At 45.1% G+C, this 244,621-nt stretch overlaps 10 protein-coding genes across 10 annotated transcripts; all 10 read right to left on the bottom strand.

Annotated features, from left to right (window-relative positions):
* Positions 1-2,911: 2,911 nt before the first annotated feature.
* Positions 2,912-144,828, bottom strand: LOC141106848 (uncharacterized). The gene is given in 8 exon segments (XM_073597777.1): positions 2,912-6,104; positions 13,028-14,812; positions 38,864-40,018; positions 71,158-71,767; positions 83,408-83,428; positions 95,544-96,445; positions 119,421-120,575; positions 143,666-144,828. Coding segments are annotated over 8 exon segments (7,863 nt in total). The 5' UTR covers positions 144,818-144,828; the 3' UTR covers positions 2,912-5,021.
* LOC141104905 (uncharacterized) lies at positions 40,549-51,843 on the bottom strand. Its single transcript, XM_073594709.1, has 6 exons — positions 51,757-51,843; positions 42,298-42,487; positions 42,084-42,181; positions 41,797-42,003; positions 41,480-41,707; positions 40,549-41,356 (listed from the first exon to the last, which is right to left on the bottom strand). The coding sequence occupies exons 2-6, from the start codon at positions 42,329-42,331 to the stop codon at positions 41,153-41,155; spliced, it is 771 nt and encodes a 256-aa protein (XP_073450810.1). The 5' UTR covers positions 42,332-42,487; positions 51,757-51,843; the 3' UTR covers positions 40,549-41,152.
* LOC141104914 (uncharacterized) lies at positions 72,797-84,299 on the bottom strand. Its single transcript, XM_073594718.1, has 6 exons — positions 84,194-84,299; positions 74,662-74,851; positions 74,448-74,545; positions 74,161-74,367; positions 73,844-74,071; positions 72,797-73,720 (listed from the first exon to the last, which is right to left on the bottom strand). The coding sequence occupies exons 2-6, from the start codon at positions 74,693-74,695 to the stop codon at positions 73,517-73,519; spliced, it is 771 nt and encodes a 256-aa protein (XP_073450819.1). The 5' UTR covers positions 74,696-74,851; positions 84,194-84,299; the 3' UTR covers positions 72,797-73,516.
* On the bottom strand, positions 96,956-108,351 carry LOC141104912 (uncharacterized). Its single transcript, XM_073594715.1, has 6 exons — positions 108,265-108,351; positions 98,725-98,914; positions 98,511-98,608; positions 98,224-98,430; positions 97,907-98,134; positions 96,956-97,783 (listed from the first exon to the last, which is right to left on the bottom strand). The coding sequence occupies exons 2-6, from the start codon at positions 98,756-98,758 to the stop codon at positions 97,580-97,582; spliced, it is 771 nt and encodes a 256-aa protein (XP_073450816.1). The 5' UTR covers positions 98,759-98,914; positions 108,265-108,351; the 3' UTR covers positions 96,956-97,579.
* On the bottom strand, positions 121,081-132,478 carry LOC141104910 (uncharacterized). Its single transcript, XM_073594713.1, has 6 exons — positions 132,392-132,478; positions 122,855-123,044; positions 122,641-122,738; positions 122,354-122,560; positions 122,037-122,264; positions 121,081-121,913 (listed from the first exon to the last, which is right to left on the bottom strand). Exons 2-6 carry the CDS (start codon positions 122,886-122,888, stop codon positions 121,710-121,712), a joined length of 771 nt encoding a protein of 256 aa, XP_073450814.1. The 5' UTR covers positions 122,889-123,044; positions 132,392-132,478; the 3' UTR covers positions 121,081-121,709.
* Positions 144,829-145,331: 503 nt separating the features above from the next.
* On the bottom strand, positions 145,332-156,732 carry LOC141104911 (uncharacterized). The gene is made up of 6 exons (XM_073594714.1): positions 156,646-156,732; positions 147,106-147,295; positions 146,892-146,989; positions 146,605-146,811; positions 146,288-146,515; positions 145,332-146,164 (listed from the first exon to the last, which is right to left on the bottom strand). Exons 2-6 carry the CDS (start codon positions 147,137-147,139, stop codon positions 145,961-145,963), a joined length of 771 nt encoding a protein of 256 aa, XP_073450815.1. The 5' UTR covers positions 147,140-147,295; positions 156,646-156,732; the 3' UTR covers positions 145,332-145,960.
* Positions 156,733-167,343: 10,611 nt separating this feature from the next.
* Positions 167,344-226,057, bottom strand: LOC141106849 (uncharacterized). Its single transcript, XM_073597778.1, has 3 exons — positions 224,864-226,057; positions 200,632-201,587; positions 167,344-168,664 (listed from the first exon to the last, which is right to left on the bottom strand). Exons 1-3 carry the CDS (start codon positions 226,055-226,057, stop codon positions 167,806-167,808), a joined length of 3,009 nt encoding a protein of 1,002 aa, XP_073453879.1. The 3' UTR covers positions 167,344-167,805.
* LOC141104908 (uncharacterized) lies at positions 169,484-181,141 on the bottom strand. The gene is made up of 6 exons (XM_073594712.1): positions 180,715-181,141; positions 171,258-171,447; positions 171,044-171,141; positions 170,757-170,963; positions 170,440-170,667; positions 169,484-170,316 (listed from the first exon to the last, which is right to left on the bottom strand). Exons 2-6 carry the CDS (start codon positions 171,289-171,291, stop codon positions 170,113-170,115), a joined length of 771 nt encoding a protein of 256 aa, XP_073450813.1. The 5' UTR covers positions 171,292-171,447; positions 180,715-181,141; the 3' UTR covers positions 169,484-170,112.
* LOC141104906 (uncharacterized) lies at positions 202,098-213,371 on the bottom strand. The gene is made up of 6 exons (XM_073594710.1): positions 213,296-213,371; positions 203,867-204,056; positions 203,653-203,750; positions 203,366-203,572; positions 203,049-203,276; positions 202,098-202,925 (listed from the first exon to the last, which is right to left on the bottom strand). Exons 2-6 carry the CDS (start codon positions 203,898-203,900, stop codon positions 202,722-202,724), a joined length of 771 nt encoding a protein of 256 aa, XP_073450811.1. The 5' UTR covers positions 203,901-204,056; positions 213,296-213,371; the 3' UTR covers positions 202,098-202,721.
* Positions 226,058-226,525: 468 nt separating the features above from the next.
* LOC141104913 (uncharacterized) lies at positions 226,526-236,940 on the bottom strand. Its single transcript, XM_073594717.1, has 6 exons — positions 236,865-236,940; positions 228,368-228,557; positions 228,154-228,251; positions 227,867-228,073; positions 227,550-227,777; positions 226,526-227,426 (listed from the first exon to the last, which is right to left on the bottom strand). The coding sequence occupies exons 2-6, from the start codon at positions 228,399-228,401 to the stop codon at positions 227,223-227,225; spliced, it is 771 nt and encodes a 256-aa protein (XP_073450818.1). The 5' UTR covers positions 228,402-228,557; positions 236,865-236,940; the 3' UTR covers positions 226,526-227,222.
* Positions 236,941-244,621: the final 7,681 nt, after the last annotated feature.

Here is a 244,621-nt window from a genome sequence, read left to right on the forward strand (position 1 = left end):
TCAGTGCCACCTCATTGGTGCCACCTCATCGGTGCCCATCAGTGCCGCCGTATCAGTGCCCGTCAGTGCAGCCATATCAGTGCCCGTCATTGAAGAAGAAAACGTACTTATTTACAAAAAAGTTTTAACAGAAACAAAGAAAAACTTGTTTTTTTTTCAAAATTTTCGGTCTTTTTTTATTTGTTGCGCAAAAAATAAAAACTGCAGAGGTGATCAAATACCACCAAAAGAAAGCTCTATTTGTGGGAACAAAATGATAAAAAATTTGTTTGGGTACAGTGTAGCATGACCGCGCAATTGTCCTTCAAATTGCGACAGCGCTGAAAGCTGAAAATTGGTCTGGGCGGGAAGGTGTCTAAGTGCCTGGTATTGAAGTGGTTAGAGACCCACCCCCCCCGGGATCTCACCAACCAGTGGAGGGCAATCTGTAACTATCGCACCTCAGCAGCTGCATCCGTGTGCACCGTCATCATGGGGCCCCGAGGCAATGCTTGAATGGTCAGTCCGCCCCTGCCGTGTCCAATTTCTCACGGTCCCCCCTCCGCATCCGGCGGTAGAGGAGAGGAGGGGAGCTGGCTGCGGGGGGGACAAGGGGGGGGCAGAGGAGGTGGACAGGAGGGGTAGAGAACAGGAGGGGGGCGGAGGCCACTACACTGACCACTGATATAAGGGAGTCCTTCTCCCATTGGTCACCAATGTAAGGGACCACTACACTGACCACTGATATAAGGGGGTCCTTCTCCCATTGGTCACCAATGTAAGGGACCACTACACTGACCACTGATATAAGAGGGTCCTTCTCCCATTGGTCACCAATGTAAGGGACCACTACACTGACCACTGATATAAGGAGGCTCTTTTCCCATTGGTCACCAATGTAAGGGACCACTACACTGACCACTGATATAAGGGGGTCCTTCTCCCATTGGTCACCAATGTAAGGGACCACTACACTGACCTCTGATATAAGGGGGTCCTTCTCCCATTGGTCACCAATGTAAGGGAGCACTACACTGACCACTGATATAAGGGGGTTGGTATAAAGTAGAGATGAGCCAAACTTTGGCTGTCCTGGGCCCCTTTTCGTCAGGAGCCGAGCATCAGATATAGAAGCTACTACTTCTATATATGACAGCTTCCCGCTGTCATTGGTGCCTAAAGAAGCAGCAGGAGCTTGAACCCACCTCGTCCCTATGAACCACGGATGTGTGACATCACATGTCATATGGCCACTGGCATTACTGGGCAATGATGTCACCACTCTCCCCACCGTTCTTTTATCTAGATGATGATAACTCAGGGAGCCATCATATTGCTAGTGGTACCGTTGGTTGCTATGTACCCCCCTACTAATTCAAGTAAAGGGAGGGCGAGGGGTATCCGGGCGGTAAATAGTAAAAGGATCTTCCAGATTCTGATAAACCCCCTGCCTGTAGACCCCACAACCACCAGCCAGGATTGTGGAGAAGAAGTCCTTGTCCCCTTCAACATGGGGCAAGATGATTCTCTGAGGGTTGACCCTTTCATGGCACCTCCCCATGTTGGGGGCAAGTTTGGGCGGGGGGATGAAAGTTCTCCTCACTTTCCTGGCCAGGCAGGCTGCATGCTTGGGTTAAGGGTCCAGTGTGGATTTTTTTATGGGGGATCTCACATTTTCTTTTTTGTTTTTTTAGACTGAAGTTCCCCCTTTATATTCATACCAGACCAAAGGATCTGCTATGTGATTTTAGGGGAAGTCTATGCAATTTTTTGTATTCTTGCTGTAGGATGTGCTACAGGAAAAGTGACATTTACAAAGGTATTTCAGGCAATTTAAAACACCTTGTGCTGCTGCAGCATCGCAGAAACGTGCCCCTTCACAGGCAGGATCGGGGCACCCCCTAGTCATGTTTAAACCACCTCAATACCGGGCACGTTTGCCCCCTTCCTGCCCAGGCCAATTTTCAGCTTTCATCGCCGTCACACTTTAAATGACATTTGCGCGGTCATGCAACACTGTACCCATGTGACATGTTTATCATTTATTTGAGACAGATAAAGCTTTCTTTTGGTGGTATTTAATTACCGCTGGGGTTTTATTTTTTGCTAAACACACATAAAAAGACTGATAAAAAAAAAAACGTTTTTGGTAGTTTATTTTTAAAATTTTGCAACTAAGTAATTTTTCTTTTTCACTGATGTGTGCAGATGAGGCTGCACTGATGGGAACTGATGAGGTTACACTTATGGGCACTGATAAGTCTGTACTGATAGGCACTGATGAGTCGGCACTGATGAGGTTGCACTGATAGGCACTGATGAGGTTGCACTGATAGGCACTGATGAGGCTGCACACATGGACACTATGTTGCTGCGTTTTTATTTGGAAAGTTTTATTATCCCCACATGGGTGTGGCCCCTTTCTCAATACTATGTTTCAATGGGAGAAACATTTACCAATCTAACCTCTAGATGGCACTGTTGTATCATCCATTCCATAGGACATCGTTGTCGAAAGGTCAAGCTACAGTTGAGGTCTATTTATAAAACATTTGTTGGACGATTGTAACAAGCATCCCCTCCCAGTGATTTCCTATGATCATCAGCTCCATCTAGTAGCCATAATCCAGCAAAAACACTACAATACCAAATTTTTGCCATTAGAGGGCGATGATGATCATAGGAAATCACTGCTCACATTCGTTGAACAAATGTTTACCAAACAAATGTTTACCAAACAAACCTGTAAGTGTTTGTGAAATCTTCCACTACAAAATGTGCTCAGCCAATGAGAGGTAATGACTCCATTTTTATCCTAAAAGGCCTAGAGGACCGCCTTTTAAGTGGTGGGGTTAACGTGTTTCGTCCTGGAAGACGACTTGAGAAAACAGACCTCTTGCAAGAGTTTACACCACAAAATGTACTCAGCCAATAAAAGGTAATGACTCCATTTTTATTTTTCTCCTGCTATCGATGGCCAACACGGTACAACACTTCATCCATGTCTTTGGTGATCTCTGATCTCCTTATGAACTGTTTCTTACATGATGAAGATCAGCCATGGAGTATATCTGAGGTGTATATCAGGGTGTGCTTCTTCCCCACATGTCCAGCAATATTCATATACAAGACATTTCCCGCACTCACTAATACACCTCGAGGGTTGTGTGGGACCCCTGATGTACAGGAAGACAGGACTTCAGTGAGGAACATTTCCCTCACTCAGGACAGGAAAGTGGCTTCTCCCCCGTGTGAGACCCCTGATATCTGTATAGCACTACCGCCGTAAGGGCAGCTGAATTTTTGGCCTCCCCTTACATACACAGCCAGGCAACAGGAATTTTCTGGCATTCACTCAGTAGTCAAAAAACAGTCCAGGGTGCTTTGTTTTTGGTTTATTAGGGGAGGAACTTGGAAAGGGATGGGAAAGGTATAGGATGCCGGGAACCATAACTTGAATGCAACTTGAGGACTTAAAACTGTCTCTGGCTACCAGAAAAATCACTGGGCTGTCCTCCCGTAGGATAACCGGATCAGCAGGTGAGGAAGGATTTCAAACAATGAATGCAGGTGCTCCATCTCCATAGAAAATGCCAGGGCACCTGGCTGCTCCTTAGATTCCACAAGTAAGAGGTGTAGGGTAATTGTACTGGCTCTAAACTGTCCCTTGTCAATAACCAAGCTGGCTATTGCCCCTGACTGCTTCTCCTCGTATAGGCTGTGGGATGTAGTGGTTGAAGCTACTCAACCATGATACTCGCCTCGACTACTGCAGCTCCCTCCTCATTGGACTACCTTTACATACACTATCCCCCCTTCAGTCCATAATGAATGCTGCTGCAAGACTCATCCACCCTACCAACCGTTCAGTGTCCTCCACCCCTCTCTGCCAATCCCTCCACTGGCTTCCACTCACCCAACGAATAAAATTCAAAGTACAATAATTTACAAAGCCATCCACAACTCGGCCCCCAGCTACATCACTAACCTAGTCCCAAAATACCAACCAAGCCAACATTGTTGGGGGGGGGGGGCAAACAACTGCCGGGTCTGTACTTACCCCATTCATGGCCTCCCCTCCTTCTCGGCCACCGTGAAGTCCATGCACAGCAGATGGACGAAGCAGTAGGAGCGCAGCCAGAGGAGCAGAGCCAGTCCGGGGCATGCTCCAACGACAAACATCGCCATCTTTCTTCTCCCAGCTCAGGCCGCATGGCAACTCTGCCTCTGCACATGTCACCCCTGGAGACTGCACTCTCATTGGCTGCCGCCAGCTCCTTCCCCCGCCTCCTCCTCTCCACTGCTTATCTGCTCCAACCACCACCGCACACATCGTACAAGTGGGTGGGCTCAGGGCGCAGTGCTTTGCGCCCCGAGTCCAATCTTTTTGAAGCCAATTAGAGCCTCAGGCTCTAATCATGTGCTTCTAAGTAAAAAAAAAACCATTGAAATCCATGAATCCAGCAGCCTGAATGGAGATTTGGGGCCGGGCGCATGGATTAGGGCGACAGTGCCTCTAATGAGTGGGCTGCCACTGCTCTGCACCCCCCCAGCACAGGCGGTCCCCTCCAGGCAACTGGACCCTGGATCCTGCACATCACATGGCCAGGCTCCAGAATATTTATGGCCTATCTCTCCACCTTCTGGGCCATCCCCACCCAGGGATTGGAGGAGACTACATAAATATTTAGGCCTCGTCTTTGCTCCTCTGCCCTTGGAGCTCTGCCAACTAACTCTAAACAAATTAACCCCGCCTCCTCTGCCTACAGAAGAGCCCAGCTAATTTTTCCCACACTGTACACAGAGGGTGCTAAATCTGAGATTGGACTTCTGTGAAAAAACATTTCCCTCACTCAGGACCGGAAGGTGTCTTTTTCCCCCCGTGTGCAATCTCTGATGTTCGTAAAGATTAGACATACCTGAAAAAAATTTCCCACACTAAGGACAGGAGCACGGCTTCTCCCCCGTGTGCAATCTCTGATGTATGAGAGATGTGATGGCCAGCAAAATTCATATAGAAGACATTTTCCGCACACAAGTCATTAGTACACCTCGAGGGTTGTGTGGAATCCTTGATGTACAGGAAGACAGGACTTCAGTGAGGAACAATTCCCTCACTCAGAACAGGAAAGTGGCTTCTCCCCTGTGTGAGCTCTCTGATGTCTGTAAAGATGGGACTTCTGTGTAAAACATTTCCCGCACTCAGGACAAGAAAATGGCTTCTCACCTGTGTGAGATCTCTGATGTATGACAAGTTCTGATTTTCGTACAAAGCGTTTACCACACTGAGGACAGGAATGTGGCTTCTCCCCCGTGTGCACTCTCTGATGTCTGTAAAGATGGGAGTTCTGTATAAAACTTTTCCCGCACTCAAGACAGAAATACGGCTTTTCCCCCGTGTGAGATCTCTGATGTTTATTAAGAACGGACTTCAGTGAAAAACATTTTCCGCACTCAGGACAGGAATAAGGTTTCTCTCCCGTGTGAGATCTCTGATGTGTGTAGAGATTGGATTTCTCTGAAAAATGTTTTCCACACTCAGGACAGGAATACGGCTTCTCCCCCGTGTGAGATCTCTGATGTTTTACAAGTTCAGATTTTTTTACAAAACATTTTCCGCATTCAGAACAGAAAACCACATTCTCACCTGTGTGAGATCTTTTATGCACATTAAGATGAGATTTAAAATGAAAACACTTCCCGCACTCAGTACAGGAAAACTTCTTCTCTGTTGGAAGGACGGCACCGTCCCTCACAGTCTGAGGTTCCTCAGGATAAGAGGAATACGATGGTCCGGCACCGTCCCTCACAGTCTGAGGTTCCTCAGGATAAGAGGAATACGATGGTCCGGCACCGTCCCGCACAGTCTGAGGTTCCTCAGGATAAGAGGAATACGATGGTCCATCTACACTGTGTGGTGCCGGATGGACATTTGAGGTAGTCGGGTTTTCTCCTGGACTATACTGTGTGATGTCCTCATCTTCTACTTTACAGTCTGGAGACAAAGTGAGACAATATTTATATATATATAGCAGAGGATAGAAGTCAGGACCATGTAATGTACAACATATTGTATAAGATACAACACTTAGGACTATATACCAGATGTGTATTTCCTGTTTTTGCTACACCCAGGGCACAGGGTAGGTTGAGAAAATGGTGAAACTAGAAGCCAACAGAGAAATACAGGAATACAGGACGGGGAACACAGCTCAGGAAAGTGACCAGGGAATTACAGGCTGATATCACCCAGTCCCCGCCCTACTCTGGACCAATCAGTGAGCAGTATGGGTGGAGGAATGGATTTAGTGTTAATGACCCACCTGTGCTGATCTCTGTAGGAGTGTCCTTCTCTATAAATGTCCCCGTTATTCCATCCTCCTCCATAGACTGCTGATCATCCCTCACATACATCTCTTCTTCTTCTGATTTAACCTCAACTTTTATAACAATCAGATCTTCACTCTAAACCAAGAAAATGATAGAAAATATCATCTGTAAAATATAAGCTTTATTATTGTGACATCACATAAAATATCCACACATCATCTCCATGAGTCTGTGTTCTAGATGCTCCAACCTTGGGGTAACAGTGAGGGATGGTGTGACCTTCCTGTGTGGAATCCCGGGAATACAGAGGACGGGGACATCTCTCTGGTGGGTTCCCATTACTGGATCCATCTGTAGGAAACACACACACTGACTGAATACATTGTTTCTATGTGTTTATCAGATGATGGGGGATCTAGGTGGATCCTCCGTACTGCTCTCTCCTTTACAATAAAGTCTCCTCTTACCCGGTGATGTGAGGGGCGGCTGATTGTCCATCATGATATCCTTCCCAGCACTGCTCACCTCTCCTGTCAGGAGCTCCATCATCTTCTTGGTGACTTCTAGAATCTTCTCCATGTTGTGTCTCTCAGGTTTTAGGGAGTCACATGGAGGCACTGTGATGGTCATGTGATCACCTGACTTCACAAGAGGAAATCTCTGTATTGGGGAACCAATAGGAATATCATGTTAGAATCCCAGAATTCTCCTCACCTCTCCGGTCAGGTTTGTGTTTTATTAATAGAGATAAGAGTGATGTCATGTGACCTCCCAGAATCCTCCTCACCTCTCCGGTCAGGTCTGTGTTTTATTAATAGAGATAAGAGTGATGTCATGTGACCTCCCAGAATCCTCCTCACCTCTCCAGTCAGGTCTGTGTTTTATTAATAGAGATAAGTGATGTCATGTGACCTCCCAGAATCCTCCTCACCTCTCCGGTCAGGTTTGTGTTTTATTAATAGAGATAAGAGTGATGTCATGTGACCTCCCAGAATCCTCCTCACCTCTCCGGTCAGGTCTGTGTTTTATTAATAGAGATAAGAGTGATGTCATGTGACCTCCCAGAATCCTCCTCACCCCTCCGGTCAGGTCTGTGTTTTATTAATAGAGACAAGAGTGATGTCATGTGACCTCCCAGAATCCTCCTCACCTCTCCGGTCAGGTCTGTGTTTTATTAATAGAGATAAGAGTGATGTCATGTGACCTCCCAGAATCCTCCTCACCTCTCCGGTCAGGTCTGTGTTTTATTAATAGAGATAAGAGTGATGTCATGTGACCTCCCAGAATCCTCCTCACCTCTCCGGTCAGGTCTGTGTTTTATTAATAGAGATAAGAGTGATGTCATGTGACCTCCCAGAATCCTCCTCACCTCTCCGGTCAGGTCTGTGTTTTATTAATAGAGATAAGAGTGATGTCATGTGACCTCCCAGAATCCTCCTCACCTCTCCGGTCAGCAGGTAGATGATCTCCAGGGTGAGGTTTAGTATCTTCTCAGTCATGTGACTCTGGTCCTCCTCCATCCTCATTAGTGCCGTCATTTGATCTATACAGGTCTCCTTGTAGACAGACAACTTTGGGAAATGAAAGTAAGAATTATTTGGATGGTGTTGGTCACACAATAATAGGATGTGGATGTGAGGGGGTGGATGTATTGTGTTCTCCCAAATAGGATTGGGGGGGGGCGGGGGAGCCAGAAGAACACAGTGTTTATTGCGACTACGAATGTTGGGTCATCACGATGTCCAGGAATGGGAACTTTCTGACATTTGGCTGGAGTTACCATAAAATCCATATAATTGGAAGAACTCCGGCTGCAAGGCTCCAAACCAAGACTCTAGCAGCCTACTGACTGGAGTTATGTCCCTGTCACTCTCTGCAGTAAGAGAAGGGATTGGATTGGATAAAATTAGGATGCTGCTGGTGCAGTAGAGAGCTGTGGGGGAGGAGTCTGTTCTCTTCCCTCCAATGGCAGCCCAGTGTGGATAGGAGGAGGACAACGGGCGGTGAGAGGTTTGTTTTCTATTGGTTGCCAAATATGTTGTTTTATCCAGGACATTGTACAGGGTTGTGGTGGGTTCCTGGGGGTCTGAATTCCAGCACCGGGCACTGCCAGACCCTGTGTCATTGGAATTTACTGGGCTGCCCCGCAAGAACCACAACACAGACCCATGGCTACCTGGATGCTACATAAACAGACCTCCTCTAAGTACGAGTGCCCACCAAGGGGTGAAGGACTGCCCTTCTTTATTGCACTTGGTATAGAAGTTTTATTGGATGGTAAGAAGGTTAAGGTTGCCTTCATTTCCTGGCAGGAGGTCTGAGAAAGTAAGTGCAGGTGGGAGGACCATAATAGACCAAGTTGTCCCCCTCCCTACCTTATAGTCTCCCTGAGCCATATAGCTTCCTCTTCCCTCAGAGCCCTCCTGCCCACCTACCCTATAAAGGGCCCAGAGCCATTCAACTCCACTACCCCCTCAGGGCCCCCAAAACCCTCTAACCTCAGTACCCCCTCAGCTACTCTACTTCCCTCAGAGCCCTCAGTTTCTTCGTCCCTATAACACCAATGATGGAAAATATTCTTCATGGCAGGCTGGGGAATGTTTTCTTCCTCCTGACCAGCAATGTAAGGGGCTCTATGCTCCATACTCCTGACCCCGGCATTCCATCATTGTGTTGGCTGCATAGTGTAATGATAGCCCTTTGTAGATCATGCATGGTCAGTGTCTTGTCTATTTATTGTCAGTGCTGTTTGTTAAGAGGAACATATTACTAGAATTTATCTCCAAAATGAAGTGAATGTTCCGGCCCCGATGTAAATAGAAAATAAGATCTTATTACCTCATCTGCTCCACTTCCAGCGATGTCTCCTCTCTACTTCCTCCCAACTCACCTCTCACCCGGAACTTCCTATTTATACCTGACATCACTTCCTGTCTTCCATAGAGACTTCCTGTCTCTATGGTAGAAGTGAGATCACCATTTTGTGGAGCTCAGAGGAACTGTGATCCCGAGAAAGGTCTCGTAGTGTGAACACGGCCTTTTGCTGTGTGTGTATGTACTGTATATCCTTATAGATGGGGTCGTCTCCACTCCCACCAAGGGGGATAGGAATATATTACTGTCACCAATGTAAGGGACCACTACACTGACCACTAATATAAGGGAGTCCTTCTCCCATTGGTCACCAATGTAAGGGACCATTACACTGACCACTGATATAAGGGGGTTCTTCTCCCATTGGTCACCAATGTAAGGGACCATTACACTGACCACTGATATAAGGGAGTCCTTCTCCCATTGGTCACCAATGTAAGGGATTGTGATGGGAGTCACTTTGGGCAACCACTACACTGACCACTGATATAAGGGAGTTCTTCTTATATTGGTCACCAGTAGGGATGGGCTTTATTTTCGGGTCGAACATGAGTTCGACTTGAACATTGGCTGTTCGCCCGTCGCCCGCCGACCAGCGAACAATTTTGAAAGCCTATGGGAGAAATTAAAAGTAAAGGGGCGCATGTTTCCCGTGTTTAGAACAGTCTGACAGCAAAATGACATTTCAAAGGAAAAAAGTCATTTAAAACTACTATCGCTAGCGCCGGCTATAATAAATTGTCAGTCCGGCAATACACATAAAAGTTCATTGATAAAAACGGCATGGAATTTCCCCACAGGGGAACCCCGAACCAAAATTAAAAAAAAAAGCGTGGGGGCCCCCCTAAATTCCATACCAGGCCCTTCAGGTCTGGTATGGATATTAAGGGGAACCCTGCGCCAAAATTAAAAAAAAAAATGGCGTGGGGTTCCCCTCAAAATCCATACCAGACCCTTATCTGAGCACGCAAACTGGCAGGCCGCAGGAAAAGAGGGGGGGACGAGAGAGCACCCTCCCTCCTGAACCGTAGGTCACATGCCCTCAACATTGGGAGGGTGCTCTGGGGTATCCCCTCAAAGCACCTTTGTGGGGAGAAGGGCCTCATCCCCACAACCCTTGCCCGGTTGTCGTGGGGGTCTGCGGGCGGGGGGCTTATCGGAATCTGGAAGCCCCCTTTAACAAGGGGATCCCGACCCCCCCTCCCCCGTGTGAATTGGTAATGGGGTACAAATGTACCCCTACCATTTCACAAAAAGAGTGTCAAAAAGGTTAAAAAAGACAAGAGACTGTTTTTGACAAGTCCTTTATTAATTTCTCCTTCTTTCCGCTTCTTCTTCCATCTTTTTTCTTCTGGTCTTCCTTCGGTGTTCTTCTTCTTCCTCCATCTTCTTCTTCCTCTGCTTTTCTCGTCCCGCATCTTCCTCCGGCTTTTTCTCCGCTCCGTCCGCACGATCCTCCTCAGTGGGAGTATTCCGCCGTGTGACGCTTTGGTTCTTCTGACACTCCGTTAAATAAGAAGTCACCTAATTGGTCAATAGAGTCCACCTGTGTGTAATTTAATCTCAGTATAAATACAGCTGTACTGTGAAGCCCTCAGAGGTTTGTTAGAGAACTTTAGTGAACAAACAGTATCATGAAGGCCAAAGAACACACCAGACAGGTCAGGGATAAAGTTGTGGAGAAGTTTAAAGCAAGGAAGGTCATAAAAAATCTCCCAAGCTTTGAACATCTCACGGAGCACTGGTCAATCGATCATTGGAAAATGGAAAGAGTATGGCACAACTGCAAACCTACCAAGACATGGCCATCCACCTAAACTGACCGGCCGGGCAAGGAGAGCATTCATCAGAGAAACAGCCAGGAGGTCCATGGTAACTCTGGAGGAGCTGCAGAGATCCACAGCTCAGGTGGGAGAATCTGTCCACAGAACAACTATTAGTCGTGCTCTCCACAAATCTGCCCTTTATTGAAGAGTGACAAGAAGAAAGACATTGGTGAAAGAAAGTCATAAGAAGTCCTGTTTGTAGTTTGTGAGAAGCCATGTGGAGGAAACAACAAACATGTGGAAGAAGGTTCTCTGGTCAGATGAGACTAAATTATAACTTTTTGGCCTAAAAGAAAAACGCTATGTGTGGGGGAAAACTAACACTGCACATCACCCTGAACACACCATCCCCACTGTGAAACATGGTGGTGGCAGCATCATGTGGTGGGGAGGCTTTTCTTCAGCAGGGACAGGGAAGCTGGTCAGAGTTGATGGGAAGATGGATGGAGACAAATACAGGACAATCTTAGAAGAAAACCTGTTAGAGCAAAAGACTTGAGACTGGGGCGGAGGTTCACCTTCCAGCAGGACAACGACTCGAAACATCCAGCCAGAGCTACAATGGAATGGTTTAGATCAAAGCATATTCATGTGTTAGAATGGCCCAGTCACAGTCCAGACCTAAATCACATTGAGAATCTGTGGCAAGACTTGAAAATTGCTGTTCACAGACGCTCTCCATCCAATCTGACAGAGCTTGAGATATTTTGCAAAAAAGAATGGGCAGAAATGTCCCTCTCTAGATGTGCAAAGCTGGTAGAGACATCCCCAAAAAGACTTGCAGCTGTACTTGCAGAGAAAGGGGGTTCTACAAAGTATTGACTCCGGGGGGCGCCATACAAATGCCCCCCCGACACTTTTCACATATTTATTTGTATCATTTATCATTTTCCTTCCACTTCACAATTATGTGCCACTTTGTGTTGGTCTATCACATAAAATCCCAATAAAATACATTTACATTTACATTCCCCCAGCTGTGCCAAATTCTGCCCGTATTTTCATTAACACAGCAATTTCCTCTGACCGTCATCTCAATTATGGGGCAATAATGCAGTACTAATACGGCAGTGCTACATTATTGCCACTACATGGAGCCAATAATCATAGGAAATCACTGAAATAAAATATGACCAATACTGGTCACGGCTGGGGGAATGCGCATCACATTTGTTCTGGAATTTTATTGATAGGCAACTCCTATCCTCATATTGATTAGCGGTTCCAAATAAATAACTACTGCAGTAGAGAACAGACACAAAAGATACACTCCGCATCTTCCCAAATAACTGTTCTGTTTTATTATGACACAATTGAAGGTTTTTATACACATGATTACGTAGCTATCACATTAATATTACAATTGTACGTTTATGGTAACAAGGGACGTAACATAGGCAGGCTAATTCTAATCAGGACTGGAAAGAATGCAAACATGTCATGAAAACATTATTAGTGCCGTGTGCAATACATACAAAATACAATACAATTCTATACAGAACTTACACATTTCCTTTACACATTCATTCTAGAAAGTTTATAGATACAGACCTGTAAGTGTTTGTGAAATCTTCCACCACAAAATGTACTCAGCCAATGAGAGGTAATGACTCCATTTTTATTTTAAAAGGCCTAGAAGACCGCCTTTTAAGTGGTGGGGTTAACGTGTTTCGTCCTGGAAGACAACTTCAGAAAACAGACCTCTTGCAAGAATTTACACCACAAAATGTACTCAGCCAATGAGAGGTAATGACTCCATTTTTATTTTTCTCCTGCTATCAATGGCCAACATGGTACAACACTTCATCCATGTCTTTGGTGATCTCTGATCTCCTTATCAACTGTTTCTTACATGATGAAGATCAGCCATGGAGTATATCTGAGGTGTATATCAGGGTGTGCTTCTTCCCCACATGTCCAGCAACATTCATATACAAGACATTTCCCGCATTCACCTCGAGGGTTATGTGGGACCCCTGATGTACAGGAAGACAGGACTTCAGTGAGGAACATTTCCCTCACTCAGGACATGAATATGGCTTCTCCCCCGTGTGAGATCTCTGATGTCTGGAAAGATGGGACTTATCTGTAAAACATTTCCCGCACTCAGGACAGGAATACGGCTTCTCCCCTGTGTGCACTCTCTGATGAAAGGAGAGACTGGACATTGCTGAAAAACATTTTCCACACTCAGGACAGGAATACGGCTTCTCACCCGTGTGCACTCTCTGATGTGTGGAAAGACTGGACTTCACAGAAAAACATTTCCCGCACTCAGGACAGGAATATGGCTTCTCCCCCGTGTGCAATTTCTGATGAGTGGAAAGATGGGACTTCACTGAAAAACATTTCCCGCACTCAGGACAGGAATACGGCTTCTCACCCGTGTGCACTCTCTGATGTGTGGTAAGACTGGCCTTCTGTGAAAAACATTTCCCGCACTCAGGGCAGGAATATGGCTTTTTCCCCGTGTGCAATCTCTGATGTGTGGAAAGACTGGACTTCACTGAAAAACTTTTCCCGCACTCAGGACAGGAATATGGCTTCACCCCTGTGTGCAATTTCTGATGATAGAAAAGAGTGGACTTCCTTGAAAAACATTTCCCGCACTCAGGACAGGAATACGGCTTTTCACCCGTGTGCAAATTCTGATGATAGAAAAGATCGGACCTCTGTAGAAAACATTTCCCGCACTCAGGACAGGAATATGGCTTTTCCCCCGTATGCAATTTCTGATGATAGGCCAGAGTGTACTTCTGTGAAAAACATTTCCCGCACTCAGGACAGGAATATGGTTTTTCCCCCGTGTGCAATCTCTGATGATTGGAAAGATGGGACTTCACTGAAAAACATTTCCCGCACTCAGGACAGGAATACAGCTTCTCCCCCGTGTGTAATCTCTGATGTGTGGTAAGACTGGACATCGCTGAAAAACATTTCCCGCACTCAGGACAGGAATACGGCTTTTCCCCCGTGTGCAAGTTCTGATGATAGGAAAGACTGGACATCGCTGAAAAACATTTCCCGCACTCAGGACAGGAATACGGTTTCTCCCCCGTGTGTAATCTCTGATGTGTGGTAAGACTGGCCTTCTGTGAAAAATATTTACCGCACTCAGGACAGGAATATGGCTTTTTCCCCGTGTGCAATTTCTGATGTCTGTAAAGACCGGACCACTGTGAAAAACATTTCCCGCACTCAGGACAGGAAAACGGCTTCTCTCCCGTGTGAGACCTCTGATGTGCGTCAAGTTGTGATTTTTGTACAAAATATTTACCGCACTCAGGACAAGAATACGAATTCTCACCCGTGTGGGTTCTTTTATGTACATTAAGTCTGGATTTATAATAGAAACACTTCCCGCACTCAGTACAGGGAAACTTCTTTTCTGTTGGATTATCCCTCACAGTCTGAGGTTCCTCAGGATAAGAGGAATACGATGGTCCGGCACCGTCCCTCACAGTCTGAGGTTCCTCAGGATAAGAGGAATACGATGGTCCGGCACCGTCCCGCACAGTCTGAGGTTCCTCAGGATAAGAGGAATACGATGGTCCGGCACCGTCCCTCACAGTCTGAGGTTCCTCAGGATAAGAGGAATACGATGGTCTGGCACCGTCCCGCACAGTCTGAGGTTCCTCAGGATAAGAGGAATACGATGGTCCATCTACACTGTGTGGTGCCGGATGGACATTTGAGGTAGTCGGGTTTTCTCCTGGACTATACTGTGTGATGTCCTCATCTTCTACTTTACAGTCTGGAGACAAAGTGAGACAATCCTCTGAGGTTTTCCTCATCTCCCGTCCATCTACTAAAATAGAAATACAAAGATTATTACTAGACATGAGCTGATTGGTTCCCCTAAACCAGGACTCCGCCCACATCAGGCAGCTTTGTCTCTGAGGATCTTACAATTCCCCCCTCAAGGTAACTAGTAAATGGATCCTCTGATCTCCTACCAGTTCATTTCTTTCATTCATGGGCCTTAGTCAGAGAGTGAGGAAACAATGAGAACTGTCTTTTATAGGAGTGACAGTGATGAGGGGATTATAGGACGAGTGTCCCCACCCCCTCTATCACTCATTGCCATCTTCCCAACACAAGAAGTCCTGCACTTCCTTATTTAGTCCATGATTTAGTCATAAATAACAGCGGGGCTGAGCCCCACCAGAGGTCAGAGAGTGAGGATGGGGGGAGAACAACCAAGATAAAGACTGGACTGATCCTGAAGACCACCATCATTGGGTTATTGACTCCTCCCTCATTATCACTTTCTGTTTAGGGGTTCCAAAGTTGGAGGATGTTATCACATTATTATCACCATGTAAAAGTCTGTGCTCCAATCAAATCATCAGATATAAAATGTCCACCTGGTAGGAAATGGGTGTAATAAAAGAGAATACATATTATGTGTATATATAGCAGCGGGTAGAGGAGAGAGAGCAGAAGTCAGGAGTATGTAATGTACAACATAGAGTATATAGTGCAGGGGTCAGGAGTATGCAACATGCAATATATAATTACCGGTACTATATACGGTGTAATAGTCAGGGGGACTCATAATATTGGTGTTCAGTAACCAGTGGAAGCTGAACTGTTTACTGGAGACAAGTTGCAGAGGTCCCACACCGCTGCCTTCCATCTCCTGAGACTGCACTCAGTGACTTGGGTCTGAGACTATACAGACATATCCCTCCATCCGGCACAGCCAGCAAATAACAGAACAAGTAACCCCGGGAGAATTGTTCTGTCAGAGGTCTTGCTAGACCCAGGACATGAGGCAGAAGACTCAAGGTACATACTCCAAATCCTTAGGCTGAGCAACACCTATGGTGAAAATCAAAATTTTACTGCCAGCTGAACCCCAGAATATCCATAAATCCAGTCTAGATACATAAATTGTGTCTGCAGCACAGAGAAGGAAGATTATCCGAGAGAAATACAGGAATACAGGACGGGGAACACAGCTCAGGAAAGTGACCAGGGGATTACAGGCCGATATCACCCAGTCCCCACCCTACTCTGGACCAATCAGTGATCAGTATGGGTGGAGGAATGGATTTAGTGTTAATGACCCACCTGTGCTGATCTTTGTAGGAGTGTCCTCCTCTATAAATGTCCCCGTTATTCCATCCTCCTCCATAGACTGCTGATCATCCCTCACATACCTCTCTTCTTCTTCTGATTTAACCTCAAATTCTATATCGATTGGATCTCCACTCTAAATGAAGAAAATGAGAGAAAAATATCATCTATAAAATAGAAGATTTATTATTGTGACATCATATTAAAAAAAAACACATTCTCTCCAGAAGTCCATGTTCTAGATGCTCCGATCCACCAACCTTGTAACAGTGAGGGATGGTGTGACCTTCCTGTGTGGAATCCCGGGAATACAGAGGACGGGGACATCTCTCTGGTGGGTTCCTGGTATTTGGTGGATCCATCATATCCTTGTGTCCTTCTGAAAACTTCTCCATCACTCCATACTCCTCATCCTCCTCTTTATACTCTTCTTTAACATCAATATTATCATCCACAGATGACTCCACCATGGTGTCCTGGTACAGATCCTTGTAAACTTTTAGAGACTCTGACTCCTCTATCACCCCATCCTCATCACCCTCCTCTTTTATCTCTTCTTTAACCTCAACTTTAGAATCTCTCAGGTTTCCACTCTGAATATATAATAAAAATGACATCAATTGTAACAATGCAGATAATGTACAGATCCTAATGATACTATCAGTGATTGTTCCTCATCTACCTGATGACGGTGAGGGATGGTGTGACCTTCCTGTGTGGAATCCCGGGAATACAGAGGACGGGGACATCTCTCTGGTGGGTTCCTGGTATTCGGTGGTTCCAACTTATTCTTGTGTCCTTCTGAAAACTCCTCCATCACTCCATACTCCTCATCCTCCTCTTTATACTCTTCTTTAATATCAATATTATCATCCCTGAGGTTTCCAATCTGAAAATATAATAAAACATTCATTGCAACAAACATGCTTCTGTTTTAATCATAACTACCAATAATTGTCAATAATCTACCTGATGATGGTGAGGGATGGTGTGATCTTCCTGTGTGGAATCCCGGCAATACAGAGGAGGGGGACATCTCTCTGGTGGGTTCCCATTACTGGATCCATCTGTAGGAAACACACACACTGACTGAATACATTGTTTCTATGTGTTTATCAGATGATGGGGGATCTAGGTGGACCCTCCGTACTGCTCTCTCCTTTACAATAAAGTCTCCTCTTACCCGGTGATGTGAGGGGCGGCTGATTGTCCATCATGACGTCTTTCTGAGCACCGCTCACCTCTCCTGTCAGCAGCTCGATGATCTCTCTGGTGGCTTCTAGAATCCTCTTTTTATTCCTCTATTCTATCAGGGAGGGAGGTGTAGGCAATGTGATGGTCATATAATCTCCAGACTTGACAGGAGGTGAACTCTAGATTTGAACACAAATAGTAAAATCAAATGACATTCCCAGAATCCTCCTCACCTCACTGGTCAGGTCTCTTTTTATTAAAACCCCACTTCATGCTGAGGTTTCTGATATTACATACAATGCAGGTCCAACAGCCCTACTTGGAAAGTGAGGAGGCCAGGGGTCGGCCCACATCCTAAGAGCATCAGAAAAAAAAAGTCAGATAGAGGGATATTAAGAGGAGGCGCTGTGAGGTCAGTGTGATGTCATAGCATTCTCTGACGCTGATTGGAGGGACATTGGGAGGAGGAGCTGTGGGGGGTGCTGTGTGAGGTTTCTGTACACAGAATAATTTCTCCCGGATACATCGCACCTCTCCTAAACTGGAAGATGATCTTTATCAAGACACATCATATTCCTGTGATCTCCGTGTACTCCGGAGACTTTACTAATCACATTTTAGGATGAATATCTGAGACTGGGATCATTATGGTAAAAAAAAATTCCGGACAGTTACTGCAAATTAAATTTTTCCTTTTTTCTTCTTATTTGAATCTTATAAAATAAAGACATACATATTCCAATCCCTCCTAAATAAACCGCCCATCCCCGCCACTAATAAAAGTACTATAATTCGTTTGTCAGGAGTGTGTTGCGCTCCTACTCCTAATTCCTGTATCCTGGTTTTGGTTGTCATGCATTCTTCTGTCTGTCTGTCCACCTGCAAGGTATTTGATGTGGTCAGTCTTTGGGTGGAGACCCAACCATATTTAAGGCAGCCAAGCCTGTAGTCTCAGATATTGCGTTTGTAACATGTGCTTCAAGCTCTCTGTTTGTCTGCCCTGCTCTGCTGTTGGAGTTCCCTCGTTGATGACCTCGGTTCGGATATCGACTACTTTCTGAACTCTGTCTACCTTTTGACTATGGATTTGACCCTGACTATTCTGAACCTTGCCTGCCTTTTACCTGGACTGTCGTTGAACCACTCTGCCTGTCTGCCAACCTGCAAGTACCTGGTTTCTGTGCTCAGTTTGTTCCTGCTCAGGCATGGTGGCCAGGCACTATAGCATTCTGTATAAGTCCTGGGGGCAACTGAGTACCAGTAGGCCTGCTTGCCTTATGGAAAATGGGGATGCTATAGTTGAAGAACACAGAAGCCAGCTAGAGTGTCTGACCACCTGCATTAGGGGTAAGCGTGACATTGTTAGTATAGATGTAGAAAATGTACAATAGACGGATGAGATGAGAAGGTCATTGGTGGAAAAGGTGACATCTCCAAAATGAAGGAAATGTTTAAGCCCTGTAAGTGTGTGTGGGGGGGGGGGTGTTCTGACCCTGAAGGGGTTCATCTACTGTACATTTCCACAATATATATGACTAGGGGGCACATGTCTGGGGTTCTTTTTATAAGTGAATTTTTTATTTAAGTGGGCGTCCTTTGGTTCTGCACAAAGAGATTGCACAAAGTGAGAATATACAGCACACTACTTTGAAAAAACACCAAACGGGGCGCATGCGCGGCACTGAGCGAGATGGACGCCTGACACGGTAGCTCCGCACACCGTGGGACACGATCTGTCACAGAGGGCTATAAATGGCCTTACACTCGACACATCTAACACTCCTCGAGGCGCAAAGACAGAGTGCATGCCGTTGTCAAAGTAAAAATCCCGGGGCCCCGCTCAGAAGTCTCTAACCCACTATCTCCTCTGCACCAGGGAACAATACAGCATGTCCCAAAATAGCGCCGCGGCCCGAGCACATTCTCCTGCTCTGGCGGCCCCCTCTGTGCCTTCTGTTCCTGGCTCACCTTCATATCCTGGCAGTGAGTACAGCTCTTCTCTATCTAAAGCTGACCTAGATGCTAGCCTAGAAAAGATGTATAATAGACTGGCAACAAAGTTCCAAACAGAACCACACAAGACCTCCCATGCACGGTCACAGGAGATTGCAGCTCTGGGTACTAGAACTGACATGCCGGAAACTAAACACGATGAACTGGCCCTGGCTTATAATGAGCTCAGTCCAGAGCATGAAACGTTAACAACAGCATTTAATCAAATCAGGTTGAAGATCTGGACAACAGGAATAGACGCAATAATCTGCAATTGCGAGGTATTCCAGAGTCGGTAACGGATTTGATTCACACTGTCATCAGGCTGTTCAAGTCTCTCCTTCCAGAATGTGAATCTGCGGCCTTTAGGTGTGGCAGGTTTCACAGGGCCCTCAGACCAAAACCTCCAGCAGACAAACCGCCGCGTGACATAATCCTTTGTATGAAGGATTTCCTGACAAAAGAAGACATCTTAAGGGCTGCTAGAAACACCCTACGCATCGCCCTTGATGATTACACTGTTCAGAACTATCCGGATATCTCACCAGCCACATTGGACAGACGCAGGGGCATGAAGGAGGTCACTGTAACACTTTAAGCAGCCCGGATCCGATACATATTTCCCATTTAAATTGGTGGGTTCCTCATAATGGCTCCACTTATGCTGCCATCACAGTTCTGGAGGTTCAGGAGATCCTGGTGAAATTGGGCCACATGGAAGCCGAAGCGGTGCCCTGCCATCCCTTGACCCCCCCAAGGCCATCTTAAATCTGGCACATGCCACCTACCAGACGCAACAGAAGGAGAATTCGATATGATAACGCTTAACCGGGGACATATCTAACTTCATCGCATCAATACAGCTATCTCTATGATCTGCCCCGTTGGATTCGACGATGACGCACCCTCAGTCTCAAGGCACCCACTTTGTCAGGAGCCTGTCCCTTGGTGCTGCTGCATGACATCCCCACCCAGCAACGTTACCACTTTTTACATTTTTTTTTACAGCTAGGTTCCTCACACTGGTCCCCTCTTTTGGTTTGGGCACAAGATCAGTGGTGCTGCTGGGTTCGAGACTTGGTTGTCTCGGTTGTAACATTCTATTTTCAGGATACAAAAATGTTCCTGATCCTGTTCATTTTTTGTTCATTTTCTTTTTTTTTTTTTTGACTCTTTTTTTTCTCAGGTTTGAATCCTCAACTGATTATAGTCATTCTTGTCCTGACAGGCGTTTTTGGAGTAGGTGAGGTCATAAGGCCTCTATCCGCTGTTTTAAATGTTCCTCTATGGTCTGCAATCTGTTACAAATGCAGTATTGGGGCTTTGTGGGGTTAGGTTCCATATTTGATAGTAGCCTACAAGCCTATTCTTCACTCATTCAGCTGAACGCCCTCCCTAATCTTAGTAATGGCGATTAATTGCATCTCGCATAACGTCAAAGGCTTCAACTCTCCCCATTAAGAGGAGTAAAGCCTTCTCCCACTATAAGCGACTTAAGGCTAAAATTCTACTGATTCAAGAGACACACTTCTCGCAAAACTCCCATCCCAAGTTCTTTCATAGAACTTTCCCACAAGCTTTCTACACACTGCATTCATCGAAGAGTAGGGGTGCTGCCATATTTTTACACGCCTCCTTTCCTATGGACGTGCGTCAGATTTACAAAGATAAGGAAAGTCGCTATGTTATAATCAAGAGAGGTTATACATAACCAGGAGCTTACCATAGCTAGCATTTACGCCCCCAACGAATCCACTGCCTCCTTCTTCACATCCTTTTTTGATAATTTAGCAAAATATCAACCCCCCCATATGATTATAGGGGGAGATTTTATCATGGTAGTGAACCCCACACTAGACAGGTGCACTGCCTCCACTGGTTCCAGGGCTTTCCCTAAATCCATTTCCCGTAAACTTCTGGAATTCCAACTAGTGGACACATGGTGGGTACACACAACATAGGAGCAAAAGAATATACGTTCTACTCTCATCCGCACAACAGTTACGCAAGACTAGACTATATTCTCTCCACTCCTATTATCCTTGCTATCTCTCAGACAGCCTCCATTCATAACTGTGCATGGTCTGACCACCACATAACCTCCTTTACCATAGAATTTATTAAGCTAGCCCCTACACCATTTATGCGGAGACTCAATGAGGCACTTCTTTCTGACTTGGCGGGTGAATCAGAGGTTTCTCAATCTATAGATACCTACTTTGCTCTAAACGCCCTCCCTGGGACCCCCATTTCTACAGTGTGGGTCGCTCATAAGGCAGTTGCTGCGGGGTAAACTTATCAGTTTAGCTACTGCCCGCAATAAAACGAATAAGAAAAAAATAGTACAGCTCTCTGCGGAGCTGGACAGTTTATATAAAAATTCCGCAGCCCTGACTTTAATCTACCAGACTGTCCATCGAGCAAAAAACGCCTCGAATTGGACTCGCTACTCTCAGCTAAAGTGGAGAAGGGCCCTGCGATGGTCCAAGGCAAGATGTCTATTGCACAGTAATGCCCTGTACACACGATCGGACATTGATCGGACATTCCGACAACAAAATCCATGGATTTTTTCCGACGGATGTTGGCCCAAACTTGTCTTGCATACACACAGTCACACAAAGTTGTCGGAAAATCCGATCGGTCTGAAAACGGTGACGTAAAACGTGTACGTCAGGACTATAAACGGGGCAGTAGCCAATAGCTTTCGTCTCTTAATTTATTCTGAGCATGTGTGGCACTTTGTGCATCGGATTTGTGTACATTTTGTTGTCAGAAAATTTTATAGCCTGCTCTCAAACTTTGTGTGTCGGAAATTTCAACGGAAAAAGTCAGATGGAGCCCACACACGATCGGAATTTCCGACAAAACAATCCGATTGCACTTTTTTCCGTCGGAAAATCCGACCGTGTGTACAGGGCATTACCCCGCCTCAACCATGTTCGCTAGGAAACTGAACCAGCCTTTCCACCCTCCGCACGTTTATAAATTGACCACCCCTTCGGGCATGATTACATCTCACCCTCAAGAAGTCTTAAAAATTTTTACCAAACATTACTTGGGCCTCCCCAGTCTGGACCATCAGATGTAAGAGTCCAGGGCTTACTAAGCATGCACCAATGGCGCGTTGCCACAAGAGGAAATCCGTTCCAACTGAGCATGCTCCAAAGACGCCTCAGTGTGCCAACCCGCACCTGCACAGAAGACCTGATGGAAAACAGCAGGAATATGTCCAGGAGGCGGACAGGAAGTGACCTCAACCTGATGGAAAAAGGCGGGAAAATGCCCAGGAGGCGCCCAGGAAGTTACCTCAAACTTCCCTATATAAGCCCAGCCCAGACACTGTCAAATTGCTGGATTATCTTCAGTCCCCCCCCTTGTTCCTGTGCTAGTGTGTGATCTGTCTGAACTTGTTGTGACCTGGAAACCTATTTGACTACTCTTGATTCCTGTTTGCCATTGACCTCAGATTTGTACCTTGACCATTCTACATCTTTGCCCCTTTTGTACTCAGCTGCCAGATTGGAACCGACCCCGGCTTGGATCTCGGACAAAGGCTTGCACAGTGCTCCACACCCCTGGCACCCGTGCCACTCGGTGTCCACCAAGTCTCTGTCTCCATCTCCAGAGGCTTCAAGGACCCGAGGTGCAAGGGAGGCCTCCCCACTACTTCGGTCTCATCTCAGGTACATGGCACGCATGACATGACGCTTTGTTCTGGTTTAACTCTATCCCAATCCCGACTCTCACAATTAGACAAACTTAATTCACCTATTTCCCAATCAGAAGTGCTGAATGTCATCAAGGCACTAAAGACAGGTTCTTCCCCGGGGCCTGATGGTTTTTCCACCATATATTATAAAAAAATTTGCCTCCCAACTGTCTCCCAGGCTGGCTCGGCTTTTTAACTTTGTCCTACAAGATAACAGCTTTCCGGAGGAAATGCTGTTAGCAAACATGTCGCTCATCCCTAAGCAGAATAAGGACCACACTCACCCCCACAATTTTAGCCCCATATCGGTTATTAATGACCTGAAAATTTTCAGTAGGATCTTAGCCGATAGACTCGCAGGAGTGATTTCCTCACTAATTTCCCCTTACCAGTCAGGGTTTATCCCCCACCACCTTATAACAGACAATATCCGCCTAGCCACAGATATTATTCAGGATGCAAACTTTTTCTCCATGAAACTGTTCACGTTAAGTTTAGACATTCGTAAAGCTTTTGACAGTGTGTCTTGGAGCTATGCGTCTATCCTACTACAGTGCTATGGCTTTCAGGGTGATTTCTTACAGGCTCTATATCAAAACCCCAGTAGGTGTGTCAAAATCCCTGGATGTAGCTCAGAGTTTTTCCAGCTTGGTAGGAGTGCCCACTGTCCCCACTCATTTTCGCTCTGGCTATTGAGCCCCTAGGCATTGCCATAATGCAGCGCCCGGATATTCCAGGCTACAACAAAGCTTCCTTTACTTAAAATTCTGCATGTATGCGGATGATGTGCTTTTATTTCTCACCAACCCCTGGATCACTCTGCCAAACCTCCTTCAAACCCTCTCAGTATTTGCCAATATTTCCAACCTGTGTCCAAATCGGTGGCTCTCCCAGGGGGCTTCTCTCCTGCCAAGCTGGAGACTCTCCAAAAAATCCTTTTTTATTTACATGGGCTAGATCTTCCCTCTCCTATTTGGGTGTAAAACTTCCTGGAGATTATAATTGTTTATTTGACCATAACTTCCCTCCCATGATTTTGACTCTAAAACAGTTACTTAAAACTTGGTCCCCCTATAGAATCTCCTTCCTAGGGAAAATAACAGCAATCAAGATGACGATCCTCTCTAAATTGTTATACTTGTTCCGCGCCCTGCCCATTAAGATTCCAAAGTCCTATCTTCTCAAACTTCAAGCACATTTTAATAGGTTCATATGGAAGGACAAGCCCCCAAGGTTCTCTAGGGAAGTATTGTATCGCCCTTATAGACAAGGGGGCCTGGGAGTTCCTCAGGTATGGCTGTATTATTTAGCTAGTAGATTCTCACAACAGGCTCAATGGAATATCAAAAATTCAAAAGTCCCCTGGGTCAGATTTGAGCAAGATTCGATGGTCCCATTTCGCCCTCCGGGAATAATGTGGTCATCTAAATCCCATGCCTCGGATTTGTACTCCCGGAACCGGTTGAAATTATGGGATCTTTATAAATTAAAACTAGCACTTACCTCGGAAGTCCCCCCCCGTGCTCCTCATTCCTTGGGGACCCTCCTTTGGCCTTTGAAGACCCTGATGCGTTTGGGTGGTGGACAGAACAAGGCTTGACAACACTGGATGATTTCCTGCAGGATAAGTTTGTCTCTTTCTCCCCAGCTGCAGGCCCAAAACAATATCCCAGCAGGAGAATTTTATAGATACTTGCAAATCCGTCACTTTTTTCAGACACACTACGCAATGGTCACTTCTGAGTCCCACACCTCTTTTGAGTCCCTATGCTAGACTGCCCCTAGACAGAAAGGCTCAACCTCTGGGCTGTATAAGTCTATGGAGATGGTAAGAGACTGTCCCAAACTAAAACATAATACCCAGTGGGAACTCGAATTAAACCTGGAATACTATTACAAAGACTGGGAAGCCAACTGGCAGAATATGCGTAAATGCACCCAATCTCTTACTATAATGCCCCGTACACACGGTCGGACTTTGTTCGGACATTCTGACAACAAAATCCTAGGATTTTTTCCGACGGATGTTGGCTCAAATTCGTCTTGCATACAAACGGTCACACAAAGTTGTCGGAAAATCCGATCGTTCTGAACGCGGTGACGTAAAACACGTACGCCGGGACTATAAACGGGGCAGTGGCCAATAGCTTTCATCTCTTTATTTATTCTGAGCATGCGTAGCACTTTGTCCGTCGGATTTGTGTACACACGATCGGAATTTCCGACAACAGATTTTGTTGTCGGAAAATGTTATAGCCTGCTCTCAAACTTTGTGTGTTGGAAAATCCGATGGAAAATGTCCGATGGAGCCCACACACACGGTCGGAATTTCCGACAACACGCTCCGATCGGACATTTTCCATCGGACAATCCGACCGTGTGTACAGGGCATTAGGCAAACAGCGATTAAATTATTTACCCGCTGGTACTATACTCCTTTATGTTTGGGAAAGATCTACCCACAGACTTCCTCATCTTGTTTCCGAGGATGTGCTCTTCCAGGTTTTTTTTTTGCACGTGTTCTGGGAATGTGAAGCTCTGCAACCTACTTGGAGGGCAACTCTGGAGCTAATGGATAAGCTGGCGGGGAGGCACATGGCTCTGACACATACTCACTGTCTACTATTTGAAAAAATCTCTGATATCCCGAAACCCCCTAATGAAACTATTACACACTATTTGTATTGTGCTGCATTGGGCAATCACTCTTAACTGGAAGTCGAACACAGTCCCATTCTCACAAGTTATCGCTCGAGTTGATCAAATAATGTTATCTGAAAAAAATATTTCACACACTGCATGACTCCATCCCTATCTACGACACTAAATGGAACCCTTGGTTCACTTTTCATCTACAAGAATTACCTGAGTTATGGTTTTCTTTTTATTTCTGTTGTTTTTGACTTTCTGGATCCAGTCTTGTTTGACATACCATATAGCTGATAAGATCATATAGCATTAAGATTGTCATGTTTACCCTGGAATACTTATCTATTTGGATGATCATTGTCTAACTCTGTAACCCAAATTATTTTTCAATAAGTAGTTTTATATCCCATGCCATTTTGTACTGCAAACTTCCTTTTCTCAATAAAAAAATGCTTAGTAATAAAAAAAAAAAAAAAAAAAAAAAACACCAAACAGACTGCAGGTGACCTTGTTTCCCTATCTAGCTCTCCTTCCTCTCTATAACATGTGCTTTCTATCAATCCTTCTAATTTACTAACAGACATATCAGCCTGGATGTCACAACACTTCCTCAAACTCAATCTATCCAAAACCGAGCTCATAATATTTCCTCCCCCACGTGCGCCTTCCCCCTGACTTCTCTGTCAAGATCGATCGCACAACCATCAACATGTCCCCACAAGCCAGGGCGCGAGGTGTAATCCTGGACTCTAAACTCTCCTTTCAGCCCCACATCCAATCAATGTCCAATCAATGTCCAAAGCTTTCCGCGTCAACCTCCGCAACATCTCCAAATTACGTCCCTTCCTAACCAATGACCTCACAAAGCTACTGATTCAATCCCGGGTTATCTCTTGCCTTGACTACTGCAAGTCCCTCCTCACCAAATTGCCTTTATATAGGCTATCCCCCCTTCAGCCCATCATGAATTCTGTTGCCAGACTCATTCACCTTACCAACCATTCAATGTCTGCTGCTCCTCTCTGCCAATCTTCTGCTTACCCAAAAAATTTAATTCAAAATACTAACAACTTAGAAAGTCATCCAGAACTCGGCCCCCAACTATATCACTAACCTAGTCTCACAATACCAACCAAATCAATCTCTTCGATCCTCCCAAAACCTCCTGTTCTCTAGCTCCCTCATCACTTCCCCCTATGCTCATTTTCAGGACTTCTACCGAGCCTCTCCCATCCTTTGGAACTCCCTATCCCAATTTGTTTGACTATCTCCTACTCTGTCCACTTTAAGACGATCCCTGAAAACCCTTCTCCTATGAGAAGCCTATCCTGCCCCCACCTAACAACTGGACTTTTATATTCCCCATCAGCCCATCTCCCACAGTTATTACCTTTTGTATCACTTGACCCTCCCTCTTAGATTGTAAGCTCTAAGGAGCAGGGCCCTCTGATTCCTCCTGTATTATATTGTATTGTAACTGTACTGTTTGTCCTCATGTTGTGCAAACTGTGGGTGCGATATAAATCCTGTATAATAATAATAATATATGTGTGTATCATCATCTGCTGGAGATAAAAGACATCACAGTGACTATGGAGGAAGAGGACGGACATGATGGGGGGTTACTGGGTGTAAATAGAAAATAAGATCTTATTACCTCTTCTGCTGCCAATTTCAGCAACGTCACCTCTACGTCGTATCACAAGGAGCTTTCTTCCTGTACCTGACATCACTTCCTGTCTTCCATAGAGACTTCCTGTCTGGGTAGAAGTGAGAAGATCACCATCTTGTGGAGCTCAGAGGAACTTCAGCCCTGAGAAACGCCTCGTAGTGTGAACACGGCCTTGTGCTCTGTGTGTATATACTGTATATCCTTATAGATGTGTAGTGCTCCCCCCACAGAGAGCGATGATATTAACCGGTTCTTTCCCATACAGTACAGAGGCCCCCCAGTCACACAAGCAACAGTCCATTCACTCCGGCTCCAATTAACAGTCTCAGGGTTTGTCTTTTTGTAAAGTATTGCTTGTAGAATCTGTAAAAGGAGAGATATTGGGACAGAGGCATAATAGGGGGTCATAATTGTGACCTGGCCCCATGCTTCAGGGGGTCCGTGTGGCTCCCCTGTCATATTTGTCTACACTTGGATAGGAGGGGGGGGGGGTAGATTTGCACCTCATCCCTTTAAACCCGAACACATATTAACTATACAGGTTCTGTGGCTGGTTAAGGTGGTAATTAAACTCATTTGTTGCCTTATCTGCATTTAATTAGCCTCAGAACCTGGGTAATTCATATGTGTTCGGGTTTGAAGGGATGAGGTGGCAACCCTAAGGGGGGGCGGCATACACAGGAATCTTCACACGGCATACACAGGAACTCATATGAGTGTTTCGTTTGCACATTTTGTGATCACCATCATTCTGCTTTTTGTTTTTTTTTAGGTTTTGTTACTTCATATCTTGTGACATTCTGCTTCTATATTTATGACTCATAACATTGTCATTTATAGGATTTAAACCTTGTTTTATTTTTTCACTTGGTTTACTGGATCGCTTTTGTCATTTTCCCTGTTTTGAGGTTTAGGGACTTTGCTTTAGTTTTCTACTTACACTTTTCACCACTACTGATTGTTATTTTATTCAATTTTTTTTCTTTCATTTTTGGATTTACATATTCAGCACCGCACCCACCCCACGTTTTACACTGATTTGAATTTTGTATTTAGGACTTTCGGTGCTGGCAGGTTCATACATACACAATTTTTCACTTTTCATAATTATTTTATTTTCAAGTGCAGCGTTAACCATTCGATTTTTCCACTACCATTACACACTCCTGTCCCCTGCATTCTGTACATTACACACTACTGTCCCCTGCATTCTGTACATTACACACTCCTGTCCCTTGCATTCTGTACTTTACACACTCCTGTCCCCTGCATTCTGTGCATTACACACTCCTATCCCCTGCCATTTGTGCATTACACACTCCTGTCCTCTACATTCTGTACATTACACACTCCTGTCCCCTGCATTCTGTACATTACACACTCCTGTCCCCTACATTCTGTACATTACACACTCCTGTCCCCTGCATTCTGTACATTACACACTCCTGTCCCCTACATTCTGTGCATTACACACTCCTGTCCCCTGCATTCTGTACATTACACAATCCTGTCCCCTGCATTCTGTACATTACACACTCCTGTCCCCTGCATTCTGTGCATTACACACACCTGTCCCCTACATTCTGTACATTACACACTCCTGTCCCCTATATTCTGTACATTACACACTCCTGTCCCCTGCATTCTGTGCATTACACACTCCTATCCCCTGCCATCTGTGCATTACACACTCCTGTCCTCTACATTCTATGCATTACAACTCCTGTCCCCTGCATTCTGTGCATTACACACACCTGTCCCCTGCATTCTGTATATTACACATTCCTGTCCTCTACATTCTGTACATTACACACTCCTGTTCTCTACATTCTATGCATTACACACTCCTGTCCCCTGCATTCTGTGCATTACACACTCCTGTCCCCTGCATTATGTGCATTACACACTCCTGTCCCTTGCATTCTGTACATTACACACTCCTGTCCCCTGCATTCTGTACATTACTCACTCCTGTCCCCTGCATTCTGTACATTACACACTCCTGTCCCCTGTATTCTGTACATTACACACTCCTGTCCCCTGCATTCTGTACATTACACACTCCTGTCCCTTGCATTCTGTACATTACACACTCCTGTCCCCTGCATTCTGTACATTACACACTCCTGTCTCCTACATTCTGTACATTACTCACTCCTGTCCCCTGCATTCTGTACATTACACACTCCTGTCCCCTGCATTCTGTACATTACACACTCCTGTCCCCTGCATTCTGTACATTTCACACTCCTGTCCCCTGCATTCTGTACATTATACACTCCTGTCCCCAGCATTCGGTACATTACACACTCCTGTCCCCTTCATTCTGTGCATTACACACTCCTGTCCCCTGCATTCTGTGCATTACACACTCTTGTCCCCTGCATTCTGTACATTACACACTCCTTTCCCCTGCATTCTGTACATTACACACTCCTGTCCCCTGCGTTCTGTGCATTACACACTCCTGTCCCCTGCGTTCTGTACATTTCACACTCCTGTCCCCTGCATTCGGTACATTACACACTCCTGTCCCCTTCATTCTGTGCATTACACACTCCTGTCCCCTGCATTCTGTGCATTACACACTCCTGTCCCCTGCGTTCTGTACATTTCACACTCCTGTTCCCTGCATTCGGTACATTACACACTCCTGTCCCCTTCATTCTGTGCATTACACACTCCTGTCCCCTGCGTTCTGTACATTTCACACTCCTGTCCCCTGCATTCGGTACATTACACACTCCTGTCCCCTTCATTCTGTGCATTACACACTCCTGTCCCCTGCATTCTGTGCATTACACACTCTTGTCCCCTGCGTTCTGTTCATTACACACTCCTGTCCCCTGAATTTGGTACATTACACACTCCTGTCCCCTTCATTCTGTGCATTACACACTCCTGTCCCCTGCATTCTGTGCATTACACACTCTTGTCCCCTGCGTTCTGTACATTTCACACTCCTGTCCCCTGAATTTGGTACATTACACACTCCTGTCCCCTTCATTCTGTGCATTACATACTCCTGTCCCCTGCATTCTGTGCATTACACACTCCTGTCCCCTGCGTTCTGTACATTACACACTCCTGTCCCCTGCATTCTGTACATTACACACTCCTGTCCCCTGCGTTCTGTACATTACACACTCCTGTCCCCTGCATTCTGTACATTACACACACCTGTCCCCTGCATTCTGTACATTACACACTCTTGTCCCCTGCATTCTGTGCATTACACACTCCTATCCCCTGCCATCTGTGCATTACACACTCCTGTTCTCTACATTCTATGCATTACACACTCCTGTCCCCTGCATTCTGTACATTACAGACTCCTGTCCCCTGCATTCTGTACACTACACACTCCTGTACCCTACATTCTGTACATTACTCACTCCTGTCCCCTGCATACTGTACATTACACACTCCTGTCCCCTGCATTCTGTACATTTCACACTCCTGTCCCCTGCATTCTGTTGATTACACACTCTTGTCCCCTGCATTCTGTACATTACACACTCCTGTCCCCTTCATTCTGTACATTACACACTCCTGTCCCCTTCATTCTGTACATTACACACTCCTGTCCCCTGCATTCTGTTGATTACACACTCCTGTCCTCTACATTCTGGACATTACACACTCCTGTCCCCTGCATTCTGTACATTACACACTCCTGTCCCCTGCATTCTGTACATTACACACTCCTGTCTGACACTAAATAGTGCAAGAGTATGGTGGAATATCCAAGACAGTGGCAGAAAACTAACACTGCACATCACCCTAAACACACCATCCCCACCGTGAAACATGGTGCTGGCAGCTTCATGTGGTGGGGATGCTTTTCTTCAGGAGGGACAGGGAAGCTGGTCAGAGTTGATGGGAAGATGGATGGAGCCAAATAGAGGGCAATCTTAGAAGAAAAATTTGACAGACCTAGCCGGGACAGAGGCTTTTGGAGAGGACTGAATGCAGGCCTCTTGCCTTTCGACTATGGGCCCTGGATTTTAAGGGAACAATACTCTTTGTGAGGTGTATGCCTGGGGACCCTGAACTAATGTTACTTTGGATTCAAGTCCATGTCCCCCCAAAACACAAAACTCTGGGAACCCCGTATGTGCCATATTATAAATAGTATTGTGGGGATATCTATTTATATCACGCCCAGCCGTATGCCAGAGAACTGAACAGTGGTGTAGGTTTGTGTTTGGAGTACGAGAAACCCATAAAAATCTCACCTTGACTTACATCTCCGAAAACCATATAAATACATGTTTATGGAATAAAGGATTCAACATTGGCAGCCTTTCTTATTTTCCTGTATAAATTGTATTAGTATTAAAAGTTGATATTATTATACATTTATTTTGAATGTTTTTGAAGAATACCTTCATTCTGGGCCTAACCTCCCACCTCATAAATGGTATCAGATGACTTTGACCTGAACACGTCCTTATACCACCATGTTGGCAATGTGCAGTGAGTCTCTTTAAACATGTTGTCTCATGCTGTTGTGTACCGTTTGCTGTGCTAGTTTGGGGTTGGGCTGTATTCCACTGTTCTATTGTGTTTGTCTGCCTTGGATCACAGGATGTGTATCTCTATGGAGGGAGGGGGGATTCCTCCAGCAGCCCCCTGCTGATAAGACTGTGTACTGATAAGTTTAAACACACCTGACCTGTGTGTCCATTGTCATTGGACAGTTTAACCCGCCCCCTTTTCAAGGGTGGGGGGGAAAGAGTCTCTGAGTTATTTTATCTGTTGTGTCCGTGTGTGAAAAAAATGAGTTGATTCCTGGTTGACCCTCAAGACAGAGCATCTTGTCTCGTATTTGGGGGGAGAGTTATTCATATGGGTTTCTTGTTCGGCTGATCGGAGTTTTCGGTAGCTGCCTTGGTGTTCAGGAAGGGAATGTACTAAACGACTTTAACCCCTTTCATACTCGGGGTGTCATTACAAAAACCTGTTAGAGTCTGCAAAAAACTTGAAACTGGGGCGGAGGTTCACCTTCCAGCAGGAAACAACCCTAAACATACAGCCAGAGCTACAATGGAAAGGTTTAGATCAAAGCATATTCATGTGTTAGAATGGCCCAGTCACAGTGCAGACCTAAATCACATTAAGAATCTGTGACAAGACTTGAAAATTGCTGTTCACAGACGCTCTCCATTCAATCTGCCAAATATTTTGCAAAGAAGAATGGGCAGAAATGTCCCTCTCTAGATGTGCAAAGCTGGTAGAGACATCCCCAAAAAGACTTGCAGCTGTAATTGCAGAGAAAGGGGGTTCTACAAAGTGACTCCGGGGGGCGCCATACAAATGTCCCCCCCCCCCACTTTTCACATATTTATTTGTATCATTTATAATTTTCCTTCCACTTCACAATTATGTGACACTTTGTGTTGGTCTATAACATAAAATCCCAATAAAATACATTTACGTTTTTGGTTGTGACATTAAAAAATGTGGGAGATTTCAAGGGGTATGAATACTTTTTCAAGGCGCTGTAGCAGATCCTTAGAGAAGCCTGCGTGCTGTTTTTTTTTTTTTGGATAGAAGTTGGCATGGAAATGTAATTTGCAGCAATTTTAAACTTTTTTCCTTCATAAAGGTCGGCGTTGCTGCAGCACTTTCTGTACATCACAGAGATATCCCCCTTCACAAGAAGGATTAGGACCCCCCAGACATGTTATTTAACCGCTTCAGATCCGGGCCATTGCCAAATGACGGCAACAGCGTGGATCTGAAATACCGGGATGACGTCTATTGACGTCGTCCCCTTTCCTCGTTCCCAGCGCGCTCTCACGAGCGCGCCTCGGAGAAAATCTGTGTTGGCCGTGTCCCTTGGACACAGCCAATCACATATCGCTGTAAACTGCCAATCACAGCGGCCGTTTACAGCGCGACAGCTGGCCTCCAATGAGAGATGATCTGAAATGTAAACAATTGAGATCATCTCTCATTGCCGGCTCTCTCTCCTCACACAGAGACAGCGTGTGAGGAGAGAGAGCTTCTGTGAGTAGTTTTATAAAGTCTAATAGCGAAGTGTGCCCAAAAAGTGCCCAACATTGCCCACAGTGACATCAATATAGTGCCATCTGTGCCCACCTGTGCACATCAGTGCCCACTTGTGCCATCAGTGCATCATCAGTGCCCGTCTGTACCCATCAGTGCCCGTCTGTGCCCATCTGCAATCAGTGCACATCTGTGCAATCAGTGCGCATCTGTGCCAACTCATCAGTGCCCATCTGTGCCACCTCATCAGTGCCCATCTGTGCCACCTCATCAGTGCCCATCTGTACCAATCAGTGCCCATCTGTGTCGCTTCAGTGCACATCTGTGCCGCCTTCACAGTGCCCATCTGTGCTGCCTTATCAGTGCCCATCTGTGCCGCCTCATCAGTGGCCATCTGTGCCACCTCACCAGTGCCACATCAGTGCATATCTGTGCCCACCTGTGCCGCCTCATTAGTGTAAATCTGTGCAATCAGTGCACATCTGTGCTGCTTCCTCAGTGCCCATCTGTGCTGCCTCAGTGCCCATCTGTGCCGCCTCATCAGTGCCCATCTTTGCGATCAGTGCCCATCTGTGCCGCCTCATCAGTGCCCATCTGTGCGATCAGTGCCCATCTGTGTCGTCTCATCAGTGCCCATCTGTGCGATCAGTGCCCATCTGTGCCGCCTCATCAGTGCACATCTGTGCCATCAATCAGTGCCACCTCATCAGTGCAGGCTTAGCACACAGCTGTGCAATCTCATAACCACCAGCAGCCATGTCCAAAAAAAGCTTTTCCACCGAGGAGGCATACCAAATTCTTTCCACGGCCGACGAGAGCAACGGGGAGCTCTCTTGTTCGGATTCCCTTTCCAATTCGGATTCTGACGTAAATTATGAGCCAGTCCTCAGTAGTGAAACACTTACAGACTCAGAGGAGGAAGAAACTCGGCCCGCCAAACGAAGGCGTTCTAGTGAGGAGGCAGCGGCATCCACCAACACAGCAGTACCTCGGCAAGAAAGGCCAAGTACCAGTGGGGTGTCACCCCAGCCCCAAAGGGTTAGGTCCCATGCCAGCCTTCCCTTTGCACTTCAGAACCCCTTGTGGCTTCCTCCTAATTCAGGAGAAGCTAGCGTTCCCCCTTTCACTGCCCAGCCAGGAGTCCAGGTGGATACAGAGAATTTCACCCCAATTAACTTTTTTAATTTAATTTTTACGGAGGACATGTTGGCGTCAATTGTGGCCCAGTGCAACCTGTATGCACAGCAATTTATTTTGCAAAATCCCACATCATATTATGCCAGTCCCTATGAGTGGAGAGACCTGACAGTGGAGGAGTTCAAGGTTTTTTTGGGCCTCACATTTAATATGGGGCTCACCAAAAAAAACGAATTCCGTTCCTATTGGTCAACCCACCCCCTCCACCACATGCCGCTCTTCTCCGCGGTAATGCCCAGAACCAGGTATCTGATGATAATGAGGTTCCTACATTTCAGCGACAATACCCAGTGCCCTCCCCGAACTGATCCAAATTATGACAGGCTTTACAAAATTCGGCCAATATTAAATTCTTTTTCTGAAGTATTCCCCCAGCTGTTCACCCCGGACCAAAACATATGTGTGGATGAGTCCCTTGTTAAATTTAGCGGCAGGCTTAAAATTAAGCAATTTATCCCCAGCAAAAGGGCCCACTATGGGGTGAAGGTGTACAAACTATGTGACTGAGCCACAGGGTACACATATTCCTTCAAAGTGTACAAAGGGAAGGACACCCAGCTGCAGCCCCCTAATTGCCCGGACTACTTGGGAACCAGCGGGAAAGTTGTTTGGGACCTCATATACCCCCTACTCGACAAAGGATACCACCTGTATGTAGACAACTTCTACACTTCTCTGCCCCTGTTCCACAACCTTCATCGGAAGAAGACACCAGCATGTGGCACCGTAAAAAAAAATCGGAAGGGCTTTCCTCAAAGTCTTCTTAATAAGAAGTTGAGAAAAGGAGAAACGGCAAGTCTGCGTAACAAAGAGATTCTGGCAGTGAAGTGGAGGGACAGAAGGGATGTGTACATGTTGTCTTCCATCCACAATAACACCTATGTGGAAATCCCCAGAAGGAATGGCCCCATCCAGAAACCCAAATGCATCCATCAATACAATTCGTTTATGGGGGGAATCGACTTCAACAATCAAATGTTGGAACCATACCTTGCCACAAGAAGGACATACCATTGGTACAAAAAAGTATTGATTTATTTTTTTCAATCGGCCATATACAACTCCTATATCATTTACCGCAACTCCACCCAAAGCCCCCAACCCTTCCTTGGCTACCAGGAGGAAATTTACACTGCCCTTATATTCCCGAACGGCCCACCAGAAAACATCTGATCAGATGTTGTTAGTCGACTCTCCGAACGCCACTTTCCGGATAAACTCCCTCCCAAACCAACTGGCCAAAGACGTCAAAAAAGATGTAAGGTGTGTACCAGAGCAGGAGTCAGAAGAGACACATCTTATTATTGTGCACAATGTCCTTCCCAACCAGGCCTCTGTATAGGTGAATGTTTCCGCCGTTACCATACTTCACTAAATTATTAGTGAAGTATGGTAAACGTAATCCTCAGTTCCTGCCTTCACACACCTTATGCCACTGCCTGCTCTGTAACTGACCCTGGCTTGTTATTTGACCACGCTTCTGCCTGCCGATTTTGTACATACCGCTGCCTGATATGGAACTGACCCTGGACTGTTATTCGACCATGCTTCTGCCTAACGATTCTGTGCATACCTTTGCCTGATCTGGAGCTGACCTTGGACTGTTTGACCATGCCTCTTGCCTGCCTCTTGGACTGATCTTGTACCCTGCAACTGGACTAGTGGGATTCAACACAGGCGTCTCACATATGTGAGGGGCTCCAGAATAGATTTTCTGGATGAAGAAAACAATTTTCTTTGTTTTCTCATTCCTAGATTAGGGTCTGGGGACTCGGAGGCATCAAAGAGATTTGGGTGGGAGAAGCCTCTACCCCTGTCCCCATTCTGTCCTGAACGAGGCCCTACTTCTGCCTGCTGCCTGTAGGACTTACTGCCATCATGCCTCTGTTTGTTGCACTGACCACAGCACATGGACCTTGTTTCTGCCTAATACCAAGACCAATATTTTGGCATTGCTGACAATCTCTGCCTGCACTGACCCTGCACTGCACTGACCTATGGACAGTATCCATGCCTGCTGCCTGTACTGACTATGGACAGTATTTCTGCCTGCTGCCTGAAAAATTGTGTTCGCTGTTGCTGACCAAGTCCCTGCCTGCATCAGTGCTATCCTCCTGCGGACAACTGTACTACTAAAACCACAGGTAATCTTTTGTTTCTCTTTGCTCAGCATAATGTATTTTGGGGTGTAATTCTTGGTATGTGCATGCTATGTGTCCCTGGAACACCTGATGGCGTTCCTTGCATGTTGGATCTCTGTATGTGGCCAGGCTGTGTAAAGGTCTCACACATGTGGTATTGCCATACTCGGAAGGAGTGGCAGAATGTATTTTGGGGTGTCATTTTTTGCTATTTAAATGCCATGTGTTGGAAATATCTTATAAACGGACAACTTTGTGTAAAAAAAAAATGCGTTTTAATTTTTTTCCACATTTTCCAAAAACTTCTGGAAAAAAATGAACCGTTCAAAAGACTCATTATGCCTCATAGATTATACGTTGGGGTGTTAGCTGTCCCAAATGGGGGTCATTTTGTGGGCGTTTCCGTTCTCCTGGTGCTCCAGGGCCTTCAAAAGTGTAATAGGTGGGTGAGAAATGAGATGTGTAATTTATGCTCGTAGATCGCCTGAAGGTGCTACTTCCCTGGCGGGCCTCTGTATGTGGTCAGGCTGTGTAAAAGTCTCACACATGTGGTATCAGTATACTCAGGAGGAATAGCAGAATGTATTTTGGGGTGTTATTTTTGCTATGTAAATGCTATGTGTTGGAAATATCTTATAAACGGACAACTTTGTGTAAAAAAAAAAATGCATTTTCATTTTTTTCCACATTTTCCAAAAACTTCTGGAAAAAAATGAACCGTTCAAAAGACTCATTATGCCTCATAGATTATACGTTGGAGTGTTAGATTTCCAAAATGGGGTCATTTCCATTGTCCTGGTGCTCTAGGGCCTTCAAAAGTGTAATAGGTAGTCAACAAGTTAGATGGGTAATTTATGCTCCTTGAACACCTGATGATGCTCCCTGCATGTTGGGCCTCTGTATGTGGCCAGTTAGCGAAAAAGTCCCACACATGTGGTATTGTAATACTCAGGAGGAGTAGCCGAATGTATTTTGGGGTGTCATTTGTGGTATGCACATTCCATGTGAGAGAAATAAGCTATTACAATGACAATTTTCTGAAAAAAATTTAAAAATAAAAAAGAAACCTTAATTTGCAAAGAATTGTGGGAAAAAATAACAACTTCAAATAACTCACCATACCTTTTACTAAATACCCTGGAATGTCTACTTTCCAAAAAGGGGTCATTTGGGGGGCATTTGTACTTTCCTGGCTTGTTAGGGTCTCAAGAAATGAGATAGGCCTCAGTACATCAGGTCTGATCAGATGTGATCATTTTTTTATGATTTGCACCATAGCTTGTAGACGCTATAAATTTTACACAGACCAAATAATATCCACTAATTTGGGTTATTTTTACCAAAGATATGTAGCAGTATAAATTGTGGCCAGCATTTATGAATAAAAATTGCTAATTTGCAAAATTTTATCACAGAAACGAAGAAAAAAGCATTTTTTTCAAAATTTTCGGTCTTTTTTCATTTATAGCGCAAAAATTAAAAAACCCAGAGGTGATCAAATACCACCAAATGAAAGCTCTATTTGTATGAAAAAAAGGACAAAAAAATCATTTGGGTACAGTGTTGCATGACTGAGTAATTGTCATTCAAAGTGTGAGAGCACTGAAAGCTGACAATTGGTCTGGGCAGGAGGGGGGTTTAGGTGCCCAGTAAGCAAGTAGTTAAAGGAATTGGACATTTTTAATGTTTCACTTTAAGCATTTAAAAAGAAAATCGCTGCTCCTGGCTGAATGTAAATTTTATTTGTGATAAAATATGATTTCCAGGGCAGTGCAAAATACAAAACAATTCTATACAGAACTTACACATTTCCTTTACACATTCATTCTACAAAGTGTTTAGAAACAGACCTGTAAATGTTTGTGAAATCTTCCACCACAAAATGTACTCAGCCAATGAGAGGTAATGACTCCATTTTTATTTTTCTCCCGCTATCAATGGCCAACACGGTACAACACTTCATCCATGTCTTTGGTGATCTCTGATCTCCTTATCAAGTGTTTCCTCCATGATGAAGATCAGCCATGGAGTATATCTGAGGTGTATATCAGGGTGTGCTTCTTCCCCACATGTCCATCAACATTCATATACAAGACATTTCCCACACTCACTAATACACCTCGAGGGTTGTGTGGGACCCCTGATGTACAGGAAGACAGGACTTCAGTGAGGAACAATTCCCTCACTCAGGACAGGAAAGTGGCTTCTCCCCCGTGTGTGATCTCTGATGTCTGGAAAGATGGGACTTCTGTGAAAAACATTTCCCACACTCAGGACAGGAATATGGCTTCTCCCCCATGTGAGATTTCTGATGATAGGAGAGACTGAACATAGCTGAAAAACATTTCCCGCACTCAGGACAAGAATACGGCTTCTCCCCCGTGTGCAATCTCTGATGTGTGGAAAGACTGGACTTCACCGAAAAACATTCCCCGCACTCAGGACAGGAATACGGCTTCTCCCCCGTGTGCACTCTCTGATGATTAGAAAGACGGGACTTCTGTGAAAAACATTTCCCGCACTCAGGACAGGAATACGGCTTCTCCCCCGTGTGCAATTTCTGATGATGGGAAAGATGGGACTTCTGTGAAAAACATTTCCTGCACTCAGGACAGGAATACGGCTTCTCCCCCGTGTGAGATCTCTGATGCTTGGAAAGACTGGACTTCACTGAAAAACATTTCCCGCACTCAGGACAGGAATATGGTTTTTCCCCCGTGTGCAATCTCTGATGCTTGGAAAGACTGGACTTCACTGAAAAACATTTCCCGCACTCAGGACAGGAATACGGCTTCTCCCCCGTGTGCAATCTGAGATGTCTGGTAAGACTGGACATCGCTGAAAAACATTTCCCGCACTCAGGACAGGAATAACGCTTCTCCTCCGTGTGCAATCTCTGATGATAGGAAAGACTGAACATCGCTGAAAAACATTTCCCGCACTCAGGACAGGAATACGGCTTCTCCCCCGTGTGCAATCTCATATGTGTGGTAAGACTGGACTTCCGTGAAAAACATTTCCCACACTCAGGACAGGGAAACCTTTTATTTGTTGGATTATCCCTCACAGTCTGAGGTTCCTCAGGATAAGAGGAATACGATGGTCCGGCACCGTCCCGCACAGTCTGAGGTTCCTCAGGATAAGAGGAATACGATGGTCCGGCACCGTCCCTCACAGTCTGAGGTTCCTCAGGATAAGAGGAATACGATGGTCCATCTACACTGTGTGGTGCCGGATGGACATTTGAGGTAGTCGGGTTTTCTCCTGGACTATACTGTGTGATGTCCTCATCTTCTACTTTACAGTCTGGAGACAAAGTGAGACAATCCTCTGAGGTTTTCCTCATCTCCCGTCCATCTACTAAAATAGAGATACAAAGATTATTACTAGACATGAGCAGATTGGTTCCCCTAAACCAGGACTCCGCCCACATCAGGCAGCTTTGTCTCTGAGGATCTTACAATTCCCCCCTCAAGGTAACTAGTAAATGGGTCCTCTGATCTCCTACCAGATAATTTCTTTATTCATGGACCTTAGTCAGAGAGTGAGGAAACAACGAGAACTGTCTTTTATAGGAGTGACAGTGATGAGGGGATTATAGGACGAGTGTCCCCTCCCCCTCTATCACTCATTGCCATCTTCCCAACACAAGAAGTCCTGCACTTCCTTATTTAGTCCATGATTTAGTCATGAATAACAGCGGGGCTGAGACCCACCAGAGGTCAGAGAGTGAGGATGGGGGGAGAACAACCAAGATGAAGACTGGACTGATCCTGAAGACCACCATCATTGGGTTATTGACTCCTCCCTCATTATCACTTTCTGTTTAAGGTTCCAAAGTTGGAGGATGTTATCACATTATTATCAACATGTAAAAGTCTGTGCTCCAATCAAATCATCAGATATAAAATGTCCAGCTGGTAGGAAATGGGTGTAACAAAAGAGAATACATATTATGTGTATATATAAGCAGTGGGTAGAGGGGAGAGAGCAGAAGTCAGGAGTATGTAATGTACAACATAGAGTATATAGTGCAGGGGTCAGGACTTATAATATTGGTGGCTTAATGTTTATTTGAGACAAGTTGCAGAGGTCCCACACCGCTGCCTCCCATCTCCTGAGACTGCACTCAGTGACTTGGGTCTGAGACTATACAGACATATCCCTCCACCCGGCACAGACAGCAAATAACAGAAAAGGTATTCCCGGGAGAATTACTCTGTCAGAGGTCTTGCTAGACCCAGGACTTGAGGCAGAAGACCCAGGATACATACTCCAGGTGCCTAGGCTGAGCAACACCTATGGAGAAAATCTAAATTTTACTGCCAGCTGAACCCCAGAATCTCCATAAATCCAGTCTAGATACATAAATTGTGTCTGCAGCACAGAGAAGGAAGATTATCCGAGAGAAATACAGGAATACAGGACGGGGAACACAGCTCAGGAAAGTGACCAGGGGATTACAGGCTGATATCACCCAGTCCCCGCCCTACTCTGGACCAATCAGTGAGCAGTATGGGTGGAGGAATGGATTTAGTGTTAATGACCCACCTATGCTGATCTCTGTAGGAGTGTCCTCCTCTATAAATGTCCCCGTTATTCCATCCTCCTCCATAGACTGCTGATCATCCCTCACATACGTCTCTTCTTCTTCTGATTTAACCTCAAATTCTATATCAATTGGATCTCCACTCTAAATCAAGAAAATGAGAGAAAATATCATCTATAAAATAGAAGATTTATTATTGTGACATCATATAAAAAAAACACACATCCTCTCCAGAAGTCCATGTTCTAGATGCTCCGATCCACCAACCTTGTAACAGTGAGGGATGCTGTGATCTTCCTGTGTGGAATCCCGGGAATACAGAGGACGGGGACATCTCTCTGGTGGGTTTCTGTAGCTGGATGACTCTTCCATGGTGTCCTGGTACAGATCCTTGTAAACTTTTAGAGACTCAGACTCCTCTATCACCCCAACCTCATAATCCTCCTCTTTTATCTCTTTTTTAACCTCGACTTTAGAATCTCTCAGATTTCCACTCTGAATATATAATAAAAATGACATCAATGGTAACAATGCAGATAATGTACAGATCCTAATGATACTATCAGTGATTGTTCCTCATCTACCTGATGATAGTGAGAGATGGTGTGATCTTCCTGTGTGGAATCCCGGGAATACAGAGGACGGGAACATCTCTCTGGTGGGTTCCTGATATTAGGTGGCTCCATCATATCCCTGTGTCCTTCTGAAAAGTTTTTCATCAATCCATACTCCTCATCCTCCTCTTTATACTCTTCTTTAACATTAATATTATCATCCCCAAGGTTTCCACTCTGAAAATATAAAAAAATATTCATTGCAACAAACATGCTTGTGTATAAATCATAACTACCAATAATTGTCAATCATCTACCTGATGATGGTGAGGGATGGTGTGATCTTCCTGTGTAGAATCCCAGGAATACAGAGGACGGGGACATCTCTCTGGTGGGTTCCCATTACTGGATCCATCTGTAGGAAACACACACACTGACTGAATACATTGTTTCTATGTGTTTATCAGATGATGGGGGATCTAGGTGGATCCTCCGTACTGCTCTCTCCTTTACAATAAAGTCTCCTCTTACCCGGTGATGTGAGGGGCGGCTGATTGTCCATCATGATGTCCTTCCGAGCTCCGCTCACCTCTCCTGTCAGCAGCTCGATGATCTCTCTGGTGACTTCTAGAATCTTCTTTTTATTTCTCTATTCTATCAGGGAGGGAGGTGGAGGCAATGTGATGGTCAGATGATCTCCAGACTTCACAGGAGGAAAACTCTAGATTTGAACACAAATAGTAAAATCAAATGACATTCCCAGAATCCTCCTCACCTCACTGGTCAGGTCTCTTTTTATTTAAACCCCACTTCATGCTGAGGTTTCTGATATTACATACAATGCAGGTTCAACAGCCCTACTTGGAAAGTGAGGAGGCCAGGGGTCGGCCCACATCCTAAGAGCATTAGAAAAAAAAAGTCGGATAGAGAGATATTAGGAGGAGGCGCTATGAGGTCAGTGTGATGTCATAGGATTCTCTGACGCTGATTGGAGGGGCATTGGGAGGAGGGAGCTGTGGGGGGTGCTCTGTGAGGTTTCTGTACACAGAATCATTTCTCCTGGGTGCGCCCCTCCTCTCCTAAACTGGAAGATGATTTTTGTCTTTGGGCTTTGTCAGGACACATCATATTCCTGTGATCTACGTGTACTCTGGAGATTTTACTGATCACATTTTAGGATGAATATCTGAGACTGGGATCATTATGGGAAAATAAATTACGGACATTTACTGAAAATTAAATTTTTCTTTTTTTCTTCTTATTTGCATCTCATAAAATAAATACATATTCCAATCCCTCCTAAATAAACCGCCCAACCCCCACCACTAATAAAATTACTATAATCCGCTTGTCAGGAGTGTGTTTTGCTCCTACTCCTAATTCCTGCATCCAGGTTTTGGCTGTGATGCATTCTTCTGTCTGTCTGTCCCACCTGTAAGGTAATTGATGTGGTCAGTCTCTGGGTGGAGACCCAACCTGATTTAAGCCAGCCAAGCCTGCAGTCTCATGCTTGTGATATTGCGTTTGTAACATGTGCTCCAAGCTCTCTGTTTGTCTGCCCTACTCTGGTGTTGGAATTCCCTCGTTGATGACCTTGGTTCAGATATCGACTACTTTCTGAACTCTGTTTGCCTTTTGACTGTGGATTTGACCCTGACTATTCTGAACCTTGCCTGCCTTGTACCTGGACTATCGTTGGAACCACTCTGTCTGTCTGCCAACCTGCAAATACCTGGTTGCTGTGCTCAGTTTGTTCCTGCTCAGGCGTGGTGGCCAGGCACTATAGCATTCTGTAAATCCTGGGGGGCAACTGAGTACAGGTAGGCCTGCTTGCCTTATGGAAAAGGGGGCTTCTATAGGTGAAGAACACAGAAGCCAGCTATAGTGTCTGACCACCTGCGTTAGGGGTAAGCGTGACATTGTTAGTATAGATGTAGAAAATGTACAATAGACGGATGAGATGAGAAGGTCACTGGTGGAAAAGGTGACACATCTCCAAAATGAAGGAAATGTTTAAGCCCTGTAAGTGGGGGGGGGGATGTTCTGACCCTGAAGGGGTTCATCTACTGTACATTTCCACAATATTAATGACTGGGGGGCACATGTCTGGGGTTCTTTCTATAAGTGAATTTTTGATTTAAGTGGGCGTCCTTTGGCTCTGCACAAAGAGATTGCAAAAAGCGAGAATATACAGCAAACTACTTTGATAAAACACCAAACAGGGGGCGCATGCTCAGCGCTGAGCGAGATGGACGCCTGACACAGTAGCTCCGCACACCGCGGGACATGATTGGCTCACAGAGGGCTATAAATGGCCTTACACCGACACTTCTAACACCCCTCGAGGCACAAAGACACAGTGCATGCCGTTGTTGAAGAAAAAATCCCGGGGCCCGCTCAGAATTCTCTAACCCACTATCTCCTCTGCACCAGGGAACAATACAGCATGTCCCAAAATGGCGCCGTGGCCCGAGCACATTCTCCTGCTCCAGCGGCCCCCTCTGTGCCTTCTGTTCCTGGCTCACCTTCGGATCCTGGCAGTGAGTACACCTCTTCTCTATCTAAAGCTGACCTAGATGCTAGCCTAGAAAAGATGTATAATAGACTGGCAACAAAGTTCCAAACAGAAACGCACAAGACCTCCCATGCACTGTCACAGGAGATTGCAGCTCTGGGTACTAGAACTGACATGCTGGAAACTAAACACGATGAACTGGCCCTGGCTTATAATGAGCTCAGTCCAGAGCATGAAATGTTAACAACGTTAACAACAGCATTTGATCAAATCAGGTTGAAGATCTGGACAACAGGAATAGATGCAATAATCTGCAATTGCGAGGTATTCCAGAGTCGGTAACAGATTTGATTCACACTGTCATCAGGCTGTTCAAGTCTCTCCTTCCAAAATGTGAATCTGCGGCCTTTAGGTGTGGCAGGTTTCACAGGGCCCTCAGACCAAAACCTCCAGCAGACAAACTGCCGCGTGACATAATCCTTTGTATGAAGGATTTCCTGACGAAAGAAGACATTTTAAGGGCTGCTAGAAACACCCTACGCATCGCCCTTGATGATTACACTGTTCAGAACTATCCGGATATCTCACTAGCCACATTGGACAGACACAGGGGCATGAAGGAGGTCACTGTAACACTTTAAGCAGCCCGGATCCGATACATATTTCCCATTTAAATTGGTGGGTTCCTCATAATGGCTCCACTTATGCTGCCACCACAGTTCTGGAGGGTCAGGAGATCCTGGTGAAATTGGGCCACATGGAAGCTGAAGCGGTGCCCTGCCATCCCTTGACCCCCCCAGGCAATCTCAAATCTGGCACATGCCACCTACCAGACACGACAGAAGGAGAATTCGATATGATAACGCTTAACCGGGGACATAGCTAACTTCATCGCATCAATACAGCTATCTCTACGATCTGCCCCGTTGGATTCAGCGACGACGCACCCTCAGTCTCAAGGCACCCACTTTGTCAGGAGCCTGTCCCTTGGTGCTGCTGCATGACATCCCCACCCAGCAACTTTACCACTTTTTAAATCTTTTTTTTACAGCTAGGTTCCTCACACTGGTCCCCTCTTTTGGTTTGGGCACAAGATCAGTGGTGCTGCTGGGTTCGAGACTTGGTTGTCTCGGTTGTAACATTCTATTTTCAGGATACAAAAATGTTCCTGATCCTGTTCATTTTTTGTTCATTTTCTTTTTTTTTTTTGGACTCTTTTTTTTCTCAGGTTTGAATCCTCAACTGATTATAGTCATTCTTGTCCTGACAGGCGTTTTTGGAGTAGGTGAGGTCATAAGGCCTCTATCCGCTGTTTTAAATGTTCCTCTATGGTCTGCAATCTGTTACAAATGCAGTATTGGGGCTTTGTGGAGTTAGGTTCCATATTTGATAGTAGCCTACAAGCCTATTCTTCACTCATTCAGCTGAACGCCCCCCCTAATCTTAGTAATGGCGATTAATTGCATCTCGCATAACGTCAAAGGCTTCAACTCTCCCTATTAAGAGGAGTAAAGCCTTCTCCCACTATAAGCGACTTAATGCTAAAATTCTACTGATTCAAGAGACACACTTCTCGCAAAACTCCCATCCCAAGTTCTTTCATAGAACTTTCCCACAAGCTTTCTACACACTTCATTCATCGAAGAGTAGGGGTGCTGCCATATTTTTACACGCCTCCTTTCCTATGGATGTGCGTCAGATTTACAAAGATAAGGAAAGTCGCTATGTTATAATAAAGGGAGGATATTCATAACCGGGAGCTTACCATAGCTAGTGTTTATGCCCCCAACGAATCCTCTGCCTCCTTCTTCACATCCTTTTTTGATATTTTAGCAAAATATCAATCCCCCCCATATGATTATAGGGGGAGATTTTATCATGGTAGCGAACCCCACACTAGACAGGGTGCACGGCCTCCACTGGTTCCAGGGCTTTCCCTAAATCCATTTCCCGTAAACTCCTGGAATTCCAACTAGTGGACACATGGTGGGTACACACAACATAGGAGCAAAAGAATATACGTTCTACTCTCATCCGCACAACAGTTACGCAAGACTAGACTATATTCTCTCCACTCCTATTATCCTTGCTATCTCTCAGACAGCCTCCATTTATAACTGTGCATGGTCTGACCACCACATAACCTCCTTCACCACAGAATTTATTAAACTAGCCCCTACACCATTTATGCGGAGACTCAATGAGGCACTTCTTTCTGACTTGGCGGGTGAATCTGAGGTTTCTCAATCTATAGATACCTACTTTGCCCTAAACGCCCTCCCTGGGACCCCCATTTCTACAGTGTGGGTCGCTCATAAGGCAGTTGCTGCGGGGTAAACTTATCAGTTTAGCTACTGCCCACAATAAAACTAATAAGAAAAAAATAGTACAGCTCTCTGCGGAGCTGGACAGTTTATATAAAAATTCCGCAGCCCTGACTTTAGTCTACCAGACTGTCCATCGAGCAAAAAACGCCTTGAATTTGACTCGCTACTCTCAGCTAAAGTGGAGAAGGGCCCTGCGATGGTCCAAGGCAAGATGTCTATTGCACAGTAATGCCCTGTCTGAAAATGGTGACGTAAAACGCGTACGTCGGGACTATAAATGGGGCAGTAGCCAATAGCTTTCGTCTCTTAATTTATTCTGAGCATGGGTGGCACTTTGTGCATCGGATTTGTCTACATTTTGTTGTCGGAAAATTTTATAGCCTGCTCTCAAACTTTGTGTGTCGGAAATTCAGACGGAAAAAGTCCGATGGAGCCCACACACGATCGGAATTTCCAACAAAACAATCCGATCGCACTTTTTTCCTGTCGGAAAATCCGACCGTGTGTACAGGGCATTACACCGCCTCAACCATGTTCGCTAGGAAACTGAACCAGCCTTTCCACCCTCCGCACGTTTATAAATTGACTACCCCTTCGGGCATAATTACATCTCACCCTCAAGAAGTCTTAAAAATTTTTACTCAACATTACTTGGACCCCCCCAGTCTGGACCATCAGATGAGGTGTAAGAGTCCAGGGCTTACTAAGTATGCACCAATTGCGCGTTGCCACAAGAGGAAATCCGTTCCAACTGAGCATGCGCTAAAGACGCCTCAGCGCGCCAACCCGCACCTGCGCAGAAGACCTGATGAAAAACGGCAGGAATATGCCCAGGAAGCGGACAGGAAGTGACCTCAACCTGATGGAAAAAGGTGGGAAAATGCCCAGGAGGCGCCCAGGAAGTTACCTCAAACTTCCCTATATAAGCCCAGCCCAGACACTGTCAAATTGCTGGATTATCTTCAGTCCCCCCCTTGTTCCTGTGCTAGTGTGTGATCTGTCTGAACTTGTTGTGACCTGGAAACCTATTTGACTACTCTTGATTCCTGCTTGCCATTGACCTCGGATTTGTACCTTGACCATTCTACTTCTTTAATACACTCATATGCAGCCAATCACCTGTTTGTTAACTTCCCGCCTCCCTCCCTGCAACTCCTGCGTTACACGCTGTGCCTCCCTCCGATCTGTCTGTGTAAGATCAACCAGCAACTATGTAATACAATACGACCTCAGGAAGACGACAGATTTGTCGAAACGGCGCAGGGAGGAGCGGCGTGCTGACGTCACCACCACACCACGCTGAACCCGGAAGGAACAGGCAGCAGCTGAAGCCGGCCGGCGCTTATTTGATTCTAGAGGCGAATTTTAACTGCACACATTATACCATCTGCCGCGTACGGGCATCATTTGCTGAGGTTGTGGGGAGACCTGTATATTCCCTGTGCCGTTTATGACTGCCATAATAGCAGTCATTGGGATCTGGTAAGCGCATCTGATATTCCACCTTGGGTGTGAAGAGTCATAGAGGATTCCCCATCTGCATCTTCCCCTCCTTCTGCACTTTTGTGGCACTTTTCCATCACGGATCCCCCCCTTTTTTGTTGTTTTACGTATTCTGGACTTTATATTTATTTTTGGGATGTTTTCACTGAATATATTACCATATTCACTTTTGGCAATTAATCATTACTAATTTCCTGGTTATCAGTATATGAATTTGCTTTTACTAATGTGTTTATTCACTTTTGATTGTTTGTTTACTGCATATGAGTGTATTAATTTTGCTTCTATCTCCACGTATACTCACTTTAATATTTATTCATTCATTTAGTGGTTTGTTCAATCCTATCCTATTCACTTTTGAGTGATTTTGTTTCAGATTACATTTTAGCGCCGCATCTTTGTTTAACTTTTTATGATGAGATTTGGAGACTAGATCTTGGTGCAGGCTGCTTTCGTTGTCACAACATATTTGTTTGATCATAAACCCAGAGCGCAGCTTTTAACTTGGTTTTTCTATCATTCTACTTCTTTGCCCCTTTTGTACTCAGCTGCCAGATTGGAACTGACCCCGGCTTGGTTCTTGACCATTTTTCTTCTGATTAACCCTTTTATACTTCGTTGCCAAACTGGACTTGACCTTGGCTCGGATCTCGGACAAAGGCTTGCACAGTGCTCCACACCCCTGGCACCCGTGCCACTCGGTGCCCACCAAGTCTCTGTCTACATCTCCAGAGGCTTCAAGGACCCGAGGTGCAAGGGAGGCCTCCCCACTACTTCGGTCTCATCTCAGGTACATGGCACGCGTGACATGAGGCTTTGTTCTGGTTTAACTCTATCCCAATCCCGACTCTCACAATTAGACAAACTTAATTCACCTATTTCCCAATCAGAAGTGCTGAATGTCATCAAGGCACTAAAGACAGGTTCTTCCCCCGGGCCTGATGGTTTTTCTACCATATATTATAAAAAAATTTGCCTCCCAACTGTCTCCCAGGCTGGTTCGGCTTTTTAACTTTGTCCTACAAGATAACAGCTTTCCGGAGGAAATGCTGTTAGCAAACATGTCGCTCATCCCTAAGCAGAATAAGGACCACACTCACCCCCAGAATTTTAGGCCCATATCGGTTATCAGTGACCTGAAAATTTTCAGTAGGATCTTAGCCGATAGACTCGCAGGAGTGATTTCCTCACTAATTTCCCCTTACCAGTCAGGGTTTATCCCCCACCACCTTATAACAGACAATATCCGCCTAGCCACAGATATTATTCAGGATGCAAACCTTTTCTCCATGAAACTGTTCACGTTAAGTTTAGACATTCGTAAAGCTTTTGACAGTGTGTCTTGGAGCTATGCGTTTCTCCTACTAAAGCGCTATGGCTTTCAGGGTGATTTCCTACAGGCTCTATACCAAAACCCCAGCAGGCGTGTCAAAATCCCTGGATGTAGCTCAGAGTTTTTCCGGCTTGGTAGGAGTGCCCACTGTCCCCACTCATTTTCGCTCTGGCTATTGAGCCCCTAGCCATTGCCATACTGCAGCGCCCGGATATTCCGGGCTACAACAAAGCTTCCTTTACTTATAAATTCTGCATGTATGCGGATGATGTGCTTTGTGTGTCAGAAAATCCGAAGCAAAATGTCCGATGGAGCCCACACACGGTCGGTATTTCCGACAACACGCTCCGATTGGACATTTTCATCCATCGGAAAATCCGACCGTGTGTACGGGGCATTAGGCAAACAGCGATTAAATTATTTACCCGCTGGTACTATACTCCTTTATGTTTGGGAAAGATCTACCCACAGACTTCCTCATCTTGTTTCCGAGGATGTGCTCTTCCAGGTTTTTTTTTTGCACGTGTTCTGGGAATGTGAAGCTCTGCAACCTACTTGGAGGGCGACTCTGGAGCTAATGGATAAGCTGGCGGGGAGGCACATGGCTCTGACACATACTCACTGTCTACTATTTGAAAAAATCCCTGATATCCCGAAACCCCCTAATGAAACTATTACACACTATTTGTATTGCGCTGCATTGGGCAATCGCCCTTAACTGGAAGTCGAACACAGTCCCATTCTCGCAAGTTATCTCTCGAGTTGATCAAATAATGTAATCTGAAAAAAATATTTCACACACTGCATGACTCCATCCCTATGTATGACGCTAAATGGAACCCTTGGTTCACTTTTCATCTACAAGAATTACCTGAGTTATGGTTTTCTTTTTATTTCTGTTGTTTTTGACTTTTCTGGTTGCAGTCTTGTTTGACATACCATATATAGCTGATAAGAACATAGCATTAAGATTGTCATGTTTAACCTCGAATACTTATCTATTTGGACGATCATTGTCTAACTCTGTAACCCAAATTATTTTTCAATGAGTAGTTTTATATCCCATGCCATTTTGTACTGCAAACTTCCTTTTCTCAATAAAAAAATGCTTAGTAATAAAAAAAAAAAAAAAAAAAAAACACCAAACAGACTGCAGGTGACCTTGTTTCCCTATCTAGCTCTCCTTCCTCTCTATAACAAGTGCTTTCTATCAATCCTTCTAATTTACTAACAGACATATCAGCCTGGATGTCACAACACTTCCTCAAACTCAATCTATCCAAAACCGAGCTCATAATATTTCCTCCCCCACGTGCCCCCTTCCCCTGACTTCTCTGTCAAGATCAATCGCACAACCATCAACATGTCCCCACAAGCCAGGGTGCTAGGTGTAATCCTGGACTCTAAACTCTCCTTTCAGCCCCACATCCAATCACTGTCCAATCAATGTCCAAAGCTTTCCGCGTCAACCTCCCGCAACATCTCCAAATTACGTCCCTTCCTAACCAATGACCTCACAAAGCTACTGATTCAATCCCGGGTTATATCTTGCCTTGACTACTGCAAGTCCCTCCTCACCAGATTGCCTTTATATGGGCTATCCCCCCTTCAGCCCATCATGAATGCTGTTGCCAGACTCATCCACCTTACCAACCATTCAATGTCTGCTGCTCCTCTCTGCCAATCTTCTGCTTACCCAAAAAATTAAATTCAAAATACTAACAACTTAGAAAGTCATCCAGAACTCGGCCCCCAGCTATATCACTAACCTAGTCTCACAATACCAACCAAATCATTCTCTTCGATCCTTCCAAAACCTCCTGTTCTCTAGCTCCCTCATCACTTCCTCCTATGCTCATTTTCAGGACTTCTACCGAGCCTCTCCCATCCTTTGGAACTCCCTATCCCAATTTGTCTGACTATCTCCTACTCTGTCCACTTTAAGACGATCCCTGAAAACCCTTCTCCTATGAGAAGCCTATCCTGCCCCCACCTAACAACTGGACTTTTATTTTCTCCATCAGCCCATCTCCCACAGTTATTAACTTTTGTATCACTTGACCCTCCCTCTTAGATTGTAAGCTCTAAGGATCAGGGCCCTCTGATTCCTCCTGTATTATATTGTATTGTAACTGTACTGTTTGTCCTCATGTTGTGCAAACTGTGGGTGCGATATAAATCCTGTATAATAATAATAATATATGTGTGTATCATCATCTGCTGGAGATAAAAGACGTCACAGTGACTATGGAGGAAGAGGACGGACATGATGGGGGGTTACTGGGTGTAAATAGAAAATAAGATCTTATTACCTCTTCTGCTGCCAATTTCAGCAACGTCACCTCTACGTCGTATCACAAGGAGCTTTCTTCCTGTACCTGACATCATTTCCTGTCTTCCATAGAGACTTCCTGTCTGGGTAGAAGTGAGATCACCATCTTGTGGAGCTCAGAGGAACTTCAGCCCTGAGAAACGCCTCGTAGTGTGAACACGGCCTTGTGCTGTGTGTATGTACTGTATATCCTTATAGATGTGTAGTGCTCCCCCCACAGAGAGCGATGATATTAACCGGTTCTTTCCCATACAGTACAGAGGCCCCCCAGTCACACAAGCAACAGTCCATTCACTCCGGCTCCAATTAACAGTCTCAGGGTTTGTCTTTTTGTAAAGTATTGCTTGTAGAATCTGTAAAAGGAGAGATATTGGGACAGAGGCATAATAGGGGGTCATAATTGTGACCTGGCCCCATGCTTCAGGGGGTCCGTGTGGCTCCCCTGTCATATTTGTCTACACTTGGATAGGAGGGGGGGGGGTAGATTTGCACCTCATCCCTTTAAACCTGAACACATATTAACTACACAGGTTCTGTGGCTGGTTAAGGTGGTAATTAAACTCATTTGTTGCCTTATCTGCATTTAATTAGCCTTAGAACCTGGGTAATTTATATGAGTTCGGGTTTGAAGGGATGAGGTGGCAACCCTAAGGGGGGGCGGCATACACAGGAATCTTCACACGGCATACACAGGAACTCATATGAGTGTTTCGTTTGCACATTTTGTGATCACCATCATTCTGCTTTTTGTTTTTTTTTAGGTTTTGTTACTTCATATCTTGTGACATTCTGCTTCTATATTTATGACTCATAACATTGTCATTTATAGGATTTAAACCTTGTTTTATTTTTTCACTTGGTTTACTGGATCGCTTTTGTCATTTTCCCTGTTTTGAGGTTTAGGGACTTTGCTTTAGTTTTCTACTTACACTTTTCACCACTACTGATTGTTATTTTATTCAATTTTTTTTCTTTCATTTTTGGATTTACATATTCAGCACCGCACCCACCCCACGTTTTACACTGATTTGAATTTTGTATTTAGGACTTTCGGTGCTGGCAGCTTCATACATACACAATTTTTCACTTTTCATAATTATTTTATTTTCAAGTGCAGCGTTAACCATTCGATTTTTCCACTACCATTACACACTCCTGTCCCCTGCATTCTGTACATTACACACTACTGTCCCCTGCATTCTGTACATTACACACTCCTGTCCCTTGCATTCTGTACTTTACACACTCCTGTCCCCTGCATTCTGTGCATTACACACTCCTATCCCCTGCCATCTGTGCATTACACACTCCTGTCCTCTACATTCTGTACATTACACACTCCTGTCCCCTGCATTCTGTACATTACACACTCCTGTCCCCTACATTCTGTACATTACACACTCCTGTCCCCTGCATTCTGTACATTACACACTCCTGTCCCCTACATTCTGTGCATTACACACTCCTGTCCCCTGCATTCTGTACATTACACAATCCTGTCCCCTGCATTCTGTACATTACACACTCCTGTCCCCTGCATTCTGTGCATTACACACACCTGTCCCCTACATTCTGTACATTACACACTCCTGTCCCCTATATTCTGTACATTACACACTCCTGTCCCCTGCATTCTGTGCATTACACACTCCTATCCCCTGCCATCTGTGCATTACACACTCCTGTCCTCTACATTCTATGCATTACAACTCCTGTCCCCTGCATTCTGTGCATTACACACACCTGTCCCCTGCATTCTGTATATTACACATTCCTGTCCTCTACATTCTGTACATTACACACTCCTGTTCTCTACATTCTATGCATTACACACTCCTGTCCCCTGCATTCTGTGCATTACACACTCCTGTCCCCTGCATTATGTGCATTACACACTCCTGTCCCTTGCATTCTGTACATTACACACTCCTGTCCCCTGCATTCTGTACATTACTCACTCCTGTCCCCTGCATTCTGTACACTACACACTCCTGTCTCCTACATTCTGTACATTACTCACTCCTGTCCCCTGCATTCTGTACATTACACACTCCTGTCCCCTGCATTCTGTACATTACACACTCCTGTTGTGAAGGAATGTGATGTAGATAATAATAATAGTAATCTGAAAATGTCTATTTTCTTATGTGCATACATATTTTTCTCCTTACTCATTATATAAGTATACAGATTTGCTCTGTTCCTATATTTTCTCAAAATGGCGTGTACCCCCTACCTCCCACACACAGAAGAACGCGGAACTGGAGATAAGAACAAAGAGAGCCAAACCTCGTTATGAAAATTATCCATCTTCTTTTCTATCTTAACCAATGAGATGTACCTATTAGACTAACATAGCAATGACGTATTTGTGTGTATAAAACATTAACACCGCCTTGAATAAATCAGAAGTGGAATGAGTTAGCAATTCTGAGCGTGTCTCAGAGTGTTTACTTTATATGCATGCATATCTACACTTTTCAAATTAGAGACAGCAGCAGATAACCTTGAGCTCGATTGGAGCTCTTAATCATTTCCATAAAAGTTGGTGCCGAAACCCGGGACCTCAGGCTACGGTCGAAGTTATACCGCGACAAGCATTCGGACGTTAATTGAAAGATAACAGAGTGGGGTTTGCGCAGCCCTAACAGTACCGGTGAGTTGATTGATATTTTTACCACTGTACGACTCTCTTATCTTTCGGTTGACGGCTGGATTCTGTCGGTATGCTGAGACTGTCTTAGAGGCAGGTATTTCCTCGCCTGAGGTTGTTTAACGAACCTGCCAATGGGTTTCTGCTGACTGTATTTTTTGTTCACTGTCTGTCATTCTTTGGGTTACGAAACTCAGCAGTCTAAAAGTGCTACATGCGTGAATGTATGGTCTCATCTCCAGACGAGCTGTTGGCCTCTGGAGTGAGATAGTTTTTTTGTAGCAGTCGTTTATAGACAGGTGTACTCTAGGTTCAAGGAACCTTTGAGGGTTATCTCAGCTGCTGGCTTTGCAGTCTGAAAGCGTTACAGAGGACTCACCCCAAGAAGAGTTGTCGGCCTCTTGGTGTAGAGCTGTAGAAAAACGTCTATAAACGGGTTTATTTTTGCAGGGTGGTCTGCCCTTGCGTTTATCTTAGCCTGCTGAGGCTTTACGGTTCAGAGAGTGGCAGGTGTAATGTCCTGTCGTGATTGTATTTGTGGTTTATTGTTTGATATACACGAGAGGGGGAAGGAGGCTACCCGAAGGATCTGTTGGGTCGCGGGCTGTAGCTCCTCACTTCCCCTCCCACCGAAGGAATTTGCTGATAAGAACGCTGAGAAAAATATTAACTCCTTGGTTGTATGTATTCCCCTCTCAAGCCGTTAGCCGAGAAACAGAAAGTGATATTGTAAAGAAGGAGAGAAGAAGATGTTGAAATAGTTAACAAAGTTGAAAGAAGTGACGAAAGTTATGTTGCAGAAGAAACAGGGAGAAAAATCCTGTGTGATAAAGAAAATTGGATAAAGGAAGTTAAGCAAGATGGCGATTGTATTATGTATGTTTATCACAAAACTGATGATATGTTGGAACTTTAAACAAAGGAGGGGAGGGACAGCACTGCCCTCCGTCTAACAACCACTCCTTTCTCACCACCCAAGCACAACCCACTGTGACAACTCAGCCCGGCGGCCATCTTAGTGCACCCATGCCTTCACTTTCTACCCAGTCCAGTGCACTTCCTGCCGGCGGCCATCTTGGTACACCCAGTAAGCTTAAACAGCCTGTACCCAGCCCTCCCTGTTTTAAACCAAGATGGTTCATACCACACACCTGTCTTCCCCAATACGGGAGCATCACATTCCCAGGCTGGATATGTTAATGATGAAGAAGCATCTGAGTGGGAAGCCCGACAGCAGGCAGCAAGGCCACCCACTGATTTAACCCCCAATCCGGCTCCAGACTCTCAGTTCCGAGAGGATCTCAAACACATGCTGGCAACCGTAAAGAACAGTGCCTCTTGTCAGCCCCTGCCCCAACAACAGTCTCGGTTACCAGAAGGGGCACCAGTGATGTATGTCGCTTTTACTCTATCACAAGCAGCGGCCTTAGTGACAAGTCTGCCTGACCCAGAGAAGCAGCCAATTCCCTTCTACCACAGGATAGTGCAGATACAAGAAACTTACTCAGCTGCCTGGAGAGACTTGATCAGCCTATGCCAAATCAAAGCAGGATATGTCTTTTGGCCAGTCATGCAGATGGCCTTCAATGATGCCTGGCTGACAAGTGCCACTTCCTACACCTCAGGCGTGGAGTTCTGTGCACAACTCCACGACTGGGCAAAGGAGAAGTTGACGGATCAGAAGACCACAATCCAAGATATTACCCAAGATAAAGGGGAGTCTGTGAAGAAGTATCATGCTAGACTCATAAAGGCACACACACACATGTTATCAACTGCTTTTGTTTCAGGGCTCAGAGAGGATATCAGAAAAGGCCTGATGGTGGCCCGCCCTGAATACCATTCAATGAAAATGTCTGATTTATTGTTGGTGACCAGAGGTATAGAAAATCAAAAAGGTAAAAAACCAACGCCCCTCATGGTAACCCATGACGAAGATCCCGCCTACACTAGTCCACCACCACTGCCCAATACCAGGGAAAGGATCACCTGTTACAACTGTGGGAAACGGGGTCACTTCAAAAAAGAATGCAGAGCCCCAAGATGTCCCAGAGATGGACAGGGGTGCAGCCAAAAGTGTGTTGAGGGTGGTGAATCTGCCTAATAATTCTTTCCTTTCCACTATTGATGTTTCCTGCGTAGGAATGGATGGGGTGCCCCGCTCCAGTCCACTTCCTGATTTGTTTGCCAGATTTGTGGTGTCCTCTACATGTCCCTTGAATCTACTAGGAGCTGATGTGTTGTCCAGACTACAGGCCTCAATCAGGACACGCCTGAAGGGGGGTGAAGTTACATACTCCCCTATCTTTAGAAGACTCATCTGCTTTGTGTTCTCTGCCTCTCCTGATGACACTTAATGAAGAAAAAAAAAAAAAAAAACTTCAAGTTCAATACTGCAGGAAGTACTTGACAGAATCCCTGCGTGCCTATGGTCCACAGGACCGGGAGACAACGGTAACTTAAAGGTGCCACCAGTTTCAGTCAAGCTAAAAGAGGGCGCTTCATTGCCCCGGAAACCACAATAACCCCAAGAAGAGAATCCTAAAAAGAGAACCAGGTACCTACTGTGGATGCCTTTGACTGCAAAATACCTCACAGAGGTGGATCTTACAAACGTTTTCTTCAGTGTCCACCCTCACCCCTTCTGCTGGTACCTTTTCGCATTCATCCACGGAAAGAAACGGCAACATACCTAAACAGTTGTGCCACAAGGGGCACAGAACTTTCCAAGCCAGTTTGCAAAAGCTATGGCTATCATCCTTAACACATGACAAAAGGAACACCCGGAAGTGATTCTCTTCCAACATGTTGATGACCTTCTCTTTTGTGCAGCTGACTTACCCCCTGTTGAAGTCACCTCAGAAAGCCTGTTGTGCTATCTTGCCAACCAGGGCTGCAGAGCCTCAAAGCCCAAATTGCAGTGGTGCTCAACACCTGTCATTTTCCTTGGACTAATTTCCTAGTGCAGAGCATGGATTCCAGAAGCCTTCCTACTGATGCTCTGCAATCAGACCCTTCCAGATGTCTCCTGAAGAAATATCTAAAGTTTGAAACCCTTGAGTGCGCCACCCCCGGCGCTAGGGCTCCCAGCCTACGACAAAACGCTCAAGCTCTTTGTATCCGAACGTCTGGGACATGCTGCAGGTGTACTCACCCAATCACACGGCATCAGCCTACGCCCCATAGGATATTATTCCTGTCGGCTGGATGCGGTAGCAAGAGGAGGCCTATTGTGTCTGCGAGCTGGATTTGCTACACAAGACTTGCTTGACAAAACTTTGAACTTGGTCCTCGGACACTGCCTCGTTCTGCTTGTTCCCCATGACGTTGTTGCCATATTCAACCAAGATCCAGCCGAAACACTTGTCCACTACCAGACACTTGAGACTCCTGTGTTCCCTCCTACTGGACAGCATTACTCTATTAAGTTGTCCAACACTGAACCCTACCACCCTTCTTCCACTTCTCGAGGGGGGAAAGGAGGAGGAGGAGTAGAGTCTTGACTTGTTACCCCCGTGACCGCACAGGACACGCGGTCACCACTGAAAACACTGTTCTACAAGCTGAAGCCTTAACACCGGTGATGTCTACACAGGAGGCAGAGCTATAAGCACTTACTACAGCACGTAAATGGGCAGAGGGAAAAAGAGCCAACATTTATATGGACTCAAGATATGCTTTCAACATTGCCCATGATTATGGTGTTATCTAGAACAGAGGATTCCTGATGGCTGCAGGAACACCTGTGAAAACTTGATTGATGCCTTGCTTCTCACAACCCAAGTGACTATTCTGAGTAAAAGCACACGACAAAATGAACTCAAAGGAAGCTTAAGACAATCATCGAGCCAATACAGCTGCTAAACAGACAGCTGGTGGTCCGCGGGAAGTGGACAGCAGGGTGGTAGAAGAAAACCACCCCGTGCTTACCTTACAGACTTTCCCAGTGGACAGAGTTTATCTAAAAGAACTACAGGAAACAACAAGTCCGGATAAGAAGGAAAGCTGGAAATGGAGAAAAGGAGCAACTCTCAGAAATGGACTATTCGAGTGCAACAAGAAGCCTTGTCTACTCAGGAGTATGTACCCAGCCGTGGTGCAATGGGCACATGGAGCTGCCCACTTGACAAAGACTTTTATGAACTCTCTTATCAACAAGTGTTGCACCAAGAGTTACTCCACTGACCGACAGCTTCTGCAGATCATGCATTATCTGCACCAAATGTAACCCAGAATGCACAGAAGAAGCACCTGGCAAAAGCCCTATACCCCATTCCAGAGGATGCAAATTGATCATTCTCAAGTGCCAAGAAGTGGCAGATTCGAATACGCCCTAGTGGAAGTGGTCATGACTGCCAGGACCACAGCTAAGAAATTACTGAGTGAGATAGTATGTAGATTTGGGGTCCCAGAGGTGATATTGAGAGATCAGGGACCAGCCCTAACAACAACCCTTACTAAAGAGATTTGGGCAGCACTGGGGGTTCAGTTGGCACTACACATCCCATACCACCCTCAAAGTAGCGGGAAGGTAGAAAGGATGAATGGGACACTAAAAACAGGATGTTAAAGATGGCCCAATAGACTAACATGAGTTGGCCCATTGCCCTGTTCAGTGTCAGACACACCCCCAGGGGAAACATGCCCTATCCCCTTATGAAATTTTGTTTGGTTCAGCTCCCAGACTTGGTTGTTACTTTCCACAACAGTTACAGTTACAGTCTGATGTGTTGACTAATTATGTAACCACATTATCACGAGAATTAACCTGAATGCATGTCCAGGTGTTTTCTTCCATTCCAGATCCTGAATTAGATACAGGAACACACCAACTACTGTCTGGAGATCCTTGAGCCAAGTTATGATGGTCCATTCCAAGTTTTGCTGACCACAGCCACCTCAGTCAAGTTGGCCAGGAAGAACACCTGAATGCACGCTTATCACTGCAGGAGAGCGTGTTTTCGGGTGCTGCATATCCTTTTTCTGTTTGATCTAGGGGGGAGGGGCCCAGGAGGTGGCCATCACAAAAATGATAACATAATTACGTTTTGGTGTAACTCTTCAGGTACACATGTGACCACCTTTACCTTAGATTACTGTGACATAGTACCTTGTCCGTTTGACCCTTCATGGTGATGCCATTGGTACAGTGATATCCTGACGGTAAGGACATATATGTATGCCACACAGACAGTTACTGGGGACAGAGTTGTGGTTTCTGTGGGGGCCAGTGGGTTGGAACACAGGGCCAGAATGGGCGACCACAGAGTGCATTAGACAAAAAAGATGAAAATAGAAAGCCCCCATATCCTAACCAAAGATATCCCTGATACATACACTGACCCAGCACACAGTCAGAGGAGGAAGCGAGCAGCTCTCTCCGGAAGCTTTGATCCTCATGTATACATACATGTCATAGGGGTTACAAAGGGGGTCCCTGATGAGTTTAAAGCCAGGGATCAGGTAAAAGCTGGTTTTGAGTCTTTGATCCCCATAACAACTGTCAGCAAGAATGTAGATTGAATTAACTACATGTCATGGTTATGCAATAGAGTTTGTCGATCAGCATACCTGTCTCCATGTGTTCATCTCTAGAGACCAGCTGACCCTCACCTGACTGCTTTTGTAACCTCCCCTCTAAGCATGGCCCCACCCCAGGCCATATCAGGGAACCCTATATTAACCTGTGCACTGCAAGCCAGCAGTGCTGATCAACCACTGTGTGTTAGCCTCTATGTGTACTTGCTATGTTTCCTACATCTGATTTCTGTTACCGACTTTGGCCTGTTCCCGGCCATCCCTGTTTGCCTGTGACCCTGATGTTCCAGACAGCTCCCTCCTTCCTCATCTCCTGTAGTCTACCGTGAGCGTGAGCTGTGAGACCCTGGGGACCGCGACCTGGAGCCAGACTGCAGCGCAGTCCATCCTCACCACTAGAGGCTCTGGTGAACACCCGCTGGCTCTTAGACTCCGCGCCCTGGGGAATCTATGCTCTAGCTCCCAGTGGGATCTGTGTCAGTGATCCAGTAGACCTGATTCCTGAACCTCCCAGGGTACAATCCGCAGCAGTCAGCCGTAGGGTCTACTACCTTGCGGTGCACTCCTGATCCCAACGGTGTGCATCTGTCACCCAGCCTCTAGGTGACCTGACACTACACATATTATAACCAACAGAGATTTGTAAATTACTCTAAAGACGCCCTCCAGGGAATTGCTGACCAGCTAGCCCCCACTTCCTACATGACATTCCAGGACCTGATGGCCTTAGACATGGTGCTAGTGGGGAAAGGAGGTGTTTTGTAAAATCATATGAAAAACCGGGAACCTGTTGTACATACATTCCTGATAATACTGGCCCAAATGGTAAGGTTACTTTAGCTATAAAGAAATTAGAAGATCTGTCACTAGAGTTGAAGAAGAACTCAGGTATCACAGACCCATGGGACCAATATTTTAGCTGGATGAGTGGGTGGCAGAAGGTGCTCGCCCAGATACGGGTAACGGTATTAATAATCCTGGTTCTTTTAGCCCTGATTGTATGCTGTATTCTATCTTTTGTAAAAAGTTAATGAGCAAGGCTGTAGACAATAGCACACCTACATTTCTCCACCAAGAAGAAGAGGACCTCCTTATGATGGAAGATGACAAACCCTTCACTCCTCTACAGTCACTCCCTGTCCATAATCTCACAATCCTATAGGGTTATAGGGATAGATAGCGCCTGACTGCACCTCTCCAGCTGTATCGAGGAGGGAAGTGAACAGTTGCTGCCCAATTCTATATACAGCCTAAAAGAGTTGCTGAGGAGAAGGGCCAGGCTAAAAAGTAGGACCTTTAGTATTAGGGACAGAAAAGAGAAAATAGTCATTTTAGGGGGGATTGTGAAGGAATGTGATGTAGATAATAATAATAGTAATCTGAAAATGTCTATTTTCTTATGTGCATACATATTTTTCTCCTTACTCATTATATAAGTATACAGATTTGCTCTGTTCCTATATTTTCTCAAAATGGCGTGTACCCCCTACCTCCCACACACAGAAGAACGCGGAACTGGAGATAAGAACAAAGAGAGCCAAACCTCGTTATGAAAATTATCCATCTTCTTTTCTATCTTAACCAATGAGATGTACCTATTAGACTAACATAGCAATGACGTATTTGTGTGTATAAAACATTAACACCGCCTTGAATAAATCAGAAGTGGAATGAGTTAGCAATTCTGAGCGTGTCTCAGAGTGTTTACTTTATATGCATGCATATCTACACTTTTCAAATTAGAGACAGCAGCAGATAACCTTGAGCTCGATTGGAGCTCTTAATCATTTCCATAAAACTGTCCCCTGCATTCTGTACATTTCACACTCCTGTCCCCTGCATTCTGTACATTATACACTCCTGTCCCCAGCATTCGGTACATTACACACTCCTGTCCCCTTCATTCTGTGCATTACACACTCCTGTCCCCTGCATTCTGTGCATTACACACTCTTGTCCCCTGCATTCTGTACATTACACACTCCTTTCCCCTGCATTCTGTACATTACACACTCCTGTCCCCTGCGTTCTGTGCATTACACACTCCTGTCCCCTGCGTTCTGTACATTTCACACTCCTGTCCCCTGCATTCGGTACATTACACACTCCTGTCCCCTTCATTCTGTGCATTACACACTCCTGTCCCCTGCATTCTGTGCATTACACACTCCTGTCCCCTGCGTTCTGTACATTTCACACTCCTGTTCCCTGCATTCGGTACATTACACACTCCTGTCCCCTTCATTCTGTGCATTACACACTCCTGTCCCCTGCGTTCTGTACATTTCACACTCCTGTCCCCTGCATTCGGTACATTACACACTCCTGTCCCCTTCATTCTGTGCATTACACACTCCTGTCCCCTGCATTCTGTGCATTACACACTCTTGTCCCCTGCGTTCTGTTCATTACACACTCCTGTCCCCTGAATTTGGTACATTACACACTCCTGTCCCCTTCATTCTGTGCATTACACACTCCTGTCCCCTGCATTCTGTGCATTACACACTCTTGTCCCCTGCGTTCTGTACATTTCACACTCCTGTCCCCTGAATTTGGTACATTACACACTCCTGTCCCCTTCATTCTGTGCATTACATACTCCTGTCCCCTGCATTCTGTGCATTACACACTCCTGTCCCCTGCGTTCTGTACATTACACACTCCTGTCCCCTGCATTCTGTACATTACACACTCCTGTCCCCTGCGTTCTGTACATTACACACTCCTGTCCCCTGCATTCTGTACATTACACACACCTGTCCCCTGCATTCTGTACATTACACACACCTGTCCCCTGCATTCTGTACATTACACACTCTTGTCCCCTGCATTCTGTGCATTACACACTCCTATCCCCTGCCATCTGTGCATTACACACTCCTGTTCTCTACATTCTATGCATTACACACTCCTGTCCCCTGCATTCTGTACATTACACACTCCTGTCCCCTGCATTCTGTACACTACACACTCCTGTACCCTACATTCTGTACATTACTCACTCCTGTCCCCTGCATACTGTACATTACACACTCCTGTCCCCTGCATTCTGTACATTTCACACTCCTGTCCCCTGCATTCTGTTGATTACACACTCTTGTCCCCTGCATTCTGTACATTACACACTCCTGTCCCCTTCATTCTGTACATTACACACTCCTGTCCCCTTCATTCTGTACATTACACACTCCTGTCCCCTGCATTCTGTTGATTACACACTCCTGTCCTCTACATTCTGTACATTACACACTCCTGTCCCCTGCATTCTGTACATTACACACTCCTGTCCCCCTGCATTCTGTACATTACACACTCCTGTCTGACACTAAATAGTGCAAGAGTATGGTGGAATATCCAAGACAGTGGCAGAAAACTAACACTGCACATCACCCTAAACACACCATCCCCACCGTGAAACATGGTGCTGGCAGCTTCATGTGGTGGGGATGCTTTTCTTCAGGAGGGACAGGGAAGCTGGTCAGAGTTGATGGGAAGATGGATGGAGCCAAATAGAGGGCAATCTTAGAAGAAAAATTTGACAGACCTAGCCGGGACAGAGGCTTTTGGAGAGGACTGAATGCAGGCCTCTTGCCTTTCGACTATGGGCCCTGGATTTTAAGGAAACAATACTCTTTGTGAGGTGTATGCCTGGGGACCCTGAACTAATGTTACTTTGGATTCAAGTCCATGTCCCCCCAAAACACAAAACTCTGGGAACCCCGTATGTGCCATATTATAAATAGTGTTGTGGGGATATCTATTTATATCACGTCCAGCCGTATGCCAGAGAACTGAACAGTGGTGTAGGTTTGTGTTTGGAGTACGAAAAAACCCATAAAAACCCCACCTTGACTCACATCTCCGAAAACCATACAAATACATTTTTATGGAACAAAGGATTCAACATTGGCAGCCTTTCTTATTTTCCTGTATAAATTGTATTAGTATTAAAAGTTGATATTATTATACATTTATTTCGAATGTTTTTGAAGAATACCTTCATTCTGGGCCTAACCTCCCACCTCATAAATGGTATCAGATGACTTTGACCTGAACACGTCCTTATACCACCATGTTGGCAATGTGCAGTGAGTCTCTTTAAACATGTTGTCTCATGCTGTTGTGTACCGTTTGTTGTGCTAGTTTGGGGTGGGGCTGTATTCCACTGTTCTATTGTGTTTGTCTGCCTTGGATCACAGGATGTGTATCTCTATGGAGGGAGGGGGGATTCCTCCAGCAGCCCCCTGCTGATAAGACTGTGTACTGATGAGAAGTTTAAACACACCTGACCTGTGTGTCCATTGTCATTGGACAGTTTAACCCGTCCTCTTTTCCAAGGGTGGGGGGGAAAGAGTCTCTGAGTTATTTTATCTGTTGTGTCCGTGTGTGAAAAAAATGAGTTGATTCCTGGTTGACCCTCAAGACAGAACATCTTGTCTCGTATTTGGGGGGGAGAGTTATTCATATGGGTTTCTTGTTCGGCTGATCGGAGTGTTCAGTAGCTGCCTTGGTGTTCAGGAAGGGAATGTCCTAAACGACTTTAACCCCTTATATACTCGGGGTGTCATTACAAAAACCTGTAAGAGTCTGCAAAAAACTTGAAACTGGGGCGGAGGTTCACCTTCCAGCAGGAAACGACCCGAAACATCCAGCCAGAGCTACAATGGAATGGTTTAGATCAAAGCATATTCATGTGTTAGAATGGCCCAATCACAGTCCAGACCTAAATCACATTGAGAATCTGTGACAAGACTTGAAAATTGCTGTTCACAGACGCTCTCCATTCAATCTGACAAATATTTTGCAAAGAAGAATGTGCAGAAATGTCCCTCTCTAGATGTGCAAAGCTGGTAGAGAAGTCCCCAAAAAGACTTGCAGCTGTAATTGCAGAGAAAGGGGGTTCTACAAAGTATTGACTCCGGGGGGCGCCATACAAATGTACCCCCCCCACACTTTTCACATATTTATTTGTATAATTTATCATTTTCCTTCCACTTCACAATTATGTGCCACTTTGTGTTGGTCTATCACATAAAATCCCAATAAAATACATTTACGTTTTTGGTTGTGACATTAAAAAATGTGGGAGATTTCAAGGGGTATGAATACTTTTTCAAGGAGCTGTAGCAGATCCTTAGAGAAGCCTGCGTGCTGTTTTTTTTTTGGATAGAAGTTGCATGGAAATGTAATTTGCAGCAATTTTAAACTTTTTTCCTTCATAAAGGTCGGCGTTGCTGCAGCACTTTCTGTACATGACAGAGATATCCCCCTTCACAGGAAGGATTAGGACCCCCCAGACATGTTATTTAACCGCTTCAGATCCGGGCCATTGCCAAATGACGGCAACAGCGTGGATCTGAAATACCGGGACTACGTCTATTGACGTCGTCCCCTTTCCGCTTTCCCAGCGCGCTCTCATGAGCCCGCCTCGGGGAAAATCTGTGTTGGCCGTGTCCCTTGGACACAGCCAATCACAGATCGCTGTACACGGCCAATCACGTAAGCGGCCGTTCACAACGCGATCGCCGCCTCCAATGAGAGATGATCTGAAATGTAAACAATTGAGATCATCTCTCATTGCCGGCTCTCTCTCCTTACACAGAGACAGCGTGTGAGGAGAGAGAGCTTCTGTGAGTAGTTTTATAAAGTCTAATAGCGAAGTGTGCCCAAAAAGTGCCCAACATTGCCCATAGTGACATCAATATAGTGCCATCTGTGCCCACCTGTGCACATCAGTGCCCACTTGTGCCATCAGTGCATCATCAGTGCCCGTCTGTGCCCATCAGTGCCCATCTGTGCCCATCTGCAATCAGTGCACATCTGTGCAATCAGTGCGCATCTGTGCCAACTCATCAGTGCCCATCTGTGCCACCTCATCAGTGCCCATCTGTACCAATCAGTGCCCATCTGTGTCGCTTCAGTGCACATCTGTGCCACCTTATCAGTGCCCATCTGTGCTGCCTTATCAGTGCCCATCTGTGCCGCCTCATCAGTGGCCATCTGTGCCACCTCACCAGTGCCACATCAGTGCATATCTGTGCCCACCTGTGCCGCCTCATTAGTGTAAATCTGTGCAATCAGTGCACATCTGTGCTGCTTCCTCAGTGCCCATCTGTGCTGCCTCAGTGCCCATCTGTGCCGCCTCATCAGTGCCCATCTTTGCGATCAGTGCCCATCTGTGCCGCCTCATCAGTGCCCATCTGTGCGATCAGTGCCCATCTGTGTCGTCTCATCAGTGCCCATCTGTGCGATCAGTGCCCATCTGTGCCGCCTCATCAGTGCCCATCTGTGCGATCAGTGCCCATCTGTGCCGCCTCATCAGTGCACATCTGTGCCATCAATCAGTGCCACCTCATCAGTGCAGGCTTAGCACACAGCTGTGCAATCTCATAACCACCAGCAGCCATGTCCAAAAAAAGCTTTTCCGCCGAGGAGGCATACCAAATTCTTTCCACGGCCGATGAGAGCAACGGGGAGCTCTCTTGTTCGGATTCCCTTTCCAATTCGGATTCTGACGTAAATTATGAGCCAGTCCTCAGTAGTGAAACACTTACAGACTCAGAGGAGGAAGAAACTCGGCCCGCCAAACGAAGGCGTTCTAGTGAGGAGGCAGCGGCATCCACCAACACAGCAGTACCTCGGCAAGAAAGGCCAAGTACCAGTGGGGTGTCACCCCAGCCCCAAAGGGTTAGGTCCCATGCCAGCCTTCCCTTTGCACTTCAGAACCCCTTGTGGCTTCCTCCTAATTCAGGAGAAGCTAGCGTTCCCCCTTTCACTGCCCAGCCAGGAGTCCAGGTGGATACAGAGAATTTCACCCCAATTAACTTTTTTAATTTAATTTTTACGGAGGACATGTTGGCGTCAATTGTGGCCCAGTGCAACCTGTATGCACAGCAATTTATTTTGCAAAATCCCACATCATATTATGCCAGTCCCTATGAGTGGAGAGACCTGACAGTGGAGGAGTTCAAGGTTTTTTTGGGCCTCACATTTAATATGGGGCTCACCAAAAAAAACGAATTCCGTTCCTATTGGTCAACCCACCCCCTCCACCACATGCCGCTCTTCTCCGCGGTAATGCCCAGAACCAGGTATCTGATGATAATGAGGTTCCTACATTTCAGCGACAATACCCAGTGCCCTCCCCGAACTGATCCAAATTATGACAGGCTTTACAAAATTCGGCCAATATTAAATTATTTTTCTGAAGTATTCCCCCAGCTGTTCACCCCGGACCAAAACATATGTGTGGATGAGTCCCTTGTTAAATTTAGCGGCAGGCTTAAAATTAAGCAATTTATCCCCAGCAAAAGGGCCCACTATGGGGTGAAGGTGTACAAACTATGTGACTGAGCCACAGGGTACACATATTCCTTCAAAGTGTACAAAGGGAAGGACACCCAGCTGCAGCCCCCTAATTGCCCGGACTACTTGGGAACCAGCGGGAAAGTTGTTTGGGACCTCATATACCCCCTACTCGACAAAGGATACCACCTGTATGTAGACAACTTCTACACTTCTCTGCCCCTGTTCCACAACCTTCATCGGAAGAAGACACCAGCATGTGGCACCGTAAAAAAAAATCGGAAGGGCTTTCCTCAAAGTCTTCTTAATAAGAAGTTGAGAAAAGGAGAAACGGCAAGTCTGCGTAACAAAGAGATTCTGGCAGTGAAGTGGAGGGACAGAAGGGATGTGTACATGTTGTCTTCCATCCACAATAACACCTATGTGGAAATCCCCAGAAGGAATGGCCCCATCCAGAAACCCAAATGCATCCATCAATACAATTCGTTTATGGGGGGAATCGACTTCAACAATCAAATGTTGGAACCATACCTTGCCACAAGAAGGACATACCATTGGTACAAAAAAGTATTGATTTATTTTTTTCAATCGGCCATATACAACTCCTATATCATTTACCGCAACTCCACCCAAAGCCCCCAACCCTTCCTTGGCTACCAGGAGGAAATTTACACTGCCCTTATATTCCCGAACGGCCCACCAGAAAACATCTGATCAGATGTTGTTAGTCAACTCTCCGAACGCCACTTTCCAGATAAACTCCCTCCCAAACCAACTGGCCAAAGACGTCAAAAAAGATGTAAGGTGTGTACCAGAGCAGGAGTCAGAAGAGACACATCTTATTATTGTGCACAATGTCCTTCCCAACCAGGCCTCTGTATAGGTGAATGTTTCCGCCGTTACCATACTTCACTAAATTATTAGTGAAGTATGGTAAACGTAATCCTCAGTTCCTGCCTTCACACACCTTATGCCACTGCCTGCTCTGTAACTGACCCTGGCTTGTTATTTGACCACGCTTCTGCCTGCCGATTTTGTACATACCGCTGCCTGATATGGAACTGACCCTGGACTGTTATTCGACCATGCTTCTGCCTAACGATTCTGTGCATACCTTTGCCTGATCTGGAGCTGACCTTGGACTGTTTGACCATGCCTCTTGCCTGCCTCTTGGACTGATCTTGTACCCTGCAACTGGACTAGTGGGATTCAACACAGGCGTCTCACATATGTGAGGGGCTCCAGAATAGATTTTCTGGATGAAGAAAACAATTTTCTTTGTTTTCTCATTCCTAGATTAGGGTCTGGGGACTCGGAGGCATCAAAGAGATTTGGGTGGGAGAAGCCTCTACCCCTGTCCCCATTCTTTCCTGAACGAGGCCCTACTTCTGCCTGCTGCCTGCAGGACTTACTGCCATCATGCCTCTGTTTGTTGCACTGACCACAGCACATGGACCTTGTTTCTGCCTAATACCAAGACCAATATTTTGGCATTGCTGACAATCTCTGCCTGCACTGACCCTGCACTGCACTGACCTATGGACAGTATCCATGCCTGCTGCCTGTACTGACTATGGACAGTATTTCTGCCTGCTGCCTGAAAAATTGTGTTCGCTGTTGCTGACCAAGTCCCTGCCTGCATCAGTGCTATCCTCCTGCGGACAACTGTACTACTAAAACCACAGGTAATCTTTTGTTTCTCTTTGCTCAGCATAATGTATTTTGGGGTGTAATTCTTGGTATGTGCATGCTATGTGTCCCTGGAACACCTGATGGCGTTCCTTGCATGTTGGATCTCTGTATGTGGCCAGGCTGTGTAAAGGTCTCACACATGTGGTATTGCCATACTCGGAAGGAGTGGCAGAATGTATTTTGGGGTGTCATTTTTTGCTATTTAAATGCCATGTGTTGGAAATATCTTATAAACGGACAACTTTGTGTAAAAAAAAAATGCGTTTTAATTTTTTTCCACATTTTCCAAAAACTTCTGGAAAAAAATGAACCGTTCAAAAGACTCATTATGCCTCATAGATTATACGTTGGGGTGTTAGCTGTCCCAAATGGGGGTCATTTTGTGGGCGTTTCCGTTCTCCTGGTGCTCCAGGGCCTTCAAAAGTGTAATAGGTGGGTGAGAAATGAGATGTGTAATTTATGCTCGTAGATCGCCTGAAGGTGCTACTTCCCTGGCGGGCCTCTGTATGTGGTCAGGCTGTGTAAAAGTCTCACACATGTGGTATCAGTATACTCAGGAGGAATAGCAGAATGTATTTTGGGGTGTTATTTTTGCTATGTAAATGCTATGTGTTGGAAATATCTTATAAACGGACAACTTTGTGTAAAAAAAAAAATGCATTTTCATTTTTTTCCACATTTTCCAAAAACTTCTGGAAAAAAATGAACCGTTCAAAAGACTCATTATGCCTCATAGATTATACGTTGGAGTGTTAGATTTCCAAAATTGGGTCATTTCCATTGTCCTGGTGCTCTAGGGCCTTCAAAAGTGTAATAGGTAGTCAACAAGTTAGATGGGTAATTTATGCTCCTTGAACACCTGATGATGCTCCCTGCATGTTGGGCCTCTGTATGTGGCCAGTTAGCGAAAAAGTCCCACACATGTGGTATTGTAATACTCAGGAGGAGTAGCCGAATGTATTTTGGGGTGTCATTTGTGGTATGCACATTCCATGTGAGAGAAATAAGCTATTACAATGACAATTTTCTGAAAAAAATTTAAAAATAAAAAAGAAACCTTAATTTGCAAAGAATTGTGGGAAAAAATAACAACTTCAAATAACTCACCATACCTTTTACTAAATACCCTGGAATGTCTACTTTCCAAAAAGGGGTCATTTGGGGGGCATTTGTACTTTCCTGGCTTGTTAGGGTCTCAAGAAATGAGATAGGCCTCAGTACATCAGGTCTGATCAGATGTGATCATTTTTTTATGATTTGCACCATAGCTTGTAGACGCTATAAATTTTACACAGACCAAATAATATCCACTAATTTGGGTTATTTTTACCAAAGATATGTAGCAGTATAAATTGTGGCCAGCATTTATGAATAAAAATTGCTAATTTGCAAAATTTTATCACAGAAACGAAGAAAAAAGCATTTTTTTCAAAATTTTCGGTCTTTTTTCATTTATAGCGCAAAAATTAAAAAACCCAGAGGTGATCAAATACCACCAAATGAAAGCTCTATTTGTATGAAAAAAAGGACAAAAAAATCATTTGGGTACAGTGTTGCATGACTGAGTAATTGTCATTCAAAGTGTGAGAGCACTGAAAGCTGACAATTGGTCTGGGCAGGAGGGGGGTTTAGGTGCCCAGTAAGCAAGTAGTTAAAGGAATTGGACATTTTTAATGTTTCACTTTAAGCATTTAAAAAGAAAATCGCTGCTCCTGGCTGAATGTAAATTTTATTTGTGATAAAATATGATTTCCAGGGCAGTGCAAAATACAAAACAATTCTATACAGAACTTACACATTTCCTTTACACATTCATTCTACAAAGTGTTTAGAAACAGACCTGTAAATGTTTGTGAAATCTTCCACCACAAAATGTACTCAGCCAATGAGAGGTAATGACTCCGTTTTTATTTTTCTCCCGCTATCAATGGCCAACACGGTACAACACTTCATCCATGTCTTTGGTGATCTCTGATCTCCTTATCAAGTGTTTCCTCCATGATGAAGATCAGCCATGGAGTATATCTGAGGTGTATATCAGGGTGTGCTTCTTCCCCACATGTCCATCAACATTCATATACAAGACATTTCCCACACTCACTAATACACCTCGAGGGTTGTGTGGGACCCCTGATGTACAGGAAGACAGGACTTCAGTGAGGAACAATTCCCTCACTCAGGACAGGAAAGTGGCTTCTCCCCCGTGTGTGATCTCTGATGTCTGGAAAGATGGGACTTCTGTGAAAAACATTTCCCACACTCAGGACAGGAATATGGCTTCTCCCCCATGTGAGATTTCTGATGATAGGAGAGACTGAACATAGCTGAAAAACATTTCCCGCACTCAGGACAAGAATACGGCTTCTCCCCCGTGTGCAATCTCTGATGTGTGGAAAGACTGGACTTCACCGAAAAACATTCCCCGCACTCAGGACAGGAATACGGCTTCTCCCCCGTGTGCACTCTCTGATGATTAGAAAGACGGGACTTCTGTGAAAAACATTTCCCGCACTCAGGACAGGAATACGGCTTCTCCCCCGTGTGCAATTTCTGATGATGGGAAAGATGGGACTTCTGTGAAAAACATTTCCTGCACTCAGGACAGGAATACGGCTTCTCCCCCGTGTGAGATCTCTGATGCTTGGAAAGACTGGACTTCACTGAAAAACATTTCCCGCACTCAGGACAGGAATATGGTTTTTCCCCCGTGTGCAATCTCTGATGCTTGGAAAGACTGGACTTCACTGAAAAACATTTCCCGCACTCAGGACAGGAATACGGCTTCTCCCCCGTGTGCAATCTGAGATGTCTGGTAAGACTGGACATCGCTGAAAAACATTTCCCGCACTCAGGACAGGAATAACGCTTCTCCTCCGTGTGCAATCTCTGATGATAGGAAAGACTGAACATCGCTGAAAAACATTTCCCGCACTCAGGACAGGAATACGGCTTCTCCCCCGTGTGCAATCTCATATGTGTGGTAAGACTGGACTTCCGTGAAAAACATTTCCCACACTCAGGACAGGGAAACCTTTTATTTGTTGGATTATCCCTCACAGTCTGAGGTTCCTCAGGATAAGAGGAATACGATGGTCCGGCACCGTCCCGCACAGTCTGAGGTTCCTCAGGATAAGAGGAATACGATGGTCCGGCACCGTCCCTCACAGTCTGAGGTTCCTCAGGATAAGAGGAATACGATGGTCCATCTACACTGTGTGGTGCCGGATGGACATTTGAGGTAGTCGGGTTTTCTCCTGGACTATACTGTGTGATGTCCTCATCTTCTACTTTACAGTCTGGAGACAAAGTGAGACAATCCTCTGAGGTTTTCCTCATCTCCCGTCCATCTACTAAAATAGAGATACAAAGATTATTACTAGACATGAGCAGATTGGTTCCCCTAAACCAGGACTCCGCCCACATCAGGCAGCTTTGTCTCTGAGGATCTTACAATTCCCCCCTCAAGGTAACTAGTAAATGGGTCCTCTGATCTCCTACCAGATAATTTCTTTATTCATGGACCTTAGTCAGAGAGTGAGGAAACAACGAGAACTGTCTTTTATAGGAGTGACAGTGATGAGGGGATTATAGGACGAGTGTCCCCTCCCCCTCTATCACTCATTGCCATCTTCCCAACACAAGAAGTCCTGCACTTCCTTATTTAGTCCATGATTTAGTCATGAATAACAGCGGGGCTGAGACCCACCAGAGGTCAGAGAGTGAAGATGGGGGGAGAACAACCAAGATGAAGACTGGACTGATCCTGAAGACCACCATCATTGGGTTATTGACTCCTCCCTCATTATCACTTTCTGTTTAAGGTTCCAAAGTTGGAGGATGTTATCACATTATTATCAACATGTAAAAGTCTGTGCTCCAATCAAATCATCAGATATAAAATGTCCAGCTGGTAGGAAATGGGTGTAACAAAAGAGAATACATATTAGGTGTATATATAAGCAGTGGGTAGAGGGGAGAGAGCAGAAGTCAGGAGTATGTAATGTACAACATAGAGTATATAGTGCAGGGGTCAGGAGTATGCAACATGCAATATATAATCACTATATACGGTGTAATAGTCAGGGGGACTCATAATATTGGTGTTCAGTAATCAGTGGAAGCTGAACTGTTTACTGGAGACAAGTTGCAGAGGTCCCACACCGCTGCCTCCCATCTCCTGAGACTGCACTCAGTGACTTGGGTCTGAGACTATACAGACATATCCCTCCACCCGGCACAGACAGCAAATAACAGAAAAGGTATTCCCGGGAGAATTACTCTGTCAGAGGTCTTGCTAGACCCAGGACTTGAGGCAGAAGACCCAGGATACATACTCCAGGTGCCTAGGCTGAGCAACACCTATGGAGAAAATCTAAATTTTACTGCCAGCTGAACCCCAGAATCTCCATAAATCCAGTCTAGATACATAAATTGTGTCTGCAGCACAGAGAAGGAAGATTATCCGAGAGAAATACAGGAATACAGGACGGGGAACACAGCTCAGGAAAGTGACCAGGGGATTACAGGCTGATATCACCCAGTCCCCGCCCTACTCTGGACCAATCAGTGAGCAGTATGGGTGGAGGAATGGATTTAGTGTTAATGACCCACCTATGCTGATCTCTGTAGGAGTGTCCTCCTCTATAAATGTCCCCGTTATTCCATCCTCCTCCATAGACTGCTGATCATCCCTCACATACCTCTCTTCTTCTTCTGATTTAACCTCAAATTCTATATCAATTGGATCTCCACTCTAAATCAAGAAAATGAGAGAAAATATCATCTATAAAATAGAAGATTTATTATTGTGACATCATATAAAAAAAACACACATCCTCTCCAGAAGTCCATGTTCTAGATGCTCCGATCCACCAACCTTGTAACAGTGAGGGATGCTGTGATCTTCCTGTGTGGAATCCCGGGAATACAGAGGACGGGGACATCTCTCTGGTGGGTTTCTGTAGCTGGATGACTCTTCCATGGTGTCCTGGTACAGATCCTTGTAAACTTTTAGAGACTCAGACTCCTCTATCACCCCAACCTCATAATCCTCCTCTTTTATCTCTTTTTTAACCTCGACTTTAGAATCTCTCAGATTTCCACTCTGAATATATAATAAAAATGACATCAATGGTAACAATGCAGATAATGTACAGATCCTAATGATACTATCAGTGATTGTTCCTCATCTACCTGATGATGGTGAGAGATGGTGTGATCTTCCTGTGTGGAATCCCGGGAATACAGAGGACGGGAACATCTCTCTGGTGGGTTCCTGATATTAGGTGGCTCCATCATATCCCTGTGTCCTTCTGAAAAGTTTTTCATCAATCCATACTCCTCATCCTCCTCTTTATACTCTTCTTTAACATTAATATTATCATCCCCAAGGTTTCCACTCTGAAAATATAAAAAAATATTCATTGCAACAAACATGCTTGTGTATAAATCATAACTACCAATAATTGTCAATCATCTACCTGATGATGGTGAGGGATGGTGTGATCTTCCTGTGTAGAATCTCGGGAATACAGAGGACGGGGACATCTCTCTGGTGGGTTCCCATTACTGGATCCATCTGTAGGAAACACACACACTGACTGAATACATTGTTTCTATGTGTTTATCAGATGATGGGGGATCTAGGTGGATCCTCCGTACTGCTCTCTCCTTTACAATAAAGTCTCCTCTTACCCGGTGATGTGAGGGGCGGCTGATTGTCCATCATGATGTCCTTCCGAGCTCCGCTCACCTCTCCTGTCAGCAGCTCGATGATCTCTCTGGTGACTTCTAGAATCTTCTTTTTATTTCTCTATTCTATCAGGGAGGGAGGTGGAGGCAATGTGATGGTCAGATGATCTCCAGACTTCACAGGAGGAAAACTCTAGATTTGAACACAAATAGTAAAATCAAATGACATTCCCAGAATCCTCCTCACCTCACTGGTCAGGTCTCTTTTTATTTAAACCCCACTTCATGCTGAGGTTTCTGATATTACATACAATGCAGGTTCAACAGCCCTACTTGGAAAGTGAGGAGGCCAGGGGTCGGCCCACATCCTAAGAGCATTAGAAAAAAAAAGTCGGATAGAGAGATATTAGGAGGAGGCGCTATGAGGTCAGTGTGATGTCATAGGATTCTCTGACGCTGATTGGAGGGGCATTGGGAGGAGGGAGCTGTGGGGGGTGCTCTGTGAGGTTTCTGTACACAGAATCATTTCTCCTGGGTGCGCCCCTCCTCTCCTAAACTGGAAGATGATCTTTGTCTTTGGGCTTTGTCAGGACACATCATATTCCTGTGATCTACGTGTACTCTGGAGATTTTACTGATCACATTTTAGGATGAATATCTGAGACTGGGATCATTATGGGAAAATAAATTACGGACATTTACTGAAAATTAAATTTTTCTTTTTTTCTTCTTATTTGCATCTCATAAAATAAATACATATTCCAATCCCTCCTAAATAAACCGCCCAACCCCCACCACTAATAAAATTACTATAATCCGCTTGTCAGGAGTGTGTTTTGCTCCTACTCCTAATTCCTGCATCCAGGTTTTGGCTGTGATGCATTCTTCTGTCTGTCTGTCCCACCTGTAAGGTAATTGATGTGGTCAGTCTCTGGGTGGAGACCCAACCTGATTTAAGCCAGCCAAGCCTGCAGTCTCATGCTTGTGATATTGCGTTTGTAACATGTGCTCCAAGCTCTCTGTTTGTCTGCCCTACTCTGGTGTTGGAATTCCCTCGTTGATGACCTTGGTTCAGATATCGACTACTTTCTGAACTCTGTTTGCCTTTTGACTGTGGATTTGACCCTGACTATTCTGAACCTTGCCTGCCTTGTACCTGGACTATCGTTGGAACCACTCTGTCTGTCTGCCAACCTGCAAATACCTGGTTGCTGTGCTCAGTTTGTTCCTGCTCAGGCGTGGTGGCCAGGCACTATAGCATTCTGTAAATCCTGGGGGGCAACTGAGTACAGGTAGGCCTGCTTGCCTTATGGAAAAGGGGGCTTCTATAGGTGAAGAACACAGAAGCCAGCTATAGTGTCTGACCACCTGCGTTAGGGGTAAGCGTGACATTGTTAGTATAGATGTAGAAAATGTACAATAGACGGATGAGATGAGAAGGTCACTGGTGGAAAAGGTGACACATCTCCAAAATGAAGGAAATGTTTAAGCCCTGTAAGTGGGGGGGGGGATGTTCTGACCCTGAAGGGGTTCATCTACTGTACATTTCCACAATATTAATGACTGGGGGGCACATGTCTGGGGTTCTTTCTATAAGTGAATTTTTGATTTAAGTGGGCGTCCTTTGGCTCTGCACAAAGAGATTGCAAAAAGCGAGAATATACAGCAAACTACTTTGATAAAACACCAAACAGGGGGCGCATGCTCAGCGCTGAGCGAGATGGACGCCTGACACAGTAGCTCCGCACACCGCGGGACATGATTGGCTCACAGAGGGCTATAAATGGCCTTACACCCGACACTTCTAACACCCCTCGAGGCACAAAGACACAGTGCATGCCGTTGTTGAAGAAAAAATCCCGGGGCCCGCTCAGAATTCTCTAACCCACTATCTCCTCTGCACCAGGGAACAATACAGCATGTCCCAAAATGGCGCCGTGGCCCGAGCACATTCTCCTGCTCCAGCGGCCCCCTCTGTGCCTTCTGTTCCTGGCTCACCTTCGGATCCTGGCAGTGAGTACACCTCTTCTCTATCTAAAGCTGACCTAGATGCTAGCCTAGAAAAGATGTATAATAGACTGGCAACAAAGTTCCAAACAGAAACGCACAAGACCTCCCATGCACTGTCACAGGAGATTGCAGCTCTGGGTACTAGAACTGACATGCTGGAAACTAAACACGATGAACTGGCCCTGGCTTATAATGAGCTCAGTCCAGAGCATGAAATGTTAACAACGTTAACAACAGCATTTGATCAAATCAGGTTGAAGATCTGGACAACAGGAATAGATGCAATAATCTGCAATTGCGAGGTATTCCAGAGTCGGTAACAGATTTGATTCACACTGTCATCAGGCTGTTCAAGTCTCTCCTTCCAAAATGTGAATCTGCGGCCTTTAGGTGTGGCAGGTTTCACAGGGCCCTCAGACCAAAACCTCCAGCAGACAAACTGCCGCGTGACATAATCCTTTGTATGAAGGATTTCCTGACGAAAGAAGACATTTTAAGGGCTGCTAGAAACACCCTACGCATCGCCCTTGATGATTACACTGTTCAGAACTATCCGGATATCTCACTAGCCACATTGGACAGACACAGGGGCATGAAGGAGGTCACTGTAACACTTTAAGCAGCCCGGATCCGATACATATTTCCCATTTAAATTGGTGGGTTCCTCATAATGGCTCCACTTATGCTGCCACCACAGTTCTGGAGGGTCAGGAGATCCTGGTGAAATTGGGCCACATGGAAGCTGAAGCGGTGCCCTGCCATCCCTTGACCCCCCCAGGCAATCTCAAATCTGGCACATGCCACCTACCAGACACGACAGAAGGAGAATTCGATATGATAACGCTTAACCGGGGACATAGCTAACTTCATCGCATCAATACAGCTATCTCTACGATCTGCCCCGTTGGATTCAGCGACGACGCACCCTCAGTCTCAAGGCACCCACTTTGTCAGGAGCCTGTCCCTTGGTGCTGCTGCATGACATCCCCACCCAGCAACTTTACCACTTTTTAAATCTTTTTTTTACAGCTAGGTTCCTCACACTGGTCCCCTCTTTTGGTTTGGGCACAAGATCAGTGGTGCTGCTGGGTTCGAGACTTGGTTGTCTCGGTTGTAACATTCTATTTTCAGGATACAAAAATGTTCCTGATCCTGTTCATTTTTTGTTCATTTTCTTTTTTTTTTTTGGACTCTTTTTTTTCTCAGGTTTGAATCCTCAACTGATTATAGTCATTCTTGTCCTGACAGGCGTTTTTGGAGTAGGTGAGGTCATAAGGCCTCTATCCGCTGTTTTAAATGTTCCTCTATGGTCTGCAATCTGTTACAAATGCAGTATTGGGGCTTTGTGGAGTTAGGTTCCATATTTGATAGTAGCCTACAAGCCTATTCTTCACTCATTCAGCTGAACGCCCCCCCTAATCTTAGTAATGGCGATTAATTGCATCTCGCATAACGTCAAAGGCTTCAACTCTCCCTATTAAGAGGAGTAAAGCCTTCTCCCACTATAAGCGACTTAATGCTAAAATTCTACTGATTCAAGAGACACACTTCTCGCAAAACTCCCATCCCAAGTTCTTTCATAGAACTTTCCCACAAGCTTTCTACACACTTCATTCATCGAAGAGTAGGGGTGCTGCCATATTTTTACACGCCTCCTTTCCTATGGATGTGCGTCAGATTTACAAAGATAAGGAAAGTCGCTATGTTATAATAAAGGGAGGATATTCATAACCGGGAGCTTACCATAGCTAGTGTTTATGCCCCCAACGAATCCTCTGCCTCCTTCTTCACATCCTTTTTTGATATTTTAGCAAAATATCAATCCCCCCATATGATTATAGGGGGAGATTTTAACATGGTAGCGAACCCCACACTAGACAGGGTGCACGGCCTCCACTAGTTCCAGGGCTTTCCCTAAATCCATTTCCCGTAAACTTCTGGAATTTCAACTAGTGAACACATGGCGGGCACACACAACATAGGAGCAAAAGAATATACGTCTCATCTGCACAACAGTTACGCAAGACTAGACTATATTCTCTCCACTCCTATTATCCTTGCTATCTCTCAGACAGCCTCCATTCATAACTGTGCATGGTCTGACCACCACATAACCTCCTTCACCACAGAATTTATTAAGCTAGCCCCTACACCATTTATGTGGAGACTCAATGAGGCACTTCTTTCTGACTTGGCGGGTGAATCTGAGGTTTCTCAATCTATAGATACCTACTTTGCTCTAAACGCCCTCCCTGGGACCGCCATTTCTACAGTGTGGGTCGCTCATAAGGCAGTTGCTGCGGGGTAAACTTATCAGTTTAGCTACTGCCCACAATAAAACTAATAAGAAAAAATAGTACAGCTCTCTGCGGAGCTGGACAGTTTATATAAAAATTCCGCAGCCCTGACTTTAGTCTACCAGACTTTCCTCGAATTTGACTCGCTACTCTCGGCTAAAGTGGAGAAGGGCCCTGCGATGGTCCAAGGCAAGATGCCTATTGCACAGTAATGCCCTGTACACACGATCGGACATTGATCGGACATTCCGACAACAAAATCCATGGATTTTTTCAGACGGATGTTGGCCCAAACTTGTCTTGCATACACACAGTTACACAAAGTTGTCGGAAAATCTGATCGGTCTGAAAACGGTGACGTAAAACGCGTACGTCGGGACTATAAACGGGGCAGTAGCCAATAGCTTTCGTCTCTTAATTTATTCTGAGCATGGGTGGCACTTTGTGCATCGGATTTGTCTACATTTTGTTGTCGGAAAATTTTATAGCCTGCTCTCAAACTTTGTGTGTCGGAAATTCAGACGGAAAAAGTCCGATGGAGCCCACACACGATCGGAATTTCCAACAAAACAATCCGATCGCACTTTTTTCCTGTCGGAAAATCCGACCGTGTGTACAGGGCATTACACCGCCTCAACCATGTTCGCTAGGAAACTGAACCAGCCTTTCCACCCTCCGCACGTTTATAAATTGACTACCCCTTCGGGCATAATTACATCTCACCCTCAAGAAGTCTTAAAAATTTTTACTCAACATTACTTGGACCCCCCCAGTCTGGACCATCAGATGAGGTGTAAGAGTCCAGGGCTTACTAAGTATGCACCAATTGCGCGTTGCCACAAGAGGAAATCCGTTCCAACTGAGCATGCGCTAAAGACGCCTCAGCGCGCCAACCCGCACCTGCGCAGAAGACCTGATGAAAAACGGCAGGAATATGCCCAGGAAGCGGACAGGAAGTGACCTCAACCTGATGGAAAAAGGTGGGAAAATGCCCAGGAGGCGCCCAGGAAGTTACCTCAAACTTCCCTATATAAGCCCAGCCCAGACACTGTCAAATTGCTGGATTATCTTCAGTCCCCCCCTTGTTCCTGTGCTAGTGTGTGATCTGTCTGAACTTGTTGTGACCTGGAAACCTATTTGACTACTCTTGATTCCTGCTTGCCATTGACCTCGGATTTGTACCTTGACCATTCTACTTCTTTAATACACTCATATGCAGCCAATCACCTGTTTGTTAACTTCCCGCCTCCCTCCCTGCAACTCCTGCGTTACACGCTGTGCCTCCCTCCGATCTGTCTGTGTAAGATCAACCAGCAACTATGTAATACAATACGACCTCAGGAAGACGACAGATTTGTCGAAACGGCGCAGGGAGGAGCGGCGTGCTGACGTCACCACCACACCACGCTGAACCCGGAAGGAACAGGCAGCAGCTGAAGCCGGCCGGCGCTTATTTGATTCTAGAGGCGAATTTTAACTGCACACATTATACCATCTGCCGCGTACGGGCATCATTTGCTGAGGTTGTGGGGAGACCTGTATATTCCCTGTGCCGTTTATGACTGCCATAATAGCAGTCATTGGGATCTGGTAAGCGCATCTGATATTCCACCTTGGGTGTGAAGAGTCATAGAGGATTCCCCATCTGCATCTTCCCCTCCTTCTGCACTTTTGTGGCACTTTTCCATCACGGATCCCCCCCTTTTTTGTTGTTTTACGTATTCTGGACTTTATATTTATTTTTGGGATGTTTTCACTGAATATATTACCATATTCACTTTTGGCAATTAATCATTACTAATTTCCTGGTTATCAGTATATGAATTTGCTTTTACTAATGTGTTTATTCACTTTTGATTGTTTGTTTACTGCATATGAGTGTATTAATTTTGCTTCTATCTCCACGTATACTCACTTTAATATTTATTCATTCATTTAGTGGTTTGTTCAATCCTATCCTATTCACTTTTGAGTGATTTTGTTTCAGATTACATTTTAGCGCCGCATCTTTGTTTAACTTTTTATGATGAGATTTGGAGACTAGATCTTGGTGCAGGCTGCTTTCGTTGTCACAACATATTTGTTTGATCATAAACCCAGAGCGCAGCTTTTAACTTGGTTTTTCTATCATTCTACTTCTTTGCCCCTTTTGTACTCAGCTGCCAGATTGGAACTGACCCCGGCTTGGTTCTTGACCATTTTTCTTCTGATTAACCCTTTTATACTTCGTTGCCAAACTGGACTTGACCTTGGCTCGGATCTCGGACAAAGGCTTGCACAGTGCTCCACACCCCTGGCACCCGTGCCACTCGGTGTCCACCAAGTCTCTGTCTACATCTCCAGAGGCTTCAAGGACCCGAGGTGCAAGGGAGGCCTCCCCACTACTTCGGTCTCATCTCAGGTACATGGCACGCGTGACATGAGGCTTTGTTCTGGTTTAACTCTATCCCAATCCCGACTCTCACAATTAGACAAACTTAATTCACCTATTTCCCAATCAGAAGTGCTGAATGTCATCAAGGCACTAAAGACAGGTTCTTCCCCCGGGCCTGATGGTTTTTCTACCATATATTATAAAAAAATTTGCCTCCCAACTGTCTCCCAGGCTGGTTCGACTTTTTAACTTTGTCCTACAAGATAACAGCTTTCCGGAGGAAATGCTGTTAGCAAACATGTCGCTCATCCCTAAGCAGAATAAGGACCACACTCACCCCCAGAATTTTAGGCCCATATCGGTTATCAGTGACCTGAAAATTTTCAGTAGGATCTTAGCCGATAGACTCGCAGGAGTGATTTCCTCACTAATTTCCCCTTACCAGTCAGGGTTTATCCCCCACCACCTTATAACAGACAATATCCGCCTAGCCACAGATATTGTTCAGGATGCAAACCTTTTCTCCATGAAACTGTTCACGTTAAGTTTAGACATTCGTAAAGCTTTTGACAGTGTGTCTTGGAGCTATGCGTTTCTCCTACTAAAGCGCTATGGATTTCAGGGTGATTTCCTACAGGCTCTATATCAAAACCCCAGCAGGCGTGTCAAAATCCCCGGATGTAGCTCAGTTTTTCCGGCTTGGTAGGAGTGCCCACTGTCCCCACTCATTTTCGCTCTGGCTATTGAGCCCCTAGCCATTGCCATACTGCAGCGCCCAGATATTCCGGGCTACAACAAAGCTTCCTTTACTTATAAATTCTGCATGTATGCGGATGATGTGCTTTGTGTGTCAGAAAATCCGAAGGAAAATGTCCGATGGAGCCCACACACGGTCGGAATTTCCGACAACACGCTCCAATCAGACATTTTCATCCATCGGAAAATCCGACCGTGTGTACGGGGCATTAGGCAAACAGCGATTAAATTATTTTATGTTTGGGAAAGATCTACCCACAGACTTCCACATCTTGTTTCCGAGGATGTGCTCTTCCAGGTTTTTTTTTTGCACGTGTTCTGGGAATGTGAAGCTCTGCAACCTACTTGGAGGGCAACTATGGAGCTAATGGATAAGCTGGCGGGGAGGCACATGGCTCTGACACATACTCACTGTCTACTATTTGAAAAAATCCCTGATATCCCGAAACCCCCTAATGAAACTATTACACACTATTTGTATTGCGCTGCATTGGGCAATCGCCCTTAACTGGAAGTCGAACACAGTCCCATTCTCACAAGTTATCTCTCGAGTTGATCAAATAATGTAATCTGAAAAAAATATTTCACACACTGCATGACTCCATCCCTATGTATGACGCTAAATGGAACCCTTGGTTCACTTTTCATCTACAAGAATTACCTGAGTTATGGTTTTCTTTTTATTTCTGTTGTTTTTGACTTTTCTGGTTGCAGTCTTGTTTGACATACCATATATAGCTGATAAGAACATATAGCATTAAGATTGTCATGTTTAACCTTGAATACTTATCTATTTGGACGATCATTGTCTAACTCTGTAACCCAAATTATTTTTCAATAAGTAGTTTTATATCCCATGCCATTTTGTACTGCAAACTTCCTTTTCTCAATAAAAAAATGCTTAGTAATAAAAAAAAAAAAAAAAACACCAAACAGACTGCAGGTGACCTTGTTTCCCTATCTAGCTCTCCTTCCTCTCTATAACATGTGCTTTCTATCAATCCTTCTAATTTACTAACAGACATATCAGCCTGGATGTCACAACACTTCCTCAAACTCAATCTATCCAAAACCGAGCTCATAATATTTCCTCCCCCACGTGCGCCTTCCCCCTGACTTCTCTGTCAAGATCGATGGCACAACCATCAACATGTCCCCACAAGCCAGGGTGCTAGGTGCAATCCTGGACTCTAAACTCTCCTTTCAGCCCCACATCCAATCAATGTCCAATCAATGTCCAAAGCTTTCCGCGTCAACCTCCGCAACATCTCCAAATTACGTCCCTTCCTAACCAATGACCTCACAAAGCTACTGATTCAATCCCTGGTTATCTCTTGCCTTGACTACTGCAAGTCCCTCCTCACCAAATTGCCTTTATATAGGCTATCCCCCCTTCAGCCCATCATGAATTCTGTTGCCAGACTCATCCACCTTACCAACCATTCAATGTCTGCTGCTCCTCTCTGCCAATCTTCTGCTTACCCAAAAAATTAAATTCAAAATACTAACAACTTAGAAAGTCACCCAGAACTCGGCCCCCAACTATATGACTAACCTAGTCTCACAATACCAACCAAATCATTCTCTTCGATCCTCCCAAAACCTCCTGTTCTCTAGCTCCCTCATCACTTCCTCCTATGCTCATTTTCAGGACTTCTACCGAGCCTCTCCCATCCTTTGGAACTCCCTATCCCAATTTGTCTGACTATCTCCTACTCTGTCCACTTTAAGACGATCCCTGAAAACCCTTCTCCTATGAGAAGCCTATCCTGCCCCCACCTAACAACTGGACTTTTATTTTCTCCATCAGCCCATCTCCCACAGTTATTAACTTTTGTATCACTTGACCCTCCCTCTTAGATTGTAAGCTCTAAGGATCAGGGCCCTCTGATTCCTCCTGTATTATATTGTATTGTAACTGTACTGTTTGTCCTCATGTTGTGCAAACTGTGGGTGCGATATAAATCCTGTATAATAATAATAATATATGTGTGTATCATCATCTGCTGGAGATAAAAGACATCACAGTGACTATGGAGGAAGAGGACGGACATGATGGGGGGTTACTGGGTGTAAATAGAAAATAATATCTTATTACCTCTTCTGCTGCCAATTTCAGCAACGTCACCTCTACGTCGTATCACAAGGAGCTTTCTTCCTGTACCTGACATCATTTCCTGTCTTCCATAGAGACTTCCTGTCTGGGTAGAAGTGAGATCACCACCTTGTGGAGCTCAGAGGAACTTCAGCCCTGAGAAACGCCTCGTAGTGTGAACACGGCCTTGTGCTGTGTGTGTATGTACTGTATATCCTTATAGATGTGTAGTGCTCCCCCCACAGAGAGCGATGATATTAACCGGTTCTTTCCCATACAGTACAGAGGCCCCCCAGTCACACAAGCAACAGTCCATTCACTCCGACTCCAATAAACAGTCTCAGGGTTTGTTTTTTTGTAAAGTATTGCTTGTAGAATCTGTAAAAGGAGAGATATTGGGACAGAGGCATAATAGGGGGTCATAATTGTGACCTGGCCCCATGCTTCAGGGGGTCCGTGTGGCTTCCCTGTCATATTTGTCTACACTTGGATAGGAGGGGGGGGGGGTAGATTTGCACCTCATCCCTTTAAACCCGAACACATATTAACTACACAGGTTCTGTGGCTGGTTAAGGTGGTAATTAAACTCATTTGTTGCCTTATCTGCATTTAATTAGCCTCAGAACCTGGGTAATTCATATGAGTTCGGGTTTGAAGGGATGAGGTGGCAACCCTAAGGGGGGGCGGCATACACAGGAATCTTCACACGGCATACACAGGAACTCATATGAGTGTTTCGTTTGCACATTTTGTGATCACCATCATTCTGCTTTTTGTTTTTTTTTAGGTTTTGTTACTTCATATCTTGTGACATTCTGCTTCTATATTTATGACTCATAACATTGTCATTTATAGGATTTAAACCTTGTTTTATTTTTTCACTTGGTTTACTGGATCGCTTTTGTCATTTTCCCTGTTTTGAGGTTTAGGGACTTTGCTTTAGTTTTCTACTTACACTTTTCACCACTACTGATTGTTATTTTATTCAATTTTTTTTCTTTCATTTTTGGATTTACATATTCAGCACCGCACCCACCCCACGTTTTACACTGATTTGAATTTTGTATTTAGGACTTTCGGTGCTGGCAGCTTCATACATACACAATTTTTCACTTTTCATAATTATTTTATTTTCAAGTGCAGCGTTAACCATTCGATTTTTCCACTACCATTACACACTCCTGTCCCCTGCATTCTGTACATTACACACTCCTGTCCCCTACATTCTGTACATTACACACTCCTGTCCCCTGCATTCTGTGCATTACACACACCTGTCCCCTACATTCTGTACATTACACACTCCTGTCCCCTACATTCTGTACATTACACACTCCTGTCCCCTGCATTCTGTGCATTACACACTCCTATCCCCTGCCATTTGTGCATTACACACTCCTGTCCTCTACATTCTATGCATTACAACTCCTGTCCCCTGCATTCTGTGCATTACACACACCTGTCCCCTGCATTCTGTATATTACACATTCCTGTCCTCTACATTCTGTACATTACACACTCCTGTTCTCTACATTCTATGCATTACACACTCCTGTCCCCTGCATTCTGTGCATTACACACTCCTGTCCCCTGCATTATGTGCATTACACACTCCTGTCCTTTGCATTCTGTACATTACACACTCCTGTCCCCTGCATTCTGTACACTACACACTCCTGTCCCCTACATTCTGTACATTACTCACTCCTGTCCCCTGCATTCTGTACATTCCACACTCCTGTCCCCTGCATTCTGTACATTATACACTCCTGTCCCCAGCATTCGGTACATTACACACTCCTGTCCCCTTCATTCTGTGCATTACACACTCCTGTCCCCTGCATTCTGTGCATTACACACTCTTGTCCCCTGCATTTTGTACATTACACACTCCTTTCCCCTGCATTCTGTACATTACACACTCCTGTCCCCTGCGTTCTGTGCATTACACACTCCTGTCCCCTGCGTTCTGTACATTTCACACTCCTGTCCCCTGCATTCGGTACATTACACACTCCTGTCCCCTTCATTCTGTGCATTACACACTCCTGTCCCCTGCATTCTGTGCATTACACACTCCTGTCCCCTGCGTTCTGTACATTTCACACTCCTGTTCCCTGCATTTGGTACATTACACACTCCTGTCCCCTTCATTCTGTGCATTACACACTCCTGTCCCCTGCGTTCTGTACATTTCACACTCCTGTCCCCTGCATTCGGTACATTACACACTCCTGTCCCCTTCATTCTGTGCATTACACACTCCTGTCCCCTGCATTCTGTGCATTACACACTCTTGTCCCCTGCGTTCTGTACATTACACACTCCTGTCCCCTGAATTTGGTACATTACACACTCCTGTCCCCTTCATTCTGTGCATTACACACTCCTGTCCCCTGCATTCTGTGCATTACACACTCTTGTCCCCTGCGTTCTGTACATTTCACACTCCTGTCCCCTGAATTTGGTACATTACACACTCCTGTCCCCTTCATTCTGTGCATTACATACTCCTGTCCCCTGCATTCTGTGCATTACACACTCCTGTCCCCTGCGTTCTGTACATTACACACTCCTGTCCCCTGCATTCTGTACATTACACACTCCTGTCCCCTGCGTTCTGTACATTACACACTCCTGTCCCCTGCATTCTGTACATTACACACACCTGTCCCCTGCATTCTGTACATTACACACACCTGTCCCCTGCATTCTGTACTTTACACACTCTTGTCCCCTGCATTCTGTGCATTACACACTCCTATCCCCTGCCATCTGTGCATTACACACTCCTGTTCTCTACATTCTATGCATTACACACTCCTGTCCCCTGCATTCTGTACATTACACACTCCTGTCCCCTGCATTCTGTACACTACACACTCCTGTACCCTACATTCTGTACATTACTCACTCCTGTCCCCTGCATACTGTACATTACACACTCCTGTCCCCTGCATTCTGTACATTTCACACTCCTGTCCCCTGCATTCTGTTGATTACACACTCTTGTCCCCTGCATTCTGTACATTACACACTCCTGTCCCCTTCATTCTGTACATTACACACTCCTGTCCCCTTCATTCTGTACATTACACACTCCTGTCCCCTGCATTCTGTTGATTACACACTCCTGTCCTCTACATTCTGTACATTACACACTTCTGTCCCCTGCATTCTGTACATTACACACTCCTGTCCCCTGCATTCTGTACATTACACACTCCTGTCTGACACTAAATAGTGCAAGAGTATGGTGGAATATCCAAGACAGTGGCAGAAAACTAACACTGCACATCACCCTAAACACACCATCCCCACCGTGAAACATGGTGCTGGCAGCTTCATGTGGTGGGGATGCTTTTCTTCAGGAGGGACAGGGAAGCTGGTCAGAGTTGATGGGAAGATGGATGGAGCCAAATAGAGGGCAATCTTAGAAGAAAAATTTGACAGACCTAGCCGGGACAGAGGCTTTTGGAGAGGACTGAATGCAGGCCTCTTGCCTTTCGACTATGGGCCCTGGATTTTAAGGGAACAATACTCTTTGTGAGGTGTATGCCTGGGGACCCTGAACTAATGTTACTTTGGATTCAAGTCCATGTCCCCCCAAAACACAAAACTCTGGGAACCCCGTATGTGCCATATTATAAATAGTATTGTGGGGATATCTATTTATATCACGCCCAGCCGTATGCCAGAGAACTGAACAGTGGTGTAGGTTTGTGTTTGGAGTACGAAAAAACCCATAAAAACCCCACCTTGACTCACATCTCCGAAAACCATACAAATACATTTTTATGGAACAAAGGATTCAACATTGGCAGCCTTTCTTATTTTCCTGTATAAATTGTATTAGTATTAAAAGTTGATATTATTATACATTTATTTTGAATGTTTTTGAAGAATACCTTCATTCTGGGCCTAACCTCCCACCTCATAAATGGTATCAGATGACTTTGACCTGAACACGTCCTTATACCACCATGTTGGCAATGTGCAGTGAGTCTCTTTAAACATGTTGTCTCATGCTGTTGTGTACCGTTTGTTGTGCTAGTTTGGGGTGGGGCTGTATTCCACTGTTCTATTGTGTTTGTCTGCCTTGGATCACAGGATGTGTATCTCTATGGAGGGAGGGGGGATTCCTCCAGCAGCCCCCTGCTGATAAGACTGTGTACTGATGAGAAGTTTAAACACACCTGACCTGTGTGTCCATTGTCATTGGACAGTTTAACCCGTCCTCTTTTCCAAGGGTGGGGGGGAAAGAGTCTCTGAGTTATTTTATCTGTTGTGTCCGTGTGTGAAAAAAATGAGTTGATTCCTGGTTGACCCTCAAGACAGAACATCTTGTCTCGTATTTGGGGGGGAGAGTTATTCATATGGGTTTCTTGTTCGGCTGATCGGAGTGTTCAGTAGCTGCCTTGGTGTTCAGGAAGGGAATGTCCTAAACGACTTTAACCCCTTATATACTCGGGGTGTCATTACAAAAACCTGTAAGAGTCTGCAAAAAACTTGAAACTGGGGCGGAGGTTCACCTTCCAGCAGGAAACGACCCGAAACATCCAGCCAGAGCTACAATGGAATGGTTTAGATCAAAGCATATTCATGTGTTAGAATGGCCCAATCACAGTCCAGACCTAAATCACATTGAGAATCTGTGACAAGACTTGAAAATTGCTGTTCACAGACGCTCTCCATTCAATCTGACAAATATTTTGCAAAGAAGAATGTGCAGAAATGTCCCTCTCTAGATGTGCAAAGCTGGTAGAGAAGTCCCCAAAAAGACTTGCAGCTGTAATTGCAGAGAAAGGGGGTTCTACAAAGTATTGACTCCGGGGGGCGCCATACAAATGTACCCCCCCCACACTTTTCACATATTTATTTGTATAATTTATCATTTTCCTTCCACTTCACAATTATGTGCCACTTTGTGTTGGTCTATCACATAAAATCCCAATAAAATACATTTACGTTTTTGGTTGTGACATTAAAAAATGTGGGAGATTTCAAGGGGTATGAATACTTTTTCAAGGAGCTGTAGCAGATCCTTAGAGAAGCCTGCGTGCTGTTTTTTTTTTGGATAGAAGTTGCATGGAAATGTAATTTGCAGCAATTTTAAACTTTTTTCCTTCATAAAGGTCGGCGTTGCTGCAGCACTTTCTGTACATGACAGAGATATCCCCCTTCACAGGAAGGATTAGGACCCCCCAGACATGTTATTTAACCGCTTCAGATCCGGGCCATTGCCAAATGACGGCAACAGCGTGGATCTGAAATACCGGGACTACGTCTATTGACGTCGTCCCCTTTCCGCTTTCCCAGCGCGCTCTCATGAGCCCGCCTCGGGGAAAATCTGTGTTGGCCGTGTCCCTTGGACACAGCCAATCACAGATCGCTGTACACGGCCAATCACGTAAGCGGCCGTTCACAACGCGATCGCCGCCTCCAATGAGAGATGATCTGAAATGTAAACAATTGAGATCATCTCTCATTGCCGGCTCTCTCTCCTTACACAGAGACAGCGTGTGAGGAGAGAGAGCTTCTGTGAGTAGTTTTATAAAGTCTAATAGCGAAGTGTGCCCAAAAAGTGCCCAACATTGCCCATAGTGACATCAATATAGTGCCATCTGTGCCCACCTGTGCACATCAGTGCCCACTTGTGCCATCAGTGCATCATCAGTGCCCGTCTGTGCCCATCAGTGCCCATCTGTGCCCATCTGCAATCAGTGCACATCTGTGCAATCAGTGCGCATCTGTGCCAACTCATCAGTGCCCATCTGTGCCACCTCATCAGTGCCCATCTGTACCAATCAGTGCCCATCTGTGTCGCTTCAGTGCACATCTGTGCCACCTTATCAGTGCCCATCTGTGCTGCCTTATCAGTGCCCATCTGTGCCGCCTCATCAGTGGCCATCTGTGCCACCTCACCAGTGCCACATCAGTGCATATCTGTGCCCACCTGTGCCGCCTCATTAGTGTAAATCTGTGCAATCAGTGCACATCTGTGCTGCTTCCTCAGTGCCCATCTGTGCTGCCTCAGTGCCCATCTGTGCCGCCTCATCAGTGCCCATCTTTGCGATCAGTGCCCATCTGTGCCGCCTCATCAGTGCCCATCTGTGCGATCAGTGCCCATCTGTGTCGTCTCATCAGTGCCCATCTGTGCGATCAGTGCCCATCTGTGCCGCCTCATCAGTGCCCATCTGTGCGATCAGTGCCCATCTGTGCCGCCTCATCAGTGCACATCTGTGCCATCAATCAGTGCCACCTCATCAGTGCAGGCTTAGCACACAGCTGTGCAATCTCATAACCACCAGCAGCCATGTCCAAAAAAAGCTTTTCCGCCGAGGAGGCATACCAAATTCTTTCCACGGCCGATGAGAGCAACGGGGAGCTCTCTTGTTCGGATTCCCTTTCCAATTCGGATTCTGACGTAAATTATGAGCCAGTCCTCAGTAGTGAAACACTTACAGACTCAGAGGAGGAAGAAACTCGGCCCGCCAAACGAAGGCGTTCTAGTGAGGAGGCAGCGGCATCCACCAACACAGCAGTACCTCGGCAAGAAAGGCCAAGTACCAGTGGGGTGTCACCCCAGCCCCAAAGGGTTAGGTCCCATGCCAGCCTTCCCTTTGCACTTCAGAACCCCTTGTGGCTTCCTCCTAATTCAGGAGAAGCTAGCGTTCCCCCTTTCACTGCCCAGCCAGGAGTCCAGGTGGATACAGAGAATTTCACCCCAATTAACTTTTTTAATTTAATTTTTACGGAGGACATGTTGGCGTCAATTGTGGCCCAGTGCAACCTGTATGCACAGCAATTTATTTTGCAAAATCCCACATCATATTATGCCAGTCCCTATGAGTGGAGAGACCTGACAGTGGAGGAGTTCAAGGTTTTTTTGGGCCTCACATTTAATATGGGGCTCACCAAAAAAAACGAATTCCGTTCCTATTGGTCAACCCACCCCCTCCACCACATGCCGCTCTTCTCCGCGGTAATGCCCAGAACCAGGTATCTGATGATAATGAGGTTCCTACATTTCAGCGACAATACCCAGTGCCCTCCCCGAACTGATCCAAATTATGACAGGCTTTACAAAATTCGGCCAATATTAAATTATTTTTCTGAAGTATTCCCCCAGCTGTTCACCCCGGACCAAAACATATGTGTGGATGAGTCCCTTGTTAAATTTAGCGGCAGGCTTAAAATTAAGCAATTTATCCCCAGCAAAAGGGCCCACTATGGGGTGAAGGTGTACAAACTATGTGACTGAGCCACAGGGTACACATATTCCTTCAAAGTGTACAAAGGGAAGGACACCCAGCTGCAGCCCCCTAATTGCCCGGACTACTTGGGAACCAGCGGGAAAGTTGTTTGGGACCTCATATACCCCCTACTCGACAAAGGATACCACCTGTATGTAGACAACTTCTACACTTCTCTGCCCCTGTTCCACAACCTTCATCGGAAGAAGACACCAGCATGTGGCACCGTAAAAAAAAATCGGAAGGGCTTTCCTCAAAGTCTTCTTAATAAGAAGTTGAGAAAAGGAGAAACGGCAAGTCTGCGTAACAAAGAGATTCTGGCAGTGAAGTGGAGGGACAGAAGGGATGTGTACATGTTGTCTTCCATCCACAATAACACCTATGTGGAAATCCCCAGAAGGAATGGCCCCATCCAGAAACCCAAATGCATCCATCAATACAATTCGTTTATGGGGGGAATCGACTTCAACAATCAAATGTTGGAACCATACCTTGCCACAAGAAGGACATACCATTGGTACAAAAAAGTATTGATTTATTTTTTTCAATCGGCCATATACAACTCCTATATCATTTACCGCAACTCCACCCAAAGCCCCCAACCCTTCCTTGGCTACCAGGAGGAAATTTACACTGCCCTTATATTCCCGAACGGCCCACCAGAAAACATCTGATCAGATGTTGTTAGTCAACTCTCCGAACGCCACTTTCCAGATAAACTCCCTCCCAAACCAACTGGCCAAAGACGTCAAAAAAGATGTAAGGTGTGTACCAGAGCAGGAGTCAGAAGAGACACATCTTATTATTGTGCACAATGTCCTTCCCAACCAGGCCTCTGTATAGGTGAATGTTTCCGCCGTTACCATACTTCACTAAATTATTAGTGAAGTATGGTAAACGTAATCCTCAGTTCCTGCCTTCACACACCTTATGCCACTGCCTGCTCTGTAACTGACCCTGGCTTGTTATTTGACCACGCTTCTGCCTGCCGATTTTGTACATACCGCTGCCTGATATGGAACTGACCCTGGACTGTTATTCGACCATGCTTCTGCCTAACGATTCTGTGCATACCTTTGCCTGATCTGGAGCTGACCTTGGACTGTTTGACCATGCCTCTTGCCTGCCTCTTGGACTGATCTTGTACCCTGCAACTGGACTAGTGGGATTCAACACAGGCGTCTCACATATGTGAGGGGCTCCAGAATAGATTTTCTGGATGAAGAAAACAATTTTCTTTGTTTTCTCATTCCTAGATTAGGGTCTGGGGACTCGGAGGCATCAAAGAGATTTGGGTGGGAGAAGCCTCTACCCCTGTCCCCATTCTTTCCTGAACGAGGCCCTACTTCTGCCTGCTGCCTGCAGGACTTACTGCCATCATGCCTCTGTTTGTTGCACTGACCACAGCACATGGACCTTGTTTCTGCCTAATACCAAGACCAATATTTTGGCATTGCTGACAATCTCTGCCTGCACTGACCCTGCACTGCACTGACCTATGGACAGTATCCATGCCTGCTGCCTGTACTGACTATGGACAGTATTTCTGCCTGCTGCCTGAAAAATTGTGTTCGCTGTTGCTGACCAAGTCCCTGCCTGCATCAGTGCTATCCTCCTGCGGACAACTGTACTACTAAAACCACAGGTAATCTTTTGTTTCTCTTTGCTCAGCATAATGTATTTTGGGGTGTAATTCTTGGTATGTGCATGCTATGTGTCCCTGGAACACCTGATGGCGTTCCTTGCATGTTGGATCTCTGTATGTGGCCAGGCTGTGTAAAGGTCTCACACATGTGGTATTGCCATACTCGGAAGGAGTGGCAGAATGTATTTTGGGGTGTCATTTTTTGCTATTTAAATGCCATGTGTTGGAAATATCTTATAAACGGACAACTTTGTGTAAAAAAAAAATGCGTTTTAATTTTTTTCCACATTTTCCAAAAACTTCTGGAAAAAAATGAACCGTTCAAAAGACTCATTATGCCTCATAGATTATACGTTGGGGTGTTAGCTGTCCCAAATGGGGGTCATTTTGTGGGCGTTTCCGTTCTCCTGGTGCTCCAGGGCCTTCAAAAGTGTAATAGGTGGGTGAGAAATGAGATGTGTAATTTATGCTCGTAGATCGCCTGAAGGTGCTACTTCCCTGGCGGGCCTCTGTATGTGGTCAGGCTGTGTAAAAGTCTCACACATGTGGTATCAGTATACTCAGGAGGAATAGCAGAATGTATTTTGGGGTGTCATTTTTGCTATGTAAATGCTATGTGTTGGAAATATCTTATAAACGGACAACTTTGTGTAAAAAAAAAAAAATGCATTTTCATTTTTTTCCACATTTTCCAAAAACTTCTGGAAAAAAATGAACCGTTCAAAAGACTCATTATGCCTCATAGATTATACGTTGGAGTGTTAGATTTCCAAAATGGGGTCATTTCCATTGTCCTGGTGCTCTAGGGCCTTCAAAAGTGTAATAGGTAGTCAACAAGTTAGATGGGTAATTTATGCTCCTTGAACACCTGATGATGCTCCCTGCATGTTGGGCCTCTGTATGTGGCCAGTTAGCGAAAAAGTCCCACACATGTGGTATTGTAATACTCAGGAGGAGTAGCCGAATGTATTTTGGGGTGTCATTTGTGGTATGCACATTCCATGTGAGAGAAATAAGCTATTACAATGACAATTTTCTGAAAAAAATTTAAAAATAAAAAAGAAACCTTAATTTGCAAAGAATTGTGGGAAAAAATAACAACTTCAAATAACTCACCATACCTTTTACTAAATACCCTGGAATGTCTACTTTCCAAAAAGGGGTCATTTGGGGGGCATTTGTACTTTCCTGGCTTGTTAGGGTCTCAAGAAATGAGATAGGCCTCAGTACATCAGGTCTGATCAGATGTGATCATTTTTTTATGATTTGCACCATAGCTTGTAGACGCTATAAATTTTACACAGACCAAATAATATCCACTAATTTGGGTTATTTTTACCAAAGATATGTAGCAGTATAAATTGTGGCCAGCATTTATGAATAAAAATTGCTAATTTGCAAAATTTTATCACAGAAACGAAGAAAAAAGCATTTTTTTCAAAATTTTCGGTCTTTTTTCATTTATAGCGCAAAAATTAAAAAACCCAGAGGTGATCAAATACCACCAAATGAAAGCTCTATTTGTATGAAAAAAAGGACAAAAAAATCATTTGGGTACAGTGTTGCATGACTGAGTAATTGTCATTCAAAGTGTGAGAGCACTGAAAGCTGACAATTGGTCTGGGCAGGAGGGGGGTTTAGGTGCCCAGTAAGCAAGTAGTTAAAGGAATTGGACATTTTTAATGTTTCACTTTAAGCATTTAAAAAGAAAATCGCTGCTCCTGGCTGAATGTAAATTTTATTTGTGATAAAATATGATTTCCAGGGCAGTGCAAAATACAAAACAATTCTATACAGAACTTACACATTTCCTTTACACATTCATTCTACAAAGTGTTTAGAAACAGACCTGTAAATGTTTGTGAAATCTTCCACCACAAAATGTACTCAGCCAATGAGAGGTAATGACTCCATTTTTATTTTTCTCCCGCTATCAATGGCCAACACGGTACAACACTTCATCCATGTCTTTGGTGATCTCTGATCTCCTTATCAAGTGTTTCCTCCATGATGAAGATCAGCCATGGAGTATATCTGAGGTGTATATCAGGGTGTGCTTCTTCCCCACATGTCCATCAACATTCATATACAAGACATTTCCCACACTCACTAATACACCTCGAGGGTTGTGTGGGACCCCTGATGTACAGGAAGACAGGACTTCAGTGAGGAACAATTCCCTCACTCAGGACAGGAAAGTGGCTTCTCCCCCGTGTGTGATCTCTGATGTCTGGAAAGATGGGACTTCTGTGAAAAACATTTCCCACACTCAGGACAGGAATATGGCTTCTCCCCCATGTGAGATTTCTGATGATAGGAGAGACTGAACATAGCTGAAAAACATTTCCCGCACTCAGGACAAGAATACGGCTTCTCCCCCGTGTGCAATCTCTGATGTGTGGAAAGACTGGACTTCACCGAAAAACATTCCCCGCACTCAGGACAGGAATACGGCTTCTCCCCCGTGTGCACTCTCTGATGATTAGAAAGACGGGACTTCTGTGAAAAACATTTCCCGCACTCAGGACAGGAATACGGCTTCTCCCCCGTGTGCAATTTCTGATGATGGGAAAGATGGGACTTCTGTGAAAAACATTTCCTGCACTCAGGACAGGAATACGGCTTCTCCCCCGTGTGAGATCTCTGATGCTTGGAAAGACTGGACTTCACTGAAAAACATTTCCCGCACTCAGGACAGGAATATGGTTTTTCCCCCGTGTGCAATCTCTGATGCTTGGAAAGACTGGACTTCACTGAAAAACATTTCCCGCACTCAGGACAGGAATACGGCTTCTCCCCCGTGTGCAATCTGAGATGTCTGGTAAGACTGGACATCGCTGAAAAACATTTCCCGCACTCAGGACAGGAATAACGCTTCTCCTCCGTGTGCAATCTCTGATGATAGGAAAGACTGAACATCGCTGAAAAACATTTCCCGCACTCAGGACAGGAATACGGCTTCTCCCCCGTGTGCAATCTCATATGTGTGGTAAGACTGGACTTCCGTGAAAAACATTTCCCACACTCAGGACAGGGAAACCTTTTATTTGTTGGATTATCCCTCACAGTCTGAGGTTCCTCAGGATAAGAGGAATACGATGGTCCGGCACCGTCCCGCACAGTCTGAGGTTCCTCAGGATAAGAGGAATACGATGGTCCGGCACCGTCCCTCACAGTCTGAGGTTCCTCAGGATAAGAGGAATACGATGGTCCATCTACACTGTGTGGTGCCGGATGGACATTTGAGGTAGTCGGGTTTTCTCCTGGACTATACTGTGTGATGTCCTCATCTTCTACTTTACAGTCTGGAGACAAAGTGAGACAATCCTCTGAGGTTTTCCTCATCTCCCGTCCATCTACTAAAATAGAGATACAAAGATTATTACTAGACATGAGCAGATTGGTTCCCCTAAACCAGGACTCCGCCCACATCAGGCAGCTTTGTCTCTGAGGATCTTACAATTCCCCCCTCAAGGTAACTAGTAAATGGGTCCTCTGATCTCCTACCAGATAATTTCTTTATTCATGGACCTTAGTCAGAGAGTGAGGAAACAACGAGAACTGTCTTTTATAGGAGTGACAGTGATGAGGGGATTATAGGACGAGTGTCCCCTCCCCCTCTATCACTCATTGCCATCTTCCCAACACAAGAAGTCCTGCACTTCCTTATTTAGTCCATGATTTAGTCATGAATAACAGCGGGGCTGAGACCCACCAGAGGTCAGAGAGTGAGGATGGGGGGAGAACAACCAAGATGAAGACTGGACTGATCCTGAAGACCACCATCATTGGGTTATTGACTCCTCCCTCATTATCACTTTCTGTTTAAGGTTCCAAAGTTGGAGGATGTTATCACATTATTATCAACATGTAAAAGTCTGTGCTCCAATCAAATCATCAGATATAAAATGTCCAGCTGGTAGGAAATGGGTGTAACAAAAGAGAATACATATTATGTGTATATATAAGCAGTGGGTAGAGGGGAGAGAGCAGAAGTCAGGAGTATGTAATGTACAACATAGAGTATATAGTGCAGGGGTCAGGACTTATAATATTGGTGGCTTAATGTTTATTTGAGACAAGTTGCAGAGGTCCCACACCGCTGCCTCCCATCTCCTGAGACTGCACTCAGTGACTTGGGTCTGAGACTATACAGACATATCCCTCCACCCGGCACAGACAGCAAATAACAGAAAAGGTATTCCCGGGAGAATTACTCTGTCAGAGGTCTTGCTAGACCCAGGACTTGAGGCAGAAGACCCAGGATACATACTCCAGGTGCCTAGGCTGAGCAACACCTATGGAGAAAATCTAAATTTTACTGCCAGCTGAACCCCAGAATCTCCATAAATCCAGTCTAGATACATAAATTGTGTCTGCAGCACAGAGAAGGAAGATTATCCGAGAGAAATACAGGAATACAGGACGGGGAACACAGCTCAGGAAAGTGACCAGGGGATTACAGGCTGATATCACCCAGTCCCCGCCCTACTCTGGACCAATCAGTGAGCAGTATGGGTGGAGGAATGGATTTAGTGTTAATGACCCACCTATGCTGATCTCTGTAGGAGTGTCCTCCTCTATAAATGTCCCCGTTATTCCATCCTCCTCCATAGACTGCTGATCATCCCTCACATACGTCTCTTCTTCTTCTGATTTAACCTCAAATTCTATATCAATTGGATCTCCACTCTAAATCAAGAAAATGAGAGAAAATATCATCTATAAAATAGAAGATTTATTATTGTGACATCATATAAAAAAAACACACATCCTCTCCAGAAGTCCATGTTCTAGATGCTCCGATCCACCAACCTTGTAACAGTGAGGGATGCTGTGATCTTCCTGTGTGGAATCCCGGGAATACAGAGGACGGGGACATCTCTCTGGTGGGTTTCTGTAGCTGGATGACTCTTCCATGGTGTCCTGGTACAGATCCTTGTAAACTTTTAGAGACTCAGACTCCTCTATCACCCCAACCTCATAATCCTCCTCTTTTATCTCTTTTTTAACCTCGACTTTAGAATCTCTCAGATTTCCACTCTGAATATATAATAAAAATGACATCAATGGTAACAATGCAGATAATGTACAGATCCTAATGATACTATCAGTGATTGTTCCTCATCTACCTGATGATAGTGAGAGATGGTGTGATCTTCCTGTGTGGAATCCCGGGAATACAGAGGACGGGAACATCTCTCTGGTGGGTTCCTGATATTAGGTGGCTCCATCATATCCCTGTGTCCTTCTGAAAAGTTTTTCATCAATCCATACTCCTCATCCTCCTCTTTATACTCTTCTTTAACATTAATATTATCATCCCCAAGGTTTCCACTCTGAAAATATAAAAAAATATTCATTGCAACAAACATGCTTGTGTATAAATCATAACTACCAATAATTGTCAATCATCTACCTGATGATGGTGAGGGATGGTGTGATCTTCCTGTGTAGAATCCCAGGAATACAGAGGACGGGGACATCTCTCTGGTGGGTTCCCATTACTGGATCCATCTGTAGGAAACACACACACTGACTGAATACATTGTTTCTATGTGTTTATCAGATGATGGGGGATCTAGGTGGATCCTCCGTACTGCTCTCTCCTTTACAATAAAGTCTCCTCTTACCCGGTGATGTGAGGGGCGGCTGATTGTCCATCATGATGTCCTTCCGAGCTCCGCTCACCTCTCCTGTCAGCAGCTCGATGATCTCTCTGGTGACTTCTAGAATCTTCTTTTTATTTCTCTATTCTATCAGGGAGGGAGGTGGAGGCAATGTGATGGTCAGATGATCTCCAGACTTCACAGGAGGAAAACTCTAGATTTGAACACAAATAGTAAAATCAAATGACATTCCCAGAATCCTCCTCACCTCACTGGTCAGGTCTCTTTTTATTTAAACCCCACTTCATGCTGAGGTTTCTGATATTACATACAATGCAGGTTCAACAGCCCTACTTGGAAAGTGAGGAGGCCAGGGGTCGGCCCACATCCTAAGAGCATTAGAAAAAAAAAGTCGGATAGAGAGATATTAGGAGGAGGCGCTATGAGGTCAGTGTGATGTCATAGGATTCTCTGACGCTGATTGGAGGGGCATTGGGAGGAGGGAGCTGTGGGGGGTGCTCTGTGAGGTTTCTGTACACAGAATCATTTCTCCTGGGTGCGCCCCTCCTCTCCTAAACTGGAAGATGATTTTTGTCTTTGGGCTTTGTCAGGACACATCATATTCCTGTGATCTACGTGTACTCTGGAGATTTTACTGATCACATTTTAGGATGAATATCTGAGACTGGGATCATTATGGGAAAATAAATTACGGACATTTACTGAAAATTAAATTTTTCTTTTTTTCTTCTTATTTGCATCTCATAAAATAAATACATATTCCAATCCCTCCTAAATAAACCGCCCAACCCCCACCACTAATAAAATTACTATAATCCGCTTGTCAGGAGTGTGTTTTGCTCCTACTCCTAATTCCTGCATCCAGGTTTTGGCTGTGATGCATTCTTCTGTCTGTCTGTCCCACCTGTAAGGTAATTGATGTGGTCAGTCTCTGGGTGGAGACCCAACCTGATTTAAGCCAGCCAAGCCTGCAGTCTCATGCTTGTGATATTGCGTTTGTAACATGTGCTCCAAGCTCTCTGTTTGTCTGCCCTACTCTGGTGTTGGAATTCCCTCGTTGATGACCTTGGTTCAGATATCGACTACTTTCTGAACTCTGTTTGCCTTTTGACTGTGGATTTGACCCTGACTATTCTGAACCTTGCCTGCCTTGTACCTGGACTATCGTTGGAACCACTCTGTCTGTCTGCCAACCTGCAAATACCTGGTTGCTGTGCTCAGTTTGTTCCTGCTCAGGCGTGGTGGCCAGGCACTATAGCATTCTGTAAATCCTGGGGGGCAACTGAGTACAGGTAGGCCTGCTTGCCTTATGGAAAAGGGGGCTTCTATAGGTGAAGAACACAGAAGCCAGCTATAGTGTCTGACCACCTGCGTTAGGGGTAAGCGTGACATTGTTAGTATAGATGTAGAAAATGTACAATAGACGGATGAGATGAGAAGGTCACTGGTGGAAAAGGTGACACATCTCCAAAATGAAGGAAATGTTTAAGCCCTGTAAGTGGGGGGGGGGATGTTCTGACCCTGAAGGGGTTCATCTACTGTACATTTCCACAATATTAATGACTGGGGGGCACATGTCTGGGGTTCTTTCTATAAGTGAATTTTTGATTTAAGTGGGCGTCCTTTGGCTCTGCACAAAGAGATTGCAAAAAGCGAGAATATACAGCAAACTACTTTGATAAAACACCAAACAGGGGGCGCATGCTCAGCGCTGAGCGAGATGGACGCCTGACACAGTAGCTCCGCACACCGCGGGACATGATTGGCTCACAGAGGGCTATAAATGGCCTTACACCGACACTTCTAACACCCCTCGAGGCACAAAGACACAGTGCATGCCGTTGTTGAAGAAAAAATCCCGGGGCCCGCTCAGAATTCTCTAACCCACTATCTCCTCTGCACCAGGGAACAATACAGCATGTCCCAAAATGGCGCCGTGGCCCGAGCACATTCTCCTGCTCCAGCGGCCCCCTCTGTGCCTTCTGTTCCTGGCTCACCTTCGGATCCTGGCAGTGAGTACACCTCTTCTCTATCTAAAGCTGACCTAGATGCTAGCCTAGAAAAGATGTATAATAGACTGGCAACAAAGTTCCAAACAGAAACGCACAAGACCTCCCATGCACTGTCACAGGAGATTGCAGCTCTGGGTACTAGAACTGACATGCTGGAAACTAAACACGATGAACTGGCCCTGGCTTATAATGAGCTCAGTCCAGAGCATGAAATGTTAACAACGTTAACAACAGCATTTGATCAAATCAGGTTGAAGATCTGGACAACAGGAATAGATGCAATAATCTGCAATTGCGAGGTATTCCAGAGTCGGTAACAGATTTGATTCACACTGTCATCAGGCTGTTCAAGTCTCTCCTTCCAAAATGTGAATCTGCGGCCTTTAGGTGTGGCAGGTTTCACAGGGCCCTCAGACCAAAACCTCCAGCAGACAAACTGCCGCGTGACATAATCCTTTGTATGAAGGATTTCCTGACGAAAGAAGACATTTTAAGGGCTGCTAGAAACACCCTACGCATCGCCCTTGATGATTACACTGTTCAGAACTATCCGGATATCTCACTAGCCACATTGGACAGACACAGGGGCATGAAGGAGGTCACTGTAACACTTTAAGCAGCCCGGATCCGATACATATTTCCCATTTAAATTGGTGGGTTCCTCATAATGGCTCCACTTATGCTGCCACCACAGTTCTGGAGGGTCAGGAGATCCTGGTGAAATTGGGCCACATGGAAGCTGAAGCGGTGCCCTGCCATCCCTTGACCCCCCCAGGCAATCTCAAATCTGGCACATGCCACCTACCAGACACGACAGAAGGAGAATTCGATATGATAACGCTTAACCGGGGACATAGCTAACTTCATCGCATCAATACAGCTATCTCTACGATCTGCCCCGTTGGATTCAGCGACGACGCACCCTCAGTCTCAAGGCACCCACTTTGTCAGGAGCCTGTCCCTTGGTGCTGCTGCATGACATCCCCACCCAGCAACTTTACCACTTTTTAAATCTTTTTTTTACAGCTAGGTTCCTCACACTGGTCCCCTCTTTTGGTTTGGGCACAAGATCAGTGGTGCTGCTGGGTTCGAGACTTGGTTGTCTCGGTTGTAACATTCTATTTTCAGGATACAAAAATGTTCCTGATCCTGTTCATTTTTTGTTCATTTTCTTTTTTTTTTTTGGACTCTTTTTTTTCTCAGGTTTGAATCCTCAACTGATTATAGTCATTCTTGTCCTGACAGGCGTTTTTGGAGTAGGTGAGGTCATAAGGCCTCTATCCGCTGTTTTAAATGTTCCTCTATGGTCTGCAATCTGTTACAAATGCAGTATTGGGGCTTTGTGGAGTTAGGTTCCATATTTGATAGTAGCCTACAAGCCTATTCTTCACTCATTCAGCTGAACGCCCCCCCTAATCTTAGTAATGGCGATTAATTGCATCTCGCATAACGTCAAAGGCTTCAACTCTCCCTATTAAGAGGAGTAAAGCCTTCTCCCACTATAAGCGACTTAATGCTAAAATTCTACTGATTCAAGAGACACACTTCTCGCAAAACTCCCATCCCAAGTTCTTTCATAGAACTTTCCCACAAGCTTTCTACACACTTCATTCATCGAAGAGTAGGGGTGCTGCCATATTTTTACACGCCTCCTTTCCTATGGATGTGCGTCAGATTTACAAAGATAAGGAAAGTCGCTATGTTATAATAAAGGGAGGATATTCATAACCGGGAGCTTACCATAGCTAGTGTTTATGCCCCCAACGAATCCTCTGCCTCCTTCTTCACATCCTTTTTTGATATTTTAGCAAAATATCAATCCCCCCATATGATTATAGGGGGAGATTTTAACATGGTAGCGAACCCCACACTAGACAGGGTGCACGGCCTCCACTAGTTCCAGGGCTTTCCCTAAATCCATTTCCCGTAAACTTCTGGAATTTCAACTAGTGAACACATGGCGGGCACACACAACATAGGAGCAAAAGAATATACGTCTCATCTGCACAACAGTTACGCAAGACTAGACTATATTCTCTCCACTCCTATTATCCTTGCTATCTCTCAGACAGCCTCCATTCATAACTGTGCATGGTCTGACCACCACATAACCTCCTTCACCACAGAATTTATTAAGCTAGCCCCTACACCATTTATGTGGAGACTCAATGAGGCACTTCTTTCTGACTTGGCGGGTGAATCTGAGGTTTCTCAATCTATAGATACCTACTTTGCTCTAAACGCCCTCCCTGGGACCGCCATTTCTACAGTGTGGGTCGCTCATAAGGCAGTTGCTGCGGGGTAAACTTATCAGTTTAGCTACTGCCCACAATAAAACTAATAAGAAAAAATAGTACAGCTCTCTGCGGAGCTGGACAGTTTATATAAAAATTCCGCAGCCCTGACTTTAGTCTACCAGACTTTCCTCGAATTTGACTCGCTACTCTCGGCTAAAGTGGAGAAGGGCCCTGCGATGGTCCAAGGCAAGATGCCTATTGCACAGTAATGCCCTGTACACACGATCGGACATTGATCGGACATTCCGACAACAAAATCCATGGATTTTTTCAGACGGATGTTGGCCCAAACTTGTCTTGCATACACACAGTTACACAAAGTTGTCGGAAAATCTGATCGGTCTGAAAACGGTGACGTAAAACGCGTACGTCGGGACTATAAACGGGGCAGTAGCCAATAGCTTTCGTCTCTTAATTTATTCTGAGCATGGGTGGCACTTTGTGCATCGGATTTGTCTACATTTTGTTGTCGGAAAATTTTATAGCCTGCTCTCAAACTTTGTGTGTCGGAAATTCAGACGGAAAAAGTCCGATGGAGCCCACACACGATCGGAATTTCCAACAAAACAATCCGATCGCACTTTTTTCCTGTCGGAAAATCCGACCGTGTGTACAGGGCATTACACCGCCTCAACCATGTTCGCTAGGAAACTGAACCAGCCTTTCCACCCTCCGCACGTTTATAAATTGACTACCCCTTCGGGCATAATTACATCTCACCCTCAAGAAGTCTTAAAAATTTTTACTCAACATTACTTGGACCCCCCCAGTCTGGACCATCAGATGAGGTGTAAGAGTCCAGGGCTTACTAAGTATGCACCAATTGCGCGTTGCCACAAGAGGAAATCCGTTCCAACTGAGCATGCGCTAAAGACGCCTCAGCGCGCCAACCCGCACCTGCGCAGAAGACCTGATGAAAAACGGCAGGAATATGCCCAGGAAGCGGACAGGAAGTGACCTCAACCTGATGGAAAAAGGTGGGAAAATGCCCAGGAGGCGCCCAGGAAGTTACCTCAAACTTCCCTATATAAGCCCAGCCCAGACACTGTCAAATTGCTGGATTATCTTCAGTCCCCCCCTTGTTCCTGTGCTAGTGTGTGATCTGTCTGAACTTGTTGTGACCTGGAAACCTATTTGACTACTCTTGATTCCTGCTTGCCATTGACCTCGGATTTGTACCTTGACCATTCTACTTCTTTAATACACTCATATGCAGCCAATCACCTGTTTGTTAACTTCCCGCCTCCCTCCCTGCAACTCCTGCGTTACACGCTGTGCCTCCCTCCGATCTGTCTGTGTAAGATCAACCAGCAACTATGTAATACAATACGACCTCAGGAAGACGACAGATTTGTCGAAACGGCGCAGGGAGGAGCGGCGTGCTGACGTCACCACCACACCACGCTGAACCCGGAAGGAACAGGCAGCAGCTGAAGCCGGCCGGCGCTTATTTGATTCTAGAGGCGAATTTTAACTGCACACATTATACCATCTGCCGCGTACGGGCATCATTTGCTGAGGTTGTGGGGAGACCTGTATATTCCCTGTGCCGTTTATGACTGCCATAATAGCAGTCATTGGGATCTGGTAAGCGCATCTGATATTCCACCTTGGGTGTGAAGAGTCATAGAGGATTCCCCATCTGCATCTTCCCCTCCTTCTGCACTTTTGTGGCACTTTTCCATCACGGATCCCCCCCTTTTTTGTTGTTTTACGTATTCTGGACTTTATATTTATTTTTGGGATGTTTTCACTGAATATATTACCATATTCACTTTTGGCAATTAATCATTACTAATTTCCTGGTTATCAGTATATGAATTTGCTTTTACTAATGTGTTTATTCACTTTTGATTGTTTGTTTACTGCATATGAGTGTATTAATTTTGCTTCTATCTCCACGTATACTCACTTTAATATTTATTCATTCATTTAGTGGTTTGTTCAATCCTATCCTATTCACTTTTGAGTGATTTTGTTTCAGATTACATTTTAGCGCCGCATCTTTGTTTAACTTTTTATGATGAGATTTGGAGACTAGATCTTGGTGCAGGCTGCTTTCGTTGTCACAACATATTTGTTTGATCATAAACCCAGAGCGCAGCTTTTAACTTGGTTTTTCTATCATTCTACTTCTTTGCCCCTTTTGTACTCAGCTGCCAGATTGGAACTGACCCCGGCTTGGTTCTTGACCATTTTTCTTCTGATTAACCCTTTTATACTTCGTTGCCAAACTGGACTTGACCTTGGCTCGGATCTCGGACAAAGGCTTGCACAGTGCTCCACACCCCTGGCACCCGTGCCACTCGGTGTCCACCAAGTCTCTGTCTACATCTCCAGAGGCTTCAAGGACCCGAGGTGCAAGGGAGGCCTCCCCACTACTTCGGTCTCATCTCAGGTACATGGCACGCGTGACATGAGGCTTTGTTCTGGTTTAACTCTATCCCAATCCCGACTCTCACAATTAGACAAACTTAATTCACCTATTTCCCAATCAGAAGTGCTGAATGTCATCAAGGCACTAAAGACAGGTTCTTCCCCCGGGCCTGATGGTTTTTCTACCATATATTATAAAAAAATTTGCCTCCCAACTGTCTCCCAGGCTGGTTCGGCTTTTTAACTTTGTCCTACAAGATAACAGCTTTCCGGAGGAAATGCTGTTAGCAAACATGTCGCTCATCCCTAAGCAGAATAAGGACCACACTCACCCCCAGAATTTTAGGCCCATATCGGTTATCAGTGACCTGAAAATTTTCAGTAGGATCTTAGCCGATAGACTCGCAGGAGTGATTTCCTCACTAATTTCCCCTTACCAGTCAGGGTTTATCCCCCACCACCTTATAACAGACAATATCCGCCTAGCCACAGATATTATTCAGGATGCAAACCTTTTCTCCATGAAACTGTTCACGTTAAGTTTAGACATTCATAAAGCTTTTGACAGTGTGTCTTGGAGCTATGCGTTTCTCCTACTAAAGCGCTATGGCTTTCAGGGTGATTTCCTACAGGCTCTATACCAAAACCCCAGCAGGCGTGTCAAAATCCCTGGATGTAGCTCAGAGTTTTTCCGGCTTGGTAGGAGTGCCCACTGTCCCCACTCATTTTCGCTCTGGCTATTGAGCCCCTAGCCATTGCCATACTGCAGCACCCGGATATTCCGGGCTACAACAAAGCTTCCTTTACTTATAAATTCTGCATGTATGCGGATGATGTGCTTTGTGTGTCAGAAAATCCGAAGGAAAATGTCCGATGGAGCCCACACACGGTCGGAATTTCCGACAACACGCTCCGATCGGACATTTTCATCCATCGGAAAATCCGACCGTGTGTACGGGGCATTAGGCAAACAGCGATTAAATTATTTACCCGCTGGTACTATACTCCTTTTATGTTTGGGAAAGATCTACCCACAGACTTCCACATCTTGTTTCCGAGGATGTGCTCTTCCAGGTTTTTTTTTTGCACGTGTTCTGGGAATGTGAAGCTCTGCAACCTACTTGGAGGGCAACTATGGAGCTAATGGATAAGCTGGCGGGGAGGCACATGGCTCTGACACATACTCACTGTCTACTATTTGAAAAAATCCCTGATATCCCGAAACCCCCTAATGAAACTATTACACACTATTTGTATTGCGCTGCATTGGGCAATCGCCCTTAACTGGAAGTCGAACACAGTCCCATTCTCGCAAGTTATCTCTCGAGTTGATCAAATAATGTAATCTGAAAAAAATATTTCACACACTGCATGACTCCATCCCTATCTACGACGCTAAATGGAACCCTTGGTTCACTTTTCATCTACAAGAATTACCTGAGTTATGGTTTTCTTTTTATTTCTGTTGTTTTTGACTTTCTGGATCCAGTCTTGTTTGACATACCATATAGCTGATAAGATCATATAGCATTAAGATTGTCATGTTTAACCTTGAATACTTATCTATTTGGACGATCATTGTCTAACTCTGTAACCCAAATGATTTTTCGATAAGTAGTTTTATATCCCATGTAATTTTGTATTGCAAACTTCTTTTTCTCAATAAAAAAACGCTTAGTAATAAAAAAAAAGAAAAACACCAAACAGACTGCAGGTGACCTTGTTTCCCTATCTAGCTCTCCTTCCTCTCTATAACAAGTGCTTTCTATCAATCCTTCTAATTTACTAACAGACATATCAGCCTGGATGTCACAACACTTCCTCAAACTCAATCTATCCAAAACCGAGCTCATAATATTTCCTCCCCCACGTGCGCCTTCCCCCTGACTTCTCTGTCAAGATCGATGGCACAACCATCAACATGTCCCCACAAGCCAGGGTGCTAGGTGCAATCCTGGACTCTAAATTCTCCTTTCAGCCCCACATCCAATCACTGTCCAAAGCTTTCCGCGTCAACCTCCGCAACATCTCCAAATTACGTCCCTTCCTAACCAATGACCTCACAAAGCTACTGATTCAATCCCTGGTTATCTCTTGCCTTGACTACTGCAAGTCCCTCCTCACCAAATTGCCTTTATATAGGCTATCCCCCCTTCAGCCCATCATGAATTCTGTTGCCAGACTCATCCACCTTACCAACCATTCAATGTCTGCTGCTCCTCTCTGCCAATCTTCTGCTTACCCAAAAAATTAAATTCAAAATACTAACAACTTAGAAAGTCACCCAGAACTCGGCCCCCAACTATATGACTAACCTAGTCTCACAATACCAACCAAATCATTCTCTTCGATCCTCCCAAAACCTCCTGTTCTCTAGCTCCCTCATCACTTCCTCCTATGCTCATTTTCAGGACTTCTACCGAGCCTCTCCCATCCTTTGGAACTCCCTATCCCAATTTGTCTGACTATCTCCTACTCTGTCCACTTTAAGACGATCCCTGAAAACCCTTCTCCTATGAGAAGCCTATCCTGCCCCCACCTAACAACTGGACTTTTATTTTCTCCATCAGCCCATCTCCCACAGTTATTAACTTTTGTATCACTTGACCCTCCCTCTTAGATTGTAAGCTCTAAGGATCAGGGCCCTCTGATTCCTCCTGTATTATATTGTATTGTAACTGTACTGTTTGTCCTCATGTTGTGCAAACTGTGGGTGCGATATAAATCCTGTATAATAATAATAATATATGTGTGTATCATCATCTGCTGGAGATAAAAGACATCACAGTGACTATGGAGGAAGAGGACGGACATGATGGGGGGTTACTGGGTGTAAATAGAAAATAATATCTTATTACCTCTTCTGCTGCCAATTTCAGCAACGTCACCTCTACGTCGTATCACAAGGAGCTTTCTTCCTGTACCTGACATCATTTCCTGTCTTCCATAGAGACTTCCTGTCTGGGTAGAAGTGAGATCACCACCTTGTGGAGCTCAGAGGAACTTCAGCCCTGAGAAACGCCTCGTAGTGTGAACACGTCCTTGTGCTGTGTGTGTATGTACTGTATATCCTTATAGATGTGTAGTGCTCCCCCCGCAGAGAGCGATGATATTAACCGGTTCTTTCCCAAACAGTACAGAGGCCCCCCAGTCACACAAGCAACAGTCCATTCACTCCGGCTCCAATAAACAGTCTCAGGGTTTGTTTTTTTGTAATGTATTGCTTGTAGAATCTGTAAAAGGAGAGATATTGGGACAGAGGCATAATAGGGGGTCATAATTGTGACCTGGCCCCATGCTTCAGGGGGTCCGTGTGGCTCCCCTGTCATATTTGTCTACACTTGGATAGGAGGGGGGGGGGGTAGATTTGCACCTCATCCCTTTAAACCCGAACACATATTAACTATACAGGTTCTGTGGCTGGTTAAGGTGGTAATTAAACTCATTTGTTGCCTTATCTGCATTTAATTAGCCTCAGAACCTGGGTAATTCATATGTGTTCGGGTTTGAAGGGATGAGGCCGCAACCCTAAGGGGGGGCGGCATACACAGGAATCTTCACACGGCATACACAGGAACTCATATGAGTGTTTCGTTTGCACATTTTGTGATCACCATCATTCTGCTTTTTGTTTTTTTTTAGGTTTTGTTACTTCATATCTTGTGACATTCTGCTTCTATATTTATGACTCATAACATTGTCATTTATAGGATTTAAACCTTGTTTTATTTTTTCACTTGGTTTACTGGATCGCTTTTGTCATTTTCCCTGTTTTGAGGTTTAGGGACTTTGCTTTAGTTTTCTACTTACACTTTTCACCACTACTGATTGTTATTTTATTCAATTTTTTTTCTTTCATTTTTGGATTTACATATTCAGCACCGCACCCACCCCACGTTTTACACTGATTTGAGTTTTGTATTTAGGACTTTCGGTGCTGGCAGCTTCATACATACACAATTTTTCACTTTTCATAATTATTTTATTTTCAAGTGCAGCGTTAACCATTCGATTTTTCCACTACCATTACACACTCCTGTCCCCTGCATTCTGTACATTACACACTACTGTCCCCTGCATTCTGTACATTACACACTCCTGTCCCTTGCATTCTGTACTTTACACACTCCTGTCCCCTGCATTCTGTACATTACACACTCCTGTCCCCTACATTCTGTACATTACACACTCCTATCCCCTGCATTCTGTACATTACACACTCCTGTCCCCTGCATTCTGTACATCACACACTCCTGTCCCCTACATTCTGTACATTACACACTCCTGTCCCCTGCATTCTGTACATTACACACTCCTGTCCCCTACATTCTGTACATTACACACTCCTGTCGCCTGCATTCTGTGCATTACACACTCCTGTCCCCTGCATTCTGTACATTACACACTCCTGTCCCCTGCATTCTGTGCATTACACACACCTGTCCCCTACATTCTGTACATTACACACTCCTGTCCCCTACATTCTGTACATTACACACTCCTGTCCCCTGCATTCTGTGCATTACACACTCCTATCCCCTGCCATCTGTGCATTACACACTCCTGTCCTCTACATTCTATGCATTACAACTCCTGTCCCCTGCATTCTGTGCATTACACACACCTGTCCCCTGCATTCTGTATATTACACATTCCTGTCCTCTACATTCTGTACATTACACACTCCTGTTCTCTACATTCTATGCATTACACACTCCTGTCCCCTGCATTCTGTGCATTACACACTCCTGTCCCCTGCATTCTGTACATTACTCACTCCTGTCCCCTGCATACTGTACATTACACACTCCTGTCCCCTACATTCTGTACATTACTCACTCCTGTCCCCTGCATTCTGTACATTTCACACTCCTGTCCCCTGCATTCTGTACATTATACACTCCTGTCCCCAGCATTCGGTACATTACACACTCCTGTCCCCTTCATTCTGTGCATTACACACTCCTGTCCCCTGCGTTCTGTGCATTACACACTCCTGTCCCCTGCGTTCTGTACATTTCACACTCCTGTCCCCTGCATTCGGTACATTACACACTCCTGTCCCCTTCATTCTGTGCATTACACACTCCTGTCCCCTGCATTCTGTGCATTACACACTCCTGTCCCCTGCGTTCTGTACATTTCACACTCCTGTCCCCTGCATTCGGTACATTACACACTCCTGTCCCCTTCATTCTGTGCATTACACACTCCTGTCCCCTGCGTTCTGTACATTTCACACTCCTGTCCCCTGCATTCGGTACATTACACACTCCTGTCCCCTTCATTCTGTGCATTACACACTCCTGTCCCCTGCATTCTGTGCATTACACACTCTTGTCCCCTGCGTTCTGTACATTACACACTCCTGTCCCCTGCGTTCTGTACATTTCACACTCCTGTCCCCTGAATTTGGTACATTACACACTCCTGTCCCCTTCATTCTGTGCATTACATACTCCTGTCCCCTGCATTCTGTGCATTACACACTCCTGTCCCCTGCGTTCTGTACATTACACACTCCTGTCCCCTGCATTCTGTACATTACACACTCCTGTCCCCTGCGTTCTGTACATTACACACTCCTGTCCCCTGCATTCTGTACATTACACACACCTGTCCCCTGCATTCTGTACATTACACACACCTGTCCCCTGCATTCTGTACATTACACACTCTTGTCCCCTGCATTCTGTGCATTACACACTCCTATCCCCTGCCATCTGTGCATTACACACTCCTGTTCTCTACATTCTGTACATTACACACTCCTGTCCCCTGCATTCTGTACATTACACACTCCTGTCCCCTGCATTCTGTACACTACACACTCCTGTACCCTACATTCTGTACATTACTCACTCCTGTCCCCTGCATACTGTACATTACACACTCCTGTCCCCTGCATTCTGTACATTTCACACTCCTGTCCCCTGCATTCTGTTGATTACACACTCTTGTCCCCTGCATTCTGTACATTACACACTCCTGTCCCCTTCATTCTGTACATTACACACTCCTGTCCCCTTCATTCTGTACATTACACACTCCTGTCCCCTGCATTCTGTTGATTACACACTCCTGTCCTCTACATTCTGTACATTACACACTCCTGTCCTCTACATTCTGTACATTACACACTCCTGTCCCCTGCATTCTGTACATTACACACTCCTGTCTGACACTAAATAGTGCAAGAGTATGGTGGAATATCCACGACAGTGGCAGAAAACTAACACTGCACATCACCCTAAACACACCATCCCCACCGTGAAACATGGTGCTGGCAGCTTCATGTGGTGGGGATGCTTTTCTTCAGGAGGGACAGGGAAGCTGGTCAGAGTTGATGGGAAGATGGATGGAGCCAAATAGAGGGCAATCTTAGAAGAAAAATTTGACAGACCTAGCCGGGACAGAGGCTTTTGGAGAGGACTGAATGCAGGCCTCTTGCCTTTCGACTATGGGCCCTGGATTTTAAGGGAACAATACTCTTTGTGAGGTGTATGCCTGGGGACCCTGAACTAATGTTACTTTGGATTCAAGTCCATGTCCCCCCAAAACACAAAACTCTGGGAACCCCGTATGTGCCATATTATAAATAGTGTTGTGGGGATATCTATTTATATCACGCCCAGCCGTATGCCAGAGAACTGAACAGTGGTGTAGGTTTGTGTTTGGAGTACGAGAAACCCATAAAAACCCCACCTTGACTTACATCTCCGAAAACCATACAAATACATGTTTATGGAATAAAGGATTCAACATTGGCAGCCTTTCTTATTTTCCTGTATAAATTGTATTAGTATTAAAAGTTGATATTATTATACATTTATTTTGAATGTTTTTGAAGAATACCTTCATTCTGGGCCTAACCTCCCACCTCATAAATGGTATCAGATGACTTTGACCTGAACACGTCCTTATACCACCATGTTGGCAATGTGCAGTGAGTCTCTTTAAACATGTTGTCTCATGCTGTTGTGTACCGTTTGCTGTGCTAGTTTGGGGTTGGGCTGTATTCCACTGTTCTATTGTGTTTGTCTGCCTTGGATCACAGGATGTGTATCTCTATGGAGGGAGGGGGGATTCCTCCAGCAGCCCCCTGCTGATAAGGCTGTGTACTGATGAGAAGTTTAAACACACCTGACCTGTGTGTCCATTGTCATTGGACAGTTTAACCCGTCCTCTTTTCCAAGGGTGGGGGGGAAAGAGTCTCTGAGTTATTTTATCTGTTGTGTCCGTGTGTGAAAAAAATGAGTTGATTCCTGGTTGACCCTCAAGACAGAACATCTTGTCTCGTATTTGGGGGGGAGAGTTATTCATATGGGTTTCTTGTTCGGCTGATCGGAGTGTTCAGTAGCTGCCTTGGTGTTCAGGAAGGGAATGTCCTAAACGACTTTAACCCCTTATATACTTGGGGTGTCATTACAAAAACCTGTAAGAGTCTGCAAAAAACTTGAAACTGGGGCGGAGGTTCACCTTCCAGCAGGAAACGACCCGAAACATCCAGCCAGAGCTACAATGGAATGGTTTAGATCAAAGCATATTCATGTGTTAGAATGGCCCAATCACAGTCCAGACCTAAATCACATTGAGAATCTGTGACAAGACTTGAAAATTGCTGTTCACAGACGCTCTCCATTCAATCTGACAAATATTTTGCAAAGAAGAATGGGCAGAAATGTCCCTCTCTAGATGTGCAAAGCTGGTAGAGACGTCCCCAAAAAGACTTGCAGCTGTAATTGCAGAGAAAGGGGGTTCTACAAAGTATTGACTCCGGGGGGCGCCATACAAATGTCCCCCCCCCACACTTTTCACATATTTATTTGTATAATTTATCATTTTCCTTCCACTTCACAATTATGTGCCACTTTGTGTTGGTCTATCACATAAAATCCCAATAAAATACATTTACATTTTTGGTTGTGACATTAAAAAATGTGGGAGATTTCAAGGGGTATGAATACTTTTTCAAGGAGCTGTAGCAGATCATTAGAGAAGCCTGCATGCTGTTTTTTTTTTATAGAAGTCGGCATGGAAATGTAATTTGCAGCAATTTTAAACTTTTTTCCTTCATAAAGGTCGGCGTTGCTGCAGCACTTTCTGTACATCACAGAGATATCCCCCTTCACAGGAAGGGTTAGGACCCCCCAGACATGTTATTTAACCGCTTCAGATCCGGGCCATTGCCAAATGACGGCAACAGCGTGGATCTGAAATACCGGGATGACGTCTATTGACGTCGTCCCCTTTCCTCATTCTCAGCGCGCGAGAGCGCGCCTCGGGGAAAATCTGTGTTGGCCGTGTCCCTTGGACACAGCCAATCACAGATCGCTGTACACGGCCAATCACGTAAGCGGCCGTTCACAACGCGATCGCCGTCTCCAATGAGAGATGATCTGAAATGTAAACAATTGAGATCATCTCTCATTGCCGGCTCTCTCTCCTTACACAGAGACAGCGTGTGAGGAGAGAGAGCTTCTGTGAGTAGTTTTATAAAGTCTAATAGCGAAGTGTGCCCAAAAAGTGCCCAACATTGCCCATAGTGACATCAATATAGTGCCATCTGTGCCCACCTGTGCACATCAGTGCCCACTTGTGCCATCAGTGCATCATCAGTGCCCGTCTGTGCCCATCTGTGCCCATCTGCAATCAGTGCGCATCTGTGCCAACTCATCAGTGCCCATCTGTGCCACCTCATCAGTGCCCATCTGTACCAATCAGTGCCCATCTGTGTCGCTTCAGTGCACATCTGTGCCACCTTATCAGTGCCCATCTGTGCTGCCTTATCAGTGCCCATCTGTGCCGCCTCATCAGTGGCCATCTGTGCCACCTCACCAGTGCCACATCAGTGCATATCTGTGCCCACCTGTGCCGCCTCATTAGTGTAAATCTGTGCAATCAGTGCACATCTGTGCTGCTTCCTCAGTGCCCATCTGTGCTGCCTCAGTGCCCATCTGTGCCGCCTCATCAGTGCCCATCTTTGCGATCAGTGCCCATCTGTGCCGCCTCATCAGTGCCCATCTGTGCGATCAGTGCCCATCTGTGTCGTCTCATCAGTGCCCATCTGTGCGATCAGTGCCCATCTGTGCCGCCTCATCAGTGCACATCTGTGCCATCAATCAGTGCCACCTCATCAGTGCAGGCTTAGCACACAGCTGTGCAATCTCATAACCACCAGCAGCCATGTCCAAAAAAAGCTTTTCCGCCGAGGAGGCATACCAAATTCTTTCCACGGCCGACGAGAGCAACGGGGAGCTCTCTTGTTCGGATTCCCTTTCCAATTCGGATTCTGACGTAAATTATGAGCCAGTCCTCAGTAGTGAAACACTTACAGACTCAGAGGAGGAAGAAACTCGGCCCGCCAAACGAAGGCGTTCTAGTGAGGAGGCAGTGGCATCCACCAACACAGCAGTACCTCGGCAAGAAAGGCCAAGTACCAGTGGGGTGTCACCCCAGCCCCAAAGGGTTAGGTCCCATGCCAGCCTTCCCTTTGCACTTCAGAACCCCTTGTGGCTTCCTCCTAATTCAGGAGAAGCTAGCGTTCCCCCTTTCACTGCCCAGCCAGGAATCCAGGTGGATACAGAGAATTTCACCCCAATTAATTTTTTTAATTTAATTTTTACGGAGGACATGTTGGCGTCAATTGTGGCCCAGTGCAACCTGTATGCACAGCAATTTATTTTGCAAAATCCCACATCATATTATGCCCGTCCCTATGAGTGGAGAGACCTGACAGTGGAGGAGTTCAAGGTTTTTTTGGGCCTCACATTTAATATGGGGCTCACCAAAAAAAACTAATTCCGTTCCTATTGGTCAACCCACCCCCTCCACCACATGCCGCTCTTCTCCGCGGTAATGCCCAGAAGCAGGTATCTGATGATAATGAGGTTCCTACATTTCAGCGACAATACCCAGTGCCCTCCCCGAACTGATCCAAATTATGACAGGCTTTACAAAATTCGGCCAATATTAAATTATTTTTCTGAAGTATTCCCCCAGCTGTTCACCCCGGATCAAAACATATGTGTGGATGAGTCCCTTGTTAAATTTAGCGGCAGGCTTAAAATTAAGCAATTTATCCCCAGCAAAAGGGCCCACTATGGGGTGAAGGTGTACAAATTATGTGACTGAGCCACAGGGTACACATATTCCTTCAAAGTGTACAAAGGGAAGGACACCCAGCTGCAGCCCCCTAATTGCCCGGACTACTTGGGAACCAGCGGGAAAGTTGTTTGGGACCTCATATACCCCCTACTCGACAAAGGATACCACCTGTATGTAGACAACTTCTACACTTCTCTGCCCCTGTTCCACAACCTTCATCGGAAGAAGACACCAGCATGTGGCACCGTAAAAAAAAATCGGAAGGGCTTTCCTCAAAGTCTTGTTAATAAGAAGTTGAGAAAAGGAGAAACGGCAAGTCTGCGTAACAAAGAGATTCTGGCAGTGAATTGGAGGGACAGAAGGGATGTGTATATGTTGTCTTCCATCCACAATAACACCTATGTGGAAATCCCCAGAAGGAATGGCCCCATCCAGAAACCCACATGCATCCATCAATACAATTCGTTTATGGGGGGAATCGACTTCAACAATCAAATGTTGGAACCATACCTTGCCACAAGAAGGACATACCATTGGTACAAAAAAGTATTGATTTATTTTTTTCAATCGGCCATATACAACTCCTATATCATTTACCGCAACTCCACCCAAAGCCCCCAACCCTTCCTTGGCTACCAGGAGGAAATTTACACTGCCCTTATATTCCCAAACGGCCCACCAGAAAACATCCGATTAGATGTTGTTAGTCGACTCTCCGAACGCCACTTTCCAGATAAACTCCCTCCCAAACCAACAGGCCAAAGACGTCAAAAAAGATGTAAGGTGTGTACCAGAGCAGGAGTCAGAAGAGACACATCTTATTATTGTGCACAATGTCCTTCCCAACCAGGCCTCTGTATAGGTGAATGTTTCCGCCGTTACCATACTTCACTAAATTATTAGTGAAGTATGGTAAACGTAATCCTCAGTTCCTGCCTTCACACACCTTATGCCACTGCCTGCTCTGTAACTGACCCTGGCTTGTTATTTGACCATGCTTCTGCCTGCCGATTTTGTACATACCGCTGCCTGATCTGGAACTGACCCTGGACTGTTATTCGACCATGCTTCTGCCTAACGATTCTGTGCATACCTTTGCCTGATCTGGAACTGACCCTGGACTGTTATTCGACCATGCTTCTGCCTAACGATTCTGTGCATACCTTTGCCTGATCTGGAGCTGACCTTGGACTGTTTGACCATGCCTCTTGCCTGCCTCTTGGACTGATCTTGTACCCTGCAACTGGACTAGTGGGATTCAACACAGGGGTCTCACATATGTGAGGGGCTCCAGAATAGTTTTTCTGGATGAAGAAAACAATTTTCTTTGTTTTCTCATTCCTAGATTAGGGTCTGGAGACTCGGAGGCTTCAAAGAGATTTGGGTGGGAGAAGCCTCTACCCGTCCCCATTCTGTCCTGAACGAGGCCCTACTTCTGCCTGCTGCCTGCAGGACTTACTGCCATCATGCCTCTGTTTGTTGCACTGACCACAGCACATGGACCTTGTTTCTGCCTAATACCAAGACCAATATTTTGGCATTGCTGACAATCTCTGCCTGCACTGACCCTGCACTGCACTGACCTATGGACAGTATCCATGCCTGCTGCCTGTACTGACTATGGACAGTATTTCTGCCTGCTGCCTGAAAAATTGTGTTCGCTGTTGCTGACCAAGTCCCTGCCTGCATCAGTGCTATCCTCCTGCGGACAACTGTACTACTAAAACCACAGGTAATCTTTTGTTTCTCTTTGCTCAGCATAATGTATTTTGGGGTGTAATTCTTGGTATGTGCATGCTATGTGTCCCTGGAACACCTGATGGCGTTCCTTGCATGTTGGATCTCTGTATGTGGCCAGGCTGTGTAAAGGTCTCACACATGTAGTATTGCCATACTCGGAAGGAGTGGCAGAATGTATTTTGGGGTGTCATTTTTTGCTATTTAAATGCCATGTGTTGGAAATATCTTATAAACGGACAACTTTGTGTAAAAAAAAAATGCGTTTTAATTTTTTTCCACATTTTCCAAAAACTTCTGGAAAAAAATGAACCGTTCAAAAGACTCATTATGCCTCATAGATTATACGTTGGGGTGTTAGCTGTCCCAAATGGGGGTCATTTTGTGGGCGTTTCCGTTCTCCTGGTGCTCCAGGGCCTTCAAAAGTGTAATAGGTGGGTGAGAAATGAGATGTGTAATTTATGCTCGTAGATCGCCTGAAGGTGCTACTTCCCTGGCGGGCCTCTGTATGTGGTCAGGCTGTGTAAAAGTCTCACACATGTGGTATCAGTATACTCAGGAGGAATAGCAGAATGTATTTTGGGGTGTTATTTTTGCTATGTAAATGCTATGTGTTGGAAATATCTTATAAACGGACAACTTTGTGTAAAAAAAAACATTTTCCAAAAACTTCTGGAAAAAAATGAACCGTTCAAAAGACTCATTATGCCTCATAGATTATACGTTGGAGTGTTAGATTTCCAAAATGGGGTCATTTCCATTGTCCTGGTGCTCTAGGGCCTTCAAAAGTGTAATAGGTAGTCAACAAGTTAGATGGGTAATTTATGCTCCTTGAACACCTGATGATGCTCCCTGCATGTTGGGCCTCTGTATGTGGCCAGTTAGCGAAAAAGTCCCACACATGTGGTATTGTAATACTCAGGAGGAGTAGCTGAATGTATTTTGGGGTGTCATTTGTGGTATGCACATTCCATGTGAGAGAAATAAGCTATTACAATGACAATTTTCTGAAAAAAATTTAAAAATAAAAAAGAAACCTTAATTTGCAAAGAATTGTGGGAAAAAATAACAACTTCAAATAACTCACCATACCTTTTACTAAATACCCTGGAATGTCTACTTTCCAAAAAGGGGTCATTTGGGGGGCATTTGTACTTTCCTGGCTTGTTAGGGTCTCAAGAAATGAGATAGGCCTCAGTACATCAGGTCTGATCAGATGTGATCATTTTTTTATGATTTGCACCATAGCTTGTAGACGCTATAAATTTTACACAGACCAAATAATATCCACTAATTTGGGTTATTTTTACCAAAGATATGTAGCAGTATAAATTGTGGCCAGCATTTATGAATAAAAATTGCTAATTTGCAAAATTTTATCACAGAAACGAAGAAAAAAGCATTTTTTTCAAAATTTTCGGTCTTTTTTCATTTATAGCGCAAAAATTAAAAAACCCAGAGGTGATCAAATACCACCAAATGAAAGCTCTATTTGTATGAAAAAAAGGACAAAAAAATCATTTGGGTACAGTGTTGCATGACTGAGTAATTGTCATTCAAAGTGTGAGAGCACTGAAAGCTGACAATTGGTCTGGGCAGGAGGGGGGTTTAGGTGCCCAGTAAGCAAGTAGTTAAAGGAATTGGACATTTTTAATGTTTCACTTTAAGCATTTAAAAAGAAAATCGCTGCTCCTGGCTGAATGTAAATTTTATTTGTGATAAAATATGATTTCCAGGGCAGTGCAAAATACAAAACAATTCTATACAGAACTTACACATTTCCTTTACACATTCATTCTACAAAGTGTTTAGAAACAGACCTGTAAATGTTTGTGAAATCTTCCACCACAAAATGTACTCAGCCAATGAGAGGTAATGACTCCATTTTTATTTTTCTCCCGCTATCAATGGCCAACACGGTACAACACTTCATCCATGTCTTTGGTGATCTCTGATCTCCTTATCAAGTGTTTCCTCCATGATGAAGATCAGCCATGGAGTATATCTGAGGTGTATATCAGGGTGTGCTTCTTCCCCACATGTCCATCAACATTCATATACAAGACATTTCCCACACTCACTAATACACCTCGAGGGTTGTGTGGGACCCCTGATGTACAGGAAGACAGGACTTCAGTGAGGAACAATTCCCTCACTCAGGACAGGAAAGTGGCTTCTCCCCCGTGTGTGATCTCTGATGTCTGGAAAGATGGGACTTCTGTGAAAAACATTTCCCACACTCAGGACAGGAATATGGCTTCTCCCCCATGTGAGATTTCTGATGATAGGAGAGACTGAACATAGCTGAAAAACATTTCCCGCACTCAGGACAAGAATACGGCTTCTCCCCCGTGTGCAATCTCTGATGTGTGGAAAGACTGGACTTCACCGAAAAACATTCCCCGCACTCAGGACAGGAATACGGCTTCTCCCCCGTGTGCACTCTCTGATGATTAGAAAGACGGGACTTCTGTGAAAAACATTTCCCGCACTCAGGACAGGAATACGGCTTCTCCCCCGTGTGCAATTTCTGATGATGGGAAAGATGGGACTTCTGTGAAAAACATTTCCTGCACTCAGGACAGGAATACGGCTTCTCCCCCGTGTGAGATCTCTGATGCTTGGAAAGACTGGACTTCACTGAAAAACATTTCCCGCACTCAGGACAGGAATATGGTTTTTCCCCCGTGTGCAATCTCTGATGCTTGGAAAGACTGGACTTCACTGAAAAACATTTCCCGCACTCAGGACAGGAATACGGCTTCTCCCCCGTGTGCAATCTGAGATGTCTGGTAAGACTGGACATCGCTGAAAAACATTTCCCGCACTCAGGACAGGAATAACGCTTCTCCTCCGTGTGCAATCTCTGATGATAGGAAAGACTGAACATCGCTGAAAAACATTTCCCGCACTCAGGACAGGAATACGGCTTCTCCCCCGTGTGCAATCTCATATGTGTGGTAAGACTGGACTTCCGTGAAAAACATTTCCCACACTCAGGACAGGGAAACCTTTTATTTGTTGGATTATCCCTCACAGTCTGAGGTTCCTCAGGATAAGAGGAATACGATGGTCCGGCACCGTCCCGCACAGTCTGAGGTTCCTCAGGATAAGAGGAATACGATGGTCCGGCACCGTCCCTCACAGTCTGAGGTTCCTCAGGATAAGAGGAATACGATGGTCCATCTACACTGTGTGGTGCCGGATGGACATTTGAGGTAGTCGGGTTTTCTCCTGGACTATACTGTGTGATGTCCTCATCTTCTACTTTACAGTCTGGAGACAAAGTGAGACAATCCTCTGAGGTTTTCCTCATCTCCCGTCCATCTACTAAAATAGAGATACAAAGATTATTACTAGACATGAGCAGATTGGTTCCCCTAAACCAGGACTCCGCCCACATCAGGCAGCTTTGTCTCTGAGGATCTTACAATTCCCCCCTCAAGGTAACTAGTAAATGGGTCCTCTGATCTCCTACCAGTTCATTTCTTTATTCATGGACCTTAGTCAGAGAGTGAGGAAACAACGAGAACTGTCTTTTATAGGAGTGACAGTGATGAGGGGATTATAGGACGAGTGTCCCCTCCCCCTCTATCACTCATTGCCATCTTCCCAACACAAGAAGTCCTGCACTTCCTTATTTAGTCCATGATTTAGTCATGAATAACAGCGGGGCTGAGACCCACCAGAGGTCAGAGAGTGAGGATGGGGGGAGAACAACCAAGATGAAGACTGGACTGATCCTGAAGACCACCATCATTGGGTTATTGACTCCTCCCTCATTATCACTTTCTGTTTAAGGTTCCAAAGTTGGAGGATGTTATCACATTATTATCAACATGTAAAAGTCTGTGCTCCAATCAAATCATCAGATATAAAATGTCCAGCTGGTAGGAAATGGGTGTAACAAAAGAGAATACATATTATGTGTATATATAAGCAGTGGGTAGAGGGGAGAGAGCAGAAGTCAGGAGTATGTAATGTACAACATAGAGTATATAGTGCAGGGGTCAGGACTTATAATATTGGTGGCTTAATGTTTATTTGAGACAAGTTGCAGAGGTCCCACACCGCTGCCTCCCATCTCCTGAGACTGCACTCAGTGACTTGGGTCTGAGACTATACAGACATATCCCTCCACCCGGCACAGACAGCAAATAACAGAAAAGGTATTCCCGGGAGAATTACTCTGTCAGAGGTCTTGCTAGACCCAGGACTTGAGGCAGAAGACCCAGGATACATACTCCAGGTGCCTAGGCTGAGCAACACCTATGGAGAAAATCTAAATTTTACTGCCAGCTGAACCCCAGAATCTCCATAAATCCAGTCTAGATACATAAATTGTGTCTGCAGCACAGAGAAGGAAGATTATCCGAGAGAAATACAGGAATACAGGACGGGGAACACAGCTCAGGAAAGTGACCAGGGGATTACAGGCTGATATCACCCAGTCCCCGCCCTACTCTGGACCAATCAGTGAGCAGTATGGGTGGAGGAATGGATTTAGTGTTAATGACCCACCTATGCTGATCTCTGTAGGAGTGTCCTCCTCTATAAATGTCCCCGTTATTCCATCCTCCTCCATAGACTGCTGATCATCCCTCACATACGTCTCTTCTTCTTCTGATTTAACCTCAAATTCTATATCAATTGGATCTCCACTCTAAATCAAGAAAATGAGAGAAAATATCATCTATAAAATAGAAGATTTATTATTGTGACATCATATAAAAAAAACACACATCCTCTCCAGAAGTCCATGTTCTAGATGCTCCGATCCACCAACCTTGTAACAGTGAGGGATGCTGTGATCTTCCTGTGTGGAATCCCGGGAATACAGAGGACGGGGACATCTCTCTGGTGGGTTTCTGTAGCTGGATGACTCTTCCATGGTGTCCTGGTACAGATCCTTGTAAACTTTTAGAGACTCAGACTCCTCTATCACCCCAACCTCATAATCCTCCTCTTTTATCTCTTTTTTAACCTCGACTTTAGAATCTCTCAGATTTCCACTCTGAATATATAATAAAAATGACATCAATGGTAACAATGCAGATAATGTACAGATCCTAATGATACTATCAGTGATTGTTCCTCATCTACCTGATGATAGTGAGAGATGGTGTGATCTTCCTGTGTGGAATCCCGGGAATACAGAGGACGGGAACATCTCTCTGGTGGGTTCCTGATATTAGGTGGCTCCATCATATCCCTGTGTCCTTCTGAAAAGTTTTTCATCAATCCATACTCCTCATCCTCCTCTTTATACTCTTCTTTAACATTAATATTATCATCCCCAAGGTTTCCACTCTGAAAATATAAAAAAATATTCATTGCAACAAACATGCTTGTGTATAAATCATAACTACCAATAATTGTCAATCATCTACCTGATGATGGTGAGGGATGGTGTGATCTTCCTGTGTAGAATCCCAGGAATACAGAGGACGGGGACATCTCTCTGGTGGGTTCCCATTACTGGATCCATCTGTAGGAAACACACACACTGACTGAATACATTGTTTCTATGTGTTTATCAGATGATGGGGGATCTAGGTGGATCCTCCGTACTGCTCTCTCCTTTACAATAAAGTCTCCTCTTACCCGGTGATGTGAGGGGCGGCTGATTGTCCATCATGATGTCCTTCCGAGCTCCGCTCACCTCTCCTGTCAGCAGCTCGATGATCTCTCTGGTGACTTCTAGAATCTTCTTTTTATTTCTCTATTCTATCAGGGAGGGAGGTGGAGGCAATGTGATGGTCAGATGATCTCCAGACTTCACAGGAGGAAAACTCTAGATTTGAACACAAATAGTAAAATCAAATGACATTCCCAGAATCCTCCTCACCTCACTGGTCAGGTCTCTTTTTATTTAAACCCCACTTCATGCTGAGGTTTCTGATATTACATACAATGCAGGTTCAACAGCCCTACTTGGAAAGTGAGGAGGCCAGGGGTCGGCCCACATCCTAAGAGCATTAGAAAAAAAAAGTCGGATAGAGAGATATTAGGAGGAGGCGCTATGAGGTCAGTGTGATGTCATAGGATTCTCTGACGCTGATTGGAGGGGCATTGGGAGGAGGGAGCTGTGGGGGGTGCTCTGTGAGGTTTCTGTACACAGAATCATTTCTCCTGGGTGCGCCCCTCCTCTCCTAAACTGGAAGATGATTTTTGTCTTTGGGCTTTGTCAGGACACATCATATTCCTGTGATCTACGTGTACTCTGGAGATTTTACTGATCACATTTTAGGATGAATATCTGAGACTGGGATCATTATGGGAAAATAAATTACGGACATTTACTGAAAATTAAATTTTTCTTTTTTTCTTCTTATTTGCATCTCATAAAATAAATACATATTCCAATCCCTCCTAAATAAACCGCCCAACCCCCACCACTAATAAAATTACTATAATCCGCTTGTCAGGAGTGTGTTTTGCTCCTACTCCTAATTCCTGCATCCAGGTTTTGGCTGTGATGCATTCTTCTGTCTGTCTGTCCCACCTGTAAGGTAATTGATGTGGTCAGTCTCTGGGTGGAGACCCAACCTGATTTAAGCCAGCCAAGCCTGCAGTCTCATGCTTGTGATATTGCGTTTGTAACATGTGCTCCAAGCTCTCTGTTTGTCTGCCCTACTCTGGTGTTGGAATTCCCTCGTTGATGACCTTGGTTCAGATATCGACTACTTTCTGAACTCTGTTTGCCTTTTGACTGTGGATTTGACCCTGACTATTCTGAACCTTGCCTGCCTTGTACCTGGACTATCGTTGGAACCACTCTGTCTGTCTGCCAACCTGCAAATACCTGGTTGCTGTGCTCAGTTTGTTCCTGCTCAGGCGTGGTGGCCAGGCACTATAGCATTCTGTAAATCCTGGGGGGCAACTGAGTACAGGTAGGCCTGCTTGCCTTATGGAAAAGGGGGCTTCTATAGGTGAAGAACACAGAAGCCAGCTATAGTGTCTGACCACCTGCGTTAGGGGTAAGCGTGACATTGTTAGTATAGATGTAGAAAATGTACAATAGACGGATGAGATGAGAAGGTCACTGGTGGAAAAGGTGACACATCTCCAAAATGAAGGAAATGTTTAAGCCCTGTAAGTGGGGGGGGGGATGTTCTGACCCTGAAGGGGTTCATCTACTGTACATTTCCACAATATTAATGACTGGGGGGCACATGTCTGGGGTTCTTTCTATAAGTGAATTTTTGATTTAAGTGGGCGTCCTTTGGCTCTGCACAAAGAGATTGCAAAAAGCGAGAATATACAGCAAACTACTTTGATAAAACACCAAACAGGGGGCGCATGCTCAGCGCTGAGCGAGATGGACGCCTGACACAGTAGCTCCGCACACCGCGGGACATGATTGGCTCACAGAGGGCTATAAATGGCCTTACACCGACACTTCTAACACCCCTCGAGGCACAAAGACACAGTGCATGCCGTTGTTGAAGAAAAAATCCCGGGGCCCGCTCAGAATTCTCTAACCCACTATCTCCTCTGCACCAGGGAACAATACAGCATGTCCCAAAATGGCGCCGTGGCCCGAGCACATTCTCCTGCTCCAGCGGCCCCCTCTGTGCCTTCTGTTCCTGGCTCACCTTCGGATCCTGGCAGTGAGTACACCTCTTCTCTATCTAAAGCTGACCTAGATGCTAGCCTAGAAAAGATGTATAATAGACTGGCAACAAAGTTCCAAACAGAAACGCACAAGACCTCCCATGCACTGTCACAGGAGATTGCAGCTCTGGGTACTAGAACTGACATGCTGGAAACTAAACACGATGAACTGGCCCTGGCTTATAATGAGCTCAGTCCAGAGCATGAAATGTTAACAACGTTAACAACAGCATTTGATCAAATCAGGTTGAAGATCTGGACAACAGGAATAGATGCAATAATCTGCAATTGCGAGGTATTCCAGAGTCGGTAACAGATTTGATTCACACTGTCATCAGGCTGTTCAAGTCTCTCCTTCCAAAATGTGAATCTGCGGCCTTTAGGTGTGGCAGGTTTCACAGGGCCCTCAGACCAAAACCTCCAGCAGACAAACTGCCGCGTGACATAATCCTTTGTATGAAGGATTTCCTGACGAAAGAAGACATTTTAAGGGCTGCTAGAAACACCCTACGCATCGCCCTTGATGATTACACTGTTCAGAACTATCCGGATATCTCACTAGCCACATTGGACAGACACAGGGGCATGAAGGAGGTCACTGTAACACTTTAAGCAGCCCGGATCCGATACATATTTCCCATTTAAATTGGTGGGTTCCTCATAATGGCTCCACTTATGCTGCCACCACAGTTCTGGAGGGTCAGGAGATCCTGGTGAAATTGGGCCACATGGAAGCTGAAGCGGTGCCCTGCCATCCCTTGACCCCCCCAGGCAATCTCAAATCTGGCACATGCCACCTACCAGACACGACAGAAGGAGAATTCGATATGATAACGCTTAACCGGGGACATAGCTAACTTCATCGCATCAATACAGCTATCTCTACGATCTGCCCCGTTGGATTCAGCGACGACGCACCCTCAGTCTCAAGGCACCCACTTTGTCAGGAGCCTGTCCCTTGGTGCTGCTGCATGACATCCCCACCCAGCAACTTTACCACTTTTTAAATCTTTTTTTTACAGCTAGGTTCCTCACACTGGTCCCCTCTTTTGGTTTGGGCACAAGATCAGTGGTGCTGCTGGGTTCGAGACTTGGTTGTCTCGGTTGTAACATTCTATTTTCAGGATACAAAAATGTTCCTGATCCTGTTCATTTTTTGTTCATTTTCTTTTTTTTTTTTGGACTCTTTTTTTTCTCAGGTTTGAATCCTCAACTGATTATAGTCATTCTTGTCCTGACAGGCGTTTTTGGAGTAGGTGAGGTCATAAGGCCTCTATCCGCTGTTTTAAATGTTCCTCTATGGTCTGCAATCTGTTACAAATGCAGTATTGGGGCTTTGTGGAGTTAGGTTCCATATTTGATAGTAGCCTACAAGCCTATTCTTCACTCATTCAGCTGAACGCCCCCCCTAATCTTAGTAATGGCGATTAATTGCATCTCGCATAACGTCAAAGGCTTCAACTCTCCCTATTAAGAGGAGTAAAGCCTTCTCCCACTATAAGCGACTTAATGCTAAAATTCTACTGATTCAAGAGACACACTTCTCGCAAAACTCCCATCCCAAGTTCTTTCATAGAACTTTCCCACAAGCTTTCTACACACTTCATTCATCGAAGAGTAGGGGTGCTGCCATATTTTTACACGCCTCCTTTCCTATGGATGTGCGTCAGATTTACAAAGATAAGGAAAGTCGCTATGTTATAATAAAGGGAGGATATTCATAACCGGGAGCTTACCATAGCTAGTGTTTATGCCCCCAACGAATCCTCTGCCTCCTTCTTCACATCCTTTTTTGATATTTTAGCAAAATATCAATCCCCCCATATGATTATAGGGGGAGATTTTAACATGGTAGCGAACCCCACACTAGACAGGGTGCACGGCCTCCACTAGTTCCAGGGCTTTCCCTAAATCCATTTCCCGTAAACTTCTGGAATTTCAACTAGTGAACACATGGCGGGCACACACAACATAGGAGCAAAAGAATATACGTCTCATCTGCACAACAGTTACGCAAGACTAGACTATATTCTCTCCACTCCTATTATCCTTGCTATCTCTCAGACAGCCTCCATTCATAACTGTGCATGGTCTGACCACCACATAACCTCCTTCACCACAGAATTTATTAAGCTAGCCCCTACACCATTTATGTGGAGACTCAATGAGGCACTTCTTTCTGACTTGGCGGGTGAATCTGAGGTTTCTCAATCTATAGATACCTACTTTGCTCTAAACGCCCTCCCTGGGACCGCCATTTCTACAGTGTGGGTCGCTCATAAGGCAGTTGCTGCGGGGTAAACTTATCAGTTTAGCTACTGCCCACAATAAAACTAATAAGAAAAAATAGTACAGCTCTCTGCGGAGCTGGACAGTTTATATAAAAATTCCGCAGCCCTGACTTTAGTCTACCAGACTTTCCTCGAATTTGACTCGCTACTCTCGGCTAAAGTGGAGAAGGGCCCTGCGATGGTCCAAGGCAAGATGCCTATTGCACAGTAATGCCCTGTACACACGATCGGACATTGATCGGACATTCCGACAACAAAATCCATGGATTTTTTCAGACGGATGTTGGCCCAAACTTGTCTTGCATACACACAGTTACACAAAGTTGTCGGAAAATCTGATCGGTCTGAAAACGGTGACGTAAAACGCGTACGTCGGGACTATAAACGGGGCAGTAGCCAATAGCTTTCGTCTCTTAATTTATTCTGAGCATGGGTGGCACTTTGTGCATCGGATTTGTCTACATTTTGTTGTCGGAAAATTTTATAGCCTGCTCTCAAACTTTGTGTGTCGGAAATTCAGACGGAAAAAGTCCGATGGAGCCCACACACGATCGGAATTTCCAACAAAACAATCCGATCGCACTTTTTTCCTGTCGGAAAATCCGACCGTGTGTACAGGGCATTACACCGCCTCAACCATGTTCGCTAGGAAACTGAACCAGCCTTTCCACCCTCCGCACGTTTATAAATTGACTACCCCTTCGGGCATAATTACATCTCACCCTCAAGAAGTCTTAAAAATTTTTACTCAACATTACTTGGACCCCCCCAGTCTGGACCATCAGATGAGGTGTAAGAGTCCAGGGCTTACTAAGTATGCACCAATTGCGCGTTGCCACAAGAGGAAATCCGTTCCAACTGAGCATGCGCTAAAGACGCCTCAGCGCGCCAACCCGCACCTGCGCAGAAGACCTGATGAAAAACGGCAGGAATATGCCCAGGAAGCGGACAGGAAGTGACCTCAACCTGATGGAAAAAGGTGGGAAAATGCCCAGGAGGCGCCCAGGAAGTTACCTCAAACTTCCCTATATAAGCCCAGCCCAGACACTGTCAAATTGCTGGATTATCTTCAGTCCCCCCCTTGTTCCTGTGCTAGTGTGTGATCTGTCTGAACTTGTTGTGACCTGGAAACCTATTTGACTACTCTTGATTCCTGCTTGCCATTGACCTCGGATTTGTACCTTGACCATTCTACTTCTTTAATACACTCATATGCAGCCAATCACCTGTTTGTTAACTTCCCGCCTCCCTCCCTGCAACTCCTGCGTTACACGCTGTGCCTCCCTCCGATCTGTCTGTGTAAGATCAACCAGCAACTATGTAATACAATACGACCTCAGGAAGACGACAGATTTGTCGAAACGGCGCAGGGAGGAGCGGCGTGCTGACGTCACCACCACACCACGCTGAACCCGGAAGGAACAGGCAGCAGCTGAAGCCGGCCGGCGCTTATTTGATTCTAGAGGCGAATTTTAACTGCACACATTATACCATCTGCCGCGTACGGGCATCATTTGCTGAGGTTGTGGGGAGACCTGTATATTCCCTGTGCCGTTTATGACTGCCATAATAGCAGTCATTGGGATCTGGTAAGCGCATCTGATATTCCACCTTGGGTGTGAAGAGTCATAGAGGATTCCCCATCTGCATCTTCCCCTCCTTCTGCACTTTTGTGGCACTTTTCCATCACGGATCCCCCCCTTTTTTGTTGTTTTACGTATTCTGGACTTTATATTTATTTTTGGGATGTTTTCACTGAATATATTACCATATTCACTTTTGGCAATTAATCATTACTAATTTCCTGGTTATCAGTATATGAATTTGCTTTTACTAATGTGTTTATTCACTTTTGATTGTTTGTTTACTGCATATGAGTGTATTAATTTTGCTTCTATCTCCACGTATACTCACTTTAATATTTATTCATTCATTTAGTGGTTTGTTCAATCCTATCCTATTCACTTTTGAGTGATTTTGTTTCAGATTACATTTTAGCGCCGCATCTTTGTTTAACTTTTTATGATGAGATTTGGAGACTAGATCTTGGTGCAGGCTGCTTTCGTTGTCACAACATATTTGTTTGATCATAAACCCAGAGCGCAGCTTTTAACTTGGTTTTTCTATCATTCTACTTCTTTGCCCCTTTTGTACTCAGCTGCCAGATTGGAACTGACCCCGGCTTGGTTCTTGACCATTTTTCTTCTGATTAACCCTTTTATACTTCGTTGCCAAACTGGACTTGACCTTGGCTCGGATCTCGGACAAAGGCTTGCACAGTGCTCCACACCCCTGGCACCCGTGCCACTCGGTGTCCACCAAGTCTCTGTCTACATCTCCAGAGGCTTCAAGGACCCGAGGTGCAAGGGAGGCCTCCCCACTACTTCGGTCTCATCTCAGGTACATGGCACGCGTGACATGAGGCTTTGTTCTGGTTTAACTCTATCCCAATCCCGACTCTCACAATTAGACAAACTTAATTCACCTATTTCCCAATCAGAAGTGCTGAATGTCATCAAGGCACTAAAGACAGGTTCTTCCCCCGGGCCTGATGGTTTTTCTACCATATATTATAAAAAAATTTGCCTCCCAACTGTCTCCCAGGCTGGTTCGGCTTTTTAACTTTGTCCTACAAGATAACAGCTTTCCGGAGGAAATGCTGTTAGCAAACATGTCGCTCATCCCTAAGCAGAATAAGGACCACACTCACCCCCAGAATTTTAGGCCCATATCGGTTATCAGTGACCTGAAAATTTTCAGTAGGATCTTAGCCGATAGACTCGCAGGAGTGATTTCCTCACTAATTTCCCCTTACCAGTCAGGGTTTATCCCCCACCACCTTATAACAGACAATATCCGCCTAGCCACAGATATTATTCAGGATGCAAACCTTTTCTCCATGAAACTGTTCACGTTAAGTTTAGACATTCATAAAGCTTTTGACAGTGTGTCTTGGAGCTATGCGTTTCTCCTACTAAAGCGCTATGGCTTTCAGGGTGATTTCCTACAGGCTCTATACCAAAACCCCAGCAGGCGTGTCAAAATCCCTGGATGTAGCTCAGAGTTTTTCCGGCTTGGTAGTGCCCACTGTCCCCACTCATTTTCGCTCTGGCTATTGAGCCCCTAGCCATTGCCATACTGCAGCACCCGGATATTCCGGGCTACAACAAAGCTTCCTTTACTTATAAATTCTGCATGTATGCGGATGATGTGCTTTGTGTGTCAGAAAATCCGAAGGAAAATGTCCGATGGAGCCCACACACGGTCGGAATTTCCGACAACACGCTCCGATCGGACATTTTCATCCATCGGAAAATCCGACCGTGTGTACGGGGCATTAGGCAAACAGCGATTAAATTATTTACCCGCTGGTACTATACTCCTTTTATGTTTGGGAAAGATCTACCCACAGACTTCCACATCTTGTTTCCGAGGATGTGCTCTTCCAGGTTTTTTTTTTGCACGTGTTCTGGGAATGTGAAGCTCTGCAACCTACTTGGAGGGCAACTATGGAGCTAATGGATAAGCTGGCGGGGAGGCACATGGCTCTGACACATACTCACTGTCTACTATTTGAAAAAATCCCTGATATCCCGAAACCCCCTAATGAAACTATTACACACTATTTGTATTGCGCTGCATTGGGCAATCGCCCTTAACTGGAAGTCGAACACAGTCCCATTCTCGCAAGTTATCTCTCGAGTTGATCAAATAATGTAATCTGAAAAAAATATTTCACACACTGCATGACTCCATCCCTATCTACGACGCTAAATGGAACCCTTGGTTCACTTTTCATCTACAAGAATTACCTGAGTTATGGTTTTCTTTTTATTTCTGTTGTTTTTGACTTTCTGGATCCAGTCTTGTTTGACATACCATATAGCTGATAAGATCATATAGCATTAAGATTGTCATGTTTAACCTTGAATACTTATCTATTTGGACGATCATTGTCTAACTCTGTAACCCAAATGATTTTTCGATAAGTAGTTTTATATCCCATGTAATTTTGTATTGCAAACTTCTTTTTCTCAATAAAAAAACGCTTAGTAATAAAAAAAAAGAAAAACACCAAACAGACTGCAGGTGACCTTGTTTCCCTATCTAGCTCTCCTTCCTCTCTATAACAAGTGCTTTCTATCAATCCTTCTAATTTACTAACAGACATATCAGCCTGGATGTCACAACACTTCCTCAAACTCAATCTATCCAAAACCGAGCTCATAATATTTCCTCCCCCACGTGCGCCTTCCCCCTGACTTCTCTGTCAAGATCGATGGCACAACCATCAACATGTCCCCACAAGCCAGGGTGCTAGGTGCAATCCTGGACTCTAAATTCTCCTTTCAGCCCCACATCCAATCACTGTCCAAAGCTTTCCGCGTCAACCTCCGCAACATCTCCAAATTACGTCCCTTCCTAACCAATGACCTCACAAAGCTACTGATTCAATCCCTGGTTATCTCTTGCCTTGACTACTGCAAGTCCCTCCTCACCAAATTGCCTTTATATAGGCTATCCCCCCTTCAGCCCATCATGAATTCTGTTGCCAGACTCATCCACCTTACCAACCATTCAATGTCTGCTGCTCCTCTCTGCCAATCTTCTGCTTACCCAAAAAATTAAATTCAAAATACTAACAACTTAGAAAGTCACCCAGAACTCGGCCCCCAACTATATGACTAACCTAGTCTCACAATACCAACCAAATCATTCTCTTCGATCCTCCCAAAACCTCCTGTTCTCTAGCTCCCTCATCACTTCCTCCTATGCTCATTTTCAGGACTTCTACCGAGCCTCTCCCATCCTTTGGAACTCCCTATCCCAATTTGTCTGACTATCTCCTACTCTGTCCACTTTAAGACGATCCCTGAAAACCCTTCTCCTATGAGAAGCCTATCCTGCCCCCACCTAACAACTGGACTTTTATTTTCTCCATCAGCCCATCTCCCACAGTTATTAACTTTTGTATCACTTGACCCTCCCTCTTAGATTGTAAGCTCTAAGGATCAGGGCCCTCTGATTCCTCCTGTATTATATTGTATTGTAACTGTACTGTTTGTCCTCATGTTGTGCAAACTGTGGGTGCGATATAAATCCTGTATAATAATAATAATATATGTGTGTATCATCATCTGCTGGAGATAAAAGACATCACAGTGACTATGGAGGAAGAGGACGGACATGATGGGGGGTTACTGGGTGTAAATAGAAAATAATATCTTATTACCTCTTCTGCTGCCAATTTCAGCAACGTCACCTCTACGTCGTATCACAAGGAGCTTTCTTCCTGTACCTGACATCATTTCCTGTCTTCCATAGAGACTTCCTGTCTGGGTAGAAGTGAGATCACCACCTTGTGGAGCTCAGAGGAACTTCAGCCCTGAGAAACGCCTCGTAGTGTGAACACGTCCTTGTGCTGTGTGTGTATATACTGTATATCCTTATAGATGTGTAGTGCTCCCCCCACAGAGAGCGATGATATTAACCGGTTCTTTCCCAAACAGTACAGAGGCCCCCCAGTCACACAAGCAACAGTCCATTCACTCCGGCTCCAATAAACAGTCTCAGGGTTTGTTTTTTTGTAATGTATTGCTTGTAGAATCTGTAAAAGGAGAGATATTGGGACAGAGGCATAATAGGGGGTCATAATTGTGACCTGGCCCCATGCTTCAGGGGGTCCGTGTGGCTCCCCTGTCATATTTGTCTACACTTGGATAGGAGGGGGGGGGGGTAGATTTGCACCTCATCCCTTTAAACCCGAACACATATTAACTATACAGGTTCTGTGGCTGGTTAAGGTGGTAATTAAACTCATTTGTTGCCTTATCTGCATTTAATTAGCCTCAGAACCTGGGTAATTCATATGTGTTCGGGTTTGAAGGGATGAGGCCGCAACCCTAAGGGGGGGCGGCATACACAGGAATCTTCACACGGCATACACAGGAACTCATATGAGTGTTTCGTTTGCACATTTTGTGATCACCATCATTCTGCTTTTTGTTTTTTTTTAGGTTTTGTTACTTCATATCTTGTGACATTCTGCTTCTATATTTATGACTCATAACATTGTCATTTATAGGATTTAAACCTTGTTTTATTTTTTCACTTGGTTTACTGGATCGCTTTTGTCATTTTCCCTGTTTTGAGGTTTAGGGACTTTGCTTTAGTTTTCTACTTACACTTTTCACCACTACTGATTGTTATTTTATTCAATTTTTTTTCTTTCATTTTTGGATTTACATATTCAGCACCGCACCCACCCCACGTTTTACACTGATTTGAGTTTTGTATTTAGGACTTTCGGTGCTGGCAGCTTCATACATACACAATTTTTCACTTTTCATAATTATTTTATTTTCAAGTGCAGCGTTAACCATTCGATTTTTCCACTACCATTACACACTCCTGTCCCCTGCATTCTGTACATTACACACTACTGTCCCCTGCATTCTGTACATTACACACTCCTGTCCCTTGCATTCTGTACTTTACACACTCCTGTCCCCTGCATTCTGTACATTACACACTCCTGTCCCCTACATTCTGTACATTACACACTCCTATCCCCTGCATTCTGTACATTACACACTCCTGTCCCCTGCATTCTGTACATCACACACTCCTGTCCCCTACATTCTGTACATTACACACTCCTGTCCCCTGCATTCTGTACATTACACACTCCTGTCCCCTACATTCTGTACATTACACACTCCTGTCGCCTGCATTCTGTGCATTACACACTCCTGTCCCCTGCATTCTGTACATTACACACTCCTGTCCCCTGCATTCTGTGCATTACACACACCTGTCCCCTACATTCTGTACATTACACACTCCTGTCCCCTACATTCTGTACATTACACACTCCTGTCCCCTGCATTCTGTGCATTACACACTCCTATCCCCTGCCATCTGTGCATTACACACTCCTGTCCTCTACATTCTATGCATTACAACTCCTGTCCCCTGCATTCTGTGCATTACACACACCTGTCCCCTGCATTCTGTATATTACACATTCCTGTCCTCTACATTCTGTACATTACACACTCCTGTTCTCTACATTCTATGCATTACACACTCCTGTCCCCTGCATTCTGTGCATTACACACTCCTGTCCCCTGCATTCTGTACATTACTCACTCCTGTCCCCTGCATACTGTACATTACACACTCCTGTCCCCTACATTCTGTACATTACTCACTCCTGTCCCCTGCATTCTGTACATTTCACACTCCTGTCCCCTGCATTCTGTACATTATACACTCCTGTCCCCAGCATTCGGTACATTACACACTCCTGTCCCCTTCATTCTGTGCATTACACACTCCTGTCCCCTGCGTTCTGTGCATTACACACTCCTGTCCCCTGCGTTCTGTACATTTCACACTCCTGTCCCCTGCATTCGGTACATTACACACTCCTGTCCCCTTCATTCTGTGCATTACACACTCCTGTCCCCTGCATTCTGTGCATTACACACTCCTGTCCCCTGCGTTCTGTACATTTCACACTCCTGTCCCCTGCATTCGGTACATTACACACTCCTGTCCCCTTCATTCTGTGCATTACACACTCCTGTCCCCTGCGTTCTGTACATTTCACACTCCTGTCCCCTGCATTCGGTACATTACACACTCCTGTCCCCTTCATTCTGTGCATTACACACTCCTGTCCCCTGCATTCTGTGCATTACACACTCTTGTCCCCTGCGTTCTGTACATTACACACTCCTGTCCCCTGCGTTCTGTACATTTCACACTCCTGTCCCCTGAATTTGGTACATTACACACTCCTGTCCCCTTCATTCTGTGCATTACATACTCCTGTCCCCTGCATTCTGTGCATTACACACTCCTGTCCCCTGCGTTCTGTACATTACACACTCCTGTCCCCTGCATTCTGTACATTACACACTCCTGTCCCCTGCGTTCTGTACATTACACACTCCTGTCCCCTGCATTCTGTACATTACACACACCTGTCCCCTGCATTCTGTACATTACACACACCTGTCCCCTGCATTCTGTACATTACACACTCTTGTCCCCTGCATTCTGTGCATTACACACTCCTATCCCCTGCCATCTGTGCATTACACACTCCTGTTCTCTACATTCTGTACATTACACACTCCTGTCCCCTGCATTCTGTACATTACACACTCCTGTCCCCTGCATTCTGTACACTACACACTCCTGTACCCTACATTCTGTACATTACTCACTCCTGTCCCCTGCATACTGTACATTACACACTCCTGTCCCCTGCATTCTGTACATTTCACACTCCTGTCCCCTGCATTCTGTTGATTACACACTCTTGTCCCCTGCATTCTGTACATTACACACTCCTGTCCCCTTCATTCTGTACATTACACACTCCTGTCCCCTTCATTCTGTACATTACACACTCCTGTCCCCTGCATTCTGTTGATTACACACTCCTGTCCTCTACATTCTGTACATTACACACTCCTGTCCTCTACATTCTGTACATTACACACTCCTGTCCTCTACATTCTGTACATTACACACTCCTGTCCTCTACATTCTGTTGATTACACACTCCTGTCCTCTACATTCTGGACATTACACACTCCTGTCCCCTGCATTCTGTACATTACACACTCCTGTCCCCTGCATTCTGTACATTACACACTCCTGTCTGACACTAAATAGTGCAAGAGTATGGTGGAATATCCACGACAGTGGCAGAAAACTAACACTGCACATCACCCTAAACACACCATCCCCACCGTGAAACATGGTGCTGGCAGCTTCATGTGGTGGGGATGCTTTTCTTCAGGAGGGACAGGGAAGCTGGTCAGAGTTGATGGGAAGATGGATGGAGCCAAATAGAGGGCAATCTTAGAAGAAAAATTTGACAGACCTAGCCGGGACAGAGGCTTTTGGAGAGGACTGAATGCAGGCCTCTTGCCTTTCGACTATGGGCCCTGGATTTTAAGGGAACAATACTCTTTGTGAGGTGTATGCCTGGGGACCCTGAACTAATGTTACTTTGGATTCAAGTCCATGTCCCCCCAAAACACAAAACTCTGGGAACCCCGTATGTGCCATATTATAAATAGTGTTGTGGGGATATCTATTTATATCACGCCCAGCCGTATGCCAGAGAACTGAACAGTGGTGTAGGTTTGTGTTTGGAGTACGAGAAACCCATAAAAACCCCACCTTGACTTACATCTCCGAAAACCATACAAATACATGTTTATGGAATAAAGGATTCAACATTGGCAGCCTTTCTTATTTTCCTGTATAAATTGTATTAGTATTAAAAGTTGATATTATTATACATTTATTTTGAATGTTTTTGAAGAATACCTTCATTCTGGGCCTAACCTCCCACCTCATAAATGGTATCAGATGACTTTGACCTGAACACGTCCTTATACCACCATGTTGGCAATGTGCAGTGAGTCTCTTTAAACATGTTGTCTCATGCTGTTGTGTACCGTTTGCTGTGCTAGTTTGGGGTTGGGCTGTATTCCACTGTTCTATTGTGTTTGTCTGCCTTGGATCACAGGATGTGTATCTCTATGGAGGGAGGGGGGATTCCTCCAGCAGCCCCCTGCTGATAAGGCTGTGTACTGATGAGAAGTTTAAACACACCTGACCTGTGTGTCCATTGTCATTGGACAGTTTAACCCGTCCTCTTTTCCAAGGGTGGGGGGGAAAGAGTCTCTGAGTTATTTTATCTGTTGTGTCCGTGTGTGAAAAAAATGAGTTGATTCCTGGTTGACCCTCAAGACAGAACATCTTGTCTCGTATTTGGGGGGGAGAGTTATTCATATGGGTTTCTTGTTCGGCTGATCGGAGTGTTCAGTAGCTGCCTTGGTGTTCAGGAAGGGAATGTCCTAAACGACTTTAACCCCTTATATACTTGGGGTGTCATTACAAAAACCTGTAAGAGTCTGCAAAAAACTTGAAACTGGGGCGGAGGTTCACCTTCCAGCAGGAAACGACCCGAAACATCCAGCCAGAGCTACAATGGAATGGTTTAGATCAAAGCATATTCATGTGTTAGAATGGCCCAATCACAGTCCAGACCTAAATCACATTGAGAATCTGTGACAAGACTTGAAAATTGCTGTTCACAGACGCTCTCCATTCAATCTGACAAATATTTTGCAAAGAAGAATGGGCAGAAATGTCCCTCTCTAGATGTGCAAAGCTGGTAGAGACGTCCCCAAAAAGACTTGCAGCTGTAATTGCAGAGAAAGGGGGTTCTACAAAGTATTGACTCCGGGGGGCGCCATACAAATGTCCCCCCCCCACACTTTTCACATATTTATTTGTATAATTTATCATTTTCCTTCCACTTCACAATTATGTGCCACTTTGTGTTGGTCTATCACATAAAATCCCAATAAAATACATTTACATTTTTGGTTGTGACATTAAAAAATGTGGGAGATTTCAAGGGGTATGAATACTTTTTCAAGGAGCTGTAGCAGATCATTAGAGAAGCCTGCATGCTGTTTTTTTTTTATAGAAGTCGGCATGGAAATGTAATTTGCAGCAATTTTAAACTTTTTTCCTTCATAAAGGTCGGCGTTGCTGCAGCACTTTCTGTACATCACAGAGATATCCCCCTTCACAGGAAGGGTTAGGACCCCCCAGACATGTTATTTAACCGCTTCAGATCCGGGCCATTGCCAAATGACGGCAACAGCGTGGATCTGAAATACCGGGATGACGTCTATTGACGTCGTCCCCTTTCCTCATTCTCAGCGCGCGAGAGCGCGCCTCGGGGAAAATCTGTGTTGGCCGTGTCCCTTGGACACAGCCAATCACAGATCGCTGTACACGGCCAATCACGTAAGCGGCCGTTCACAACGCGATCGCCGTCTCCAATGAGAGATGATCTGAAATGTAAACAATTGAGATCATCTCTCATTGCCGGCTCTCTCTCCTTACACAGAGACAGCGTGTGAGGAGAGAGAGCTTCTGTGAGTAGTTTTATAAAGTCTAATAGCGAAGTGTGCCCAAAAAGTGCCCAACATTGCCCATAGTGACATCAATATAGTGCCATCTGTGCCCACCTGTGCACATCAGTGCCCACTTGTGCCATCAGTGCATCATCAGTGCCCGTCTGTGCCCATCTGTGCCCATCTGCAATCAGTGCGCATCTGTGCCAACTCATCAGTGCCCATCTGTGCCACCTCATCAGTGCCCATCTGTACCAATCAGTGCCCATCTGTGTCGCTTCAGTGCACATCTGTGCCACCTTATCAGTGCCCATCTGTGCTGCCTTATCAGTGCCCATCTGTGCCGCCTCATCAGTGGCCATCTGTGCCACCTCACCAGTGCCACATCAGTGCATATCTGTGCCCACCTGTGCCGCCTCATTAGTGTAAATCTGTGCAATCAGTGCACATCTGTGCTGCTTCCTCAGTGCCCATCTGTGCTGCCTCAGTGCCCATCTGTGCCGCCTCATCAGTGCCCATCTTTGCGATCAGTGCCCATCTGTGCCGCCTCATCAGTGCCCATCTGTGCGATCAGTGCCCATCTGTGTCGTCTCATCAGTGCCCATCTGTGCGATCAGTGCCCATCTGTGCCGCCTCATCAGTGCACATCTGTGCCATCAATCAGTGCCACCTCATCAGTGCAGGCTTAGCACACAGCTGTGCAATCTCATAACCACCAGCAGCCATGTCCAAAAAAAGCTTTTCCGCCGAGGAGGCATACCAAATTCTTTCCACGGCCGACGAGAGCAACGGGGAGCTCTCTTGTTCGGATTCCCTTTCCAATTCGGATTCTGACGTAAATTATGAGCCAGTCCTCAGTAGTGAAACACTTACAGACTCAGAGGAGGAAGAAACTCGGCCCGCCAAACGAAGGCGTTCTAGTGAGGAGGCAGTGGCATCCACCAACACAGCAGTACCTCGGCAAGAAAGGCCAAGTACCAGTGGGGTGTCACCCCAGCCCCAAAGGGTTAGGTCCCATGCCAGCCTTCCCTTTGCACTTCAGAACCCCTTGTGGCTTCCTCCTAATTCAGGAGAAGCTAGCGTTCCCCCTTTCACTGCCCAGCCAGGAATCCAGGTGGATACAGAGAATTTCACCCCAATTAATTTTTTTAATTTAATTTTTACGGAGGACATGTTGGCGTCAATTGTGGCCCAGTGCAACCTGTATGCACAGCAATTTATTTTGCAAAATCCCACATCATATTATGCCCGTCCCTATGAGTGGAGAGACCTGACAGTGGAGGAGTTCAAGGTTTTTTTGGGCCTCACATTTAATATGGGGCTCACCAAAAAAAACTAATTCCGTTCCTATTGGTCAACCCACCCCCTCCACCACATGCCGCTCTTCTCCGCGGTAATGCCCAGAAGCAGGTATCTGATGATAATGAGGTTCCTACATTTCAGCGACAATACCCAGTGCCCTCCCCGAACTGATCCAAATTATGACAGGCTTTACAAAATTCGGCCAATATTAAATTATTTTTCTGAAGTATTCCCCCAGCTGTTCACCCCGGATCAAAACATATGTGTGGATGAGTCCCTTGTTAAATTTAGCGGCAGGCTTAAAATTAAGCAATTTATCCCCAGCAAAAGGGCCCACTATGGGGTGAAGGTGTACAAATTATGTGACTGAGCCACAGGGTACACATATTCCTTCAAAGTGTACAAAGGGAAGGACACCCAGCTGCAGCCCCCTAATTGCCCGGACTACTTGGGAACCAGCGGGAAAGTTGTTTGGGACCTCATATACCCCCTACTCGACAAAGGATACCACCTGTATGTAGACAACTTCTACACTTCTCTGCCCCTGTTCCACAACCTTCATCGGAAGAAGACACCAGCATGTGGCACCGTAAAAAAAAATCGGAAGGGCTTTCCTCAAAGTCTTGTTAATAAGAAGTTGAGAAAAGGAGAAACGGCAAGTCTGCGTAACAAAGAGATTCTGGCAGTGAATTGGAGGGACAGAAGGGATGTGTATATGTTGTCTTCCATCCACAATAACACCTATGTGGAAATCCCCAGAAGGAATGGCCCCATCCAGAAACCCACATGCATCCATCAATACAATTCGTTTATGGGGGGAATCGACTTCAACAATCAAATGTTGGAACCATACCTTGCCACAAGAAGGACATACCATTGGTACAAAAAAGTATTGATTTATTTTTTTCAATCGGCCATATACAACTCCTATATCATTTACCGCAACTCCACCCAAAGCCCCCAACCCTTCCTTGGCTACCAGGAGGAAATTTACACTGCCCTTATATTCCCAAACGGCCCACCAGAAAACATCCGATTAGATGTTGTTAGTCGACTCTCCGAACGCCACTTTCCAGATAAACTCCCTCCCAAACCAACAGGCCAAAGACGTCAAAAAAGATGTAAGGTGTGTACCAGAGCAGGAGTCAGAAGAGACACATCTTATTATTGTGCACAATGTCCTTCCCAACCAGGCCTCTGTATAGGTGAATGTTTCCGCCGTTACCATACTTCACTAAATTATTAGTGAAGTATGGTAAACGTAATCCTCAGTTCCTGCCTTCACACACCTTATGCCACTGCCTGCTCTGTAACTGACCCTGGCTTGTTATTTGACCATGCTTCTGCCTGCCGATTTTGTACATACCGCTGCCTGATCTGGAACTGACCCTGGACTGTTATTCGACCATGCTTCTGCCTAACGATTCTGTGCATACCTTTGCCTGATCTGGAACTGACCCTGGACTGTTATTCGACCATGCTTCTGCCTAACGATTCTGTGCATACCTTTGCCTGATCTGGAGCTGACCTTGGACTGTTTGACCATGCCTCTTGCCTGCCTCTTGGACTGATCTTGTACCCTGCAACTGGACTAGTGGGATTCAACACAGGGGTCTCACATATGTGAGGGGCTCCAGAATAGTTTTTCTGGATGAAGAAAACAATTTTCTTTGTTTTCTCATTCCTAGATTAGGGTCTGGAGACTCGGAGGCTTCAAAGAGATTTGGGTGGGAGAAGCCTCTACCCGTCCCCATTCTGTCCTGAACGAGGCCCTACTTCTGCCTGCTGCCTGCAGGACTTACTGCCATCATGCCTCTGTTTGTTGCACTGACCACAGCACATGGACCTTGTTTCTGCCTAATACCAAGACCAATATTTTGGCATTGCTGACAATCTCTGCCTGCACTGACCCTGCACTGCACTGACCTATGGACAGTATCCCTGCCTGCTGCCTGTACTGACTATGGACAGTATTTCTGCCTGCTGCCTGAAAAATTGTGTTCGCTGTTGCTGACCAAGTCCCTGCCTGCATCAGTGCTATCCTCCTGCGGACAACTGTACTACTAAAACCACAGGTAATCTTTTGTTTCTCTTTGCTCAGCATAATGTATTTTGGGGTGTAATTCTTGGTATGTGCATGCTATGTGTCCCTGGAACACCTGATGGCGTTCCTTGCATGTTGGATCTCTGTATGTGGCCAGGCTGTGTAAAGGTCTCACACATGTAGTATTGCCATACTCGGAAGGAGTGGCAGAATGTATTTTGGGGTGTCATTTTTTGCTATTTAAATGCCATGTGTTGGAAATATCTTATAAACGGACAACTTTGTGTAAAAAAAAAATGCGTTTTAATTTTTTTCCACATTTTCCAAAAACTTCTGGAAAAAAATGAACCGTTCAAAAGACTCATTATGCCTCATAGATTATACGTTGGGGTGTTAGCTGTCCCAAATGGGGGTCATTTTGTGGGCGTTTCCGTTCTCCTGGTGCTCCAGGGCCTTCAAAAGTGTAATAGGTGGGTGAGAAATGAGATGTGTAATTTATGCTCGTAGATCGCCTGAAGGTGCTACTTCCCTGGCGGGCCTCTGTATGTGGTCAGGCTGTGTAAAAGTCTCACACATGTGGTATCAGTATACTCAGGAGGAATAGCAGAATGTATTTTGGGGTGTTATTTTTGCTATGTAAATGCTATGTGTTGGAAATATCTTATAAACGGACAACTTTGTGTAAAAAAAAACATTTTCCAAAAACTTCTGGAAAAAAATGAACCGTTCAAAAGACTCATTATGCCTCATAGATTATACGTTGGAGTGTTAGATTTCCAAAATGGGGTCATTTCCATTGTCCTGGTGCTCTAGGGCCTTCAAAAGTGTAATAGGTAGTCAACAAGTTAGATGGGTAATTTATGCTCCTTGAACACCTGATGATGCTCCCTGCATGTTGGGCCTCTGTATGTGGCCAGTTAGCGAAAAAGTCCCACACATGTGGTATTGTAATACTCAGGAGGAGTAGCTGAATGTATTTTGGGGTGTCATTTGTGGTATGCACATTCCATGTGAGAGAAATAAGCTATTACAATGACAATTTTCTGAAAAAAATTTAAAAATAAAAAAGAAACCTTAATTTGCAAAGAATTGTGGGAAAAAATAACAACTTCAAATAACTCACCATACCTTTTACTAAATACCCTGGAATGTCTACTTTCCAAAAAGGGGTCATTTGGGGGGCATTTGTACTTTCCTGGCTTGTTAGGGTCTCAAGAAATGAGATAGGCCTCAGTACATCAGGTCTGATCAGATGTGATCATTTTTTTATGATTTGCACCATAGCTTGTAGACGCTATAAATTTTACACAGACCAAATAATATCCACTAATTTGGGTTATTTTTACCAAAGATATGTAGCAGTATAAATTGTGGCCAGCATTTATGAATAAAAATTGCTAATTTGCAAAATTTTATCACAGAAACGAAGAAAAAAGCATTTTTTTCAAAATTTTCGGTCTTTTTTCATTTATAGCGCAAAAATTAAAAAACCCAGAGGTGATCAAATACCACCAAATGAAAGCTCTATTTGTATGAAAAAAAGGACAAAAAAATCATTTGGGTACAGTGTTGCATGACTGAGTAATTGTCATTCAAAGTGTGAGAGCACTGAAAGCTGACAATTGGTCTGGGCAGGAGGGGGGTTTAGGTGCCCAGTAAGCAAGTAGTTAAAGGAATTGGACATTTTTAATGTTTCACTTTAAGCATTTAAAAAGAAAATCGCTGCTCCTGGCTGAATGTAAATTTTATTTGTGATAAAATATGATTTCCAGGGCAGTGCAAAATACAAAACAATTCTATACAGAACTTACACATTTCCTTTACACATTCATTCTACAAAGTGTTTAGAAACAGACCTGTAAATGTTTGTGAAATCTTCCACCACAAAATGTACTCAGCCAATGAGAGGTAATGACTCCATTTTTATTTTTCTCCCGCTATCAATGGCCAACACGGTACAACACTTCATCCATGTCTTTGGTGATCTCTGATCTCCTTATCAAGTGTTTCCTCCATGATGAAGATCAGCCATGGAGTATATCTGAGGTGTATATCAGGGTGTGCTTCTTCCCCACATGTCCATCAACATTCATATACAAGACATTTCCCACACTCACTAATACACCTCGAGGGTTGTGTGGGACCCCTGATGTACAGGAAGACAGGACTTCAGTGAGGAACAATTCCCTCACTCAGGACAGGAAAGTGGCTTCTCCCCCGTGTGTGATCTCTGATGTCTGGAAAGATGGGACTTCTGTGAAAAACATTTCCCACACTCAGGACAGGAATATGGCTTCTCCCCCATGTGAGATTTCTGATGATAGGAGAGACTGAACATAGCTGAAAAACATTTCCCGCACTCAGGACAAGAATACGGCTTCTCCCCCGTGTGCAATCTCTGATGTGTGGAAAGACTGGACTTCACCGAAAAACATTCCCCGCACTCAGGACAGGAATACGGCTTCTCCCCCGTGTGCACTCTCTGATGATTAGAAAGACGGGACTTCTGTGAAAAACATTTCCCGCACTCAGGACAGGAATACGGCTTCTCCCCCGTGTGCAATTTCTGATGATGGGAAAGATGGGACTTCTGTGAAAAACATTTCCTGCACTCAGGACAGGAATACGGCTTCTCCCCCGTGTGAGATCTCTGATGCTTGGAAAGACTGGACTTCACTGAAAAACATTTCCCGCACTCAGGACAGGAATATGGTTTTTCCCCCGTGTGCAATCTCTGATGCTTGGAAAGACTGGACTTCACTGAAAAACATTTCCCGCACTCAGGACAGGAATACGGCTTCTCCCCCGTGTGCAATCTGAGATGTCTGGTAAGACTGGACATCGCTGAAAAACATTTCCCGCACTCAGGACAGGAATAACGCTTCTCCTCCGTGTGCAATCTCTGATGATAGGAAAGACTGAACATCGCTGAAAAACATTTCCCGCACTCAGGACAGGAATACGGCTTCTCCCCCGTGTGCAATCTCATATGTGTGGTAAGACTGGACTTCCGTGAAAAACATTTCCCACACTCAGGACAGGGAAACCTTTTATTTGTTGGATTATCCCTCACAGTCTGAGGTTCCTCAGGATAAGAGGAATACGATGGTCCGGCACCGTCCCGCACAGTCTGAGGTTCCTCAGGATAAGAGGAATACGATGGTCCGGCACCGTCCCTCACAGTCTGAGGTTCCTCAGGATAAGAGGAATACGATGGTCCATCTACACTGTGTGGTGCCGGATGGACATTTGAGGTAGTCGGGTTTTCTCCTGGACTATACTGTGTGATGTCCTCATCTTCTACTTTACAGTCTGGAGACAAAGTGAGACAATCCTCTGAGGTTTTCCTCATCTCCCGTCCATCTACTAAAATAGAGATACAAAGATTATTACTAGACATGAGCAGATTGGTTCCCCTAAACCAGGACTCCGCCCACATCAGGCAGCTTTGTCTCTGAGGATCTTACAATTCCCCCCTCAAGGTAACTAGTAAATGGGTCCTCTGATCTCCTACCAGATAATTTCTTTATTCATGGACCTTAGTCAGAGAGTGAGGAAACAACGAGAACTGTCTTTTATAGGAGTGACAGTGATGAGGGGATTATAGGACGAGTGTCCCCTCCCCCTCTATCACTCATTGCCATCTTCCCAACACAAGAAGTCCTGCACTTCCTTATTTAGTCCATGATTTAGTCATGAATAACAGCGGGGCTGAGACCCACCAGAGGTCAGAGAGTGAGGATGGGGGGAGAACAACCAAGATGAAGACTGGACTGATCCTGAAGACCACCATCATTGGGTTATTGACTCCTCCCTCATTATCACTTTCTGTTTAAGGTTCCAAAGTTGGAGGATGTTATCACATTATTATCAACATGTAAAAGTCTGTGCTCCAATCAAATCATCAGATATAAAATGTCCAGCTGGTAGGAAATGGGTGTAACAAAAGAGAATACATATTATGTGTATATATAAGCAGTGGGTAGAGGGGAGAGAGCAGAAGTCAGGAGTATGTAATGTACAACATAGAGTATATAGTGCAGGGGTCAGGACTTATAATATTGGTGGCTTAATGTTTATTTGAGACAAGTTGCAGAGGTCCCACACCGCTGCCTCCCATCTCCTGAGACTGCACTCAGTGACTTGGGTCTGAGACTATACAGACATATCCCTCCACCCGGCACAGACAGCAAATAACAGAAAAGGTATTCCCGGGAGAATTACTCTGTCAGAGGTCTTGCTAGACCCAGGACTTGAGGCAGAAGACCCAGGATACATACTCCAGGTGCCTAGGCTGAGCAACACCTATGGAGAAAATCTAAATTTTACTGCCAGCTGAACCCCAGAATCTCCATAAATCCAGTCTAGATACATAAATTGTGTCTGCAGCACAGAGAAGGAAGATTATCCGAGAGAAATACAGGAATACAGGACGGGGAACACAGCTCAGGAAAGTGACCAGGGGATTACAGGCTGATATCACCCAGTCCCCGCCCTACTCTGGACCAATCAGTGAGCAGTATGGGTGGAGGAATGGATTTAGTGTTAATGACCCACCTATGCTGATCTCTGTAGGAGTGTCCTCCTCTATAAATGTCCCCGTTATTCCATCCTCCTCCATAGACTGCTGATCATCCCTCACATACGTCTCTTCTTCTTCTGATTTAACCTCAAATTCTATATCAATTGGATCTCCACTCTAAATCAAGAAAATGAGAGAAAATATCATCTATAAAATAGAAGATTTATTATTGTGACATCATATAAAAAAAACACACATCCTCTCCAGAAGTCCATGTTCTAGATGCTCCGATCCACCAACCTTGTAACAGTGAGGGATGCTGTGATCTTCCTGTGTGGAATCCCGGGAATACAGAGGACGGGGACATCTCTCTGGTGGGTTTCTGTAGCTGGATGACTCTTCCATGGTGTCCTGGTACAGATCCTTGTAAACTTTTAGAGACTCAGACTCCTCTATCACCCCAACCTCATAATCCTCCTCTTTTATCTCTTTTTTAACCTCGACTTTAGAATCTCTCAGATTTCCACTCTGAATATATAATAAAAATGACATCAATGGTAACAATGCAGATAATGTACAGATCCTAATGATACTATCAGTGATTGTTCCTCATCTACCTGATGATAGTGAGAGATGGTGTGATCTTCCTGTGTGGAATCCCGGGAATACAGAGGACGGGAACATCTCTCTGGTGGGTTCCTGATATTAGGTGGCTCCATCATATCCCTGTGTCCTTCTGAAAAGTTTTTCATCAATCCATACTCCTCATCCTCCTCTTTATACTCTTCTTTAACATTAATATTATCATCCCCAAGGTTTCCACTCTGAAAATATAAAAAAATATTCATTGCAACAAACATGCTTGTGTATAAATCATAACTACCAATAATTGTCAATCATCTACCTGATGATGGTGAGGGATGGTGTGATCTTCCTGTGTAGAATCCCAGGAATACAGAGGACGGGGACATCTCTCTGGTGGGTTCCCATTACTGGATCCATCTGTAGGAAACACACACACTGACTGAATACATTGTTTCTATGTGTTTATCAGATGATGGGGGATCTAGGTGGATCCTCCGTACTGCTCTCTCCTTTACAATAAAGTCTCCTCTTACCCGGTGATGTGAGGGGCGGCTGATTGTCCATCATGATGTCCTTCCGAGCTCCGCTCACCTCTCCTGTCAGCAGCTCGATGATCTCTCTGGTGACTTCTAGAATCTTCTTTTTATTTCTCTATTCTATCAGGGAGGGAGGTGGAGGCAATGTGATGGTCAGATGATCTCCAGACTTCACAGGAGGAAAACTCTAGATTTGAACACAAATAGTAAAATCAAATGACATTCCCAGAATCCTCCTCACCTCACTGGTCAGGTCTCTTTTTATTTAAACCCCACTTCATGCTGAGGTTTCTGATATTACATACAATGCAGGTTCAACAGCCCTACTTGGAAAGTGAGGAGGCCAGGGGTCGGCCCACATCCTAAGAGCATTAGAAAAAAAAAGTCGGATAGAGAGATATTAGGAGGAGGCGCTATGAGGTCAGTGTGATGTCATAGGATTCTCTGACGCTGATTGGAGGGGCATTGGGAGGAGGGAGCTGTGGGGGGTGCTCTGTGAGGTTTCTGTACACAGAATCATTTCTCCTGGGTGCGCCCCTCCTCTCCTAAACTGGAAGATGATTTTTGTCTTTGGGCTTTGTCAGGACACATCATATTCCTGTGATCTACGTGTACTCTGGAGATTTTACTGATCACATTTTAGGATGAATATCTGAGACTGGGATCATTATGGGAAAATAAATTACGGACATTTACTGAAAATTAAATTTTTCTTTTTTTCTTCTTATTTGCATCTCATAAAATAAATACATATTCCAATCCCTCCTAAATAAACCGCCCAACCCCCACCACTAATAAAATTACTATAATCCGCTTGTCAGGAGTGTGTTTTGCTCCTACTCCTAATTCCTGCATCCAGGTTTTGGCTGTGATGCATTCTTCTGTCTGTCTGTCCCACCTGTAAGGTAATTGATGTGGTCAGTCTCTGGGTGGAGACCCAACCTGATTTAAGCCAGCCAAGCCTGCAGTCTCATGCTTGTGATATTGCGTTTGTAACATGTGCTCCAAGCTCTCTGTTTGTCTGCCCTACTCTGGTGTTGGAATTCCCTCGTTGATGACCTTGGTTCAGATATCGACTACTTTCTGAACTCTGTTTGCCTTTTGACTGTGGATTTGACCCTGACTATTCTGAACCTTGCCTGCCTTGTACCTGGACTATCGTTGGAACCACTCTGTCTGTCTGCCAACCTGCAAATACCTGGTTGCTGTGCTCAGTTTGTTCCTGCTCAGGCGTGGTGGCCAGGCACTATAGCATTCTGTAAATCCTGGGGGGCAACTGAGTACAGGTAGGCCTGCTTGCCTTATGGAAAAGGGGGCTTCTATAGGTGAAGAACACAGAAGCCAGCTATAGTGTCTGACCACCTGCGTTAGGGGTAAGCGTGACATTGTTAGTATAGATGTAGAAAATGTACAATAGACGGATGAGATGAGAAGGTCACTGGTGGAAAAGGTGACACATCTCCAAAATGAAGGAAATGTTTAAGCCCTGTAAGTGGGGGGGGGGATGTTCTGACCCTGAAGGGGTTCATCTACTGTACATTTCCACAATATTAATGACTGGGGGGCACATGTCTGGGGTTCTTTCTATAAGTGAATTTTTGATTTAAGTGGGCGTCCTTTGGCTCTGCACAAAGAGATTGCAAAAAGCGAGAATATACAGCAAACTACTTTGATAAAACACCAAACAGGGGGCGCATGCTCAGCGCTGAGCGAGATGGACGCCTGACACAGTAGCTCCGCACACCGCGGGACATGATTGGCTCACAGAGGGCTATAAATGGCCTTACACCGACACTTCTAACACCCCTCGAGGCACAAAGACACAGTGCATGCCGTTGTTGAAGAAAAAATCCCGGGGCCCGCTCAGAATTCTCTAACCCACTATCTCCTCTGCACCAGGGAACAATACAGCATGTCCCAAAATGGCGCCGTGGCCCGAGCACATTCTCCTGCTCCAGCGGCCCCCTCTGTGCCTTCTGTTCCTGGCTCACCTTCGGATCCTGGCAGTGAGTACACCTCTTCTCTATCTAAAGCTGACCTAGATGCTAGCCTAGAAAAGATGTATAATAGACTGGCAACAAAGTTCCAAACAGAAACGCACAAGACCTCCCATGCACTGTCACAGGAGATTGCAGCTCTGGGTACTAGAACTGACATGCTGGAAACTAAACACGATGAACTGGCCCTGGCTTATAATGAGCTCAGTCCAGAGCATGAAATGTTAACAACGTTAACAACAGCATTTGATCAAATCAGGTTGAAGATCTGGACAACAGGAATAGATGCAATAATCTGCAATTGCGAGGTATTCCAGAGTCGGTAACAGATTTGATTCACACTGTCATCAGGCTGTTCAAGTCTCTCCTTCCAAAATGTGAATCTGCGGCCTTTAGGTGTGGCAGGTTTCACAGGGCCCTCAGACCAAAACCTCCAGCAGACAAACTGCCGCGTGACATAATCCTTTGTATGAAGGATTTCCTGACGAAAGAAGACATTTTAAGGGCTGCTAGAAACACCCTACGCATCGCCCTTGATGATTACACTGTTCAGAACTATCCGGATATCTCACTAGCCACATTGGACAGACACAGGGGCATGAAGGAGGTCACTGTAACACTTTAAGCAGCCCGGATCCGATACATATTTCCCATTTAAATTGGTGGGTTCCTCATAATGGCTCCACTTATGCTGCCACCACAGTTCTGGAGGGTCAGGAGATCCTGGTGAAATTGGGCCACATGGAAGCTGAAGCGGTGCCCTGCCATCCCTTGACCCCCCCAGGCAATCTCAAATCTGGCACATGCCACCTACCAGACACGACAGAAGGAGAATTCGATATGATAACGCTTAACCGGGGACATAGCTAACTTCATCGCATCAATACAGCTATCTCTACGATCTGCCCCGTTGGATTCAGCGACGACGCACCCTCAGTCTCAAGGCACCCACTTTGTCAGGAGCCTGTCCCTTGGTGCTGCTGCATGACATCCCCACCCAGCAACTTTACCACTTTTTAAATCTTTTTTTTACAGCTAGGTTCCTCACACTGGTCCCCTCTTTTGGTTTGGGCACAAGATCAGTGGTGCTGCTGGGTTCGAGACTTGGTTGTCTCGGTTGTAACATTCTATTTTCAGGATACAAAAATGTTCCTGATCCTGTTCATTTTTTGTTCATTTTCTTTTTTTTTTTTGGACTCTTTTTTTTCTCAGGTTTGAATCCTCAACTGATTATAGTCATTCTTGTCCTGACAGGCGTTTTTGGAGTAGGTGAGGTCATAAGGCCTCTATCCGCTGTTTTAAATGTTCCTCTATGGTCTGCAATCTGTTACAAATGCAGTATTGGGGCTTTGTGGAGTTAGGTTCCATATTTGATAGTAGCCTACAAGCCTATTCTTCACTCATTCAGCTGAACGCCCCCCCTAATCTTAGTAATGGCGATTAATTGCATCTCGCATAACGTCAAAGGCTTCAACTCTCCCTATTAAGAGGAGTAAAGCCTTCTCCCACTATAAGCGACTTAATGCTAAAATTCTACTGATTCAAGAGACACACTTCTCGCAAAACTCCCATCCCAAGTTCTTTCATAGAACTTTCCCACAAGCTTTCTACACACTTCATTCATCGAAGAGTAGGGGTGCTGCCATATTTTTACACGCCTCCTTTCCTATGGATGTGCGTCAGATTTACAAAGATAAGGAAAGTCGCTATGTTATAATAAAGGGAGGATATTCATAACCGGGAGCTTACCATAGCTAGTGTTTATGCCCCCAACGAATCCTCTGCCTCCTTCTTCACATCCTTTTTTGATATTTTAGCAAAATATCAATCCCCCCATATGATTATAGGGGGAGATTTTAACATGGTAGCGAACCCCACACTAGACAGGGTGCACGGCCTCCACTAGTTCCAGGGCTTTCCCTAAATCCATTTCCCGTAAACTTCTGGAATTTCAACTAGTGAACACATGGCGGGCACACACAACATAGGAGCAAAAGAATATACGTCTCATCTGCACAACAGTTACGCAAGACTAGACTATATTCTCTCCACTCCTATTATCCTTGCTATCTCTCAGACAGCCTCCATTCATAACTGTGCATGGTCTGACCACCACATAACCTCCTTCACCACAGAATTTATTAAGCTAGCCCCTACACCATTTATGTGGAGACTCAATGAGGCACTTCTTTCTGACTTGGCGGGTGAATCTGAGGTTTCTCAATCTATAGATACCTACTTTGCTCTAAACGCCCTCCCTGGGACCGCCATTTCTACAGTGTGGGTCGCTCATAAGGCAGTTGCTGCGGGGTAAACTTATCAGTTTAGCTACTGCCCACAATAAAACTAATAAGAAAAAATAGTACAGCTCTCTGCGGAGCTGGACAGTTTATATAAAAATTCCGCAGCCCTGACTTTAGTCTACCAGACTTTCCTCGAATTTGACTCGCTACTCTCGGCTAAAGTGGAGAAGGGCCCTGCGATGGTCCAAGGCAAGATGCCTATTGCACAGTAATGCCCTGTACACACGATCGGACATTGATCGGACATTCCGACAACAAAATCCATGGATTTTTTCAGACGGATGTTGGCCCAAACTTGTCTTGCATACACACAGTTACACAAAGTTGTCGGAAAATCTGATCGGTCTGAAAACGGTGACGTAAAACGCGTACGTCGGGACTATAAACGGGGCAGTAGCCAATAGCTTTCGTCTCTTAATTTATTCTGAGCATGGGTGGCACTTTGTGCATCGGATTTGTCTACATTTTGTTGTCGGAAAATTTTATAGCCTGCTCTCAAACTTTGTGTGTCGGAAATTCAGACGGAAAAAGTCCGATGGAGCCCACACACGATCGGAATTTCCAACAAAACAATCCGATCGCACTTTTTTCCTGTCGGAAAATCCGACCGTGTGTACAGGGCATTACACCGCCTCAACCATGTTCGCTAGGAAACTGAACCAGCCTTTCCACCCTCCGCACGTTTATAAATTGACTACCCCTTCGGGCATAATTACATCTCACCCTCAAGAAGTCTTAAAAATTTTTACTCAACATTACTTGGACCCCCCCAGTCTGGACCATCAGATGAGGTGTAAGAGTCCAGGGCTTACTAAGTATGCACCAATTGCGCGTTGCCACAAGAGGAAATCCGTTCCAACTGAGCATGCGCTAAAGACGCCTCAGCGCGCCAACCCGCACCTGCGCAGAAGACCTGATGAAAAACGGCAGGAATATGCCCAGGAAGCGGACAGGAAGTGACCTCAACCTGATGGAAAAAGGTGGGAAAATGCCCAGGAGGCGCCCAGGAAGTTACCTCAAACTTCCCTATATAAGCCCAGCCCAGACACTGTCAAATTGCTGGATTATCTTCAGTCCCCCCCTTGTTCCTGTGCTAGTGTGTGATCTGTCTGAACTTGTTGTGACCTGGAAACCTATTTGACTACTCTTGATTCCTGCTTGCCATTGACCTCGGATTTGTACCTTGACCATTCTACTTCTTTAATACACTCATATGCAGCCAATCACCTGTTTGTTAACTTCCCGCCTCCCTCCCTGCAACTCCTGCGTTACACGCTGTGCCTCCCTCCGATCTGTCTGTGTAAGATCAACCAGCAACTATGTAATACAATACGACCTCAGGAAGACGACAGATTTGTCGAAACGGCGCAGGGAGGAGCGGCGTGCTGACGTCACCACCACACCACGCTGAACCCGGAAGGAACAGGCAGCAGCTGAAGCCGGCCGGCGCTTATTTGATTCTAGAGGCGAATTTTAACTGCACACATTATACCATCTGCCGCGTACGGGCATCATTTGCTGAGGTTGTGGGGAGACCTGTATATTCCCTGTGCCGTTTATGACTGCCATAATAGCAGTCATTGGGATCTGGTAAGCGCATCTGATATTCCACCTTGGGTGTGAAGAGTCATAGAGGATTCCCCATCTGCATCTTCCCCTCCTTCTGCACTTTTGTGGCACTTTTCCATCACGGATCCCCCCCTTTTTTGTTGTTTTACGTATTCTGGACTTTATATTTATTTTTGGGATGTTTTCACTGAATATATTACCATATTCACTTTTGGCAATTAATCATTACTAATTTCCTGGTTATCAGTATATGAATTTGCTTTTACTAATGTGTTTATTCACTTTTGATTGTTTGTTTACTGCATATGAGTGTATTAATTTTGCTTCTATCTCCACGTATACTCACTTTAATATTTATTCATTCATTTAGTGGTTTGTTCAATCCTATCCTATTCACTTTTGAGTGATTTTGTTTCAGATTACATTTTAGCGCCGCATCTTTGTTTAACTTTTTATGATGAGATTTGGAGACTAGATCTTGGTGCAGGCTGCTTTCGTTGTCACAACATATTTGTTTGATCATAAACCCAGAGCGCAGCTTTTAACTTGGTTTTTCTATCATTCTACTTCTTTGCCCCTTTTGTACTCAGCTGCCAGATTGGAACTGACCCCGGCTTGGTTCTTGACCATTTTTCTTCTGATTAACCCTTTTATACTTCGTTGCCAAACTGGACTTGACCTTGGCTCGGATCTCGGACAAAGGCTTGCACAGTGCTCCACACCCCTGGCACCCGTGCCACTCGGTGTCCACCAAGTCTCTGTCTACATCTCCAGAGGCTTCAAGGACCCGAGGTGCAAGGGAGGCCTCCCCACTACTTCGGTCTCATCTCAGGTACATGGCACGCGTGACATGAGGCTTTGTTCTGGTTTAACTCTATCCCAATCCCGACTCTCACAATTAGACAAACTTAATTCACCTATTTCCCAATCAGAAGTGCTGAATGTCATCAAGGCACTAAAGACAGGTTCTTCCCCCGGGCCTGATGGTTTTTCTACCATATATTATAAAAAAATTTGCCTCCCAACTGTCTCCCAGGCTGGTTCGGCTTTTTAACTTTGTCCTACAAGATAACAGCTTTCCGGAGGAAATGCTGTTAGCAAACATGTCGCTCATCCCTAAGCAGAATAAGGACCACACTCACCCCCAGAATTTTAGGCCCATATCGGTTATCAGTGACCTGAAAATTTTCAGTAGGATCTTAGCCGATAGACTCGCAGGAGTGATTTCCTCACTAATTTCCCCTTACCAGTCAGGGTTTATCCCCCACCACCTTATAACAGACAATATCCGCCTAGCCACAGATATTATTCAGGATGCAAACCTTTTCTCCATGAAACTGTTCACGTTAAGTTTAGACATTCATAAAGCTTTTGACAGTGTGTCTTGGAGCTATGCGTTTCTCCTACTAAAGCGCTATGGCTTTCAGGGTGATTTCCTACAGGCTCTATACCAAAACCCCAGCAGGCGTGTCAAAATCCCTGGATGTAGCTCAGAGTTTTTCCGGCTTGGTAGGAGTGCCCACTGTCCCCACTCATTTTCGCTCTGGCTATTGAGCCCCTAGCCATTGCCATACTGCAGCACCCGGATATTCCGGGCTACAACAAAGCTTCCTTTACTTATAAATTCTGCATGTATGCGGATGATGTGCTTTGTGTGTCAGAAAATCCGAAGGAAAATGTCCGATGGAGCCCACACACGGTCGGAATTTCCGACAACACGCTCCGATCGGACATTTTCATCCATCGGAAAATCCGACCGTGTGTACGGGGCATTAGGCAAACAGCGATTAAATTATTTACCCGCTGGTACTATACTCCTTTTATGTTTGGGAAAGATCTACCCACAGACTTCCACATCTTGTTTCCGAGGATGTGCTCTTCCAGGTTTTTTTTTTGCACGTGTTCTGGGAATGTGAAGCTCTGCAACCTACTTGGAGGGCAACTATGGAGCTAATGGATAAGCTGGCGGGGAGGCACATGGCTCTGACACATACTCACTGTCTACTATTTGAAAAAATCCCTGATATCCCGAAACCCCCTAATGAAACTATTACACACTATTTGTATTGCGCTGCATTGGGCAATCGCCCTTAACTGGAAGTCGAACACAGTCCCATTCTCGCAAGTTATCTCTCGAGTTGATCAAATAATGTAATCTGAAAAAAATATTTCACACACTGCATGACTCCATCCCTATCTACGACGCTAAATGGAACCCTTGGTTCACTTTTCATCTACAAGAATTACCTGAGTTATGGTTTTCTTTTTATTTCTGTTGTTTTTGACTTTCTGGATCCAGTCTTGTTTGACATACCATATAGCTGATAAGATCATATAGCATTAAGATTGTCATGTTTAACCTTGAATACTTATCTATTTGGACGATCATTGTCTAACTCTGTAACCCAAATGATTTTTCGATAAGTAGTTTTATATCCCATGTAATTTTGTATTGCAAACTTCTTTTTCTCAATAAAAAAACGCTTAGTAATAAAAAAAAAGAAAAACACCAAACAGACTGCAGGTGACCTTGTTTCCCTATCTAGCTCTCCTTCCTCTCTATAACAAGTGCTTTCTATCAATCCTTCTAATTTACTAACAGACATATCAGCCTGGATGTCACAACACTTCCTCAAACTCAATCTATCCAAAACCGAGCTCATAATATTTCCTCCCCCACGTGCGCCTTCCCCCTGACTTCTCTGTCAAGATCGATGGCACAACCATCAACATGTCCCCACAAGCCAGGGTGCTAGGTGCAATCCTGGACTCTAAATTCTCCTTTCAGCCCCACATCCAATCACTGTCCAAAGCTTTCCGCGTCAACCTCCGCAACATCTCCAAATTACGTCCCTTCCTAACCAATGACCTCACAAAGCTACTGATTCAATCCCTGGTTATCTCTTGCCTTGACTACTGCAAGTCCCTCCTCACCAAATTGCCTTTATATAGGCTATCCCCCCTTCAGCCCATCATGAATTCTGTTGCCAGACTCATCCACCTTACCAACCATTCAATGTCTGCTGCTCCTCTCTGCCAATCTTCTGCTTACCCAAAAAATTAAATTCAAAATACTAACAACTTAGAAAGTCACCCAGAACTCGGCCCCCAACTATATGACTAACCTAGTCTCACAATACCAACCAAATCATTCTCTTCGATCCTCCCAAAACCTCCTGTTCTCTAGCTCCCTCATCACTTCCTCCTATGCTCATTTTCAGGACTTCTACCGAGCCTCTCCCATCCTTTGGAACTCCCTATCCCAATTTGTCTGACTATCTCCTACTCTGTCCACTTTAAGACGATCCCTGAAAACCCTTCTCCTATGAGAAGCCTATCCTGCCCCCACCTAACAACTGGACTTTTATTTTCTCCATCAGCCCATCTCCCACAGTTATTAACTTTTGTATCACTTGACCCTCCCTCTTAGATTGTAAGCTCTAAGGATCAGGGCCCTCTGATTCCTCCTGTATTATATTGTATTGTAACTGTACTGTTTGTCCTCATGTTGTGCAAACTGTGGGTGCGATATAAATCCTGTATAATAATAATAATATATGTGTGTATCATCATCTGCTGGAGATAAAAGACATCACAGTGACTATGGAGGAAGAGGACGGACATGATGGGGGGTTACTGGGTGTAAATAGAAAATAATATCTTATTACCTCTTCTGCTGCCAATTTCAGCAACGTCACCTCTACGTCGTATCACAAGGAGCTTTCTTCCTGTACCTGACATCATTTCCTGTCTTCCATAGAGACTTCCTGTCTGGGTAGAAGTGAGATCACCACCTTGTGGAGCTCAGAGGAACTTCAGCCCTGAGAAACGCCTCGTAGTGTGAACACGTCCTTGTGCTGTGTGTGTATGTACTGTATATCCTTATAGATGTGTAGTGCTCCCCCCGCAGAGAGCGATGATATTAACCGGTTCTTTCCCAAACAGTACAGAGGCCCCCCAGTCACACAAGCAACAGTCCATTCACTCCGGCTCCAATAAACAGTCTCAGGGTTTGTTTTTTTGTAATGTATTGCTTGTAGAATCTGTAAAAGGAGAGATATTGGGACAGAGGCATAATAGGGGGTCATAATTGTGACCTGGCCCCATGCTTCAGGGGGTCCGTGTGGCTCCCCTGTCATATTTGTCTACACTTGGATAGGAGGGGGGGGGGGTAGATTTGCACCTCATCCCTTTAAACCCGAACACATATTAACTATACAGGTTCTGTGGCTGGTTAAGGTGGTAATTAAACTCATTTGTTGCCTTATCTGCATTTAATTAGCCTCAGAACCTGGGTAATTCATATGTGTTCGGGTTTGAAGGGATGAGGCCGCAACCCTAAGGGGGGGCGGCATACACAGGAATCTTCACACGGCATACACAGGAACTCATATGAGTGTTTCGTTTGCACATTTTGTGATCACCATCATTCTGCTTTTTGTTTTTTTTTAGGTTTTGTTACTTCATATCTTGTGACATTCTGCTTCTATATTTATGACTCATAACATTGTCATTTATAGGATTTAAACCTTGTTTTATTTTTTCACTTGGTTTACTGGATCGCTTTTGTCATTTTCCCTGTTTTGAGGTTTAGGGACTTTGCTTTAGTTTTCTACTTACACTTTTCACCACTACTGATTGTTATTTTATTCAATTTTTTTTCTTTCATTTTTGGATTTACATATTCAGCACCGCACCCACCCCACGTTTTACACTGATTTGAGTTTTGTATTTAGGACTTTCGGTGCTGGCAGCTTCATACATACACAATTTTTCACTTTTCATAATTATTTTATTTTCAAGTGCAGCGTTAACCATTCGATTTTTCCACTACCATTACACACTCCTGTCCCCTGCATTCTGTACATTACACACTACTGTCCCCTGCATTCTGTACATTACACACTCCTGTCCCTTGCATTCTGTACTTTACACACTCCTGTCCCCTGCATTCTGTACATTACACACTCCTGTCCCCTACATTCTGTACATTACACACTCCTATCCCCTGCATTCTGTACATTACACACTCCTGTCCCCTGCATTCTGTACATCACACACTCCTGTCCCCTACATTCTGTACATTACACACTCCTGTCCCCTGCATTCTGTACATTACACACTCCTGTCCCCTACATTCTGTACATTACACACTCCTGTCGCCTGCATTCTGTGCATTACACACTCCTGTCCCCTGCATTCTGTACATTACACACTCCTGTCCCCTGCATTCTGTGCATTACACACACCTGTCCCCTACATTCTGTACATTACACACTCCTGTCCCCTACATTCTGTACATTACACACTCCTGTCCCCTGCATTCTGTGCATTACACACTCCTATCCCCTGCCATCTGTGCATTACACACTCCTGTCCTCTACATTCTATGCATTACAACTCCTGTCCCCTGCATTCTGTGCATTACACACACCTGTCCCCTGCATTCTGTATATTACACATTCCTGTCCTCTACATTCTGTACATTACACACTCCTGTTCTCTACATTCTATGCATTACACACTCCTGTCCCCTGCATTCTGTGCATTACACACTCCTGTCCCCTGCATTCTGTACATTACTCACTCCTGTCCCCTGCATACTGTACATTACACACTCCTGTCCCCTACATTCTGTACATTACTCACTCCTGTCCCCTGCATTCTGTACATTTCACACTCCTGTCCCCTGCATTCTGTACATTATACACTCCTGTCCCCAGCATTCGGTACATTACACACTCCTGTCCCCTTCATTCTGTGCATTACACACTCCTGTCCCCTGCGTTCTGTGCATTACACACTCCTGTCCCCTGCGTTCTGTACATTTCACACTCCTGTCCCCTGCATTCGGTACATTACACACTCCTGTCCCCTTCATTCTGTGCATTACACACTCCTGTCCCCTGCATTCTGTGCATTACACACTCCTGTCCCCTGCGTTCTGTACATTTCACACTCCTGTCCCCTGCATTCGGTACATTACACACTCCTGTCCCCTTCATTCTGTGCATTACACACTCCTGTCCCCTGCGTTCTGTACATTTCACACTCCTGTCCCCTGCATTCGGTACATTACACACTCCTGTCCCCTTCATTCTGTGCATTACACACTCCTGTCCCCTGCATTCTGTGCATTACACACTCTTGTCCCCTGCGTTCTGTACATTACACACTCCTGTCCCCTGCGTTCTGTACATTTCACACTCCTGTCCCCTGAATTTGGTACATTACACACTCCTGTCCCCTTCATTCTGTGCATTACATACTCCTGTCCCCTGCATTCTGTGCATTACACACTCCTGTCCCCTGCGTTCTGTACATTACACACTCCTGTCCCCTGCATTCTGTACATTACACACTCCTGTCCCCTGCGTTCTGTACATTACACACTCCTGTCCCCTGCATTCTGTACATTACACACACCTGTCCCCTGCATTCTGTACATTACACACACCTGTCCCCTGCATTCTGTACATTACACACTCTTGTCCCCTGCATTCTGTGCATTACACACTCCTATCCCCTGCCATCTGTGCATTACACACTCCTGTTCTCTACATTCTGTACATTACACACTCCTGTCCCCTGCATTCTGTACATTACACACTCCTGTCCCCTGCATTCTGTACACTACACACTCCTGTACCCTACATTCTGTACATTACTCACTCCTGTCCCCTGCATACTGTACATTACACACTCCTGTCCCCTGCATTCTGTACATTTCACACTCCTGTCCCCTGCATTCTGTTGATTACACACTCTTGTCCCCTGCATTCTGTACATTACACACTCCTGTCCCCTTCATTCTGTACATTACACACTCCTGTCCCCTTCATTCTGTACATTACACACTCCTGTCCCCTGCATTCTGTTGATTACACACTCCTGTCCTCTACATTCTGTACATTACACACTCCTGTCCTCTACATTCTGTACATTACACACTCCTGTCCCCTGCATTCTGTACATTACACACTCCTGTCTGACACTAAATAGTGCAAGAGTATGGTGGAATATCCACGACAGTGGCAGAAAACTAACACTGCACATCACCCTAAACACACCATCCCCACCGTGAAACATGGTGCTGGCAGCTTCATGTGGTGGGGATGCTTTTCTTCAGGAGGGACAGGGAAGCTGGTCAGAGTTGATGGGAAGATGGATGGAGCCAAATAGAGGGCAATCTTAGAAGAAAAATTTGACAGACCTAGCCGGGACAGAGGCTTTTGGAGAGGACTGAATGCAGGCCTCTTGCCTTTCGACTATGGGCCCTGGATTTTAAGGGAACAATACTCTTTGTGAGGTGTATGCCTGGGGACCCTGAACTAATGTTACTTTGGATTCAAGTCCATGTCCCCCCAAAACACAAAACTCTGGGAACCCCGTATGTGCCATATTATAAATAGTGTTGTGGGGATATCTATTTATATCACGCCCAGCCGTATGCCAGAGAACTGAACAGTGGTGTAGGTTTGTGTTTGGAGTACGAGAAACCCATAAAAACCCCACCTTGACTTACATCTCCGAAAACCATACAAATACATGTTTATGGAATAAAGGATTCAACATTGGCAGCCTTTCTTATTTTCCTGTATAAATTGTATTAGTATTAAAAGTTGATATTATTATACATTTATTTTGAATGTTTTTGAAGAATACCTTCATTCTGGGCCTAACCTCCCACCTCATAAATGGTATCAGATGACTTTGACCTGAACACGTCCTTATACCACCATGTTGGCAATGTGCAGTGAGTCTCTTTAAACATGTTGTCTCATGCTGTTGTGTACCGTTTGCTGTGCTAGTTTGGGGTTGGGCTGTATTCCACTGTTCTATTGTGTTTGTCTGCCTTGGATCACAGGATGTGTATCTCTATGGAGGGAGGGGGGATTCCTCCAGCAGCCCCCTGCTGATAAGGCTGTGTACTGATGAGAAGTTTAAACACACCTGACCTGTGTGTCCATTGTCATTGGACAGTTTAACCCGTCCTCTTTTCCAAGGGTGGGGGGGAAAGAGTCTCTGAGTTATTTTATCTGTTGTGTCCGTGTGTGAAAAAAATGAGTTGATTCCTGGTTGACCCTCAAGACAGAACATCTTGTCTCGTATTTGGGGGGGAGAGTTATTCATATGGGTTTCTTGTTCGGCTGATCGGAGTGTTCAGTAGCTGCCTTGGTGTTCAGGAAGGGAATGTCCTAAACGACTTTAACCCCTTATATACTTGGGGTGTCATTACAAAAACCTGTAAGAGTCTGCAAAAAACTTGAAACTGGGGCGGAGGTTCACCTTCCAGCAGGAAACGACCCGAAACATCCAGCCAGAGCTACAATGGAATGGTTTAGATCAAAGCATATTCATGTGTTAGAATGGCCCAATCACAGTCCAGACCTAAATCACATTGAGAATCTGTGACAAGACTTGAAAATTGCTGTTCACAGACGCTCTCCATTCAATCTGACAAATATTTTGCAAAGAAGAATGGGCAGAAATGTCCCTCTCTAGATGTGCAAAGCTGGTAGAGACGTCCCCAAAAAGACTTGCAGCTGTAATTGCAGAGAAAGGGGGTTCTACAAAGTATTGACTCCGGGGGGCGCCATACAAATGTCCCCCCCCCACACTTTTCACATATTTATTTGTATAATTTATCATTTTCCTTCCACTTCACAATTATGTGCCACTTTGTGTTGGTCTATCACATAAAATCCCAATAAAATACATTTACATTTTTGGTTGTGACATTAAAAAATGTGGGAGATTTCAAGGGGTATGAATACTTTTTCAAGGAGCTGTAGCAGATCATTAGAGAAGCCTGCATGCTGTTTTTTTTTTATAGAAGTCGGCATGGAAATGTAATTTGCAGCAATTTTAAACTTTTTTCCTTCATAAAGGTCGGCGTTGCTGCAGCACTTTCTGTACATCACAGAGATATCCCCCTTCACAGGAAGGGTTAGGACCCCCCAGACATGTTATTTAACCGCTTCAGATCCGGGCCATTGCCAAATGACGGCAACAGCGTGGATCTGAAATACCGGGATGACGTCTATTGACGTCGTCCCCTTTCCTCATTCTCAGCGCGCGAGAGCGCGCCTCGGGGAAAATCTGTGTTGGCCGTGTCCCTTGGACACAGCCAATCACAGATCGCTGTACACGGCCAATCACGTAAGCGGCCGTTCACAACGCGATCGCCGTCTCCAATGAGAGATGATCTGAAATGTAAACAATTGAGATCATCTCTCATTGCCGGCTCTCTCTCCTTACACAGAGACAGCGTGTGAGGAGAGAGAGCTTCTGTGAGTAGTTTTATAAAGTCTAATAGCGAAGTGTGCCCAAAAAGTGCCCAACATTGCCCATAGTGACATCAATATAGTGCCATCTGTGCCCACCTGTGCACATCAGTGCCCACTTGTGCCATCAGTGCATCATCAGTGCCCGTCTGTGCCCATCTGTGCCCATCTGCAATCAGTGCGCATCTGTGCCAACTCATCAGTGCCCATCTGTGCCACCTCATCAGTGCCCATCTGTACCAATCAGTGCCCATCTGTGTCGCTTCAGTGCACATCTGTGCCACCTTATCAGTGCCCATCTGTGCTGCCTTATCAGTGCCCATCTGTGCCGCCTCATCAGTGGCCATCTGTGCCACCTCACCAGTGCCACATCAGTGCATATCTGTGCCCACCTGTGCCGCCTCATTAGTGTAAATCTGTGCAATCAGTGCACATCTGTGCTGCTTCCTCAGTGCCCATCTGTGCTGCCTCAGTGCCCATCTGTGCCGCCTCATCAGTGCCCATCTTTGCGATCAGTGCCCATCTGTGCCGCCTCATCAGTGCCCATCTGTGCGATCAGTGCCCATCTGTGTCGTCTCATCAGTGCCCATCTGTGCGATCAGTGCCCATCTGTGCCGCCTCATCAGTGCACATCTGTGCCATCAATCAGTGCCACCTCATCAGTGCAGGCTTAGCACACAGCTGTGCAATCTCATAACCACCAGCAGCCATGTCCAAAAAAAGCTTTTCCGCCGAGGAGGCATACCAAATTCTTTCCACGGCCGACGAGAGCAACGGGGAGCTCTCTTGTTCGGATTCCCTTTCCAATTCGGATTCTGACGTAAATTATGAGCCAGTCCTCAGTAGTGAAACACTTACAGACTCAGAGGAGGAAGAAACTCGGCCCGCCAAACGAAGGCGTTCTAGTGAGGAGGCAGTGGCATCCACCAACACAGCAGTACCTCGGCAAGAAAGGCCAAGTACCAGTGGGGTGTCACCCCAGCCCCAAAGGGTTAGGTCCCATGCCAGCCTTCCCTTTGCACTTCAGAACCCCTTGTGGCTTCCTCCTAATTCAGGAGAAGCTAGCGTTCCCCCTTTCACTGCCCAGCCAGGAATCCAGGTGGATACAGAGAATTTCACCCCAATTAATTTTTTTAATTTAATTTTTACGGAGGACATGTTGGCGTCAATTGTGGCCCAGTGCAACCTGTATGCACAGCAATTTATTTTGCAAAATCCCACATCATATTATGCCCGTCCCTATGAGTGGAGAGACCTGACAGTGGAGGAGTTCAAGGTTTTTTTGGGCCTCACATTTAATATGGGGCTCACCAAAAAAAACTAATTCCGTTCCTATTGGTCAACCCACCCCCTCCACCACATGCCGCTCTTCTCCGCGGTAATGCCCAGAAGCAGGTATCTGATGATAATGAGGTTCCTACATTTCAGCGACAATACCCAGTGCCCTCCCCGAACTGATCCAAATTATGACAGGCTTTACAAAATTCGGCCAATATTAAATTATTTTTCTGAAGTATTCCCCCAGCTGTTCACCCCGGATCAAAACATATGTGTGGATGAGTCCCTTGTTAAATTTAGCGGCAGGCTTAAAATTAAGCAATTTATCCCCAGCAAAAGGGCCCACTATGGGGTGAAGGTGTACAAATTATGTGACTGAGCCACAGGGTACACATATTCCTTCAAAGTGTACAAAGGGAAGGACACCCAGCTGCAGCCCCCTAATTGCCCGGACTACTTGGGAACCAGCGGGAAAGTTGTTTGGGACCTCATATACCCCCTACTCGACAAAGGATACCACCTGTATGTAGACAACTTCTACACTTCTCTGCCCCTGTTCCACAACCTTCATCGGAAGAAGACACCAGCATGTGGCACCGTAAAAAAAAATCGGAAGGGCTTTCCTCAAAGTCTTGTTAATAAGAAGTTGAGAAAAGGAGAAACGGCAAGTCTGCGTAACAAAGAGATTCTGGCAGTGAATTGGAGGGACAGAAGGGATGTGTATATGTTGTCTTCCATCCACAATAACACCTATGTGGAAATCCCCAGAAGGAATGGCCCCATCCAGAAACCCACATGCATCCATCAATACAATTCGTTTATGGGGGGAATCGACTTCAACAATCAAATGTTGGAACCATACCTTGCCACAAGAAGGACATACCATTGGTACAAAAAAGTATTGATTTATTTTTTTCAATCGGCCATATACAACTCCTATATCATTTACCGCAACTCCACCCAAAGCCCCCAACCCTTCCTTGGCTACCAGGAGGAAATTTACACTGCCCTTATATTCCCAAACGGCCCACCAGAAAACATCCGATTAGATGTTGTTAGTCGACTCTCCGAACGCCACTTTCCAGATAAACTCCCTCCCAAACCAACAGGCCAAAGACGTCAAAAAAGATGTAAGGTGTGTACCAGAGCAGGAGTCAGAAGAGACACATCTTATTATTGTGCACAATGTCCTTCCCAACCAGGCCTCTGTATAGGTGAATGTTTCCGCCGTTACCATACTTCACTAAATTATTAGTGAAGTATGGTAAACGTAATCCTCAGTTCCTGCCTTCACACACCTTATGCCACTGCCTGCTCTGTAACTGACCCTGGCTTGTTATTTGACCATGCTTCTGCCTGCCGATTTTGTACATACCGCTGCCTGATCTGGAACTGACCCTGGACTGTTATTCGACCATGCTTCTGCCTAACGATTCTGTGCATACCTTTGCCTGATCTGGAACTGACCCTGGACTGTTATTCGACCATGCTTCTGCCTAACGATTCTGTGCATACCTTTGCCTGATCTGGAGCTGACCTTGGACTGTTTGACCATGCCTCTTGCCTGCCTCTTGGACTGATCTTGTACCCTGCAACTGGACTAGTGGGATTCAACACAGGGGTCTCACATATGTGAGGGGCTCCAGAATAGTTTTTCTGGATGAAGAAAACAATTTTCTTTGTTTTCTCATTCCTAGATTAGGGTCTGGAGACTCGGAGGCTTCAAAGAGATTTGGGTGGGAGAAGCCTCTACCCGTCCCCATTCTGTCCTGAACGAGGCCCTACTTCTGCCTGCTGCCTGCAGGACTTACTGCCATCATGCCTCTGTTTGTTGCACTGACCACAGCACATGGACCTTGTTTCTGCCTAATACCAAGACCAATATTTTGGCATTGCTGACAATCTCTGCCTGCACTGACCCTGCACTGCACTGACCTATGGACAGTATCCATGCCTGCTGCCTGTACTGACTATGGACAGTATTTCTGCCTGCTGCCTGAAAAATTGTGTTCGCTGTTGCTGACCAAGTCCCTGCCTGCATCAGTGCTATCCTCCTGCGGACAACTGTACTACTAAAACCACAGGTAATCTTTTGTTTCTCTTTGCTCAGCATAATGTATTTTGGGGTGTAATTCTTGGTATGTGCATGCTATGTGTCCCTGGAACACCTGATGGCGTTCCTTGCATGTTGGATCTCTGTATGTGGCCAGGCTGTGTAAAGGTCTCACACATGTAGTATTGCCATACTCGGAAGGAGTGGCAGAATGTATTTTGGGGTGTCATTTTTTGCTATTTAAATGCCATGTGTTGGAAATATCTTATAAACGGACAACTTTGTGTAAAAAAAAAATGCGTTTTAATTTTTTTCCACATTTTCCAAAAACTTCTGGAAAAAAATGAACCGTTCAAAAGACTCATTATGCCTCATAGATTATACGTTGGGGTGTTAGCTGTCCCAAATGGGGGTCATTTTGTGGGCGTTTCCGTTCTCCTGGTGCTCCAGGGCCTTCAAAAGTGTAATAGGTGGGTGAGAAATGAGATGTGTAATTTATGCTCGTAGATCGCCTGAAGGTGCTACTTCCCTGGCGGGCCTCTGTATGTGGTCAGGCTGTGTAAAAGTCTCACACATGTGGTATCAGTATACTCAGGAGGAATAGCAGAATGTATTTTGGGGTGTTATTTTTGCTATGTAAATGCTATGTGTTGGAAATATCTTATAAACGGACAACTTTGTGTAAAAAAAAAAATGCATTTTCATTTTTTTCCACATTTTCCAAAAACTTCTGGAAAAAAATGAACCGTTCAAAAGACTCATTATGCCTCATAGATTATACGTTGGAGTGTTAGATTTCCAAAATGGGGTCATTTCCATTGTCCTGGTGCTCTAGGGCCTTCAAAAGTGTAATAGGTAGTCAACAAGTTAGATGGGTAATTTATGCTCCTTGAACACCTGATGATGCTCCCTGCATGTTGGGCCTCTGTATGTGGCCAGTTAGCGAAAAAGTCCCACACATGTGGTATTGTAATACTCAGGAGGAGTAGCCGAATGTATTTTGGGGTGTCATTTGTGGTATGCACATTCCATGTGAGAGAAATAAGCTATTACAATGACAATTTTCTGAAAAAAATTTAAAAATAAAAAAGAAACCTTAATTTGCAAAGAATTGTGGGAAAAAATAACAACTTCAAATAACTCACCATACCTTTTACTAAATACCCTGGAATGTCTACTTTCCAAAAAGGGGTCATTTGGGGGGCATTTGTACTTTCCTGGCTTGTTAGGGTCTCAAGAAATGAGATAGGCCTCAGTACATCAGGTCTGATCAGATGTGATCATTTTTTTATGATTTGCACCATAGCTTGTAGACGCTATAAATTTTACACAGACCAAATAATATCCACTAATTTGGGTTATTTTTACCAAAGATATGTAGCAGTATAAATTGTGGCCAGCATTTATGAATAAAAATTGCTAATTTGCAAAATTTTATCACAGAAACGAAGAAAAAAGCATTTTTTTCAAAATTTTCGGTCTTTTTTCATTTATAGCGCAAAAATTAAAAAACCCAGAGGTGATCAAATACCACCAAATGAAAGCTCTATTTGTATGAAAAAAAGGACAAAAAAATCATTTGGGTACAGTGTTGCATGACTGAGTAATTGTCATTCAAAGTGTGAGAGCACTGAAAGCTGACAATTGGTCTGGGCAGGAGGGGGGTTTAGGTGCCCAGTAAGCAAGTAGTTAAAGGAATTGGACATTTTTAATGTTTCACTTTAAGCATTTAAAAAGAAAATCGCTGCTCCTGGCTGAATGTAAATTTTATTTGTGATAAAATATGATTTCCAGGGCAGTGCAAAATACAAAACAATTCTATACAGAACTTACACATTTCCTTTACACATTCATTCTACAAAGTGTTTAGAAACAGACCTGTAAATGTTTGTGAAATCTTCCACCACAAAATGTACTCAGCCAATGAGAGGTAATGACTCCATTTTTATTTTTCTCCCGCTATCAATGGCCAACACGGTACAACACTTCATCCATGTCTTTGGTGATCTCTGATCTCCTTATCAAGTGTTTCCTCCATGATGAAGATCAGCCATGGAGTATATCTGAGGTGTATATCAGGGTGTGCTTCTTCCCCACATGTCCATCAACATTCATATACAAGACATTTCCCACACTCACTAATACACCTCGAGGGTTGTGTGGGACCCCTGATGTACAGGAAGACAGGACTTCAGTGAGGAACAATTCCCTCACTCAGGACAGGAAAGTGGCTTCTCCCCCGTGTGTGATCTCTGATGTCTGGAAAGATGGGACTTCTGTGAAAAACATTTCCCACACTCAGGACAGGAATATGGCTTCTCCCCCATGTGAGATTTCTGATGATAGGAGAGACTGAACATAGCTGAAAAACATTTCCCGCACTCAGGACAAGAATACGGCTTCTCCCCCGTGTGCAATCTCTGATGTGTGGAAAGACTGGACTTCACCGAAAAACATTCCCCGCACTCAGGACAGGAATACGGCTTCTCCCCCGTGTGCACTCTCTGATGATTAGAAAGACGGGACTTCTGTGAAAAACATTTCCCGCACTCAGGACAGGAATACGGCTTCTCCCCCGTGTGCAATTTCTGATGATGGGAAAGATGGGACTTCTGTGAAAAACATTTCCTGCACTCAGGACAGGAATACGGCTTCTCCCCCGTGTGAGATCTCTGATGCTTGGAAAGACTGGACTTCACTGAAAAACATTTCCCGCACTCAGGACAGGAATATGGTTTTTCCCCCGTGTGCAATCTCTGATGCTTGGAAAGACTGGACTTCACTGAAAAACATTTCCCGCACTCAGGACAGGAATACGGCTTCTCCCCCGTGTGCAATCTGAGATGTCTGGTAAGACTGGACATCGCTGAAAAACATTTCCCGCACTCAGGACAGGAATAACGCTTCTCCTCCGTGTGCAATCTCTGATGATAGGAAAGACTGAACATCGCTGAAAAACATTTCCCGCACTCAGGACAGGAATACGGCTTCTCCCCCGTGTGCAATCTCATATGTGTGGTAAGACTGGACTTCCGTGAAAAACATTTCCCACACTCAGGACAGGGAAACCTTTTATTTGTTGGATTATCCCTCACAGTCTGAGGTTCCTCAGGATAAGAGGAATACGATGGTCCGGCACCGTCCCGCACAGTCTGAGGTTCCTCAGGATAAGAGGAATACGATGGTCCGGCACCGTCCCTCACAGTCTGAGGTTCCTCAGGATAAGAGGAATACGATGGTCCATCTACACTGTGTGGTGCCGGATGGACATTTGAGGTAGTCGGGTTTTCTCCTGGACTATACTGTGTGATGTCCTCATCTTCTACTTTACAGTCTGGAGACAAAGTGAGACAATCCTCTGAGGTTTTCCTCATCTCCCGTCCATCTACTAAAATAGAGATACAAAGATTATTACTAGACATGAGCAGATTGGTTCCCCTAAACCAGGACTCCGCCCACATCAGGCAGCTTTGTCTCTGAGGATCTTACAATTCCCCCCTCAAGGTAACTAGTAAATGGGTCCTCTGATCTCCTACCAGATAATTTCTTTATTCATGGACCTTAGTCAGAGAGTGAGGAAACAACGAGAACTGTCTTTTATAGGAGTGACAGTGATGAGGGGATTATAGGACGAGTGTCCCCTCCCCCTCTATCACTCATTGCCATCTTCCCAACACAAGAAGTCCTGCACTTCCTTATTTAGTCCATGATTTAGTCATGAATAACAGCGGGGCTGAGACCCACCAGAGGTCAGAGAGTGAGGATGGGGGGAGAACAACCAAGATGAAGACTGGACTGATCCTGAAGACCACCATCATTGGGTTATTGACTCCTCCCTCATTATCACTTTCTGTTTAAGGTTCCAAAGTTGGAGGATGTTATCACATTATTATCAACATGTAAAAGTCTGTGCTCCAATCAAATCATCAGATATAAAATGTCCAGCTGGTAGGAAATGGGTGTAACAAAAGAGAATACATATTATGTGTATATATAAGCAGTGGGTAGAGGGGAGAGAGCAGAAGTCAGGAGTATGTAATGTACAACATAGAGTATATAGTGCAGGGGTCAGGACTTATAATATTGGTGGCTTAATGTTTATTTGAGACAAGTTGCAGAGGTCCCACACCGCTGCCTCCCATCTCCTGAGACTGCACTCAGTGACTTGGGTCTGAGACTATACAGACATATCCCTCCACCCGGCACAGACAGCAAATAACAGAAAAGGTATTCCCGGGAGAATTACTCTGTCAGAGGTCTTGCTAGACCCAGGACTTGAGGCAGAAGACCCAGGATACATACTCCAGGTGCCTAGGCTGAGCAACACCTATGGAGAAAATCTAAATTTTACTGCCAGCTGAACCCCAGAATCTCCATAAATCCAGTCTAGATACATAAATTGTGTCTGCAGCACAGAGAAGGAAGATTATCCGAGAGAAATACAGGAATACAGGACGGGGAACACAGCTCAGGAAAGTGACCAGGGGATTACAGGCTGATATCACCCAGTCCCCGCCCTACTCTGGACCAATCAGTGAGCAGTATGGGTGGAGGAATGGATTTAGTGTTAATGACCCACCTATGCTGATCTCTGTAGGAGTGTCCTCCTCTATAAATGTCCCCGTTATTCCATCCTCCTCCATAGACTGCTGATCATCCCTCACATACGTCTCTTCTTCTTCTGATTTAACCTCAAATTCTATATCAATTGGATCTCCACTCTAAATCAAGAAAATGAGAGAAAATATCATCTATAAAATAGAAGATTTATTATTGTGACATCATATAAAAAAAACACACATCCTCTCCAGAAGTCCATGTTCTAGATGCTCCGATCCACCAACCTTGTAACAGTGAGGGATGCTGTGATCTTCCTGTGTGGAATCCCGGGAATACAGAGGACGGGGACATCTCTCTGGTGGGTTTCTGTAGCTGGATGACTCTTCCATGGTGTCCTGGTACAGATCCTTGTAAACTTTTAGAGACTCAGACTCCTCTATCACCCCAACCTCATAATCCTCCTCTTTTATCTCTTTTTTAACCTCGACTTTAGAATCTCTCAGATTTCCACTCTGAATATATAATAAAAATGACATCAATGGTAACAATGCAGATAATGTACAGATCCTAATGATACTATCAGTGATTGTTCCTCATCTACCTGATGATAGTGAGAGATGGTGTGATCTTCCTGTGTGGAATCCCGGGAATACAGAGGACGGGAACATCTCTCTGGTGGGTTCCTGATATTAGGTGGCTCCATCATATCCCTGTGTCCTTCTGAAAAGTTTTTCATCAATCCATACTCCTCATCCTCCTCTTTATACTCTTCTTTAACATTAATATTATCATCCCCAAGGTTTCCACTCTGAAAATATAAAAAAATATTCATTGCAACAAACATGCTTGTGTATAAATCATAACTACCAATAATTGTCAATCATCTACCTGATGATGGTGAGGGATGGTGTGATCTTCCTGTGTAGAATCCCAGGAATACAGAGGACGGGGACATCTCTCTGGTGGGTTCCCATTACTGGATCCATCTGTAGGAAACACACACACTGACTGAATACATTGTTTCTATGTGTTTATCAGATGATGGGGGATCTAGGTGGATCCTCCGTACTGCTCTCTCCTTTACAATAAAGTCTCCTCTTACCCGGTGATGTGAGGGGCGGCTGATTGTCCATCATGATGTCCTTCCGAGCTCCGCTCACCTCTCCTGTCAGCAGCTCGATGATCTCTCTGGTGACTTCTAGAATCTTCTTTTTATTTCTCTATTCTATCAGGGAGGGAGGTGGAGGCAATGTGATGGTCAGATGATCTCCAGACTTCACAGGAGGAAAACTCTAGATTTGAACACAAATAGTAAAATCAAATGACATTCCCAGAATCCTCCTCACCTCACTGGTCAGGTCTCTTTTTATTTAAACCCCACTTCATGCTGAGGTTTCTGATATTACATACAATGCAGGTTCAACAGCCCTACTTGGAAAGTGAGGAGGCCAGGGGTCGGCCCACATCCTAAGAGCATTAGAAAAAAAAAGTCGGATAGAGAGATATTAGGAGGAGGCGCTATGAGGTCAGTGTGATGTCATAGGATTCTCTGACGCTGATTGGAGGGGCATTGGGAGGAGGGAGCTGTGGGGGGTGCTCTGTGAGGTTTCTGTACACAGAATCATTTCTCCTGGGTGCGCCCCTCCTCTCCTAAACTGGAAGATGATTTTTGTCTTTGGGCTTTGTCAGGACACATCATATTCCTGTGATCTACGTGTACTCTGGAGATTTTACTGATCACATTTTAGGATGAATATCTGAGACTGGGATCATTATGGGAAAATAAATTACGGACATTTACTGAAAATTAAATTTTTCTTTTTTTCTTCTTATTTGCATCTCATAAAATAAATACATATTCCAATCCCTCCTAAATAAACCGCCCAACCCCCACCACTAATAAAATTACTATAATCCGCTTGTCAGGAGTGTGTTTTGCTCCTACTCCTAATTCCTGCATCCAGGTTTTGGCTGTGATGCATTCTTCTGTCTGTCTGTCCCACCTGTAAGGTAATTGATGTGGTCAGTCTCTGGGTGGAGACCCAACCTGATTTAAGCCAGCCAAGCCTGCAGTCTCATGCTTGTGATATTGCGTTTGTAACATGTGCTCCAAGCTCTCTGTTTGTCTGCCCTACTCTGGTGTTGGAATTCCCTCGTTGATGACCTTGGTTCAGATATCGACTACTTTCTGAACTCTGTTTGCCTTTTGACTGTGGATTTGACCCTGACTATTCTGAACCTTGCCTGCCTTGTACCTGGACTATCGTTGGAACCACTCTGTCTGTCTGCCAACCTGCAAATACCTGGTTGCTGTGCTCAGTTTGTTCCTGCTCAGGCGTGGTGGCCAGGCACTATAGCATTCTGTAAATCCTGGGGGGCAACTGAGTACAGGTAGGCCTGCTTGCCTTATGGAAAAGGGGGCTTCTATAGGTGAAGAACACAGAAGCCAGCTATAGTGTCTGACCACCTGCGTTAGGGGTAAGCGTGACATTGTTAGTATAGATGTAGAAAATGTACAATAGACGGATGAGATGAGAAGGTCACTGGTGGAAAAGGTGACACATCTCCAAAATGAAGGAAATGTTTAAGCCCTGTAAGTGGGGGGGGGGATGTTCTGACCCTGAAGGGGTTCATCTACTGTACATTTCCACAATATTAATGACTGGGGGGCACATGTCTGGGGTTCTTTCTATAAGTGAATTTTTGATTTAAGTGGGCGTCCTTTGGCTCTGCACAAAGAGATTGCAAAAAGCGAGAATATACAGCAAACTACTTTGATAAAACACCAAACAGGGGGCGCATGCTCAGCGCTGAGCGAGATGGACGCCTGACACAGTAGCTCCGCACACCGCGGGACATGATTGGCTCACAGAGGGCTATAAATGGCCTTACACCGACACTTCTAACACCCCTCGAGGCACAAAGACACAGTGCATGCCGTTGTTGAAGAAAAAATCCCGGGGCCCGCTCAGAATTCTCTAACCCACTATCTCCTCTGCACCAGGGAACAATACAGCATGTCCCAAAATGGCGCCGTGGCCCGAGCACATTCTCCTGCTCCAGCGGCCCCCTCTGTGCCTTCTGTTCCTGGCTCACCTTCGGATCCTGGCAGTGAGTACACCTCTTCTCTATCTAAAGCTGACCTAGATGCTAGCCTAGAAAAGATGTATAATAGACTGGCAACAAAGTTCCAAACAGAAACGCACAAGACCTCCCATGCACTGTCACAGGAGATTGCAGCTCTGGGTACTAGAACTGACATGCTGGAAACTAAACACGATGAACTGGCCCTGGCTTATAATGAGCTCAGTCCAGAGCATGAAATGTTAACAACGTTAACAACAGCATTTGATCAAATCAGGTTGAAGATCTGGACAACAGGAATAGATGCAATAATCTGCAATTGCGAGGTATTCCAGAGTCGGTAACAGATTTGATTCACACTGTCATCAGGCTGTTCAAGTCTCTCCTTCCAAAATGTGAATCTGCGGCCTTTAGGTGTGGCAGGTTTCACAGGGCCCTCAGACCAAAACCTCCAGCAGACAAACTGCCGCGTGACATAATCCTTTGTATGAAGGATTTCCTGACGAAAGAAGACATTTTAAGGGCTGCTAGAAACACCCTACGCATCGCCCTTGATGATTACACTGTTCAGAACTATCCGGATATCTCACTAGCCACATTGGACAGACACAGGGGCATGAAGGAGGTCACTGTAACACTTTAAGCAGCCCGGATCCGATACATATTTCCCATTTAAATTGGTGGGTTCCTCATAATGGCTCCACTTATGCTGCCACCACAGTTCTGGAGGGTCAGGAGATCCTGGTGAAATTGGGCCACATGGAAGCTGAAGCGGTGCCCTGCCATCCCTTGACCCCCCCAGGCAATCTCAAATCTGGCACATGCCACCTACCAGACACGACAGAAGGAGAATTCGATATGATAACGCTTAACCGGGGACATAGCTAACTTCATCGCATCAATACAGCTATCTCTACGATCTGCCCCGTTGGATTCAGCGACGACGCACCCTCAGTCTCAAGGCACCCACTTTGTCAGGAGCCTGTCCCTTGGTGCTGCTGCATGACATCCCCACCCAGCAACTTTACCACTTTTTAAATCTTTTTTTTACAGCTAGGTTCCTCACACTGGTCCCCTCTTTTGGTTTGGGCACAAGATCAGTGGTGCTGCTGGGTTCGAGACTTGGTTGTCTCGGTTGTAACATTCTATTTTCAGGATACAAAAATGTTCCTGATCCTGTTCATTTTTTGTTCATTTTCTTTTTTTTTTTTGGACTCTTTTTTTTCTCAGGTTTGAATCCTCAACTGATTATAGTCATTCTTGTCCTGACAGGCGTTTTTGGAGTAGGTGAGGTCATAAGGCCTCTATCCGCTGTTTTAAATGTTCCTCTATGGTCTGCAATCTGTTACAAATGCAGTATTGGGGCTTTGTGGAGTTAGGTTCCATATTTGATAGTAGCCTACAAGCCTATTCTTCACTCATTCAGCTGAACGCCCCCCCTAATCTTAGTAATGGCGATTAATTGCATCTCGCATAACGTCAAAGGCTTCAACTCTCCCTATTAAGAGGAGTAAAGCCTTCTCCCACTATAAGCGACTTAATGCTAAAATTCTACTGATTCAAGAGACACACTTCTCGCAAAACTCCCATCCCAAGTTCTTTCATAGAACTTTCCCACAAGCTTTCTACACACTTCATTCATCGAAGAGTAGGGGTGCTGCCATATTTTTACACGCCTCCTTTCCTATGGATGTGCGTCAGATTTACAAAGATAAGGAAAGTCGCTATGTTATAATAAAGGGAGGATATTCATAACCGGGAGCTTACCATAGCTAGTGTTTATGCCCCCAACGAATCCTCTGCCTCCTTCTTCACATCCTTTTTTGATATTTTAGCAAAATATCAATCCCCCCCATATGATTATAGGGGGAGATTTTATCATGGTAGCGAACCCCACACTAGACAGGGTGCACGGCCTCCACTGGTTCCAGGGCTTTCCCTAAATCCATTTCCCGTAAACTCCTGGAATTCCAACTAGTGGACACATGGTGGGTACACACAACATAGGAGCAAAAGAATATACGTTCTACTCTCATCCGCACAACAGTTACGCAAGACTAGACTATATTCTCTCCACTCCTATTATCCTTGCTATCTCTCAGACAGCCTCCATTTATAACTGTGCATGGTCTGACCACCACATAACCTCCTTCACCACAGAATTTATTAAACTAGCCCCTACACCATTTATGCGGAGACTCAAAGAGGCACTTCTTTCTGACTTGGCGGGTGAATCTGAGGTTTCTCAATCTATAGATACCTACTTTGCCCTAAACGCCCTCCCTGGGACCCCCATTTCTACAGTGTGGGTCGCTCATAAGGCAGTTGCTGCGGGGTAAACTTATCAGTTTAGCTACTGCCCACAATAAAACTAATAAGAAAAAAATAGTACAGCTCTCTGCGGAGCTGGACAGTTTATATAAAAATTCCGCAGCCCTGACTTTAGTCTACCAGACTGTCCATCGAGCAAAAAACGCCTTGAATTTGACTCGCTACTCTCAGCTAAAGTGGAGAAGGGCCCTGCGATGGTCCAAGGCAAGATGTCTATTGCACAGTAATGCCCTGTCTGAAAATGGTGACGTAAAACGCGTACGTCGGGACTATAAACGGGGCAGTAGCCAATAGCTTTCGTCTCTTAATTTATTCTGAGCATGGGTGGCACTTTGTGCATCGGATTTGTCTACATTTTGTTGTCGGAAAATTTTATAGCCTGCTCTCAAACTTTGTGTGTCGGAAATTCAGACGGAAAAAGTCCGATGGAGCCCACACACGATCGGAATTTCCAACAAAACAATCCGATCGCACTTTTTTCCTGTCGGAAAATCCGACCGTGTGTACAGGGCATTACACCGCCTCAACCATGTTCGCTAGGAAACTGAACCAGCCTTTCCACCCTCCGCACGTTTATAAATTGACTACCCCTTCGGGCATAATTACATCTCACCCTCAAGAAGTCTTAAAAATTTTTACTCAACATTACTTGGACCCCCCCAGTCTGGACCATCAGATGAGGTGTAAGAGTCCAGGGCTTACTAAGTATGCACCAATTGCGCGTTGCCACAAGAGGAAATCCGTTCCAACTGAGCATGCGCTAAAGACGCCTCAGCGCGCCAACCCGCACCTGCGCAGAAGACCTGATGAAAAACGGCAGGAATATGCCCAGGAAGCGGACAGGAAGTGACCTCAACCTGATGGAAAAAGGTGGGAAAATGCCCAGGAGGCGCCCAGGAAGTTACCTCAAACTTCCCTATATAAGCCCAGCCCAGACACTGTCAAATTGCTGGATTATCTTCAGTCCCCCCCTTGTTCCTGTGCTAGTGTGTGATCTGTCTGAACTTGTTGTGACCTGGAAACCTATTTGACTACTCTTGATTCCTGCTTGCCATTGACCTCGGATTTGTACCTTGACCATTCTACTTCTTTAATACACTCATATGCAGCCAATCACCTGTTTGTTAACTTCCCGCCTCCCTCCCTGCAACTCCTGCGTTACACGCTGTGCCTCCCTCCGATCTGTCTGTGTAAGATCAACCAGCAACTATGTAATACAATACGACCTCAGGAAGACGACAGATTTGTCGAAACGGCGCAGGGAGGAGCGGCGTGCTGACGTCACCACCACACCACGCTGAACCCGGAAGGAACAGGCAGCAGCTGAAGCCGGCCGGCGCTTATTTGATTCTAGAGGCGAATTTTAACTGCACACATTATACCATCTGCCGCGTACGGGCATCATTTGCTGAGGTTGTGGGGAGACCTGTATATTCCCTGTGCCGTTTATGACTGCCATAATAGCAGTCATTGGGATCTGGTAAGCGCATCTGATATTCCACCTTGGGTGTGAAGAGTCATAGAGGATTCCCCATCTGCATCTTCCCCTCCTTCTGCACTTTTGTGGCACTTTTCCATCACGGATCCCCCCCTTTTTTGTTGTTTTACGTATTCTGGACTTTATATTTATTTTTGGGATGTTTTCACTGAATATATTACCATATTCACTTTTGGCAATTAATCATTACTAATTTCCTGGTTATCAGTATATGAATTTGCTTTTACTAATGTGTTTATTCACTTTTGATTGTTTGTTTACTGCATATGAGTGTATTAATTTTGCTTCTATCTCCACGTATACTCACTTTAATATTTATTCATTCATTTAGTGGTTTGTTCAATCCTATCCTATTCACTTTTGAGTGATTTTGTTTCAGATTACATTTTAGCGCCGCATCTTTGTTTAACTTTTTATGATGAGATTTGGAGACTAGATCTTGGTGCAGGCTGCTTTCGTTGTCACAACATATTTGTTTGATCATAAACCCAGAGCGCAGCTTTTAACTTGGTTTTTCTATCATTCTACTTCTTTGCCCCTTTTGTACTCAGCTGCCAGATTGGAACTGACCCCGGCTTGGTTCTTGACCATTTTTCTTCTGATTAACCCTTTTATACTTCGTTGCCAAACTGGACTTGACCTTGGCTCGGATCTCGGACAAAGGCTTGCACAGTGCTCCACACCCCTGGCACCCGTGCCACTCGGTGCCCACCAAGTCTCTGTCTACATCTCCAGAGGCTTCAAGGACCCGAGGTGCAAGGGAGGCCTCCCCACTACTTCGGTCTCATCTCAGGTACATGGCACGCGTGACATGAGGCTTTGTTCTGGTTTAACTCTATCCCAATCCCGACTCTCACAATTAGACAAACTTAATTCACCTATTTCCCAATCAGAAGTGCTGAATGTCATCAAGGCACTAAAGACAGGTTCTTCCCCCGGGCCTGATGGTTTTTCTACCATATATTATAAAAAAATTTGCCTCCCAACTGTCTCCCAGGCTGGTTCGGCTTTTTAACTTTGTCCTACAAGATAACAGCTTTCCGGAGGAAATGCTGTTAGCAAACATGTCGCTCATCCCTAAGCAGAATAAGGACCACACTCACCCCCAGAATTTTAGGCCCATATCGGTTATCAGTGACCTGAAAATTTTCAGTAGGATCTTAGCCGATAGACTCGCAGGAGTGATTTCCTCACTAATTTCCCCTTACCAGTCAGGGTTTATCCCCCACCACCTTATAACAGACAATATCCGCCTAGCCACAGATATTATTCAGGATGCAAACCTTTTCTCCATGAAACTGTTCACGTTAAGTTTAGACATTCGTAAAGCTTTTGACAGTGTGTCTTGGAGCTATGCGTTTCTCCTACTAAAGCGCTATGGCTTTCAGGGTGATTTCCTACAGGCTCTATACCAAAACCCCAGCAGGCGTGTCAAAATCCCTGGATGTAGCTCAGAGTTTTTCCGGCTTGGTAGGAGTGCCCACTGTCCCCACTCATTTTCGCTCTGGCTATTGAGCCCCTAGCCATTGCCATACTGCAGCGCCCGGATATTCCGGGCTACAACAAAGCTTCCTTTACTTATAAATTCTGCATGTATGCGGATGATGTGCTTTGTGTGTCAGAAAATCCGAAGCAAAATGTCCGATGGAGCCCACACACGGTCGGTATTTCCGACAACACGCTCCGATTGGACATTTTCATCCATCGGAAAATCCGACCGTGTGTACGGGGCATTAGGCAAACAGCGATTAAATTATTTACCCGCTGGTACTATACTCCTTTATGTTTGGGAAAGATCTACCCACAGACTTCCTCATCTTGTTTCCGAGGATGTGCTCTTCCAGGTTTTTTTTTTGCACGTGTTCTGGGAATGTGAAGCTCTGCAACCTACTTGGAGGGCGACTCTGGAGCTAATGGATAAGCTGGCGGGGAGGCACATGGCTCTGACACATACTCACTGTCTACTATTTGAAAAAATCCCTGATATCCCGAAACCCCCTAATGAAACTATTACACACTATTTGTATTGCGCTGCATTGGGCAATCGCCCTTAACTGGAAGTCGAACACAGTCCCATTCTCGCAAGTTATCTCTCGAGTTGATCAAATAATGTAATCTGAAAAAAATATTTCACACACTGCATGACTCCATCCCTATGTATGACGCTAAATGGAACCCTTGGTTCACTTTTCATCTACAAGAATTACCTGAGTTATGGTTTTCTTTTTATTTCTGTTGTTTTTGACTTTTCTGGTTGCAGTCTTGTTTGACATACCATATATAGCTGATAAGAACATAGCATTAAGATTGTCATGTTTAACCTCGAATACTTATCTATTTGGACGATCATTGTCTAACTCTGTAACCCAAATTATTTTTCAATGAGTAGTTTTATATCCCATGCCATTTTGTACTGCAAACTTCCTTTTCTCAATAAAAAAATGCTTAGTAATAAAAAAAAAAAAAAAAAAAAACACCAAACAGACTGCAGGTGACCTTGTTTCCCTATCTAGCTCTCCTTCCTCTCTATAACAAGTGCTTTCTATCAATCCTTCTAATTTACTAACAGACATATCAGCCTGGATGTCACAACACTTCCTCAAACTCAATCTATCCAAAACCGAGCTCATAATATTTCCTCCCCCACGTGCCCCCTTCCCCTGACTTCTCTGTCAAGATCAATCGCACAACCATCAACATGTCCCCACAAGCCAGGGTGCTAGGTGTAATCCTGGACTCTAAACTCTCCTTTCAGCCCCACATCCAATCACTGTCCAATCAATGTCCAAAGCTTTCCGCGTCAACCTCCGCAACATCTCCAAATTACGTCCCTTCCTAACCAATGACCTCACAAAGCTACTGATTCAATCCCGGGTTATATCTTGCCTTGACTACTGCAAGTCCCTCCTCACCAGATTGCCTTTATATGGGCTATCCCCCCTTCAGCCCATCATGAATGCTGTTGCCAGACTCATCCACCTTACCAACCATTCAATGTCTGCTGCTCCTCTCTGCCAATCTTCTGCTTACCCAAAAAATTAAATTCAAAATACTAACAACTTAGAAAGTCATCCAGAACTCGGCCCCCAGCTATATCACTAACCTAGTCTCACAATACCAACCAAATCATTCTCTTCGATCCTTCCAAAACCTCCTGTTCTCTAGCTCCCTCATCACTTCCTCCTATGCTCATTTTCAGGACTTCTACCGAGCCTCTCCCATCCTTTGGAACTCCCTATCCCAATTTGTCTGACTATCTCCTACTCTGTCCACTTTAAGACGATCCCTGAAAACCCTTCTCCTATGAGAAGCCTATCCTGCCCCCACCTAACAACTGGACTTTTATTTTCTCCATCAGCCCATCTCCCACAGTTATTAACTTTTGTATCACTTGACCCTCCCTCTTAGATTGTAAGCTCTAAGGATCAGGGCCCTCTGATTCCTCCTGTATTATATTGTATTGTAACTGTACTGTTTGTCCTCATGTTGTGCAAACTGTGGGTGCGATATAAATCCTGTATAATAATAATAATATATGTGTGTATCATCATCTGCTGGAGATAAAAGACGTCACAGTGACTATGGAGGAAGAGGACGGACATGATGGGGGGTTACTGGGTGTAAATAGAAAATAAGATCTTATTACCTCTTCTGCTGCCAATTTCAGCAACGTCACCTCTACGTCGTATCACAAGGAGCTTTCTTCCTGTACCTGACATCATTTCCTGTCTTCCATAGAGACTTCCTGTCTGGGTAGAAGTGAGATCACCACCTTGTGGAGCTCAGAGGAACTTCAGCCCTGAGAAACGCCTCGTAGTGTGAACACGGCCTTGTGCTGTGTGTATGTACTGTATATCCTTATAGATGTGTAGTGCTCCCCCCACAGAGAGCGATGATATTAACCGGTTCTTTCCCATACAGTACAGAGGCCCCCCAGTCACACAAGCAACAGTCCATTCACTCCGGCTCCAATTAACAGTCTCAGGGTTTGTCTTTTTGTAAAGTATTGCTTGTAGAATCTGTAAAAGGAGAGATATTGGGACAGAGGCATAATAGGGGGTCATAATTGTGACCTGGCCCCATGCTTCAGGGGGTCCGTGTGGCTCCCCTGTCATATTTGTCTACACTTGGATAGGAGGGGGGGGGGTAGATTTGCACCTCATCCCTTTAAACCTGAACACATATTAACTACACAGGTTCTGTGGCTGGTTAAGGTGGTAATTAAACTCATTTGTTGCCTTATCTGCATTTAATTAGCCTTAGAACCTGGGTAATTTATATGAGTTCGGGTTTGAAGGGATGAGGTGGCAACCCTAAGGGGGGGCGGCATACACAGGAATCTTCACACGGCATACACAGGAACTCATATGAGTGTTTCGTTTGCACATTTTGTGATCACCATCATTCTGCTTTTTGTTTTTTTTTAGGTTTTGTTACTTCATATCTTGTGACATTCTGCTTCTATATTTATGACTCATAACATTGTCATTTATAGGATTTAAACCTTGTTTTATTTTTTCACTTGGTTTACTGGATCGCTTTTGTCATTTTCCCTGTTTTGAGGTTTAGGGACTTTGCTTTAGTTTTCTACTTACACTTTTCACCACTACTGATTGTTATTTTATTCAATTTTTTTTCTTTCATTTTTGGATTTACATATTCAGCACCGCACCCACCCCACGTTTTACACTGATTTGAATTTTGTATTTAGGACTTTCGGTGCTGGCAGCTTCATACATACACAATTTTTCACTTTTCATAATTATTTTATTTTCAAGTGCAGCGTTAACCATTCGATTTTTCCACTACCATTACACACTCCTGTCCCCTGCATTCTGTACATTACACACTACTGTCCCCTGCATTCTGTACATTACACACTCCTGTCCCTTGCATTCTGTACTTTACACACTCCTGTCCCCTGCATTCTGTGCATTACACACTCCTATCCCCTGCCATCTGTGCATTACACACTCCTGTCCTCTACATTCTGTACATTACACACTCCTGTCCCCTGCATTCTGTACATTACACACTCCTGTCCCCTACATTCTGTACATTACACACTCCTGTCCCCTGCATTCTGTACATTACACACTCCTGTCCCCTACATTCTGTGCATTACACACTCCTGTCCCCTGCATTCTGTACATTACACAATCCTGTCCCCTGCATTCTGTACATTACACACTCCTGTCCCCTGCATTCTGTGCATTACACACACCTGTCCCCTACATTCTGTACATTACACACTCCTGTCCCCTATATTCTGTACATTACACACTCCTGTCCCCTGCATTCTGTGCATTACACACTCCTATCCCCTGCCATCTGTGCATTACACACTCCTGTCCTCTACATTCTATGCATTACAACTCCTGTCCCCTGCATTCTGTGCATTACACACACCTGTCCCCTGCATTCTGTATATTACACATTCCTGTCCTCTACATTCTGTACATTACACACTCCTGTTCTCTACATTCTATGCATTACACACTCCTGTCCCCTGCATTCTGTGCATTACACACTCCTGTCCCCTGCATTATGTGCATTACACACTCCTGTCCCTTGCATTCTGTACATTACACACTCCTGTCCCCTGCATTCTGTACATTACTCACTCCTGTCCCCTGCATTCTGTACACTACACACTCCTGTCTCCTACATTCTGTACATTACTCACTCCTGTCCCCTGCATTCTGTACATTACACACTCCTGTCCCCTGCATTCTGTACATTACACACTCCTGTTGTGAAGGAATGTGATGTAGATAATAATAATAGTAATCTGAAAATGTCTATTTTCTTATGTGCATACATATTTTTCTCCTTACTCATTATATAAGTATACAGATTTGCTCTGTTCCTATATTTTCTCAAAATGGCGTGTACCCCCTACCTCCCACACACAGAAGAACGCGGAACTGGAGATAAGAACAAAGAGAGCCAAACCTCGTTATGAAAATTATCCATCTTCTTTTCTATCTTAACCAATGAGATGTACCTATTAGACTAACATAGCAATGACGTATTTGTGTGTATAAAACATTAACACCGCCTTGAATAAATCAGAAGTGGAATGAGTTAGCAATTCTGAGCGTGTCTCAGAGTGTTTACTTTATATGCATGCATATCTACACTTTTCAAATTAGAGACAGCAGCAGATAACCTTGAGCTCGATTGGAGCTCTTAATCATTTCCATAAAAGTTGGTGCCGAAACCCGGGACCTCAGGCTACGGTCGAAGTTATACCGCGACAAGCATTCGGACGTTAATTGAAAGATAACAGAGTGGGGTTTGCGCAGCCCTAACAGTACCGGTGAGTTGATTGATATTTTTACCACTGTACGACTCTCTTATCTTTCGGTTGACGGCTGGATTCTGTCGGTATGCTGAGACTGTCTTAGAGGCAGGTATTTCCTCGCCTGAGGTTGTTTAACAAACCTGCCAATGGGTTTCTGCTGACTGTATTTTTTGTTCACTGTCTGTCATTCTTTGGGTTACGAAACTCAGCAGTCTAAAAGTGCTACATGCGTGAATGTATGGTCTCATCTCCAGACGAGCTGTTGGCCTCTGGAGTGAGATAGTTTTTTTGTAGCAGTCGTTTATAGACAGGTGTACTCTAGGTTCAAGGAACCTTTGAGGGTTATCTCAGCTGCTGGCTTTGCAGTCTGAAAGCGTTACAGAGGACTCACCCCAAGAAGAGTTGTCGGCCTCTTGGTGTAGAGCTGTAGAAAAACGTCTATAAACGGGTTTATTTTTGCAGGGTGGTCTGCCCTTGCGTTTATCTTAGCCTGCTGAGGCTTTACGGTTCAGAGAGTGGCAGGTGTAATGTCCTGTCGTGATTGTATTTGTGGTTTATTGTTTGATATACACGAGAGGGGGAAGGAGGCTACCCGAAGGATCTGTTGGGTCGCGGGCTGTAGCTCCTCACTTCCCCTCCCACCGAAGGAATTTGCTGATAAGAACGCTGAGAAAAATATTAACTCCTTGGTTGTATGTATTCCCCTCTCAAGCCGTTAGCCGAGAAACAGAAAGTGATATTGTAAAGAAGGAGAGAAGAAGATGTTGAAATAGTTAACAAAGTTGAAAGAAGTGACGAAAGTTATGTTGCAGAAGAAACAGGGAGAAAAATCCTGTGTGATAAAGAAAATTGGATAAAGGAAGTTAAGCAAGATGGCGATTGTATTATGTATGTTTATCACAAAACTGATGATATGTTGGAACTTTAAACAAAGGAGGGGAGGGACAGCACTGCCCTCCGTCTAACAACCACTCCTTTCTCACCACCCAAGCACAACCCACTGTGACAACTCAGCCCGGCGGCCATCTTAGTGCACCCATGCCTTCACTTTCTACCCAGTCCAGTGCACTTCCTGCCGGCGGCCATCTTGGTACACCCAGTAAGCTTAAACAGCCTGTACCCAGCCCTCCCTGTTTTAAACCAAGATGGTTCATACCACACACCTGTCTTCCCCAATACGGGAGCATCACATTCCCAGGCTGGATATGTTAATGATGAAGAAGCATCTGAGTGGGAAGCCCGACAGCAGGCAGCAAGGCCACCCACTGATTTAACCCCCAATCCGGCTCCAGACTCTCAGTTCCGAGAGGATCTCAAACACATGCTGGCAACCGTAAAGAACAGTGCCTCTTGTCAGCCCCTGCCCCAACAACAGTCTCGGTTACCAGAAGGGGCACCAGTGATGTATGTCGCTTTTACTCTATCACAAGCAGCGGCCTTAGTGACAAGTCTGCCTGACCCAGAGAAGCAGCCAATTCCCTTCTACCACAGGATAGTGCAGATACAAGAAACTTACTCAGCTGCCTGGAGAGACTTGATCAGCCTATGCCAAATCAAAGCAGGATATGTCTTTTGGCCAGTCATGCAGATGGCCTTCAATGATGCCTGGCTGACAAGTGCCACTTCCTACACCTCAGGCGTGGAGTTCTGTGCACAACTCCACGACTGGGCAAAGGAGAAGTTGACGGATCAGAAGACCACAATCCAAGATATTACCCAAGATAAAGGGGAGTCTGTGAAGAAGTATCATGCTAGACTCATAAAGGCACACACACACATGTTATCAACTGCTTTTGTTTCAGGGCTCAGAGAGGATATCAGAAAAGGCCTGATGGTGGCCCGCCCTGAATACCATTCAATGAAAATGTCTGATTTATTGTTGGTGACCAGAGGTATAGAAAATCAAAAAGGTAAAAAACCAACGCCCCTCATGGTAACCCATGACGAAGATCCCGCCTACACTAGTCCACCACCACTGCCCAATACCAGGGAAAGGATCACCTGTTACAACTGTGGGAAACGGGGTCACTTCAAAAAAGAATGCAGAGCCCCAAGATGTCCCAGAGATGGACAGGGGTGCAGCCAAAAGTGTGTTGAGGGTGGTGAATCTGCCTAATAATTCTTTCCTTTCCACTATTGATGTTTCCTGCGTAGGAATGGATGGGGTGCCCCGCTCCAGTCCACTTCCTGATTTGTTTGCCAGATTTGTGGTGTCCTCTACATGTCCCTTGAATCTACTAGGAGCTGATGTGTTGTCCAGACTACAGGCCTCAATCAGGACACGCCTGAAGGGGGGTGAAGTTACATACTCCCCTATCTTTAGAAGACTCATCTGCTTTGTGTTCTCTGCCTCTCCTGATGACACTTAATGAAGAAAAAAAAAAAAAAAAACTTCAAGTTCAATACTGCAGGAAGTACTTGACAGAATCCCTGCGTGCCTATGGTCCACAGGACCGGGAGACAACGGTAACTTAAAGGTGCCACCAGTTTCAGTCAAGCTAAAAGAGGGCGCTTCATTGCCCCGGAAACCACAATAACCCCAAGAAGAGAATCCTAAAAAGAGAACCAGGTACCTACTGTGGATGCCTTTGACTGCAAAATACCTCACAGAGGTGGACCTTACAAACGTTTTCTTCAGTGTCCACCCTCACCCCTTCTGCTGGTACCTTTTCGCATTCATCCACGGAAAGAAACGGCAACATACCTAAACAGTTGTGCCACAAGGGGCACAGAACTTTCCAAGCCAGTTTGCAAAAGCTATGGCTATCATCCTTAACACATGACAAAAGGAACACCCGGAAGTGATTCTCTTCCAACATGTTGATGACCTTCTCTTTTGTGCAGCTGACTTACCCCCTGTTGAAGTCACCTCAGAAAGCCTGTTGTGCTATCTTGCCAACCAGGGCTGCAGAGCCTCAAAGCCCAAATTGCAGTGGTGCTCAACACCTGTCATTTTCCTTGGACTAATTTCCTAGTGCAGAGCATGGATTCCAGAAGCCTTCCTACTGATGCTCTGCAATCAGACCCTTCCAGATGTCTCCTGAAGAAATATCTAAAGTTTGAAACCCTTGAGTGCGCCACCCCCGGCGCTAGGGCTCCCAGCCTACGACAAAACGCTCAAGCTCTTTGTATCCGAACGTCTGGGACATGCTGCAGGTGTACTCACCCAATCACACGGCATCAGCCTACGCCCCATAGGATATTATTCCTGTCGGCTGGATGCGGTAGCAAGAGGAGGCCTATTGTGTCTGCGAGCTGGATTTGCTACACAAGACTTGCTTGACAAAACTTTGAACTTGGTCCTCGGACACTGCCTCGTTCTGCTTGTTCCCCATGACGTTGTTGCCATATTCAACCAAGATCCAGCCGAAACACTTGTCCACTACCAGACACTTGAGACTCCTGTGTTCCCTCCTACTGGACAGCATTACTCTATTAAGTTGTCCAACACTGAACCCTACCACCCTTCTTCCACTTCTCGAGGGGGGAAAGGAGGAGGAGGAGTAGAGTCTTGACTTGTTACCCCCGTGACCGCACAGGACACGCGGTCACCACTGAAAACACTGTTCTACAAGCTGAAGCCTTAACACCGGTGATGTCTACACAGGAGGCAGAGCTATAAGCACTTACTACAGCACGTAAATGGGCAGAGGGAAAAAGAGCCAACATTTATATGGACTCAAGATATGCTTTCAACATTGCCCATGATTATGGTGTTATCTAGAACAGAGGATTCCTGATGGCTGCAGGAACACCTGTGAAAACTTGATTGATGCCTTGCTTCTCACAACCCAAGTGACTATTCTGAGTAAAAGCACACGACAAAATGAACTCAAAGGAAGCTTAAGACAATCATCGAGCCAATACAGCTGCTAAACAGACAGCTGGTGGTCCGCGGGAAGTGGACAGCAGGGTGGTAGAAGAAAACCACCCCGTGCTTACCTTACAGACTTTCCCAGTGGACAGAGTTTATCTAAAAGAACTACAGGAAACAACAAGTCCGGATAAGAAGGAAAGCTGGAAATGGAGAAAAGGAGCAACTCTCAGAAATGGACTATTCGAGTGCAACAAGAAGCCTTGTCTACTCAGGAGTATGTACCCAGCCGTGGTGCAATGGGCACATGGAGCTGCCCACTTGACAAAGACTTTTATGAACTCTCTTATCAACAAGTGTTGCACCAAGAGTTACTCCACTGACCGACAGCTTCTGCAGATCATGCATTATCTGCACCAAATGTAACCCAGAATGCACAGAAGAAGCACCTGGCAAAAGCCCTATACCCCATTCCAGAGGATGCAAATTGATCATTCTCAAGTGCCAAGAAGTGGCAGATTCGAATACGCCCTAGTGGAAGTGGTCATGACTGCCAGGACCACAGCTAAGAAATTACTGAGTGAGATAGTATGTAGATTTGGGGTCCCAGAGGTGATATTGAGAGATCAGGGACCAGCCCTAACAACAACCCTTACTAAAGAGATTTGGGCAGCACTGGGGGTTCAGTTGGCACTACACATCCCATACCACCCTCAAAGTAGCGGGAAGGTAGAAAGGATGAATGGGACACTAAAAACAGGATGTTAAAGATGGCCCAATAGACTAACATGAGTTGGCCCATTGCCCTGTTCAGTGTCAGACACACCCCCAGGGGAAACATGCCCTATCCCCTTATGAAATTTTGTTTGGTTCAGCTCCCAGACTTGGTTGTTACTTTCCACAACAGTTACAGTTACAGTCTGATGTGTTGACTAATTATGTAACCACATTATCACGAGAATTAACCTGAATGCATGTCCAGGTGTTTTCTTCCATTCCAGATCCTGAATTAGATACAGGAACACACCAACTACTGTCTGGAGATCCTTGAGCCAAGTTATGATGGTCCATTCCAAGTTTTGCTGACCACAGCCACCTCAGTCAAGTTGGCCAGGAAGAACACCTGAATGCACGCTTATCACTGCAGGAGAGCGTGTTTTCGGGTGCTGCATATCCTTTTTCTGTTTGATCTAGGGGGGAGGGGCCCAGGAGGTGGCCATCACAAAAATGATAACATAATTACGTTTTGGTGTAACTCTTCAGGTACACATGTGACCACCTTTACCTTAGATTACTGTGACATAGTACCTTGTCCGTTTGACCCTTCATGGTGATGCCATTGGTACAGTGATATCCTGACGGTAAGGACATATATGTATGCCACACAGACAGTTACTGGGGACAGAGTTGTGGTTTCTGTGGGGGCCAGTGGGTTGGAACACAGGGCCAGAATGGGCGACCACAGAGTGCATTAGACAAAAAAGATGAAAATAGAAAGCCCCCATATCCTAACCAAAGATATCCCTGATACATACACTGACCCAGCACACAGTCAGAGGAGGAAGCGAGCAGCTCTCTCCGGAAGCTTTGATCCTCATGTATACATACATGTCATAGGGGTTACAAAGGGGGTCCCTGATGAGTTTAAAGCCAGGGATCAGGTAAAAGCTGGTTTTGAGTCTTTGATCCCCATAACAACTGTCAGCAAGAATGTAGATTGAATTAACTACATGTCATGGTTATGCAATAGAGTTTGTCGATCAGCATACCTGTCTCCATGTGTTCATCTCTAGAGACCAGCTGACCCTCACCTGACTGCTTTTGTAACCTCCCCTCTAAGCATGGCCCCACCCCAGGCCATATCAGGGAACCCTATATTAACCTGTGCACTGCAAGCCAGCAGTGCTGATCAACCACTGTGTGTTAGCCTCTATGTGTACTTGCTATGTTTCCTACATCTGATTTCTGTTACCGACTTTGGCCTGTTCCCGGCCATCCCTGTTTGCCTGTGACCCTGATGTTCCAGACAGCTCCCTCCTTCCTCATCTCCTGTAGTCTACCGTGAGCGTGAGCTGTGAGACCCTGGGGACCGCGACCTGGAGCCAGACTGCAGCGCAGTCCATCCTCACCACTAGAGGCTCTGGTGAACACCCGCTGGCTCTTAGACTCCGCGCCCTGGGGAATCTATGCTCTAGCTCCCAGTGGGATCTGTGTCAGTGATCCAGTAGACCTGATTCCTGAACCTCCCAGGGTACAATCCGCAGCAGTCAGCCGTAGGGTCTACTACCTTGCGGTGCACTCCTGATCCCAACGGTGTGCATCTGTCACCCAGCCTCTAGGTGACCTGACACTACACATATTATAACCAACAGAGATTTGTAAATTACTCTAAAGACGCCCTCCAGGGAATTGCTGACCAGCTAGCCCCCACTTCCTACATGACATTCCAGGACCTGATGGCCTTAGACATGGTGCTAGTGGGGAAAGGAGGTGTTTTGTAAAATCATATGAAAAACCGGGAACCTGTTGTACATACATTCCTGATAATACTGGCCCAAATGGTAAGGTTACTTTAGCTATAAAGAAATTAGAAGATCTGTCACTAGAGTTGAAGAAGAACTCAGGTATCACAGACCCATGGGACCAATATTTTAGCTGGATGAGTGGGTGGCAGAAGGTGCTCGCCCAGATACGGGTAACGGTATTAATAATCCTGGTTCTTTTAGCCCTGATTGTATGCTGTATTCTATCTTTTGTAAAAAGTTAATGAGCAAGGCTGTAGACAATAGCACACCTACATTTCTCCACCAAGAAGAAGAGGACCTCCTTATGATGGAAGATGACAAACCCTTCACTCCTCTACAGTCACTCCCTGTCCATAATCTCACAATCCTATAGGGTTATAGGGATAGATAGCGCCTGACTGCACCTCTCCAGCTGTATCGAGGAGGGAAGTGAACAGTTGCTGCCCAATTCTATATACAGCCTAAAAGAGTTGCTGAGGAGAAGGGCCAGGCTAAAAAGTAGGACCTTTAGTATTAGGGACAGAAAAGAGAAAATAGTCATTTTAGGGGGGATTGTGAAGGAATGTGATGTAGATAATAATAATAGTAATCTGAAAATGTCTATTTTCTTATGTGCATACATATTTTTCTCCTTACTCATTATATAAGTATACAGATTTGCTCTGTTCCTATATTTTCTCAAAATGGCGTGTACCCCCTACCTCCCACACACAGAAGAACGCGGAACTGGAGATAAGAACAAAGAGAGCCAAACCTCGTTATGAAAATTATCCATCTTCTTTTCTATCTTAACCAATGAGATGTACCTATTAGACTAACATAGCAATGACGTATTTGTGTGTATAAAACATTAACACCGCCTTGAATAAATCAGAAGTGGAATGAGTTAGCAATTCTGAGCGTGTCTCAGAGTGTTTACTTTATATGCATGCATATCTACACTTTTCAAATTAGAGACAGCAGCAGATAACCTTGAGCTCGATTGGAGCTCTTAATCATTTCCATAAAACTGTCCCCTGCATTCTGTACATTTCACACTCCTGTCCCCTGCATTCTGTACATTATACACTCCTGTCCCCAGCATTCGGTACATTACACACTCCTGTCCCCTTCATTCTGTGCATTACACACTCCTGTCCCCTGCATTCTGTGCATTACACACTCTTGTCCCCTGCATTCTGTACATTACACACTCCTTTCCCCTGCATTCTGTACATTACACACTCCTGTCCCCTGCGTTCTGTGCATTACACACTCCTGTCCCCTGCGTTCTGTACATTTCACACTCCTGTCCCCTGCATTCGGTACATTACACACTCCTGTCCCCTTCATTCTGTGCATTACACACTCCTGTCCCCTGCATTCTGTGCATTACACACTCCTGTCCCCTGCGTTCTGTACATTTCACACTCCTGTTCCCTGCATTCGGTACATTACACACTCCTGTCCCCTTCATTCTGTGCATTACACACTCCTGTCCCCTGCGTTCTGTACATTTCACACTCCTGTCCCCTGCATTCGGTACATTACACACTCCTGTCCCCTTCATTCTGTGCATTACACACTCCTGTCCCCTGCATTCTGTGCATTACACACTCTTGTCCCCTGCGTTCTGTTCATTACACACTCCTGTCCCCTGAATTTGGTACATTACACACTCCTGTCCCCTTCATTCTGTGCATTACACACTCCTGTCCCCTGCATTCTGTGCATTACACACTCTTGTCCCCTGCGTTCTGTACATTTCACACTCCTGTCCCCTGAATTTGGTACATTACACACTCCTGTCCCCTTCATTCTGTGCATTACATACTCCTGTCCCCTGCATTCTGTGCATTACACACTCCTGTCCCCTGCGTTCTGTACATTACACACTCCTGTCCCCTGCATTCTGTACATTACACACTCCTGTCCCCTGCGTTCTGTACATTACACACTCCTGTCCCCTGCATTCTGTACATTACACACACCTGTCCCCTGCATTCTGTACATTACACACACCTGTCCCCTGCATTCTGTACATTACACACTCTTGTCCCCTGCATTCTGTGCATTACACACTCCTATCCCCTGCCATCTGTGCATTACACACTCCTGTTCTCTACATTCTATGCATTACACACTCCTGTCCCCTGCATTCTGTACATTACACACTCCTGTCCCCTGCATTCTGTACACTACACACTCCTGTACCCTACATTCTGTACATTACTCACTCCTGTCCCCTGCATACTGTACATTACACACTCCTGTCCCCTGCATTCTGTACATTTCACACTCCTGTCCCCTGCATTCTGTTGATTACACACTCTTGTCCCCTGCATTCTGTACATTACACACTCCTGTCCCCTTCATTCTGTACATTACACACTCCTGTCCCCTTCATTCTGTACATTACACACTCCTGTCCCCTGCATTCTGTTGATTACACACTCCTGTCCTCTACATTCTGTACATTACACACTCCTGTCCCCTGCATTCTGTACATTACACACTCCTGTCCCCCTGCATTCTGTACATTACACACTCCTGTCTGACACTAAATAGTGCAAGAGTATGGTGGAATATCCAAGACAGTGGCAGAAAACTAACACTGCACATCACCCTAAACACACCATCCCCACCGTGAAACATGGTGCTGGCAGCTTCATGTGGTGGGGATGCTTTTCTTCAGGAGGGACAGGGAAGCTGGTCAGAGTTGATGGGAAGATGGATGGAGCCAAATAGAGGGCAATCTTAGAAGAAAAATTTGACAGACCTAGCCGGGACAGAGGCTTTTGGAGAGGACTGAATGCAGGCCTCTTGCCTTTCGACTATGGGCCCTGGATTTTAAGGAAACAATACTCTTTGTGAGGTGTATGCCTGGGGACCCTGAACTAATGTTACTTTGGATTCAAGTCCATGTCCCCCCAAAACACAAAACTCTGGGAACCCCGTATGTGCCATATTATAAATAGTGTTGTGGGGATATCTATTTATATCACGTCCAGCCGTATGCCAGAGAACTGAACAGTGGTGTAGGTTTGTGTTTGGAGTACGAGAAACCCATAAAAACCCCACCTTGACTCACATCTCCGAAAACCATACAAATACATGTTTATGGAATAAAGGATTCAACATTGGCAGCCTTTCTTATTTTCCTGTATAAATTGTATTAGTATTAAAAGTTGATATTATTATACATTTATTTTGAATGTTTTTGAAGAATACCTTCATTCTGGGCCTAACCTCCCACCTCATAAATGGTATCAGATGACTTTGACCTGAACACGTCCTTATACCACCATGTTGGCAATGTGCAGTGAGTCTCTTTAAACATGTTGTCTCATGCTGTTGTGTACCGTTTGCTGTGCTAGTTTGGGGTGGGGCTGTATTCCACTGTTTGTGTTTGTCTGCCTTGGATCACAGGATGTGTATCTCTATGGAGGGAGGGGGGATTCCTCCAGCAGCCCCCTGCTGATAAGACTGTGTACTGATGAGAAGTTTAAACACACCTGACCTGTGTGTCCATTGTCATTGGACAGTTTAACCCGTCCTCTTTTCCAAGGGTGGGGGGGAAAGAGTCTCTGAGTTATTTTATCTGTTGTGTCCATGTGTGAAAAAAATGAGTTGATTCCTGGTTGACCCTCAAGACAGAACATCTTGTCTCGTATTTGGGGGGAGAGTTATTCATATGGGTTTCTTGTTCGGCTGATCGGAGTTTTCGGTAGCTGCCTTGGTGTTCAGGAAGGGAATGTACTAAACGACTTTAACCCCTTATATACTCGGGGTGTCATTACAAAAACCTGTTAGAGTCTGCAAAAAACTTGAAACTGGGGAGGAGGTTCACCTTCCAGCAGGAAACAACCCGAAACATCCAGCCAGAGCTACAATGGAATGGTTTAGATCAAAGCATATTCATGTGTTAGAATGGCCCAGTCACAGTGCAGACCTAAATCACATTAAGAATCTGTGACAAGACTTGAAAATTGCTGTTCACAGACGCTCTCCATTCAATCTGCCAAATATTTTGCAAAGAAGAATGGGCAGAAATGTCCCTCTCTAGATGTGCAAAGCTGGTAGAGACATCCCCAAAAAGACTTGCAGCTGTAATTGCAGAGAAAGGGGGTTCTACAAAGTATTGACTCCGGGGGGCGCCATACAAATGTACCCCCCCACACTTTTCACATATTTATTTGTATCATTTATAATTTTCCTTCCACTTCACAATTATGTGACACTTTGTGTTGGTCTATAACATAAAATCCCAATAAAATACATTTACGTTTTTGGTTGTGACATTAAAAAATGTGGGAGATTTCAAGGGGTATGAATACTTTTTCAAGGCGCTGTAGCAGATCCTTAGAGAAGCCTGCGTGCTGTTTTTTTTTTTTGGATAGAAGTTGCATGGAAATGTAATTTGCAGCAATTTTAAACTTTTTTCCTTCATAAAGGTCGGCGTTGCTGCAGCACTTTCTGTACATCACAGAGATATCCCCCTTCACAGGAAGGGTTAGGACCCCCCAGACATGTTATTTAACCGCTTCAGATCCGGGCCATTGCCAAATGACGGCAACAGCGTGGATCTGAAATACCAGGATGACGTCTATTGACGTCGTCCCCTTTCCTCATTCTCAGCGCGCGAGAGCGCGCCTCGGGGAAAATCTGTGTTGGCCGTGTCCCTTGGACACAGCCAATCACAGATCGCTGTACACGGCCAATCACGTAAGCGGCCGTTCACAACGCGATCGCCGTCTCCAATGAGAGATGATCTGAAATGTAAACAATTGAGATCATCTCTCATTGCCGGCTCTCTCTCCTTACACAGAGACAGCGTGTGAGGAGAGAGAGCTTCTGTGAGTAGTTTTATAAAGTCTAATAGCGTAGTGTGCCCAAAAAGTGCCCAACAGTGACATCAATATACTGCTATCTGTGCCCATCTGTGCATATCAGTGCCCACTTGTGCCATCAGTGCATCATCAGTGCCCGTCTGTGCCCATCAGTGCCCATCAGTGCCCATCTGCAATCAGTGCGCATCTGTGCCGACCCATCAGTGCCCATCTGTGCCATCTCATCAGTGCCTATCTGTACCAATCAGTGCCCATCTGTGTCGCTTCAGTGTACATCTGTGCCGCCTTATCAGTGCCCATCTGTGCTGCCTTATCAGTGCCCATCTGTGCCGCCTCATCAGTGCCATCTGTGCCACCTCATCAGTGCCACATCAGTGCATATCTGTGCCCACCTGTGCCGCCTCATTAGTGTAAATCTGTGCAATCAGTGCACATCTGTGCTGCTTCCTCAGTGCCCATCTGTGCTGCCTCAGTGCCCATTTGTGCCGCCTCATCAGTGCCCATCTGTGCGATCAGTGCCCATCTGTGCCGCCTCATCAGTGCCCATCTGTGCTGCCTCAGTGCCCATTTGTGCCGCCTCATCAGTGCCCATCTGTGCGATCAGTGCCCATCTGTGCCGCCTCATCAGTGCCCATCTGTGCTGCCTCAGTGCCCATTTGTGCCGCCTCATCAGTGCCCATCTGTGCGATCAGTGCCCATCTGTGCCGCCTCATCAGTGCCCATCTGTGCGATCAGTGCCCATCTGTGCCGCCTCATCAGTGCACATCTGTGGCATCAATCAGTGCCACCTCATCAGTGCAGGCTTAGCACACAGCTGTGCAATCTCATAACCACCAGCAGCCATGTCCAAAAAAAGCTTTTCCGCCGAGGAGGCATACCAAATTCTTTCCACGGCCGACGAGAGCAACGGGGAGCTCTCTTGTTCGGATTCCCTTTCCAATTCGGATTCTGACGTAAATTATGAGCCAGTCCTCAGTAGTGAAACACTTACAGACTCAGAGGAGGAAGAAACTCGGCCCGCCAAACGAAGGCGTTCTAGTGAGGAGGCAGCGGCATCCACCAACACAGCAGTACCTCGGCAAGAAAGGCCAAGTACCAGTGGGGTGTCACCCCAGCCCCAAAGGGTTAGGTCCCATGCCAGCCTTCCCTTTGCACTTCAGAACCCCTTGTGGCTTCCTTCCTAATTCAGGAGAAGCTAGCGTTCCCCCTTTCACTGCCCAGCCAGGAGTCCAGGTGGATACAGAGAATTTCACCCCAATTAACTTTTTTAATTTAATTTTTACGGAGGACGTGTTGGCGTCAATTGTGGCCCAGTGCAACCTGTATGCACAGCAATTTATTTTGCAAAATCCCACATCATATTATGCCCGTCCCTATGAGTGGAGAGACCTGACAGTGGAGGAGTTCAAGGTTTTTTTGGGCCTCACATTTAATATGGGGCTCACCAAAAAAAACGAATTCCGTTCCTATTGGTCAACCCACCCCCTCCACCACATGCCGATCTTCTCCGCGGTAATGCCCAGAAGCAGGTATCTGATGATAATGAGGTTCCTACATTTCAGCGACAATACCCAGTGCCCTCCCCGAACTGATCCAAATTATGACAGGCTTTACAAAATTCGGCCAATATTAAATTATTTTTCTGAAGTATTCCCCCAGCTGTTCACCCCGGACCAAAACATATGTGTGGATGAGTCCCTTGTTAGCGGCAGGCTTAAAATTAAGCAATTTATCCCCAGCAAAAGGGCCCACTATGGGGTGAAGGTGTACAAATTATGTGACCGAGCCACAGGGTACACATATTCCTTCAAAGTGTACGAAGGGAAGGACACCCAGCTGCAGCCCCCTAATTGCCCGGACTACTTGGGAACCAGCGGGAAAGTTGTTTGGGACCTCATATACCCCCTACTCGACAAAGGATACCACCTGTATGTAGACAACTTCTACACTTCTCTGCCCCTGTTCCACAACCTTCATCGGAAGAAGACACCAGCATGTGGCACCGTAAAAAAAAATCGGAAGGGCTTTCCTCAAAGTCTTGTTAATAAGAAGTTGAGAAAAGGAGAAACGGCAAGTCTGCGTAACAAAGAGATTCTGGCAGTGAATTGGAGGGACAGAAGGGATGTGTATATGTTGTCTTCCATCCACAATAACACCTATGTGGAAATCCCCAGAAGGAATGGCCCCATCCAGAAACCCACATGCATCCATCAATACAATTCGTTTATGGGGGGAGTCGACTTCAACAATCAAATGTTGGAACCATACCTTGCCACAAGAAGGACATACCATTGGTACAAAAAAGTATTGATTTATTTTTTTCAATTGGCCATATACAACTCCTATATCATTTACCGCAACTCCACCCAAAGTATTGATTTATTTTTTTCAATTGGCCATATACAACTCCTATATCATTTACTGCAACTCCACCCAAAGCCCCCAACCCTTCCTTGGCTACCAGGAGGAAATTTACACTGCCCTTATATTCCCAAACGGCCCACCAGAAAACATCCGATCAGATGTTGTTAGTCGACTCTCCGAACGCCACTTTCCAGATAAACTCCCTCCCAAACCAACAGGCCAAAGACGTCAAAAAAGATGTAAGGTGTGTACCAGAGCAGGAGTCAGAAGAGACACATCTTATTATTGTGCACAATGTCCTTCCCAACCAGGCCTCTGTATAGGTGAATGTTTCCGCCGTTACCATACTTCACTAAATTATTAGTGAAGTATGGTAAACGTAATCCTCAGTTCCTGCCTTCACACACCTTATGCCACTGCCTGCTCTGTAACTGACCCTGGCTTGTTATTTGACCATGCTTCTGCCTGCCGATTTTGTACATACCGCTGCCTGATCTGGAACTGACCCTGGACTGTTATTCGACCACGCTTCTGCCTGACGATTCTGTACATACCTTTGCCTGATATGGAACTGACCCTGGACTGTTATTCGACCATGCTTCTGCCTAACGATTCTGTGCATACCTCTGCCTGATATGGAACTGACCCTGGACTGTTATTCGACCATGCTTCTGCCTAACGATTCTGTACATACCTTTTCCTGATCTGGAACTGACCTTGGACTGTTTGACCAAGCCTCTTGCCTGCCTCTTGGACTGATCTTGTACCCTGCAACTGGACTAGTGGGATTCAACACAGGGGTCTCACATATGTGAGGGGCTCCAGAATAGATTTTCTGGATGAAGAAAACAATTTTCTTTGTTTTCTCATTCCTAGATTAGGGTCTGGAGACTCGGAGGCTTCAAAGAGATTTGGGTGGGAGAAGCCTCTACCCCTGTCCCCATTCTGTCCTGAACGAGGCCCTACTTCTGCCTGCTGCCTGTAGGACTTACTGCCGTCATGCCTCTGTTTGTCGCACTGACCACAGCACATGGACCTTGTTCCTGCCTACTACCAAGACCAATATTTTGGCACTGCTGACAATCTCTGCCTGCACTGACCCTGCACTGCACTGACCTATGGACAGTATCCATGCCTGCTGCCTGTACTGACTATGGACAGTATTTCTGCCTGCTGCCTGAAAAATTGTGTTCGCTGTTGCTGACCAAGTCCCTGCCTGCTGCCTGGATCAGTGCTATCCTCCTGTGGACAACTGTACTACTAAAACCACAGGTAATCTTTTGTTTCTCTTTGCTCAGCATAATGTATTTTGGGGTGTAATTCTTGGTATGTGCATGCTATGTGTCCCTGGAACACCTGATGGCGTTCCTTGCATGTTGGATCTCTGTATGTGGCCAGGCTGTGTAAAGGTCTCACACATGTGGTATTGCCATACTCAGAAGGAGTGGCAGAATGTATTTTGGGGTGTCATTTTTTGCTATTTAAATGCCATGTGTTGGAAATATCTTATAAACGGACAACTTTGTGTAAAAAAAAAATGCGTTTTAATTTTTTCCCACATTTTCCAAAAACTTCTGGAAAAAAATGAACCGTTCAAAAGACTCATTATGCCTCATAGATTATACGTTGGGGTGTTAGCTGTCCCAAATGGGGGTCATTTTGTGGGCGTTTCCGTTCTCCTGGTGCTCCAGGGCCTTCAAAAGTGTAATAGGTGGGTGAGAAATGAGATGTGTAATTTATGCTCGTAGATCGCCTGAAGGTGCTACTTCCCTGGCGGGCCTCTGTATGTGGTCAGGCTGTGTAAAAGTCTCACACATGTGGTATCAGTATACTCAGGAGGAATAGCAGAATGTATTTTGGGGTGTCATTTTTGCTATGTAAATGCTATGTGTTGGAAATATCTTATAAACGGACAACTTTGTGTAAAAAAAAAAAAATGCATTTTCATTTTTTTCCACATTTTCCAAAAACTTCTGGAAAAAAATGAACCGTTCAAAAGACTCATTATGCCTCATAGATTATACGTTGGAGTGTTAGATTTCCAAAATGGGGTCATTTCCATTGTCCTGGTGCTCTAGGGCCTTCAAAAGTGTAATAGGTAGTCAACAAGTTAGATGGGTAATTTATGCTCCTTGAACACCTGATGATGCTCCCTGCATGTTGGGCCTCTGTATGTGGCCAGTTAGCGAAAAAGTCCCACACATGTGGTATTGTAATACTCAGGAGGAGTAGCCGAATGTATTTTGGGGTGTCATTTGTGGTATGCACATTCCATGTGAGAGAAATAAGCTATTACAATGACAATTTTCTGAAAAAAATTTAAAAATAAAAAAGAAACCTTAATTTGCAAAGAATTGTGGGAAAAAATAACAACTTCAAATAACTCACCATACCTTTTACTAAATACCCTGGAATGTCTACTTTCCAAAAAGGGGTCATTTGGGGGGCATTTGTACTTTCCTGGCTTGTTAGGGTCTCAAGAAATGAGATAGGCCTCAGTACATCAGGTCTGATCAGATGTGATCATTTTTTTATGATTTGCACCATAGCTTGTAGACGCTATAAATTTTACACAGACCAAATAATATCCACTAATTTGGGTTATTTTTACCAAAGATATGTAGCAGTATAAATTGTGGCCAGCATTTATGAATAAAAATTGCTAATTTGCAAAATTTTATCACAGAAACGAAGAAAAAAGCATTTTTTTCAAAATTTTCGGTCTTTTTTCATTTATAGCGCAAAAATTAAAAAACCCAGAGGTGATCAAATACCACCAAATGAAAGCTCTATTTGTATGAAAAAAAGGACAAAAAAATCATTTGGGTACAGTGTTGCATGACTGAGTAATTGTCATTCAAAGTGTGAGAGCACTGAAAGCTGACAATTGGTCTGGGCAGGAGGGGGGTTTAGGTGCCCAGTAAGCAAGTAGTTAAAGGAATTGGACATTTTTAATGTTTCACTTTAAGCATTTAAAAAGAAAATCGCTGCTCCTGGCTGAATGTAAATTTTATTTGTGATAAAATATGATTTCCAGGGCAGTGCAAAATACAAAACAATTCTATACAGAACTTACACATTTCCTTTACACATTCATTCTACAAAGTGTTTAGAAACAGACCTGTAAATGTTTGTGAAATCTTCCACCACAAAATGTACTCAGCCAATGAGAGGTAATGACTCCATTTTTATTTTTCTCCCGCTATCAATGGCCAACACGGTACAACACTTCATCCATGTCTTTGGTGATCTCTGATCTCCTTATCAAGTGTTTCCTCCATGATGAAGATCAGCCATGGAGTATATCTGAGGTGTATATCAGGGTGTGCTTCTTCCCCACATGTCCATCAACATTCATATACAAGACATTTCCCACACTCACTAATACACCTCGAGGGTTGTGTGGGACCCCTGATGTACAGGAAGACAGGACTTCAGTGAGGAACAATTCCCTCACTCAGGACAGGAAAGTGGCTTCTCCCCCGTGTGTGATCTCTGATGTCTGGAAAGATGGGACTTCTGTGAAAAACATTTCCCACACTCAGGACAGGAATATGGCTTCTCCCCCATGTGAGATTTCTGATGATAGGAGAGACTGAACATAGCTGAAAAACATTTCCCGCACTCAGGACAAGAATACGGCTTCTCCCCCGTGTGCAATCTCTGATGTGTGGAAAGACTGGACTTCACCGAAAAACATTCCCCGCACTCAGGACAGGAATACGGCTTCTCCCCCGTGTGCACTCTCTGATGATTAGAAAGACGGGACTTCTGTGAAAAACATTTCCCGCACTCAGGACAGGAATACGGCTTCTCCCCCGTGTGCAATTTCTGATGATGGGAAAGATGGGACTTCTGTGAAAAACATTTCCTGCACTCAGGACAGGAATACGGCTTCTCCCCCGTGTGAGATCTCTGATGCTTGGAAAGACTGGACTTCACTGAAAAACATTTCCCGCACTCAGGACAGGAATATGGTTTTTCCCCCGTGTGCAATCTCTGATGCTTGGAAAGACTGGACTTCACTGAAAAACATTTCCCGCACTCAGGACAGGAATACGGCTTCTCCCCCGTGTGCAATCTGAGATGTCTGGTAAGACTGGACATCGCTGAAAAACATTTCCCGCACTCAGGACAGGAATAACGCTTCTCCTCCGTGTGCAATCTCTGATGATAGGAAAGACTGAACATCGCTGAAAAACATTTCCCGCACTCAGGACAGGAATACGGCTTCTCCCCCGTGTGCAATCTCATATGTGTGGTAAGACTGGACTTCCGTGAAAAACATTTCCCACACTCAGGACAGGGAAACCTTTTATTTGTTGGATTATCCCTCACAGTCTGAGGTTCCTCAGGATAAGAGGAATACGATGGTCCGGCACCGTCCCGCACAGTCTGAGGTTCCTCAGGATAAGAGGAATACGATGGTCCGGCACCGTCCCTCACAGTGTGAGGTTCCTCAGGATAAGAGGAATACGATGGTCCGGCACCGTCCCTCACAGTCTGAGGTTCCTCAGGATAAGAGGAATACGATGGTCCATCTACACTGTGTGGTGCCGGATGGACATTTGAGGTAGTCGGGTTTTCTCCTGGACTATACTGTGTGATGTCCTCATCTTCTACTTTACAGTCTGGAGACAAAGTGAGACAATCCTCTGAGGTTTTCCTCATCTCCCGTCCATCTACTAAAATAGAGATACAAAGATTATTACTAGACATGAGCAGATTGGTTCCCCTAAACCAGGACTCCGCCCACATCAGGCAGCTTTGTCTCTGAGGATCTTACAATTCCCCCCTCAAGGTAACTAGTAAATGGGTCCTCTGATCTCCTACCAGATAATTTCTTTATTCATGGACCTTAGTCAGAGAGTGAGGAAACAACGAGAACTGTCTTTTATAGGAGTGACAGTGATGAGGGGATTATAGGACGAGTGTCCCCTCCCCCTCTATCACTCATTGCCATCTTCCCAACACAAGAAGTCCTGCACTTCCTTATTTAGTCCATGATTTAGTCATGAATAACAGCGGGGCTGAGACCCACCAGAGGTCAGAGAGTGAGGATGGGGGGAGAACAACCAAGATGAAGACTGGACTGATCCTGAAGACCACCATCATTGGGTTATTGACTCCTCCCTCATTATCACTTTCTGTTTAAGGTTCCAAAGTTGGAGGATGTTATCACATTATTATCAACATGTAAAAGTCTGTGCTCCAATCAAATCATCAGATATAAAATGTCCAGCTGGTAGGAAATGGGTGTAACAAAAGAGAATACATATTATGTGTATATATAAGCAGTGGGTAGAGGGGAGAGAGCAGAAGTCAGGAGTATGTAATGTACAACATAGAGTATATAGTGCAGGGGTCAGGACTTATAATATTGGTGGCTTAATGTTTATTTGAGACAAGTTGCAGAGGTCCCACACCGCTGCCTCCCATCTCCTGAGACTGCACTCAGTGACTTGGGTCTGAGACTATACAGACATATCCCTCCACCCGGCACAGACAGCAAATAACAGAAAAGGTATTCCCGGGAGAATTACTCTGTCAGAGATCTTGCTAGACCCAGGACTTGAGGCAGAAGACCCAGGATACATACTCCAGGTGCCTAGGCTGAGCAACACCTATGGAGAAAATCTAAATTTTACTGCCAGCTGAACCCCAGAATCTCCATAAATCCAGTCTAGATACATAAATTGTGTCTGCAGCACAGAGAAGGAAGATTATCCGAGAGAAATACAGGAATACAGGACGGGGAACACAGCTCAGGAAAGTGACCAGGGGATTACAGGCTGATATCACCCAGTCCCCGCCCTACTCTGGACCAATCAGTGAGCAGTATGGGTGGAGGAATGGATTTAGTGTTAATGACCCACCTATGCTGATCTCTGTAGGAGTGTCCTCCTCTATAAATGTCCCCGTTATTCCATCCTCCTCCATAGACTGCTGATCATCCCTCACATACCTCTCTTCTTCTTCTGATTTAACCTCAAATTCTATATCAATTGGATCTCCACTCTAAATCAAGAAAATGAGAGAAAATATCATCTATAAAATAGAAGATTTATTATTGTGACATCATATAAAAAAAACACACATCCTCTCCAGAAGTCCATGTTCTAGATGCTCCGATCCACCAACCTTGTAACAGTGAGGGATGCTGTGATCTTCCTGTGTGGAATCCCGGGAATACAGAGGACGGGGACATCTCTCTGGTGGGTTTCTGTAGCTGGATGACTCTTCCATGGTGTCCTGGTACAGATCCTTGTAAACTTTTAGAGACTCAGACTCCTCTATCACCCCAACCTCATAATCCTCCTCTTTTATCTCTTTTTTAACCTCGACTTTAGAATCTCTCAGATTTCCACTCTGAATATATAATAAAAATGACATCAATGGTAACAATGCAGATAATGTACAGATCCTAATGATACTATCAGTGATTGTTCCTCATCTACCTGATGATAGTGAGAGATGGTGTGATCTTCCTGTGTGGAATCCCGGGAATACAGAGGACGGGAACATCTCTCTGGTGGGTTCCTGATATTAGGTGGCTCCATCATATCCCTGTGTCCTTCTGAAAAGTTTTTCATCAATCCATACTCCTCATCCTCCTCTTTATACTCTTCTTTAACATTAATATTATCATCCCCAAGGTTTCCACTCTGAAAATATAAAAAAATATTCATTGCAACAAACATGCTTGTGTATAAATCATAACTACCAATAATTGTCAATCATCTACCTGATGATGGTGAGGGATGGTGTGATCTTCCTGTGTAGAATCCCAGGAATACAGAGGACGGGGACATCTCTCTGGTGGGTTCCCATTACTGGATCCATCTGTAGGAAACACACACACTGACTGAATACATTGTTTCTATGTGTTTATCAGATGATGGGGGATCTAGGTGGATCCTCCGTACTGCTCTCTCCTTTACAATAAAGTCTCCTCTTACCCGGTGATGTGAGGGGCGGCTGATTGTCCATCATGATGTCCTTCCGAGCTCCGCTCACCTCTCCTGTCAGCAGCTCGATGATCTCTCTGGTGACTTCTAGAATCTTCTTTTTATTTCTCTATTCTATCAGGGAGGGAGGTGGAGGCAATGTGATGGTCAGATGATCTCCAGACTTCACAGGAGGAAAACTCTAGATTTGAACACAAATAGTAAAATCAAATGACATTCCCAGAATCCTCCTCACCTCACTGGTCAGGTCTCTTTTTATTTAAACCCCACTTCATGCTGAGGTTTCTGATATTACATACAATGCAGGTTCAACAGCCCTACTTGGAAAGTGAGGAGGCCAGGGGTCGGCCCACATCCTAAGAGCATTAGAAAAAAAAAGTCGGATAGAGAGATATTAGGAGGAGGCGCTATGAGGTCAGTGTGATGTCATAGGATTCTCTGACGCTGATTGGAGGGGCATTGGGAGGAGGGAGCTGTGGGGGGTGCTCTGTGAGGTTTCTGTACACAGAATCATTTCTCCTGGGTGCGCCCCTCCTCTCCTAAACTGGAAGATGATTTTTGTCTTTGGGCTTTGTCAGGACACATCATATTCCTGTGATCTACGTGTACTCTGGAGATTTTACTGATCACATTTTAGGATGAATATCTGAGACTGGGATCATTATGGGAAAATAAATTACGGACATTTACTGAAAATTAAATTTTTCTTTTTTTCTTCTTATTTGCATCTCATAAAATAAATACATATTCCAATCCCTCCTAAATAAACCGCCCAACCCCCACCACTAATAAAATTACTATAATCCGCTTGTCAGGAGTGTGTTTTGCTCCTACTCCTAATTCCTGCATCCAGGTTTTGGCTGTGATGCATTCTTCTGTCTGTCTGTCCCACCTGTAAGGTAATTGATGTGGTCAGTCTCTGGGTGGAGACCCAACCTGATTTAAGCCAGCCAAGCCTGCAGTCTCATGCTTGTGATATTGCGTTTGTAACATGTGCTCCAAGCTCTCTGTTTGTCTGCCCTACTCTGGTGTTGGAATTCCCTCGTTGATGACCTTGGTTCAGATATCGACTACTTTCTGAACTCTGTTTGCCTTTTGACTGTGGATTTGACCCTGACTATTCTGAACCTTGCCTGCCTTGTACCTGGACTATCGTTGGAACCACTCTGTCTGTCTGCCAACCTGCAAATACCTGGTTGCTGTGCTCAGTTTGTTCCTGCTCAGGCGTGGTGGCCAGGCACTATAGCATTCTGTAAATCCTGGGGGGCAACTGAGTACAGGTAGGCCTGCTTGCCTTATGGAAAAGGGGGCTTCTATAGGTGAAGAACACAGAAGCCAGCTATAGTGTCTGACCACCTGCGTTAGGGGTAAGCGTGACATTGTTAGTATAGATGTAGAAAATGTACAATAGACGGATGAGATGAGAAGGTCACTGGTGGAAAAGGTGACACATCTCCAAAATGAAGGAAATGTTTAAGCCCTGTAAGTGGGGGGGGGGATGTTCTGACCCTGAAGGGGTTCATCTACTGTACATTTCCACAATATTAATGACTGGGGGGCACATGTCTGGGGTTCTTTCTATAAGTGAATTTTTGATTTAAGTGGGCGTCCTTTGGCTCTGCACAAAGAGATTGCAAAAAGCGAGAATATACAGCAAACTACTTTGATAAAACACCAAACAGGGGGCGCATGCTCAGCGCTGAGCGAGATGGACGCCTGACACAGTAGCTCCGCACACCGCGGGACATGATTGGCTCACAGAGGGCTATAAATGGCCTTACACCCGACACTTCTAACACCCCTCGAGGCACAAAGACACAGTGCATGCCGTTGTTGAAGAAAAAATCCCGGGGCCCGCTCAGAATTCTCTAACCCACTATCTCCTCTGCACCAGGGAACAATACAGCATGTCCCAAAATGGCGCCGTGGCCCGAGCACATTCTCCTGCTCCAGCGGCCCCCTCTGTGCCTTCTGTTCCTGGCTCACCTTCGGATCCTGGCAGTGAGTACACCTCTTCTCTATCTAAAGCTGACCTAGATGCTAGCCTAGAAAAGATGTATAATAGACTGGCAACAAAGTTCCAAACAGAAACGCACAAGACCTCCCATGCACTGTCACAGGAGATTGCAGCTCTGGGTACTAGAACTGACATGCTGGAAACTAAACACGATGAACTGGCCCTGGCTTATAATGAGCTCAGTCCAGAGCATGAAATGTTAACAACGTTAACAACAGCATTTGATCAAATCAGGTTGAAGATCTGGACAACAGGAATAGATGCAATAATCTGCAATTGCGAGGTATTCCAGAGTCGGTAACAGATTTGATTCACACTGTCATCAGGCTGTTCAAGTCTCTCCTTCCAAAATGTGAATCTGCGGCCTTTAGGTGTGGCAGGTTTCACAGGGCCCTCAGACCAAAACCTCCAGCAGACAAACTGCCGCGTGACATAATCCTTTGTATGAAGGATTTCCTGACGAAAGAAGACATTTTAAGGGCTGCTAGAAACACCCTACGCATCGCCCTTGATGATTACACTGTTCAGAACTATCCGGATATCTCACTAGCCACATTGGACAGACACAGGGGCATGAAGGAGGTCACTGTAACACTTTAAGCAGCCCGGATCCGATACATATTTCCCATTTAAATTGGTGGGTTCCTCATAATGGCTCCACTTATGCTGCCACCACAGTTCTGGAGGGTCAGGAGATCCTGGTGAAATTGGGCCACATGGAAGCTGAAGCGGTGCCCTGCCATCCCTTGACCCCCCCAGGCAATCTCAAATCTGGCACATGCCACCTACCAGACACGACAGAAGGAGAATTCGATATGATAACGCTTAACCGGGGACATAGCTAACTTCATCGCATCAATACAGCTATCTCTACGATCTGCCCCGTTGGATTCAGCGACGACGCACCCTCAGTCTCAAGGCACCCACTTTGTCAGGAGCCTGTCCCTTGGTGCTGCTGCATGACATCCCCACCCAGCAACTTTACCACTTTTTAAATCTTTTTTTTACAGCTAGGTTCCTCACACTGGTCCCCTCTTTTGGTTTGGGCACAAGATCAGTGGTGCTGCTGGGTTCGAGACTTGGTTGTCTCGGTTGTAACATTCTATTTTCAGGATACAAAAATGTTCCTGATCCTGTTCATTTTTTGTTCATTTTCTTTTTTTTTTTTGGACTCTTTTTTTTCTCAGGTTTGAATCCTCAACTGATTATAGTCATTCTTGTCCTGACAGGCGTTTTTGGAGTAGGTGAGGTCATAAGGCCTCTATCCGCTGTTTTAAATGTTCCTCTATGGTCTGCAATCTGTTACAAATGCAGTATTGGGGCTTTGTGGAGTTAGGTTCCATATTTGATAGTAGCCTACAAGCCTATTCTTCACTCATTCAGCTGAACGCCCCCCCTAATCTTAGTAATGGCGATTAATTGCATCTCGCATAACGTCAAAGGCTTCAACTCTCCCTATTAAGAGGAGTAAAGCCTTCTCCCACTATAAGCGACTTAATGCTAAAATTCTACTGATTCAAGAGACACACTTCTCGCAAAACTCCCATCCCAAGTTCTTTCATAGAACTTTCCCACAAGCTTTCTACACACTTCATTCATCGAAGAGTAGGGGTGCTGCCATATTTTTACACGCCTCCTTTCCTATGGATGTGCGTCAGATTTACAAAGATAAGGAAAGTCGCTATGTTATAATAAAGGGAGGATATTCATAACCGGGAGCTTACCATAGCTAGTGTTTATGCCCCCAACGAATCCTCTGCCTCCTTCTTCACATCCTTTTTTGATATTTTAGCAAAATATCAATCCCCCCCATATGATTATAGGGGGAGATTTTATCATGGTAGCGAACCCCACACTAGACAGGGTGCACGGCCTCCACTGGTTCCAGGGCTTTCCCTAAATCCATTTCCCGTAAACTCCTGGAATTCCAACTAGTGGACACATGGTGGGTACACACAACATAGGAGCAAAAGAATATACGTTCTACTCTCATCCGCACAACAGTTACGCAAGACTAGACTATATTCTCTCCACTCCTATTATCCTTGCTATCTCTCAGACAGCCTCCATTTATAACTGTGCATGGTCTGACCACCACATAACCTCCTTCACCACAGAATTTATTAAACTAGCCCCTACACCATTTATGCGGAGACTCAATGAGGCACTTCTTTCTGACTTGGCGGGTGAATCTGAGGTTTCTCAATCTATAGATACCTACTTTGCCCTAAACGCCCTCCCTGGGACCCCCATTTCTACAGTGTGGGTCGCTCATAAGGCAGTTGCTGCGGGGTAAACTTATCAGTTTAGCTACTGCCCACAATAAAACTAATAAGAAAAAAATAGTACAGCTCTCTGCGGAGCTGGACAGTTTATATAAAAATTCCGCAGCCCTGACTTTAGTCTACCAGACTGTCCATCGAGCAAAAAACGCCTTGAATTTGACTCGCTACTCTCAGCTAAAGTGGAGAAGGGCCCTGCGATGGTCCAAGGCAAGATGTCTATTGCACAGTAATGCCCTGTCTGAAAATGGTGACGTAAAACGCGTACGTCGGGACTATAAACGGGGCAGTAGCCAATAGCTTTCGTCTCTTAATTTATTCTGAGCATGGGTGGCACTTTGTGCATCGGATTTGTCTACATTTTGTTGTCGGAAAATTTTATAGCCTGCTCTCAAACTTTGTGTGTCGGAAATTCAGACGGAAAAAGTCCGATGGAGCCCACACACGATCGGAATTTCCAACAAAACAATCCGATCGCACTTTTTTCCTGTCGGAAAATCCGACCGTGTGTACAGGGCATTACACCGCCTCAACCATGTTCGCTAGGAAACTGAACCAGCCTTTCCACCCTCCGCACGTTTATAAATTGACTACCCCTTCGGGCATAATTACATCTCACCCTCAAGAAGTCTTAAAAATTTTTACTCAACATTACTTGGACCCCCCCAGTCTGGACCATCAGATGAGGTGTAAGAGTCCAGGGCTTACTAAGTATGCACCAATTGCGCGTTGCCACAAGAGGAAATCCGTTCCAACTGAGCATGCGCTAAAGACGCCTCAGCGCGCCAACCCGCACCTGCGCAGAAGACCTGATGAAAAACGGCAGGAATATGCCCAGGAAGCGGACAGGAAGTGACCTCAACCTGATGGAAAAAGGTGGGAAAATGCCCAGGAGGCGCCCAGGAAGTTACCTCAAACTTCCCTATATAAGCCCAGCCCAGACACTGTCAAATTGCTGGATTATCTTCAGTCCCCCCCTTGTTCCTGTGCTAGTGTGTGATCTGTCTGAACTTGTTGTGACCTGGAAACCTATTTGACTACTCTTGATTCCTGCTTGCCATTGACCTCGGATTTGTACCTTGACCATTCTACTTCTTTAATACACTCATATGCAGCCAATCACCTGTTTGTTAACTTCCCGCCTCCCTCCCTGCAACTCCTGCGTTACACGCTGTGCCTCCCTCCGATCTGTCTGTGTAAGATCAACCAGCAACTATGTAATACAATACGACCTCAGGAAGACGACAGATTTGTCGAAACGGCGCAGGGAGGAGCGGCGTGCTGACGTCACCACCACACCACGCTGAACCCGGAAGGAACAGGCAGCAGCTGAAGCCGGCCGGCGCTTATTTGATTCTAGAGGCGAATTTTAACTGCACACATTATACCATCTGCCGCGTACGGGCATCATTTGCTGAGGTTGTGGGGAGACCTGTATATTCCCTGTGCCGTTTATGACTGCCATAATAGCAGTCATTGGGATCTGGTAAGCGCATCTGATATTCCACCTTGGGTGTGAAGAGTCATAGAGGATTCCCCATCTGCATCTTCCCCTCCTTCTGCACTTTTGTGGCACTTTTCCATCACGGATCCCCCCCTTTTTTGTTGTTTTACGTATTCTGGACTTTATATTTATTTTTGGGATGTTTTCACTGAATATATTACCATATTCACTTTTGGCAATTAATCATTACTAATTTCCTGGTTATCAGTATATGAATTTGCTTTTACTAATGTGTTTATTCACTTTTGATTGTTTGTTTACTGCATATGAGTGTATTAATTTTGCTTCTATCTCCACGTATACTCACTTTAATATTTATTCATTCATTTAGTGGTTTGTTCAATCCTATCCTATTCACTTTTGAGTGATTTTGTTTCAGATTACATTTTAGCGCCGCATCTTTGTTTAACTTTTTATGATGAGATTTGGAGACTAGATCTTGGTGCAGGCTGCTTTCGTTGTCACAACATATTTGTTTGATCATAAACCCAGAGCGCAGCTTTTAACTTGGTTTTTCTATCATTCTACTTCTTTGCCCCTTTTGTACTCAGCTGCCAGATTGGAACTGACCCCGGCTTGGTTCTTGACCATTTTTCTTCTGATTAACCCTTTTATACTTCGTTGCCAAACTGGACTTGACCTTGGCTCGGATCTCGGACAAAGGCTTGCACAGTGCTCCACACCCCTGGCACCCGTGCCACTCGGTGTCCACCAAGTCTCTGTCTACATCTCCAGAGGCTTCAAGGACCCGAGGTGCAAGGGAGGCCTCCCCACTACTTCGGTCTCATCTCAGGTACATGGCACGCGTGACATGAGGCTTTGTTCTGGTTTAACTCTATCCCAATCCCGACTCTCACAATTAGACAAACTTAATTCACCTATTTCCCAATCAGAAGTGCTGAATGTCATCAAGGCACTAAAGACAGGTTCTTCCCCCGGGCCTGATGGTTTTTCTACCATATATTATAAAAAAATTTGCCTCCCAACTGTCTCCCAGGCTGGTTCGACTTTTTAACTTTGTCCTACAAGATAACAGCTTTCCGGAGGAAATGCTGTTAGCAAACATGTCGCTCATCCCTAAGCAGAATAAGGACCACACTCACCCCCAGAATTTTAGGCCCATATCGGTTATCAGTGACCTGAAAATTTTCAGTAGGATCTTAGCCGATAGACTCGCAGGAGTGATTTCCTCACTAATTTCCCCTTACCAGTCAGGGTTTATCCCCCACCACCTTATAACAGACAATATCCGCCTAGCCACAGATATTGTTCAGGATGCAAACCTTTTCTCCATGAAACTGTTCACGTTAAGTTTAGACATTCGTAAAGCTTTTGACAGTGTGTCTTGGAGCTATGCGTTTCTCCTACTAAAGCGCTATGGATTTCAGGGTGATTTCCTACAGGCTCTATATCAAAACCCCAGCAGGCGTGTCAAAATCCCCGGATGTAGCTCAGTTTTTCCGGCTTGGTAGGAGTGCCCACTGTCCCCACTCATTTTCGCTCTGGCTATTGAGCCCCTAGCCATTGCCATACTGCAGCGCCCAGATATTCCGGGCTACAACAAAGCTTCCTTTACTTATAAATTCTGCATGTATGCGGATGATGTGCTTTGTGTGTCAGAAAATCCGAAGGAAAATGTCCGATGGAGCCCACACACGGTCGGAATTTCCGACAACACGCTCCAATCAGACATTTTCATCCATCGGAAAATCCGACCGTGTGTACGGGGCATTAGGCAAACAGCGATTAAATTATTTTATGTTTGGGAAAGATCTACCCACAGACTTCCACATCTTGTTTCCGAGGATGTGCTCTTCCAGGTTTTTTTTTTGCACGTGTTCTGGGAATGTGAAGCTCTGCAACCTACTTGGAGGGCAACTATGGAGCTAATGGATAAGCTGGCGGGGAGGCACATGGCTCTGACACATACTCACTGTCTACTATTTGAAAAAATCCCTGATATCCCGAAACCCCCTAATGAAACTATTACACACTATTTGTATTGCGCTGCATTGGGCAATCGCCCTTAACTGGAAGTCGAACACAGTCCCATTCTCACAAGTTATCTCTCGAGTTGATCAAATAATGTAATCTGAAAAAAATATTTCACACACTGCATGACTCCATCCCTATGTATGACGCTAAATGGAACCCTTGGTTCACTTTTCATCTACAAGAATTACCTGAGTTATGGTTTTCTTTTTATTTCTGTTGTTTTTGACTTTTCTGGTTGCAGTCTTGTTTGACATACCATATATAGCTGATAAGAACATATAGCATTAAGATTGTCATGTTTAACCTTGAATACTTATCTATTTGGACGATCATTGTCTAACTCTGTAACCCAAATTATTTTTCAATAAGTAGTTTTATATCCCATGCCATTTTGTACTGCAAACTTCCTTTTCTCAATAAAAAAATGCTTAGTAATAAAAAAAAAAAAAAAAACACCAAACAGACTGCAGGTGACCTTGTTTCCCTATCTAGCTCTCCTTCCTCTCTATAACATGTGCTTTCTATCAATCCTTCTAATTTACTAACAGACATATCAGCCTGGATGTCACAACACTTCCTCAAACTCAATCTATCCAAAACCGAGCTCATAATATTTCCTCCCCCACGTGCGCCTTCCCCCTGACTTCTCTGTCAAGATCGATGGCACAACCATCAACATGTCCCCACAAGCCAGGGTGCTAGGTGCAATCCTGGACTCTAAACTCTCCTTTCAGCCCCACATCCAATCAATGTCCAATCAATGTCCAAAGCTTTCCGCGTCAACCTCCGCAACATCTCCAAATTACGTCCCTTCCTAACCAATGACCTCACAAAGCTACTGATTCAATCCCGGGTTATCTCTTGCCTTGACTACTGCAAGTCCCTCCTCACCAAATTGCCTTTATATAGGCTATCCCCCCTTCAGCCCATCATGAATTCTGTTGCCAGACTCATCCACCTTACCAACCATTCAATGTCTGCTGCTCCTCTCTGCCAATCTTCTGCTTACCCAAAAAATTAAATTCAAAATACTAACAACTTAGAAAGTCACCCAGAACTCGGCCCCCAACTATATGACTAACCTAGTCTCACAATACCAACCAAATCATTCTCTTCGATCCTCCCAAAACCTCCTGTTCTCTAGCTCCCTCATCACTTCCTCCTATGCTCATCTTCAGGACTTCTACCGAGCCTCTCCCATCCTTTGGAACTCCCTATCCCAATTTGTCTGACTATCTCCTACTCTGTCCACTTTAAGACGATCCCTGAAAACCCTTCTCCTATGAGAAGCCTATCCTGCCCCCACCTAACAACTGGACTTTTATTTTCTCCATCAGCCCATCTCCCACAGTTATTAACTTTTGTATCACTTGACCCTCCCTCTTAGATTGTAAGCTCTAAGGAGCAGGGCCCTCTGATTCCTCCTGTATTATATTGTATTGTAACTGTACTGTTTGTCCTCATGTTGTGCAAACTGTGGGTGCTATATAAATCCTGTATAATAATAATATATGTGTGTATCATCATCTGCTGGAGATAAAAGACATCACAGTGACTATGGAGGAAGAGGACGGACATGATGGGGGGTTACTGGGTGTAAATAGAAAATAAGATCTTATTACCTCTTCTGCTGCCAATTTCAGCAACGTCACCTCTACGTCGTATCACAAGGAGCTTTCTTCCTGTACCTGACATCACTTCCTGTCTTCCATAGAGACTTCCTGTCTGGGTAGAAGTGAGAAGATCACCATCTTGTGGAGCTCAGAGGAACTTCAGCCCTGAGAAACGCCTCGTAGTGTGAACACGGCCTTGTGCTCTGTGTGTATATACTGTATATCCTTATAGATGTGTAGTGCTCCCCCCACAGAGAGCGATGATATTAACCGGTTCTTTCCCATACAGTACAGAGGCCCCCCAGTCACACAAGCAACAGTCCATTCACTCCGGCTCCAATTAACAGTCTCAGGGTTTGTCTTTTTGTAAAGTATTGCTTGTAGAATCTGTAAAAGGAGAGATATTGGGACAGAGGCATAATAGGGGGTCATAATTGTGACCTGGCCCCATGCTTCAGGGGGTCCGTGTGGCTCCCCTGTCATATTTGTCTACACTTGGATAGGAGGGGGGGGGGGTAGATTTGCACCTCATCCCTTTAAACCCGAACACATATTAACTATACAGGTTCTGTGGCTGGTTAAGGTGGTAATTAAACTCATTTGTTGCCTTATCTGCATTTAATTAGCCTCAGAACCTGGGTAATTCATATGTGTTCGGGTTTGAAGGGATGAGGTGGCAACCCTAAGGGGGGGCGGCATACACAGGAATCTTCACACGGCATACACAGGAACTCATATGAGTGTTTCGTTTGCACATTTTGTGATCACCATCATTCTGCTTTTTGTTTTTTTTTAGGTTTTGTTACTTCATATCTTGTGACATTCTGCTTCTATATTTATGACTCATAACATTGTCATTTATAGGATTTAAACCTTGTTTTATTTTTTCACTTGGTTTACTGGATCGCTTTTGTCATTTTCCCTGTTTTGAGGTTTAGGGACTTTGCTTTAGTTTTCTACTTACACTTTTCACCACTACTGATTGTTATTTTATTCAATTTTTTTTCTTTCATTTTTGGATTTACATATTCAGCACCGCACCCACCCCACGTTTTACACTGATTTGAATTTTGTATTTAGGACTTTCGGTGCTGGCAGGTTCATACATACACAATTTTTCACTTTTCATAATTATTTTATTTTCAAGTGCAGCGTTAACCATTCGATTTTTCCACTACCATTACACACTCCTGTCCCCTGCATTCTGTACATTACACACTACTGTCCCCTGCATTCTGTACATTACACACTCCTGTCCCTTGCATTCTGTACTTTACACACTCCTGTCCCCTGCATTCTGTGCATTACACACTCCTATCCCCTGCCATCTGTGCATTACACACTCCTGTCCTCTACATTCTGTACATTACACACTCCTGTCCCCTGCATTCTGTACATTACACACTCCTGTCCCCTACATTCTGTACATTACACACTCCTGTCCCCTGCATTCTGTACATTACACACTCCTGTCCCCTACATTCTGTGCATTACACACTCCTGTCCCCTGCATTCTGTACATTACACAATCCTGTCCCCTGCATTCTGTACATTACACACTCCTGTCCCCTGCATTCTGTGCATTACACACACCTGTCCCCTACATTCTGTACATTACACACTCCTGTCCCCTATATTCTGTACATTACACACTCCTGTCCCCTGCATTCTGTGCATTACACACTCCTATCCCCTGCCATCTGTGCATTACACACTCCTGTCCTCTACATTCTATGCATTACAACTCCTGTCCCCTGCATTCTGTGCATTACACACACCTGTCCCCTGCATTCTGTATATTACACATTCCTGTCCTCTACATTCTGTACATTACACACTCCTGTTCTCTACATTCTATGCATTACACACTCCTGTCCCCTGCATTCTGTGCATTACACACTCCTGTCCCCTGCATTATGTGCATTACACACTCCTGTCCCTTGCATTCTGTACATTACACACTCCTGTCCCCTGCATTCTGTACATTACTCACTCCTGTCCCCTGCATTCTGTACATTACACACTCCTGTCCCCTGTATTCTGTACATTACACACTCCTGTCCCCTGCATTCTGTACATTACACACTCCTGTCCCTTGCATTCTGTACATTACACACTCCTGTCCCCTGCATTCTGTACATTACACACTCCTGTCTCCTACATTCTGTACATTACTCACTCCTGTCCCCTGCATTCTGTACATTACACACTCCTGTCCCCTGCATTCTGTACATTACACACTCCTGTCCCCTGCATTCTGTACATTTCACACTCCTGTCCCCTGCATTCTGTACATTATACACTCCTGTCCCCAGCATTCGGTACATTACACACTCCTGTCCCCTTCATTCTGTGCATTACACACTCCTGTCCCCTGCATTCTGTGCATTACACACTCTTGTCCCCTGCATTCTGTACATTACACACTCCTTTCCCCTGCATTCTGTACATTACACACTCCTGTCCCCTGCGTTCTGTGCATTACACACTCCTGTCCCCTGCGTTCTGTACATTTCACACTCCTGTCCCCTGCATTCGGTACATTACACACTCCTGTCCCCTTCATTCTGTGCATTACACACTCCTGTCCCCTGCATTCTGTGCATTACACACTCCTGTCCCCTGCGTTCTGTACATTTCACACTCCTGTTCCCTGCATTCGGTACATTACACACTCCTGTCCCCTTCATTCTGTGCATTACACACTCCTGTCCCCTGCGTTCTGTACATTTCACACTCCTGTCCCCTGCATTCGGTACATTACACACTCCTGTCCCCTTCATTCTGTGCATTACACACTCCTGTCCCCTGCATTCTGTGCATTACACACTCTTGTCCCCTGCGTTCTGTTCATTACACACTCCTGTCCCCTGAATTTGGTACATTACACACTCCTGTCCCCTTCATTCTGTGCATTACACACTCCTGTCCCCTGCATTCTGTGCATTACACACTCTTGTCCCCTGCGTTCTGTACATTTCACACTCCTGTCCCCTGAATTTGGTACATTACACACTCCTGTCCCCTTCATTCTGTGCATTACATACTCCTGTCCCCTGCATTCTGTGCATTACACACTCCTGTCCCCTGCGTTCTGTACATTACACACTCCTGTCCCCTGCATTCTGTACATTACACACTCCTGTCCCCTGCGTTCTGTACATTACACACTCCTGTCCCCTGCATTCTGTACATTACACACACCTGTCCCCTGCATTCTGTACATTACACACTCTTGTCCCCTGCATTCTGTGCATTACACACTCCTATCCCCTGCCATCTGTGCATTACACACTCCTGTTCTCTACATTCTATGCATTACACACTCCTGTCCCCTGCATTCTGTACATTACAGACTCCTGTCCCCTGCATTCTGTACACTACACACTCCTGTACCCTACATTCTGTACATTACTCACTCCTGTCCCCTGCATACTGTACATTACACACTCCTGTCCCCTGCATTCTGTACATTTCACACTCCTGTCCCCTGCATTCTGTTGATTACACACTCTTGTCCCCTGCATTCTGTACATTACACACTCCTGTCCCCTTCATTCTGTACATTACACACTCCTGTCCCCTTCATTCTGTACATTACACACTCCTGTCCCCTGCATTCTGTTGATTACACACTCCTGTCCTCTACATTCTGGACATTACACACTCCTGTCCCCTGCATTCTGTACATTACACACTCCTGTCCCCTGCATTCTGTACATTACACACTCCTGTCTGACACTAAATAGTGCAAGAGTATGGTGGAATATCCAAGACAGTGGCAGAAAACTAACACTGCACATCACCCTAAACACACCATCCCCACCGTGAAACATGGTGCTGGCAGCTTCATGTGGTGGGGATGCTTTTCTTCAGGAGGGACAGGGAAGCTGGTCAGAGTTGATGGGAAGATGGATGGAGCCAAATAGAGGGCAATCTTAGAAGAAAAATTTGACAGACCTAGCCGGGACAGAGGCTTTTGGAGAGGACTGAATGCAGGCCTCTTGCCTTTCGACTATGGGCCCTGGATTTTAAGGGAACAATACTCTTTGTGAGGTGTATGCCTGGGGACCCTGAACTAATGTTACTTTGGATTCAAGTCCATGTCCCCCCAAAACACAAAACTCTGGGAACCCCGTATGTGCCATATTATAAATAGTATTGTGGGGATATCTATTTATATCACGCCCAGCCGTATGCCAGAGAACTGAACAGTGGTGTAGGTTTGTGTTTGGAGTACGAGAAACCCATAAAAATCTCACCTTGACTTACATCTCCGAAAACCATATAAATACATGTTTATGGAATAAAGGATTCAACATTGGCAGCCTTTCTTATTTTCCTGTATAAATTGTATTAGTATTAAAAGTTGATATTATTATACATTTATTTTGAATGTTTTTGAAGAATACCTTCATTCTGGGCCTAACCTCCCACCTCATAAATGGTATCAGATGACTTTGACCTGAACACGTCCTTATACCACCATGTTGGCAATGTGCAGTGAGTCTCTTTAAACATGTTGTCTCATGCTGTTGTGTACCGTTTGCTGTGCTAGTTTGGGGTTGGGCTGTATTCCACTGTTCTATTGTGTTTGTCTGCCTTGGATCACAGGATGTGTATCTCTATGGAGGGAGGGGGGATTCCTCCAGCAGCCCCCTGCTGATAAGACTGTGTACTGATAAGTTTAAACACACCTGACCTGTGTGTCCATTGTCATTGGACAGTTTAACCCGCCCCCTTTTCAAGGGTGGGGGGGAAAGAGTCTCTGAGTTATTTTATCTGTTGTGTCCGTGTGTGAAAAAAATGAGTTGATTCCTGGTTGACCCTCAAGACAGAGCATCTTGTCTCGTATTTGGGGGGAGAGTTATTCATATGGGTTTCTTGTTCGGCTGATCGGAGTTTTCGGTAGCTGCCTTGGTGTTCAGGAAGGGAATGTACTAAACGACTTTAACCCCTTTCATACTCGGGGTGTCATTACAAAAACCTGTTAGAGTCTGCAAAAAACTTGAAACTGGGGCGGAGGTTCACCTTCCAGCAGGAAACAACCCTAAACATACAGCCAGAGCTACAATGGAAAGGTTTAGATCAAAGCATATTCATGTGTTAGAATGGCCCAGTCACAGTGCAGACCTAAATCACATTAAGAATCTGTGACAAGACTTGAAAATTGCTGTTCACAGACGCTCTCCATTCAATCTGCCAAATATTTTGCAAAGAAGAATGGGCAGAAATGTCCCTCTCTAGATGTGCAAAGCTGGTAGAGACATCCCCAAAAAGACTTGCAGCTGTAATTGCAGAGAAAGGGGGTTCTACAAAGTGACTCCGGGGGGCGCCATACAAATGTCCCCCCCCCCACTTTTCACATATTTATTTGTATCATTTATAATTTTCCTTCCACTTCACAATTATGTGACACTTTGTGTTGGTCTATAACATAAAATCCCAATAAAATACATTTACGTTTTTGGTTGTGACATTAAAAAATGTGGGAGATTTCAAGGGGTATGAATACTTTTTCAAGGCGCTGTAGCAGATCCTTAGAGAAGCCTGCGTGCTGTTTTTTTTTTTTTGGATAGAAGTTGGCATGGAAATGTAATTTGCAGCAATTTTAAACTTTTTTCCTTCATAAAGGTCGGCGTTGCTGCAGCACTTTCTGTACATCACAGAGATATCCCCCTTCACAAGAAGGATTAGGACCCCCCAGACATGTTATTTAACCGCTTCAGATCCGGGCCATTGCCAAATGACGGCAACAGCGTGGATCTGAAATACCGGGATGACGTCTATTGACGTCGTCCCCTTTCCTCGTTCCCAGCGCGCTCTCACGAGCGCGCCTCGGAGAAAATCTGTGTTGGCCGTGTCCCTTGGACACAGCCAATCACATATCGCTGTAAACTGCCAATCACAGCGGCCGTTTACAGCGCGACAGCTGGCCTCCAATGAGAGATGATCTGAAATGTAAACAATTGAGATCATCTCTCATTGCCGGCTCTCTCTCCTCACACAGAGACAGCGTGTGAGGAGAGAGAGCTTCTGTGAGTAGTTTTATAAAGTCTAATAGCGAAGTGTGCCCAAAAAGTGCCCAACATTGCCCACAGTGACATCAATATAGTGCCATCTGTGCCCACCTGTGCACATCAGTGCCCACTTGTGCCATCAGTGCATCATCAGTGCCCGTCTGTACCCATCAGTGCCCGTCTGTGCCCATCTGCAATCAGTGCACATCTGTGCAATCAGTGCGCATCTGTGCCAACTCATCAGTGCCCATCTGTGCCACCTCATCAGTGCCCATCTGTGCCACCTCATCAGTGCCCATCTGTACCAATCAGTGCCCATCTGTGTCGCTTCAGTGCACATCTGTGCCGCCTTCACAGTGCCCATCTGTGCTGCCTTATCAGTGCCCATCTGTGCCGCCTCATCAGTGGCCATCTGTGCCACCTCACCAGTGCCACATCAGTGCATATCTGTGCCCACCTGTGCCGCCTCATTAGTGTAAATCTGTGCAATCAGTGCACATCTGTGCTGCTTCCTCAGTGCCCATCTGTGCTGCCTCAGTGCCCATCTGTGCCGCCTCATCAGTGCCCATCTTTGCGATCAGTGCCCATCTGTGCCGCCTCATCAGTGCCCATCTGTGCGATCAGTGCCCATCTGTGTCGTCTCATCAGTGCCCATCTGTGCGATCAGTGCCCATCTGTGCCGCCTCATCAGTGCACATCTGTGCCATCAATCAGTGCCACCTCATCAGTGCAGGCTTAGCACACAGCTGTGCAATCTCATAACCACCAGCAGCCATGTCCAAAAAAAGCTTTTCCACCGAGGAGGCATACCAAATTCTTTCCACGGCCGACGAGAGCAACGGGGAGCTCTCTTGTTCGGATTCCCTTTCCAATTCGGATTCTGACGTAAATTATGAGCCAGTCCTCAGTAGTGAAACACTTACAGACTCAGAGGAGGAAGAAACTCGGCCCGCCAAACGAAGGCGTTCTAGTGAGGAGGCAGCGGCATCCACCAACACAGCAGTACCTCGGCAAGAAAGGCCAAGTACCAGTGGGGTGTCACCCCAGCCCCAAAGGGTTAGGTCCCATGCCAGCCTTCCCTTTGCACTTCAGAACCCCTTGTGGCTTCCTCCTAATTCAGGAGAAGCTAGCGTTCCCCCTTTCACTGCCCAGCCAGGAGTCCAGGTGGATACAGAGAATTTCACCCCAATTAACTTTTTTAATTTAATTTTTACGGAGGACATGTTGGCGTCAATTGTGGCCCAGTGCAACCTGTATGCACAGCAATTTATTTTGCAAAATCCCACATCATATTATGCCAGTCCCTATGAGTGGAGAGACCTGACAGTGGAGGAGTTCAAGGTTTTTTTGGGCCTCACATTTAATATGGGGCTCACCAAAAAAAACGAATTCCGTTCCTATTGGTCAACCCACCCCCTCCACCACATGCCGCTCTTCTCCGCGGTAATGCCCAGAACCAGGTATCTGATGATAATGAGGTTCCTACATTTCAGCGACAATACCCAGTGCCCTCCCCGAACTGATCCAAATTATGACAGGCTTTACAAAATTCGGCCAATATTAAATTATTTTTCTGAAGTATTCCCCCAGCTGTTCACCCCGGACCAAAACATATGTGTGGATGAGTCCCTTGTTAAATTTAGCGGCAGGCTTAAAATTAAGCAATTTATCCCCAGCAAAAGGGCCCACTATGGGGTGAAGGTGTACAAACTATGTGACTGAGCCACAGGGTACACATATTCCTTCAAAGTGTACAAAGGGAAGGACACCCAGCTGCAGCCCCCTAATTGCCCGGACTACTTGGGAACCAGCGGGAAAGTTGTTTGGGACCTCATATACCCCCTACTCGACAAAGGATACCACCTGTATGTAGACAACTTCTACACTTCTCTGCCCCTGTTCCACAACCTTCATCGGAAGAAGACACCAGCATGTGGCACCGTAAAAAAAAATCGGAAGGGCTTTCCTCAAAGTCTTCTTAATAAGAAGTTGAGAAAAGGAGAAACGGCAAGTCTGCGTAACAAAGAGATTCTGGCAGTGAAGTGGAGGGACAGAAGGGATGTGTACATGTTGTCTTCCATCCACAATAACACCTATGTGGAAATCCCCAGAAGGAATGGCCCCATCCAGAAACCCAAATGCATCCATCAATACAATTCGTTTATGGGGGGAATCGACTTCAACAATCAAATGTTGGAACCATACCTTGCCACAAGAAGGACATACCATTGGTACAAAAAAGTATTGATTTATTTTTTTCAATCGGCCATATACAACTCCTATATCATTTACCGCAACTCCACCCAAAGCCCCCAACCCTTCCTTGGCTACCAGGAGGAAATTTACACTGCCCTTATATTCCCGAACGGCCCACCAGAAAACATCTGATCAGATGTTGTTAGTCAACTCTCCGAACGCCACTTTCCAGATAAACTCCCTCCCAAACCAACTGGCCAAAGACGTCAAAAAAGATGTAAGGTGTGTACCAGAGCAGGAGTCAGAAGAGACACATCTTATTATTGTGCACAATGTCCTTCCCAACCAGGCCTCTGTATAGGTGAATGTTTCCGCCGTTACCATACTTCACTAAATTATTAGTGAAGTATGGTAAACGTAATCCTCAGTTCCTGCCTTCACACACCTTATGCCACTGCCTGCTCTGTAACTGACCCTGGCTTGTTATTTGACCACGCTTCTGCCTGCCGATTTTGTACATACCGCTGCCTGATATGGAACTGACCCTGGACTGTTATTCGACCATGCTTCTGCCTAACGATTCTGTGCATACCTTTGCCTGATCTGGAGCTGACCTTGGACTGTTTGACCATGCCTCTTGCCTGCCTCTTGGACTGATCTTGTACCCTGCAACTGGACTAGTGGGATTCAACACAGGCGTCTCACATATGTGAGGGGCTCCAGAATAGATTTTCTGGATGAAGAAAACAATTTTCTTTGTTTTCTCATTCCTAGATTAGGGTCTGGAGACTCGGAGGCATCAAAGAGATTTGGGTGGGAGAAGCCTCTACCCCTGTCCCCATTCTGTCCTGAACGAGGCCCTACTTCTGCCTGCTGCCTGTAGGACTTACTGCCATCATGCCTCTGTTTGTTGCACTGACCACAGCACATGGACCTTGTTTCTGCCTAATACCAAGACCAATATTTTGGCATTGCTGACAATCTCTGCCTGCACTGACCCTGCACTGCACTGACCTATGGACAGTATCCATGCCTGCTGCCTGTACTGACTATGGACAGTATTTCTGCCTGCTGCCTGAAAAATTGTGTTCGCTGTTGCTGACCAAGTCCCTGCCTGCATCAGTGCTATCCTCCTGCGGACAACTGTACTACTAAAACCACAGGTAATCTTTTGTTTCTCTTTGCTCAGCATAATGTATTTTGGGGTGTAATTCTTGGTATGTGCATGCTATGTGTCCCTGGAACACCTGATGGCGTTCCTTGCATGTTGGATCTCTGTATGTGGCCAGGCTGTGTAAAGGTCTCACACATGTGGTATTGCCATACTCGGAAGGAGTGGCAGAATGTATTTTGGGGTGTCATTTTTTGCTATTTAAATGCCATGTGTTGGAAATATCTTATAAACGGACAACTTTGTGTAAAAAAAAAATGCGTTTTAATTTTTTTCCACATTTTCCAAAAACTTCTGGAAAAAAATGAACCGTTCAAAAGACTCATTATGCCTCATAGATTATACGTTGGGGTGTTAGCTGTCCCAAATGGGGGTCATTTTGTGGGCGTTTCCGTTCTCCTGGTGCTCCAGGGCCTTCAAAAGTGTAATAGGTGGGTGAGAAATGAGATGTGTAATTTATGCTCGTAGATCGCCTGAAGGTGCTACTTCCCTGGCGGGCCTCTGTATGTGGTCAGGCTGTGTAAAAGTCTCACACATGTGGTATCAGTATACTCAGGAGGAATAGCAGAATGTATTTTGGGGTGTTATTTTTGCTATGTAAATGCTATGTGTTGGAAATATCTTATAAACGGACAACTTTGTGTAAAAAAAAAAATGCATTTTCATTTTTTTCCACATTTTCCAAAAACTTCTGGAAAAAAATGAACCGTTCAAAAGACTCATTATGCCTCATAGATTATACGTTGGAGTGTTAGATTTCCAAAATTGGGTCATTTCCATTGTCCTGGTGCTCTAGGGCCTTCAAAAGTGTAATAGGTAGTCAACAAGTTAGATGGGTAATTTATGCTCCTTGAACACCTGATGATGCTCCCTGCATGTTGGGCCTCTGTATGTGGCCAGTTAGCGAAAAAGTCCCACACATGTGGTATTGTAATACTCAGGAGGAGTAGCCGAATGTATTTTGGGGTGTCATTTGTGGTATGCACATTCCATGTGAGAGAAATAAGCTATTACAATGACAATTTTCTGAAAAAAATTTAAAAATAAAAAAGAAACCTTAATTTGCAAAGAATTGTGGGAAAAAATAACAACTTCAAATAACTCACCATACCTTTTACTAAATACCCTGGAATGTCTACTTTCCAAAAAGGGGTCATTTGGGGGGCATTTGTACTTTCCTGGCTTGTTAGGGTCTCAAGAAATGAGATAGGCCTCAGTACATCAGGTCTGATCAGATGTGATCATTTTTTTATGATTTGCACCATAGCTTGTAGACGCTATAAATTTTACACAGACCAAATAATATCCACTAATTTGGGTTATTTTTACCAAAGATATGTAGCAGTATAAATTGTGGCCAGCATTTATGAATAAAAATTGCTAATTTGCAAAATTTTATCACAGAAACGAAGAAAAAAGCATTTTTTTCAAAATTTTCGGTCTTTTTTCATTTATAGCGCAAAAATTAAAAAACCCAGAGGTGATCAAATACCACCAAATGAAAGCTCTATTTGTATGAAAAAAAGGACAAAAAAATCATTTGGGTACAGTGTTGCATGACTGAGTAATTGTCATTCAAAGTGTGAGAGCACTGAAAGCTGAAAATTGGTCTGGGCGGGGAGGGGGGTTTAGGTGCCCAGTAAGCAAGTAGTTAAAGGAATTGGACATTTTTAATGTTTCACTTTAAGCATTTAAAAAGAAAATCGCTGCTCCTGGCTGAATGTAAATTTTATTTGTGATAAAATATGATTTCCAGGGCAGTGCAAAATACAAAACAATTCTATACAGAACTTACACATTTCCTTTACACATTCATTCTACAAAGTGTTTAGAAACAGACCTGTAAATGTTTGTGAAATCTTCCACCACAAAATGTACTCAGCCAATGAGAGGTAATGACTCCATTTTTATTTTTCTCCCGCTATCAATGGCCAACACGGTACAACACTTCATCCATGTCTTTGGTGATCTCTGATCTCCTTATCAAGTGTTTCCTCCATGATGAAGATCAGCCATGGAGTATATCTGAGGTGTATATCAGGGTGTGCTTCTTCCCCACATGTCCATCAACATTCATATACAAGACATTTCCCACACTCACTAATACACCTCGAGGGTTGTGTGGGACCCCTGATGTACAGGAAGACAGGACTTCAGTGAGGAACAATTCCCTCACTCAGGACAGGAAAGTGGCTTCTCCCCCGTGTGTGATCTCTGATGTCTGGAAAGATGGGACTTCTGTGAAAAACATTTCCCACACTCAGGACAGGAATATGGCTTCTCCCCCATGTGAGATTTCTGATGATAGGAGAGACTGAACATAGCTGAAAAACATTTCCCGCACTCAGGACAAGAATACGGCTTCTCCCCCGTGTGCAATCTCTGATGTGTGGAAAGACTGGACTTCACCGAAAAACATTCCCCGCACTCAGGACAGGAATACGGCTTCTCCCCCGTGTGCACTCTCTGATGATTAGAAAGACGGGACTTCTGTGAAAAACATTTCCCGCACTCAGGACAGGAATACGGCTTCTCCCCCGTGTGCAATTTCTGATGATGGGAAAGATGGGACTTCTGTGAAAAACATTTCCTGCACTCAGGACAGGAATACGGCTTCTCCCCCGTGTGAGATCTCTGATGCTTGGAAAGACTGGACTTCACTGAAAAACATTTCCCGCACTCAGGACAGGAATATGGTTTTTCCCCCGTGTGCAATCTCTGATGCTTGGAAAGACTGGACTTCACTGAAAAACATTTCCCGCACTCAGGACAGGAATACGGCTTCTCCCCCGTGTGCAATCTGAGATGTCTGGTAAGACTGGACATCGCTGAAAAACATTTCCCGCACTCAGGACAGGAATAACGCTTCTCCTCCGTGTGCAATCTCTGATGATAGGAAAGACTGAACATCGCTGAAAAACATTTCCCGCACTCAGGACAGGAATACGGCTTCTCCCCCGTGTGCAATCTCATATGTGTGGTAAGACTGGACTTCCGTGAAAAACATTTCCCACACTCAGGACAGGGAAACCTTTTATTTGTTGGATTATCCCTCACAGTCTGAGGTTCCTCAGGATAAGAGGAATACGATGGTCCGGCACCGTCCCGCACAGTCTGAGGTTCCTCAGGATAAGAGGAATACGATGGTCCGGCACCGTCCCTCACAGTCTGAGGTTCCTCAGGATAAGAGGAATACGATGGTCCATCTACACTGTGTGGTGCCGGATGGACATTTGAGGTAGTCGGGTTTTCTCCTGGACTATACTGTGTGATGTCCTCATCTTCTACTTTACAGTCTGGAGACAAAGTGAGACAATCCTCTGAGGTTTTCCTCATCTCCCGTCCATCTACTAAAATAGAGATACAAAGATTATTACTAGACATGAGCAGATTGGTTCCCCTAAACCAGGACTCCGCCCACATCAGGCAGCTTTGTCTCTGAGGATCTTACAATTCCCCCCTCAAGGTAACTAGTAAATGGGTCCTCTGATCTCCTACCAGATAATTTCTTTATTCATGGACCTTAGTCAGAGAGTGAGGAAACAACGAGAACTGTCTTTTATAGGAGTGACAGTGATGAGGGGATTATAGGACGAGTGTCCCCTCCCCCTCTATCACTCATTGCCATCTTCCCAACACAAGAAGTCCTGCACTTCCTTATTTAGTCCATGATTTAGTCATGAATAACAGCGGGGCTGAGACCCACCAGAGGTCAGAGAGTGAGGATGGGGGGAGAACAACCAAGATGAAGACTGGAATGATCCTGAAGACCACCATCATTGGGTTATTGACTCCTCCCTCATTATCACTTTCTGTTTAAGGTTCCAAAGTTGGAGGATGTTATCACATTATTATCAACATGTAAAAGTCTGTGCTCCAATCAAATCATCAGATATAAAATGTCCAGCTGGTAGGAAATGGGTGTAACAAAAGAGAATACATATTAGGTGTATATATAAGCAGTGGGTAGAGGGGAGAGAGCAGAAGTCAGGAGTATGTAATGTACAACATAGAGTATATAGTGCAGGGGTCAGGAGTATGCAACATGCAATATATAATCACTATACACGGTGTAATAGTCAGGGGGACTCATAATATTGGTGTTCAGTAATCAGTGGAAGCTGAACTGTTTACTGGAGACAAGTTGCAGAGGTCCCACACCGCTGCCTCCCATCTCCTGAGACTGCACTCAGTGACTTGGGTCTGAGACTATACAGACATATCCCTCCACCCGGCACAGACAGCAAATAACAGAAAAGGTATTCCCGGGAGAATTACTCTGTCAGAGGTCTTGCTAGACCCAGGACTTGAGGCAGAAGACCCAGGATACATACTCCAGGTGCCTAGGCTGAGCAACACCTATGGAGAAAATCTAAATTTTACTGCCAGCTGAACCCCAGAATCTCCATAAATCCAGTCTAGATACATAAATTGTGTCTGCAGCACAGAGAAGGAAGATTATCCGAGAGAAATACAGGAATACAGGACGGGGAACACAGCTCAGGAAAGTGACCAGGGGATTACAGGCTGATATCACCCAGTCCCCGCCCTACTCTGGACCAATCAGTGAGCAGTATGGGTGGAGGAATGGATTTAGTGTTAATGACCCACCTATGCTGATCTCTGTAGGAGTGTCCTCCTCTATAAATGTCCCCGTTATTCCATCCTCCTCCATAGACTGCTGATCATCCCTCACATACCTCTCTTCTTCTTCTGATTTAACCTCAAATTCTATATCAATTGGATCTCCACTCTAAATCAAGAAAATGAGAGAAAATATCATCTATAAAATAGAAGATTTATTATTGTGACATCATATAAAAAAAACACACATCCTCTCCAGAAGTCCATGTTCTAGATGCTCCGATCCACCAACCTTGTAACAGTGAGGGATGCTGTGATCTTCCTGTGTGGAATCCCGGGAATACAGAGGACGGGGACATCTCTCTGGTGGGTTTCTGTAGCTGGATGACTCTTCCATGGTGTCCTGGTACAGATCCTTGTAAACTTTTAGAGACTCAGACTCCTCTATCACCCCAACCTCATCATCCTCCTCTTTTATCTCTTTTTTAACCTCGACTTTAGAATCTCTCAGATTTCCACTCTGAATATATAATAAAAATGACATCAATGGTAACAATGCAGATAATGTACAGATCCTAATGATACTATCAGTGATTGTTCCTCATCTACCTGATGATAGTGAGAGATGGTGTGATCTTCCTGTGTGGAATCCCGGGAATACAGAGGACGGGAACATCTCTCTGGTGGGTTCCTGATATTAGGTGGCTCCATCATATCCCTGTGTCCTTCTGAAAAGTTTTTCATCAATCCATACTCCTCATCCTCCTCTTTATACTCTTCTTTAACATTAATATTATCATCCCCAAGGTTTCCACTCTGAAAATATAAAAAAATATTCATTGCAACAAACATGCTTGTGTATAAATCATAACTACCAATAATTGTCAATCATCTACCTGATGATGGTGAGGGATGGTGTGATCTTCCTGTGTGGAATCCCGGGAATACAGAGGATGGGGACATCTCTCTGGTGGGTTCCCATTACTGGATCCATCTGTAGGAAACACACACACTGACTGAATACATTGTTTCTATGTGTTTATCAGATGATGGGGGATCTAGGTGGACCCTCCGTACTGCTCTCTCCTTTACAATAAAGTCTCCTCTTACCCGGTGATGTGAGGGGCGGCTGATTGTCCATCATGATGTCCTTCCGAGCTCCGCTCACCTCTCCTGTCAGCAGCTCGATGATCTCTCTGGTGACTTCTAGAATCTTCTTTTTATTTCTCTATTCTATCAGGGAGGGAGGTGGAGGCAATGTGATGGTCAGATGATCTCCAGACTTCACAGGAGGAAAACTCTAGATTTGAACACAAATAGTAAAATCAAATGACATTCCCAGAATCCTCCTCACCTCACTGGTCAGGTCTCTTTTTATTTAAACCCCACTTCATGCTGAGGTTTCTGATATTACATACAATGCAGGTTCAACAGCCCTACTTGGAAAGTGAGGAGGCCAGGGGTCGGCCCACATCCTAAGAGCATTAGAAAAAAAAAGTCGGATAGAGAGATATTAGGAGGAGGCGCTATGAGGTCAGTGTGATGTCATAGGATTCTCTGACGCTGATTGGAGGGGCATTGGGAGGAGGGAGCTGTGGGGGGTGCTCTGTGAGGTTTCTGTACACAGAATCATTTCTCCTGGGTGCGCCCCTCCTCTCCTAAACTGGAAGATGATCTTTGTCTTTGGGCTTTGTCAGGACACATCATATTCCTGTGATCTACGTGTACTCTGGAGATTTTACTGATCACATTTTAGGATGAATATCTGAGACTGGGATCATTATGGGAAAATAAATTACGGACATTTACTGAAAATTAAATTTTTCTTTTTTTCTTCTTATTTGCATCTCATAAAATAAATACATATTCCAATCCCTCCTAAATAAACCGCCCAACCCCCACCACTAATAAAATTACTATAATCCGCTTGTCAGGAGTGTGTTTTGCTCCTACTCCTAATTCCTGCATCCAGGTTTTGGCTGTGATGCATTCTTCTGTCTGTCTGTCCCACCTGTAAGGTAATTGATGTGGTCAGTCTCTGGGTGGAGACCCAACCTGATTTAAGCCAGCCAAGCCTGCAGTCTCATGCTTGTGATATTGCGTTTGTAACATGTGCTCCAAGCTCTCTGTTTGTCTGCCCTACTCTGGTGTTGGAATTCCCTCGTTGATGACCTTGGTTCAGATATCGACTACTTTCTGAACTCTGTTTGCCTTTTGACTGTGGATTTGACCCTGACTATTCTGAACCTTGCCTGCCTTGTACCTGGACTATCGTTGGAACCACTCTGTCTGTCTGCCAACCTGCAAATACCTGGTTGCTGTGCTCAGTTTGTTCCTGCTCAGGCGTGGTGGCCAGGCACTATAGCATTCTGTAAATCCTGGGGGGCAACTGAGTACAGGTAGGCCTGCTTGCCTTATGGAAAAGGGGGCTTCTATAGGTGAAGAACACAGAAGCCAGCTATAGTGTCTGACCACCTGCGTTAGGGGTAAGCGTGACATTGTTAGTATAGATGTAGAAAATGTACAATAGACGGATGAGATGAGAAGGTCACTGGTGGAAAAGGTGACACATCTCCAAAATGAAGGAAATGTTTAAGCCCTGTAAGTGGGGGGGGGGATGTTCTGACCCTGAAGGGGTTCATCTACTGTACATTTCCACAATATTAATGACTGGGGGGCACATGTCTGGGGTTCTTTCTATAAGTGAATTTTTGATTTAAGTGGGCGTCCTTTGGCTCTGCACAAAGAGATTGCAAAAAGCGAGAATATACAGCAAACTACTTTGATAAAACACCAAACAGGGGGCGCATGCTCAGCGCTGAGCGAGATGGACGCCTGACACAGTAGCTCCGCACACCGCGGGACATGATTGGCTCACAGAGGGCTATAAATGGCCTTACACCCGACACTTCTAACACCCCTCGAGGCACAAAGACACAGTGCATGCCGTTGTTGAAGAAAAAATCCCGGGGCCCGCTCAGAATTCTCTAACCCACTATCTCCTCTGCACCAGGGAACAATACAGCATGTCCCAAAATGGCGCCGTGGCCCGAGCACATTCTCCTGCTCCAGCGGCCCCCTCTGTGCCTTCTGTTCCTGGCTCACCTTCGGATCCTGGCAGTGAGTACACCTCTTCTCTATCTAAAGCTGACCTAGATGCTAGCCTAGAAAAGATGTATAATAGACTGGCAACAAAGTTCCAAACAGAAACGCACAAGACCTCCCATGCACTGTCACAGGAGATTGCAGCTCTGGGTACTAGAACTGACATGCTGGAAACTAAACACGATGAACTGGCCCTGGCTTATAATGAGCTCAGTCCAGAGCATGAAATGTTAACAACGTTAACAACAGCATTTGATCAAATCAGGTTGAAGATCTGGACAACAGGAATAGATGCAATAATCTGCAATTGCGAGGTATTCCAGAGTCGGTAACAGATTTGATTCACACTGTCATCAGGCTGTTCAAGTCTCTCCTTCCAGAATGTGAATCTGCGGCCTTTAGGTGTGGCAGGCTTCACAGGGCCCTCAGACCAAAACCTCCAGCAGACAAACTGCCGCGTGACATAATCCTTTGTATGAAGGATTTCCTGACGAAAGAAGACATTTTAAGGGCTGCTAGAAACACCCTACGCATCGCCCTTGATGATTACACTGTTCAGAACTATCCGGATATCTCACTAGCCACATTGGACAGACACAGGGGCATGAAGGAGGTCACTGTAACACTTTAAGCAGCCCGGATCCGATACATATTTCCCATTTAAATTGGTGGGTTCCTCATAATGGCTCCACTTATGCTGCCACCACAGTTCTGGAGGGTCAGGAGATCCTGGTGAAATTGGGCCACATGGAAGCTGAAGCGGTGCCCTGCCATCCCTTGACCCCCCCAGGCAATCTCAAATCTGGCACATGCCACCTACCAGACACGACAGAAGGAGAATTCGATATGATAACGCTTAACCGGGGACATAGCTAACTTCATCGCATCAATACAGCTATCTCTACGATCTGCCCCGTTGGATTCAGCGACGACGCACCCTCAGTCTCAAGGCACCCACTTTGTCAGGAGCCTGTCCCTTGGTGCTGCTGCATGACATCCCCACCCAGCAACTTTACCACTTTTTAAATCTTTTTTTTACAGCTAGGTTCCTCAAACTGGTCCCCTCTTTTGGTTTGGGCACAAGATCAGTGGTGCTGCTGGGTTCGAGACTTGGTTGTCTCGGTTGTAACATTCTATTTTCAGGATACAAAAATGTTCCTGATCCTGTTCATTTTTTGTTCATTTTCTTTTTTTTTTTTGGACTCTTTTTTTTCTCAGGTTTGAATCCTCAACTGATTATAGTCATTCTTGTCCTGACAGGCGTTTTTGGAGTAGGTGAGGTCATAAGGCCTCTATCCGCTGTTTTAAATGTTCCTCTATGGTCTGCAATCTGTTACAAATGCAGTATTGGGGCTTTGTGGAGTTAGGTTCCATATTTGATAGTAGCCTACAAGCCTATTCTTCACTCATTCAGCTGAACGCCCCCCCTAATCTTAGTAATGGCGATTAATTGCATCTCGCATAACGTCAAAGGCTTCAACTCTCCCTATTAAGAGGAGTAAAGCCTTCTCCCACTATAAGCGACTTAATGCTAAAATTCTACTGATTCAAGAGACACACTTCTCGCAAAACTCCCATCCCAAGTTCTTTCATAGAACTTTCCCACAAGCTTTCTACACACTTCATTCATCGAAGAGTAGGGGTGCTGCCATATTTTTACACGCCTCCTTTCCTATGGATGTGCGTCAGATTTACAAAGATAAGGAAAGTCGCTATGTTATAATAAAGGGAGGATATTCATAACCGGGAGCTTACCATAGCTAGTGTTTATGCCCCCAACGAATCCTCTGCCTCCTTCTTCACATCCTTTTTTGATATTTTAGCAAAATATCAATCCCCCCCATATGATTATAGGGGGAGATTTTATCATGGTAGCGAACCCCACACTAGACAGGGTGCACGGCCTCCACTGGTTCCAGGGCTTTCCCTAAATCCATTTCCCGTAAACTCCTGGAATTCCAACTAGTGGACACATGGTGGGTACACACAACATAGGAGCAAAAGAATATACGTTCTACTCTCATCCGCACAACAGTTACGCAAGACTAGACTATATTCTCTCCACTCCTATTATCCTTGCTATCTCTCAGACAGCCTCCATTTATAACTGTGCATGGTCTGACCACCACATAACCTCCTTCACCACAGAATTTATTAAACTAGCCCCTACACCATTTATGCGGAGACTCAATGAGGCACTTCTTTCTGACTTGGCGGGTGAATCTGAGGTTTCTCAATCTATAGATACCTACTTTGCCCTAAACGCCCTCCCTGGGACCCCCATTTCTACAGTGTGGGTCGCTCATAAGGCAGTTGCTGCGGGGTAAACTTATCAGTTTAGCTACTGCCCACAATAAAACTAATAAGAAAAAAATAGTACAGCTCTCTGCGGAGCTGGACAGTTTATATAAAAATTCCGCAGCCCTGACTTTAGTCTACCAGACTGTCCATCGAGCAAAAAACGCCTTGAATTTGACTCGCTACTCTCAGCTAAAGTGGAGAAGGGCCCTGCGATGGTCCAAGGCAAGATGTCTATTGCACAGTAATGCCCTGTCTGAAAATGGTGACGTAAAACGCGTACGTCGGGACTATAAACGGGGCAGTAGCCAATAGCTTTCGTCTCTTAATTTATTCTGAGCATGTGTGGCACTTTGTGCATCGGATTTGTGTACATTTTGTTGTCGGAAAATTTTATAGCCTGCTCTCAAATTTTGTGTGTCGGAAATTCCGACGGAAAAAGTCAGATGGAGCCCACACACGATCGGAATTTCCGACAAAACAATCCGATTGCACTTTTTTCCATCGGAAAATCCGACCGTGTGTACAGGGCATTACCCCGCCTCAACCATGTTCGCTAGGAAACTGAACCAGTCTTTCCGCCCTCCGCACGTTTATAAATTGACCACCCCTTCGGGCATGATTACATCTCACCCTCAAGAAGTCTTAAAAATTTTTACCAAACATTACTTGGGCCTCCCCAGTCTGGACCATCAGATGAGGTGTAAGAGTCCAGGGCTTACTAAGCATGCACCAATGGCGCGTTGCCACAAGAGGAAATCCGTTCCAACTGAGCATGCTCCAAAGACGCCTCAGTGTGCCAACCCGCACCTGCACAGAAGACCTGATGGAAAACAGCAGGAATATGTCCACGAGGCGGACAGGAAGTGACCTCAACCTGATGGAAAAAGGCGGGAAAATGCCCAGGAGGCGCCCAGGAAGTTACCTCAAACTTCCCTATATAAGCCCAGCCCAGACACTGTCAAATTGCTGGATTATCTTCAGTCCCCCCTTGTTCCTGTGCTAGTGTGTGATCTGTCTGAACTTGTTGTGACCTGGAAACCTATTTGACTACTCTTGATTCCTGCTTGCCATTGACCTCAGATTTGTACCTTGACCGTTCTACATCTTTGCCCCTTTTGTACTCAGCTGCCAGATTGGAACCGACCCCGGCTTGGATCTCGACCATTTTTCTTCTGATTAACCCTTTATACTTTGTTGCCAAACTGGACTTGACCTCGGCTTGGATCTTGGACAAAGGCTTGCACGGTGCTCCGCACCCCTGGCACCCGTGCCACTCGGTGTCCACCAAGTCTCTGTCTACATCTCCAGAGGCTTCAAGGACCCGAGGTGCAAGGGAGGCCTCCCCACTACTTCGGTCTCATCTCAGGTACATGGCACGCGTGACATGAGGCTTTGTTCTGGTTTAACTCTATCCCAATCCCGACTCTCACAATTAGACAAACTTAATTCACCTATTTCCCAATCAGAAGTGCTGAATGTCATCAAGGCACTAAAGACAGGTTCTTCCCCCGGGCCTGATGGTTTTTCTACCATATATTATAAAAAAATTTGCCTCCCAACTGTCTCCCAGGCTGGTTCGGCTTTTTAACTTTGTCCTACAAGATAACAGCTTTCCGGAGGAAATGCTGTTAGCAAACATGTCGCTCATCCCTAAGCAGAATAAGGACCACACTCACCCCCAGAATTTTAGGCCCATATCGGTTATCAGTGACCTGAAAATTTTCAGTAGGATCTTAGCCGATAGACTCGCAGGAGTGATTTCCTCACTAATTTCCCCTTACCAGTCAGGGTTTATCCCCCACCACCTTATAACAGACAATATCCGCCTAGCCACAGATATTATTCAGGATGCAAACCTTTTCTCCATGAAACTGTTCACGTTAAGTTTAGACATTCATAAAGCTTTTGACAGTGTGTCTTGGAGCTATGCGTTTCTCCTACTAAAGCGCTATGGCTTTCAGGGTGATTTCCTACAGGCTCTATACCAAAACCCCAGCAGGCGTGTCAAAATCCCTGGATGTAGCTCAGAGTTTTTCCGGCTTGGTAGGAGTGCCCACTGTCCCCACTCATTTTCGCTCTGGCTATTGAGCCCCTAGCCATTGCCATACTGCAGCACCCGGATATTCCGGGCTACAACAAAGCTTCCTTTACTTATAAATTCTGCATGTATGCGGATGATGTGCTTTGTGTGTCAGAAAATCCGAAGGAAAATGTCCGATGGAGCCCACACACGGTCGGAATTTCCGACAACACGCTCCGATCGGACATTTTCATCCATCGGAAAATCCGACCGTGTGTACGGGGCATTAGGCAAACAGCGATTAAATTATTTACCCGCTGGTACTATACTCCTTTTATGTTTGGGAAAGATCTACCCACAGACTTCCACATCTTGTTTCCGAGGATGTGCTCTTCCAGGTTTTTTTTTTGCACGTGTTCTGGGAATGTGAAGCTCTGCAACCTACTTGGAGGGCAACTATGGAGCTAATGGATAAGCTGGCGGGGAGGCACATGGCTCTGACACATACTCACTGTCTACTATTTGAAAAAATCCCTGATATCCCGAAACCCCCTAATGAAACTATTACACACTATTTGTATTGCGCTGCATTGGGCAATCGCCCTTAACTGGAAGTCGAACACAGTCCCCTTCTCACAAGTTATCTCTCGAGTTGATCAAATAATGTAATCTGAAAAAAATATTTCACACACTGCATGACTCCATCCCTATCTACGACGCTAAATGGAACCCTTGGTTCACTTTTCATCTACAAGAATTACCTGAGTTATGGTTTTCTTTTTATTTCTGTTGTTTTTGACTTTCTGGATCCAGTCTTGTTTGACATACCATATAGCTGATAAGATCATATAGCATTAAGATTGTCATGTTTAACCTTGAATACTTATCTATTTGGACGATCATTGTCTAACTCTGTAACCCAAATGATTTTTCGATAAGTAGTTTTATATCCCATGTAATTTTGTATTGCAAACTTCTTTTTCTCAATAAAAAAACGCTTAGTAATAAAAAAAAAGAAAAACACCAAACAGACTGCAGGTGACCTTGTTTCCCTATCTAGCTCTCCTTCCTCTCTATAACAAGTGCTTTCTATCAATCCTTCTAATTTACTAACAGACATATCAGCCTGGATGTCACAACACTTCCTCAAACTCAATCTATCCAAAACCGAGCTCATAATATTTCCTCCCCCACGTGCGCCTTCCCCCTGACTTCTCTGTCAAGATCGATGGCACAACCATCAACATGTCCCCACAAGCCAGGGTGCTAGGTGCAATCCTGGACTCTAAATTCTCCTTTCAGCCCCACATCCAATCAATGTCCAAAGCTTTCCGCGTCAACCTCCGCAACATCTCCAAATTACGTCCCTTCCTAACCAATGACCTCACAAAGCTACTGATTCAATCCCTGGTTATCTCTTGCCTTGACTACTGCAAGTCCCTCCTCACCAAATTGCCTTTATATAGGCTATCCCCCCTTCAGCCCATCATGAATTCTGTTGCCAGACTCATCCACCTTACCAACCATTCAATGTCTGCTGCTCCTCTCTGCCAATCTTCTGCTTACCCAAAAAATTAAATTCAAAATACTAACAACTTAGAAAGTCACCCAGAACTCGGCCCCCAACTATATGACTAACCTAGTCTCACAATACCAACCAAATCATTCTCTTCGATCCTCCCAAAACCTCCTGTTCTCTAGCTCCCTCATCACTTCCTCCTATGCTCATTTTCAGGACTTCTACCGAGCCTCTCCCATCCTTTGGAACTCCCTATCCCAATTTCCCTGACTATCTCCTACTCTGTCCACTTTAAGACGAACCCTGAAAACCCTTCTCCTATGAGAAGCCTATCCTGACCCCACCTAACAACTGGACTTTTATTTTCTCCATCAGTCCATCTCCCACAGTTATTACCTTTTGTTTTCTTTGACCCTCCCTCTTAGATTGTAAGCTCTAAGGAGCAGGGCCCTCTGATTCCTCCTGTATTATATTGTATTGTAACTGTACTGTTTGTCCTCATGTTGTGCAAACTGTGGGTGCTATATAAATCCTGTATAATAATAATAATATATGTGTATCATCATCTGCTGGAGATAAAAGACGTCACAGTGACTATGGAGGAAGAGGACGGACATGACGGGGAGGTTACTGGGTGTAAATAGAAAATGAGATCTTATTACCTCTTCTGCTGCCAATTTCAGCAACGTCACCTCTACGTCGTATCACAAGGAGCTTTCTTCCTGTACCTGACATCACTTCCTGTCTTCCATAGAGACTTCCTGTCTGGGTAGAAGTGAGATCACCACCTTGTGGAGCTCAGAGGAACTGCAGCCTCCGAGAAACATCTGGTAGTGTGAACACGGCCTTGTGCTGTGTGTGTGTATGTACTGTATATCCTTATAGATGTGTAGTGCTCCCCCCGCAGAGAGCGATGATATTAACCGGTTCTTTCCCATACAGTACAGAGGCCCCCCAGTCACACAAGCAACAGTCCATTCACTCCGGCTCCAATTAACAGTCTCAGGGTTTGTCTTTTTGTAAAGTATTGCTTGTAGAATCTGTAAAAGGAGAGAGATTAGGACAGAGGCATAATAGGGGGTCATAATTGTGACCTGGCCCCATGCTTCAGGGGGTCCGTGTGGCTCCCCTGTCATATTTGTCTACACTTGGATAGGAGGGGGGGTAGATTTGCACCTCATCCCTTTAAACCCGAACACATATTAACTACACAGGTTCTGTGGCTGGTTAAGGTGGTAATTAAACTCATTTGTTGCCTTATCTGCATTTAATTAGCCTCAGAACCTGGGTAATTCATATGTGTTCGGGTTTGAAGGGATGAGGTGGCAACCCTAAGGGGGGGCGGCATACACAGGAATCTTCACACGGCATACACAGGAACTCATATGAGTGTTTCGTTTGCACATTTTGTGATCACCATCATTCTGCTTTTTGTTTTTTTTTAGGTTTTGTTACTTCATATCTTGTGACATTCTGCTTCTATATTTATGACTCATAACATTGTCATTTATAGGATTTAAACCTTGTTTTATTTTTTCACTTGGTTTACTGGATCGCTTTTGTCATTTTCCCTGTTTTGAGGTTTAGGGACTTTGCTTTAGTTTTCTACTTACACTTTTCACCACTACTGATTGTTATTTTATTCAATTTTTTTTCTTTCATTTTTGGATTTACATATTCAGCACCGCACCCACCCCACGTTTTACACTGATTTGAATTTTGTATTTAGGACTTTCGGTGCTGGCAGCTTCATACATACACAATTTTTCACTTTTCATAATTATTTTATTTTCAAGTGCAGCGTTAACCATTCGATTTTTCCACTACCATTACACACTCCTGTCCCCTGCATTCTGTACATTACACACTACTGTCCCCTGCATTCTGTACATTACACACTCCTGTCCCCTGCATTCTGTACATTACACACTCCTGTCCCTTGCATTCTGTACTTTACACACTCCTGTCCCCTGCATTCTGTACATTACACACTCCTGTCCCCTGCATTCTGTACATTACACACTCCTGTCCCTTGCATTCTGTACTTTACACACTCCTGTCCCCTGCATTCTGTGCATTACACACTCCTATCCCCTGCCATCTGTGCATTACACACTCCTGTCCTCTACATTCTGTACATTACACACTCCTGTCCCCTGCATTCTGTACATTACACACTCCTGTCCCCTACATTCTGTACATTACACACTCCTGTCCCCTGCATTCTGTACATTACACACTCCTGTCCCCTACATTCTGTGCATTACACACTCCTGTCCCCTGCATTCTGTACATTACACAATCCTGTCCCCTGCATTCTGTACATTACACACTCCTGTCCCCTGCATTCTGTGCATTACACACACCTGTCCCCTACATTCTGTACATTACACACTCCTGTCCCCTACATTCTGTACATTACACACTCCTGTCCCCTGCATTCTGTGCATTACACACTCCTATCCCCTGCCATCTGTGCATTACACACTCCTGTCCTCTACATTCTATGCATTACAACTCCTGTCCCCTGCATTCTGTGCATTACACACACCTGTCCCCTGCATTCTGTATATTACACATTCCTGTCCTCTACATTCTGTACATTACACACTCCTGTTCTCTACATTCTATGCATTACACACTCCTGTCCCCTGCATTCTGTGCATTACACACTCCTGTCCCCTGCATTATGTGCATTACACACTCCTGTCCCTTGCATTCTGTACATTACACACTCCTGTCCCCTGCATTCTGTACATTACTCACTCCTGTCCCCTGCATTCTGTACACTACACACTCCTGTCCCCTACATTCTGTACATTACTCACTCCTGTCCCCTGCATTCTGTACATTTCACACTCCTGTCCCCTGCATTCTGTACATTATACACTCCTGTCCCCAGCATTCGGTACATTACACACTCCTGTCCCCTTCATTCTGTGCATTACACACTCCTGTCCCCTGCATTCTGTGCATTACACACTCTTGTCCCCTGCATTTTGTACATTACACACTCCTTTCCCCTGCATTCTGTACATTACACACTCCTGTCCCCTGCGTTCTGTGCATTACACACTCCTGTCCCCTGCGTTCTGTACATTTCACACTCCTGTCCCCTGCATTCGGTACATTACACACTCCTGTCCCCTTCATTCTGTGCATTACACACTCCTGTCCCCTGCATTCTGTGCATTACACACTCCTGTCCCCTGCGTTCTGTACATTTCACACTCCTGTTCCCTGCATTCGGTACATTACACACTCCTGTCCCCTTCATTCTGTGCATTACACACTCCTGTCCCCTGCGTTCTGTACATTTCACACTCCTGTCCCCTGCATTCGGTACATTGCACACTCCTGTCCCCTTCATTCTGTGCATTACACACTCCTGTCCCCTGCATTCTGTGCATTACACACTCTTGTCCCCTGCGTTCTGTACATTACACACTCCTGTCCCCTGAATTTGGTACATTACACACTCCTGTCCCCTTCATTCTGTGCATTACACACTCCTGTCCCCTGCATTCTGTGCATTACACACTCTTGTCCCCTGCGTTCTGTACATTTCACACTCCTGTCCCCTGAATTTGGTACATTACACACTCCTGTCCCCTTCATTCTGTGCATTACATACTCCTGTCCCCTGCATTCTGTGCATTACACACTCCTGTCCCCTGCGTTCTGTACATTACACACTCCTGTCCCCTGCATTCTGTACATTACACACTCCTGTCCCCTGCGTTCTGTACATTACACACTCCTGTCCCCTGCATTCTGTACATTACACACACCTGTCCCCTGCATTCTGTACATTACACACACCTGTCCCCTGCATTCTGTACATTACACACTCTTGTCCCCTGCATTCTGTGCATTACACACTCCTATCCCCTGCCATCTGTGCATTACACACTCCTGTTCTCTACATTCTATGCATTACACACTCCTGTCCCCTGCATTCTGTACATTACACACTCCTGTCCCCTGCATTCTGTACACTACACACTCCTGTACCCTACATTCTGTACATTACTCACTCCTGTCCCCTGCATTCTGTACATTACACACTCCTGTCCCCTGCATTCTGTACATTTCACACTCCTGTCCCCTGCATTCTGTTGATTACACACTCTTGTCCCCTGCATTCTGTACATTACACACTCCTGTCCCCTTCATTCTGTACATTACACACTCCTGTCCCCTTCATTCTGTACATTACACACTCCTGTCCCCTGCATTCTGTTGATTACACACTCCTGTCCTCTACATTCTGTACATTACACACTTCTGTCCCCTGCATTCTGTACATTACACACTCCTGTCTGACACTAAATAGTGCAAGAGTATGGTGGAATATCCAAGACAGTGGCAGAAAACTAACACTGCACATCACCCTAAACACACCATCCCCACCGTGAAACATGGTGCTGGCAGCTTCATGTGGTGGGGATGCTTTTCTTCAGGAGGGACAGGGAAGCTGGTCAGAGTTGATGGGAAGATGGATGGAGCCAAATAGAGGGCAATCTTAGAAGAAAAATTTGACAGACCTAGCCGGGACAGAGGCTTTTGGAGAGGACTGAATGCAGGCCTCTTGCCTTTCGACTATGGGCCCTGGATTTTAAGGGAACAATACTCTTTGTGAGGTGTATGCCTGGGGACCCTGAACTAATGTTACTTTGGATTCAAGTCCATGTCCCCCCAAAACACAAAACTCTGGGAACCCCGTATGTGCCATATTATAAATAGTGTTGTGGGGATATCTATTTATATCACGTCCAGCCGTATGCCAGAGAACTGAACAGTGGTGTAGGTTTGTGTTTGGAGTACGAGAAACCCATAAAAACCCCACCTTGACTCACATCTCCGAAAACCATACAAATACATGTTTATGGAATAAAGGATTCAACATTGGCAGCCTTTCTTATTTTCCTGTATAAATTGTATTAGTATTAAAAGTTGATATTATTATACATTTATTTTGAATGTTTTTGAAGAATACCTTCATTCTGGGCCTAACCTCCCACCTCATAAATGGTATCAGATGACTTTGACCTGAACACGTCCTTATACCACCATGTTGGCAATGTGCAGTGAGTCTCTTTAAACATGTTGTCTCATGCTGTTGTGTACCGTTTGCTGTGCTAGTTTGGGGTGGGGCTGTATTCCACTGTTTGTGTTTGTCTGCCTTGGATCACAGGATGTGTATCTCTATGGAGGGAGGGGGGATTCCTCCAGCAGCCCCCTGCTGATAAGACTGTGTACTGATGAGAAGTTTAAACACACCTGACCTGTGTGTCCATTGTCATTGGACAGTTTAACCCGTCCTCTTTTCCAAGGGTGGGGGGGAAAGAGTCTCTGAGTTATTTTATCTGTTGTGTCCATGTGTGAAAAAAATGAGTTGATTCCTGGTTGACCCTCAAGACAGAACATCTTGTCTCGTATTTGGGGGGAGAGTTATTCATATGGGTTTCTTGTTCGGCTGATCGGAGTTTTCGGTAGCTGCCTTGGTGTTCAGGAAGGGAATGTACTAAACGACTTTAACCCCTTATATACTCGGGGTGTCATTACAAAAACCTGTTAGAGTCTGCAAAAAACTTGAAACTGGGGAGGAGGTTCACCTTCCAGCAGGAAACAACCCGAAACATCCAGCCAGAGCTACAATGGAATGGTTTAGATCAAAGCATATTCATGTGTTAGAATGGCCCAGTCACAGTGCAGACCTAAATCACATTAAGAATCTGTGACAAGACTTGAAAATTGCTGTTCACAGACGCTCTCCATTCAATCTGCCAAATATTTTGCAAAGAAGAATGGGCAGAAATGTCCCTCTCTAGATGTGCAAAGCTGGTAGAGACATCCCCAAAAAGACTTGCAGCTGTAATTGCAGAGAAAGGGGGTTCTACAAAGTATTGACTCCGGGGGGCGCCATACAAATGTACCCCCCCTTACTTTTCACATATTTATTTGTATCATTTATAATTTTCCTTCCACTTCACAATTATGTGACACTTTGTGTTGGTCTATAACATAAAATCCCAATAAAATACATTTACGTTTTTGGTTGTGACATTAAAAAATGTGGGAGATTTCAAGGGGTATGAATACTTTTTCAAGGCGCTGTAGCAGATCCTTAGAGAAGCCTGCGTGCTGTTTTTTTTTTTTGGATAGAAGTTGCATGGAAATGTAATTTGCAGCAATTTTAAACTTTTTTCCTTCATAAAGGTCGGCGTTGCTGCAGCACTTTCTGTACATCACAGAGATATCCCCCTTCACAGGAAGGGTTAGGACCCCCCAGACATGTTATTTAACCGCTTCAGATCCGGGCCATTGCCAAATGACGGCAACAGCGTGGATCTGAAATACCAGGATGACGTCTATTGACGTCGTCCCCTTTCCTCATTCTCAGCGCGCGAGAGCGCGCCTCGGGGAAAATCTGTGTTGGCCGTGTCCCTTGGACACAGCCAATCACAGATCGCTGTACACGGCCAATCACGTAAGCGGCCGTTCACAACGCGATCGCCGTCTCCAATGAGAGATGATCTGAAATGTAAACAATTGAGATCATCTCTCATTGCCGGCTCTCTCTCCTTACACAGAGACAGCGTGTGAGGAGAGAGAGCTTCTGTGAGTAGTTTTATAAAGTCTAATAGCGTAGTGTGCCCAAAAAGTGCCCAACAGTGACATCAATATACTGCTATCTGTGCCCATCTGTGCATATCAGTGCCCACTTGTGCCATCAGTGCATCATCAGTGCCCGTCTGTGCCCATCAGTGCCCATCAGTGCCCATCTGCAATCAGTGCGCATCTGTGCCGACCCATCAGTGCCCATCTGTGCCATCTCATCAGTGCCTATCTGTACCAATCAGTGCCCATCTGTGTCGCTTCAGTGTACATCTGTGCCGCCTTATCAGTGCCCATCTGTGCTGCCTTATCAGTGCCCATCTGTGCCGCCTCATCAGTGCCATCTGTGCCACCTCATCAGTGCCACATCAGTGCATATCTGTGCCCACCTGTGCCGCCTCATTAGTGTAAATCTGTGCAATCAGTGCACATCTGTGCTGCTTCCTCAGTGCCCATCTGTGCTGCCTCAGTGCCCATTTGTGCCGCCTCATCAGTGCCCATCTGTGCGATCAGTGCCCATCTGTGCCGCCTCATCAGTGCCCATCTGTGCTGCCTCAGTGCCCATTTGTGCCGCCTCATCAGTGCCCATCTGTGCGATCAGTGCCCATCTGTGCCGCCTCATCAGTGCCCATCTGTGCTGCCTCAGTGCCCATTTGTGCCGCCTCATCAGTGCCCATCTGTGCGATCAGTGCCCATCTGTGCCGCCTCATCAGTGCCCATCTGTGCGATCAGTGCCCATCTGTGCCGCCTCATCAGTGCACATCTGTGCCATCAATCAGTGCCACCTCATCAGTGCAGGCTTAGCACACAGCTGTGCAATCTCATAACCACCAGCAGCCATGTCCAAAAAAAGCTTTTCCGCCGAGGAGGCATACCAAATTCTTTCCACGGCCGACGAGAGCAACGGGGAGCTCTCTTGTTCGGATTCCCTTTCCAATTCGGATTCTGACGTAAATTATGAGCCAGTCCTCAGTAGTGAAACACTTACAGACTCAGAGGAGGAAGAAACTCGGCCCGCCAAACGAAGGCGTTCTAGTGAGGAGGCAGCGGCATCCACCAACACAGCAGTACCTCGGCAAGAAAGGCCAAGTACCAGTGGGGTGTCACCCCAGCCCCAAAGGGTTAGGTCCCATGCCAGCCTTCCCTTTGCACTTCAGAACCCCTTGTGGCTTCCTTCCTAATTCAGGAGAAGCTAGCGTTCCCCCTTTCACTGCCCAGCCAGGAGTCCAGGTGGATACAGAGAATTTCACCCCAATTAACTTTTTTAATTTAATTTTTACGGAGGACGTGTTGGCGTCAATTGTGGCCCAGTGCAACCTGTATGCACAGCAATTTATTTTGCAAAATCCCACATCATATTATGCCCGTCCCTATGAGTGGAGAGACCTGACAGTGGAGGAGTTCAAGGTTTTTTTGGGCCTCACATTTAATATGGGGCTCACCAAAAAAAACGAATTCCGTTCCTATTGGTCAACCCACCCCCTCCACCACATGCCGATCTTCTCCGCGGTAATGCCCAGAAGCAGGTATCTGATGATAATGAGGTTCCTACATTTCAGCGACAATACCCAGTGCCCTCCCCGAACTGATCCAAATTATGACAGGCTTTACAAAATTCGGCCAATATTAAATTATTTTTCTGAAGTATTCCCCCAGCTGTTCACCCCGGACCAAAACATATGTGTGGATGAGTCCCTTGTTAGCGGCAGGCTTAAAATTAAGCAATTTATCCCCAGCAAAAGGGCCCACTATGGGGTGAAGGTGTACAAATTATGTGACCGAGCCACAGGGTACACAT

This window comes from Aquarana catesbeiana, linkage group LG08 (genome assembly GCF_042186555.1).
Source record: "Aquarana catesbeiana isolate 2022-GZ linkage group LG08, ASM4218655v1, whole genome shotgun sequence".
NCBI lineage: Eukaryota > Metazoa > Chordata > Amphibia > Anura > Ranidae > Aquarana > Aquarana catesbeiana.

What these genes read in the sequence shown, in the direction of transcription:
- LOC141104910 (XM_073594713.1), bottom strand. Translation starts at nt 122,888, where the DNA reads ATGATGGACAATCAGCCGCCCCTCACATCACCGG. An exon ending in CCATCCCTCACCATCATCAG is followed by an intron (nt 122,561 to 122,640) that starts GTAGATGATTGA and finishes TTATATTTTCAG; the next exon opens with AGTGGAAACCTTGGGGATGA. An exon ending in GCATCCCTCACTGTTACAAG is followed by an intron (nt 121,914 to 122,036) that starts GTTGGTGGATCG and finishes TTCTTGATTTAG; the next exon opens with AGTGGAGATCCAATTGATAT.
- LOC141104911 (XM_073594714.1), bottom strand. Translation starts at nt 147,139, where the DNA reads ATGATGGACAATCAGCCGCCCCTCACATCACCGG. An exon ending in CCATCCCTCACCATCATCAG is followed by an intron (nt 146,812 to 146,891) that starts GTAGATGATTGA and finishes TTATATTTTCAG; the next exon opens with AGTGGAAACCTTGGGGATGA. An exon ending in GCATCCCTCACTGTTACAAG is followed by an intron (nt 146,165 to 146,287) that starts GTTGGTGGATCG and finishes TTCTTGATTTAG; the next exon opens with AGTGGAGATCCAATTGATAT.
- LOC141104905 (XM_073594709.1), bottom strand. Translation starts at nt 42,331, where the DNA reads ATGATGGACAATCAGCCGCCCCTCACATCACCGG. An exon ending in CCATCCCTCACCATCATCAG is followed by an intron (nt 42,004 to 42,083) that starts GTAGATGATTGA and finishes TTATATTTTCAG; the next exon opens with AGTGGAAACCTTGGGGATGA. An exon ending in CCATCTCTCACTATCATCAG is followed by an intron (nt 41,708 to 41,796) that starts GTAGATGAGGAA and finishes TTATATATTCAG; the next exon opens with AGTGGAAATCTGAGAGATTC.
- LOC141104906 (XM_073594710.1), bottom strand. Translation starts at nt 203,900, where the DNA reads ATGATGGACAATCAGCCGCCCCTCACATCACCGG. An exon ending in GCCGCCCCTCACATCACCGG is followed by an intron (nt 203,751 to 203,866) that starts GTAAGAGGAGAC and finishes TGTTTCCTACAG; the next exon opens with ATGGATCCAGTAATGGGAAC. An exon ending in CCATCTCTCACTATCATCAG is followed by an intron (nt 203,277 to 203,365) that starts GTAGATGAGGAA and finishes TTATATATTCAG; the next exon opens with AGTGGAAATCTGAGAGATTC.
- LOC141104908 (XM_073594712.1), bottom strand. Translation starts at nt 171,291, where the DNA reads ATGATGGACAATCAGCCGCCCCTCACATCACCGG. An exon ending in GCCGCCCCTCACATCACCGG is followed by an intron (nt 171,142 to 171,257) that starts GTAAGAGGAGAC and finishes TGTTTCCTACAG; the next exon opens with ATGGATCCAGTAATGGGAAC. An exon ending in CCATCTCTCACTATCATCAG is followed by an intron (nt 170,668 to 170,756) that starts GTAGATGAGGAA and finishes TTATATATTCAG; the next exon opens with AGTGGAAATCTGAGAGATTC.
- LOC141104913 (XM_073594717.1), bottom strand. Translation starts at nt 228,401, where the DNA reads ATGATGGACAATCAGCCGCCCCTCACATCACCGG. An exon ending in GCCGCCCCTCACATCACCGG is followed by an intron (nt 228,252 to 228,367) that starts GTAAGAGGAGAC and finishes TGTTTCCTACAG; the next exon opens with ATGGATCCAGTAATGGGAAC. An exon ending in CCATCCCTCACCATCATCAG is followed by an intron (nt 228,074 to 228,153) that starts GTAGATGATTGA and finishes TTATATTTTCAG; the next exon opens with AGTGGAAACCTTGGGGATGA.
- LOC141104914 (XM_073594718.1), bottom strand. Translation starts at nt 74,695, where the DNA reads ATGATGGACAATCAGCCGCCCCTCACATCACCGG. An exon ending in CCATCTCTCACCATCATCAG is followed by an intron (nt 74,072 to 74,160) that starts GTAGATGAGGAA and finishes TTATATATTCAG; the next exon opens with AGTGGAAATCTGAGAGATTC. An exon ending in GCATCCCTCACTGTTACAAG is followed by an intron (nt 73,721 to 73,843) that starts GTTGGTGGATCG and finishes TTCTTGATTTAG; the next exon opens with AGTGGAGATCCAATTGATAT.
- LOC141104912 (XM_073594715.1), bottom strand. Translation starts at nt 98,758, where the DNA reads ATGATGGACAATCAGCCGCCCCTCACATCACCGG. An exon ending in GCCGCCCCTCACATCACCGG is followed by an intron (nt 98,609 to 98,724) that starts GTAAGAGGAGAC and finishes TGTTTCCTACAG; the next exon opens with ATGGATCCAGTAATGGGAAC. An exon ending in CCATCCCTCACCATCATCAG is followed by an intron (nt 98,431 to 98,510) that starts GTAGATGATTGA and finishes TTATATTTTCAG; the next exon opens with AGTGGAAACCTTGGGGATGA.
- LOC141106849 (XM_073597778.1), bottom strand. Translation starts at nt 226,057, where the DNA reads ATGTCTAGTAATAATCTTTGTATCTCTATTTTAGTAGATGGACGGGAG. An exon ending in CACACACGGGGGAGAAGCCA is followed by an intron (nt 201,588 to 224,863) that starts CTTTCCTGTCCT and finishes ATTTTAGTAGAT; the next exon opens with GGACGGGAGATGAGGAAAAC. An exon ending in GTGCACACGGGGGAGAAGCC is followed by an intron (nt 168,665 to 200,631) that starts GTATTCCTGTCC and finishes AACAAATAAAAG; the next exon opens with GTTTCCCTGTCCTGAGTGTG.